This window comes from Tripterygium wilfordii, chromosome 7, assembly GCF_013401445.1.
Source record: "Tripterygium wilfordii isolate XIE 37 chromosome 7, ASM1340144v1, whole genome shotgun sequence".
In the NCBI taxonomy this organism is placed as follows: Eukaryota; Viridiplantae; Streptophyta; class Magnoliopsida; order Celastrales; family Celastraceae; genus Tripterygium; species Tripterygium wilfordii.
This window is the reverse complement of record NC_052238.1, coordinates 15,818,245-16,086,959: the sequence shown is the minus strand read 5'-3', so window position 1 is coordinate 16,086,959 and position 268,715 is coordinate 15,818,245. Positions and strand designations below refer to the sequence as shown.

Genomic DNA, 268,715 nt, shown 5'->3' with positions numbered 1-268,715 from the left:
ACAAGCATCGATTATCAATCAATAATTGGTACCAATCATGGCATTACATTCAAATAAATAATCCAGTATCAGACAAAATATATGCTTTTAATACTAGTAAAAGTAGAGATCAGAACAGATTCCTAAATCATATATTTCTAAACCGCAAAAGTCCACAGGACACACAAACCTGGTATCAAAAACAAGCGCCCATATCATAAAACAACACAGAAACAAGAAACTAAATTCTAAAACCATAATTAACGAAATTAATCAGTATTCACAAAAAAGTAAAAAAAAAAAAACAAAAAACAAGCTTACCAAAGCTTTCAAGGGTTTGATCATCTTTCAAGATGCGACCCTTGTAAATCAGCCTCTGCTGCTCCGTTGGTATGTCACAATTCTGCGCCAACAGGGCCTTGAAAGCCCCAACAGTTGATTCAAGGCTCGTCCTGACCGTAAATTTCGAACCGTTCGAGCACCGTATGTTAATGACCACTCCGTCTCCTTCACAAGTGCCATCAGCACCGGGTTTTGAGTCGCTCGAATCGCCCTCTGTTCCCATCTTCCTCTTCAATAGAAAACCCTAAGCTCCAAAACTAATCGAACCCCGTCTTCGATGGAGTGAAATTAAATAAAAGTATCGAGGTTAGAAAAATCAAGAGAAATTCGCGAAATTGAAAGATAAAAAACGAAAGGGAGAAAGTAAAGATTAATTTAAAGACCACCAAACCCGACAAACAAACACAATATCTTCTCCCCAGTCTCCTTCCTCTTCGTTAAAAGATTTTTTTTAGTACTATAATATAACTCCTTGTCTAACAATTCATCAGGCATACCAATCGTGTAGCGACAGCTGGCAAAATAAACTAATATGCATCACTCGGAAACGCTTGGGCCGGAACGAGGGATATCTGGGCTTGGATCGAGAGCCTGATATAGTGGATTTCATTTTGGGCCCATTGGGCTTTTTCTTGTTATTTGCCCTTTTTGTTTGTTTTTACTTTTTAGGCAAGAAGGTTAAAAACAAGAAGGACCTCATTTTTTTGTGTTTGTTAATTGTGTATGATGATGTTTAAGCTTTTATATACGTTATCTATGTTTACGCTTATATATATATATATATAGATCATAGCAAGACCAGCTACTCATTGTGACATTCACAGTGTAGAACTTCCCACATATTTGTGATTGTAGAGAGTGACTGAGGAGCGAACATGCTATTTATTCTTAATGATGTGTCAGTAACTGGTTTCTTTCCAATGCCAAGCATAGAAAACCAAATTTGCCATGGGCATTAAATGTGCAGCATCTGTGTACAAGAGCCACAATCAGTGAGAGCATACACAAGAACAACACCACATCTCCATTCTCCTCAAGAACTAATCCACTACTTCATCAGATTAAACGGAATGTGTTCGCACTTACTCATATGTTGCAGAAGAGAATTAGCCTTTCTTTGGGCTCTGCTCGTTCCACATCTACCCAACTCTACCAAATCTTCATACACACCATACTGAAGTGCAGCCAAAGTGAAGGATGAACTATTCACACCCAACTCAAGAAGTACTGCTGTGCCACATTCCTTGTTCTTTGGACTCCCATTCTTAATGATTTCAACAAGGGTTTTGATTAGCGACATACTTCCCATCTCATTTCGTCCTGCAGGGTGTGATGCAAGGAGTAACAGGATCGATAGTGCCTCATCAATCATGTCTAAGTTCTTGTCCTCAAGTAAACGAAGCAGTGCAGGTACAATGCCTGCCTTAATAGCCCTGGTCTTGTTGGCTTGGTTTAAAGACAAGTTGAAGAGTGCAGTGGCAGCATCCTTTTTACCTCTGATTGTCCCATTTTGCAGAAGATCCACCAAAGGTGGGATTCCATTCAAGCTTCCAACAAGTACTTTGTTCTCATCAAGAACCGATAAACTGAATAAGGACGCTGCAGAGTTCTCTCTGGCAGCATCCATTCCATTCTGCAGGACCTCAATTATAGCAGGAATAGCTCCTTCTCTAGCTATGAGTCTTTTGTTTGCCTCATCAATTGACAAGTTCAGAAGCGATGTTACTGCGTGCTCTTGAATCTGGGAATCAGGATAGAACAAGAGTTTAACCAAGATGGGGATTGCTCCATTGTTGGCAATCACAATCCTGTTGTCCGGATTCTCTTTGGACAACATACGGATCTTCACAATAGCCTCTCTACTCACGTCCGGTTGACAAGAGGTTAGATTGTGTATCAAGGAAGAGATTTCCTTGACGAGCGAGCCACCGGAGCCTCCATGACTATGCTTTTTTGGCAGTTCGTAGTCATTCTTCTCACACCACTGCAGAATAAGGTTGCGGAGGGCATAGTTTGGTGCCAGTGACAAGTGATCCAAAGTTTGTCCGGTCTTTGGGCACGTCCGATGATTAGAATTTAACCACTTCTCTATGCTCTCTCTTTCATAAGTCTTTGAAAAATGCAAGAAAAGCCGAGTTAGCCAATATAAAGTGAAGCCAATAGTTTGAACTGCAAACACAGAAACTTGATGAAATAAAGTCAAGAACTATTTGATCTATCTGATTTTTGTCCGCGAATAGAATTCGAGCATACCTGCCCAGTTGCTACAATAACAGGATCTGTCATGATCTCTAGTGTGATTGGACAAAGGAATTCATGAGGAATTAGCAAGGACTGGCATCTCTGCAGACTCTTGAGAGAAATTGGGGTATCTAGCACATTGTTCTCGTTAACTCCTGCAATTTTTCTGAACTTATCCAAGAGTTGCAGGGTATGCTGAATGCCTTCTGCATTATGTGAGCCTCTCTTTTTCACTAATTTTCTAACAGCTACTGTTTCAGCCTTCAAGTCTACTATAGAATGCAGTTCCAACTTAATAGCTAACCTTTCTAGAATAGCACTGTCTGCATTACGGTCATCCCTTTGAGAGAATACAACCATCATATCCATAGCTAGTTCCATATCTTGGGTATCAGTCCGTTTTTTCGCTCTTTTTAATTGCATACGCATTAACTCAACCTAATTCAACCCAACAAAAATAAGAACATAAGTACCAAGAATACGAGTCGCTGAAAAACATGTTAGGTAGATGCTCAAGGCAGATACAGAGTATGTAAGTAGCTCTAATGCAACATAGAGCATTAGAACAAGTTCTGAACAGGCATGTAAAGAAGCATCCCAGACAATTTCTTTTCGTGGTTTTCATTACCATTTCAGCCTAACATACTCCAAACAGCTTCTACTATAATTCCATAATTAGCAAGGGAAGAGGGGGGAATAGGCGTACCTGCTCTTTCACTTCAACTGAGATCCCAAGCTCTTGATAAGGTATACCATCCAAAGCCTGGTTTAATTTATCATATACTCCATGAAATCTACTCATCACTGCCTCACTCTCCAGTGCCTAAATTCACAAAAAAAAAAAAAATCAATTAAAATAAATTAACGAAGACCCACTTATAAATACTGGTGGAGAGAGTAAAGAAAATCTGAGATAATTATACTAACCAAATAAATCTTGCTTCCATAGCAGCAATCCTTGAGTAACCTCTTAGCTCCAAGAAGTGCCTTGTTCAAACCATCCAAGCAATCAAAGGCCTCGTTCAAGACCGACACTTTATCAGTCTCTATTATCTCCTCCAAAAGAGGCATTAGCAGCTTCAATCTTCTTACCAAATTCAAGCATTCCTTCCTCTGTGTCCTTCTGAACCCAGAGTAAGATCCAACGGTCTCAATCACTTGCATCAGCTCCCCAACCAACTCTGTCTCGTACGCACCCGTCGATGAAATCGAATCATTACCCTTATACCCCTCCATCTTCTCACAAGAGCTCCCACCGAAAGGACAGAACCGGTCCCTCAGACCTTCGATTTTCCCGGAAAATCAGAGAAAATAAATATCCGCGGGATTTGAAATACAGTTACCTCGAACGCGTCTTCACGTGCACCGTCCACTACCGGCGGGTCCCACTCTTTCCTAGTCCTTTGCTTTAAATGGGTCCCACAATTCGTAATCTTTCTCCATCTTTTTGTCTGATTTGATGTGATCAAACTAAATCGAAGGGCGGAGCTTTACTTGGCTTTTTCTCTAGTGGGGGAAAATCCATGATGATGTGACGTAAATAACATTAGTGGAATAAATTAATATATTGCGCACAGTTGGATGAAATAATTATCATTAATTATTCACTAGCTATGATAGGACAGGACATCTTAGCTAATATTGCCAAATAGTTACAATCTTAAGATTCCTAGTCACTTTGTCAATATTTCATGAGAGGTAACCCTTTCCACATTTGGTGCAGTGAGAAAATTAAGAAATTCATAGACACATGTATGTGTACTAATTAAATGTGTCATCGAATATCCTTAGCTTGTTAGTGTGCATAATTTTACCTTGTTTGGGACGATTTCAGATGATTGGGATTGTAGAGTGGTAGATCATTTGAATACTTGAAATAAGATGAAAGTCAATAGGTTTAACGATCGCTGATTGTCATTATGGATGCATGAATTAGAGATAAACCTAAACTTATACAATAATACCATGGTCATGGGGTTTCATAAACCTAAACTTATACATGAATTACAGGTTAATTAAGTGATTTACTATAAGATTAGAATAGCTAAGAAATACATATCATTAAGTGAGGAGGGCCCATGAGCTAATCAAATGAAGAAATCTATGATAACAATTAAGTATTAATTAAACGCGTCATCATTTATTATTAACTAGAAATAATCCTTCAAGTTGAGGGATCCAAATTCTAAAATATTCATATATATATTTTGAAATGGGATTGTGCAAAATGATGAAAATAATTAGAACTTGGAAGGAACGAAATGAAAGCCCATTTCCAGGCCCAAGGAAGGCCGATGCACAAGGCTCATTTTAAAGTCCAATTTAGCCCAAAAGGCCGAAACTGGCAAACTCAAAACGGTTTCCTAAAATTGTTCCAATCGGCAGTTTCGTTCTCCCAACGCTTCCTGACCGGGCATGGCGATAAACCTTGGAACGAAGTTCACTGCCCTTTATCTGCTGATGCTAAAACCCTAAACATTAACATAAACGGAAAGCAAAGGTATTTTTGGTTGAATCTTAGTTTTCATTTTGGGTTTAGGTTTCCTTTCTCGTTTACTCATTTTACAGCGAACCAAACAACAAAGCGTTTCTTTCTTTCTTTGAATTCTATATTGCATGGATTTTGCGGTAAAGTATTCCCTTTTTATTTCGTAATTGTAAGTTCCTTTTACTGATTATTGAAAAAAAAGTTCCCTTTACTACAAAATTGTGGATTTTTCAGTGATTTTTGTTTGGCGGTTTATGCTCTGTTTTCAAATGAGGTTTTTCGGTTATCTACTCGAACGGAAATCAGTAAGGTTTCACGATTTCCAATTGTATGAATCTTTTTTATGTGTGGAATATTTGGTTTTAGTATATATTTTTTTTATCATCTCTGCAATATGACAATATCTATTTGATTTCGTATAATCCTTTTGCTCGTTTGCTCTAGGTTGGTGAAATAGTTTATTTATTTATTTTCTTTTTTGTTTCCTGTTAAACTCTGACAATTCAATATTTTGATTGAATATTTTTCACAAAGTTTTGAATTGTGAAGGAGTTTGCTTGGATAGTTGAATTGTGAAGGAGTTTGCTTGGATGCGTTTCTATTTTTATGAATTGGATGGTTAATTGAATTGTGAAGGAGTTTGCTTGGATATGTTTCTATTTTTATGGATTGGATGGACAATTTTGTCTTATGATCCAAAAAAATTCAGAAGTTTTGTTGACTGATAATTTGAATGCTGACACGCTGCCTTTACATTTTGCAGCGTTACCCTAAAAAAATTTCATCAAAATTTGAAATAATATAGAATTTCTGAAAATGCCGGTAACAAAACTATGTGGCAGCAAAATTTCTAGTGGGATTACAAGTAGAAGTGATAAATGGAAGAGGTTGAAAAAGATTTCAGAGGTACATCCAAGCGAAGTTGGTAAGGCATTGGGCTCTTCAGGTGTGAAGTCAAAGTGTCACCTGTCAACAGAGTGCATGTATTCATTGTCACCACTGGTGGGTCATCGTAGAAAGCCCCGTTTTCCAGTGGTCCATGATCAGTTGAGTTCTGATTCTGGTGTTGGTGTTGGTGTTGCTGGTGTAGAGGAGTGGTTAAATTTTGAAGAAGAGCAGTCTTTGTGCAATTCAGAGGAGGAAGACAAGTAAGACCTCCCAAAAAAAATCCTCCATCGTTTATCTGTATTTTACTCTTCATTGGTTTATGTTTCTTTGCTGGTTTCCTATTTGGTTGAATTATGTCTTTTTGCTAAATTCTAATATTTGTTTGTAATCAATTATTTTTGTTAAATACTTGAAATTTGAAAGATAAGGACTAAGACTATATATTTCTGTTTGTGACCTTCCCATATGGTCATAGCTATTGAATTGCTAATTAAGTTTTGCCCTTTTGCCAATGCCAGATATCAGACTATATATTAGGTGAAAGAGTATAGCTAGCAAATTTACTGTGGATCAACTAATGGTGTAAATAGGTTTAGTCATGTGTCTGGTGTTCACAAATGACTTGCTAGTATTTCCGTCCTTTTTTTATTTAAGCACTAAAAGGATGAGAGTTTCTGTCTCCCAGAATGTAAGATTTGCTGTCATGTTTGCTTTGTGAAGTGCCAGTGAGCAACTTGCTAATATTATGTTTTCTTTGTGAAGTACCAGTGCACCTAAATGATGATTATTATGTAAGCTTTTTTGATCTTAATTTGCAGCGAATTGGGACGAATACCTAAGAATGAAGCACGTGCTTCTAATGTCAAACGCGAGCTTATGACGCTTTCTTTGCCTGCAATGGTTGGGCAGGCTATTGATCCTTTAGCGCAACTTATGGAGACTGCCTATATTGGTAGATTGGGTATGATCAGCAATCTTTAATGCTATTATTGCAAGAACAATTTGAATGCAATATGCCAAAATTGTATTGCAATGATTGGTTGGTGTCTAGAAGCCTAAAAGGCTGTCATGTGATAGGGTCTTTAAATGCGTCTGTTATTACATTCAAAATGGTTTTATTTCTTTTCATTCAGCCACTAATATGTGCTGCTACTGTTCCTTGCCCTTTGGATACCCTTAAGTGTTGAAACTTCTACTTTCTCTAAAGTAAACATCCTTTTTATTTATTGGTAGTTTAAACTGATTTAGCAGTTATTTTACTTGTTTATTGCTCTAAGAGTACTTTGGTTCCAAATTAGGTATATTTTTCAGTTGTTCTGGCTTGGATTCATATGGGAACTCATACTTTTGATTCACCTGGAATTTTGAATCAAATATTGTATTGGAGATTGATTGATACTGTTGCAGTATTTCTGTTCCAAAACCTGTTTATGGTTTTCTTTGTTGTGTTTTTTAAACCATTTCATTTCAGTTTTGGTATGTTTTGAAACCCTCTACTTTACAGGGACTATAGATAGTTGCATGAAGGCGATCTCATATATGGATGGATTCAACTTAATTAAAACTGTATTTAGTTTGGTTCGAACATCACTTTTGAGCTTGAGCACATCTTGAATGAGAATAAATCTAAAGCTTGGTTTTGCCCAATTGAGTTTGTGTGTTCAAAGTCAAGCCCTGCTTAACAGATTTTATTTTTCTTTAGCAAAATACTACGTGTATGTAAATTTTTTCATAGATATTAGATATAAATGATTAGAGCTGATTTTAAAGTCCTTTTTTTTGTATTATTAGTTTTTTAAAGTACTTGTACCTTGTCCTAGTTCAAGTCCTAAGGAGTTGGTACAATTAGGCTAAAAGCTTGTTTTCAGTGCTGATGTATACTGTATGCATATGTTGTTGAACGTGAGCTCAAGACTCAACCATCACATGTTTAAAGTCAAGCTTGAATTCCTAATAAAATTCATACTTATATTCGAGCTTTTATAATTCAGGATTGATTAAAATTGCACTTTAATTGACCTAGTGAAGCTTGAACTTGAACTGCTCAATAAGGTCCATTTGCAGTATTAATCCTTATCTTTTATATTTTTAAAGTTGTTTGACCACTTATATCTTAAAGATATTGAAATTTTAATGATGCAACAAGGGAAGGGTATTGAAAATTTGAAATTGATATATACATATAAATCTATTTTTGGGCTGAAACATAGTTGTTAGAGATGCAAACTAGAATAATTTTCTATAGTTGCTATCAGGATCGGTTACCAGAGTTGCTTACTGAATTCAGTCCTGTGTTGCTTGGTGGCATAGATAGAGAGTGAAGGTTGAAAATGGTTATATTTTACTTGAGAATTACCAATTGAAAAATGGTAACAATAAAACTAGAAACTATGTTCTGGAGTTCATAGAAAAAACTGGGCCCTCAAGGAAAAAAGGATTTCACCAATGTATTTCCTTATTCTTTAATACCATTTTTCTTTTTCTTTTTTTTTTTTTAAAATAGAAAGGCAAAAGAGCAGCGGTACCAAACAGGCTTTTTTTTTATATTGTTTTCCGTTTTCTTCCCCTTTACAATCATGAAAAGTTGAGAGGGATTTTCTCTGTTGTGTTAGAGTATATATGAAATGATTAATCTTTGTACTTTATGTAGGCGCTGTGGAGTTGGGCTCAGCTGGTGTGTCCATGGCAATTTTTAATAATATATCAAAGCTTTTCAATATACCTCTTCTTAGTGTTGCAACATCATTTGTTGCGGAAGACATTTCTAAAAATTCGACAAAAAGTTCTGCTTCTGGTTAGTGCAAATCGTTTGATGATCTTTATTTTAATAAGCTTCTATGGCTCAATGATGTAGGCTCTGGAAACTATTGATTAAACATCTCTATCTATCTTTGTTTTTGCAATAGGTGGTTGTCTAATTGACAGTACTAATGGTAAACCTAAAGATGGGTTAGCTGAGAGAAAGCAATTCTCCTCTGTATCTACTGCTTTGCTTCTAGCAGTCGGCATTGGCATCTTTGAGGCTACAGCTCTGTTTTTGGGTTCTGCTTCATTTCTTAACTTGATGGGCATATCGTTAGTAAGTCTAATATTTATGTAGTTTATGCAAAATAACTGATCTTACGCCCCTGTGTGTGTGCATGCTATGGCATACAAGGACATTAATTATTTGCATGTACATATGGTGATGTGCATGTTTATTTATTTTTTCCTCTCATTGGTTTATTACTTGTGCACTTTTGACCACAGGGAAGATTGTGTTTTATGCAGTATTTTCATTGGAGAACTCTAATTATCAGTTGTGTTAATTCATTATTTGAACAACAGGATAAATTCTTCAATGAGATGATGCTTTCCGGTAATGTTTTCTCTTTCTCAACAGGATTCACCAATGCGTGTTCCGGCTGAAAGATTTCTTCGGATAAGAGCCCTTGGTGCTCCTGCAACTGTAGTTTCCTTAGCTCTTCAAGGCATTTTTCGTGGCTTCAAGGATACAAAGACTCCTGTCGTATGTCTAGGCAAGTGTTTGTTTTAATGTTCAAAGGTATCCAATCTCTATTCTGGTAGTTCCTTTTGAAATAGTTGAAAGGAATATATACCTGGGAAAAAAAAGGTTGAGGGGGCTAGGTAGCTGTGGTTTCTAAATTTCTTTTGGATTTTAGTTCTTAACAACGCAATCTATAAGCTCTTTTTTTTTTGAAGGGCTTGGTTAGGCATTCCCTGAATTTTGGTGAACAGTTTCTTTTAGTAGAAGTAATTGTATAATTCTGAATTAGAACTTAGCCATGTGAGTGGAAAGTTCACTTGCTAAATATGACACTCATTGTTGGTTGATGTTTGGGATCTGCCGTTCCACAAATCTACTTTCTGCGTAAGAAAGTTGACATTGAGATTGCAGCTTGATTTTGTTGGTGGTGAAATACAGTTCAAAATTTTGGTTGAAGCACCATGAAAATTCAATTTTGGTACTGCTTGAAGAATATTATATTGTTATTTGTTTATTTATTTATGTTTATAAAATTTTCTTGTCAAAAATTACTTTTCTGGAGTAATTGACATAGTATTTTATATGCAGGTATGGGCAATCTGTCAGCCGTGTTTTTGTTTCCCTTACTGATGTATCATTTGGGATTGGGTGTTATTGGAGCGGCAATGTCCACCGTAATGTCCCAGTATGTTTTTTATGCAGTAGTGTTCTTTTACTCTTTTTGGTCTTCTTTCTTCGACTGTACCCATGCTAAAATTTCATTTGCAGATACATTGTTGCCTGTATTATGCTTTGGCACTTGAATGAAAGAGTTATATTACTGCCCCCAAAAGTTGGAGCACTCCAATTTGGAGTCTATATGAAATCTGGTGAAGTTCTCTCTCTCTCTCTGCCTCCCAACTTTTGTAAGCTAGCTTTATTATACATTTATTTTCTCTTCGTAGAGATGCTCGCATACTCTTTTTTTCTTTTTTCTTTTTTAATTTGCAGCTAATAGAGTATGAAATATGCTCTAATTGACTTGCATGTGCTGAGTCAGTGGACTGACTCAATGGTGTCTTCACTTTTGTTTTTGTTTGCCATGCAGATAATATAAATGATGTTTAATATCTTCATCTGGTCCAAAGTGTATGATTTATCTGCTCTGTTTTATTAAGGTTTGGCCAATTGCGTACTTATCAATAATGGCTCTCTTCAGGTGGCTTTCTTATTGGAAGAACACTTGCTGTTCTAACAACCATGACATTGGCAACGTCCATGGCTGCTCGTCAAGGTGCAGTGGCTATGGCTGCACATCAGATATGTTTGCAAGTATGGTTGGCCGTATCACTTCTTTCAGATGCTCTGGCTGCATCAAGTCAGGTATTAGACTTCCTTCGAGCAAGCCAGTTATTAGATTAGTAGTATGGTTCGTGATATTATATCATTTTTCAAGCGACCATGTGGCCCAGTGGTAGAGTTGCAAGGGTGTAACTTACAGGTTTTATTCCAGGAAACATCCCCACATATTATGTGAGGTCTACGTACATCTAGTTTGTCTCCGACCTCGCCCACTGCGGGAGCCTCTTGCATGGGTGTTGTTTACCTTTATCTTTTAACTTATAGTTGATTGTTTCTTCCCTATAATCCCGTTTAATTTCTGTTAGATCTGATTAGGCGGAGAAATAGTGAAGCACAGAAGACTTGTTATAATTGTAATTGACTAATTAAGAAGTTAAACATAAGATGAATGTTAACTGGTAAAGTACACATGCAATTGAAAAGTTACAGCAAAAGTGTGAATCTTTTGGAAAAAAAGATTTCCTTTATTTTTCCAGGGTTTTTTTTATGCGTGTGATGTATGGATTCTAATTTTCGAAAGCCTTGCTATTTATAATGCAAAATTACATGATACGGGCTCCAGCACTTACTATGGGCATATTAATTCGTAACCTGCTACATCTTGTTGATGTTCAACTTGTTTTCTCTTTTGTAGGCCCTAATTGCAAGTTCTTTTTCTGAAGGAGACTATAAAACCGTAAAAGAAGTTGCTAACTATGTGTTAAAGGTGAGATGTCTGGTCTACGTTGGCCGTGTGTTGTCAGACCTTCTGTTAAACTGACATTTAAGATTTCTGTTAGATTCTAGGTTCACTGTATCAGATATCCACTGGCATTTTTCTTCCCACAGCTTGATGTGCATGTTTGTGCAGATTGGATTGCTCATAGGCATTTTCTTAGCTGCATTTCTGGGTCTATCTTTTGGTTCTATAGCCACCTTGTTTTCCAAGGATCCTGATGTCTTAGAAGTTGTCAGAACTGGGATACTGGTAGACGCTTATACACTTGTTGATTGCGTCTTTTTGAATTTCTTTTTAAGTTTCTACTGGATTTTGACATATACAATGATCTGACTTAAACTCTTTTTAAGTTTGTCTGTGCTAGTCAGCCGATTAACGCGCTAGCTTTTATTTTTGATGGTCTCCATTATGGTGTTTCGGACTTCCCATATGCAGCACGCTCTATGGTAAGTTGTACTTTTCGTCCCATGAATTTCCTGAGATGCCCTATTTCTTGGTCTGATGGTTGCACATGATGATCTCTTTGACTAGATGTTGGTGGGTGCAATATCATCTCTATTTTTGCTCTATGCACCTTCAATTGTTGGCCTTCCTGGGGTATGGGCAGGCTTGGTCATCTTTATGGGTTTGCGTGTGGCTGCAGGTTGTTTCAGGTAATTCATGTGAAGTTTATCTTCTTTGTGAACATAGTTATGAAGACCTTATATCCTAAAATTATAACGAACATACTCTTATAGCAGGCTTGTAAGTTCAAGGGAAGTGCTATCTTTGAGTGCACATTTGTGTTGCTCTTGCTCTTAATTAATGGGTGTACTAACGTGTGCCGGGGGTCGCTTTAACAATGTTTATTTTTCTGAATGTTGAATGTTTCTTTCACCGCAAATTTATGACACTACACTATACTTTTGTGAACTTTATTGCATTTTACAAAAGCGAGTTCAAAATTTCACCTTCAAGTTTTTTGTATTTCCTCTAGTTACTTGAAAGTGACAGCCTGCAAAGGTCTCTCCTTGTGTGGATTTGGTTGATACAATGTTTTTTGCTCTTGTTTGCTGATAACTTAATATTATTTTCAGATTGCTATCCAAGTCGGGTCCGTGGTGGTTCATGCACAGGGACTGGCAGACTATTAAGGTTAGTGGATGTTCCTCATTCTGATCTATTGTTTTCTGTTTCCTCTTTTTGTCTTTTTCTTTGTTCCTTTTCAGTTTGATGATCTTTGTCTTTGGTTCAAGAAATAACTCGAGTTCATCTAGAATGCAGTATTATTAGATACCAGTGTGTGTCAGTCACCTGGGTGAAAAAAGATAGTAGTTGGAGTAAGTTCCCATTTTGTTACTCTTGTCAAAAGGTGGGTTAGTCTTTTCGTAACTTAGGTGGTATGTTGTCCCTAGGTTATTATCCATTTAAAAGATTTTTGTGCTAATCCGATTTCTGTCTGCCCAGCAGATAATTTGAAGCTTAATCCTAATCTTTTTCAGCTTGCCCGTTGAGATGATGGAGTCTGGAATAATTGCTCGATGGTCACAAGAGTATGACATTAGATTTGATAAATTCTTTTATACACTTGTCTTTCAGATTTGAGAACATTCTCGACATTCAATTAGTAATCTATCACAGGTATTTTTTACTGCTGTTCAGCAATAAATATATGTTACTTTTGAATGTTCTTCATTGGCAAATAATGATAACAACCAATACATTTGGAAGGGTTACATAGGCAAGAGCTAATGAGGGAGATGTGGATCTGATTAACAAACTGTTGGAAGTGTAATGGTAATTCGTTACAAACAAGGTGGGTGTCGACATGTATAATGAGGGAGATATTCAGAAGTGGAATATGAGTGAATTCAATGGCTGTATACGTACTGGGAAAAACTCTTGTATTCTATGGATTCAATTTGATTTTCCTGTTGTGCTGCCGTTTTGTTTCATTCTATACTAATTTAGGCTCAAGACCTATGCAAGACCCTTTCTCCACCTTTCTGGTCTTTCAGTTGAGCACAATTGCATGGATGAACATGTACTCATTCATAAGTAGCAATTTCAATATAATTATCCAATCTCAAATTTGTGGGGAACCCATTTCCACATCTTGGTCCAAAAATCGGGTCTGGAAATACATTAAACTCTGGACTGAACTTCAACTAACTATTTGCCCAGGTTTGATCAGGAATTGTTGAAGCTGTTGATCATCTAACTGCTCGAAGTTCGCCAGTAAGCAAGGCGAACTTCCGGTGCACTGACAAAACAGAAGGAACTCGGACTGCTTGAATTATAGATGCCAAGTTGTCGGAACCGTTCCATGCTTGTTGCTTAGCCTCATTTAGTATGGTTTGCAAGATTTGAAGTGGATCACCATGTCCAACAACCAAGATTGTGCATCTGCAGAACAGAAAAGATCTTTAGCAAAATAGAAGGAAGTATATGAGGGTTACAGTTCTTCCATTGGCACTCGAACAGAAAGGAGTTTAGTCATGCATGATAATTGTTTTAGTTTTCTAATCAGAAGGCCTGATTCGCCAACTAATACTAATTTCAAGATCATTCATTTGAATTAATTACCTCTTTTCTGCTAATGATTAAACAATGACAACTTATACACAAATAATCAGCACAAACTCAATGGACTAATGCAAGTATGCAACATACACCATGTTTCCAAGTGTTCGAAATGGATTTCATGATGATAAATTGATAATCTATCAAGGAGAGGGTGAGAGTAGTTTAAAATGCTTCCACTATTGCTCCCTGTATCGAAGAAAGATTAGCATTTTACCCCTCATATTCTGACTCCATAGTTGTCATGGCATCAGCTAGTCTCGAAGCAACATCGTCAACACTTTCTCCACCGTCTGGTCTTGTGAAAGGATCTTTCTCATCAACAGCCCAAATTTCTGAATACTGTTGATAGATGCAAGTGAGACAATCTACTGCAAATGGCACAACAAGAAAGAAACAAACAAGCATACAACACTGGGGAACTCTCTCTCTCTCTATGACAGAACCATCGCTTAAATTTTCTACATATATCATCAAACTTAGCCCCACATAATTGATACATTAATCATATAGCAGAATCCAAGTCCCCCAATTCCTTAGCATAAATATGCCAAAAAATATAATAGATTGTCATCCTTTTTATTTTTCTTATGTTCTTTGAATAAATAGTCCTGTAATACCACACTTACTTTATCATGTGACATGAGTTCAAATGAAGGGCCAAAATAACGCTCCCGAAGATCTTCTATCACCTGCCCAGCACATATTCATGCATGTTTAGCAGAGATATAACCCATATAGAGAAGGCAAGAGAGTTATAATTTCCTGATAAAAAAAAAAAAAAAAAAAAGAGTTATAATTTTGTTTTTTCAATTCTGTATTTTTGTCAGGTATGTACCGAATCATTGACCAAAACCTTGCTTACTCCAATTTCATTGCATCAAATAAATCCTTAAGAAGGTGGATTACCTCACCTTACACTGAGGGCCTTCAAATGGAATATCCAAAACAGACACAACAACTTTAGCAGTGTGCCTCGTTCTTGCAAAAGGGGAGTAGCAAATTCGGACATTTTCAAGTGGAATATTGCTTTCCGTCAGCTCCTACACAAGTAACATATTTACAAATGTTTACGAAGAAATTCTTTCTTCTCCCTTCAAAATGCGAAGATCACCATGAATGAAATATGCACAATGACCATGTTTGAAAATTATCAACAGCATGAATCTTCCAATGCCTTTGAAAATCTTAAACAGTAAAACTCCCAATTTATTCTCCCCATTCACATTACGACTGAAAATCAATAAAGATGACAGCAATTAATGGGTTTCTTGGGTTAGAGAATCTTACAACTTACAAGGGTTTCATAAATTTTCAACTCAATATATTCAAAAAAACTAAGCAGACCTCATGTTTTTTCTCATGCTGACAATGAACAGCGTTACTCTTTTTTTTCCCCCTCATGTTGCATTGTACCTGGTCTAACTCCATATGGAATATCTTATGATATGTTGTTGGTATGCTTTGGGCTCCTCAGAGCAGAGCAGTATTAAGACTAAGCTTATGGCATAGAATACTCTGTCCAACTTTAACACAAAAAAAGAAGAATTTGAAGCTGGTTCCTATGTCTATTCTTTTGTTATAATTTAAAGCCTTGGTGCTCTAGTAACAATCTTCTTGAGACTATTTGTATTCCCTCCTTGTAACCTTGATGCACCTGCTTGGTGCCTTGTGAATAAAATTCTTTTCCAATAAAAATAAAAAAATAAAAAAAACTACATCAAAATCTAGGTTGCAGCATGATTGCTTTAATGACAGCCTCCTTATAAATCATTCAAGGCTAAATATACCACAACACATGTAGAATATGAAGTTTAACCTCTATTGTCTTTGTTTTCATAAGAAGAAAGGAACAGTTTTCGAACAAGTAATCTTATACTAAGAAAAGATACCTTCAGGAATAATTCCCCAGCTGACTGCGCTTGACTGACTCCCTCAGATGCTAATTGAAACTCAGGACGCATGCCATTTTCCTGTCAAAATGCTAGCCATTAGTTATTCTGCACCGAACTTAATTTTGAAGAAGATGCGCTTTGGTTTATGTAACTATGGTAATTATAAGCACAGAACCAATGTTCATTATCATTTCATTGTCAAGTAGACATCCTTATACCACAGTCCAAACCTGCAAAAAAAAAAACCTACAGTTTTACTAGGACCAAATGGGTATTGCAGTCTCTCTTACAATGTAAAACCCAATGAGGCCACAAAGACAACCACTTGTGAATTATAAGCTTGAAGAGTCCACAGAAACACATGGTGAGATAAAACAGAATTCATGACAACCACCACCATGATCCAAACTTAATCGATCAAATTGAGAAGTCAATCGCAAAAAACCACACAAAATAATAAAAGAACGAGCAAAAGCCTAAGAATTCATATAGGAGATAAATTTTAAAAATCATCCGGAAATATATCTGTGAAATATAAATTTTACATCTACGAAAAGAGGAAGGGAGACAAACCAGAGAGGAAACGATGAGGCCTCTCTCATTCGGTACGCTTTTGCCGTGCCGAAGAACCCAGTATCGGTTCCTCAAAAACGACACCGTTTCCTCCATTTCCGTCTATCAACCTCCCGTCGAAGACTGTTTCTGTTTTGCATTTCTTCCTTCCACAAAATCTCAGGTCAGTAAAACGGTGACATCCTCTTTCCACGTGGCTGGTTTTCATTGATTCATGGACCAGAAGGAGAGAACTGTTAGATCAGCATGACGTGGAGAGATTTTAGTGGAAAAATAAACCTATTATTATTAAATGAAATGAAAATTGCACAATTTTACAAAATCCTTTATCAAAGGAATTTTTTTTATGATAATCTGTATCTAATGCTGAAAAGAACTGGAAACTTTTGCTGTCAAACGGAAACAATAATTTTTTATTTTATTTTATTTATGTTGATCAATATCTAGAGCTTTTCAAATGAATTCGTAAACTCTACGTATCCCTTCCAATAAATTTGTAAACTCCACATATCATACAACTCGGAATTCACTTGAACTCCACACATCCCACAACTGGGTTGCGATAACTAGGGTACCACGATCCTATCATTACTGAATTTGTTTCCATTGGCTAACAAATTTTTTGAGAGAAGAACCTTGTTGTGTAGTTGAACAGTCTTTTTTTTGGTGAACGTGCAGTTGAATAGTCTTGTTATGTGTAAATGAATGATCCAACATAGTACATATGGTCCTGGACATATTTCATATGCATATAAAAACATGTTAATAAGAATGTATTGGTACATTTACAAATTCAATATAGTATGTTTGTATATAAACTACAAAACTCAGAATTGCAATAAATCAGATTCTTTCAAAAGTAGATGTCAGTTTGCTTCGATTGTGCTTTGATGTCTTTCAGTTTCTTCAGTATGTTTGTGAAGTAATCTTGCAAATATTTCTCCAGGGTAGCTATATCTTTCTGATCCACCCCAAGAAGGCTGTATGTGTCACCCATTGGACTCGAGAAAACCGTATCGCTTGACAGAACCTGAGGAATTTCAACCACACAAGCACAACGTTCTTTGATCATGTTTTTGAAAGTCGAAAACAAAGTCAATATGGCCTAGATTAATGAATTTTCACCAAGCCATACTTGTTATGTTAGGAGAATGGAAAAGCAATGCCGAATAAAGTAAATGTTTCATGATTTTGATGCTGTCAACAAGCTCCACAGTTGGTATAAAGGGGATTTTTTTTTTTTTAATGATGGATAGAACTAAGTAGAACATTGTGATCGAAAGAAGAAACGTAAACACGCCCTACCTCTGAAAAGGCCAATCTGCCAGCCACCTCATTAGTCCATTCAAAAAACCGAGTCAATTGGCGTGTAAATCTCAAGACGGAGACTGGGACTGTCGTAACATTTGCATCTTGCCCTGCGAGCCTTTCGCACAAAGTTATCACCTGAAGACCAAGAAGGCACATTTAACATGGAGAATCCATGCACTATATTTGTTATCAACGGAAAAATGGAATCTTGAAGCAGCCATCAATAGTTATTAATATTGTTTGCCATAGTGATAAGCAGGTTATAAATTCTAACAAGTGAGGGAAAAAGTAAATCAAACATATACATTTTAAAAAGTGAGAGAAAAGTAAATCAAATATTGGAGTAAAGTAGCATTTGATCTCTTGTTTAAAAAAAAGAAAATTTCTTGTTTTACCTCTTGGGTTGTCCACGCACGAGGACCCGCAAAAGTGAGAAGTTTCCCATTAATTTTCTCATTTCGTAACGCTATAAATGTAAGTCGAGCTATATCCTATCAGCAAATACATATGTACTTAGATAGAATGGAGAATCAACAATAGAATTTAGCTCCTCAAGAATGAATAATAGGAATTATTTATGCATGCACAACCTGAGTGTCCATGTAAGCAATTCGTGTGGGAGCATCTGTCCCCCAAACAGATTTCTCTTCTAGAATCGGCACTGCATACTGCCCGATAAGGCCCTGAATAAATTTGTACAGAGCATTAATACTAAGCAAAGAACAAAGGTTGCTGAAAAATAAATCAAAGCGAAAAATAAAATAAAAAAATAGTGCACCAGTATTTGATTAAAAAAATGCACAACTATATGATAGCCACCATTTATACGTCAATGTCCTAAAACCATTTTAGCAAATATGAACAAGTTAATTGTGTATTAGCATTTAGCTTCTTTAATCTTGGTCTTCTATGTAGGACATGTTTCTCTTCTGATTAAGTTATTTCCTTGGCAGACATAATTTAATATTAAACACTAACTGCTCATCAAGCCAACATATTAGCTGAAATTCAAATGCTATCAGTAATATAATCACAGATCAAAAAACCTTCACAATATTAGTTCAGGAGACATTTACTTGCATGAAACCACATAGCCGGATTACGATGTGATTTAGGCCAGATTCCTGAAGAAACTTCTCTGTGCAATATTTAATCTCCATTAGTGGCACTTCTGGATGCTTGTCGCAATTGTGGATAGAGTAGAATACATATTTCTGAATGCCCATGGCTCTTGCACTTTGTATAAGAGCAACTTTCCCCTCCCAATCTACCTAAACGGAACAAAAACCGTAACTTCAAAAAATCTCCAACAACTTCAAGATGTAGAAATATGCGTCAGACATTTGCATCCAAAAGGTCACACACATTGTTCATTTTCAATTCAAATTAACTTTTATTGAATTAGATATGTTCATTACGCACCCTATATGTTTCCCTTCATTGGCCAAATAGAACTAAATCTAAGCTGGAATTTAAATCTTACAGGTTTGATGGGCTCTTCCGGTCTCCCAGTGGCACAGTCAATCACTGTATGTATGCCAACCAGAGTCGCAGGTATGGTCTCTGGCTTGCTAAGATCTGCCTGCGCAAAACAACACTCTACAAATTCAGTAGTGAAACCTCAGCAGCAAAAAGAAAATCGAAAAACTTAGCAGAGAATTTCTCTTCTACAAGTGAATTATGGGTTACATTGACAACGGTGGCGCCCCAATCGCGAAGGAAGTCAGCGGGAGCGGGTCTGGGCCTCACAAGGCAACGCACATCGTAACCCTCATCGAGGGCTCGCCTCACAATTTGCCTCCCAAGAGTCCCAGTCGCACCCACCACCAGTATACTCGTTGGCCTTACCGGAGTCCCCGGAGCCAGATTCACAGCACCTACAGGCGCCGCTGTCGCACACCTTACAGATAATCGGACATGGGGTTTCCCTGTAGATGAATTAGATACATTAATTGAGGGGAAAAAAGAGCGAGAGATAAGAGTGTGAAATTGCAGGGTTGGTGATTAACTGGCGAGAGAGACGGACGCGGAAGTGGAAGTGGATGGAGAGACGAGAAGGGACGGTGCTATGTTGCTGCGCCAGGAAAGTTCACCGGTGGCGGTGGTGGTTGGAGAGAATGCGACGTGATGGTGGAGCTTGTGAGTTGTTGGGAGCCTCCACGCCATTGTCGTTTTTGGGGATTGTGGAACTGGAGGGACAGTAGAAGGAGGAGAAAGAAGAATGGATCAGAATTGTGCCACGTCATTCGATTGTATGGATTACGGCCACATCCACGTGTACAACTGAAAACTACCACTTCTCCAGCAACTCTAAACGACGGCATTCTGTACCCACAATTTATGAAATATCATCAATTTAAAATTTGTTTTTGTTAATAAATGGAATTGCATTAGGTTATTGCCTTATTAGTTGCGGATCGCGATGTTTTTTTTTTCACTCAACTATCTCAAATATTGAGATGGAGGATGCACAAGATTTCATATGAATTATGTGAGGCATTTGAGATCTATGATTTTCACATGCATTATGTGCGTTCATCTCAACATTTAGATACTGAGATTCTTAGCATTTTTATATGGCTACCACTCATCTATACAACTATTGCCTGTGTGAAAAGTAAAGAAAAAGAACCCACAACTTGGAACCTGAAACTTGAAGAGGAAATCAAAATCTATATTTGCATTGCTTCTAATGTTGCATCTGACAACTACTATCCTGCTTCCATAAAACATATTCTGGATATGAAAATATATAATCGATCGAAGAGATAATAAATATATAAAAAAATGAAAGAGAACTACCAAAAAAACCCTAACTGAAAAGTAAAACGTCAATTGCTTTTACCAATACCCCCTTTATACGCCCCTCTAGTCATAATAAGTTTTTTCCCCTGCCTTGGGCAAGAATCATCAAAGCAAAGGAAAAGGCAGAATCATACTTGAATGCCAGTGGCTCTTATCATCCAAGAAGCTTCTACTCGAATGCAGCAGCAGATCCTCAAATCTGTACAACCCTTTTCAAATACTGCAAACTCTCCAAGCCCCCCTCAAACATGAGGGGAAAGGAAGAAGGAAAAAAAAAAACCTCAGGCGTCATAGGAACTTTAAAAATTCGATGCAGCATTCGACGGTGAAGTCTCCATCATTTAGTCAGAAAATAATTCTTCTAATTCTTGTGTTCCATTATGCAACACATTCCCTAATGCGCTACTTCCATTCTCACTGTCGTCCATATCTAACCAATCTTGCTCGTGGTCATCCTCAGCTAACTGCTCGTCATGAGGTTGACTTTGAGGAGTTGGACCTCCCTTGGATTTTGCTTCAGAATCCTCACAGATGCAGGCTGCTGGGTTTTCATGGAACTCTCCTCTTCCTGGCCTCACTTCATTTGGCTCCCCCATGAAGCCAATCTGATTAGTTCGTACCCTGGAGGCAAATTCTCCCCACGTCATGTTGTTCTGGTTCAGAAACAACTTGTACAACTTTTTAGCATTAGGACGAATAGTTGGTTTGTGCCCAAAATATCTCCTGCGTCCAGCCAAGATTCTGGCCATATTCCCGTTGTTATTAGTCACAAATACGTCACTTTCGTCGCAAACAATGTAATCCAGTGCGGCCATGCGAGATGAAAACGATGAAAATGGTGCCAACTCCTCCTTGCTGGCTATGGTTTCCTTCGAATGAAAATTTGGGAACAGCGCTTTCAGTGGTGCCAGAGTCTCTTCACCTCCATATACTTCCCCTGATGCCACATACATGTGAACATCACTCCCAAAACCCAATGCTCTCAACATTATACCAATTTCTTCTGGCGTCAGTGGACACCTTCCATGCCTACGTTCCTTATCAGGGTTGCTTGCATGTAAAGTTTTCCATCTCTTCCGTATTGCAGCAAGCTCGACCCTTTCTTTTTCTCCTCCACCAAAGTAGCATCCAGAGAATGCAAGCATATCGGGTTCGAACCTGTGATAGAATCCATTAAGTTGTATCAGAAAAAGTTCTTCTAAAAATGATATCTCAGATCTTTAACTTAAGGTTTAGTAACAAAGCTCAAATTAATACTACTGAAAAACAATAAACCCAAGTTCCATCAAGGCACAAGCCATATTGTGCAAAGCGTCATAGGTGTTTACAGAAACTAGTTTCACTGACATAATTTATTTTTCAATAACTCATATGATAAAATTTCATGACAGCCACAAAGTTTAGAGATTATGGGATTAGAATTTCGTGGTAGTCAGACAAAATAAAGGCAAGAAGGTATGATAAACAAATTATCACACAGCTTATTAGGGAGATTAACTCTAAGACTTGTAGCCAATGACAACACTTCACCTCAAGTGCAAGGCAATAAAGTGCTTGCTTTTCATCCTCATCCTCTTGGCCAACTTTTTACCCATTCCAAGAATAGGATCAGTGAATCTCAAACCATGGTAGTTAACCCTACACCTCAGCTTCTGCAAATCTGTGTCTAACATATTGGAAAGCCTGTAATCAAACTTGGTAAGTTGAACAGCCTGCATCAAATACAAAGGCCTCCAGTGTTTCAGTTTCTGAATAAATGGAAAATGGAAGACTAGGTCTATCTAGCATCCAAGAATCAAGTAAAGCAGATACATTTACCTGGCTACATCAGGGCAGAACAGCAGCACAGTAAAATTTTCATTCATGAAGTCTTTCAGATACTGAGGTAAAATTTTTGTTTGAGAGTTGAGACTCGAGCCATCAATAGAAGTTGTGGCTAGGTTTACGTACTAATACTGACTTCTCAAATTTTCATATATTACAGTAAATGAAGCCCACCTCCATGCCTCCACCCAAAAAAAAAACCACCCCAAAATCTTTATGTTGAGTCTGTAAGCTTGCCCCTGGAGTTGAGTGCTCATATGGCAGCCAGCCAATTAAACAAACCCAAAAATTTTTGCCCGATTTCACAGGGATATGGATACATTAGCCTCTCAAGCCTATTGTAGTGGCATCAACGATAGATGCGATATTATGATGTTGTAACAAGGCCTATTGCCTGGAATCCTGGATTGGCGTTTCCCCATGCTACACTACCAGATTATTTATCAGGAGGATAAAGCGCCACTGTAAGGTTATTTTGGTGTGTTCAGATTAGCCATTTCCCTTTTTCTTTTGCTACCAAATCATTCATATTATGAAAAGTGAAAATCAAAATATAGAATCTGGCGAAACACAAAGAACAGTTGAATATTTTATACAAGAAGAAAACTTACATGCTTTTTATTGAGGGCTGGTAAAACATGATTCTGGTAGCACTTTGGAGTGCACTTCCTGGGGACGCGCATGTTATATGGAGTAATGACTTTCTCTCCCTTAGTGGGAAGTTGCTTGATGATTTTCACATCGTTAGAAAGAAATGATATGAACCAGTCCACATCAAATATTTCGGTAAAATTGCTGCACCAGAAGTCTAATTTGTCACATGTCAATGCACAAGAATATGCATTTTCCTAAAATCTCACTCATACATTATAATGGGAACACAAATCATCATACAAATGATATAAGAGCAGACCTGGAATCCTTCCAGTATGATTTCTGATCCAGTCTAGGAACAACAAGAGTTGCATTTAAAATATAAGCTGCAACAACAGCATCTGTGATCTGCAGTACATTGTAAATTGATTCAGAAACATGAGATGATTAACATATCACATTCCATCAAAAGTATAAATTACGTAATTTACTTGAATTAGCACGATATTCAAAAGCCTAATGGTATTGATCAGAAGGTGTCCGTTACCTATACTATCAAAGGGACCTAGATCATCTTCATATTGATAAGTCCAAAATGATCAACTTTATTTTCTCTATATTTCAATGAAATCCCATCAATGATGAGTAATAGAAGAAAGAATCTGAAAAAGTTGCAGCACCAAAAGATACGCTATGCTATTTTCTACCCCAAATTTTAATGCAGCAAGTTGGTAGGTGAGAAGTCAACAATCAAAGAGTCCTAAATTAGTCTTTTTTGGATTGTTTTCCTCAACACGTACCTAAATGGGATCTTTGCTGCAGACAAAAAATTAATACAAGTTCCAACAATAAGATAACAAACTGAAACAAATGTTCCTGGCTCCCAAAAGAACACAACTTACCCCAGTTCTCTGTTGATTCAAGCCCCCACTGGTAGCAATCAACAAGTATCTATTGGGATGCGTTTTGACATCAGACTCTGTTACAAATCAACACAGCTTAACTCAACAGCCAAAATTTCATCATGACCTTCAATTAACATTTCTTTGACTATAGTCTATAGATAGACCCCCAAAATGCAAACAGAGCAATACTCACAGATAATGTATATAATCTATCACATAATCTAATAAAGTCTATGACTTTCTTTTCATGAAATGGCAAAAAGAGGAAAATCATATTTATTGATGCAGGCAAAGAGGGTTTAGAGAGACTACTTTGAAATCTGTCGCTGGAATTACTGCATCCATGGTAGAAAGCTGACATCCTCGAACTCCACAAATCTCGACCCGAACTCCCTCCACCGGCCTTCAAAATCCAAAATGAAGATAAAATCATCAGGAAAACTCAGAATAAATAATTGACCAAACGATCCAAATACGTCTACATAACTTTTAAAAACAAATCAAAAAACGAACCGGAACGCGAAACACGGTCTCTGTTTCCATTTTGGATTCCAACGCGACTCTCCCATTTTCAAGCTGAATTCCGAGAAAAGCAAGAAGATCAGAACAACCAAATAAGACAGAAATAAGATTGATCAAAAATGAGAATCGGTGTACCAGTGGAGAGTGGCGAGGGTGGAAGAAGTTGCGTTGTTGGTGAGACAGAGGAGGAAAGAGAAGGGAGATTCCGGAGAGGACAAGGAGTATGCAGGCGGAGAATGCTGATATGAGAGGGAAAAGGCGGCGGCGGCGGCGAAGGAAGAGCACAAGGACAAAGCTCCAGACGATGTTAACGTTCTCTCTCTTTCTTTTCTTCATGATTTATCCCCACGGTGGACTGGCTTTGATGAATCAATCAATCATACGAAAAGAAAAGGCATTTAAAAGGAAGGGTGATGGTTGGCTTCCGATTCACGAAAAGCAGTGTCGTCTTCGTCTGTTGCTGCTGAATATGCAGATAGCATTCCGTCTCGCATACTCAGTCTGAGAGCAGAGAGAGCTCCGTCGACAACCTCGACTTAGTCGCGCGTAAATATTTGCGCTTTCTTAACTTGTTGGTTGCTCTCACGGCTTGATTTTGAACGCGTGGCTTTATACCATATCTGATTGATCCTCGTCCGTCGATTTGTCCTTTTTTTGCCGCAAGATCTTTGTCACGAGCTGCTCACGTGCTTTGGATTTGCCTTCCAAAGACTTGGGTCTTGGAGGGCAAGCGCGGCTGTTAAGTTGATCAAATCAAAGGAACGTCATTGCACGCGCATTGAGGAGCGTGGGAGAAGACAAATGCTTTATTCTCCTAATCCGCTTGTCGTTTTGTTTAGGGGTAACGCTTAAGGTGTGATTAAGTGCGTGCGGTGTGGTCTCTCTGTCTTCACGTATATTTCATGTTGAAGAGGGGCTGTTCACAGTTTATCTATTTCATTATGGTCAAATGATCGGACGGTTGGATCTGAGGTGCACCCAACAATCATATCATCTTGCAATTTTAATTTGGAACTGATTAAGTACTAATTAATTGGTTAATTAAGTAGGTGATAATGATGTTGATGTGGATTGGTTGATGATTAAGATGGTTGTTAGTTGAAAAATATTTGGGTTGCAATAGATTAGTGAGAAGGGAGGAGTTGTTGAACAAATAATAATTAATTGAAATTGAAATTGAAATTAGGTGTTGAAAACCCATCTAATTAAATTGAAGTTTGAACAGTCAATTACTATTCTTATTAGGTGTTAACCCAGATAGCTTTTATCTGGTAAGGACTAAGGAGACCAACTGAGCAAGACATGACTAGGTAGACCAACTTTGGAATCTTCGATTTGTTTAATTTTTTTGGTCTGCTTAAGAAATATATATATATATATATATATATATATTACTACTTCACTGGTTTTTTAATAGGGATGTGTCATTTTGTGACAAAACAATAACAGAATTACAGAAATTAATGTTTTCATTTAGAAGGGGTTTCAAAAACGTAGTATATGAATAACAAGAGTAACCCCACAAGTACAAGTAGTCTCTTTTGTAAAGGGGACTTCTGTCTCCCCAATTAGAGGGTGTTTTTAAGTGTTTGTCAAGGCACCTCAAGACCATTGAATAGAATAGGCATTGGACCATTTGTACTTTCACCAGTAAATTTTGTTTGTAGATAAGTGGGAGTGGAACTTGAAATTTGGGTATCACCCAATTCAAGTTAGAGGTGTTAAAAAAAATCGTAAAATTCAAGATCTTCACTATCTAAAAAAATTATATTTTATTTATAAATTATTCCGAAATGAGGTGTTTTTTTTTAAAAAAAAGTGGTTGCGTGAGCAATATTATTTAAACAACATCTTCCATGAATGTGTTTATTTTATGAGTTGTTGCTTGGACCTGGGCATTTATCATATATCATCATGTCTACTAATAATATCATTATCATATGATTTCAACTAAATTTAAATTGACCAACGAAGGATGGCTCGGTTGACAATTGACTGGGTTAGACATATATGTACCTAATATCCGATTTCAATGAGAAACAAATTTCTCGATGGTATTTGAAAAAAATAAAATAAATTGGGACACATTCAAACTGATTTCACTTGGATATCACGACAATACAATACATTCCATTCTATTTCCACACAAAAAAATAAAATTGTTCCCAGTCTCCCTAAAGAATTGCACGGGCCCGTTAAGCTAAACTAGGCCCACTTGGCATATCAAATATTCAAACCAAATATATGATCACGTATTCTTTTCTGCGTAGCCTACTGCTTACTTTTATCGTTATAGCACTGGTGGGCCTTCAAAAGTAGCCCAATTTGAATTGATACTAATTCTAGTTCTTTCCTTCACCAAAATAAAAATAAAAATACTAATTCTAGTTAAGAATAGAAAAGCTGCGTTGGTTGGTTGTTAAGAAGAAATCCATTAATCCTCTGTACATCATTCCTCGGATTAGGTTTAATATAGTATGAGGTTGAATGTTGTAAATCCACACCCACATACACACCAATAATGTTGTGAATCCATACCTCCATACATAACAACGATATTGTCCGCTTTGTGTTGTCTGATTCCAGTGAATACATCGGGCCTTTTGTTTTTCCTTAGGCCCAAGCAAATGAACTAAACCCAACTCATATGAATATAGGAAAATGTATTGTTAGTGGTTAAAGGTGAGATTGGTCCTTATAAATAGGATAATATTAGACTTGTTGTGTTCCTCATAATCAGTGTTGTTTGCATAATGTGAAATGAAAATCCCTTTCCAAATAAATTTGTGCAAAGTAAGATATCCTCTAAGTTTGTATGGCGAGATTCGTATTCACTATCTTTTGAGTGCACATAAACTAAAATCATCGGACCTGCATATTAGCTACAGATTATGCATAGCAGGCAAAGTCTATGAAAATTCATGGAAAATCAATATAAGGATTGTTTTGACAAATGGCTAATAAACACCGAAAATACCATCTCCAATTCCAAACAACAGTTTTATCAATAATTAATTATAAATTGATTTTAATACATCAGAATCAATTTTTAAATATTATAATAAAAATAATTATTTTTGGGAAGAAGAGGCTGCGTTGGTGTGCGGGGACGTGACATCTTCTTCCCTTTTGTAGAGGGAGCGACAAATCAGCAATACCAGTGGTAGAAATTGAAAGGGGAGATGGGTAACGCAGGCAAACTCAACGCCTCACCTTCCGAATTGGACCTGGATCGACCCAACATCGAAGACTACCTCCCTTCCGGATCCTCCATACAAGACCCCCTCGCCAAGATTCGCCTGTATCTTCTCTATTTCTATCTCCGTACTCTGCTGTTTTTCCTTCAATTTCTTTAGCTGGATGTTGTACTAGTCAAGTAATCGTTTTTGGTTCAACTGTTTGTTTTCCGTTTTAGGCGTGATTTGCTCGACATTTCTCCTACCTTAACTGAGGCTGCAGGAGCCATTGTTGATGTATGTCATGTCTCCTCTCCATTCAATTTTCCTCCCATTATCTCTAATTTATTGGCTTCGTTTGGCTCTTGAGAAAGTATTTCGTGGAAAGATCTTTGTTAAGAATGGGAATCAGTGAGGATTCTAAGTAAAAACTTCTGTAATTATCAATTATCTAAGGTTGATTGCTAGAACATGATCAATCATCTTAAAACTTTAACTTCTATGTGGGCTATGGTGATTTCGTTTCTCAGTACTTATTTGAATTTCATTATATAATGAACAGGACTCGTTCACAAGATGTTTCAAATCAAATCCTCCAGAACCTTGGAACTGGAATATATATCTTTTTCCACTATGGTGCTTCGGAGTGGCGATTCGATATTTTGTTTTATTCCCTTTGAGGTCAGCTTTCATGCATACAATGAAGCCAATTTTGTGTAGTTTGCTCTAATATAAATCTCATATTACCCAATTCTTCGTTTTATATGTTACTTATTTGTATCTTTCTGTTGCAAACTTGCAATATCTACAGCCTACAGGGTTATAGTGTTGACCATAGGGTGGATAATATTCCTCTCAGCCTTCATCCCTGTGCATTTTCTTTTGAAAGGAAACGACAAGCTGAGGAAAAATCTTGAGGTTTTGATTCCTGATTATTTTGATTCTTCAAATTTTTTTTTCCATTTGACTGATTTTTCTATCGATTGGATATTTTATTCGACAAGAACTCTCTATATCAATGGTCTATCTTCCTGTTTTTTGTGTTTCTTCTTTTGAATTGGATTGTAACTTGTTGTTAGACATATTGAACCTTCTCCTTGTTGCTTACTTTCTTTATAGAGATGTTTGGTGGAGTTAATTTGCAGCTTCTTTGTTGCATCTTGGACCGGAGTTGTCAAATACCATGGGCCGCGTCCCAGCATGCGACCTAAGCAGGTTCATCTCACAATCCTTTACTTCTTGAAATGGCTTTTGAAGTTTTTTAATCTATATCTAAAGTAGTGATAACTGTCTACATGTGTATCTGAGACTTGCTTTCATGGGTTGACAGGTATTTGTGGCTAATCATACTTCCATGATTGATTTCATCATCTTAGAACAGATGACTGCATTTTCTGTTATTATGCAGAAGCATCCTGGATGGGTCGGTAAGTTCTTAGTGTCAACTGTCAACTGCTTTTTTTAAACAAATAATGTGGAGTTAATACTCTTATAAATAATTCTTTATTTCTGCTGTATATTTTCTTCTACTGAAGATATTTCCAAGTAAGTCTAAACATTATATATTGAAACATGGTTGGAAAAATGTCTTCTCAAGAATATGCATAAAAGGTTGTATGGGCCAAAAACCATTGATTGGTGTAATGGTAGTGGCTCTCTCCCAGTCCTACGAGGTCAAGGGTTCGATTCTCATCACCCACCTACATAGGGTGGAGTGCAGAGCCACGGAGGCTTCCTCCATTGTTGGTGTCGGTTAGCGCCCAAGGGCCACCAAAAACCGCATCAACAAATGTCTTTTTAGTAACATGGGATGGATGAAGTGGCCACTGTTAACTGGCTCATTCTTAGTCCTTTGTTGATTGCGAATTTTTAATCCTTCATTTTAAGTTGTGGTTTGTTTAATATGATCTAAAAACATAAGCTGGATAGAATTGGTCTTGGATTTTCAGATTTCAATTAATTTCTCATTTGTTTGTTTTTCATTTTGAGATTGGCATTCTCTGAAAAATATGGATTGCCTGAACTTTTGCTTTGTAATAAATGGAATGTATAGGTTTACCTTTTCTTTTCTGAATTAATTTTAGGATTACTGCAAAGCACTATATTAGAGAGCGTTGGATGCATCTGGTTCAATCGTTCAGAGGCAAAGGATCGTGAAATTGTAGCAAGGAAGTAAGTCAAAATGCTACAATTATGGACATATATTCTCAAAATCATGCACATAATCATGATGTGAACTTGGGCATTTCAGGTTAAGGGACCATGTTCAGGGAGCTGACAATAACCCTCTTCTCATATTTCCTGAAGGAACTTGTGTAAATAACCATTACACCGTTATGTTTAAAAAGGTATCGAAACTAAATTTTTTGGTGGATTACTAAATATGGTCCCTTATAACCCCACTATCTTCTTGATCTTGCTTAGGGCGCGTTTGAACTTGGCTGCACTGTCTGTCCAATTGCAATCAAGTACAACAAGATATTTGTTGATGCTTTCTGGAACAGTCGGAAGTAAGTTGGATTTCATTTTGAAAATCTTATAATTAATCTAATAATCAATTACTAATGAAGATGAGTTGTTGTAACATTTTTGTGCAAAATCCTAGTTTCATTTTGCCTAACATAACATCTATCACTCATTTTTTGGTAATCAGAGAAATGCTAGAGAAGTTAGCTTTCCTTATGAAGGCTAAAATTTTGGGATGGCTTACTGGGCTCCACTTCTTTCAATGGCATCATCATATGATATTTTAATATGCTCTCTGCTCTCATTGGTGCCACAGATTCAATACGGATTAAATGTCTTAATGCAGGCAATCCTTCACTATGCATCTGCTACAACTTATGACCTCCTGGGCTGTTGTTTGTGATGTGTGGTACCTGGAACCGCAAAACCTGAAGCCTGGAGAGACACCCATCGAATTCGCTGAGAGGTATGAATTTTCTCTTCTCGATTTGCCTTTGGAATTTTCGGTACACTCAAGGTGTTGGGAGTTACACATTATGGAAATACTGATGTCAGTAAATATTTTGTTTTCTTTCTTAAGGGAGTTTTTTTTTTTTGTTACTTATTGTCCTGACTGCATATGAATTTGTGTGTTACAGGGTCAGGGACGTAATATCTGTTCGAGCAGGTCTTAAAATGGTTCCTTGGGATGGATATCTGAAGTACTCGCGCCCTAGCCCAAAACACAGAGAGCGGAAGTAAGCCAAGCTTCACAATTTCTCTTTAATTTTGTGCTTCAAGAAAAACTCTCTGTTTATTGAACATGATTTGTTTTAATTTATTTGTCGATGTGGATTCCACGTACTTCGTAGCTTCCTCCCTCACTTGCCTATGCTCATCCACATGTAGCTTGAGAGCTTGTTCGTACAATACCGCAACCAAATAAGTTAAAATCCATACCACAGTGCAATCATATGACACTTCCTGTCAGGGTATACTGATAACACCATTGTTCAGGTTATTAAATTCCTATCACTTTCTTTGAGTGTTCAAGCGAGTGTATCTTTTTGTTGCCCTCTTGGTCAAATCTGAGAGACAGGGGTTATAGCTATTTTGATCAACCAACTTATTAATCCTCTAATTAAACCTACAGCCATTTGTTTGCTTATCACCATCTGGCCCATCTGTTTGGACCCATCTGTTTCGACGGAGGCTAAAATCAACCCTCTTGATTACTAAAGGAAGAAAACAATCCTAGTTTGCAATGACTTTTTTTTTTAATTTCTTCACAAATTTGATTGCTATTTTATTTTACAGTAAATCACTGTTTTTGCAATTACGTAAGCGAGTGGTAGAACGTCTTTGGTAAGAAAGTTGAGAGTTACTACTATCAAGATTGATGTTGCTCGACTATTTTTGTAGAAGTGTTAGCGTTACAGATATAATAATCAGTTACGTAACTCATCCCTCTTTCTTCATTTCATTTCATTTCAGGCAACAAAGCTTTGCTGAGTCTGTGCTCCGGCGATTGGAGGAGAAGTGAAGTGATGTCCTTTTTTCTTCTTCTTTTTTTTTTTTTATACATTACAATTTAGATGCATGGATGTGTAATTGATCTCATTTATTTAAGAAAACCTTTGTGGAGTTTCTGGATTGTGGCCCCATGACGATTGATTTCTGTTTCCCATCCCATATGTGGAAAAAGGAGGTAATTATGTGTGAAAAGGAAACACAACTTTAATGCTCGACTCTTCAGTCAACTTTTCAAAGTCAAAGTCCACTCCACATTAATTTCCAACACAAACAACGCTAATCTTATAGTACTGTAAGTTTCTATTTTCAATGCGAGATTTAAGGACAACTTTCTTTTAATTGTCAAAGTCAAACATCCATTTATATCCTCCTTAAATTTATTTTTCACAAAACACCAAAACCCCTAAACACAATACCCAAAGACATGGGTTTTGGTTCCTCCATGCTTCTAACATTCCTCTTTATTGCGATACTCGCCACCACCGGGAAAACAAATGATCAGAATTTCAAGTGCACTGCGGGCACCACGTGTCAGGCAATTGTTGGCTACATGTCCCCAAACACTACCACCCTCGCCTCCATTCAGTCCCTCTTCAACGTCCGACACCTCCGCTCAATCTTGGGCGCAAATAATCTCCCTCCCACCACCTCACGGAACTATAAAGTGAACGAACAACAGACCATCAAAATCCCTCTGCCCTGCATTTGCTTCAACGGTTCAAGCGTCTCCAACAAAATCCCCATGTACACGGTCCGACCGGATGACGGCCTCTACTACATCGCCGCATACATGTACTCCAACCTGGTGCAGTACCCGGAGATAAAGGCGGTAAACAACCTGAGGAACGAGGATCTAATTTTGGTGGGGCAGGAGCTGTGGATTCCGGTGCCATGTGGGTGTGGTGAGGTGGAGGGGGAGAGGGTGGTCCACTATGGACACGTGGTGGAAGAAGGAACCACCGTGGAGGCTATTGCGGATAAGTTTGGGACTAGTGAAGACACACTCTTGAGGCTCAACGGGATTTCTGATGACAGCCAGCTTATCGCCGGTCATGTTATCGATGTTCCTGTGAAAGGTAGGGAGGGGTATTTCTCTACTTTCCCTATTTAACTTTTATCTAATGCACTAACAATTCCACTCTAATTTCTCTTGATTTAGATTTTGACTTTTCATTTTGTGGGATGTGCCGTGTGCCTCACTTTTTTATGCCTAATTCATTCAACTTGTGCCCAATTTCACACGTAACATCACTGCAATTGGACCATAATGTAGTTTTTATTTATATATTTTCTTATGAAAAATAAGGACACTTTTAATTTGGTAGAGGAGAGCAATCTTGGTTAGGCTGAGGCATAAATACAATTTGGTTTGTATATTGTTGATACTCAAATTATTCTAGCTGGAAAGAAGTAAACAATTCCTAGGTTTACCGGTTTTTTGTCCTTTTACTGTTTCTGTTTCTGTTTGTAACTTTATATTAGTTTATAAAACATAAAAAAGAGAAAAATTTAATTATATTAGCACTCGTCACCAATATTCATTATTTAATAATAATCTTATGGACCCTCCGACAAGGGACTATGAAACCCACCCCATGTGGACGCGAGTTGTCCATTCCCACCCATCTCAGACTCGGTCAAAATCAAGTCTACCTTCTCTACTCATCCTCCTCTTCACACCTTCACATGCTGCTTACCAGCGCATTCTAGCTCCCCAACCAAGAACACGATGGGCTTATGCTTCACGGCATTGCTTCTGGGTCTCCTCCTCTTGCTTTCATCCTTCCCAACCCAATCCACGGCCCAGCCCTTCCAGTGCAGCACCCTCAATTCCACGTGTCGCTCTCTCGTCGACTACGCCTCCCCTAACTCCACCACGCTCTCCTCCATCAAAACCCTCTTCAATGTCAAGAACCTCCGGACCATCCTTGGCGCCAACAGTCTTCCTCTCTCGACTCCACAGAACACCACCGTCACCGCACATCAGACGATCAAGATCCCCTTCCAATGCGCCTGCCTTGGGAACCGCACGGGCGCCTCCAACCGACGCCCTATTTACACGGTCCAGTCAGGGGATACGCTGTACCACATCGCCGCCGAGATATTCTCCAGCCTCGTGACGTACGAGCAGATCGCGGCCTTCAATAATGTGCCCGATGTGAACTTAATTGAGGTCGGCCAGAAGCTGTGGGTCCCGCTGCCATGTGGATGCGACGATGTGGACGGAGAGAAGGTTGTGCATTATGGGCACGTGGTGGAGGCCGGGAGCACGTTGGAGCTCATAGCGGAAGAGTACGGCACGTCGTCTGAGACGTTGTTGAGGCTTAACGGTTTGGCTAATGCCAGTAGTCTCCTTGCCGGGCAAGTTCTAGACGTGCCTCTCAAAGGTTTTGTTATTTTTATTTTTTTGAATTGTTACTTTTTTCTTTCTTAATATCTTTATGAAAAAAATGATGTTTTTTCCTCTATGTTTATTTTATTTGACATATAACCAGATTATGCGTCCACTAATATTATGATAATAGCAAGTGAACTGTTGGTTGAACGACAATCACGTTATATGTAAAGGAACACCCACTCATTAGGGCGTGAGTTCGAATCCATCTCCTCCCCAACCCTTGTTTAAAATATATATATATATATATATATATGTTATGATAATAACTGTACTGTATTTACTATCCAATTTCATGTGGCCTAATTATTTAGACTTTAGAGGTGGCAAGTTCAATTTTTGGAAACATTCTCCAATTGCCGCCACGGCGGGAGATTTGTGCAAATGAGAGTTGTTTATTATTATTATTTTTTATGTAACTATTTATATCTTTTTTTCTTGTAATACATACAAAATTTAAGTAATTGTTTAAGATGGGTAGTGATTATTTGAGATTGGCATCCTAATAACCTCCCCTTCTGTGTGTTCTTTCTGTGTATATGTATGGTATTTTTCTATAGATATGTGGATATCTGTAGTTAGATTCTTGATGTTGCAATTTGTGTTTTTGCAGCTTGTAATTCATCAATAAGGACCGACTCCCTTGACTACCCTTTACTTGTTTCTAATGGAACTTATGTCCACACTGCTAACAACTGTATAATGTGCAAGTGTGATGCTGCCAACAACTGGACGTAAGTTTGCTGTCAAGTAATTGCTTTCTCCATCTAAGTTTCAGCATATTCCAATATAATATTTGCGCACATTATCCGATGTCAGACAACAATTTTGGATCATTAGAATTACTACAATTTTCTGCTGTGTCCATTGCCTCTTTGAGAAAGTAAAGTCATTGTGATTGTGATTCTCATCTCACCTGACTGTTTGAGATTGGTGTATGTGATGCATTTTTCTGTCTTCAAATGTCAATTTTCTTTATCAGCTGCAACATTATTGTAAGTTGAGTTGCCATATTCAGGGCCGATTTACGACTCTGATTTTTGTGGGTTTCCATATTTAGATTGCAATGTGAGCCGTCCCAAGTTAGACCCTCCAACTGGGATAGTTGTCCGACCATGCAATGTGAGGGCAATTTGTACATTGGCAACACAACTTCCAATGGTTGCAGTCGCTCATCATGTGCCTATGCTGGTTATTCTACTGCTAATCAAACCATCTTCACCACTCTTTTGACAGAGTCCACTTGTGCAAGTCCTCCTGGTAAACTTTTGCATTATCTTGAATTCATAGGATTGGTTAAGGTTCCTTTTTATGAGCGCACACATTTTGTGCAAGTATTCATTCAGTTTCTACGGAGTGTCAACTCAAAATAATATTTTGGTTTTATTAATTGGGCAGCTCAAATAGAATCAGTCCTAAAACATATTCCGAAGGGGCCATTTACGAAAAAACACTGTAACTCGCTTGCTTTTATGTCGCATGGTCTTTTGACTACATATATAGGAAAAGAATCAGGGAGACATCATAAATCATACATAAATATAGATGATCGGTTTTTTTTAATCATAGATTTTCAGATTCTGTCTTCAATTGTAGATAAAACTAGCTTTGCATGTGGTTTCTAATTCACATTAGCTGTTGAAAGAGTTATACTTTGTCAGCTGAGAGTATGATTTATTGGTTATTTCTATTGTCTTAGTAGATATTTATTAAATGGTTGTTGAAGAGTCTTTTTGATGTTTGAAGCTTTTAATATCGACTCAAATCCTAAATGTTTTTCTTTTCTTGTTAACTGTTCATAAACAGCTCCAGGTAATTATGCTTCAAAGATGCAGCTAAGCTGGAACTTAATCTTCATCCCGTTTCACCTGATTATGTTATTTCAATATCTTTCTCTATGAGTTTTGTTAATTAGTATTTTCTCTATGGATCCTCTGTTGTTGCTATAAGAGGATTATGGACTGGCAAATGTAATTGTATATCTATCCATTTGATGTCATGTTTTTGTAACCGTAACAAGGAGATGATGCAGTTTTATTAGGTTTTGTATTGGTTTAGTTTTGAATTTTGAGGGGTAAATTAAATTATTATTTTGAATTTAATAATTTTATAAGAAAGTTAGGAAAATATTCTTTCTTACTTTTTATGATTTTGGGTTTTATGGGCTAACATCCTTACCTACATAATTTGTGGAGAGACCATTTTTAAGAATTAAACATGTGACCTCTAGTTATGTCTTTCTGGAACTGTACCATTATGTCACATGTTGGTTTGCTAAGAATGTCAATCAAATTATTTGGTTTGGCATGATTGATTGATGGAATTAGGCCAACGGAGAAGGTGATCTTAGTTAATGTAACATAGGAGATAGCTTTGTTAGTGCCATTCGTGCACAACAAAATTTATGCAATTATTGGGTGATTCTGCAAAGCCAAAAGAAGGGATCTTCATATGGTTGTGGTGTGGTGAAGTGGTGATCAGTTGGGTTGGTAGGAGACAAGATATCAGATGCACTCGTGCACCTAATATACAATTTTCGTTTCTCAACTGCTCTCAAATGGTTTAGTTTGTTCTGGCAGTAGAAAGTGATGAGCTGTGTAGTAGTGGTGGTTAGAAACATTGAGCAAACATTGGCACATAAAATCTTACAAATCCGAATTGTAATCTCCTTGGGCGGAGCCTCATTGCCAAACCCTCCAGTATCCCTCTATGTGCACATATCTATAAATGTGTATGTATACATATGTATCTGACAAAGCAAAAAAAAACAAAAAAAAAAAAAAAACATGGCTTCTTCTCCATTAAAGCACAAGCCTACTTTTCATGCTCGCTTCAACAGCTTGCCTTCAAACCCTCACCCTCTTGTGCAACAAATTGATGAGCAACCGAGGGCTACAACTGAAGCCTGCAACTGCTCAAGCAAACTGTCTGGACTTAAAGATTTGTATGATTCTGTTGCGGCTTTACTTCAATTGCCACAAACCCAACAAGCTTTAGCCCAAGAATATTTCAGAAAACTAGTTAATGAAGTCATTGATTGGTCTCTCAAGCTCTTGGAAACCTCTGGCACTGCCAAGGATGCCTTGTCAGTGGCCAAGGAATCTGTACATGAACTTCAATCAGCTTTGAGAAGAAGAAGAAGAGGTGATGAGTTTGGTCTTTCAAATGAGGTTAACAAATATTTAACCTCTCGAAGAGAAGTGAAGAAAGTGATTAGGAACATTTTGAGAGAGTCGAAGATGAAAAACTCTTCTTCCATAGTAAAAGAGATGAGTGTTCATGATTCAATTAGGATTCTGAGAGAGGTCCAAGAAGCTACCCAGAGTGTGCTTGAAGCTGTGCTGGTTAATGTCTCTGGGCCATCAAAGGGAAGCAAGTGGTCTTTGGTTTCCAACTTGGTGCTCTCCAAAGGGGAGGCAAAAGCGGAGGAACTTAATGAGTTTGAAAAGGTGGATGCTTCAGTTTGTGCCATTCTTGGTGTGTATCAGAAGAGTATGAATTTCTTTCATGTGAAGAATGAGTTGGAGAAATTGTTGTCAAGTATTCAAGAGTTTGAAGATGGATTAGAGTGGTTGATTTGGTGTTTGATCAGAAGCAGAGTTTCACTTCTTAATATACTTAGCCAATAGTAAGATGAGACTAGTGGTGCCTTGAGCATCCACCAATTGTCACAATTTTGGTTGTAAATCTCTCTACATACATGATGTATATATATTGTGTTATAGACTTATGATCAACATTCTTCTCATCCATATCAAACCCAAAAGAGTTAAAAGCCCGAAAGCCATTGCAAGTAATGAGACGTACAATTGATATGAGCTGAGACCATGAATATTGTAAACCAGTGAAGTATAAGGACGTGTCAAGATACCATCAATCGATATGAGCTGGAGAAGTTGGTTAGGAGGAGACATTGGAGATTGAGGACGTGGTCTTCCATCAAAGAAGATGATTAATTTGTGTCATCACCACTCGTGCACTGCACATTATACAAATGCATACATACTTGTTAATACATCAATGTGATCATACAAGTCTGGATAGGTGAGTTGGAGGAACTGGTGGAGAGGAGACACTGCGTAAACATCAATGATTTAGTGTTTTGGATCTAAATCTGAGTTAATCAGCTTAAATGCCATTATTTAACTTTTATATTATTCCTTGTGTCTCCCTTGCACTTGCAGTATATATATGGACCAGCGCATAAGGAAAGGCAAGGCAAAGTGAATCATCAGATTGAAAATTTTCGACTTCCAAAGCCTTTCTCATTTTCAACAAGTGAAGAAATGGCTTCCCTGGCTTCTCACACGCGTTCAAACAGCTTGCCCTCAAGACCACACCCTTTCACTTCAGAATTTGAAGACCATCTCAGAAGATTAAGGTCCTCTGAGGCCTCGTCTTCTGCAATTTCCCATCAACTTAGTGGACTTGAGGATTTACATGACTGTGTCGACAAGTTTCTTCTCCTACCCCTCACTCAACAATCATTAGCCCAACATCAGAGAGAGGGTTGTGTTGATGAATTGTTGGATGGATCTCTGAAACTCTTGGATATGTGTGGTACTGCTAAAGATGCCTTGTTGCAGACAAAAGAGTCCACACTTGCCCTCCAATCCGTTCTGCGCAGAAGGCACGGGGGTGAATTCAGGATTGAAGGTGAGGTTAAAGAGTACTTAGCCTCTAGAAAGGCTGTGAAGAAGGCCATCTGCAAGGCACTTGGAAACTTGAAGGGCAAGGAAAAGGAAAATTCATTTCTGATCAACGAAGACGAGGAGAGTTCTATTGCAATGCTAAAAGAGGTGGAACCAGTCAGTCTTAAGGTGTTTGAATCCTTGTTGTCATTCATCTCAGGAACAAAGACATCGAAGCTTGGGGGGTGGTCATTAGTCTCCAAGATAGTGAAGTCCAAGAGAATTGAACGTGAGGAAGGGCAAAGAAAAACAAATGAATTTGAAGATGTGGATGCTGCACTATGCATCTTCGCCGGCCGTAAAGCAAGTAAATTTGAAGACATTGCTAAGGTGCAGCACCAGCTGGAAAGCTTGGAGTTGTATATTCAAGATCTTGAAGAGGGACTTGATGGCTTGTGTAGGAAATTGATCAAGACAAGAGTCTCCCTTCTCAACATCCTCAATCATTAATTAGACCCTTAACAAATGTACATATATATATGAATATATGATCATGTAGTATTATCTCAAAAGAGTAATTATATGTATACTTGCCACAAATTTTGCAGCAATATTTCACTTTTCACTTTTTCTAGCTTGTCCCATTTTTTTATTTTTTTTTATTTTTTTCTGAGGTTAGGGTGATTATTAGTTGATCTTGCAATTCACTTCAGATGTAGAAAACATTTGCGGGGCTTTTAAAACCAAAATGGATCTAACTTGGTATTAAAATGTTTTGATGAATAGCATCGATGTCAAGATTCCTGCTGTTTCAATTAAAATAACAGAAAACCAAATCATGATCAAATAATGTTCACATGATTGACAATAATGTTGCATTGAAAATAGTGATTATTATTATGGTCTAATAATTATTGCAATGCAAATGATGCACAGATCCTTGTCTGCGGGAGATATCAGCTGGATTCCCTCTACTTGTTGAGATTCCACACATGGTAAGTCTTACAATGCCCTGCATGTGCAAATACCATGCTTGGTTTTTATTTTATTTTTTATCTCATCAATGATAATGGTGTCAATACCACTCGTGCAATTCAGATTATATATATCTGTATGAAAATGGTTGGGAGATGTGTATTGGCATCATATCATTATTCATTGCCAAGCCTGCTCTGCAGATTATGCACAAACGTGCAAGTTTTGGAAGATGAGGTGTTTTAGCTATATATGGGAGAGGAGACATTGCATAATGCATAGACATCGCTGATAATGATAATAGTTGTTTAGATAGAAATCTGCATCATGTTAAAAGCCACCATTTAATCAATTTGTGAAGCATGCAGTAAGGATTCCTGATCATAAACAACTTCATCATGGTCTATAGAATTTTACAAATATATCATATCAGCAATGTGTTGATCCCTAGCTTGTGTGTAGAAGAGGAAGGTTCAGCTGGATTCCAGGCCTTGTCTAATATGTTGTTTTCGGCAGGCAGGCCGGCTAGTGTCGGGATCCCCGACACAACCCGTGTACCATGGAGGGGGTCGGGCCTAACATGGCCCGTTGACCCAAGTCAAGGGTCATTTCAGGCTAGCGGGCTTCCCTTCCAATTTACATCCCTACGAAGTTAGGCACGCGTCCACTTTCTCTCTTAACACGTAGGTCGGTAGGAGGGACTCGATTGGGATATTCTTCTTTACTTCCACGAGCATATTCTGCTTTTTTTTTAAAAAACTTTGGGACGATATAAAATTTGAAAACCATTAGTGGGTGTCGTATTCTCAGCATTGATTACTTTACCAAAACATTTATTACTTCATTTAAAGATTGGATTATCCAACTTTTTTATGGTGTCACACTCATATAATTTTAAATGATGATTATAATTATCCTTCAAATTGTTATAAGTTATTTGTCTCACATCGTTCGGTTAAGCCAAATGATGTGGGTTTATAAGAGAAAGTCATCCTCTTATATGTATAAGGCATTTTCTCTTGGCTCAAGTACTATAATACTATTAAGTGATGATCCAGAGAGCAACAAGTCATACGAGTCTAATGTATTCAAAAAAATCAATAAACTCAAAACGGACAATATCATGAATGTGAGTAAGGTTGGGAATTTCAATTGCGGAATTAGAGTAATGTCTCGATACTATTGGACGGGCCTCCACCTTTCCACTTGTTACGAGTTATTTGTCCTACATCACTTTGATTAAGCCAAATAATGTGGGTTTATAAAAGAAACGCCCCATCTGATCACATGTATATGACATTTTCTTTGAGCTCAAGTATAATTAAGTGAGACGGTCTTGAGACAAACGAAGCTGTTGCGAGTCCGATGTATCCATGAGAATCGGTAAACTTAAAGCGAACAATATCTTTGATAAATAGAGGAATAAATATTTACAGAGTATTAATGATTCATTGATTTCTTAACTCGTAGACAAAAATATGTAGTAATGCAAACTTCATATAACTATTGTCTTCACAAGAGTCATCTCCCTTCACCTATATCCTAAATTCTTTTTGGAATTCGTATTGACTTTTACATATAAAAGATTGGAATGATCCCTTGATCCCTAAGCATATGCAACAGCAATGGTACCAAGTCATTGTTTAAAAAAAAAAAAAAGAGTTTATGAGAGTGTATTGTCTAGGGTTTGGTGAACCGAAATCTTATTTTCAGTAATCAACAACAAACAAAAACAATTATATAGAGAAGTCAATTACAACAAGCAAATCACACCACTCAAAGGTTGTAGTAGATAAGGGGTTTAAATCAAATCTTTCAAAATAGTATTTATTACCAACTATACAATTCTCTCGATCGATCGGTAGAAGTCAGTTTTAACTAGTATATATTTTACACTCTAAATTAAAACATTTGATATGCATTAGGTAAAGCAATTAATATTTGGATTTGGATGGGAAAAAGGAGAGAGAAGCCTTGCTGGTTCATCATCAACCGTTGGTTTCAAGGATTTGCCAATAAGTCATGATCATATCAAGATCTAGAATACAACCTACAGAAACGCTTAATTAAAAAAAACCCCAAACAAAGCCGCCCCCACGACAGCAACATGTCGCTTTAGCTCGAGAATGAGAAAGCCGCCCCTGGTCATGCGTTTTCTTTTATGCCGACTTTCGTAAATAAATGACGACAATCTAAAGCTATCAATTATGTCACACTTATTAATTAACAATCCATCAGCCACATAGCACACTCCACCTCACGTCCTATAAATACCCTATTCAAACAAATCAACAAATCATACAAACAAACCTTAGACTTGCACCAATGAAGTTGTGGGTTTTAGTACTTCTCTCTCTATTGCTGTCATGTCTCCTTGCTTGCTCAGCTGAGCAATGTGGGACTCAAGCTGGTGGTGCCGTGTGCCCCAACAATCTATGTTGCAGCCAATGGGGATGGTGTGGCACCACCATTGACTACTGCGGCCCTGGCTGCCAAAGCCAGTGCGGCGGCGGCGGTGCTAGTGTTGATGAAGTTGTTGTTAATGATATTGGGGGTGTAATCTCTAAAGACAGGTTCGAGAATATGCTTAAGCATAGGAATGATAACGCTTGTCAAGGCAAGGGATTCTACACATATGACGCTTTCGTCACCGCTGCTAAGTCCTTCCCTGCCTTTGGCTCCACCGGCGATGACGCCACCCGTAAAAAGGAGATCGCTGCTTTTCTTGCACAAACTTCCCATGAAACTACTGGTAAGTAATTGATCGATCGGTTTGGCTTCTAATATAACAAATTCAAAGGAACTTACTTGATTGTGTATATATATGTGCAGGAGGATGGCCTACTGCGCCTGATGGTCCTTATGCTTGGGGCTACTGCTTTGTTAGCGAGCGAAATCCGCCATCTAAATATTGTGATCCTAAATCTCCATGTCCTAAGTCATACTATGGCCGTGGTCCTATTCAACTCTCATGGTAATTTATACAAACAGTTTATGGTGATTTAATTTATACAAACAACTTATGTAATTTACTGACTGGATTTGGTAATTAATTAACTGCAGGAACTACAACTATGCACAAGCTGGACGAGCGATAGGAGCGGACCTGATAAACAATCCAGACCTGGTAGCAACTAATGCTGTCATATCCTTCAAGACAGCAATTTGGTTCTGGATGACTGCACAGTCAGCAAAACCATCTTGTCACGATGTGATTACAGGAAGATGGAGACCATCTGGTGCTGATAACGCGGCTGGCCGGGTTCCAGGCTATGGTGTTATCACAAACATCATCAATGGAGGGATTGAATGTGGTAAGGGGCCTAACCCAAAAGTGGAGGACAGAATTGGGTTCTTTAGAAGGTATAGCCAGATACTTGGAGTTAACCCTGGAACCAACTTGGACTGCTACAACCAGAGGCCTTTTGGGTCTGGACTCTTGGTGGAAGCTATGTAAAACAACTACTAGTCTACTACTGCTCCTTAAAACAATATATATGTATGTTATGATCAGACTAATGCTCTCCATCTTGAGAGAGCATTTGTGTTTATGTAATGTGAAAATGGTGAATAAATATTATAGGAGCAGTACTGTTATGGATATAATTATATCACCATCATAAACAACGTAACTTCATCATGGTCTAAATAACTTTTTACGATATCAGCAATGGAGAGAGAGAGGAAGTTTCAGCTGGATAATTGCTGGCTTGTCTAATGTGGTGCATCAAATCATGTTACCTCCAGTACATGTATCAGCAGTTGAGACTCCTCCCTCTCTTCATGGTATAAAAGGAGCAGATCGAGATACCTCTGCATAAGGAAAAGCCAATTGCAAATTGTTCAACTCAATTGCAGAGAACAAGAAATTGGCTGCTTTCTAACCATACTCGCTCAAACGGATTTCCCTGATTTATAAAATAAAAAAAAAAAAGTTTGTATCGTTTTTTTTTTTTTTTCCGTTCGAATTAAATGCATCTTGGTGATTTGTTGGCAAAGGGTTTTTGTTTTTTGGATCTCTATTAAAACTACTAAATTATCGCATTTAGCTCAAAAAATGCTAATGAGACCATGGCTCCGTTTGGATAAGCATTTTTAGTAGCATTTATACTACTACCTTATCAAACGGATTTTTTTGGCATTTAATATATGCTACGCAGTAAAAATGTTACCAGTAAAAGTTCAACCAAACACCACACAGCATTCGAGCAGCATTTCTGCTATTAAAATTCTCCAACATTTCTGCTACCACCATTTCTGCTAACATATCTGTTATTTTCAAAATGTCTTATCCAACTAGGTCCATATCTTAGTTTTCAATACAAATTAGTAGGAGTAAAAAGTGGGCCAGCCCGACCTATCCCAGAAAAGTCTGGAGGCGGTCTGGGAATTTCTTGGGCTGAGTCTTCCGGACAGCTAGAGCGTCGAGCCTGGTGGACCAAGCAGGCTTTGGTAAAACGGGATTAGGGTTATATACTATAGTCAAAATCATTCTCTTTTTAAGAATTAAGAGCTCCACGCCTTCACCTCCAAGATCTCCGCTGCAAGTTCTCTGTCATCTCCCCTTCGTTCATCATCATTTCTCTTCATAGAAGCTGGCGATTGAATACCCAGATTGGTGGAGTAGAGGATTTTTGAACTGATAAATAAGTGAATGTCATTTAACGATTCGTTACGACATGTAAATAATTAAAGATTTAGGCTAAATTTGATTTTCGCAAATGGATGAGTTACACCGGGCCAGGCTTGGCACGACCTGCTTCATTACAAGGATCGTGTCGAGATCCCCGACCCAGCCCGTTTACCATGGAGGGGGAGGTCGAGGGTTCGTTTACATCTCTACAAGTTAGGGTCCATTGTCCAATTTGTCTCTAATACGTAGGAGGGACTTGATTGGGATATTCTTCATACTTCCACGAGCAGATCCTGCTTTTCTTTTCTTTTTTTTAACTTTGGGACGATAAGTTCAACGTGAAATTTGAAAACCATTAGTGCAGTGTGATGTGATGATTAAAGGGAACAAGTGTCATGTTCTCTACATCTTGTTACTTTACCAAAGCATTTATTACTTCATTTAAAGATTAGATTCGGCAACTTTTGTTTTTTTTTTTTTTAATGGTGTCACGCGCATATAATTAATGTAAATGATAATTATAATTATCCTTCAAAATATGTAGTAATGCAAGCAAGTCGTCTCTCATAACCTGTATCTTAAACTCTCTTTTAAAATTCCTGTTGAATTTTACGTAAAAAATAATTTGTTCCATTATGACATATCTTCATACTACCATCTTTTTCTTTCTTAAAACAAATAAGGGCACCCAAGCACATGCTAAGATCCATAAAAGTCAAATTGAACAGTTTCGTGGAAAAATAAAGGAGGGTGTCGTTTATCGTTTATCGTATACGAAATTTCACAGTCGAAGAAGAAGAGGTTGCTTACAAACCTGTACGAGAAAAAAAACAAATCATTTTCCTACCAACAAGTTCATTCAAAGAAATACCGGACTATGCTGGTGCACCAATTGAAAATCACAAGTTCTACTTCAAGAAGAACAAGGAAATCAAAGAGCGCTTGAACAACAACGCTTATGTAACAGGTAAACAAATAATTTATCTAATATATGAATTCCGTCCTTCTATGTACAATTTCACTGTGCACAATTGTGATATAATATCTAACTTTCAAATTCAACAGATATCATTGGCTTCATGTATGGAATGGGAAGTATTGAAAAGGTTAACGTGAATGGAACTTCAGTGGACAAGTTGGAATTAAAAATCGACATAGAAAGGTTTGTGCCAATGTTTCTAACATTCATATGCCAAAAACACATATTATTCTCATCTGTTAATGTACGCAAAAGTATCAATTCTGACAGTTCTTTTCCAATTTTTTAGAGACTGTAGAATGAATACAACTCTGTGGGCAGATAAGGCGAACACCTTTGTCGACTTAATATCGAGTTTAAAAAAAGGCCCTTACGTTGTTGTCGTTACTCCAACGATTGTCAAGAAATTTATGGGTTAGTGCATCGTGGCCCCAGAAAATAATAAACAGATCTCATACATTTTTTAATAATAAATATCTTTGAATATTGGCCAGGTGAAATCTGCCTCTCCTCTACTTCTGCAAGTAAGACATACGTAAACATAGACACACAAGAGACTCGAGAAATACTTGCAATGTAAGATTATTTTGCAACTCTGCTACATAAATCATTTAAATATCAGTTTCAATTTACCTATAAATATCCTTATGTGTGAAAATAAACCTTTCAGATTTGGTATGGATCAATCATCGTTTATGCTGCTAGATGCAAAAATTCCATCATCTTTGCCGCTGGAACAACAGATGACAGAAAATAGGAAGACAATTAACGAATTGACTACCATGGAACCTACAAAAGAAAACAACAATTCAGTCATTGTTACTCTCGAAGCAATGATATCAGAGGTTCAAAATAAGCTTGGTTGGTATTACTACTCTTGTGAAAATTGAAAAAAAAAAACTGAAACCTAAAGAAAAAATATTTACTTGCAATAGCTGCCAACAGGATTCTGTCTTCCCAAATACCAGGTAATAAGTTTTACTTATCTGTTATTGTTTTCTATTTGTGTAACATTATGCAAAATACAGAATGATCAATGCAAAAATAATAACTTTCACAGCTACAAGGTTGAATTATTAGTTGTTGACAACACTGGTGAAACAACGCTAACAATGTTCGACAGAGAAGTTCATCAAATCATTGGCGTTTCAGCGACCCAGCTAATTGGTCATTACGGTGCAACTATGCTATGCGCGATGTACCTCAGCAATTGCACTATCTTGCTGGCCGAAAATTTATATTTCAATTGAAATTAACGGATTATAACTTGATTTATGGAAATCAAGAATACACAATTACCAAAGTATTTGACATGGACAAGAGTGGAAAGCACAAAAGGTCTGGACCTGATGGAATTAAACTAGAAGAATCTGATGTAGAAGTTTCACCAAAAAATTATGAATAGGTATTGCATAAACGAATATGGTTCAATAATTTTTTTACTTTAGAACCCTGCAATAAAAAATAATATCTAAAAAATAATCTATGAGATGCACATGCAGGGGTTATAAGTCGTAACAAACGACCAATAGTACATTCAGAAATAAGTGTTGAGGTTAGCAATACATTTCTAAGATAAATTGCTTTCATTACTGTACAAATATGAGTTAACAAAAAAAAAAAAAAAACTCGATTTTGCAGGTTGTTGGTGCATCAAGAGATTCTCCTGCTCAACATATATTTCATAGCGAGGATAGTAGGTCGATTGAAGAAATTTCAGAGGACAAACCAGCAGACAATGATGGAGGGATGTCCGCTAATAGTACTTTGCCAGACAAAATCAACAAGAAGAGATACAAGAGAAAGAAGCCAAACATTGATTCATATTAGACTTCCCATGGATGCTAAGGTCTACTTATGTCTAACTGCTTCATTTGTTAAACACTGTAGGATGACATCCTGTCGGTTAACTGTTTAGGTTTAATAATTTCAATAACTATGAAAGAGAATTTTATACCAATAGGAAAGTCTAACGATTTCCTCATCTATTCTTTCCAAATACGGAATTACTATGTTAAATAATGTCATTGTGAGTTGACAATGTTTACATATTGGATATCATTGCAATGGTGATCGACAACGTAACTGCAAAGACCACGTGAAAGATAATGTTAATGTTAGAAACAATTTATGACCAAAAATGACAAAATCACAGTCAACTCACCAAATCATTAATTAATTTTTTAAAAAAACTAACAAAGTACCTTTAATTTAACAAGGTTCCATAAAAATTGCATTGCATGCCGCATGCCGCGAGAAGCGCGGGCACACAAAACTAGTTTAATCAATTTGTGAAGCCGTAAGGATTCCTGATCATAAACAACTTCATCATGGTCTATATAATTTTACAACATCATATCAGCAATGTGGAGATCCCTTGTGTGTAGGAGAAGAAGGTTCAGCTGGATTCCAGGCCTTGTCTAATGTGTTGTTTTCGTCAGGCAGGCCTAGCATGGAGGGGGTCGGGCCTAGCATGGCCCGTTGACCCAAGTCAAGGGGTCATGTCAGGCTAGCGGGCTTCCCCTCCATTCCAATTTACATCTCTACGAAGTCAGGTCCGCGTCCAGTTTCTCTCTAACACGTAGGACGGTAGGAGGGACTTGATTGGGATATTCTTCTTTACTTCCACGAGCATATCCTGTTGTTTTTTTTTTTTTTTCAACTTTGGGACGATATGAAATTTGAAAACCATTAGTGGGTGTCGTATTCTCTGCATTGATTACTTTACCAAAACATTTATTACTTCATTTAAAGATTGGATTATCCAACTTTTTTATGGTGTCACACTCATATAATTTTAAATGATAATTATAATTATCCTTCAAATTTTTACGAGTTATTTGTCTCACATCACATGGTTTGGTTAAGTAAAATGATGTGGGTTTAAAAGAGAAAGCCATCATTTATATGTATGAGACATTTTCTCTAGGTTAAAGTTTATACTACTATTAGGTGATGGTCGAGAGAGCAACAAGTCATATGAGTCTAATGCATCCAAAAAAATCAATAAACTCAAAACGAACAATATCATGAATGTGAGTAAGGTTGGGAATTTCAATTGTGGTATTAGAGTAATGTCTCGATACTGTTGGACGGGCCTCCACCTTTCCACTTGTTACGAGTTATTTGTCCCACATCGCTTTGATTAAGCCAAATAATGTGGGTTTATAAAAGAAACGCCCCATATGATCAAATGTATAAGACATTTTCTTTGGGCTCAAGTACAATTAAGTGAGACGGCCCAGAGACAAACGAAGCTGTTGCGAGTCCGATATATACATGAAAATCGAAAAACTCAAAGCGGACGATATCTTTAATAAATAGAGGAATAAATATTTACAGAGTATTAATGATTCATTGATTTCTTAACTCGTAGCCAAAAATATGTAGTAATGCAAACTTCATATAACTATTGTCTTCACAAGAGGCATCTCCCTTCACCTATATCCTAAATTCTTTTTGGAATTCCTAATGACTTTAACATAAAAGATTGGAATGATCCCCACTCAAATCACACTACTCAAAGGTTGTAGTGGCTAAGGGGTTTAAATCATATCTTTCAAAATAGTATTACCTACCCACTACAATTCTCTCAATCGGTAGAAGTCAATTTTAACTACTATATTTTACACTTTAAATTTAAATACTTTTTTTTATCAGTTAAATTTAAACACTTGGTATGCATTAGGTAAAGCAATATTTGGATTTGGATTTGGATTTGGATTTGGATGGAAAAAAGGAGAGAGAAGCCTTGCTGGTTCATCATCAACCGTTAGTCTCAAGGATTTGCCTACAAGTCATGATCATTTATCAACATCTAGAATACAACTTGCAGAAACGCTTAATTAAAAAAAAAAAAAAAAAAAACCCCAAACAAAGCTGCCCCCACGACAACGACATGTCGTTTTAGCTCGAGAATGAGAAAGCCGCCCCTGGTCATGCGTTTTCTTTTATTCCGACTTTTGTAAATAAATGACGACAATCTAAAGCTGTCAATTATATATATGACGTCACACTTATTAATTAACAATTCATTAGCCACATCGCACACTCTACCTCACTTTCTATAAATACCTATGCAGACAAATCATACTCACAAACCTTAGACTTACAATTAATAATGAAGTTGTGGGTTTTAATACTTCTCTCTCTATTTCTGTCCTGTCTCCTTGCTTGCTCAGCGGAGCAATGTGGGACTCAAGCTGGTGGTGCCGTGTGCCCCGACAATCTATGTTGCAGCCAATGGGGATGGTGTGGCACCACCAGTGACTACTGCGGCAATGGCTGCCAAAGCCAGTGCGGCGGTGGTGGTGCTAGTGTTGATGAAGTTGTTGTTAATGATATTGGGGGTGTGATCTCTAAAGACAGGTTCGAGAATATGCTTAAGCATAGGAATGATAACGCTTGTCAAGGCAAGGGATTCTACACATATGACGCTTTCGTCACCGCTGCTAAGTCCTTCCCTGCCTTTGGCTCCACCGGCGATGACGCCACCCGTAAAAAGGAGATCGCTGCTTTTCTTGCACAAACTTCCCATGAAACTACTGGTAAGTAATTGATCGATTTTACTTCTAATATAACAAATTCAAAGGAACTTACTTGATTGTGTGTACATATGTACAGGAGGTTGGCCTACTGCGCCTGATGGTCCTTATGCTTGGGGCTACTGCTTTGTTAGCGAGCGAAATCCGCCATCTAAATATTGTGATCCTAAATATCCGTGTCCTAAGTCATACTATGGCCGTGGTCCTATTCAACTCTCATGGTAATTTATACAAACAGTTTATGTGCATCGATGAGGAGGGTGATTTAATTTATACAAACAGCTTATGTAATTTACTGACTGGATTTGGTAATTAATTAACTTCAGGAACTACAACTATGCACAAGCTGGACGAGCGATAGGAGCGGACCTGATAAACAATCCAGACCTTGTATCAACTAATGCTGTCATATCCTTCAAGACAGCAATTTGGTTCTGGATGACTGCACAGTCACCAAAACCATCTTGTCACGATGTGATTACAGGAAGATGGAGACCATCTGGTGCTGATAACGCGGCTGGCCGGGTTCCAGGCTATGGTGTTATCACAAACATCATCAATGGAGGGATTGAATGTGGCAAGGGACGTAACCCACAAGTGGAGGACAGGATTGGCTTCTTTAGAAGGTATAGCCAGATACTTGGAGTTAACCCTGGAACCAACTTGGACTGCTACAACCAGAGGCCTTTTGGGTCTGGACTCGTCTTGTTGGAAAGTATGTAAAACAACTACTAGTCTACTACTGCTCCTTAAAACAATATATATGTATGTTATGATCAGACTAATGCTCTCCATCTTGAGAGAGCATTTTGTGTTTATGTAATGTGAAAATGGTGAATAAATATTATAGGAGCAGTACTGTTATGGATATAATTATATCACCATCATAAACAACGTAACTTCATCATGGTCTAAATAACTTTTTACGTATCAGCAATGGAGAGAGAGAGGAAGTTTCAGCTCGATAATTGCTGGCTTGCCTAATGTGGTGCATCAAATCATGTTACCTCCAGTACATGTATCAGCAGTTGAGACTCCTCCCTCTCTTCATGGTATAAAAGGAGCAGATCGAGATACCTCTGCATAAGGAAAAGCCAATTGTAAATTGTTCAACTCAATTGCAGAGAAAAAGAAATTGGCTGCTTTCTAACCATACTCGCTCAAACGGATTTCCCCGATTTATAAAATAATAAAAAAAAAAGTTGGTATCGTTTTTTTTTTTTTTTGTTCGAATTAAATGCTTCTTGGTGATATGTTTGTTAAGGGTTTTTGTTTTTTGGATCTCTATTAAAACTACTAAATTAACGCATTTAGCTCAAAAAATGCTAATGAGACCATATCATATATAGTTTTTAATACAGACAATTGTCACTAAGAGTACTTTGGACAACTTAATTGTAAAAAGGTTATGGACATTTTTAAAATTGTAAAAAAGTGTAATTTAAGGGTAATTTGGTCATCTGACTTAAGAGATTTTTTGTTTTATCCCTATAATACCCTTCTTCTTCTTCTTCTCCCTCCAATTATCCAACTCCATGTGTCCCCTCTTTCTCTCCTTCTTCTCTACAAAAAACTATCTCCTCCTTTCTCTCCTTCTTCTTCTGGTTCTAGTTCTGGTTCTCGATCTGAATTGTTCTTCATTGTCTTCTTCTCCGTTTTTGGCCGAGCTTCTCCTCTCTTCATCATCTTCTTCTTCGCTACTCAATTTGGACTGCATCGAGTTGCTCTTGTCTCCGTTTTTGACAGATCTGGACTATGCTTAGTTGCTCAATCTGGTTTGTGCTTCGTTATCTCGTCTCTCCTTCCTCGAACTGTCTGGTTTGTACCCCTCTTGCTCGTTCTGAAAAAATATTTACAGTTGCAGAGATGTATCACTATAATATCACCAACACCAAAAATCTACTAAAATGATACAATTGAACCAGTATGCATGCTTTCTCTTCCTAATTACTTTTCCTTTCTTGGTTTGCACCTCTCTTGTTCGTTTTGGAAAAACATATACAGCTGCAGAGATGTATCACCATAATATCACTAACACAAAAAATCCACTAAAATCATACAATTGAACCAAAAAGACATGTAAATATGTAATGCAATCAAATTTACATTCCAACATTTGTATCATCATTTTATGAGCAAAAGATATAAATTGAACACTAAATTGGATCTTATGTTTAAAAGTATTACTATTGTATCACAGTTCGTGGAGAGAGAATAAAATTTGAGGTCATTTTGGTAAAAACTAATCCTCATTGTACTTTTTTAAAAGGATGGTTACACATTTTTACAATTAAGTACAATCTAGTGTATCGACCTCCAAAAATCCTTTTTCAGTACAAATTAGTAGGAGTAAAAAGTGGGCCAGCCCGACATATCCCAGAAAAGTCCGGAGGCTGTCTGGGAATTTCTTGGGCTGAGTCTTCCGACCGCTACTGTGTCGAGCCTGGTGGACCAAGCAGGCTCGGGTAAAACGGGATTAGGGTTATATACTATAGTCGAAATCATTCTCTTTTTAAGAATAAGGAGCTCCATGCCTTCACCTCCAAGATCTCCACTGCAAGTTCTCTGTCATCTCCCCTTCGTTCATCATCATTTCTCTTCATAGAAGCTGGCGATTGAATACCCAGATTGGTGGAGTAGAGGATTTTTGAACTGATAAATAAGTGAATGTCATTTAACGATTCGTTAAGATATGTAAATAATTTAGGATTTAGGCTAAATTTGATTTTCGCAAATGGATGAGTTACGCCGGGCCAGGCTTGGCACGACCTGCTTCATTACAAGGATCATGTGGAGATCCCCGACCCAGCCCGTTTACCATGGAGGGGGAGGTCGAGGGTCCGTTTAGATCTCTACAAGTTAGGGTACCTTGTCCAATTTGTCTCTAATACGTAGGAGGGACTTGATTGGGATATTCTTCATACTTCCAGGAGTAAATCCTGCTTTTCTTTTTCTTTTTCTTTTTTGTAACTTTGGGACGATATGTTCAACGTGAAATTGGAAAACCATTAGATTAAAGGGAACAAGTGTCATGTTCTCTGCATCTCGTTACTATACCAAAGCATTTATTACTTCATTTAAAGATTAGATTCGGCAACTTTTGTTTTTTTTGTTTTTTTTAATGGTGTCACGCTCATATAATTAATGTAAATGATAATTATAATTATCCTTCAAAATATGTAGTGTAATGCAAGCAAGTCGTCTCTCATAACCTGTACCGTAAACTCTCTTTTGGAATTCCTGTTGAATTTTACGTAAAGATTGGAATGATTCATTGATCCCCAAGCAAATGCCACAACCCACATATTTATATATATATATATATATATATATATATATATATATATATAGAGGTTTTCTCTTATAAGACTCATAATAAGGACACAAAATAAGTACACCCTTCCCAACCATTAGATCAAGTCAATGACTCAGATCTGATTTCCAATTAAAGACACAAACAATTGCATCAAGACGCGCGTGACTTACTTCTCCCTCTCTCTCTCTTATTCTTCCTCTCTCTCCCGAAACCACCATAGTCGGACCTTCTCCACTCATTCTCTTCGTGAAATCACTCAGTCCATCTCTTGCTTCTCTCATCCGAAGACGAGATCGTGTCTGTTGTTCACCATAACCGGATGGGCTCTCACCGTCTGAAGCTCGGGATTTGAATTTCATTTCTTTGCCTTCAATTTTGGGGTAGTCGTATCTGTTGCCTTCAATTCTGTTGTTCTTTTGTTTGATGGGGCAGATATATTTTTACTGCTCTAGGGTTGAGTCTTGATAGTCTGGATCTGGTGGTCTTGGCTTGTATTTTGTTTTCTTCAAATATCAATAAAATTGATTGAGATCTATAAAAAAAATTTGATTCTCTTTCATTGGCACAAACAACACCAATGGTTGAACAAACCTATTTGAAATCAGATTCCAAAATTTCTCAAATTTTTAAGAAGGTCATCGCGATGAACCGTGGGTGATTTCTCGAAGAGGAGTGAGAGAAGGTCCGGCTACGGTGGTTGGTCGTGAAAGAGAGATGGAGAATGGAGAAGAAGGTTTTGCGAAATCAGGGAGAGGGAGATTGCAAACATTTCTAGAAGATTTATGGGTGATTTCCGGTAGAGGTGGACTGTAAAGGCCCGCCGGCTATGGTAGCCGTAGGTCTCTCGACAGATATATGGGGAAGGAGGTTTTCGTTCACGACTGAGAGAAGGCGAAAAGTAGACGCGCGTGGGAGAGGAAAAAAAGGGTTTGTTTTTGAGATCTAATCTGGTCGCTTGGTTTGATCCAATGGCTATTAAACCAGTCCTTATTTTCAGTCAAGAAAAGCTGTGTATATATATATATATATAATTCTTCTATGAACATCTAATTTGTGCATTTTAAATACACGCTTATATTCATTGATTAAGTGCGCATAGGATAATTCTTTTATAGTACGGGGAATAATAAAGATACAAGCCTTAAATCATTAAATATGCAACAACTATGTACCAAGTAATTTTCTTTTTTAAGTTTATGAGAGTGTAGTGTCTAGGGTTAGGTAAACTGAAATCTTATTTTCAGTAATCAACAACAAACAAAAACAATTACTTATACAAGTCAATTACAACAATCAAATCCCACCACTTCGAAGGTTGTAGTAGATAAGGGGTTAAATCAAATCTTTCAAAGTAGTATACACCCACTACACAACTGTCTTGGTAGAAGTCAATTTTAACTACTATATTTTACACTTTAAATTTAAGACATTCGATTGCATTAGGTAAAGCAAGATTTTGATTTGGATGGAAAAAAGGAGAGTGGAATCTTGCTGGCTCATCCGTCAACCGTTGATCTCAAGGATTTGTCTATTAGTCATGATACCAAGATATCAACTTTGTCAAACTTACATTGAAGAGCGATAAGGCAATATGGCCTACGCCTATGTTGTCATTGGGATGTGTTTGAGAGACTTGTTTTTATGGTCTTTATGAAGACTTAAATAACACCATTAATGTTAATAGGTCTTGACAAAGATTTGAACACATTCATTAGCCTTGCACTTATGTGCAAAATGTTCACAGATCATGAGTTGGAGTGTTTCCTAAAATACATCAATTTGAACTCCAAAGATTGAATTGGTGATAGGTTGTGCAACGGTCCGCCCATTTCCATTAGTAATATTTTTTATTTGTTTTGAACGATCTCATATTGATCCGTATGATTTTATCTTTTCAAGCCCAACATCAATTTATACTACTTTGAACCTAGAAAAAAAATGTTGATCATTAGTTAGAAGTTTGACGTATTATATTATGTATTGTACATCTTTCCTTAAGTGATATGAGACAAGATACTTAGTCTCATCACCACTCGATGCTTGTCCAACACCACCAAGTTTTACACTATAGAGGCTTGTGACCCCGTCCACTTGAGTAAAGTGTTACAAACTTCCTCCTTAAGGGCCCACTTCCTCATGCAGCAACAAACGCTCTTGGGTGTCCACTTATAAAATCATGGGGCCTCAACTCGGAACCATCACTAACCACCTGTCCTATGCACTAATAACACTTTGTCAACTTTGAGCCAGTCCATACTATCCCACACCAACCTATATTAATTTGAGTTAAGAAAAATGTTTGTTATTAACTAGTTTGGAAGTTTGACACATTATATTTTATACTTCATATATTTCCTTAAACTATGTGCACCAAAAAACTTAATCCCATTGCAACTCAATAACTCGCCTAGCATTACCAGTAAGCCGCCCCTCATGATGTGGTTTTAGCTACAGTAAGCCGCCCCTCATCATGCGTCGTCATCTTTTATTCCAACTTTAGTAAATAAACGACAACAACCTAGAGGCTAGAGCTATGAAATATCTCACACTTGTTAGCTAACAAAACCATTAGCCACATCACACACACCCACATCACTTTCTATAAATACCTATTTTCAAACACACTAACAAATCATACTCACAAACCTTAAACTCACAATAATGAAGTTGCCAGCCTTCATACTTGTCTCTCTATTGTTCTCCTCTTTCCTTGCTTGCTCAGCCAAGCATTGTGAGACTGAAGCTAGTGATGGTGAAAATGTCGTTGCTGACATTGGGGGCCTAATCTCTAAAGACAGGTTTAATGATCTACTTAAGCATAGAAATGATAACGCTTGTCCAGGCAGGGGATTCTACACATATGACGCTTTCATCACCGCTGCTAAGTCCTTCCCTGCCTTTGGCTCCACCGGAGATGACGCCACTCGTAAAAGAGAGATCGCTGCTTTTCTTGCACAAACTTCCCACGAAACTACTGGTAAGTAATTATTTTACTGTACTGGTAAGTAATTGATTGGTTTTACTTTTAATACCACAAAGGAATTTATTTCTTTTTTTTAATCAATATACAAGTTTCTCTTTAGATATTCGATATGTATTTAAACTCGAATCGTCAAATTCGCGTACAAAAAAGCTTCTCGGATGATAATAGGGTAAGTTTGATCAAAACTCAACACGTGATCATAAAGGTACGGTTTGCTCCTAGGGGTGAAAATCGTCAATCTTTTTTATTTTCAACTGATTTTTTAAAGAAATATGTAAATTCTTTTTGAAAATAATCGATCGATCTCAATTCGGTTATATCGATAATTTTTTTACAACCCTAATTATTCCTAGTGAAAATTGAACTTAACATCTCTCGAGTTCACATACAATTAATTGATCCCAAAGAGATTCATCATTTAAGCTATTGATCACCAAATGATTACAAAGGAACTTACTTGATTGTGTTATATATGTACAGGAGGATGGCCTACTGCGCCTGATGGTTCTTTTGCTTGGGGCTACTGCTTTGTTAGCGAGCGAAATCCGCCATCTAAATATTGTGATCCTAAGTATCCATGTCCCAAGTCCTACCATGGCCGTGGTCCTATTCAACTCACATGGTAATTTATACAAACAGTTTATGTGCATCGATGAGGAGGGTGATTTAATTCATACAAACAGCCTATGTAATTTACCGACTGAATTTGGTAATTAATAAACTTCAGGAACTACAACTATCAAAAAGCTGGACGAGCGATAGGAGCGGACCTGATAAACAATCCAGACCTTGTATCAACTAATGCTGTCATATCCTTCAAGACAGCAATTTGGTTCTGGATGACTGCACAGTCACCAAAACCTTCTTGCCACGATGTGATTACAGGAAAATGGAAACCATCAGCTGCTGATAAAGCGGCTGGCCGGGTTCCAGGGTATGGTGTTGTCACAAACATCATCAATGGAGGGATTGAATGTGGCAAGGGACGTAACCCAAAAGTGGAGGACAGGATTGGGTTCTTTAAAAGGTATTGCCAGATACTTGGAGTTAGCCCTGGGAACAACTTGGACTGCTACACCCAGAAGCCTTTTGGGTCTGGACTCTTGCTGTTACTGGAAAATATGTAAAACAACTACTGCTGCTTAAAACAATATATGTATATGTTGTGATCAGACTAATGATCTCTATCTTGGGTACAAGATCTTGAGAGGTCATTTATGTCAAATGGTGAATAAATAATGTATGAGCAGTGTTGTGGTTATATATAAACACTCATGTCGAGGACTCCTCAGCTTAACTAAGTTAGATTTCAATAAGCGAAATGGGTACTTTTCGTCTTGGAAGATGTATTCTGGGCCTTTGATCAACTATATGCTTGGTGAGATGGGTATGCACTTTAACCAGAGTATACATATTAAACGCAAGCTCAGGCCTGGACCAAGAAAATTACAAGCCTGTAATCGAGGCCCATGAAAGGAAGGTTTTCCCATGTAATTAATAAACGGCTAATATCACATTTAGTCACCGAAAGATAACCTGTGTTCTAATTTGCACACAGACAATGAAAACATTTCAATTTGGGCGTGAACCAAAAAAGGCTAGTGGAGAGATTATTTCCCCCAAAATCGAAAATATTCACCGTGAATAATGTCTTTGCCTTGTAAATGTAAAAGGGTGTGGAGTTCACTGTTCATGTTAGTTACTAAATGTGTTTGCAAATTTATGTGTTCCATTGAAAATTTATGTATGTTATATATAATAGCTGCTTCAAGGGAATGGAATTTGTTGTACCAGAGTTTCTTCTAAGAGTCCTCTATGGTCTCTTCACAAAATTACAAGTCCGTCCGTCCTGTGTATGAATTCATTCTAATTTTTTTCTAGTAGATCTCTCAAATCAAACTTTTATTCCAATAGATTCATTCTATTTTTTTTTCCCAACCCATAAGATCCATAAGTTATTGACCATAAAACCCTCAATTTTATTGTTTTACTTCTAAATTTCAACAATTAAATATTTTTTCTAACATTTGTATGATTAGACGGCCATAACTCACTCGAGTTCTGATTGAGACGATTTTTATGGAGTATGAAAGAAGACTCAAAGACCTATAGAATTGCGTGTAATCAATTTTTTGAGATTCAAACATTTTAAAGGTCAAGTCGAGACTCAAAGTTTACGCATCGGAATTGTGTTTTTGATATAAGTTGTTCAATGTCAGTGTGTTTGGATAACCATAAGTCACTCGTTTGAGTTTCGATTGTTACAATTTTTACGTTGTTCGAAATAAGACTCTAAGACCCACAGAATTGTGTCTAATAAATATTTGGATACTCAAACATTTTAAGGTCAAATTTAAGCTCAAGATTTGCGAATCGGAGTTGTATTTTATGACGTAAATGTGTTCGACGAGAGGACACGCATAAGCTTTATCAATCATTTTCCATAGAAAACTCCAAAGTCCAAAAATTACAAGCAGGAGGAAAACAAAGTAGTAAACACTATAGTAGATTTACATGGATTTTAATGCACAACTAGACATGCTTACTCTGCTTCTAAACTTGGGATTACAGTTATTGTCACCCTCTTCTCTTATCAGACTCAGTTCAACGATTATTGTAACCGTTGGAACATGAAAATGTCCGACATCGCTGGAAGAGTATCAAGTTATGTGGTTTATAAGATGAACGAGAAGAGATGACATAGAAAGTCTTGATAATTACCTAATTTGCTTCTCGGGTTATCTGCAAACACCACTAAAAATTGAGAACATTAGCATAAGTCGGAGTGGTAAAATTGTGGAGCCAAGGACTAATCATGGGTGTGAACAAAAAAGGGTCTTGGTTCCATTCCTGACCCATGCCCAATTTGGGTACTTGGAGCTCCGGCAACTTTCCCCTGCCCAATTTAGTCACTGGGGCTTGTCCTTCATTTTTCTCTTCTACTACTTCTGCTTCTGCTTCTTGCTTGAAAACCCAATTTGGTGCACAAACAGGTGCCATTGACTCTTCTTGGTTGATACAAAATGACATGATGGTGTCCAATGAAGAAACTTGGGGTGGTGATGGAGATTGATGGATTGAAGTAGAAGAAGTAAAAGTAGTATTTGCCCTCGTCTCTTCTTCCATTGCTGCTCTCTTGTCAAGATCTTTCAAGGAAGTTGCCTTCCTGTATATCTTACACAACACAATGTCCTGCATTTTTGTGGATACCAATCACATCAACATATAAAATTCCTAATTGACATAATTAGAGACAGAATTAGCATGAATTAGTACCTTTCTAGGAGAGTTGCAAGAATCAGGCAGACGATACTCATTCATGACCCAATCAGTCCTGTTTCCTCTTGGTGCTCTCCCACTGTAGAAAACAAGTGTCTTTCTGAGTCCAAGAATCCTCTTTGGATCAGAGAGGCTGAAAATTTTCCTATCAGAACCAGTTGCCTTCCAAAACCCTTTCTCTGTTGTCCTGTTAGGCCTCCCTCCACTGCCATGCCTCCTGTCTCTTGGCACAAAGAAGTACCACTCCCTCTCTCCATTAATAGCCAATCCTACAAACACGTACAGCAAAAATATATCAAGTTCTTGACCTTAATTAGCCTGAAAAATGAAAGTAAGCAAGCAAGCAATATATGAATATGTACCCTACCTGGTAAGTCCCAAGGATCGTGACGATAAATGTTACGAATCCCGATTATGTCGAGACCTAAACTCTTGCCATACACCAAGTTTTTAAGGTAGAAATCAAGGAGTTCTTCTTCTGTTGGATGGAATCTAAAGCCGGGAAGGTTAATAGTACTAGTATCCATTGTAATAGACTAGTTAATGGTAGTAGTGGCTTAGCTAGAGTTGGTATGTTTTGGTATATGTTTTGTGGAGTCTTGGGATATATTTATATTGGTATGATCAATAAAAGAGACCAAGTCTGGTAATCCCAGAAATGTTATGGAACCCACACGGTTTTATCATGGTCATAAAAAAAGACCACAAAATTCTTGGGTGAAATTGACAGTCAAGTCTCTGCTGACCTGTTTTATTATTCTCTTCTTTACTTTAAAAGTTTTGAAGTTTTACTTGGAAATTCCAGGCAAAAGTTTTCTTTTTTTCCATGTGAGGTGAGGTGAGGTTCCTACCACACACATGAATCGGTTTCCTTTTGTTTTGGTCTTTTGTTCACAACAACAACATAAGAAACCTACCATACTATGAACTGTTTTCAAAATTCAAACTAATAAGTGGTCGGCAAGTCCTGTTCATTTAGGTGAATTGGTCATACTAAACAGGATTTCTGACAGTTATTACCTTCAAATTTTACATTAAAATGGTCATCATAGGATTACTCTTTGTATAAATTCAAACTCATTTGTTTTTTTTTATAAGAACACCCAATTATTATCTTTGACTCTGCATTTGATGAACTAATCGAGTTCACATAATAATCCACAAACCAATATGTCATGCAGATTTATTAAATATGAGTGTCTGTCTGCTCCCAGAGACGATCAAAATCTACTAGGAGAGCATAACTACATCTCCTTAATAACGAATTTTTAGCCTAATGGTACATTCCTTAAGATTTCCAACAACACGTTGAATGTTCGAATCTCTATTATTATTATTATTTTTTATAATCGAGTAACCACCCAATCTAACATGTCCTTTGAAAAGGTGAGTGGTCGTAAAAACTATAGAGAAATACTTTCTACGGATTTGAACTCCCAACCACATGCTAAAACAACTAATATTAAAATCAATATTTTTAATAAAAAATGACTAACATGCCCTTAACCACCGAGCTAGCCGCGGTTACATAAAATGAGTAGTCGGGTTCTTAAAACCACTCCAGCTATATGCCAATAATTTACCAAAAACATGCTTTACTTGTCAATTTTAACAATTCTCCAAATTTGAGTTCTCTGAAAGCAGCATATAAGATTAGGGATCCGATTGGTAAATCAAGGAATTAATAAACATTTTAACTGTTTTAATCATATTAAATGAAATTACACATCAAAACATCAATAAGTGTAAGAGTATGATTATTAATATATAAGTGGCGTTGCAAAAGAACTTCTTTGTAAACAATCACAAATAATAAAACAATATAATGAAGCAATCGAAAAATAGAGAGAAGAGAAGAACACAAGATTTACATGGTTTGACAATTTGTCTATGTCCACGGGGTCTACGGCTATTTTCAATATAGGAATTTCAGTAACACATTCGGCTAGGGTTTTAACTCTGAAATACCAACTATCTAGGTATCCGAAAAATATAATTATACTCTCATACAAAAATAACCAACCCACATCAGTAATACTGTACCACTTCCCCTTTCCTAGAACGTTTTAGCTCGATTGGTAGGTTATGCTCCTCTCTCACACAAGTTCCCCATTCCTAGAGCTTTTAGGCAGGCATTAAGTAATACTTTTAATATGAGTCATTATTTAACAAGTGGTGGTGGTTCATTTTCTTTAGATTCCAAAAGTCTTGTAAAAGGAAGGAAAGACTTCAAAATTTTCATTGTGTTGGGGGCACAATTTGACTTGGAAGTCGTCTCTAAAGACCTGAATGAAAAGTCTTTCCTTCTTAGGTAATAATCATAATTTTGATCAATTCAAATTTCTTATAGTAATATATTCCCTCTGGGGCAGTCCACCATTATTTCCACAAAATGTTTAATTAAGAGAAGTACTGAATATATGATAAAAGTTTTGGTTTGCTTAAAGATTAATAAAGAGATAGTTACAAGCTAGTTTTCCAAGAGTTTTCTTGGTTATGGGAAAACCATTATTGAAAGCTTGAATGTCTCTGTTTCTATGAAGAAGAAAAAAATGATCAATGTTGCTGAAAACACACAAAAAAAAACAGAAAGAAGCTATAGATGCAACTCCTAGCAGGCACATGAGCATGCATTAATTCCTATTTCCTAAGAAGATAACATGCAATATACAAGAGTGTGTGTCGGGGTTAATTTTTGTCTTGTTAGCTTTTCACGATGCATGTGCCTGCCTGCCTGGTTTGGAGTCTTGTGACTTTTTTTTCCAACTGTTCTTATTTTACAGCTATAAATGCAACTTTAAAGTCCCCCCTCAATGGTCATGGAGAGCTACGTTGTTTCTCTTTGATTTGAACTCATGACACTGACGGACATTTAATTGGTTCATAATTGTTTGAGGTGAGCATGAGATGAGTCTGAGGTGAGATACATTAATTTCACCCTCATTCACATTCTAAATATCAACCAAATGCCCCTCAAGTCTCCTTTGAAGGAGAGATAATTGTCTTTTGTGATTCGACCTTATCATGGCCAAATCGTAATTATAAAAGCATATTTGTTTCTCATCACATAACAAGCGGAATTCATTCTTGCATGGAGAAACTGACGACAAGAAACTGGACTTTATTAATGGAATCAACTCATCAAAGGCATCTAAGAAATAGAGGAATTAATACACCAATTTTTATTTTTTTATTTTGTTTTTGTTTTTGATAGCATTATTTCACAAAATTTAATATTGAGTCAACCATGCATTATAACGAAGGTTCATCAGATTACGATTTGGGCCCCCAAAACAGCTAACATGCATGTCAGGAATGAAATGGAGCCCATCAATAATCTGGACCAGGGCCTAGCAATCAAATCAAACCATGTAATACACTAATACGAGATCAATGTATTATGTATGTATGTAACAAAGCAAAATATAAAAAACAGGCCCAACTAGAAAAATAACGAATTCTAATTTATCTCAAGATGAAGCCCACTTGTAAATTGTAATCATAACCTTTTTTTTAAATACAAATACTTCAAAGTTGAAACGCTTGGTTTATTTTCTATGTTTCTTGTGTTTCTTAATTTTGAGAAAATACAATTATAAAATAGTAGAATTTATTGAGAATTCGAATTATGGTCTATTCTCATTTTCACTCTCCCAAGCACCACAAGCATTATCAATTATAGCTTGCCGATCTCTCTCTTTTATTTATTTGTCTTTGAATACAGGGGAAGGGGTTGGAAAGGCTCGAACCCGAGACATCTATGAGATATCACATATATAAGTGTCATCTGAGCTAGCTACTCGTGGTTCTTAGACATCTTTTATTTATTTAGGCGCATTAGGATGTGTATATATTAATTATAAGTGGATGGAGAATAAAGAAATTAATCATACATTTATTCTGAGTACCATTACAACCGTCCATTATTATCAAAATATCTTGAGCAATAATTGATTCTTGTAGGTTGTAGCACTTGACATCATTTGGGATGCTGCTTCATGGCTGAAGCTGTGTGCATGCAGCTGGATCCAGATAGTGGTGTACACTCTGCAAGCATTGAACCCAACTGATGATTGCTCATAATCAATTAGTCTAGTCATAGAAAAAGCCATTCTGTAAGGCTCCCACTATTGACTTGAGTGCAAAAAACGAAAACAATAGAGTCGTAGTGGTTGGAAGGTCTTCATATCATACCAATTTCATTTAAAAGCTTTAATTAAATTAAAGCCTTGGAAGAATGCTGATTGATATATCATTCTGCTTTGATTTTTATTCGAACGAACACGCCAATCAAGTTAACAAGATAACCATGCTTTTTTGGTTCTGCATAAATTTGGGAGTATTTGGAGCTTAATATATATATATATATAGCAAAATAGTATACTAACACACTTGATCAAATCATTTGCAAACCTTAAACTCCACAAACACGCGTATGAAAGGAAAATGTGGGTAAAAGAACAGTTGCATGTGTGTCAGTGTGTGTATATATAGATATTAATGTTTAAAACAATATATAAGATTAAAAAATTGTTCTATTATTTAATGGATTAGACCCATAAAAATGAGGTTTCATCGATATGAGAGAAGTTGAATTATGCTTATAAATCACTCGGGTGGGACCGATGACCTATTTTTATTCTTTGACAAACGAAATAGCATACAATGAGAGAGTAAGGTCCGATTACCATATATTCCTCCAGCTGTTAATTTGATTTTTGGAGCAATGAATATTGTTGTTTCTTGTTTGGCTTCCAATTGAGCATTTTGTTGTTTGTTCTTTATCTTCCACCCATTAACAAGCAATCATTATCTCTTCATCTAGTATCAAACCTCATTGCATTGTAATCCTAAAGGGCCTACCTTTGCCTTTTGTCGTTATTCTTGTTTTCTTTTTTTCTTTGATAGATGTTATTCTCGTTTGGGACAATACGCGTAAGCATCATTAAATGATGATAACTCCCAATTCTTCAAAAATTCCCAATAATATATATCAATTGACAATTGTGTCTATTAAATGTTTATGAATGCATAATTGGATATATATGTATATAGCCGCAATCCAATATTGCACATAATATGTTTGTGATAATTACAAAGAGAGAAGGGTGTTTGTGAATGGGGACTAGCGAAGAAACTTCTGCTCAAACGGTTCACATAACAAAAGTGGTCAAATGTTGTGTTCTCTTCTGGCACAGCACTAGCTGTTTGTGCAGAAAGAGGCAACACAAGAGTCGGTGGACAGTGGACAGACCGACCCCCAATCCATATCCCCCCATATTTCTCTCTTTTCTAGCCGCGTACAATGCCACTTCCTCTATCCTTCCCTTCTTATTAAACCACGTGTCAAAGCAACCCTGAAATCAAATATTAGTGGATTATTATATTATTATTATTATACCTTTGTAGGAAATGCTGATCTGTAGTCCACAATATTCTTCGCTTTGCGCACTACTGCTCGGTTTCTTATATATAAAAAGCCCACTTCTTTCCCTTCACTCCCCATTCACAATCCTCTGATCCTCAACTAGAACTAGGGCTGTTACTGGTATGGTAAATTATCCATTGGTATACCATTACCGACGAATTGGTTACCGAAAATAGCAGAAGATTGGTATACCGTTACCAATTGTTCGGTACGGTAAATTTACCGATGATTTCGGTAACGGTAACGGTAAACAAAGTTCAAAACCGGTAAATTTCCCGATTACCGACATATATATTAAATATATATTAATATTATTTTTAGTTTTAGTTTTAGTTTTATTTAATTATGACCATTAGATTGATCTAATTTAATCTAGACCATTGATTATTTTTAGGGTTATCATTTATATATCACTTGTAGCAATTTCATTAACTTTAAAGCAGTGTTTGTTACATAACAAAATGCTTTGTTGGTATTGATTACATGTTTTTCTCCCTTTCCATTATGGTCTTTTATCTTTATTTATCTTGTTTCTTCTAGCTTTCCTGCCATGGAGTTTAAAACACTTCTGATACTAAAAATAGATTTTCTGTTATAGATTGTTGGAATAATGTTATGTGAATTATCCTTTCTTTTTTTCACTGATTGATAGGTATTTTCTCTTATTCACATATGGCACAATGATCCTTCTCATTAATCTATCATTTTTATTTCATACAATGACTATTAAGCACAATGCTACTTGATGCATTTTTTTTCTTTTCTTTTTTAAATAGGTTTTAAGAATTGGTAAATTTACCAATTACCGACTTACCATTACCGATCGATCGGTATACCGACCATCGGTATACCGACTCTTCCGGTAACGGTAACGGTAACATTTTTTGAATTACCGAAAGAATTGGTATGGTAACGGTATTCCGTGATTGGTAACGGTAACCGTACCAATAACAGCCCTGACTAGAACAACCAAAATGGGTATCTTGTTTTGCTTTCTCTTCGTTCTTATCTCTTCTGCAACCGCCTGTGATCGCTGTGTGCATCAATCCAAAGCTGCTTATTTCTCTCAAGCATCTGCACTTTCAGGTAAGTTCCAATTTCTTTGTTCCCTTTATTTGGAGTCTTGTTTAGGTGATACCGAGATTGTGTCTTTGATATCAAAATTGAAATTTGACGGAGACCCAGATGATATTTTAGTGAGAATTTTTGTGGGTGATTTTTGGTTTTGTGGATCTGTTGCAGCTGGGGCATGTGGTTATGGTCCCCTGGCTATAGGCTTGAATGGTGGACACCTTGCAGCTGGTGTTTCTTCACTCTACAAAGATGGAGCTGGTTGTGGTGCTTGCTTTCAGGTTTGTGTCTCCAATACCTCCATATTTCCCTTTATAATATGGTTTGATAATCATTGTTGATTTAATTTCCGTTTCATTGTGGACTTATCAATGGCAGATAAGATGCAAAAACTCAAAACTCTGTACCAGCAAAGGAGCTAAAGTGATCCTGACTGACATCAATAAAAATAACCAGACAGACCTTGTTCTGAGCAGCAGAGCCTTCAGGGCCATGGCTAACGAGGGCATGGACAGAGACATCTCGAGACTTGGTATAGTGGACGTAGAATACAAGAGGTGAGCATACCTTCTTTTAAATAATATTTTTTTGTATTACTTCCATAATACATAAATCAATTTTTCAATGGATTTGTTTCACCCACCACATAATTCATAAAGAAGTTTTTTTGAATGTGGACCAATATGAAATGTCATGGTTGAGACACCATATGTTGGGACAAACAGGCAGGCACATTGATTGCCATAACGGTCGAAAATGTACACTCTTATATTCATACATAAACATTGAATTGAATTGAATTGTTACTTGTAAAATTAAAAATTTCAATCTCTTTAATATTTTCATGTTGCAGGGTACCATGTGACTACAAAAACCAGAACTTAGCAATACGTGTAGAAGAATCAAGCAAGAAACCAAATTACTTGGCAATAAAATTGCTAAATCAAGGTGGACAGACAGAAGTAGTAGCAATAGATGTAGCTCAGGTAACTATTGACCCAAAAGAACACAAAAACCCATATGACTTTCATCATAAAGATGGTTGCTTGGATTACAAATACTGATGTCAATTGGGTGTCTTTTACTTCAGGTGGGTTCAATAAATTGGGGCTTCATGAGCAGGAACTATGGGGCAGTTTGGGACACAAGTAGGGTACCAGCTGGGGCACTACAATTCAGATTTGTAGTGACAGCAGGGTATGATGGGAAGTGGATTTGGGCAAAGAAAGCAGTGCTTCCAGAGGACTGGAAAAATGGAGTGGCTTATGACACTGGAGTTCAAATTACTGATATTGCACAGGAGGGTTGTTCACCGTGTGATGCTGGGGACTGGAAATGATAAACTGGGTCATTGCCACTGCTATACATAACTATGTTGATAGAGATGTGATCTATATGTATTAGCTAGTTTGGATTGTTACATACCAAAAATCATCAAAATCGATTCAGTTTGAAATGTTGAATAATTCAGAGCATCAGGAAATATATAGAAAGCATTTTTGTATTATGTCATCTTTATCTTTTGATCTCTCTACTCTAATGGTCGTTAATGATATTTTGTTTGTTTTAATGTGTGTGGAAATGGAATCACAGAGTTCAAAGAAGGGACAAACAACCTAACGTCCTAACCAAACACACGCTATCATTTGTAGCAGTGACAGCTCCATGGCCCACTATCCATACTTTTAAATAGAAACCCATTTGTTTTTGTTGTTTGGGTTAAAGCCCTGGCTTTGTCCAGTGCTACAAAGGCCCAATAAGATAATTTCTGGGCCCATAAAATTCAGACATAGATTTGCCAAGCCCATCAAAATAAGCCCATAACTTGTACTTGCTTTTATTGCGCATTGCTTAGAGGTAGGAATTTAGTGCATAATATAATTGAACTCAAATTTCCTACCTAACAACAACTGGTTTTCCTGGACCTTGTGCTAATATGGGTTAAACTGGATTTGGGAGGATAAAGCCGTGCAAGATTCAGACCAAAAAAAACAAATGGTTGATAGTGTGGAGGCGCAGACTCTGTTCTACTTGGTATCAGAGTAGCTCATCTATGCAATCACACATCACTTAGATGTTGGAGATTGCTTTCTTTTAATATAGGTATTTGTCGTATCCTATTAGACAATCACCCTTGAAACTGTTAAGCAATTTTGAGAGTATGGTGCAAATTTGTATTTAGGACATTGCAATTGCAAGCCTCAAATTATCCAATTATATACTATTTTTCGTATTCTTATTCTCATACTTGTTCTACATTTTTTCCCTATAACTTTTGGGAGTCAAAGTTACCCATCAAACCAAACCAAGCACATACCTTTAACATTTGCAATGAAAGCGACCGAGAATCCTTGCATATAGCATAATAATATTCCATGTCTAGAAGTAGAAGCTTTCGGATAATTGAATGGTATCCATAGAGGGTTAAAATTTGGTATTAATCAATTTTGTGTATAACCGCTATGCGCATATATCTCCAGTTAGGCAGCAAAGAGCCTCATGTAAACGCATACATATTTAATCTGACCTAAGTCAACTCAAGACTTCAACCCAAGTCAAAAGCCTAGCTACCTACATGCATGAAGTATTCCATTCTCTTTCTCTCTCTAGACACGCATTCACATCGAGAACATATTCTTTTAAATAAAAATATTTTCTTTATCAAACATATTTTGTTCACTTAAAGATACATAGCCAGGGAACCAAAAAACAAAATAAATGTTCAAGATAAACAGAAAAAAGTTGAAGGATCTTGGAATTGAATTATTCATTCAAAAGTTTTCATTTCGGAAGAATAGTTTTATGAAATAGTTAGTTAAAGGTTCAAAGCATGGGATCAGGAAGGTATAAAATTAAAGTACATGCACGAGATGAAACCACATTTAGAATCATATTCAAATTCTTAAATGCCAAGTAAGAATGTTCAGATACTCCAACAACAATACATTATATATATAATATTTATATTAGTTCAGTTTGAATTGTCAAATATCGACTTTGAAAAGGGTAGTCATTGTGCTTTTGTTTGACGACAATAACTGTGTGTTATACTCTCTTTTATGACTTATATAACCCAAATGAATTCCCTTACCATCAAATATCAACGACATGTCCCTTCAAATTATTAACTTGGGGAGGTTACGTTACGTGTGAGTTTTATAATTTTGACTTAAATAATGGATCAGATGGTTGCATGCATGCGAATTGCCATGGCTGCTTTTTCATATTTGCAGCCTCAAATGGGACTATTTGTAATAATTACTTCTTTTTTTTTTTTGATAATTAATAAACTTGGACCACCCTTTTACTTGTCACTAGTGACTCTGAGTTGTGACTGATCACATTGCTTTAGTGTGTGACCAAAAAACCTATAGATTTATAGACTAGTTTTTTTATTGGTTCCCTAAATTATGTGATTAGCAAGATAAAAGCAATTAGGAGTGTTAAAAAAATTATAAAAATCAAATCGACCATCAAATCGATTGATTGTTGATTTTTAATTTTCTTTTTCCAAAGAACCGATGGAAATAATCGTCCATAATTGACTAATTATCAAAAAATTGAAAAAAATTTGGGAAAAAAGGACAAAAATGGACTCTGCCTGTATCAGCAACTCATCGGGGCCCAATTATCATCAAAGAGAGACTTCGATGGATGGACATGCCTCTGCCTCTTCATTCCTCTCATGGGACTATAGAAACTAATTATATTGATTTGATGCAGATGGGCTAGCCCTGCTGCACTGCACTTGTTTTCCGCCACCAGGTTATGATTTCGTGAGCGCGCGATTGGATTAGGGCATCTGTTGCAAGAACACGAAAGTTCTATGATTCTGGCATTTATATAAGGACACCTGTCAACCAGTGAGGCACGTTCCAGGCAGGGGGGGAGATAGAGGGTTTCAGTGGCGTCACTTGACCCCACTCAATTTTTTTTTAAAAAAAAATTAATATATGTTATACTGTAATTTTTTGTTATTTGTTAAATTGTAATATGTTTGTTTTTATGATTATTTGGGTTACTTTAACTAATATTATTTTATCCGCTTAGTATGTTATTTTGGTATGTAATTGTTTATCATTATAGAAAATGTAACCCTAGTGACAATACATCCCAATTCCGCCACTGGTTCGAGGCCCTCACTTTCTGTCTCTCTTTTGGTTGTCTTCCTGTTCCTTTTCTATTTCTTTTTACACAACCAATTTTCATTTTATATATATATATATGTTGTGTCATATATATCATATGTGTGTATATATATGGTGGGATTTAGTACTGCTGTGGTATCCACAGTGCACAACACAGGCGCACCTAACTAAGGCTCTCTTGCAGGTATAATTCATTTGATACTAGTTACAAACAGGTGGTGAACATAACTTACAGGTGGTGGGAATGGAAGGCAAACTTGTGAAAGACTCTAGATTCAAGAGTGTTTGTGTTTTCTGTGGTAGCAGTTCTGGGAAGAGGGACTGCTACAGAAACGCTGCCATTGATTTGGCTCGAGAGCTGGTATGTGATACATAAAATCTCTTGTTTGATGTCGCGTTTTCAGAACTATTAGCTATGAAGTCTGAAAACCCATGAATGGGTTCTTCATTATTGTTCATGAAGGTGTCTCTGAGGCTTGATCTTGTGTACGGAGGAGGGAGTATTGGATTGATGGGTTTGGTTTCTCAAGCGGTTCACATAGCTGGAGGACGTGTTCTTGGGTGGGTATTACAAAACTCATGAATCTATTATTGATTTTATTTTCGTTTGTTCAATATGTTTTGCCTTATTTTTCTTGTTGGGTTTTTGCTTCAGGATCATACCCAGAACTTTGATGTCTAAAGAGGTAAGGCATAGTCCATGTAGTCTTGAAGTTTGGTCTTTTTGAAAGCTCCTTTATGTCTAAAGATTGCATTTTTATCATTTTTGTTGTGGAGCCATAGATAACTGGTGAAACCGTTGGAGAGGTAAGGCCAGTAGCAGACATGCACCAAAGGAAGGCTGAGATGGTCCGCCATTCTGATTGCTTCATTGCCCTACCAGGTCCCCCTGTCCTTTTTCATTTTTTATTTTCGTGTTGTAGAGCATCTAATGATGTTCAGTCTTTGATTATACTCACTTGGATTTCAGGTGGCTATGGAACTTTGGAGGAGCTGTTGGAAGTGATCACCTGGGCTCAACTGGGAATCCATGATAAGCCTGTAAGTGTATGCAAATACTGATATTTAACCAGATATTTTTCATCAAAAACCTTAACTTGATGAGTGTCATCCAGGTGGGCTTGCTTAATGTCGATGGTTATTACGACTCTCTGCTCACTTTCATTGACAAGGCTGTTGATGATGGCTTCATCAAGCCCTCCCAGCGAAACATCTTTGTCTCAGCAACAAATGCCAAAGAACTTGTTCAGAAACTGGAGGTGGGTTTTGCATTATTTTGCATCATTTTTTTTTTAGTTCTGAAGATGTTTGTTGTTTTTCATATGTGGGAAAGACAACATGGTTTTACAGAAAGAATCTTATTCAGTTTGCCATCTTGGTGTCTTACCTTTTCTGTGTAATCCATATTTGCTTGTAAATGTTAATGATGACACTTGTTTTTTTGCATTTTGTTTTATTCAGGAGTATGTGCCTGTACATGATGGAGTTATAGCAAAGACAATGTGGGAAGTTGAGCAGCAGCAACCACCAACATCACCATTGGAACAGGTGGGGTTCAATACCTCTACTTTGCAGACTGAAATAGCTCTATAAAGGCCGGACAATTAAAAGTTGAAGAAAAGAAAGTTGTTCTAGGCATTATTGCTTTTGACTAGTCTGATTTTTTTTGTCATACATATACCAACCATTTCATAATGGTTTTGTGGGGTTTAATTGACTTATTAGTGAATAAGGCAGGAACATTGACATCCTTTTTTGTACTACCTTGTGAAGATTGATTAGAGAAAAGTTAGGTTGTTGAGTGGGGTTTATGTATTAACTCTTAAGCATGTATTTTGTGCCTTGAATTATATACAAGAGATTATATAAAGGAACAAGAAGACAAATCCAAAATTAGCCAGCTTTATTCTCAAATGCCACAGTTCTCTTGCTACTGCATGCCTTTCTGTGGCAACCATGGAATCTCCCATCTTTTTTCTTATTCATCTGCACATCTTACAAAAATTTTCTGAAATATGGGTTATAACATGCAATTTGCATAATTTGGTTTGGTGTCCTAAATTGCTGCTGTAGAAGGACCAGTTGGACTCCTTTCTTCAGACCTTACATTTGGTAGGGTAACCAGGGTTCCTCTATGGATGGATTTTTGTCGATGTTTTCTACTTCAAATGCTTTACATATTAGTTGGATGAGGGCTTCATTTTAGAGTTGAAGGGTCTAGGTTTTTGGGGCTATGTGAGGGGGGACTAAACTATTGAAGGAGAATCAGAAATGCATTTGGGGACTGGTCTAGTTTTGTGGCTGTCCTGTCAGTTAGCCTCTGTCTGTGTTTGTGGCTGCTCTATCATTTTTTTGAGTCCTTTGGGTTTGGCTTTGGCAAGGCCAATAAATGGTGTACAGAGAGTAAATCTTGTCCTATTTTTTTCCACTTGATGTTTAAATGTCAACGGGTTATTCTCTTGTTAACATCAAAGGAGGGGACAATATACTATTGAGGAACAGCATAAGTAACACATAGTTTAGGCTTGGAACAGGAGATGCATTTTATGCTTCTTAAATTTTAGGAATCATCCAGGCTGCCAACTCATATTTAGCTGTGTACTTCAAAGATTATTTATGCATATGTAGATTAGAAGCACAAAAGTAATGCACTTTACTATGTTTCTTGTTTGCCATTCTTAAATTTATGCTGTCCCAACGGTTAAGAGTAGCTTCTAGTCAAAAGGTTTCAACTGAATTTTCACATTCTTTTTGCAGGCATTTTTAGGGGTAGTTCAACTTTTGGTTATTGAAAAGGTTGGTTAGGTTTAACTCAATCACCCAATTTGTAAAAATTTCAATTTATGTATCGACAAAATTAAAATTATTCTCATATGATCGAAAGAGTTGATCAAGTCTAACTCAATCACCCAATTTACAAAAGTTCTAACTTGGGTATCGAAAAATTTAAATTGTTTCAATATCCAGACATAGACATATTTTCGACATTTCGAACAATCAAATGTGTGTCGTGTCTTATTGATGAACGAGAAAGTAATGTCAAAGAAAACAGAGGATAGTCAACATCTGCGCCATTTTTTTTATTTTTATTTTTTTTGTGGGTGTGTGGAGAAATCTTGGGGTTATGTTATCCACTGCTGCACATATGCAGACTCATGCACATGCCATAAGATAAGACTTAAGAGGGAGAATCAAAGGTGGTCAACTTTATTGATAGACTAGGAAAAAAACATATTAGAGAAACTAATAATCAATAATGTCAAATTGCACAATTCTGTAAATCATTCTCCTATCAGTATGCAGTGACAAAATTCTTACTATCTTCCCATCAAAATGGTTAGAATCAATACATGAGTGTGCACGGAGGGCAAGATTTGAATCCAACTTTGGCAAGGTTGAGTCCTGTGTCGTAGACTCCCCCATTTTCCCAGTGAACAGGGAGCACATTTTCTGCCTTGAAAGTCACATTACTGCCATATACTGTCACTGTAAATTTGAAACTTAAAGGCCCATCATGTTGCCTAATATTGACACCCCACAGAGCTCCAAGTTTCTTCTTCATGGAGGTCCACTTTGAGGAATTCACCTAACAAATATTGTCACAAGAAACACACTATCAACATACATACTTATTTTCTTTTCATGTTAGTAAATATATTCAATACCTTTTGTATCTGGATTTCTGTGATTTCTGCTAGACCACCTTGATAAACTGGTGTGATTGCCAAGTAACTTGGTCTTTTGCTAAAACCACGCACTAGTACTGATAAGTTATGGTTTTTGTATTCACAAGGAATCCTGGTCCAACCATGTTTGAATAATATTAATCAATAATTATAGTAATCAGTGTATAAGAAGTCAAGGAAATCTTTGTTTTAGTGTGTTTTGGACTCCAATATCTCACCTACTATATTCCACATCAACAATGCCAACTTTCAAAAGCTGTTGGCTCTTGCCATTCTTGGCCATGGCCTTGAAGGCTCCACTGCTGAGAACTAAGTCTGCTGTTTTGTTGTGATGGAGATCAGTCAACACCACTTGTACCGCATTGCCACTGCAGAGAACTGGGTCCTTGCATCTAATCTGCAATTGATAACAAAATTACACTATATATATACACACAAGTAGTATATATATTATATATACACACCTGAAAGCATGCACCACACCCAAATGCATGATTGAAAAGTGAAGGAGATCCTGCTGCAAGAAGTTCACCATAGAAGTTCGTAGCAATTGGACCATAATCACAAGCACCATGTGCATATGAAAAATCTTCAATTAAAACCTAAACTACCCACTAGAAATCTCACTAAATTGACTTTTGGGTCAGTCTCAAAATTTGTTTTTTCATGATAAAAATACCATCTTGGAACATATCAAAAATAGAGGATATTTATAAAAAAAATAAAAATAAAAAATGAAGCTTACATGATAACGAAAGTGGAGATCGTTTGGAGAAATAAGAAGCCTTGGTTAGTTTAATACAAGGATTGCAAGCAGATGCATGTGAGATAATAATGAAGAGGAAGCAAAGAAAGAGACCCATTTTTGTTTTCTTGCTGAGGATGTGAAGAAGTAAGAGGAATGGGCTTTATATATACAGCAGAGAACAGAGTAGTTTAGAAAGTCAAGGAGTTGACTGGCAATATGAATGTTATTTTATATTCATGCTTGGCTTAAGTATGTTCTGAAACATGTTTCCAATGTCATATGGTGTTCACATTTCACTGAAAGTCACAAAAAAAAAAAAAAAGATTGCATGCCTTTGGATCTTCCATTGACCTTCCAAATCTGGCGGTTCTTTTGTTTGAATGAATTTGAAGTACAAAAGAAGAGGTGGTAGTCCTTTTTTTTTTTTTTTGGTAAGAGAGAATGATACTATACAAGCTTAAGCTTGTATTTTGAACATCATATATAGGCTTAAACAGTTAAAATCCAGCGTGTTGCCATAGGGATGACTTGTTCTTTGGACGTATGATATGAGTCTAATTGACCAAATCTAACACGTGGCCAAAAGACACTATACAAACTTGAACTTTGGACATCATATATAGGCCTAAATGGTTAAAATTCAATATGTTGCCACGAAGATAGCTTGTTATTTGGACATATGATATGAGCTTAAACGATCAAATCTAACACGTCAAAATGGTATTGCTCCTATTGAGAATGAAACTCAAAACCTTCTAACTAAATACGATTTGACAATAAATAGATTCAACACTAGATTATCACTCAAGTGATTATGATAGTCTCTTACTATATAATATGAATAAATAAAAAAGTCAATCCAGCAGTATGTGACCCAAGTGCATCTCTTGGGAAACCATGTGAAGGCATAATTCTGTATTAGAGTGGACATAGTCATGAATTAAGCTTAATTGATTAATTAATGATGGACGGTTGTTAGATTAATATTGAGATTCCTGAACAAGTAGTCGATCACCTCCTCATCTGCATTGCATTACACCCCAGATCACCTTCACGTGTCCGACCCACCAAAAATTGTTAGCTAAATACTGTATAGCGTGCATCAAATAATAGCCTTAGTAATGTTGGCATAGACATTATTATTTAGAACATAAAATCAATTCACTTCCCCAGAATATATATATATATATATATATATATATTATGCAACACTTGACAATTGTTATGTGAAAATTTGAATCAGAATCACATTTCTAGTCCCAGACAGGCAGACACTGTGTTTGCTTTATATTCATATTTACTAGCCCATTGCTAATTTCCCACAGTTTTTCTAAGCCCACAAAACAGATCATCGACACCGAAGGCCCAATGAAATTGTCCGTCTCTATATCCTTATTCCTTATCAGATCCCATTGACTAAGCAAACTCCAAAGGATCTGGTTTCGTGGGCCAACGAGCCTTTGGCTCGTTTTACACCTTTATTTGAACCCATAATCTCTCTCGAGGTATTGAAGTTCCATCAAGTTCAAGAACAGAGGAGGAATCTTGTAACATTACTTGTGAAGATCATCGAATATTTTCTCTGTCAAATTGAACTCTAGTGTCTTTTTGAGCTGATTAAGTAAATGTATTACACTTGTTTAAGCTTCAATCTCTTAAATTCAACACCGAACATTAGAGGGAAAAAAAAAAAAGCAGAAGGGAAAAACATATATGGGTATATCTCAAATTTGTTTATTAAAGCTGAAATGCAAACCACAAACCAGACAAGACTCAAGACTCAAGAGGGTTCAAGTTACAGGGGGAAAAAAACAAAAGAGAGAAACTTATCTATGGATCCAAAAAAGAGGAAAATACATCAAACCAACTATGTTACCAAAATTGTTTATTTCTGTTTAATCCATCCGTAGATTCCTGCATACATCTTATCCTTCCCTTAGAAAAATCACTCTTTCCTATGCAAGTGACAGAACCACATTATTGTTATTTCCATCCCGTAGCATTAACTGCATGGAAAGCACTGATCGTACATAATGTCATCAATCTGAAATCCCGTGTCATAGATATTCCCAACTTTCCAGTTAGCAGGAATCACATTTTCTGCATGGTAAAATCTCCTGCTTGCAAATTGTATCACGAAAAATCGAAGACCAATCGGCACACCAGCTGGTGCATCACTCGTCTCCCATACTGCCCCATATTTCCTCTCGAATGAAACCCAAGATGGATGCCCGTCCTAAGAAACAAAATCCCATGTCAAATATATATATATATATATATATATATCTAGGAGTTGTATTTGTGTCTGACCACCTTGATAAAGCACCTTGATTGCCAACCGATTTGGTTGGGAGCTGGATTCCTCCACACGAAGTGATACATTATGATGCTTGTATACACATGGTATCCTGCTCCAAACAAATGAGAATTTAAATTGCACAAGTTAAGGTTTGAACACAAGATCTTATGCTCTGATACCATGTTAGATTAGTTCATTTGTCATTCAAACTCAATAAGTTAACTTATTAGGTTGAAGCTTTTCACTTTCACATCTTTTATATATACATATTCTGATAAAATTCAAGTTCAGTTTGATGAGATCTACTATGTATGTGGACCATGTGGTCAAAGATATATTATTTATTGTAAATGGTCAGAGATCTACTATACCTCTTATATTCCACATCCACAGTACCACGTTTCAAAAGGTTTTTGTCCATGCCCTTCTTAGCCATGGCCCTGAAGGCTCTGCTGCTGAGAACCAAGTCTGTATTCGTTTTGTTTTGAAGGCCAGTCAAGACTACTTCAACTCCCTTGCCACAAGCAACTGGGTCCTTGCATTTGACCTGCCATTGATAACAATAAGATTATCCCACCGTGTGTGTGTGTGTGTAAAGATAGATTATGCCAAGGATGACACTCACCTGCAAGCATCCTCCACAACCAACTCCATCTTTGAAAAGTGAAGGACTAGCGGCTGCAATGTGTCCACTGTAGAAGCCTAAGGCCATGGGACCATACCCACAATCCCCATCTGCATAAAATCGCCAAATTATTATTATTATTATTAGGCAGTAAATAACTCAACAATATAAAATTTGGGTTAGATGACAAATGTGTTTCATGATAAAGTAGCATTTAGGCGCAAATCAAATTAACGAGAAGCCATTGAGAAAAAAGATCTTACGCTTGAATGGAATATCAGCTGTTTTGGGGAAGTAAGCAGCTTTGGATTGGAATACACAGCGTCCACAATATTTTACACTACTTGCAGTTGAGAAAATAAGGAAGAGAGAATAAAGAAAGAGAGTAGCCATTCTTGTTTTGCCCAGACTGTGCATGATGGGATCGGATGGAAGGAGAAGCAATGGTTGTGCTGTATTATATAGACATTAGATTAGTCGTCAAAGTTCAGACTTTGCTAGCTGGGAAAGTTATTTTATTTTATTATTGTTCTGAAACATGTTTGGCAATTTCTTGCTATAAGATATTAATTTCTCAAATTACTTCTAATTTTTTATAGCAACTTGTTAATTGAAAATTTGGCTTGCTTTGGGATTCTAGCTTGGCTGAGTCCATTTCTCCAGGTTTCAGAGCTTCTCTTATTCGCATTTAATTGAGTCAACTTGAGTAAGCTTTCAAACACTCTTCCAAGTTTCAGCAACATACGGCTGCACTTTTTTAAAATTTACTCCTAGACAAGTTTAACATTAGTTTATTAAGCAACGGCGAGGGAACAAGAGCAAACAAATTTCGTAAAGTTGTTTAATATGCTCATGTGGAGTTCAGGTTACAGTGTTACACAATACTGATATTATATCACATAAGCATACATATACACAGACTACACCACTTGAGCCATAACTGGCTGCCTAACAATGCCATGCTACACCTATATTATATACAAACATGTGTTGGTGGCACATACGATTTCCATCACTTGTTAAGTCTATTGAATGAGATATTTGCAAAATAAAATCTGCAAATGAAAGTAGGTAAAAGAAAACTCTAGAGAGGTCAAGAGAAAAGTAAGTGTTCATAATTTAACAGAGAACAGTTTATGGTACCTTTACTTCACTAGCTTTCTGCTTTCTTACAAGAGATGAATGTGAAACCTCTTCTTATATGGCATATGCCTCTTCTTGTACTACTGGACGATTAACAGGCATAAACTCAATTTGCCTTTCCTAAGTGGCATCAAAATCCTGTTTCAGCTGATTCTCAAACGGAGTATTCTTCCACACTTTCAAGCAACCCATTTTGATTCAACTGCAGCAGCTATAAAATCTCCTAATCCTAGAAGCAGCGAAGTCATTAAGACGTTTTGGTAGAGCTGGCCTCATGCATGACCCAGGTGAAAAATTAAACAAGAGTCACCTAATTAAGTAGATCAATAACTGATTTCTTTAATCACCTAATTATAAGTGACCTAAGCATTATTGGTACAAAGACAACTTGGTGCCTAAAAATCACATCTCGGAGACTGAATATTTAAGTGTCAGATTAGTCCCATGAATTTGTATAAACAACAAACCAATTGCAAGGTTTAAACTTAGTAAGATTGAATATGAACACATTATGGAAACATTTAAGAAAGGTCTCACTGACACTGGCTTCAAGAATGGAATTTAATAAACAACAAATTAATAGCAAGGTTTAAACTTTGAACCTTGTGGAGTTTATGCAGATTATTCAGATTTCAAATGCACTTCCCGCCAGCGGCAGCCATTCGAGGTCATCACACGGGGACACCCGTTGACAAAATCATCCAAGCAACTTTGCTCTTCTACTTCTATGCTTCAGGAGGAAGAGATCATCGTAACGCTTACGGGCAGCCTCATCCTTGAGATTCTGGAATTTGATATTGACATTCGGGCCGTTTGTCCGGATGGATATGAGGAGCCTTCAGTTTGTAGGCCTTGGAAATTCCTTCTGTGTCAATTTCGCACTTTCCTTGCCGGAACAGGTAACCCTAGCATGGCGTAGTGATCCATGAGAAGGTCCATATTATAGGGGTAAAAAAAAAATTCGATTTTGGATCAACAAGATCACGTGTTTATTAAAAATATTTATATGTTCAAACCCTAATTAATCGATCAAACCCAAATCAGTTTAAATTTAGACAAGTAAATCGGATAATAATCTAATCTGTATTAGGGTTCGGATAAATAAATCGGACAAGATTTCAACGTTTCAACCCGAACCCAATTTTAAATCGAATAAAAATTTTGTGTTTGGATCCAAATTTTGAACATATAACCAATTTTCAATAATAATCTCATCAATTATTCACTTTGCTTTGTTCAATCATGTAACATTTTGGTTGGGTTTGTTGGTTTTAATGCTATTTTCCCTATTTATCTCTTTAGTTTATTTGGAGTTTCTATCATAATAATAGACTTACATTTTTTAGGAAGAATGTAGGGTATTAAAGAAAGGAGAACGAATCTTTAGTAAAGATCGACAACTATGTATGAGGAGGGAACAAGTTTTGAGGTTGTCTTATAAGAAATGTGATTTGTAGAAAGCGTGTGATTAGTGACAAATATGATATAATTAATTGGTAAAGTAGAATCATGTAATTGCGATCTGCCCTCTTAGATGGGATGGGTGCAAGTCCCGAGGTGGATTGTAGGCATGGGCGGATCAATGACAAGTTGGCCGCCCCCCTAAAAAATTTAATGGTATATATGCATAGACCAAAAAAATAATTAATTTTAAATAATTTGCCCCCCTAAATATAGAGAAAAAATAAAAATTAGCCTTAATTGATTTAAATAAAAATTAGCTTAATTCTATCCAATTGATTTATTTAAATAAAAATTAGCTTAATTCTATCCAATTGATTTCTTTATAATAGAGCTTGTGACAACAATTGGGTGGTGTTGATTACAACAATTGGGGGATATAGAGAACGTAATAGAAGGGAATTATGCAATATTATCAAAATATGAGAATTTGGAAAAAGTAATTGTAAATGTTTTATCAAATTTATGGATATGATTTTACTTTTATTTCAATGTTAATAAGTGGTATATATAGAATCCAAAAAAAAAAAAAATCCCCCCTTAAAGTTCAATGTTGGCTCCGTCCCTGGCTGTAGGTGTTAGAGTGAGTCAGAGGCTTTTAAAAAGGAGAGTTAGTGATTAGAACGGCAAAATAAATGTCCAAAAGTACGATTTATTACCAAGGGGAAAAAGTGGACACAAATCACAAGATCGGCGGTGAGAATGAACCAAGTTGGTCAAGAGAATAAGCGTGATTGGCTCGTTTGTGAGGTCGAGTGGAAATGAAAGTTGGCTTTTAGGGTTCGTTTGGTAGAGTGGAAAGATTGATTTTTAATGCTAGTGGAAAAATTGTGAAAAAAAACTGAGCTAAAGCTGTGGAATATGTTGTGAGGTGTTTGATGAACTAAAAACTTATGGTAGCGGAAAAACAGTTGAATTAAAGTGTTATAATATTAGATTTTACTATTTATATATTACGTTTAATCTAATAAATATAATTTTAAACATAATTAATTTTATTAATAAAATAATTAATTTTATGATTTTATTATATTTTTTGTTATTAGTTTAATTTAATTTAAGTATAAATTTTAAAATAATGTGTTAAGTTAAAAAATATTTAAGTCAATGAAGTTCAAACATGGGCCCCCACGTTTGTTAAAAAAATAAAGAAAAAATACTTTATCAATTATTTTTATGGGCCCCACATTAATTTTTTTTTTTAAAAAAATCTGGCGTTAGCCCCTACAGAAGCTCCAATATGGAGACCACGGTTCGCTACACTAAACAAGCGCTAGATCGAGGAGAGGAGATCAGAACAAGTAGTGTGCTACAAGCGTGAGATGTCTTTGGACAGTGAGCACATGCACGTGCACGTGCATATGATGATGAGTACGCACAAAAGTTTTTCAATTGAATCTTCATATTCTACTCCCCTACAAGGTAAGAAAAATGGGGATACTCTTATGACAGCTAAATCCAATATGTGGTGTTGTAAAATTCAGCTCTCTAGCATGGCATTATCGTTGGTCTTGTCTTGTAAGTACCTCTTGTTCTAGTTAAGCTTACCTTAATGCCTCCTAACTTCTGGTTGGGCCAACTGCGGCTAGCGTTTTGTAAGTCTCCAATAGGCAATAGCCCAACCAAGCAGGTCCTAATCCATATGAATCTCAATGTGCTGTTTTTATATGAATTAAAAATAGTTTGATGTTGAATATGGCACATGCTTGTCAAGAAGCTTGAGCACCCATTTCTTGACCCAGATACCCCCCCATGCCACACTATCAGCCAAAACCATGCATCCATTTTTCACGTTCTATGCTCTTAATTAAAACTTCATTTGTTTATTGTTTGATTAACAAATCATTAGTGAATGAAAGGAACTGCCTTGCATTGATTCTCTAATTATCAAATTTTAGGAAATCTCTGCAATTCTGTCTCTATATTAATAATGACACATGGTATAGCAAACCAAGGTACTATATATGTGAGAGTCTTAAATGGTCAGCTGAGATTAGTTGAAGCAATTCAAATTTAGACTGCTGCTTCGCTGTCCATGGTTGGCCCATGATTAATAAATATTTTTGTTTGGATGGGAGTTACAATACAGATTATTTCTGTGGACTATAAAAATGGAGTAGTGCTGCATAGAGGAGCAAAAAGAAGAAGCAGAGAACAAATATATCAAATTAAAGGCAATGGAGAAAAAGAAAGAGATAGCCATCATTGGAGCTGGTATTAGTGGCCTTTTAGCCTGCAAATACACGCTAGCTAAAGGGTTCAATCCTATAGTCTTTGAATCCACAAACAATGTTGGAGGAGTGTGGAACAAGACATGCGAGACTACAAGGCTTCAGGGTCCCAAACTAGGATTTATGTTCTCCGATTTTCCATGGCCGGAATCAGTCACCGATGAATTTCCTAGGCATGATCAAGTTCTCAATTACCTCGAAGCATATGCAGACCATTTTGACTTGCTCAAGCACATCAAATTCGACAATAAAGTCGTGGGGATTGAATACCAAGGTCCTTCTGATGGAGAGATCCAATCTTGGAGTCAATGGAGTGGCAATGGTGAGCCGTTTAACTCCAAAGGGAAATGGAGAGTTGAAGTAGCAGATACCAAAAACAACTCAACTCAGGTATTTCATTCTATTCAGAATCAAATTATTGAGCCTGAATTTAAGTATACATGGGTCATTAGAAGGTGGGTTTCGATTTACATTTTGTGATAAAACAATCTATACGCAATACCCTCACCCTCACCTGCTGATATTCAACAGGTTTATCAAGTGGATTTTGTGATACTTTGTGTGGGGAGGTTTAGTGAGCTTCCAAATATTCCACAATTTCCCCCAGGTGAAGGACCTGAAGCATTCGATGGAAAGGTTATTCACTCCATGGACTATTCTGCCATGGACGATGCTAGTGCTGCTGAACTTGTCAAAGATAAGCGAGTTGCTGTCGTGGGATTCCAGAAATCTGCTACTGACATTGCATTAGAGTGCTCAGCAGCAAATGGTGATGCACTGTAATTTCAACTTATTTTACATTCAATGTGAAGATTCATGGACTGTTTCGGTCGAATTCAAATTCAATTTGTTAATATATATTGCATTCTTATTCTTTAAGTGGCATGAATATGCAGGAGTCAAGCATCCATGTACAGTTCTATACAAGACTGAGCACTGGAACTTGCCTGATTTGTATCCATGGGGAGTGCCTTTGTTTCTTCTGTACTTCAATCGCTTCGCAGAGCTCATGGTTCATAAGCCTGGTGAAGGTTTCCTGCTTAGCCTTTTGGCAACATTCCTTGCACCTCTGGTACTCATTTAAAACAATATACTTCTTTTGCCTTTTGCTTCGTAGAATTGATTCTTGATTAGCTAATTTAGTCGTCAATTTGCTTTCGCAGAGATGGGCGCTCTCAAAATTTGTTGAAAGCCATATTAAGAGGAAGTTTAGGTTGGCCAAGTTTGGGATGGTGCCTAAACATAGCTTTCTTCAAGACATTAATTCTTGTTTGATTGCAACACTACCTACAAATTTCTATGACAGAGTTGAAGAGGGAAGTATTGTATTGAAGAAATCTCCAGGCTTTAGCTTCTGCAGAGAAGGCATTATGGTTGATAATGACAATACACCTCTCAGGACAGATTTGGTCATATTGGCTACAGGATATAGAGGTGAAGAAAAACTCAGAAACATTTTTGTGAACCAAGCCTTCAAAGACTCTATACTTGGCTCCCCAAAAGAAGCAGTGCCTTTATACAGGTGAGCATTCTTTTATCAGGAAGTGTAGGAAAAACTTCAACTTCTGGTTCATATTTATTATGTATACAGATCATTAAAACAGGAAGCATAAGATATATGTTTTTTGTTTATCAGGCAATGCATTCATCCGCGGATTCCACAACTTGCTGTGATTGGTTTCTCAGAAGCTGGTTCGAATTTGTTCACTTCGGAGTTGAGGTCTCGATGGGTAGCAGAACTTCTTGATGGGAAAATTAAACTGCCTAGAATTATAGAGATGGAGAAAGAGGTGTCACAATGGACCGGATACTGGAAACAATACTCTGGACCATACTATAGGAGGTCATGCCTAACTGCCCTTCACATTTGGTACAGTGACCAATTGTGCAAGGACATGGGATGGAACCACAAAAGAAAGAAGGGATTTCTTGCTAACCTTCTTATTCCTTATGGACCAACGGATTATGCTTCACCTTAAGGTAACCAAGGTCGAACCGATGATTGATTTCAAGGTTTCTACAATCCAACCTCATGTTTCAGATCCACAGCAACTGCATCGCAAGAATACAAGCCAGATAAACCAATAAACACTAGTATTGTTTTTTTAATTTTCTGTCTTCTTATGAATGTACTCAATCATTAGAATTGAAAAGGACTGGCTTTCATCCCATTGTTGCCAAAGCATCAGTTTCTGTCTTGCATACCAAGCTTTGTAATCTGTGATGAGAAGCAATTAAAGACAGTTGCTGTCTTTTTTGCTTTTCTTTCTACTTATACCTTGATTACTAAAGATTAGAAGATCATTTTGAATTAACTATACAACAGAAAGGAAAAAGGTTTACCTTGATAACCATGTTTATTTGGAATATTTTGCTGGCTTAGCCTCGAATGGAAAATCACGACGTGTAATGCATAAGAATCCAAACCAACCTCCATGAATTATTTCTACAGTTGTCATGGACTGACTTGAGACAAAAATCCAAAACTGCATTATAGAGTTGATACTGTTATTTGTAGGTTGCAATTCGAGATTTCTACGGAAGAGTTTTTGATCTTACAGAAAGTACTTTGTCCTGATCTACTATCTTTTTCTTGGTAAATACGGAATGCAATATGAGATCACATTGATAAACTTCATACTTGAACTCAATACTACACAGATGAAGTTGTTATAATCTTCCATAGTCAATAACTACCAAAGTTAGTTACAGCATTGGAATTAGATCCATTCTTAGTTTGTCCATATCACCAACCAAATGCTTTGTCATTGGAAATCACCATCTAGGAAATTTATGGAACCAAGGACCATCCCGATCCAGCTGTCCTTTGGTATATATAGGTAAGAGAACTCTCCAACGTCCACTGCCAACGGAAAACCATTACAAGTATTCTAAGGTGAAGAGAAAGACAGCATGAAGAGTGCCAAGACCATCATCAGAATGGCCAAGATGTGGCAGAAGTTAGCTTTGATTGGCAAGAAAAGGATTCCCTCATCAAGAAGCAATACAGTTTCTGCCGCTAATAGAGGCCATTTTGTCATCTACACAAATGACCGTAGGCGTTTTGCGATGCCATTGGGATATCTCAGAAATAACATCCTCCAAGAGCTATTAAAGATGTCTGAAGATGAGTATGGAATATCCGGTGATGGGCCTATAGTGTTGCCATGTGATGCAATCCTCATGGAGTACATAGTATCGATCATTCAAAGAGGTGCGGCTCAGGATTTTGAGAAAACTTTTATCTGGGTCACTAGGAATTGCAAACCAGATGCCATAACTTGTTCATGGCTACTAGAGGAATCAAATTGAAACGAAAATGTGTCGGTATTGTTGATTAGTAATTAGTATATGGCAGAGCATCTTAGCAAATTTTCTGATATTAATCTCTGTATCTTCTTTATCATTTAGATATTTTTGCATTTAAGACAACTTAAGTAAAGCAACATAAATCTCTGAAGCAAGCCACCTTGATATCTTAAAATCAACGTAGGCTTATCAGATCATCTTTCATTATGTGGTGGTGATCTGATAAGCCATGTAATGGTGGTTCTTGGTAATAGCTGTACCGCCAGTTCCTATGCTGTAACTAACCTGTACCCTTGTTGTTCTTTTGGTTTAATCCATGAGGTTTGACGACCATGAAATTGTTAGAGAGCTATTAAAACTTGCAGAAGAAGAGTTTGGATTACCGAGTGATGGCCCCCTTTAATTGCCTTGTGATGCCAACTTCATGGAATATGTTATTTCTTTGATCCAAAATCACATAACTAAGGATGTACAGAAAGCATTGCTCAAGTCCATTTCTAGCAATCGGTGCTCATTGTCTGTGTATTTTCATCAAGAAGAAAAAAGCCTACAACCAATGATCTGCAATTTCTGAAGCAAATTTATTGACTAAACGAGTGAAAGATGTACTGATAACTAATAAGAAGTTCTGATTTTCTTCAAATTTTATGTTTCACTAAATTTTAGCAAATCCCATTTATGGAATCAACTTTTCCAGGTGATTGCAGGGAATACTACTTTCTGTCATAAATCAAATCATAAAAGGGTAACAAGTGCACATGACCTACAAGCTTCTCAATCTATTGTCTAAGCCTTGGCATCTGTGTATTTATTGAGTCCTCCACAGCCCCTCATTCTAAGTGATATGGAACACAATGGCAGCTGGAACTCTTGCACTGCAGTATGCACCAGCATTGATTTTACCACATATTAGTGTTGACTTTCAGGTTAGGTATGTAACTACACTCTTGGTTCCTTTCGTGTCACATAGGTAGTGTTGTCCAAGAGATTCTATAATTCTTGTTTTTGTTTGGCCATTAGTGTTGGTTATCAGGTAGGTATATAATTATATTCTTAGTTTCTATCTTCAAAGTACTTTCTTGTAACATGTAGTATCCTCCAAGAGTCACAACTGTCAGGTAGGTATATAATTCTAGCATTGTGATTGTTGCTCTTTTTTTTGACCATTAGTGTTGGTTTTCGGGTTAGGTATGGAACTGCATTCATAGTTCTTATCTTCAAAGTACTTGTCATATGTGTGGAATATTATTGTAAAGTCCTCCAAGACTCACAACTGGTGAAAAATTCATAGTCGCTTATGAGATTCTATAACTTGCTAACATTGTTCTTGTTTGCCATACTTCACAGTGCAGACACCACCAGACTTAAATATTCACAATTTCCTAAGCAATAATGAGACAGAAACACTCAGATGCAATAAGTGCTTTCTTGTGAAATTATCGATATTCCGCCGTCTCTGGTTAGTATATATGTACATGAACTTCTCTACACTTCAATCAACAGGTCAAATTCTGCTTTGGCAATAACATCCTTCCAAGTCTTTCAACGGGTTTTTATCCATCATGATCAGTTCCAAGAGAATCTTTGTGGTGGCAAAGAAGTGGCATAGCATGCACCAAGAGCAATACAGTTGTAGAGTGTTATAGCAAAGGTCATTTTGTTGGCAAAGAAGTGGAAATTTTTGTTTCTGTCACAAATCATTACTTGCTAGGAAGTTCATGGACATTTTTGGTCCAAAAGTATAGTTATGATACTTCTCTTGTTCAACCCAGATGTTCTGGTTGCAAAATTTCATAAAACATGCCCACCTCCCAAACAAAACTTTACATACACCATCACATGGTTTTGCTTCCCATGAATACCTGCAAATGGGGTAGCTTCACTAAAGGTACTGTCTCTGGCATAAGGCAATAAGCAGCCCATCTTAATTGGTTTCTACACATGACAACTGTAGCCTTCAATAATCTCAAACAATCAGGCACGTCTATGAATAGTGTTTCATGGTAAGTTATGAACCATTAGGTGCATGAAAATAAATCTAAGAACAATCCATTTTTGGCTTATTATCTTATCATTCTTTTCTTGTGGCTTCCAGAAAGTAGACCTTATTTTGCTATCAAACCAACTGACAAAAAGATAGTTTTGATGTTATGTTCCACCTTTATGTACTGATTTTGGAACTTAACAAAACATTCCACCTCCTAAACAGTCATTTACATCCACCATCACATGTAATCTCACCGCCACAAGTAAGAATGATCAGTGCTAAAAAGCTCATCAGATTGGCAAGAAAATGGCAGAAGTTTGTAACAATCAGGAGAAAAAGAGTTACTTTTCCGACAAACAAAGGAGTTTTAGATGTGGAGAGTTGCTGCACATCATCAACAAGTAAGGGACACTTTGTTGTGTACACTAATGATCAAAGGAGGTTTGCGCTCCCACTCAAGTTTCTTAACCATGACGTTGTTCGAGAGTTATTTGAACTAGCGGAAGAAGAGTTCGTTTTACCAAGCGATCAGCCTCTAACATTACCTTGCGACGCAAGCTTCATGGAATATGTTATTGCCTTGATCCAACATCACATATCTAAAGATGTACAAAAGGTATTGGTCATGTCCATTTCTAGCAGATGCTCATCATCCTTGTATCTCCAGCAAGAAATAATAAACCAACAAGAGATATGCAGCTTTTGAAGCTAATATATTTCAATTTTGTAACCTTACATGATTGTAGTGAGATTCAAATGAGAAATTCCAATGATCTGCAACCATGAAATTGTTAGAGCTATTCAAACAAATTATTCCAAAATCACATAACTAAGGATATACAGAAAGCATTGCTCATGTCCATTTCTAGTTATTGATGCTCATTGTCTTCATATTTTCATCAACAAGAAAAAATCCAACAACCAATGATCTGCAGCTTCTGAAGCAAATTTATAGGTTGATTTTGTAGACTAAACAAGTGTATAAACATACTGATAACTAAATGAGAAGCTCTGAGTTTCTTCCAAATTTTTTGTTTTACAAAATTTTATCAAATCCCATTATTGAACAGGCCGTTCTAGGTGATTGCAAGGAATGCTATCTCCGGGTATAAACCAAATCATACAAGGATAATCTAAAAACAAGTCCACGTGAATTTGAGGTCTTTTTGATTAGTGAGAACCTTAAAACAAGTGCACATGACCTACAAGCTTCTCAATCTATTGCCTTGAGTCCTTTACAACCCCACATTCTAACTGATATGGAACCAGCATTTACTTTAGCACATATTAGTGTTGGCTTTCATATAGGTATGTAACTACAGTCTTAGTTCCTTTCCTGTCACACAGGTAGTGTTGTGCAAGAGCCAGAGCTCACAAAATTTGTAGTCAATTCCAAGATTCTATAATTCTTGTTTTTGTTTGGTGATTAGTGTTGGTTGTCAGGTCTGTATATAACTACATTCTTAGTTTCTTTCTTCAAAGTACTTTCTTGTAACATGTAGTATCCTCTAAGAGTCACAAATCTCAAAAAAAATTGGCAGTCACTTTCTAGCATTGTGATTGTGGTTTTTTTTTTGACCATTAGTGTTGGTTTTCAGGTTAGATGTGGAAGTAGTATTCAAAGTTCTTATCTTCAAATTACTTGTCATACATGTGGAATGTAGATTCCTCCAAGACTCACAACTGGCGAGAAATTCGTAGTCACTTATGAGATTCTACAACTTGCTAACATTGTTCTTGTTTGGCATATTACATTGTTGCAGCCACCATACTGACATATTCACAATTTCCTAAGCGACAGAATAAATCAGATAGAATGAGTACTTTCTTGTGAAATTATCAATATTCCGCCGTCTCTGGTTAGTATATATAGTACATGCACTTCTCAAGACTTCAGTCAACCTATCAAATTCTACTCTGGCAATAACATCCATCCAAGTCTTTCAACAAGTTTTTATCCATCATGATCAGTTCCAAGATACTCTTAGTGGTGGCAAAGAAGTGGCATAGCAGCAAGAGTAATAGAGTTGCAGACAGTTATAGCAAAGGTCATTTTGTTGTCTGTACAGCTGATGAAAGGCGGTTTACAATTCCTTTGGAGTATTTAAACAATGAGATTTTTGTCAAGCTGTTAGAGATTTCCAAAGAGGAATTTGGTCTTCCAAGTGATGGACCAATTACATTGCCTTGCGATGCGATTTTCATGGAGTACTTAATCATGTTAGTCCGCAAGGTTCCATCTACAAGAACACAAAAAGCTTTGCTTATGTCAAATAGTATACACTGCAAGTTGTTGCTCTTTATCCTCTCTTTCCTTTGAAGAACAGAGAACACAACACCAGAAAAATTGTACTTTATGGTTGTTGATTCTATTTTAACTATAGTTTTCTACCAGTTTTGAACTTTTTAAGATGCAGAAATAGCAATACATCTTTTACTTGTACAACATTGCTCTACTACTTCAGATAGTCAACAAAGGGTCAAAGTATCTATAAGGAAATAATCATGAGCAATAAACACTTGGTTATAAGTATAAAAAACTTCAAGGCCTAGACGAATATGTTTCTGCTGAATTTGACAGCATAGCAAATTTTTGTTTTTGTTCAAAGGGTCACAAATCATTACTTACTAGGAAGTTCATGGACATTTTGGCTCCAAACGTCCAGCGACAGTGAGCCTTGTGGGAGCCTTATCCACGAGAGTTGTTTACCTTGCAGCAGTGAGCCTCCTCGTCTACCAAATATATGTAACCATACAACCATGACACTACAACACTTATCCACATCACTTTATATGTGTGTGTCTATATATATATATATATTCATTTAAGCTTATTACCAAGTTTCGGGCTAATGTGTTGTCAAACCACCTGACAAAAAGTACAGTTCTGATACTTCTCTTGTTCAACCTAGATGTTCTGGTTGCAAAACTTTATAAAACATGCCCACCTCCCAAACAAAACCTTACATACACCATCACCTGGTTTTGCTTCCCATGAATACCTGAAAAGGGGGTAGCTTCATTAATCTTGTTAATCCAAAAGGTAGCTTCAACAGAGAACCCAACACCAGCAATTTTTCCTTTATGGTTGTTGATCTTATTTAATTTTGTTTGTATACAATTGGGCATGTCCATGAATAGTGTTTCATGGTAAGTTATGAACCATTAGTTGCGTGAAACTTATCAAGAAATCTGAGAGCAATACATTTTTGGCTTATTATCTTATCATTCTTTTCTTGTGGCTCACAGAATGTAGACCCTATTTTGCTGTCAAACCACCTGACAAAAAGATAAGACAGTCCTGATGTATCTATTATGTCATGTTCCACCTTTATGTGCTGATTTTGGAACTTAACAAAACATGTCCACCTCCTAAACGGTCATTTACATCCACCATCACATGGTTTTGCTTCCCATGGCATCCCATTATTGGTTCAGCTACATTGCATTGAATAGGATGTCTCCTGATTTTTGCAAATATAAAGCAATCCACTTCCTCTGCCTAATACACAACACCACATATCAACATTCACAACTCCAAAACATTTAAGGTCATTTCTTCTTTTGTAATCTCACCACCACAAGTAAGAATGATCAGTACTAAGAAGCTCTTCAGATTGGCAAGAAAATGGCAGAAGTTTGTGGCGATAAGGAGAAAAAGAGTTTCTTTTCCGACAAGCAAAGATGTTTTAGATGTGGAGAGTTGCTGCACATCATCAACAAGTAAGGGATATTTTGTTGTGTACACTAATGATCAAAGGAGGTTTGTGCTCCCACTCAAGTTTCTCAACCATGACGTTGTTCAAGAGTTATTCAAACTAGCAGAAGAAGAGTTTGGATTACCAAGCGACGGGCCTCTTACATTACCTTGTGATGCAAGCTTCATGGAATATGTTATTGCCTTGATCCAACATCACATCTCTAAAGATGTCCAGAAGGCACTGCTCATGTCCATTTCTAGCAGATGCTCATCATCCTTGTATCTCCAGCAAGAAATAATAAACCAACAAGAGATATACAACTTCTGAAGCTAATATATTTCAGTTTTGTAACCTTACCAGATTATAGTGATATAGAAATGAGAAATTCCAATGATTTTCTTCATCTTTGGTTATTTTCCTGGTGCCAAAAACCTCCCACCACCATCATCATCATAGCATTTATCCCAAAAGTTTTGGGTCAACTACTAGTCCATGAGAAAATCAACGGGAATTCAGTACACGAATTTGTTTCTGCCATTGATTTCAATCTAGGATCATACTTCATCAACTCCTATTGCAAAAACCTCCGAGCCACAAAATTCATGTAGGATAATTCAAGTTTAACAAAATAATCACTAAATTTAGAGCATCCCCATTTTTTCATTTTAACATTTCTAAGTATATACAAGAAATGCAAAATTGGTATATAATGTATAAATTATATTATGCAGCTATAACCACACTTCATGCACAAGTTCATCTGAAAAGATTTTAATACAACATAATCTGCCATGAATGGCCGGTTAATTCTTATTAGTCCTCAAAAGTTGCAATAAGTAATTAGGTAAACCCCAATTCAACCAAATCTCCTCAAGTGGCCAACACAACCTCATTCCGTTTTTTTTGTTATTATTTAATTTTTGTAAGGTTGGGAGGATTTCATAGGTATAAAAATTCATTCAATAACCTGATATTGGTATCTACAGTCCGGTTAGGGGAGTGGCCAGGCTAGAAGTGGTTGCAGGAGGCATTGATCGGATGTTGATGTCAAGGGGAAACAAGCGATACTGAATATCAAGCTCCCTGAATACTTTCACCATCTCTTCTACCAATAGAGCTCTTCTTTCCCATCTCTCCCCCATGTTCTGGTGGTTCATTCGATGCGATGGCCATACTGCAAACCTCAGCTTTGTCAAGTCCTCAACATCCTTTAGTACGACCATGGGAGAAGGATACCAATGCTCCTTGTTCTCAATGTAACTGCATTAGAATTCGTTCAAAGCGATTTATCAGTTAAATTGGATTCTTAAAATGGGGATTTAGTGAATGCCTACTCTCATATACCTCACTATCCTTTGCTTCATTACAGCAATCTTTTCTGCTGGAGTTGATATGTGTACACAAAACTCTACTGAATCACCCATGTCAGGACTACGATAAAAGTTGCTGATAAGCTTCGTCGAAAGAGTACTATTCGGGTATATGATCTTCAGATTGTCATATCTCAGGAAAACAGTGGTCAGAATGTTCATCTCTTCCACAACCATCTGAAAACCAATAGCATATAAGCAGATTAGCTTCAAATATGCCACAATAGAACCACAAGTTCATATGAAGTTCCTATTTTTGCTTTACCTGTACTCCATCAACTTCACACCTATCACCCACATCAAAAGGATGCATAACAAATAGGAAGATAATTGCTTCAAATATTGTCTTGCAGGTATTTCCGAAGATGAAGGCCACGAGGACTAGCTGCGAGCTTACAAAGAGGAGAAACTCTCTTGTTGCAATTCCAAGTACGACCAACCAGATGACAATGATAATGATCCCCACTATTATGTTAACCATGTGATGAAGCTTATTCACAGCTGTTTTTGTATCATCCAGCGTCAGTGCGAGCGCTCTCCTTTCTCTAAATGCATTCACCTACAAGAATTCGGATTCAATTATCTCATTAGAAACCGACTAGGACATCAAAGATCATAGAGCTTTTATGTTTATGGGCGCGTTGCTGATGTACATTGCAATAACAAAGACAAACAAAAAGGAACAGCAATCTGCTTGAAACAAAAAAGCATTTATCTCAGGACCCAAATCTTACCACCCAGTTCTTTAGTGAAGATTTACTAATTCTTTTGCTTTCAAGTGCACCTTCAAACAGACTCAAGGACTTCCGAGCCTCATCTTCTCCCAAGAATCGCATCAAATCCACCAAGTAGATGTACCTGACATACCATTAACACACTTGATAAACAGAACATTGATTAGAAAGAAAACAACATTAAGGCCAGTGAGCAAAAATACACGATCCTGAAGTATATACATATGTAGGTATACATGTAATGTAGGCCTAACAATTGACAGAACCAAATCCTTCCATTCTCCGAAAGCATGGGCATTGATTAAGAAGATCATATTTTTTGTAGGATAAAAAAGTGATTGAATGGGCTAAGTAAAGAAGAGACATCACTCACTTCGAACCATGTTGTGCCACATTATTAAAAATCTTCCTCGCAGCAATTTTAGCCTCATATTCACTCCTGATTTGAACTGCTGATTCATCACCTTGGCTCGCATCTAATATCTGCTCACCCAATGTTGTTAACGCGCCATGTCTTACCATTCTAATCAACCTCTTCATATTCCAAGCCGATACATTCTTTGTATTAAGCCTATCTAAATGATCAATGCTGATACCTTCATCCTCTTTCTTGGAAAGTTGCCGAGAAAATCTACCACTCTTTAATTTAAAACTTTTCCCAAGGACCTTTCCGCTCTTTGTAGATGCAAAGGCAAATGACCTGAGTTCAGGAGGTACTGTTGCTCCAGCATTCTGCAGCTTACGAATCTCGGCTGCAGTCCTCTCTGCTTCATCTTCTTTCCACCGAATTTCAATCAAAGGAGGACCCAAAAGTGTTTCGATCACAAATTGATTAAACAAGGATTCCTGAATCCTATCAAAGTATGCACTAACATGGAAAGAAGAAGCAAGTACTTTTACCATTAAAGTTTTAAGTAGCCATAGTAGAGTAGCAATCAAGAAACAAACCAGAACTCGTGTGACATATTTAAGGTTTTTAATCTTGGTCTCCCTCTCTACTTTCTTATCAAACAAGAAATGCCACGCGATCAACACAAGCACTAACCACAAAGAATTTTGCACTGCCTTTCGCAATCCATAAACAAAATACAGAACCCTCTTTCGTAAAAGGAAGTTTCTTTCAATGCAAAAGACTATGATCCGAATCCCCCACCCTGAAACCAATCTCCCACATATCAAAACCAACACCATGACCTCCCATTTCCACAATTTCAAACCCCATACACTCTTCTTCTTTAAAGATGGAATCAATAGATTGCAAATTAAAGCTCCAATAATCAAAACCAGACTCACCCATTGCATTATAGTCAATGCATTTAGATTCTGTTTTCTGTATTCTTCAGGTAAGTCTTCGCCGGCTAATGGATCATCCTCCTCCTCCTCCGTTGCTTTACTTGTCATTCCGGACCTTAAGGGCCCCGATTTTCCAACCAATCTCCCTGACCTCCTCTCCACCTCCTCCGGCGGTGGGTCTTGAAGCCGGGACTTGGTTTTCAATCTTGACAACAATCCACTCCCGCTCTGTATCATCGAAGGGTGCTTCTCAAAGGATGTGCACCTCAAAACCTCATCCTTATTTTGCTTGCCTCTGTAAACAGAGGAATTGGAAACAGAGGAAGGGTCGAAAGAGACCCTAAGCTCCTTTGAAGGGGCATTGTTAGCCAGAAACTCCGCCGCCGGCGGTGGTACGCATCGGTCGTATCTCATCTCTTCCATCTCCAAGTCCATGTCAAGCGTAACCTCACCTCCGGCATTCCTTTGTTTGTTCAAGAACTCACCAATCAGCTTCGTCGGTGGATCCTGGCCGTTCATTTGTTGTTTCTCTTCGCCTTCTCCCCAATAATTAAGGCTGGAATCCCGCCACATTTTCCCGGTGGGATCTAAAGAGTCATTGCTTCCACGGCTTCCGCTGCTGCTGCCGCCCCCATCTACTTTGACAATTACCTCTCTCCGGGTACTCATCGGCTCTAACTGTAGTTGTTGGTGGGTGTTGTGGTGCAATAGAATTGGGAGTTCTTCGGGGCTGCTGGACTCGCTGGTGCCTCCTCCGGTGGAGATTCTTCTAGAATGATTGTAGGAGCCAAGGGCCTTGAATGATTTCTTTAGAGAGAAATCCATTTCGAACACTTGATGATTTCATTCTTTTTTCAATGGAAAAAAAAAACCATTTCTTGTTGAAATTGTTCGTGAGTTTTGGTTCCGAGTTAAATGGAGAGTTTGTCGTTGAAGCCATGGATTGCAGAGAATCACAGGTGGCAGAGAAGACGAAAGATGGGAGGGAGATTTGCATTGCTTCTGTTTTGTTTGTAGGCGAATTACAAAATTGCCATTGCATGATAAAGCAATTTTTAAGTATTCAAATAAAAAAAAATATTCATTCTTTCTTAAAATCTTTTTTAAAAAATAAACTAATAAAAAACTTAATTAGTAAAAAAAATTGAAACTAATTGGTAGGTTGTCGTTATGAAAATCAGATTCAGGAACTCTACAATTTCTTTGAATTTTAAAATCTAAAATTCTCATATGATGGCTCATATGATAAACTTTTTTTTAATAAAATAAAAAAATATATGTGAGAAGAGAGAATAACATGTCTCTTGAATTTTAGAATCTAAAATTCTCATCCGGCTCATATGATGTTAAGTTATTTTTTTAGTAAAATTAAAAAATATATGTGAGGAGAGAATAACATGAAATTTTCCCTTGTGTTTTAAGAGACTTTTGTAAAAAAATTATATTAATTAATAGATATTTAATGTTACATTTTACTAGATCACAAAGAAGAACATACATATACGCATGCACTTTTGTACTTTTTTTTTTTTTTGAATGAGTTTGTCCTTTGAATATTCGATATATGCTTAAACTCGAGCCATCAGACGTGATAAGTTAAGTCAAAAACCTATCGTGTAACTGTAGACTCAAAAGTCTACGATCAATTTGTAAAGTCGGACAAGGCCTTCAACAACCTGCAAGATCACACTAAAGGTCGACCGTCAAGCTTGGACGCCGGTGTGGTGTCGACCGGGGAAGCTCCGACGGTCAAGTCTGTCACTGGTGGGGTAAATGTTTTATTGAGTGAAGTGAAAGGCTTTAGAGAGAAAGATGTAACAAGTAGTTGAGAGAGTAAATAATGAGGGTTCTCCTTTATTTATAGTGTTTTGAGTCACGTGACCAGCACGTGTTGACCGTACGAATGAGCCTTGGTTTTGATTGGGCTCAAGCACACAAATAGAAGCTTCCTTAGCGGCATGGGCTTTGGGCCCTTGTTTGATAGAAGGGCCTCCATAAGCTTGCTGGTGTTTGCTCTTCTATGGGCCTTTATGTAGACCGAAGCTCTCTTGGGCCTCACAGGTAGACCACCCAGACTCTCATGGGCCTTTTAAGTTGGGCTCAAGACTCTTGTGGGTCTTTGCGAGTTTGACTAAGACTCTAGTGGATCTAGTTGTCAATTTGTTTGAGCCTTGAGCCTATCGGGCCTGACTAAAACTCTCCTTGATCTAGTATATAGCAGTCGAATCTTGGGCCATGCACTTGGTTGACTAAGACTCTCGTGCGTCTAGCTTTGTCGATTAAACCTCTCACGGGCTTTGTAGTGTGGATTTATGCTCTGACGACTTTTGGTCCATACAGTAACCATAAGAGTAATGCTCTAAGTGGGAACGGAAATGAGGGTCTTTCGAATCCAATATGATTTAACTCCATAGAGATTCACCGCCAATGTATCACCCAAATAGTTACTTTTATACTAAACAAAAGTGCAACAAACTCATTTTATTATTTCAAGCAACGCAGGGAAATTAATTTCGCTTCACTCCTCATCTAACAAAGATCAACCACAGAAGGCACCAAACCCACTCAGATTAACAGAAGGTCGTCTGCGTTTACCACTATCTATCCATCAAGTCATATGCAGATAAGGACCCGATTTAACGGCGTAACATGTTAAGACTGTACAGCTCTACTACATATGAACAACAAAAAACATACGTAAGAAAACGCATAATGTTAATAATAACCTGCTTGAAATGATCCCAGTTACAAACCTCACCCATATCAGCATCCCTTAAATACCGATTAGGGATACTAAATAACATGAGAAAGAGATTATTAAACGGGGCGGGGCAAAGACATAACAAATCAACCTTTCAAAAAGGGAAATAAGAAAAGGGAGAAAAATATACGAAAAAGAAAAAGACGTTTGGTTTGGGAAATACTGTACAGTGTTGATCCAAAATCAGTTAAAAAACTACTCATGTAATCAAATCATAAGATCGTTGGCGTGGCGTCATTTTGGGTTATCAAACTTTTTAATAACTACCACAACATCAGTGGTGGCCCGCCCGCCTGAGGACAGACAGGAATCCCCCTGATGACTTTTCCTTTCGATCAACCTCCTCCCCAACCTGTTTATGAATGTGTTGGAAATTATATATATAACAAAACATAGAGTATTTCTGTGTAATGGAAATAAGACAAGAAGGTAAACAATTTGTTATTGACGACAGAAAAAAGATCTCGTACTGAATTTATAAAATCAAATACATGCATGAAAGGGGAGCATGACGAGGATGCAGCATACCTCCTTGGCGATTTGCTGCAGAATCCCCAAAATTTCAGAGAAGTCTGGTCTGAGCGTTGGATCTTGCTGCCAACCTTTCTCAAGCAACTCGGTGAGTTTTGGATGGGTTTGTTTTGGGATTGTAGGTCGTAAACCCTGAAATTATGTCAGCTAAAGTTAGCAGGTAACTTTTGCTCGCATAGCCTTTTTTTCCCTTCTAGGTTCAATTTGGGGCTATAATGGCTGCCTTAAAACCCGTCACAACCTTCTACCTCCTTAGGAACAATCAAGACAAGCAAATATTGACATATAGATTCAGCAAATGTTCAAGAATAATTCATGTACCTTTTGGACTACACCAACAGCTGCTTGTAGTGGCGTCAAGTATTCATATGGAAGCTGCAACCCAGACAAGAACATAAGTAATGGAAACAAAAACTTCAAGTTTTCAGTTGAGTAATGACAACTATAGCTAATACCTTTCCAGTTAGCAACTCCCATAAGACAATTGCGAAACTGAAAACATCAGCCTTGTGATCATAGGGCTTGTGTTCTATAACCTTCAATGAAAAAGAATAAATGTAAGATATTAGTGAGATGCATAACCAATCAGAAAATCTGAAACAAATACAACAAAAAAATATTATAGCCAGCTTGAAGATACATAGCAATTACAACGAAGAAAACTAATGAACAATATGGATGTACTATTAGATTAAGGAAAACAAGCATGTGCATCATGGGAAACAGAGATGCCGAGGAGAATTAAACTCAAAATTTGCAACCAGAATGCTCTCTACAGAGGATTCTACTCAAAATTTGGTAGATGGTTTCAAATTCTGACTGACAAAAACAGTAAAGCTATTCGTAATTTCGTATGCATGGAACACTTGCAAACAACTTAATAGAGCTAAAGGCTCAAGAAAAAAAAAGGTTCACCTCTGGAGCCATCCATCTGTACGTCCCTGTTTCTGCTGTCATGACTCCAGATTGCACTTTCACTCTAGCAACACCAAAATCAGCAACCTTAACCACCTGAAATGAAAATGGATGAATGAAAAGGTTAACCATTTGCAGTAACATAGGAAACAGAGACGCCGTGGAAAATCCTGAGTACTGAGAAAATATAATTCAAATTGGTAACAAACTTTTGACAATTCAATAATCAAGAATCTCCAAAGCTCAAGATCTTCCCAAAAAGAAAAAGTGCAGCAGCTTCTAGTTTAAAACTGCAGTTATTTACAACATGATATGTTACACAATAAGAGACGAAGCCCTAAAAACAATCTTTTTTTACTTTAAGAAACCACATATTTTTACAAGTGACGTGAGCATGCAAATAATTTTTCACTATTGAAAAAGTAATACGAATACTAGTTGAGATCAGCCATACTTTGGACTTGAAACCAAGAGACCAGCATTTTCCCCAGGCAAGTGCATCATCATATCATGATACACAGTTTTTCTCCACTTCAGAAAAGACAGAATAAAATTTAAGACTTTAGAATAGCAATGCAATAATTTCCCTTTCACATCAAAAGACAAGTGAAATCAATAATTGAAGCATCGAAAGGTAGGAAGAACAGCAATATTAAACTTCATCAGGCAAAAGTATGAAATTGTAGCATAATCTCGTGGTAGTAAAAAGGAAACTTCTTCATAGTATATCTACCGCGTTCATGAAATCAAACGTAATAATTGAAGAAAATAATTATGAGTATGGAGGAATAAGATTGACATAACTGAAAATGCTAAATGGGGAAAGCAACTTACTTCATTTTCATCCATAAGAAGATTGGCTGCCTTCAAATCTCTATGAATAATATTATTTTGGTGCAAGTAGGTCATCCCTTTAGCAACATCTATTGCTACCTTCAGTAAGGTTGGCAGCTTAAAAACACCTTTATGTTTGTGCAAGTAGTCATACACACTTCCACCAGACATAAATTCTATATAAATGGGAAAAAAAATAGAACATGAAATGGATGAAACAGTAACAAGCAGTAAAATTAAATGGAAGAGAAATTTTAAATCCTATTTTTGTATATCTTTAAAACTTCTTTGTATTTACCTGTTACAATGCATAAACTTGGAGGCTTGGTACATGCACCTATAAACTGTACAACATTTTTGTGCCGAACTTTTCTGCAATTTCAATAAACAATTTACAATTTCAAACTGGCAAACAGTTGAAGAAATGTTTTTATTATTTTAGGATACATATATATATACACACTCATACATTGCAGATCATTTATGAAACTTATTCAAGAGTATGAAAAACCAACTAACTGGAAAATTCAAAGCTGGAATGATGGAATGTTGATAAAGACATTAAAATATACTGTCGGTTCGAATGAAATAATTGCAGCAAAATTTCTTTATAGATTTATCTTCAGAGAATTAATAGTAAGACAATCTCTTGTTTAGTTCACGGTATATAGTATATACTCATAAGTATTAACTACAAATTACTTTGTCTATTTATTTGCAGTTTTCACTTTTATATCATTATCCATTGTTACATTATTTATGTGAAAAATATCCTTAATTGCTCTGAATCCTACAACCTGGTCAACAGATAACTAGTACGCTTATATAAAATTTCACAAACCTCATTATAAAAACCTCCTGAGCGAATTCTCTTTGCATATCTGTATTTACACGTTCAGGCTTGAGGATCTTTATAGCTACGTCCTGGGTACAATATGTGCCTTTGTACCTACATATGTCAAATAGATAGTTAATTGGATATATATCCACAATAAGTACTTCTGTCTATTGTGCAGTGAGCTTACAGATCGCCATAAGATCCAGATGCAACTTTGTTCCCAAACTTCAAGTGTTTAGGGTCAATTTCCCATACATCAGTTCCATCATTAGGTATTGGTACGTGATTAGTATCAGATTGTAATCCAGCTTGTTCATTTTCCCTGGATGGAGAGTATGAACGAGGACCTGGCCAAGCCTGGTTCTGCAAAGCAAACCGTTCAAAGTGAAATGGAGAATAAATGTTAGAATAAACCATGAAAGCAAGGGAAAACAAATCAATAAAACATAAAAAGCATAACTGGTTCTTTACATAAGAAACTCCTAAAGATCAGAATGAAAAGATATCATTCTCGTAGAAGAAAAAACTTGAAAAGGATTGGTAAAAAAATCTAAAAAAACCAGATATACGTATACCAAAAGAGAACTTTCAAAGCCTTGGCTAGAATCTTGTCATGTATACATAATATAAGGAGTAATTAACTATTCCAAGAAAACAAGTTACTTTTTGCAGCAATCAAATATTTTAGTAGCATGCTGCAATTTAGTTCTAAGACAAACCAATCAATGAGAACAGATTGCTGTTGCAGGATGACAAGACAGGAAAGTCATCGAAAACCCACTAGCAGATTAGATTATAGAACATGTCGATAACATATAGTAGATAGGGAAGATTCTGAGCCAACAAAACCAATCCCCTTGACAAGACAGCAAAGCCTTAATCAATTTGATCAGGTTCAGCTGCATGATTTTCATCTCTTCCTTTGGACTTCGGAGTAGCCAAGTTAACTCTCACCCATATTTCATTATATGCCCCAAAACCCAGCATGGCATGGTATGGCCATCTGTAGTAGTCTGGCCAATTACCTAGTACAAATACGCTCCCAAAATAACCATGTCATGTAGTGATTTCAAAAATTCAAATACATGTAAACATATATTGTCCTCCTGCATCATATTGCATTGCAATAAGCGTCGCAATGCATATCAGGCCATCTAATCATCCTTTTAGGGACTTTTAACTGTATTTGAAACTGAAGGACTTCAAAGAAACTAATAATTCTTTCTAGAATAAGAATTACGCTATCAAATTGCCACATTTGAAATTGAGCACAAATTTTCAAAGAAATAGCTGACTTCTTTCTCAAGAAGGGATGGATAACATTTGATTGAATAGTTTACCCAACTCCTTGTTGTTTGAAGAAACCCTCCACTTTTCAATTGGTATTTTTTCACACGAGTAGAATCAATTTACAAGATACTTCAAGATTATCGCTGTAAATTCTATATCACTGAAAGAAATAGGACAAAGCCAAAAACAAACAAATGCTATGCAGCTTGCAGCTCATGAATTCCCTGTGTAATTAAAGTACAACAGATGAGTAATGGTAATTACCTCAATCTTTAAGGCTTCCTTCTCCAATGCAGCTCTAAGACGTTCCGTTTCCTGAATTTTCCAATACCAGGTGTGTCATGTGGGTGCAAAGATGAGCCAAAATATATGTATATCCTACTGAAGTGCTAAAAATGGAAACTGTGTATTCTAAGATAGCAAAAAAAATATAGATTTCTTAGCTTCCAATTAAACAAGAGTATTCCAGACTCAAATACTTGATTAAACTCAAAGCTCGAAAGGAAAATTATATATTCAAAAAATTTATGATCAAAAAGAAAATAAAACTCTCCCAGTCTGCAGTGTTATTGAATAACCCTTGTTTCCTATAAATAATGAGAAGTATAATGCATCAGCAACACTTTTAGTTAAGAAAATAGAGACGAGAGAGTACCTCATATGGCCAACCATCAACGACAAAAACATCTAAAGAATAACCATCAGCTGTGGAAAAAGCATGTGCTTCTTGGATATTCAGGCCAATCTCAGCAAGTAAGGATGTCAACTGCAATTTTGCAGAAGAAGAGTGACCAAATCATGCGGGAGAGACTTTATAAGAGTACTTGCAATGAAAATTCTTTGCATACTCCAAGTGCTATCAAGAGCTTGTAATTGAAAATTTAACGCATAAGTATAGCTTGGAAATCATATATGATACTAAACAAGATGATCCAGTAGTAAAGTGCCATCAGCTCAAAACATGTGAAGTTGTGAACATGCATCTAAAGCTTAAGCACAGGCACTTAAGAACGCATGAGCGCACACACAGACACATAAACATAGAGATAGTTGGCAAGGAAAATTATTTTAAATATCATTTTAAAAACAAACTGATGCAGGAAAACTGAAGCATAACAAGCACAATTCCAAAAAAGTACCCTCCTTGACACGAATTTATAGCATCAGTCAACCTACTAATATTAAGAATTAACTATAGTTACATTACAAGCATTCATTGAATATAACAAACCAGAGAGTTAAGGAACCTTATATGACTTTTCTATTACACAAACTATCTAGCAAAACAACATTTCAAATGAAACAAGAAATCTGTAAAGACTATGACTTTCCAAGTTCATGATGAACATTTTCAAGCCCATTCTATCTTTACTTTGAAGGGAAATCCTATCACATACCTGGCTGAGAAGCTTCGGCTTGTCATCTGTTGAAAATGTAATTTCATGCAGGGGCCTACAATTAAATCGAGTTGCAAAAATTGTATAAAGTTCACCATATAAAATTACCAAAAAAAAAATTATCTCGCTGGCCATGAAGAAACCAAGTTGTTCAAACTTCAAAGTTTTTCCAGATAGCTAAATTCAAACAAAGTAATCTATAAAGAACATGTAATAACTATCTAACACAACCGGTAGAAACAAGAATTGCAATTTTACACCTTTAGCTTATTTTATGCCAATCAAACCATATGCTTTGAAGTTTTGACAATAAATCTAGATTCAATTTTTAAAAACAAAGATGATTTAGTTGCATAGAACATTTGGAACAAACATGACAGAAGAAGCGAGACAACGTAAGTAACAGGACAATTGACGTCCAGGTGATGATAGCATGCCAATGACTAAGAACTAGTGTAAGATTTAGGGAAACAAATAGCCTTCTATTTTCCTCTTTCTTAAGAGCTAGCGCAAATCTACAATAAGGCATCAAAAATCTTTTCTTACAAAGAAACAAGAAATGCATGGAAAAGACACTTGACAACTGTCTTTCAAAAACTTCTCTACCATACTTCCACTTTTTTTAAAATCCTCTAAGTTTCGTCTTCAAAATATGTGGGCATGAGAGCAAGTATCGGTGTCTGCATGTGTGGCCCCACATAACTTCTCTAGAAAAGTCCACCACTGCCTAATGTTTGTCAAGGGGGAGAAAGAAAAAAAGCACTACTTGAGGCATGAGTGTTCTAAGTAATCTTCATTGTTTCTTTTTTCTTTGAACAAATAAAAAGGAGAGTCAAACTTAAAAAGTGCTTTATGACTTTACACAAGATAAACCATGACCTATTTAACTAGACAGTTTTAACAATTTTTGCCAGCAATAGCCTAAGGACAATTCTGGATGAAACTAGTTACCGAGAATATTGTGAATTAGCATGTAAGGATCTATCCCCATCTTGATCTTCAGATTCGTTTGCTTCAAGTACAAGGGCTTCAAGATTAGGCGATGAACCAAAAGCTGGTGGTGGATGTACACTGACAATTAAAAATCCAGCCTAAGAAGTCAGCCATATATAGTTCAAGAACAAAACTTAAGACAGAATAGCAAGTAATTAATGTAGACTATACAGCAAATTGAAAAATATGCTCAGATACTATCATAAGATTTATTAGGGTTTCAACTTTCAACAAATCATTAGATTCTGATTGTAAGAACCACACCTCAGTCTGCTCTTGGGTTGTGGAGATTCTTCAGCAGGAAGATCCGAAAGCATAGAATCAGCTGAGTTGCAATCAGATATATGATGAACCTGCCATAAGAGAGCAATTTCATATTGCAATTGAAATGCAACAAATCAGATAATGATACACGATAGAACAAATTAAACCTATGGAAACCCAATAATAGTTTCACAAAAAGCTTGTACAGCAACAGAGATTCCTAATCCAGCATGAGAAAATTGCCACTTAAAAGCATGGAACAAACAGGAACCATACACTTCATCATTTTTTGAGAATTCAGAATTCTTCTGCCACATATTGAACTAATAAAGCTTGTTTTCAAAAGAACTAAGTGAAATAAGAAAACAAGCTTGGTAAAAACAAGATAGCAGCTAATTTATCCAAGTCAGACACTGTTTCAACCACAACAAAAGAAGTTAAAAAAAAGTCAAGAGCCATCAATCTAATCAAAAAATTTCAATGTCCTCCAAGAAAATAAAGCTACCCTCATAACCATTTTTTCTTCATGTTTGTAAGTTCTAGCAAGAAAGTGAAATTGTGACTACTCATTGAATTCAGTATTACAACAGTTATTCAATAATATAGAAAAGATTTATGTCGCAAATGAATAAACATTACTGAACCATGTATCTTCAAATGGGGAAATCGATATCCAAAATCCAGGGTTGCCCTATTAATAATTTTCTAGTACTTTATCCCTAAGAACTTCTCAAGATAGATGTTAATAGGCATCAGCTCCCAGTAAGCTCAATACTCAGCCATAAATCTACTGAATCAACTCACCTGGACAAGGTGCACGTCGATTGCAGGTCTATTGTTGGGATCATGAGCCAAATGCAATAAGCGCTTGTGCATAAGAACATCTTCTGCCCTCTCTACATTCACATCCAATGCATACCTGCAATTAAAAAAAAAAAAACAACAACAACAACAAATGGATGAAAAAGACAAACAGACTAATCCAGGAAATAGAAAGAATCAAAACCATCTGTTAAAATCGTTCCAAATCTAGCAAAAATGAATTTAAGTAAAAGAGACTTTGAAATAAAAGTAAAACAATGTGGTGACCATGACCACTAAACAGTAACCATGACCATCACATATGCGTGTGTGTATGTAAGTAGGTCAGTGCAAGGAATATATGCAACACGAACGATTAAGAAAAATCCATATCCAAAGATTAGTCATTAATCTTCGCGAAAAATATCGAATACATCCAGCGCCTGAAATCTAAAATCCATAATAGAACTGAATATACGTATAATATGAAATAATAATCAATAGGAACTATGAAGGTAAAGTTACCGAGCGGGGAGTCGATTGAAGTGAGCCCAAAGATCGTCGTCGAACCCAGGGCGATTGGACTCTTCATTGTCGGACTCTTTGAGTCGACGGAGCACCTCATTGTAGACCTCCAGCTTCTGCCTCTGCTGCCGCCAATGAACAGGCGACGACGACGACGACGACAACGTATCGTGCACTCTACTCCCGCAACTATCATTCTCCTCCATCAACACCATTGAAAACAACAAGAGAAAATTATCAGGCACACAACACAACGCAGCAAGGAAACGCTATGGATTTTTCTTCAGTATAATTGATTGGTATATACGTGAGAAGAGAAGCAAACATAAAGGCACCAGTTAGGCTTTATATGAAGAACTTGAACACAAATCAGGGAAAAAGATAATTTAAATTTATAAATTAAATAAACTTAAATTAGGAGAGGTGGTTTTCTGGTGCTGTGACTGTCTATGAGCAACTGTGAATCTCTCTCTCCTCTCTCTCTCTCTCTCTCTCTCCCTCTCCTATCTCTCTCGGAATAGAAATCAGAATGTTTACGGGAGGGTGGGGTAGTTGCGCAGCAGTGAATCACGCCGACGTGGATTTTATCAAATCTTGCGTGTTTGTAAGGTGTACATTCAGTTTTCGGTTCCGTTTTTAACCGAAACCAAAATGTTCGAATTGATTCGGTTATGATATTTTAAAATCCATAATCGGACCATATATGTTCAGATAACCAAATCGAAATAACTATATTTTTCGGATCGGTTTGGTTTTCGATTTTTAAAGAAATGGGAGAAGTAAGAATAAGTCTTAAATAGAGAGAGAGAGAAAATAGCCCATGATCGACTCCTACTCGGTCTAACAAAGTTTGATAAAAACTCATGATAATGATAATAAATCTTAATATATTATCTCACCACAGTTAAAATAATAGTCATCATGAGTTTCAATTAATCAATCTTAATTTATAATTTGTGTAATAATTAGGTTAATTGGTATCTTAATTTATAATTTTTTATAGAGACATAATCAGAGTTTCACAAATACTACTTGGCCTCCCATGGCGTCTCGACAATTCCAATATGTAACATATATATATATATAATATTTTAACATATATTATATAAGATATATTATATTATATTATATAGTATATACTAATATGTAACATATATATAATATATATTAATATTTTTCGATTTTTAGGTTATAACCGTAACCATAACCGAAATAACCTTAACCGAAAAAATATTCAAAATTTTACTAAAATCATAACCATTTCCGAAATCGTAACCAAAAAACCGAATAACCACGGTTACGGATCGGTTCTCAGTTTGCGAATCAATTGTGGACACCCCTACGTGCTTGTCAATATAATATCAATTATTATTTTATTTATATACTATTAATGGTATGGGTATGTAATAATGTAAACCAAGATAATAGATAGAATTTGTATACGACAAAGTATATCTATGATATCTAAGAAAAAAATGAGTCATAAAAATATGATGCTAGATAGAAATTAATACAAGTAGTAAATATTCGTTGAACTTTTACACTCATATAACCGACCGTAAACATAAAGGCTCATATATTCATTGAAGATATAAAACCTCGGATGATAATAATGATAATTCATTAATGATAATTTTGAGAGGTGTCGAAGCGGAACTGTGGAAGCATCCTCTTCCATGGGATCTCACTTATATAATTGTTAAATTCATCTCCGATATTAATGTGTGTCTCACCTTGTCCACCTTAGCAATATAAACCTATTAAAGTTCCCCGGCCTAGCGGATGGCTTGGCATTATTAAGCTTTGATGTTGCAAGCACAATCATTTTACTGGGGACAGTCCCACCATCGCCAATGCTCTTTTATGTTTCGGAATGTACTCTATTTGATATTTGAAAAAAGAAAGATAAACCTATTAAAGGAATAAATCTACTATTGATTCTTTTGAAATTAATGTATCTCTTTTACTCATCCACCTTTTTTTTAATAAATAAAATATGTACATTTTGTATTATTGTAATCAAAACAATAAGAATAGACGTGGGTGAAAAACATGAAACATTATGAATATTTGTGCCTATTTGTATTCCATTACTTGCCCTCTTATATATACTTTTTTTTTTGGAAACCTTGGTTATCGAAAAATCATGGAACAATAAAATAATTGACCCAAGCTTTGATATATTTTGAAAATTATTCAAATAATAATAGAAACAAATACATACGGTTTGAAAATAGTATTGTTTTAAATTTATAAACAAGAAGTGCTTTTTTCACCATTAATTTGTGATTATCAAATCTATAGTTTAATCATTATTGAAATATTTGTTGCTATATAATTTGTGATTGTATATATTAGAATGCAGGAGTCAAAAATTGTTGGGGAAAATATGGATTGTTGGGGATTTGACTATTCACTTTCTCACCTCTAAGAAACGATGGGGAGGCCGGAGACAAAATTTATCATTAACAACAGAGTAAGTTAGTTACAAAGTCGTTTGGATATCCATTTTGGATCTAAACTCGAAAAGTTATGTATGCGTGCATAAAAATGTATCACCTAATAACAAAGTAAGCTAGGTACAAAATCGTTTGAATATGTAATTTGGGCCTAACCTCGAAAAGTCAGGCCGTGTACACAAAAATTTATCACCTGACGACAGAGTAAGTTGGGTCAAAACATAACTTGTGACGACAATAGTATTTATAACAATTCATCCTTTCGCACTAGTAGCACACTTTGTCCGCTTTGAACTATCCCATGTTGACCCACATGGCTTTGTCTTCTTAAACTCAACACCAACTCATACTAGTTTGAGCCCCAAAAAAAACGTTTGTCACTATTTACTTCACATCTTTCTGCGGGTCACCACTCGATAGCCAGCTCAACATCACCAAACTTGACATGCAGAGGCTTCTGATTCTACCCACTGAATCCGGGTGCTACTGCTACATTATTGCTCCGAATTGTCAAAGTCAATCTTCAATAGAAGTGTCATGCATCCATGGATGGAAGAGATGAAGGAGTCATGCATCAAATGTGATGAGAGGACGAATCTTTGCTAATTATGGTATTGATTGTATTAAATGATAAAAGATTGCCTGAGGATTATTGTGTTAGTCGATCTTCAATATCCATCGATGGGAGAGATCAAGGAGTCATCAAATATCGACTATCACTACGCTCTTTTTGACAGTTTCACTATACTCTGAGAACTGAAGTTACTGAAGAAGAAGAAGAAGAAAGAACCGGGGACGGCATATTCAGAGGCGCCCACTGATATTGGATAAGAATAAAGCAAGAGGACAGTTTTCTCCCCCCTGTTGCTTAGGTGGCATACTCACCCCCAAAACTGCTTTTCTTTGGGGGCCAGGACAACATGTGACATGTCAACATCAATCCAAAGTCTAAACTCCAACAATCTACCGCCACTCCTCGATGTTGGGAGAAGGGGTATAAAGGTCATTTGAATTACGGAGCATATATTTTTAAAATTGGATTTCTTATGTTCTTCAAACCATAAAACAAGCATATTTTTCATATGTATTTGTGCAGTGTATGTGATCCCTCTCTCTCTCTGTCTCTCTGTCTCTCTCTCTCTCTATATATATATATATATGCGAGCGCGCGCGCGCACACACACAGATATATAATCTCTCTAGCTGAAGAAACCAAGTCGAGCTTTGAACATTAATATTTTGTAATTTCCTATGATTATTGAAGAAAATGAGACTATCAAACTATTTGGAATTAACATGTCCAAAGGCTCATGATTCGTCATAGTCAATATATATATTTAGTTGGATTGTTATGTCGCCTATGCAATTGTCAGAAATATGAATATTGCTGGAAATTAATTTTTTATTCAAGAAAATAAGTTTTTGATAAGCTAAATATTTAGTTGATGAAATAATTTAATGAGAGAGAATTATTAATAATATATGTTAATGTCTGCTTCTTGATGGTGGCTTGTGAGGTGGAGAATGAATATCGTCGATAAAAAGGGAAGATGCAGATTGCAGACAGTTCAATACGTGAAACCTTTTTCTTTTTTTGTCTTGTTGTTATTCATCGTTTTCATTGTATGTGAGAGTGAGAATAATGTGACTTTTTTTTTCCAACCTTTTTTTATTTAGTTTCCTAGTTTATGTTAGATTTTATGTTCTGATGATGTTTTAACTAAGTTTTCTTGGTCTATACTCTATAGGTTTCACTTTAGAGATTGTATATGTTGTACTGAATCAATATTATCATTTTATTGGCTAGAGTATAGGGGAACACCACTGCTCAGTGCTCACCCAAGCATCGCACCCTCGCTCACCTCAGGATCGGCAGACTTCTTTGAGCAGCGCTAAGCTATAAAGTTGTCAGAGTACGATTGATCTCTCAATTTGAAATCACTACTTATTATATCCTTGGCATTGGCCATAATTTAAAAGAACATTTTGTTATCTTAGTGAGAAAGTCTTTCAATCGCGAACTATCATTCAGCTGTTTGTTCAACTCTATCGATCTTTCCTATCGCAATTAGTATAGATGCTTGGCGGATTTAATTTCATGTCCAATCCAAACCACCATAAAGGAGGAAATGGGTTCACTTCCCCTTTATTATATGCTTCGTATTCTTACTCATTGCTTGATTGCCGTAGGAACAAATTAAAAGCAACCTAGGTCGCAAGAGGTTTTGAGTTCAAACCTTAGGTTTCGCAATTTAACTATGATTTGTTCTTATCCCAAGTGTTGAGCTTCATTCATTTTGCACGTGTTGGGCCGATAGATTTCTCAATCCATATGTGAGGAGAAATGTTAGAATATATATATATATATATATATATATATATATATTGATTGAAATTGGGTTCGTACTCTTTTACCTTGTGCTCTTCTATTGCGTGATCATCTTATTAACAGTTGGCGAAGATTTGACTTGATTTGGATTTGACATTGTTTTGACTTGAGTTGAATTCGATGTCGCTTTGATTTGAAGGACATTTGATCCCTCGTTGAAGACGTCGAACTTGAATTGATGTCGTGGAGGCATCGATTTGATTTAGTTTCTCGGAGGCGTTGATTTGATTTGATGCCTCTGAGAGTACTTGATTTGATTCTCATGTTTTTTATTTGATTTGCAACAACAACTTCAAGTACAATAAATATACAATTTTGGTAGCATTTTGGAATTGTAGTTGAGATGACTATTTTACCACAATTTGAGTTTTCTTGACCAATATGTCCTCACATTAAATATGAGTTGCCCAGATTACCCCTGCTTGAATCACTCGCATAGCCAAATTACTTACTGTAATAGTCAAATGTTTTTTTATTTGTTTTTGAACTTTATTTGTAAAATATATACACATTTTGTAAAATACAAAATTCATTAATAATTATATTAATTCATTGACTTTATTTGTATACAAAAAAAAAATTTTATTAAAACTGTAGGAAAAACAAACTGTTAATTTTAATTATTCATCTTCATTTTAAAATTGTTTATTATTTATTTATATATGTTACAACTTAAATGTATAATACTCCTGTAAAAAATTTGTCACTACATTTTCAACAGATTTATACTACCAATAAAAATGTAACCAAACACCACCAACATTTCAGATAGCTTATTTGTTACCATTATTATCGAGCATATCTACTACCGGCCACAATATATACTATAATATATGCCACTGTCAAAATTGTCTGCCAAACAGAGTCTTAGACTCTATGTTTGATTTTGGCTTTATTTTTCTATTATATAAAAGCTATTTTGTGCTATGCAATATATCAAATCAATATTATCAATCTTTTATTATAAACATAGTTTAGTTATTTAGGGTTTTTGCTTCTCGATGAGTTTATCATAGGACATTAGGACTTATAACAATGTTGATTTGGTAAGACAATTATTAAATAATATCACCAACTTAGAGATAGGATTGGATTTGATTGGATTAAAAGTAATTTTAAAAATGCCTATAATTAAGTCTCACGCGGTGAAGAGGAAACTCGGAATCGTAAGAACACGTGGGTGGCGGAGGAGGAGGTTTGGTTTGAGCTGCATGCACGATTCGCATCCGCAAGAGAATAAACCATGAAAAGATTTATTTATTATATTAATTACATGATTAATTAGGTGATTCAGTGACCTAGAACTGATTTAGAAGCGCTGACGTGGACAAAGCTTGTGCCCAATATATATTTTATCTATGTAAAATCTTACCCAAGTAATGTGCTTTATAAAAAAAAGTCAACTTCTTATCTATCAACGAAGTCTTGTTTTGGGGTCTAAGTACTATTAAATGAGACGGTGCATGAAAAACAAAGTAGTGAGAGTCTCACAGAAACCAATAAACCTAAATCAGATAACATTGTTGATGTGAGTGGGTTGAGATTTCTAGCATCGGTCTCTAATCATCAAGAACCGTGATATGAAGAACAATGTAATGAGAGAGGGAGAGAGAAATGTGAAGAAAGTGTTTGAATCTAGTTTTATCATAAATGAAGAAAGTAAACAAGCCTCCACACCTACACATGCATGGAAATGGGAAGAAGACTAAATTGATGCAATTTATAATTAATAATTAATAATAATAATAATAATAATAATGTATATAAGATAAGAGTTAGAGTTGTATGTATATACTATAGTTAAATTAATGAGGTGGCAAATGTGGCCTTTGGAGGTAACCAAAGGACAGTAATTCCTGCCAGCGAAGCGGCGGGCGGTGGCCGTTGATACAAGATGACAGCGCACAGAGAGAGAGAGAAGACGTATTCGTAGTCACTACTTGGCTTGGGTTGGGGGTTGGAGTCTCCAGATACCTAAAAATTCCCACGTTTATTAAAAGTATATATAAAAATCTTATCCATACATAGAGGAGAAGTGGATATGCTCATATGCTGCCTGTTTGTCTGCTGCTTTTATATGATTTATTATTAATTAAATAATAAATTAATATATCTCCAAGATTGGAAATCGAAGTCAAAAGACAATGTGATATACACAGACAGACTACTCCCACTGCCTGTTTAGTCCGCCTGCCTTCCCTAGTTCCCTTCCCCCATAATCCCATTCCCATCCCTGCCCCTGGTGTGCTTTGCAGATCTGATAGAAAGATGGGTCCCACAGAGGGAGAGGGTTGGTGAGGTGTTCGATGACGTGGACTGTCCATCCCCATCGAATCCCATGTAGGTGGACTGAAAATTTGCATTATTCATCTTACAAGTAACAATTCCATTCGTGTTCTTCTTCTCTCTTTACAATTTTCTAGTGTTTATTTTAGTATTTATCTTTTGTCAGAGATTAAACCGTCGGTGACATGATAGTTTTTTTTTTTTTTTTTAAATTTCTTGTGTCTCACAGGACGAGAAATCATGGGAGCATGCAAAAAACATGCATGGTATGAGAACATTTGACTACAAGTTTCAAGTTTGTTTTATGGCATGTGATTCATGTCCAATTTGAGGGCCCATGGGCTTCAACAATGCCATCTTGTAGTTCCAATGATCTCCATTAACATTGTGTTTAGATTGAGGAAATGTTATTTGGTAATTTCAACTTGGTCACTTGCAATCCAAAGATTGCAAATTCGTCACTGACTTTACTTGATCGTCAGATTTTGTTATGTCTCGATCAATGAAGTCAATTGATCACTTACATTTGTAAGTTTTGGATTGTGAGTGACTAGATTGAAACATGACCTATATGTATATGTCAATGACCAAAAATTACATTTCGTTTTGAGATTTATTTAATTCAGACTAAATAAAGGATGATCAAATGCAACAACTCAACGACTATTTCCATAGCATAAACATATCTATATTCAGTGGAGCAGGAGGAAAAGGTAGTTGGAAGAGACGGGCTGAGAAAAACGATGACTAAATGCCAATTCTGTTTGATTTCACGGCTACCCATTGTTATGATTTTCAGTAATAATCACCGGAACCTTTCTGCACACAACAGACCAATGGAGGAGACGAAGCAGAACCACGCCATAATACTGAACAAAAAATTGAAAAAGTACCAAGACTAACCAGGAAGCAGAATGGGACAATGTATTCTGCTAGAAGTTCGTACCAAGAATCACAAGCAGCAGCATATTTATAAAACAAGAGCAGCTTCACAAGAAAATAAGAAAATTGTATTGCAAGTTATTCGTCCATAAATTCTCCGTAGTTCTCAGCATCCACAATCCCCTCATCATCACTATAATTCCATCCATCAAGGATCAACTGCTCAAGTTCATCAGTTTCAAAATGATCATGCCTGCCCATACCATCTGACTCATCCAATGTGTCAGCTCTCAACTCCTCACCACGGCACGCTACATGCAAGAATGGTCTATTCCTAGCTAAAGCATCCACAATATCCCTATTTATGCTTCCTGTCACTCCCAACCATCTTAGTCTACGAAAGTAAGGTTTCTTTAGCCACCGGAATGCTAGTTGTGTAATACCACCGCATTCACAGATATCCAACAATCTCAAGCTGCTACCTTGCCAACTGCCTTCATCAATCTGCATCGAGGCCAATGCCATCACTGAAACGTCACCTATGCGTCGACAATTTCGCAGTCGGAGAGTGGTAATTGGAACTCGATATCTTGCTAACGACAGAATTCCATCATCTGAGAGATTAGGTAGATTGGATAAGTCTAATTCTCGCAAACCCAATTCAGAAGATCCATCAAATAATGCAGGGATGCATCTATCCGTAAGTCTTTTGCAGCCTCTGAGTGACAACGAAACCAATGAACTTATAACTTCCCCTCTTAGGGAGGACAATCCCACATCACTTATATCAGTGCCATCCAGTATCAAAATCTTTAATGTTGGAAGAACACCAATGGCTCGGAGGGCTTCATCCCCAAGGTTTTTGCATGCTCTCAAGTCCAGAACTTTCAAATCCATGTTGGATACCAAATTGACGATTGCATGGTTGCTCATAAGATGGCAACATCTCAAGCTGACATGAGTTAAAGAAAGCGAAGTTGCAGAGATATCATGAAACACCAGATCAGTTAATTGGACTCCCCAGAACACCCTAAACTTGTATAATTTAGAGCAAGAATGCAATAACGTTTTGAACCCTGTATCTGTAACACGGCGAAAGCCACCAAGACATATACTCTCCAAGTTGGCACACTTGTCAGCCATTAGGAGGAAACCAAGATCATTAACATGGTTGAAATAGGTAGTAGTATCAAGGAACTCCTGGCTCCGAACTAATGAAAAGTGTTTCAGGTTTCCATGCCGATTAATCTGCCCGATGCCAGCATTAGTGAGGTCAAATGGTGGTTCCATGGAAGGAGCATCTCTAAGATCCAAGTGTGTCAAGGAGATGAGAACCTCTGATATTCTACCAACCATAGCATCAGTAATATAGTCAACTGAAATACATAACCTCCGAAGGCAAGGCAGGATGGATGCAGATCGAACAGGTCCTACATCTGGGCTTAGCATTTTAGTCATTTCTATTGAAGAAACATGGCCAATCTCGAGGGAAGTGAGTTTATCAGAAGCTGGAGCCCAAACTTGCGCAGAAAGATGAGCATCAAATAAAGAGAAATCAAACATCAATACCAGTACCTACAACAATTAAAATTTACAACAAATATTAGGTGAAGTGGTATAGACAAATCCAAACTATACAATAAAAAGACGACAATTCTACGAATTGTAAAGAGCAAAAATAGCACAAGAAAACACACAGAAAAGACAACTCAAAGATATCTGCCATCTAGATATAAGGAAAATTTCGTCAACAAAAATGCTGCCATGCGTTAAAACATCAATTAGCACCTGGCGAAGGAGAAAACTAACTGCATAAAAGTACCCATATTCACATTTTTTGAAAATTGATGAATGATTAGCAAATATTTGTGTTTGACAAAATTCAAAAGGGCAATAATATTGTATTTAAAGCTTTAATCTATTCCATTTTAGTCATGAAAAATGTAAAATCAAGTGGATACACATATTTGGACTGAAAAGAGTAGTTGCATAAGACAATATGGACAAAAAGTTTACCCTCAGAAATATCACTTTATTCCTTCAAAGCCTGAAGGTTAGTCAAAGGCAAAATTGATATCAATATTCTTCATGCAGACATCTTTTTGGATTCTCTATCTATTCATTAGTTATCACTTATCAGACAAAAACCAATGCATGCATGTTCATGCAAAAATATTATTCAATGCTAAAATGGAGTCATCATCATCATCAAAGCCTTTATCCCAAAAGTTTAGGATCGGCTACATAAGTCTATGAGAAAATCAACGAAATTCACTACGTGTATTCATTTCTGCCATTCATTTCTATATAGGATCATATTTTCATCAATTCTTATTGAACACATATGTATGAAGGAGCGTACCTAAGACTTAATGAAGAATATTGAGATGGTATAATTAAGTTATGCTGCGGATTGATGAGCATATTCAACATGTTAAAGGAATGACAGAGTTAAACTAACTGACGAAAAGTTTATAAAGGCCAAGTGACCAGCACAGCACTTCATCATCAAATAAACCAATGCATGATGCTAGATTACTATATGCCAGCTGGGTGGCTAAGCAAATTTGGTATAAAATAAAACATAATATCGACACTTCATAATTATTCATCAAATGTGCCGGAAAGATGAGAGCATTTATAAAATTACAACAAACGATAGTGTCCATGAGCCAAGAGTATGATGTAAAGCGCTTGTGAGTGACTGAACAGTGAAACAAGCAAGAAAGTGCAAATACTGTGAAATAACATATGACGAAAGTAATATTCAAAATCAAGAGGCTCATAGAATGATCTAAACACTTTTTAATAATTTGAATATTTACTGTGTAGACAGACAGAAAGCTAACATAAAGAAATAAACTGTTTGTACCAAATCCGAGATGATGACAATGATTATGAACAATTTCCTTTTTTAAGTATACAATAAACTCGAGTGGTATAGTAAAATTATTTCTTTTGGGAAACATTCAGTATGCATATGGGGGGGACTGATCTAGTCAATGAGGAATCTCTCAAAAGAGATTCAGCATAAGAAGCTTTATGATCCCTTCTTATACCGCATTAGCTGCTTTAATTATATATTTAACAAAATGGCCTTGCAAGAGAACCTTACTTCTAACTGAGTGCAACGACTGATTAACTCCTTCAGATGATATATATCAATAATCCGCCCTCTTTTCCCAGCTACTGATCCCAGGCAGAGAGACCTGATGCGAATTTTGAATACAAAGTCGATCACAACAATGTTTTAAGCAGAAAAGAAATTACACAGTTAAAAAAGATTGATGCTACACTATGAAGTTGGTGCCTACGAATTCAACGTCAAGAAAATATGAGTTTAAGGATAAAACAAGGTTCCTAAGCATATAGCAAAAAGATCACCTCAGATCACTGCATCGTCGTCCGATTTCAGACAGAAGTTTCCCACTGAAATCCATACAATTCCGAAGGCTAAGCTCACGCAAAGAAGGTCGTAATAGAAGATCAATGGAAGAATCGTCCAGCCGATTGCAATCAAGCTTCAAGCTCCTTAGATGAGGATTTGGCGGCAACAAAGGCCTCAACAAATCTGTAGTTATCGCAATGTCCTGTAGAAAGAAATGCATTAACTTCCAAAGCCTGCCCATTATTTTGTTAATTAGTTGCTAAGAAACTGGATATGAGAACTAAAATTTCCGTATTTTGTCAAACTACATTTTAAAACATTGGTATTCAGCTTGGGGTTTTCTTTCAGATAATAATGACGCCAATACGCCAATCAATATTCAAATTCAGCCAGTACTCAGGAGTATATCTTCATCATCACATAAATGAACGATTTCCTAAGAAAATCTATTAACTGACAAAATTGCACATTCTAGGAACCCAGAAATAAATACAGACTACAGAGTGAAAAACCAAAAGAAAAGGCCAAGTCTTAGTTATTCTCTCCAAGAGATCACGAAATGATTCAAACTTCAGATTCAAGCTCTTCCCATAAAATAAACCGAAACTAAGAGAGGAAATTCTCCAAGAACAATAGAAATGAAGTTATAATTTTCACTCTCAACAGCTTCATTCACATGACTATACATCAACAGGGGACCAAACAAAGTACATAAACTTTTCACATTTCTAGGGATCAAACAGGGGCAAAAGACCATAAAGGTCTTCAATTACATAAATATCATAATAGTGGTAAAAATGAAATAACTTTTGATATTTTATACAAATCTAAAACACCATCAAATAAGTCTAGGTTAAGTCAAATTTTTTCATTTTCTTTCGCTGCGTTCTGGAGAAAGGAATGGAATAGTCATTTATTCCTAAAGCTGAGTAAGCAATTTTAATCGGAAATATCGATGTATTTCCGCAGACATGAGAATGAAAAGATAGCAGAGTCCAAAGAAATATGAGAATGAAAAAGATAGACCCACTATTCCGATTTCATCTATATTAAGATTGTAATTGCAAAGAAAGGGAGGACTTACGAGGAGATTGATATTGGGCAGAAAAGAGAGGATGTGGGAAGCGCAGGCCTTGCAGCTCTTGCACGTACACGCCATCGAGCAGATGGAACGCAAATCGAGGTTCATCATTATGGTGGCGAGTACCGCAGATGGCAGCTGCTCCACCCCAGCCTCACTACTTTTGTCTTCGCGGCTGGACATCGCTCTCTCTCTGGATCTCTCTTTCTCCTCAAACTGTACCGTAAAACTATCCACTGTAACAGATCATGGTGACGACGTAAAAGTTAAAACACCAAACAGAATCATCCCAATTTTATTTTAGAAAAAATACGAACACGCCCCTAAACTCTCTGTTATTTGCAAAAAATTCCTAAGCTTCAGCCTTCAGTTTTATGAAAGTCCAGACCCGCTGTAAATTCATTTTCACCACTTAATACTAATTCTTCGTATAAATTTCAAATTCATGTTAGCATCCCAAACCCATTTAAACCACATTTGGAAGAAAAAAAATAGCGAAATCATTCCTGATTCATTTTAGCTTAAAAATCAATAAAAGTTAAATAGTTTGGTTACGTTGTCTATTAAAAGTAATCCGACTGAAAATTTTGATTCACACTAATGTATTTCACAATTTAACATCTCGAAATACTCGAAAAATCATATTTTAGAGGATCCTTTTTGGAATTCGCATCAAGCACAACTCTAAGGCCAGAGTAATTTCTTGCTTTTGATCAGTAGAGTGGTTCACTTTTCTTCAAACTATTGAGATTAAAGGAAAAAAAAAAAAAACCTATACCTCTCTTTTCCAAGGAACACAAAAATTGTTAAAAGAGTCCAATGAGCTCCTGAATTCAAGTTATGGAACTTGAACAACTAATTGAGTATCATAACAATGGAGCTCCGGAACAGCAAACTCAAATCAAACCTGCCTGGACCTGCAACAACCTTCCCCTGTGCAGTACTATTATCACCATTAACATATCATTGCGTCTTAAAAGAATTGCAGAATACCATTCTTCGATAAATGTTTTGACAAATGAAAAAACAGATGCATCATCCTTTCTGCTCGTCTAGCAACCATCCATCCGAGCTGAAACGTTGAGCGAACGCGGAAACATTCGCCTAGGCTAACTTAGAGCATCTATACGAAAATGCTGCTGCGTTCAGAACCTAACGAAAAAGAAGAAGGGAAAAGCTGTACTTAATACTATCTTCAGAGTTCAGATGATCTCAGAAGCTGTGAGCACAAAGATCACTAGATGCACAATCTAGTCAACTTCCCTGTAGCTTCTAGCCACTGGCATAGACTAGTTAATATTCAAAAGGACGGGATCGGTGATAGACACCCCACAACTCAGCCACATATTCGCTTGTAAAGTCATAACAAATGATAATTAAAAATTCTAAACAAGAAAGTCTTGCGGTCTCTCCCCGCATTTACTAAACAAGGAAACCATATGAAATATCTGAGTTCTTAGCAAATCCATAATCCAGATTTGCATCTTCTTTATTTTTTTTCTTAATCAGCAAGAAATGTAAATACTATAAATTATTAAAAAATAACTGTGCTAGAAATTACTGCACCAGCTCGGCGGTTGGGGAGTGGCTGCAGCAGAGTTCCCACCGTCATATATTCATCGCTTCGAAGCCCTTCCACCTAGAATAGCAAATATTCCTCATCTTTAGTACCAAAATCACTAAAATCAATGCTGTCCAAATTGCCCGAAAGATTCAATGCGCTAGATCTCTGCTCACAGCCACACCATCCCACATATAATTTTTGTCTATTTATAGCCAAATCTGCCCCAATGCTTCCTGAAAAACACAACGATTTTAGCTTTGGAAAGTAAGGTTTTTCGAACCACTGAGAGGCTAGCTCTGTAATACCACCACAATGATAGAGATCCAACAATTGCAAATCACTATGGGCTAGCGCTTCAATTGAAATATCAGTTATGAGTGAACTCCCTCCGATTCGGAGCACAGTAATTGGAGAATGACATTTTGCAAATGATAGAACTCCATCATCAGTGAGTTCAGGAATGTCTGACATATCCAATCTTTGCAACTCCAATTTCGACAAGCCTTCAAATAGGTTAGAGATGCCTTTACCCGTAAGCTGTTTACATCCTCTAACGGATAATGAAACCAATGAACTTATCACTCTCCCTCTTAAGAATGACAATCCCTTATCAGTTATATTAGTGTCATCCAGTAGTAAAACCTTTAACTTTGAAAGGGAACCAATAGCTCGAAGTGCTGTATTCCCAATTCTTTCACACCTTCTCAAGTCGAGGATTTGCAGATCCGACTTCTCTACCAAATTTACAATTGCTATGTTCGTCAAAGAGCTACACTTTCTCAAGCTGACATGAGTTAAAGAAAGGGAACTTGTAGAGAGATCACGGAATGCCTGACCAGTAAATTTAGAGTTCCCTGCAAACACTCTAAACTTGTATAGCTTAGGGCACGAACAGAATAATCTTTCAAAACCCACATCTGTAATATGAGTAAAGCCACCAAGACAAATGCTTTCCAATTTTTTGCACTTTTCAGCCAAAAATATTAACCCAGCATCATTAACTCCCATGAAAGAGGAATTCCTGTACTTTGGAATACGAACTATGGAGAGGCGTCGAAGTTCCCCGTTACAATTAAGCGTTCGAAGCCCAGCATTTGTCAGGTCATAATCGATTTGGTCAATTTGTTGAAGACCAGAGTTTGCGAGGTCATAATCAATTATAGGTTGCGAATATGGAGCATCTCGAAGATCAAGATCTGTCAAGGAAATCAAAGCATTTGATATAGCAGCAATCAATGCATCACTGATGAGGTCTACGGAGAGACGCAGTTTTTTAATGCATGATACGTTGGATGAGGATCCTTCTTGTCCCACATTTGAGTTTAGTGTCTCAACCACCGCCCATGAATCAATAGAACCAATCTCCAGCGAAGTGAGTTTATCTGAAGCTGGAGCCCAAATTTTAGTAGAAAGCTGAGGGCCAAATTCCGATAAACTAATCATCAGCACAAGTTCCTAACAAAATTTGAAAGGAAACAGATAATAGGTGATATGCAGTAAAAGATTCAAGATATCACAGAAACTGGAAATTTTAACATGCAAAAAAGGTATAAAAAAAACGCACAACAAAGATAACTCAGAGATATTTGGTATTTAGAATTCAGTGAAATTTGATTAACCAAATGATGCAATGCATTAAGACACCATCTATCATCCAATTCTTCATTTGGATGGTCAAGAAGGGAATTAACCACAAAAATTCTTCAACATTTTACGAAAAATATTTGGTTGCTGAAATCTTAAAAGGCAATGATGTTGACTAAAGCACAGCTAAGTTATTGCAAGAGTAAAATCAATTGAAAGATGTGAGTCCAGAATAAAATAGTGGGTGCCATTGCATAAGATAACATCATAACCCGTAAAAAGACAAAAACCTATCCCCGATGAAGTACCACTTTCGTGAAGGTTAATACGAGCATGAAACTTGCATTAATTTACTTCGAGTGTAAATATTTTTGGCATCCTTTGAGCATTCATTGGTCATCAAACAGAAAAAAAATGCACCCATGAATGCTTATGCATATATTATCGAACACAAATTCAAAACTAATCAACTAAACCAATTTATATAATTTCCATAATATAAGAAATATCTGATACGAACACAATTAAAAATCTTTCGTCATCTCTTAATTTCTGTGTAGTACCAATTATTCAAATGGGATCAAGCGCTTGCCTTGTAGAAGATGTTAATAATATGTGGAGAATGAAACATTCCGAAAATCAAGAAGAGCTAAGAATGATCTTAAAAGTTTCAGTAGTTTCAATTCTAATTACTCTGACAAAATATATAACGCAATATCATAGAGAAACAAACTGTTAAAACAAGGCCAGGTGATGACAACATGATGAAAGATGTATCACAAGCATCAGGAAAAACCAATATTATCAAGGCATAAGTAGAAAATACCCAATCCTCAAAAGCGACAGAGTGTCACTACCTGTCCTTAAATACCCCCACCAAGGTCACAAAGTGCTGTTTTAATGCCTCAATGAATGCAAACCACAAAAAACTGCGGAATAAAGTACCATGAACTAGAAAATTTTCCAAAATTGTAGCAACTCCAAGTTTCTTTAGATACGTCAAACATAGTTATAATGCACATGGAGGGCTGATCTAATCAATGCCTAAACTTGAAAATATGAATTCCTCAAAAGAAATGTAAGGAGTTAAAACAGTTTCTATCAAAATTATACTAATTAAGTAGTTGCAATAGAGCCTTACTTCTAACTGAGTGCAATTATTGAGGATTTCCTCCAGATCAGTCACAAGAATCTTCATTCCTCTTCGGTCAGCCACCGATGCCACGTAGAGTGACCTGATGTGAAAAAATTAAATACATCTCTGATTACAACAATGCTTTAAATGGAAACGAAAAATAGTCAGCGCATAAAATGACATTGGTTTAATGCAAATGAATTAACGATATACACAATCCAAGATGTAATAACCTTTACAAGCACAACCAAAGCGATACGTACCACAACCATACAACTCACCTAAGATCCTTGCATTGATTTCCAATCTTATACAACAGCATCCCATCAAACCGAAAACAGTTTCGTAGGCAAATCTCTTGCAAAGATGGCTTAATTATAAGATCAACATTGGAGCAATCCAACTCTTCACAATCCACCTTCAAGCTCCTTAAATTAGGATTTAGCGGCAACAAGCGCTCCAACAACTCTATCGTAGGCGCAATGTGATCCTAAACAAAACAAAAGTTGTTAACTTTCAAAACCTCCCAGCAATTTAGTTGCTGAATGAAATAATTACACTCTCCCTATGTATCATAATTAAATTTTTTATTGTTGGAGGTGAAAAGGTTCCTTCTTTCGCATAAATAATGACACCAAGATCATATCAATACCCTGTAATATTACTTTGGTCATGAAAACGAAGAGCTGAACTCAAGAAAGCCAAACAGAGACAAAACGCTTATTAGGGGGTTCTAACTCAAAAGGAAGTCAATTTCATTTCTTCAACGTCCAAACAGAGACAAGCCACATAAAAAAATCTAGTCTTTCGCAACAAAAGAACAGAACGTACTCGAAAGGATACAAGAGGACTTACAGGGAAATGGAATTTATCGAGGAACGTTAAGACATTGGAGGCGCAGGATTCCAAGGTCTTGCATGTACAAGCCAGGGAGCAGATCGAAGCCACATCGAGCCAAGTCATGATGGATTCTAGGATTTCCAACGGCAGCTGCTCCAGCCGCCTCTTGGTCTTCTTTCCACCGCCGCCCGTCATCCCTCCCTCTCTTACTCTAGTGTCTATGTGGTGTGCGTCGCTCTCTATGTTGTCTCTGTCTCGGTGATTTATATATGTCCGTACATTCTGTACGTGTTTATCTGAGAAGAGAATTTCGGTGGGGTCCAACAGATTTCAAGTGTTTTCCTTTTTATTTATTTATTTATTCCACAATATTTTCATATTTTACATGTTGTGTTAGTTAATGGATAAAAAAGGAGTATTTAATTAAAGGGTAAATATTAGAAACAAACCCTTGTAGTTTAGGCCATTTCTAGGTGTAACCCTCTAGTTCAAAAACTTTTATTGCACTCCTTTTACGTACATTTATCTCTTGTGAGGTCACTTTTATCCATATATTTTTAGACTAATTGAAGTGTAGTATATATATATACAATGATGTTTTTGCATCGTCCTGATAAGGAGGTTAGAGATAGAGGTATTATTATTAGTAAATTTGAGAGGTATCATTCTAACGATTTGAATCAGAATGGGTGTACTTAGAAATAATCTCAACCATAAGGGAATGATAATTTTTAGTCAAAGAAAAACATAAACAAGAAAAAGATGCAAGAGATTTTGTTATTTGACTATTCCTTCATGCTATGGAATAGACGTTCATGGGATTATTATAAGAAATGGTCATTCTAACTCTCTTTGTAATGATTATTACGATTACAATGACCAACTATCGTATCGTATATTTGTATCAAACATTGCATTGTAATAAACTATTATACTAGACATTGTTATAAAAACCCTGTCGGACATTGATACGGGCTTGATAACCGATTCACCGATTTTACGGTCCAATTTTAATAACACTGGTGATACTGAGATAGTCATTCCTATTCCTTGGCCAAATGCTACACCAAATAATGCTAAGGGCAAATGCAATGAGAAACAACTTACTGGGCCAACATTTTTATTGCCCCGATCCCACCTCTATTACACAAAAAGTAAGTCAAACACGTATTCTAATACAGTCACATCAGCAAAACACAAATTTCTATACACTTTTTCTTCCCACACACTTTCTCTTTCCACCCAACCCAACAACATTCCATTCCTCCATATTATCCACAACAAAACTACACCAAAACATCAAATATCAATACATCCACATCAGCAAAACACTTATCCCATACAGCCACATAAACAAAACACATTTTACAATACAACCACATCAGCAAAAGACAACATCTTTGTTGGCCCAATACCAATTCACCATTGCATTTGCCCTAAGCGGAGGGGAATGATCATTGATGATTGGAACAGGATTGGACTCTATTTTCTTTCTCTAAACCTAATTGTAACTGATTAGGTTGGGCCTGGGCTAAGCTCAAGTCCAGCCCACGTTGGAAAAGTAATTGAGATTGGACTCTACTTTCTTTCTCTAAACGTAATTGTAACTGATTAGGTTGGGCCTGGGCTAAGCTCAAATCCAGCCCACGTTGGAAAACTAATTGGGAAACCAGTTTGTCGTCTTTGTGTGTGAATGATTCTCTTCTGTGTCTCAATTTCCACCGAAACCTGGAACGGGAATGGCGGAGTGGTCCCAACTCCCACCGGAACTACTTGACCAAATTGCGAAATCCCTCCAGGCCCCCTTTGATCATCTACGTTTTCGATCGGTGTGCTCTGCGTGGCGATCCAGCGTGACCCCCAAGCCCCGTCGCTTTTTGCCAGGTTATCTCATCCTCCCCAACGACGGTATCTCCGATACCACTTTTGGTTTCCACCTCTCCAAGCGCTCTATACTCATCCTTCAATCCACGCGACTCGGCAATCAAGCGGAACGGAGCCCTCATCCCGCTTGGGTAATCAAAATTGAAGAAGACTTGCCCGATAGAAAGAGCTTGTTGAACCCATTATCGAGACATCGTTTTAGTCCTCTACCAAGCGATTTCCCAAGGGTCTTAGATTTGTCGGGTATTCGTGTATGTGAATTGGGCCAAGAGTACGTGCTTCATTCCATCAATTATAAACATATGATTGGTGATGATAATCTGTACATGGAGAAGGTCGCATTGAAATGGGTTAGCATTGATGGCGATTTCGTGTTGCTTACGATTCATGTATCGGGGAAGCTGGCGCTGTTCAGATCTGGAAACAAGAGGTGGACGACAATCAATGATATGCCGTCTCCCTATGATGATGTCATTTTGTTCAAAGGGGAGTTCTTAGCCGTCGACAATACTGGAAGAACTGTGAATGTGGATGTTACTGGCTCGCCACCGGTACTGAGTTTGGTGGCTAACCCTGTGTTTGGAGGGGACAAGAAATACTTGGTGGAATGTGAGGGGCAATTATTGATGGTAGATATGTATCTAAGTATCGATGCTACGGAGGGTGGTCCTCTGGGCTTCGGTGAGGACTTCTTGGAGCATTTAGCTGTTTATATGAGCGAGAGGACTGTGAGGTTCAAGGTCTACAAATTAGATGAAGAAATGCTGACGTGGGTGGTGGTGAGGAACTTAGGGGATAAAGTGCTGTTCTTGGGTGACCATTCTACTTTTGCGGCATCGGCTTCTGATCTTTCTCTGCCGAAGGGAAATTACATTTTCTTTGTAGATAACTTCTTCTATGTAAGCAGCGAGTATAGTGGTGGGGACGAAGATGGAGAAATGGGCGGTGGTCGAGATATTGGTGTTTTTGACTTGGAGAGTTGTTGCATTGGACCCTTAGGAAACTATCCTCACTATTCCAAGATTTTTTGGCCTCCCCCACATTGGATTTTCTCTTGTGGATTGGGGGTAAGGATGTTTATTTGTGTTGTTTTCAAACTGTGAATGTGTGTGTTTTGAAGCTCTTCTTTGCTATCAGTATTTTAATTTCCTATTATCCGTGGGTTTGGTTAATTGTTGTGTTGTGAAGTTCTGGTTTGATATTGGCATTTTAAATTTTTATGTGGTTTTAGTTAATGTTTGTTTCTAGTTTTCTCAATTTGGGAAAATTGATTATTTTGTTTGTGTTTTGGATGTAAAGATTTGGCCTTTCGTAGTTAATCAGTAGGGGTTGGGTATGGATTAGAAAGGGTAGCAGACATGATGGTAATTAAGTTTTAAATCTATTACGGGGGGAAATGTTCTTCTGTGTCATTTGACTTGGTTTGGTTCTCTCATCAAAAAGTTTCCTGTTGGAAGGGTAGTTCAAGAACATAATAGCAATAATAATAATCAATAATGTTGCTTTAATTACAGCTCTACATCTCTTCTGGTTGAGGCTTGATAGTTACTTAGTTAGGTGCGTATGCTATCGTCATTTCTTCTTCATGCAGTTACTGAATTGCTGCCTCCCTGTTCCTATTGAGACCACGAACAATTCCTCTTGGTTAGTTAGAGCCACACTTAATAAGCATTTGCATGTTGCTGGTTGTGTGCATATACCTCGAGAGTCTAATTCTTGGGGAATCAATTTCTTTTGGGTTGTCTCTTGTCATGATCCCCTAATTGCTAAAACTTTTTATGTATTTTTTTTTGATAAATCGAGTAACTTTTGGGCTACTTGTTAAGTCTGCTTTGAAATTCTCCATCTCAATTTTGTAAGGGCGAGTTTCCATCTCTTATAAAATGGCCTCATGAGCACCTTGCCTTGGCTAGTCCAATCATCTGTATCTCAGTATCTCTTTTGTAAGGGCGAGTTTCCATCTCTTATAAAATGGCCTCATGAGCACCTTGCCTTGGCTAGTCCAATCATCTGTATCTCAGTATCTCTACCATGACTCAGTATCTATGCTCATTTTCCTTCTCAATAGCTAGAATATTTTTTTCAAAATCAAGAAACATGGACACATCCATAATGAAGAGTGAAGATGACGTTATGGCTTGTAGCTGCTTCTATTCTTCGACTTTGATGTTAAATTTCAGTTTCTAGTTGTGGTTGATTCCAGGGTCCATGGATAATTCATTTCCTTTTGGACTATAAGTCTATAATGCTATGCATCACATAAGTCCGCCTTCATTCTCTAGATGCTACCTCAAAGCAAATATTGTTTGATTACTATGCTTTTGTACCAGCTTATTTGCTTTGTCACTAATATTCTCCTAATAAACAGCTTCTTGTCTATATCATGTATCCTTCCCTTTTCTCATTTTAATAATGACTGATATCCTGATTCTCAACTGGTTTTTCCTTGAATGCAACAGGCGCAAAATCAAAATCACTCAGCAGAACAGTCTCAGTGAAGTGCAGATAGATTTCCTTTGTACGAGAAATGCCGTTTCATTGACCAAATCATTGGAGTATCAGTGAAACCCTCACCTATCTCAGAAGAGAAGGTCCACGACTGGGTAAAGATGGATTTCCTTGTCTTATCCACCCTGGAAAGATGATGCTAAGCCCAGTACATATTGGATACAGAGAGTTGGGTGCTTTTTATCCCATGATTTGTTTTTGGGTGCTTTTTTAACACATGATTTGTTGCTGAAATTCAGAAATTGTTTGATCATTTATTTATCTTAGCTGCAAACTTCAGATGTTACAGATTTCTCTTCTCAATAGAACTTTTGCTTACATCTTGATAGCTTCACTGCAGAGTGAAAGTTGTTCAATCATTTCTGAGTGCCCGTAATATAAGATGACTGTTTGTGTTGTTTGATCTCATCATGCTTAAATCTTGCCTGAGATATGAACTTAAGCTCGTGGAGCTCCTCTCCTGTTTTGATTTACGATCGAATCTTGTCAACCTCCCATCATCATTGTATCATGTTCAACCCCATATCGATCTTGTCAACCTCTTGAATTGTGTTGATCCCGATTTTGACAATCTTGGACATTAAACTTATGACAAGGTAACATATTAAAGCATAATAGCAAGCAACTCCTATCAAATCAGCACAAAGATAATAACGATGATATGAAAAAAATTGAAGAAGGGTTACACATGATCCTGCCAAAAGCAGCATTGTTTCTAGTCATCTTAATTCTCAACCCTACTACTCATATAGCCTTAATTTACAAATATCGAGTTACAGCTTACCCTCCCTATGAAGTTGCCTAAGGATATGCATCTCTCCTAAGCAATTACCACATAATAAAAATCATGATCAAAACTTTAGAATATCATATTTCTACTTTCAACGAATATGCAAAATGCCATATTTCTTCGTTTCCCAATTGCCAAAGGATTCTCACGTCAACTTTATGTACTCTGTTTCTATGCTTAGTAGATGCTATAAGCTCGTTTTGCTCAAGATGTTGACTCCTCCGTGTTAATCTCGCTCAGGAGCATCCCCTGAGACCCTTCTTGCACTAAGGTTTCCGGCACAAGACCAAACCTTTTCGAAGTCTGATGGGAATGGTTTTTCCAGTTTCCAGTCTGGTGCCTCCTTTAAATAATTCTTCCTCAGAGAGGATGGCACTCTTCCTGGGCTCCGAGTGATTGGACTAGAAGAGCAAAAGGTTGGGGTTGCAAATGGCGAGGCATAAGGGGTGTGCTGAATTGAGAAAGGGCTGGGTGACATTCGCTTCTGGATGGGAATGCCACCTACACCTCCCCGGCTGAACATTGATTCTGCCGCAGCACATCTCTTAGTCGCATCATCAGCATATAGAACATCATCTATCCTTGCCATAATGTTGAAGGCTAAGCTCTCCATTACTCTCGAGTAGCTTTCAAGAATAGACTGCCCAACGTCCTGCAAGAATACTAACCTTATCACCATCTAGATGTTACACAAGTTCCATGCTCTATTTTTTCCTTCTAAGATTGTTTCTAGTTCAACAACATATGAAACCACATCGCCATACATAAGCAAGACAATTTTCAAAGGAAATATACAAACTAGGAAGGCCTAAAACAGTTAACACCAGTACAAGGGGAAAAAGAAAAATAATCTTTTGCCCATGCCTTTTTCAGTTTTTCATGAAAATGCAGGTTCAAATTTCAAAGCTAGTGAGGGCACCACAAAAATTCACCAAAACAGGTAAACAACGACAGACTAATTTTAACATTTACTGCTTAAAAGCCCCAACATTAAGTTCGAAACAATGAATGCATCTCCCAGAGAACAACTCCGGAATGAATTGTCATCACAAATTGTCCAGTCTGATAGAGTTCCTTGTGTTACTATTAGTAAATTGTAGTGGCTTGAGGAACCAACAGCTTCATAATGATGCGCATATGGTAAGCTTTCATTACAACTAGCCCTCAACACCATTCATTAACTCAAAAATCCGTTGGATTTTTTCTCACCTTACATTAGGTGACCCATCTGATGCTTAGGTTCACCAACATTGAATTTTGACTTCTTTAATTGTAAGTGCTCCAGTAAGTAATTTATTATAATTTAAATTACATCATTATTTAGTCATGTTTACCCTAACATGTTATTGTAATTGATAATAAGTAGTTCTGCATGTACGACAATATTGAAGGTTCAAAGCACATACCTTGTTGTATTGAATCTTGTTCATATCCAGTGCAGTCTGAGGGAGGCCAGGGAATCTAAGCCTCAGGCTTTGTAAGAGGCACTCAGCTCGTTGGGCAAGAAAATGATTCTTTTCGGAGACAGAAACAAGGGCCTTGACCTTACCACCCCAAGATGAACGCCGGCATTTCATGTGCTTCATGTGCTTTCTTAGGTATTTTTGCTTCCAAACATGCACTGCAGCCTCAATCCTGTTAGCAACTTCCAGGGTGTGATGCTCTGATGAAAAGTCTAGACAATCCAGAAGACTCTCTGGAGAGAACTTTTCAGCAGTTATGTAGCGGTAGATGACATCGTAAAGACAAGCTTTTCCACTCTGAATACATTTGCAAATCAATTACCATGATAGTTTTGAAGGAAAAGGAAAAAAAGTTCAGAAATCTCAATATTAATATTGTATCCATAAGATCACAATTTGGGTTTAATGTTTTCCACTGACAACAATTACAAGCAAGAAGATCATTGTTTGGTAATTCTTAAATGTTGTTGAAACAATTTTCTGACATTTTCTATCAAATACTGAAAATGTCCTGAAAAACAGAAAAATATGAAATAGACATAAAGTTATCAGAGCCGATCCGTTGAAAATCAACCAAAACTTTACTGTCATAACTCCTGTAATTCTTCCCTCTAAATACGTTAAATCACAGGAAGTATACTGCCAATATGAGCTTAATTTATTATCTCAAAATGACATATATAAACAACCAAATATCTATTCAATTGATGAGACAAAAGATATAATGCTTATGGTACACATAATTTAAAAGAAAATTGTTTTACAAGGAAAAAGACTTGAAAGCAATTCTTTGTGCGTCATTGGCTATCTCTAAGGGCATTGCAGTTGAACTAAGAAAAAAATCACAAGGGAAAGAGTAGTATTCATAATTCCAGAGCTTTCTTAAATATGCATATGACAAAATTGTCAAATTCTCCATAGGTAGAGCACAATACTTAAATATAATAGTAGCGAAACAACAGCATTCATGCTAGCAAGTTTTGTCAAATCTAAGTCATACAGTACAACAAATACTAAAAGTCTAAAAGTCAGAAACTAAATATCCACCTTTGGTAAAGTCTCCAAATACGCAATGGGTATCTCCATTTCAGCAAGCACGCTACTATTAATAGCCATGGCAGCTTTCAATATCTGGTTTGTGCAATCCCTACACTGTTGTAATGTCTTTCTGGCATGCTCCGACAACCCATCTGGCGGTACTTTAGGACAAGGAAGCCACCACTTCTCTTCCTGCCTAATAGAAGGCTTCTGACCAGAAACCCCTAGTGGATAGACATCACAATCACCACCATCACCTAGAACTATCCCCCGGTCAACATACCAGAACTCTGTATCAGAAAAGCCATCAAGCAGACCAATCATCATGGCATCCAGCTTCTTCAAGGCAGGCAAATTTACATATAAATCAGACCGAGGCCTTGTTTCCATCACTTCAAATGTACCCCCACCAGGAAATTGTTGCATCGAAGGGACAAGTTCAACAATGGAATCACTCACACACAAAAGCCAATCCATTTCTCGACACCACATTGCCTTCTTCTGTGAGGCCAGTGGCTCTAATCTCCATAGTTCACCAAACACAGTGGCTGCCATTGCGAAAAAAAAAAAAGAATTGCATTTAACAGAATACACATGAATAAGTGATTTAATATGCGGCTAGAGAGTGAAATAGAGAATAACCCGAGAGATTTGTGATGGCATTAGAAATTGCCAGGGCTGTACACACTCCTTTTCCCCCTCCAGACATGTCCTCGCCTAATAGAAGCTTAGCAAATCTCTCTTTCATCATCTCAACCTCTATAAAAGCAAATTACACAAAAGCATAAGATAAATATTAAAATGAAGAAATAACAGATGGTTCTTCACTTCTTCCTTCAGCAAGGAACGAGATTACTAGTAACTCTAGTTGTAACTGCTCGAGTGGAAGTATAAATGATAGATGCGTCGCAGCATTATTCACTAGATAATGGGATTCCCATTCGGTGCTCAATTATTAGCTTATTACTTCGTCGCATTTCATATAACTTTTCTGTAAGCTTCTAAATTCGTTCTCTCTTGGTTTCCTTCCTTCTTTTTTCTTCGCAACCAAACATGGCGTGAACTAATTGTTCCAGCCAGAACAAGAAAAGAAAAGAAAAGCAAAGCACTAAAAATAGAGCAAGATGAATTACCGGACAAATCCGTCTCCCGTTTCTCAGGCTTCTCGTCCCAGACAACCACATCCTTGCCTCCAATCACAGGCATCATCACCACAGGCGCCGGGAAACAGAAGTTCCCAACAACAGGCCGGGGAGACGAAGCCATTGAGCTGGAAGCCCCTCCTTCTCCATCAAACCTCCTACCCGAGAAGCTACTGCAGCTCTCCGACTCGCTAACATCCGCGCTCAGACTGTAGCTCCCGCACCTCTCGCTCTGCTGATCAGAGCCTTCCTCCGACGACTCGCTCCCCATCTTCAACACAGGAAATCGCAAGATCTCAGTAGCACATCCGTTACTCCGAGGAAAAATGTAACTGAACACTGCGAGTAGTGGTGACTGGTGGCTCTGGTGAGTGATGATCTGATTCTGATAAAGTAGCCGAAAGCACGCTCGCGGTGTTTACTCACATTGTACTGTATCACTCCCTCACTCTCTATTTTTCGCTTTCTCTCTCTGAGATGGTACTGTTGATGATGCTTACCGGTCCTGGGTTATGGAGCAAACGAGAGAGAGACGGCCGTTCGCAGGGCCTCCACCTTTCCGTGACCGAAGCGTTTAGCAGTTAACACCCGACACGGTTCTTTATCTGTGGAGCCCACCTCCCTACCTTCGCACACTTTTTTCCAATGCGTCCAATTTTGCCACGCTGGATGTCTTGATGACACGTGGCAGTAATAATATTACACATGGCGATGGCATTATGGATGATGGCGCTTCGGGCGAAGATGAGAATCTTGATTGCGTGGCCTTGTGCCAGGTGTAAGAGTGCCTAGTGGGGCCCATGTAATTAGTGGTGGCGAATTCCAAACGGCGTTTTCATGGCGGAAACTGGAAAGAAGGATAACAAACGAGCGTCCTCAGGATAAGCACCTGAGGGCTCGTTTGTGATGTCATATTTTTCAGTGTACACCCCTATTAAATACTGTACAGTGCTAATCCAATCTTGACCCTTGGTAGAAAGAAGGAACCAGCAAGTATTCGACGGAGGGGATCTGATGCAAAGAGTGAGCGGCGAGAAGAGAATCTTTTTCTGCCAAAAGGGCCCTGACATTGTGTGGGAGAGAAGTTGTCGACTGTTGGATTACATTCGGTGGATACTACTGCGTCATACGCAATCGGTTTTGTGAATCGTGCAACGGGTTTAGTCAACGTTATAATTTCTGATCTCATTCAATCGAACCTTATTAATCCCATAATTTGACCAATGATTACACTAATCATGTGGTGAATCAATCACGCTTGTGGACTTGAAGAGAAGTTCATAAAACCTTTCAGTCTAAGTGGAGAGTACCATAGCATATACCCCTTGCACGTGACAAAAACTTAGGCCTGCAAGCATTAGGTCGGCTGGTCGGGTACCCTAGGAAAGCTGCTGCCGTTAGATAACGTTTGTCTGTTACCAACTGCACGGCAGCTATTCCCTGCTGCTTCGACATCACACAACTAATTTCCTAAAACCGATTAATCAACCGAATCAAACCGTCGAAAATGATTGATTAGTTATTGACTTTGGGATCTTGGACTTTGGGATATTCCTGATTACAAGAGATTTATTTATTGAAATAGTTGATTCACATGCTTATTTAATTACCATAATCAGTCTTCACAAAAAATGAAGTACTAATATTTATTATAGTAACTTAGCCTTCAAATTTCCAGGTCAACGAAGGCTTAAATTAAAAATATATTGAAAATAGGTTTGGGCCAAGCCTTAGATATTTGTTGTGATTGTTAAGCCTGGTCTACCCAGTGAGTTGGGGCCTTATATTTTTTGAGATGGGCCGGATCCTGACTTTGCTTAGTAGGTTACAAATCAAAAGCCCATTCGAACCATGAATGTTCAGTCTCTCATGTAAGGAGTTTAGTGCATATAGGTAACTGAAAGATACCTTCATTTGTAAATAGGTCACCCAAAGAAAAAATTTCAAATTTGGTCACTCAATGTTCTAATTATAAGCAATTTGGTCATGAGGGTCAATTTCCACTTAGTGATCTATATATGCACTTAACTTCTCATGTAAGGGAATTTTAGTGGTTTTACTTTCTTTTTACTTGTTAGGCGTTCTTTTACTTCTTTTTGTGGTTTGGGAGAGTGTCTATGTCCACAGAGTCTAAAACTGTTTTTATACGATAATTTCAATAATACATTCTGTTAGAGTTTATATCTTTTTATACCTAGCTACCTGGATATCCAAAAATATAATTATATCCCCGTAATAAAACTACCAATATTCACATAAATAATACCCTCTTGATACAGTATGCTACCCTGTCATACAACTTTCTCTTTCCTTAGATAATTAATTCTTCTAATATGAGTCATTATTTAACAATATAATTGTTTCCTTGCTAACTCATTTTGGTTTGGGTACATTGTAGTTGAATTCTCTTCTGAAGGATGACTCTTTATCAATGGAATGGTTTGTTTTTTTTTTTTTTTGGTCAAGATCACTGATTGACATATAAGAGGGATTACTGTTCCATTTGAATTTCGGTGGTGGGTCACATATGGGTCCGATGGAAGAGGGGTGATATAATGAGCACCTTTAATGTCTCTTTTTTATTTAGTGCAACTTGTGGCTTATTAATTCGATGTGAAAGTTGGTTAGAATTTGTTTTCACGCACTTAAAAGTTGGTAGATATAGGATAGGTATCTTACCCTTATCTATGAAGAAAATAGTGAACCTCATTCTTCAAAACCAGATAGACTGACAGATCCCAAATTTAATAGCCTAACAATATCTCATCGTCTCTAGGCTTTGATTGCTCATGTTAGGAGTTTGAACTAGTTGAGATATTTCCTTGAAATTTTCCTAGTCTCGTGAGCTTTAGGCCCTCTTCCAAGAAGGAGTTAGGAACCTCATTTTCGTTCGTATGAGCTTTGGCCCAATCTTACATGTTATCAAACGTGGTGCGGGCTGTTTTAATAGTTCGAGATTTACACTCACCTAACCTTTCGAAAGGCGCTCTCTCAATTGTTTGAAATGCATGCCGAACTGGGTGATTCCTCGATTAAAAAAAACAGATAGACACATGAAAGTATCTCATTATTGTCCATCAAACACAGGTTGCATAAAACGGTCGATATGGACACTTGACAGCAATGGCAGCCTTGAAATGGGAGGTTTCTGCACGGCCACAAGTACCTACTGGCAATTAGTACGCTTTCAAAGCCTCGACTTCTGTTTATCGAGGAAGGACCACTAAACAGTTCAAGATAATCACCCGAAACCGACACAGAAGAAGAACGACAACTAGCTGTGATGCTGGGGAACCGTCGATTTCATGGTGGACCATTTTCGCTTCTGGGTTCGAAGGAGCAGAAGAAGAGAACAATTGTTGTAGGACTGAAGTCTGATAACAGTAGCAGAGATATGCTGCTGCGAGTACTTGTTGAGGTTGGCAAGGCAGGGGACAATGTGTTGGCAGTACATGTTGAAGAACCAAATGATACTTTTGATCCAAATACATTTCACATCCATGAAGATCTCTGCAAGTCAAATCAGGCAAGCAAAATCCTCAGATGACGACCAAAATGGGCATTTTCTAGTTTCTTTCTCAATAATTTCACATCTTTTGCAGATTGACTTTCTGGTCAAAGTATGCACAGGAGAGACTTACATTGCTGAATTAACTCATCAAGTGAGAGTGAACGGTGCTACAGTTCTTACACTTGGATGCAGCCTTTCAGGGTAATGAAGCTGATATGATATATATCCCCATGTATCGTTCTCTCTCACAAAGTTCTTTTGTCTTTTCTTTTCTTTTTGATGGGGTTTGCAGGCCGAAAGAATTACTTGTTGGGAAATGCATAAAACTGCTGCCTCCTACTTGACTTAATTTTGCAATCAATTACTTTTATTGAAGTGGGAAACACCTATATATAGCTATTACATTGGTTTACAATCAATGATCTACGTAATTACAATCTCTATCAAAGTCACTATCAAAGTCAACAATTGAGGCATCAATTAGTCAACAATTGAGGCATCAATTATGAACTTAGACAAATCAATATTGATTGCCGAATCTTCAATTAAGGAAAGTCTTCAATCAATATTGAGTTTGTCAATAAAGTCTTCAATCAATAAAGTAAATCTTGGGTAAATCTTTGACTCTATTCAACACTCCCCCTCAAGGTGGTGCATAGACATCGTACATGCCCAGCTTGACAAGTGAATCAGCAAACACTGAATTTGACACTCCCTTGGTTAACACATCAGCCAACTGATCTTCGGTCTTCATATACGGAACTTCAATTATTTTTTCTTCTAGCTTTTCATACACGAAATTCCTATCAATTTCCACATGTTTAGTCCGATCATGTTGCACTGGGTTCTCAGCAATTTTAATTGCTGACTGATTATCACAATACAATTTCATTGGTCTTTTAATGGACAAACTCAGCTCCTCCATAAGCCGTTTGAGCCATAACAACTCACAAATACCTTTCACCATTGCTCTGTATTCGGCTTCTGCACTAGATAATGAGACAACTTTTTGCTTTTTACTTCTCCAAGTAACCAGATTTCCTCCAACAAAAGTTAAATACCCAGTGGTTGATCTTCTTCGATCTCCTTTACCTGCCCAATCTGAGTCGGTATAGCCCCATACGTCTGCATGCCCATTCTTAGAAAAAAGTAAGCCTTTTCCCGGTGCAGATTTTAAATATCTCAGAATTCTAATAACTGCATCCATATGTTGTTTACCAGGATTGTGCATAAATATACTCACAACACTGACCGCATATGCAATATCTGGCCTCGTATGAGACAAATAGATTAAACGCCCAACTAACCTTTGATATCGTAATTTGTCTATTGAAGTTTGATTCGAAGACTCTTCCAATCCATGATTTTGTTCCATAGGAGATCCAATTGGCTGACATCCAAGCATACCAGTTTCTGTTAATAAGTCAAGCACATACTTTCGTTGGGATAAAAATATTCCTTGCTCAGAACGAACAACTTCAATGCCCAAAAAATATTTTAATCCTCCCAAATCCTTCATATCAAATTCAGTTGACAAATAGTCTCTCAGTTTACGCATTTCTTCAGAATCATTGCCTGTCACTACCATGTCGTCAACATAAATAATGAGAGCCGTTAATTTATGACCAACTCTTTTCAAAAATAAAGTGTGATCTGCATTACTTTGCTTATAGCCGAATCTTCTCATAGCAAGTCGGAATCGACCAAACCAAGCTCGAGGAGATTGTTTCAACCCGTATAAGGCTTTCTTCAGTTTACACACGACACTTTGATCACCTGGAGCTTCATATCCTGGGGGCAGAGACATATAAACTTCTTCTTGTAGCTCACCATGTAAAAAAGCATTTTTTACATCATATTGTTGTAGAGGCCAATCAAAATTTGCAGCTAGGGATATTAGGACTCGAACCGTATTAATTTTTGCAACAGGAGCAAACGTTTCCTGATAATCAACCCCATACGTCTGGGTGAATCCTTTAGCCACAAGTCTAGCTTTATACCTATCAACCGAACCATCAGGCTTGCACTTGACGGTGTACACCCACCTACAACCAACAGCTTTTTTTCCTTTCGGCAACTCCACCAATTCCCAAGTTTGATTTTTCTCAAGTGCTGTCATCTCCTCAGTCATTGCAGTTGCCCATTTTGGATCCAACAACGCCTCTTGCACTGTAGTAGGAATATCTATGACAGTCATATTACAGACAAAGCTTCGGCATTCCTTTGACAGTCGGTGAGTGGATGCATACTGAGCAATAGGATATTTCACTTTTCGCACAACCTCTGGTGAAAATCTATCTGGTGGAACACCACGAGTACTTCTTGGTGGGAGTACGTATCTGTCAGTTTCAATCGAGACACAAGTATTATCACAAATATTGTTAGTATTAACATCAGACTCAATGCTTACCTCAGGAGGATCTGTACGAGGAGTATCGGGAGTGGGTACTAGCGAAGATGAGAGAGAGGGAGCTTCAGCAACAGTATCGACAACACACAGTGGATCAGGAAACAACTCCATCCAATTTGGAGCTTCAACAACAGTATCACCACTCGGGCCCGGAAGCGTGGAATTGGGTGACGAAAAAAACATTTCATGTTCAGAAAAGGTGACATCCATAGTAACATAGAACTTACTTGTAGGAGGATGAAAACAACGATAACCCTTTTGTGAAGGATGATAACCGACAAATACACACTTGAGGGCACAAGGATCAAGTTTCGTGCGGAGATGTTTCTGTAAATGTACAAACACAACACAACCAAACACCCGGGGAGGAAGTGTGAGGTGCGATGGCAGTGTTACATAGGATGCCAATTTATCAAGTGGTGTCTGAAATTGTAGAACACGAGTGGGTACCCTATTCAAAAGATATACAGCTGTGGTAACAGCTTCTTCCCAAAAACGTGGTGCCATGTGGGCTCCAATAAGGGCAGCACGTGTAATCTCCAAAATTTGTCTGTTTCGGCGCTCAGCAACACCATTCTGTTGTGGTGTATAAGGACAAGTGGTTTCATGCAAAATTCCATGAGTCTGAAAATAAGCTTGTAACTCCTGATTTACAAATTCACCACCATTATCAGATCGAAGAACTTGTAAATTAGTAGAGAATTGTGTTTTGATCATGGTATGAAACGTGCGGAAGCAAGCAGCCACATCACTCTTATGACGCATAAGGTAAAGCCAAGTCATACGAGTGCAATCATCAATAAATAATACAAACCATCTAAAGCCAGTAGAAGTAGTAACAGGGAGGGCAGGTCCCCAAACATCCGAATGAACCAACGCAAAAGGCACAACTCTTTTATTAGTACTATCAGAATAAGTAGCACGATGACTCTTGGCCAAAACACATGTATCACACTGAAAATTGGAAGGTTCACATGTAGAAAATAAAGTAGGAAATAAATATTTCAAGTACCCAAAGGAGACATGACCCAAACGATGATACCATAACCGAATCTGATCTTCTGATGCCCTAGATGACCCTTTTGCTGATAGAGATCGTCCCATACTAACATCTTCCACATAATATAATCCCTCTCTCTTAGTACCACGCCCAATTATCTCCCCGCTGCAGAGATCCTGAAGGAAACAAAAAGTAGGATATATTAATACTAAACAATTTAGTTGTGTAGTAACTTGTGGCACAGATAAAAGATTATTGGAAAGAGCAGGAATCAATAAAGTGTGCTCCAAGGATAATGAAGGAGTTAAGTTAACCCTTCCAGCGCCCGTAACCGGATATGAAACACCATTGGCATTGGTGACAGTAGAGCAATTTGGTAAACAAGCATCATGTAATAAGGACGCATCAAAGGTCATATGATTAGTCGCACCAGAGTCAAGAATCCAACCGGGATCTTTTTCAGAATTTGTTGCAAGAAGGGCTAGACCAACACTACCTGACTGTTGGAGAAGAGTAGGATCTACCACAGAGTGAGTGATATCAACTGGAGTAGTGGAAGCCATGGTATCCATTGAAGAAGGAGTCGATGCCATTGGGACTGTAGGTGAGGTGCATAGCGCAACTTTACCACCTTTTCGAGCTTGTAATCGCTCTTTGTGAGCCTGCCACCACTCGGGATATCCATGCTTTTTGAAGCAAGTATCTACAATATGTTTGGTGCTGCCGCAATGAGTACATTTACCACCAGTAGGTACTGACAGTGACAAAGAACTTGTTGGAGTTCCATATTTTCGAACTGCCATAGCCATCTGAGGAACTTCTGAAGACATCATTGTATTCCGGCGAAGTTCTTCACGTCTCACAGTTGAGAAAGCATTATCAGGTCCAGGTAGAGGATTAGTACGAAGAATATCTCCCCGAACAGAATCATATATATCATCAAGCCCAGCCAAAAAAGAATAGACTCGATCTTCATCAATTTCAGCCATTCGAGTCTTAATCACATCTGGCTGAGTAAAGGTAATTGGACGACGATGATCAAGCTCCTGCCAAATAACCTTAAGATCGGAATAGTATGCAGCCACAGGTCGCCCTGCCTGCTTAGTTGCCATAGCTTTTCGAGACAGATCATACAAAATAGATTTATCAGCACCCTCAAAATATGTTTGAGACACAGCATCCCAAACATCATTCGCAGTGGGTAAACGAATAAAAAGATTCATTATATCGGCCTCCATAGAGCCAATAAGCCAGCCTTTTACAGTAGCATCCTCCATCATCCACTTGTTATATATAGAGTCACTAACAGTAGGTTTCGAGGTCGTACCTTTGAGATATTCCATCTTTCCTCGTCCAGCAACGAACATAGTAACCACCTGAGACCAAAGAGTGAAATTTGAGCCATTCAGTTTGATCCCATAAGGAATAGAGGTTGGTTCTTGAGTTGGCGTCACCACAGGTGGAACTATAAGAGCACCGGATTCAGCCATGAGTTGTTTGTAATTTCTGGATGAGATTCTGGTTCAATGGTGCAATCGGCACCTGTTATGGACGAAGCAATCGGCTTCTGTCGGATGGTTGGAGCAGTCGGCCCCTAGTAGCTACGGTGATGGAGAGGTAGTATGTTAAGAGAACCTTGCTTCGATACCAACTTAATTTTGCAATCAATTACTTTTATTGAAGTGGGAAACACCTATATATAGCTATTACATTGGTTTACAATCAATGATCTACGTAATTACAATCTCTATCAAAGTCACTATCAAAGTCAACAATTGAGGCATCAATTAGTCAACAATTGAGGCATCAATTATGAACTTAGACAAATCAATATTGATTGCCGAATCTTCAATTAAGGAAAGTCTTCAATCAATATTGAGTTTGTCAATAAAGTCTTCAATCAATAAAGTAAATCTTGGGTAAATCTTTGACTCTATTCAACAACTTGTACTCTTCTGGTTGTCAATATTGCAGGAAGAATTCTACTCCGAAGGCAAGGAATTTACATGCATAGATCTTTGATCATTGAATCCTCTATATCTCCATCCAAAAAAGCCAGCTTTGCACAACCAATAATCACAAATCAATTGAAGAAATGCATAACCACAGCACCTTCTTCCCCTACCTCTTCGCCAAAACGAAATAGTGGTAATACAAGAAAGTTCAGTGTTAATGAAGATGTGCAATGTCCGGACTGGCTGTCACAAAAACTCTTCCAGAGACTGGCAATCCTAGAAGCAAATGGGTCGAGCAAGCGTTTTACATCAACAGAGCTTAATGCAGCTACTAATAATTTTAGTCCTGCCATGTTCATTGCAGAGGGGACTAATAGTATGGTGTACAAAGCCAACCTTGTCAATGGTCTGGCTGTAGCTGTGAAAGTGCTTAAGAACACACATTGGTCAGCGGAGGATCTGTTCCAAGAAGTGGAAACTTTGTCCAGCATAAAGCATGAAAACATAGTCCGGATAGTTGGGTATTGCATATGTAGGAAGATGAATGCAGTTGTGTATGATCTCCTAATGGGGAGCTTGAAGCAAACTTTGAGAACGCTCAAATGGAGCGAGAGAATGCGAATTGCAGTTGATGTAGCAAGGGCCCTGGATCACCTTCACCATTGTTGCAACCCTCCAATCATCCACAGAGATGTGAAGTCCTCTAATATACTTCTTTCTAACAATTATCAATCACTAGTAAGTTGTCTTTTCATTCGAATTCAGTTTCCTCAGATTCTTTGACAAGCGCAAAGTAATTTATAGCATATCCGTTCATTTGTTAATATTGTATTCGATTAATAGCTTTCAGATTTTGGAGCAGCAATGGTACATAATCAATCAGAGGAAAATTCAGAAAATATGAAGCCATTGAATGTTGTTGGGACCTTTGGATACTTAGCTCCAGAGTACATGATGTGTGGAAAAATCGATGAGAAGGTAGACGTGTACTCCTATGGCGTTGTGCTCCTGGAACTCATTACTGGAAAAGAAGCTATTCAAAAAAACCAGGCGAATAACGAAAGCTTAGTACTTTGGGTAACAAAAGAAACTATTAAGCTTTAGACTTTTCTGCAAATGAAAATGAACTGTGTCTCTGAAGCTTTAAAGCACTTAAGCAAGCACTGAACTTTGCAGGCAAGTTCTTTACTTAGCCGCGGCCTGTGGGAGTGTCTGATAGATCCTGAATTGAACCGTGAATATGATAAGAAAGAGATGGAAATGATGATGTTCATGGCACGCCTTTGCCTCACACATTCATCGTGGCGAAGGCCAACTATGAAAGTGGTGCGCTTTCTTTTTTCTCCTTGCAATGAAACTTCATTTCAATAATCTTGTCAGATACTTGTCATTGAATCAACATGCTTATGCTTAATAGATACTGAGGGTATTTGAGGAGCCTGAGTACTGGCAAAAGATGCAAAGCGGGAAACATGAGTTCCTCGACGATATGGCTGCTCAGATGCTCTAAATATGGATGAATTCTACTGCAAGTAAGATTATTTGAAGTGCTGGATTGCTGTATAGTTAATAAACTTGTTTCAGTGAACTGATTTACAGGTTGGTTTCCTGAAAAGGTCTTACATATCATGTGCAGTTCTTGAATTGATTTGATCTTGGTTATCTGCTGTCACCCATTTTATATAGTCAAATGCAATTCCTTTTAGAGTGTGAAAGATGCTGAAAGGGGATAATCACACACAATAGAATGAATTACATGTTTTAGTAAAGATTATTTGAAGTTCTGGATTCCTGTATAGTCCATGAACTGGTTTTGATGAATTGATTTTCTTCAGTGTCACCTCACCTGCTATAAACTCATAAATTTGAGTCTTGAGAGTCCATTAGGGGCTGAAAGAGAATTATCAGAAGCACAACAGCATTACTTATTATTTCAATAACACACTTTTAAGCATGTAAACCAGATTATTCCATTGCATTTCACGAATTACATTGAAACAAAAGAAATAAAATTGATCATAAGATTCAAATCATTGGAGCGGTGGGGGTCTTCCGGACTGCTTAAGCCTTGGCTAACTCAGCAAAGTTAATGGGGGCTACAAATCTTTTTTCACCACCAAAAAGGGTGAAAGCAGCTAACTGAGAGGCCTTCTGAGTAGGGTGATACAAATCCCAGAACAAATATTCGCTCCTATTCGAACACAGATTAGCTGTTGGACTACAGATTTCTTCTCCGTTCAGTTTTCCGCCCCCACAACATGCACTTACCACATTGTTCAAACCTGAGAAGCAATCAAGACAAAAACACAGATCAGATTTCTGCATATAAAGGTCTATTTAACATTACTTGCAGAAGCAACATCTAGCTTACCAAATGCAAATTGGTTCTCGATAACATTTACTGTCATTTCATAAGCATTTCCAATGGAATACTTCATGTCCTGATATTCCAAACTGAGTTTGCTCATTAGGGAGTGAGTCGATGAATGGAAAGCTCGAGCGTGCTCATTCAACTCTTCCAAGCAACCTCCAGTGCCATTGAAAATCCTCTGTGAAGGACAGCATCCGATGGGTGGAACGCTTATAATGCCGAACTTCCTTGCTCCAAGTTTCAGTAATTCCTGCATATAAAATGAGTTCAAGAACTTCACATTAAGCCTTAGTTTCTTCAAGGTTTAACAACTGCCATCATCAACAGAGGGAAGCTCACCCTTATTTGAAATTCGAATGTAACCAATAACCCATATCTGAATTTTTGCTTAGGTACACTAGTCTTTGAATGGTAATATTCAAAGATATCATTGCTACCAATGCTGATGAAGAATAAGGACTTTGAGAGATATTTTTTAGCTTCTTGCAGACCCATTGCAGCTTCAACAATGAAATGGACAGTCTTGAATTGCTGTACCTGCTCTTCCAGTGAAACAACATCCCTTTGGGTTCTCAATGGGACACCTTTAGGAATGTTTTCTTTGCCGAGTTTCATCACCGTCTGCGAAGAAAAATTGACAAACATCGATTCCATTTCATAGGGAGTATAAGCTAAAACCATATGTAAAAAAAGGGTCCTTTAGTACCATTGATTTTCCTGTTATGTCAAGAATGCCAGATCCTCCAGAAGCAAAGTTTATACCAATGAAGCTATGAAATCTGAGAAGTTTTTCGTTGCTCAGCAGAGAAAGAAAAGGTGGTGGACTTATCTTTAGACCCATCAAGATAGCTGATTGTAAAACCATTCCAAAGATATGAAACATGGGTTAATACAATATAATGAATAATGTCCCTAAGAATAGACAGTAATAGAGTAGGAGAGTTTAGTGTTACTAACCAAGGAAATCAGCACTGTTAAGGCCATTACTGAACCTTCCAGTTGGTATTGAGAATGGAAAATCAACTCCATTAGGAGGAAAGTTAACCGCGAACTTGCTTTCCAGTAAGAAGTTGTTGGTTCCAACATCAGCTGTTGAGTCTCCTAATATGTAAATGGCAGGCACTTGTGCCTTCACATTGTGAAGAACAAGCATAGTAATGGAAAGGACTAGAACAAACAATACCTTTGCCATGAGAAAGGAATCAATCTAGTCTCTATTTCACTTTTCTCCGTGTTCATAACAGCTCAAGATCTTCAAGTATTTATATGCAACTATCTCACTTGTTTGCATAGTAAACATCTATCTAAGCATGTCCAAAGCCTAGTATCTCTTAACAGTCATATGTTTTGCCGTCTGACTCAGTCCATACCTATAAATTTATTTAATGGGCATTGTCTGATAAACAATCAATGATGAGAACAAGGAGGCCTGTTCATTTGTCCTCATGGAGTTATCTCTTATGTTTGTTTAAACAAGAAAATTACACCATTAACAAGAGTTACTTCTTAACAGGTAGCAAACTACAAATTAAAATCAATGCCGAATAAACAGTATGAAATCTCCAAATGAAATGGGCATGGTAGGCACACTGGTCGACCCAATTGTCAAGACTAAAAATCTCACATTGGATTGAGATAACCTAACCGAATAGTTTATAAGTAAAGATCCACTCCCTCTCACACAACCAAGGCCTTTTCTGGACTTAAGTACCTTAGACGATGGCCGATTTGTAGTGTTCGGGGTGGATTTTTAACATGGTATTAGAGCAAAGTGTCGGTTCAGTTGGACATGGCCTGTTTGGGATGGATTTTCTAACAGCTGTTAAGATACATCCAGCCCATTTAGGTGGAGTTTCCACCACTTCAGTAAATGCATTCCAAAAGCATCTATTGCTTCTGATAGAATAACTCCCACAACCAACGGAAGTCATGTCATGTATATCCTTTTGTGTCACTATTACATGAACAATGAACCCTTTCAGAACTGAACTTATAGATCTTTTATTCAGTAGAAAAACTTTGAATGCATTTATTTTCTGCAGAATGATCGATGTATGTATGGTATAAAATAAATGTTACAATTCACTTTCTCAGCAAAGAATGTTTACATAAGTCGCAATGCGTTAATCACTAACTCATGCTTAATGGGATCAAGCACTTCAGCCTCTGGCCCTGCCACAGAGAAGGGCATTTGTTGGAATTGGATACTCATCTCTCGTCGAATTTGAGGGCGTATATACACGAAGGTAAAATTGTTGTCCGAGATATTGTCGCGCCCAAAATTCAGCCCTCATGTTCCACATTCCCACATTATCTAATGCTACATAAATAGCAGTCCATGACTTGGGATACACCTGCATATACAACCATAGTATTCATTTGTTAGTGCTATTTCAAAGCCTATTTAGCAGTATTGGTTATTTGACAAACAATATTTCACCTGAGTTGTGGAACGCGAAATAGCATCTTGAAGATTGTACTCATTTCGATTCACGGGTGTCCATGTTCCTGCATCCATTCTGCATTTGCAAAATAGTTAAAGAATGAAAATATGATTTACAAATATGTAATGTTAAAAGTGATGCAAGTTCTCACCCAACCACCCAGAAGTTGTATCCATTTAGATGCCAGGTCTGGAGAATATTTTCTTTGTTCTGAATCACAATCTCAATAAAGTCTCGGAAATTGGCACCCATGACTGATGTGTCAAGATGCATTTTCTTGCCAGCAGGGTAAGAATCTGGGATGCTTCCAACCCGAAACACTCCATTGATCTTGAAGTAGTCTGCAAGCTTAAGAGGTGTGTCAGCTGGGACAAAAGACACTCCATTAACTGCGTATCTTTGCTTGTCATTAACCTGATCTGCTGAGCTTACTAACTGGATGGTTCTAGTAATGTTGACAAGACCATAGTGGTATGATCCTTGAGGGTTCGGTCTCGGCCCGCTTGCTGTCAGGTTAGTCCTGATAGACCGAGCCTGGTTGAAAGACCAGCTAATGTCATAGGTGGCTGGTCCATTTGGGATTGGACCAGAAACAGGACTGGCAGAGTTGCTGTAATGAAGAATCGCAGTGGTGTTGAGGACCTCGTTAGTGAAACGAGTTGAGACAGCAATATAGTAGTCTTTAGGGGGTTGGTCTGCTGTGATTAGAACAGAGTAGGATTGGCCTGCGTGAATATCTAGCGACGAATATGTGTTTTGTACAGTGTGGGTTCCCTCAACTTCAACAAGTTTCATCTGGTGGCCTTGAATTCTAAAGTTGAGTGAATTCTTAAGCCCCACATTTGATATTCTCAGCCTGTAAGTTTTCCCTATAAATAAGAGATGAAATCATTAGTTCAGCACATAGCGACTTGCGAAGCAAATATCATCACAATTGTGTATAGTTGTGAATTGTGATCTATTGACAAACCACAGAACAAGTCTAAACCACTTTGTTTGCTTTCTTTTGGTCTTCAATGATGAAGATAGTTCAAAGTTGAAAACTTGGTATTACCTTGTTCAAAAGTGATGGATGCACCGCTGCCACGACCGTTAATCAGGACACCATCAGGGGAAGGAAGCTTGTGACCACCATCTAATATAGCCTTCAATATCTGCAACCATAAAACATCATTACTTACCAATTTGTAATTTTCCTCGTAAGCATTACAACAAACACATGACAGACTACACAGATTATCAAATGCAGACAGCATTTTGAGCCTACCGAGTGATTGGTCTTGTACCAATCTCCAATAAGAAGAGTGAAATCCCCAGCAGGTTCAGGGAAAGGAACAGGAATCAAAGGCCTGCTTAGGATTCTAATGCCTCCAAAGCCACCAGCTGCCTTGTGGAAGGCTAGTGATGGGTAGTAATAGAAGCTCCCAATTTGGTCTTTCATTTGCAGAGTGTAAGTGAAGTTCTTCCCTGGAGGGATTGGACATGTTGTGCCATACACTCCATCTTGATAAGAATTCTTCCTTTGCTGTACCCCATTCCTGGTTTTGCCAATTTTCAGAACAACCATGTAAGGAAATTAAAAACTATACAAAAGAATAATTTAAAGGAAATAAAATTCACTTTTCGTCACAGACTCCTTCCATATTCTTTACAAATAAAATAAGGAAATCTTATTTTGATTTATTTTAATTTACTTACCATAGCTACGCTTATCAAGCTACCAAACAGAATCCAAAAAAGAAAAAGAAAGAATCCTCACCATGATATGAGAAAAGGCTCAGGCAAGCTATTATGAACATTGATAATGAGATTGTCATTGGTGACTGAGTATATATCAGGCCCTGGAAACTGTCCATTTATCAAAATCCCCTGCAACAACAACACCCATCAAAATCAAACAACAAATTCATTAAGATCATCAACATATATATATATATTCATACCTGTTGTGGGACTCCTAGAGGATAGATATTTCCATAGGTGATGTTCCAGTCAAAGAATCTGTAAGGATTTTCAGCGTTGATGACATTACTCGCCAGTACCATCCATGTAATTGTAACTACACAGAGGTGACAAATCATATCACCTCTTGCCACCATCTTTGAAGGATTAATGGTCAGACACCGTGATTAAAGATGGTGTAGTTTGGTCTTGTCAATGAGGAGGCAGGTGGAGATTGAGAAGAATTTAAGAGAATTAAGAGAAAGTAACTGACAGACAGAGTATGTCTATTGAAGATGCAATGTGTCATGTGTGTGTGTGTATATATATACAAGGCAAGGAAGAACCCAAAGAATGTATTAATTAGAAAGGAAAATATAATTAAATTAGGAAATTAAGTGAAGGTGGTGCCGCGTCTTTTGGGCAGAGAGTTGCCAATACATATAGTGGGGTTGAGAAATTTTTTTTGACTCACAATGGTCAAATGAACACCTTCCACGTGTACGCGCTCTTATTTACGGCCAAGTCTTGTTTGGTTGTCTTCTTTCATGAATTTGAGATTTTGTTCCTTTATTTTGAGAAATTTACTTGATTGAACCCCCTTTTTCACATAAATCTTATATATAACTTATTTGCTAAATATAGATATCAAATATTGATGCGGATAGAAATATATTTCTTCTAATATTTTATTTTATTATTTTAGGAAGTCTATTGTTTATTATGGCAAAGAGTATAATGCAACCCGAATTTTATTTATTTGTTTATTTATTGTTTAAACAGGGTTGACACTCATCTTCCATTGCAAGTGCCTAATCACTAATAAGTAATAAGTGCCCTTTGCAAATGGTGGTATTAGCATTGTTATGATATCAATCAACCAAACACAGTCCTATATTTTACAGAAAATGATAACAACACCCCTCATAACGTTCCGGTTACGTGAAACCTTTGACAGCATTGTTATGATTAATCAACCAAACACGGTCCTATATTTTACAGAAAATGACAACAACACCCCTCTTAACGTTGCGGTTACGTGAAAACTTTGACGCAGCCGCGTTACGGCTGGTCCGGGCTGGACGCTGCAATGTCCGTGATTACGGGCACAACACAAGGAATCCGTGTGGATATGATGGTAATTAAATCAAGTGGTTGAGATTGTCTGTCTTGTTGGACCCACTAGAATCGAAGGGTGTGGGAGTAATAATGAATTTAGGAAAAATGAAAAAAGGAAAGTGTTGACAGAGCATAAAAGGTTGGGTCATTTAAGGTTGCTTTCCAAAGACCAAAAGTACTGAGATTGAGATTGAGAGCTGTAATATGATTGGCATGATTGGATTCAGTGTTGGCTTCATGATTTGCCAATTTGGGTTCAGATTGCTGGCAAACTAATATATACTATATATATATATATACACACCGTTTTTAAACAAGTCAACTCAAATTTTGTCTTTCCATGGAAAGTTCTAGTCAGTGTAAAACATATATTAATAGTTGGATCTGACGTCAAATTATAAAAGCCCAAACCCAACTTCATCCATTACAAGGCCCGGCCCAAAAATCATGAAAAAGAGAGCCCTTCTAGAGGTGTAATTCGGGCCGGGCTCAAGGCCCCCATTCCTGGATTCACTGGTCGCTCTAGGCCTGGCCCCTTAATACACAAGCTGGGTAGGAGATACCGGCTCGTGTAATGACGCAGGGCGTGCACGTTATGGCTATGGATTTGGTGTCCCGAGACCCTCTCCCTTGGCTAGGCTAGCGGTATCGTTGTAGTTAGGGATGACAATTTGTGTCTGATCCACGTCGATTTTTCCTGATCCGAGGTTTGTGCGAGGCTGGGGCGGGATAAAGAATCCCAAGCAGCATGCGGTGCAGGGTAGGGACTGGTTTGCCTCCCAACCCGCCCCGCTATACATGTATATATATATAGAAAATAATTATATATGTATATATATACACATTCCACATGCGTAAAATAGTTTATTTTTAGATCTCATTTTAATAATAATGGTTTTTTTAATACAATATATTGAATTATTGTGTTTCTTTAATCAAAAAAACATTAAATAGCTTAGTTGGTATGAGTACTAGTCATATATGTTAGAGGTCAAACATTATAAAAAAATTCATAGATAGAGATTTCCGTGTGAGGTAGGGATCCGCGGGGACCAACGCCTCAGATTTGTTATGTTTTTCTTTCATGAAATTGTTTTTTTAGACAAAAATACATAAATTGGATTCAAAATCTTGTATATTGAAGATTGAACAAAAGCCCCAGAGTTACACATACTTGCACAAAATCACAACTATTTGCTCACAAGTCACAAAGTTATACTCAACATGTGAAACAAATAACAAGAGCACAAGTAGTAATCACGGAAACCTTCCAAGAAGGAAAAATAAATCACAATCTTCATGGGCCATCTGGGCCTCATTTTTTTTTTTTATTGGGTCTGTACTGCAGTTTATGCCTTCATGTGCGATGATTCCAGTATTGGAGCCCATGCCATGGTAATGGCGTAATGCAATAGACCCACCACCGTTGGCTTCAAAAATTCTTAGCCACACAGACTTCCACGCATTTCATTCCTAAGAGCCAAGAAAAACAAAACACAATCGCCAAATGGATGCGATTACTTATCCACAACCACTCTCCTTCACCCTCCACTCTACTAACCCAGTAAGCAATCAGTGAAGGATTCTCTCCCGTGAGACTTCAGTGAACATGGACTCTCTCCTGATGCACCAGTCTCTCTCGCGCCTCAAACTCTCCCCGAAACAGGTTCAAGCCCCGCAATTCACCTCTGCACCCTCTCACTACCGCATCAGACCCACCCACTGCAAGCCACAGTTTACTCTCTTCGCCATCCAAGACCAGGAGCAACAGCAGTCCCAATTGACACAACAAACAAAGACTCAAGAGGGCGTCGACGAGTCGTATGGAGAAGTCAGCAAAATCATCGGTAGCAGAGCAGTTCAAGATGGGTCGGGTATGGCGTACTTGATCGAGTGGAAAGACGGTCATACCCCCTCGTGGGTTCCACAGAGTTACATCGCGAAAGACGTGGTGGCGGAATACGAGACTCCCTGGTGGATGGCCGCCAAGAAAGCCGACGATCAGGCTCTCGCCAATATTCTCTCCGCCGATGACGACCGCGACGTGGATGCCGTAGATCCCGAAGGCCGAACTGCTCTTTTATTCGTCTCCGGCCTCGGGTCCGAGAAGTGCGTTCGAGTATTAGCCGAGGCCGGTGCGGATTTGAACCATCGAGACAATAGCGGCGGATTGACGGCGCTCCACATGGCTGCTGGGTATGTGAAGCCGGGTGTGGTAAAGTTGTTGTTGGAGCTCGGGGCGGATCCGGAGATTGAAGAAGATAGAGGATTGACGCCGTTGGATTTGGCGAAGGAGGTTTTGAAAGTGATCCCAAAAGGGAACCCAATGCAATTTGCGAGAAGATTGGGGTTGGAGAGTGTAATTAGGAGTTTTGAGGAGGAATTGTTCGAGTACGCGGAGGTGCAGGAGATAGTGGATAAGAGAGGGAAGGGTGATCAATTGGAGTATTTGGTCAAATGGAAGGACGGTGGGGATCATGAGTGGGTCAAACCGTGGTTTATCGGGGAAGATCTGGTGCGGGACTTTGAGGCCGGGCTCGAGTACGCCGTGGCTGAAGGGGTGGTGGGGAAGAGAGTTGTGGGTGATGATGGGAAGAGAGAGTTTCTTGTGAAATGGACGGATTTGGATGAGCCCACGTGGGAGCCGGAGGAGAATGTTGATCCCGATTTGATCAAGGCCTTTGAGGAGGCCCAGGCCCAGAGTAATGGGCTGGCTAATGTTGTTTCCGATTTGCTTGAACATGACAAATAGCTAAGCATGATTTTGATATGGCTAAATATAATTTTTAGTCCCTCAACCATATCTTAGTTTTATTTTTGTCGTTAAATTATTTTATTTTTGGGTCTAATTTCGTAGCTCAACTATTACAATGAATTATTTTGATCTCTAACATGGTCAAGAGGCCGGAAAATTAAAATATGACATCTATATGGCATATTTTAAGTGCCAAAGAAGATCTTGTATCCTTTTGGAGAAATCTTTGGTTTGCAAATGTGATCGTGAGTGAGGAAGCAACCTGGTCATGTGGTTCCTTTGAAGATCTTGTATTCTTCTGACTGCAACAAGATAAATCTTTTGGACCTAACCAAAATGGGGTACTGCAAGGTACTTAGAGCCAACACTATGACAAAGTTATTGAAACACTCACGAAAGGTGTGATATTCAATGAAAGAGGCTTGAATCAATAAACTAATTGAGAATGAGAGATGGTTTGATTGGTCTGGTTATCTGTCCAGGACCTTGAGGTACAGGGCTCTATTTTCACCAGGGGAGTTTGGGATTTTGGTAGTTTTCCATCTGTTGTGGTGGCATTCATGCCCCTCGGGTATGACTTAGTTTGTGTGTGGCCTGTGGGCCTTTCAAAAAAAAAAAAAAGAATCAATAAACTAATTTTCAGAAGTTGGGTGATACATATATATACACTCATTGGAGCTTAGACTATGGTACTTTAATTAGGCTTATATTCATGTTTTCTTTTGTTCTTGAAGTACTTGAACTTATTCTGTTGATGGTGTTAGTTCAGAACAAACAATCAAAGCATGCATGTTGTTAAGAGGAAATAGAACCATTTGACTTTGTGTTCAACATGAAAACTATCTTGGGCATTACTAATGAGTTACCACCTGCATTGCACAAAAGATGAGATTGATACTGATATCTGTAAACCAATGTGAATCTCTATTATACATAATCAAAACAAGAGATTTGTCAAAAAGTGACTCTACATTAATTTCTGAAGAGAGTCTGTATAATACAAAAAATGCTCTCACATGTGCTAGATTTGTAGCATGACTACATGATCTGTATACTAAAAAACTAATATTTTATTCACTCCCATCTCCTCGTCTATGGTATCTCTCATCTCTTCATCAGGTAACTCTTCATCTCTTCATCTATAGTCATTCTCAAACTCTCCGTATAGCTCGCCTCGTCTCTCTACCCAAGCCACCACATCTCAGGCCAAAAAAAACACCAAAAGGGCAGGGAGTTGATAGCAGTCCTTTAAGAGATACATATTTGATTGAAAACGTTGAAAAGCTCAAGATGCACAAGCACAAAATGAAGAATGAAGAATAAAAGTTGATGATTGCGATGTAGGAACTAGAAGCTCTTAATGAAATTGAAGAAAAGAGGATTCAACTCAAAGAAAGACAAGAATAAGCTCGACAGGAAATCGAAGAAAATAGGATTAAGTTCGAATAGAGGCAATAAGAGATGAGGATTATGATGATGGGCGGGAGCACTTTAATTAAGATCCAAATGAATTATATTCAAATGCTTCGAACTGATATTATTGTTAAAAGGAGAGATATGTAGTGATATTTTTTATCAAATTAAAACATATGTTTGTACCTTATCATCTTTTCTTTTTTAAAAAAATGGGGGTAAGTGAATAATTCTCCTATGTGAATCAAAAGTGTGATCCAACTTTGTGAACTTCAAATCCAATGGTTGTAATAAAACAAAACAAAAGTGGGGAGGACCATAAATTGTCTATGAGACTCATCATATCTATGGTTGAAAAAGTAGGTTCACACTTTTGGTTCACATAGGAGAACTATTCAAGGGTAAACACCCTAGATTTTATTAAATGGGAACAATCCAGATAAGTTGCCTAGTGAACATATTTGTTCACTAATAGCACAGATCACACTCGAGAGAGAGCAAAATAAATACACCTGAATAGCACATAAACTAACAGGTCTAACACGAAACAGGATTAAGCATTATGCCATGACTCTAAAGGACGCCTTGCATGAAAGACCCCATAAAATATGAAGGTGGAGTACTAAACCAAACTTGCTGGCCAAAGGGCATCACAGCTTGATCAACAACCATAGCCTCAGTTACTAGTTTCATGGTGTCATAGTCGGAAGTGATAGATTCCAGTAAAAAGCATCTCAGTCATCCTAATAGTGGATGTGTCACTCTTTGGTTCAATCATAAAGTTCTGTGGGACCCCTACATTTACATCAATCAAGGGACAAGATCTATTACTGGGATCCCTAACATTTTTAGATGGTGATATCACGGGCACTTTGCTTTCACCCTTTGGACGTCAAACTCTGAAGAGCCAAAGTAGTTGTAACTACCCCAGAAAATGGCTGGCAGTTATCGGTGACAAATGACTCCTCTCTAGGGTCGGTTTACAATAGCAGTTATAACACATGTTGAACAGGAACAGTTGCAGACGGTTACAAAAAGTCATCGCTGGTGGTCATCGTCGATGAAAGACCGGATCGGAGAATTAATCTGTTCCCGTGACTGATGAGCAGAAATTAAGCAGACGAAGTGATGTCTCCGCCCTCATCCACGAATCATAGTGATCCAATTTTTCTGATCGATGACGACGGCGCCGGACGTCCCTTCATTCCATGCGCAAGCGCAATCACGTTGGAAGCACATTCTGGCATGAAACCAGAGGAAAGACTTGTCCCTTTATCACTAAAGATATTCTACAGAGAGAATAACATATAACTAACAAATACAAATGATAGTAATAATATAACAGAAAATCAATATTTTGATATCATAGAGATTTTGATGGAGTTGTTGTGGAATGTAAAATTTATAAATTGTCAAAAAATAATATTTATTAGGCAAAATATTGAATATATTAAAAAAAAATAGTGAATCTAGGAAATTAAAATGTACCAATGTGAATGCTGTTTATTGTTATGACTTATGAGAATTGAGGAAAGATTCTTTTTTTTTTCTCTGCTCAGTTTTTGTGCGGTGCTAATACACTGCCTGTTTGGCACAGCAGAAACCGGAGCGAAGCCGCTTCCGACTTCCGTTGTGCCAAACGGCACAGCGGGTCCAACGGATCAGCTGACCAATGAACAGCGGAGCTTATAAAGCGGATCCGTTGTGTATTATTTTTTTTTTCAAAATTTTTTATGTGAGTCCCGTATAATGTTATACTTTTATTACTTTTTTAATAAAGGTTGGGCCCACATGCATTACAATATTAATTTCTTTTACTTTTTTATTAATATTTACAACATTATTTTTTATTTTAAAATTTTTTAACTTACCACATTATCTTAATTAATTTTACATAAATAATTATTATAATATTTAAATATTTAAATTTTATACGTAATATTAATTTTATTAGTAAATTAGATTAATAAAAATAAGTATTTTATTAGTTTTATTAATAAAATTATATTTATTATATTAAATTTAATAACAAATTTTGATATAAAAATTATAAAATCTAATATTATAATACTTTAATTCAACAGCATTTCAGCTAACGTCAATCCTCATAACATATTTCACAGCTTTAAACTCAGTATATTTTTCACAACATTTCCGTTATCATTGAAAATCCAATTTTCCGCTGCCAAACAGAGCCCGTGTTTTGACACTTTGTTATCTCACCAAATCCGCAGCATTAAAGTTACGACTTTCGAGTTTCGACCAAAGCATTCACACTCCCTCAAACGCCCAACGAACCCGTGCAATCACGCAAGATTTACCACCCGTCCGATTGGCCTTTCAAAGAAAGCTAGAGCACGGTAACGAAGGCGTCAACAATACGCACACGGACAACCGGACAAGGGACAATTCCGTCATTTAAACCTTACATTACCTCTGCTACGACTGACTCCTTACACAGACTGCAGTCTCCCTGTGTTACCCCTTCAAGACAAACTTCCTTTCACATACAAGTCTCGTCTGCCTTAAACAATTGAAACACAAATTCTTATCCTTATCGGTGAGTTAACCCGGTCGAAATGCACGCCAAGACCGATTCGGAGGGGACGAGTCTCGACACCTCATGGCCGCTACGTTCTCCTCCGCGCAGGCCCATGTACTACGTGCAGAGCCCATCCAACCACGATGTCGAAAAAATGTCTTACGGGTCTAGCCCGACGGGTTCTCCGGCCCACCACTACTACCACTGCTCCCCGATACACCATTCTCGCGAGTCCTCCACGTCGCGTTTCTCCGCCTCGCTGAAGAACCCCAGGAGCCTCTCAGCGTACAAGCACGTTCAGATTGATCGCGAAGATGACGACGACGATAATGAAATGGACGGTGACGATCGGGGTCCAAGCCGCAATGTGAGGTTGGTTGTTTGTGGGGTTTTGGGGTTCGTTGTGCTGTTCACGACGTTCTCGTTGATCTTGTGGGGCGCTAGCAAGTCTTACAACCCTAAAATCATCGTCAAGGTAATGTCTTTCGCTCTGTTTTTGACTCGGCCTCTGTTTCACTGAGTTGACTCGGTGTATTGAATGGGGCGTAACAGTTACAGAAACCTAGGGGAATGGGAATGTGGGTTGGACCGTTGGAACCCGTTTTAGGGTTTTTCTTTAATTCGTTTTTTATTTAATATAATAATAAATGTGATTTTGCAGAACATGGTGTTCGAGAATTTTAACGTACAAGCGGGGAGCGATGGGTCGGGAGTGCCAACGGATATGCTTTCGTTAAATTCGACGGTCAAGATTCACTACCGAAATCCGGCGACATTCTTCGCCGTACACGTCACCTCTTCTCCTTTTCAGCTTCACTATTTCCAGCTTCTGGTCGCCTCCGGACAGGTAAAAGTAAAAACAACGGTCTTCTCTCGTTTCTCTAGAAAATGTCCTTTATCCACGATGATTACATTGGCGACATGCTTATTATAAGGGCAATACTGTCATTTCAGCTTATCTGTAGTTGGTCTAAAATTAGGTTGTTAGAGCATCCACATCAGATTACCTAAACATGAGTCTGTCTGTAAAATTTAGGGATTTTGTCAAAATAGAGCTCTGCATCAGATTACCTAGAGGTTCCCTATTTTACAGAATATGAACAGTAGTTCCCTACATCTAGAGAACCACTATTCACTTCTCTAAACATAAAATAATATTTTTTATTACTTTATTTTCTCCTCTCTCCTCTCTCCTCATTTTTTCCCTCCTCTCTCTCCTCACTCCTTTCTTTCTCTCTCTTCTTTCTCTCTCCTCTCCTCACATTTTGACTCCTTTCTCTCTCCTCACTTTTTCTCTCTCTCTCTTCTTTCTCTCTCCTCACTCTCTCCTCTCTCTCTCCTCACTCCTTTCTTTCTCTCTCCTCTTTCTCTCCTCACTTTTTCTCTCTCTTCTTTCTCTCTCCTCAATTTTTTTTTCTAATTTTTAATAACATTAATTTATTATTTTAATTAATATATTGTTTTAAATGTAATTAATTTATTATTTTAAATAGAAGTAGTTTATATGAATAGAATAAATAAAGGAAAGATAAATAAATATTATTTTAATGCAATAGAGAATATGATAGGTAATCTGATGCAGTGTTGATTGGATAGGGAATCTGTAAAATAGGGGAAAGTGACATTTTGTCTGTATTTTAGGGAATCTGTTAAGAGAAACTGATGCAGATGCTCTTAAGCAGAATCTTTTAACTACATAGACCAAGACTTGGGAGAGAATAGAGATGAGGTGGGCCAGATATTGAATGTTGGTTTTTGGGTGTGGGTTGCCTTTATTAGAGTGGCCTGCTACAAAGCCTGCAAACTCTGCAGAGCCTGCATCAGACACAATCTAGTATTTCCAAAACGGAGTGGGGCCCATTAACTGGGATACATTTGCTTTTATGTTTTCTCTTAACTTGTAACTGATTTTGTAGAAAATTAGGACAGTTATGTTTTTTTTTTTTTTTAGGTCATATGATGTGATTTTTAGTTTTGCTCCATGGCAATGTATGTTTGGTTACAGTTTTCAAAACTGTTTTCTGTTTTTGAAAATTCAAATGGGATTGAAAATTCGTTTGGTTGGGTGTTTTTAGAAACTGTTTTGTAAAATTGAAAACTGTTTTTGGTTTTTAAAAACTAAAAAACCAAAATTGTTATTTGAAGTTTTGTAAAATTCTTTTCTGTTTTCTCTTTCATCTTTCCTCTTTCTCCGTGCAAAATCCTCTACCAAATGAATTTTGTTTTCATCATTATTTCTTAAAATTGTTTTCAAAATCTAATCTTAAAATCAGTTTTTGAAAGCAAAAAACCAAAACCATTTCCAAACACACTTAATTGTTCAAGAAAACAATCTTTTTACTTCTTGATATTGGCATCCGCGGCCAACCAATTTTTCATACATTGCCCTCTGCCCTTTCAATGGGGATACATTCTCATCATGGCAAGGGTCATTCGAGCTTACGGTGGGGGCTAATGTTTGCGTTAGCCCCCCTCCTAGTGTTTGTTGAAGGAATCTTGTGCACCAAGTTCAACTTAAACCCCCTGGTTTACCCATTCGTGTTCTGAATTTTATGAATTGGCAATGTACTAGGAGTCCTAGGATTGGACTTAGGTTAGTACTTCCAAGGACTGCTTTTTGCACACACCGCAGATCGATTTGTAGTAGAGGATACATGGGGAGATCCCATCATAATTAGGGCCTTGCCTTTTTTTTGTGTGTGTGAATATGATATCGATAATGAATGCATTAAGCCAGGCATGCTGGGTGCTTGTAACTGCGTTTTAAGAGTTTCGATTGTCAATTTCTTCTCATAAAATAAGAAAAGAAAAAAGAAGTTTGTCCTTAGAACAATGTATGTTATCTTTAGAACAGATTACTAAAACGTCAGTCTTCCTTCAATGGCGTTGTTAATTGCGTGGTATTGGTGTTTTGTTATGCACATTTTGGTCGCAATTGCATGCATTCCCTCGGAGTGCTTTATATTCAATGCATGTTATTCTCTAATCTAATTCATATATACAAACGAATTTAACAGATGAAGAAGTTTACACAATCAAGGAAGAGCCAGAGGACGGTGGTGACGGTAGTGCAAGGCCATCAGGTGCCACTCTATGGAGGGGTGTCGATTCTGAAAACTGATAGACAACACCTTGATACAGCCACATTGCCTCTGAATCTGACATTTGTGTTGAAATCGAGGGCTTACATACTTGGAAGACTGGTGAAGTCCAAGTTCTATAGGCGAGTCAGATGCCCAGTTACTCTAAAGGGTAACAAACTTGGCCAGCCCCTTACTTTGGGAGATTCTTGTGACTACCGTTGAATGATCCCTGCTGCTTACGTGCCCTGAGAAAAAGAGTATGTCTTCTTCTCTATTCCTGATTCATTGTTACATTTTGCTTCTTGAATGTTAATCGTTGTAAAAATGAGATCTTGGATGATGTAGGACTGATAACGATTTGGAGCAGATTACAAGTGCTTCCTAGATTACCTTAATCATTCTTAACAAAATTAGTGCTTTTTTTCCTCTCCTTCATTCTTGTGACTTCCTGGCAACTTCTCCTTGATCTTCTCCAAGAATCCATGTTTGTCTTTTGCTTCCTCATCTGAGGAATGCACGTCTGCAGCTGCCGCACCGTCCTCTGCCTTGTTGTGCCGCCCTGGCAGCTTTTCTTTGATTTTCTCCATGAGACCTTTCTTCTCCCCTGCATTTTTCTCCTGGAATGCATGCATCTTTATCATGTTCCTTTTAAGGATTATAGAAGTTAGACTTTACACCTTGGTCATGTATATTCCAAGAGGCTGCAATTACCAACAAAACACCCAAAACCATGCCTAAGCAACCAAGTAGAAGATTAATACACCACATTACGCTATATGGTCTTGGTTTCTTGATTGAAATCCACATGAAACATGGATAAGCATATGCTAAAGGCAATGTAAACCCTCCAATCAAAGCTGCAAATCTTCCCAAGAATGGAAATGTCACTGCTATCATGTATGATATCCCTCCAGCGAATATTCTTAATCCTCTCCTCACCCACCATGGACACGACCTCTTCTTGATGTTCACGTACCTGAACTCCAAGTTGTCGAAAACCAGCATCCCGTAGATTTGATATGAACACAGACTGTTTATGATGATCATCATGTATATAAGTCCTTTTACAGACTTTGAAGTCGTGTGGCCATGGTACCGCACAAATGCTGTCAAAAGCCCTCCTTTTCGCATGTAATCTGTGGGTACCTGCTAATAATTCAAGCTAGTTTAGTTTACACTACTTTTTTTGATAACCGAGAGATAACCTAGTCTAACTGAGACGCTAGAATAGTCTACACCAAGTTGGTGAAAAGTAAGATTAGACCGAAACCCGTGCATGTAGAGGTCGAAAAGTGTGATAAGCCTATAGAATCAAGATTCCACAAAAAAAATATCATAGTTGATTGGTTCGAACTACCAACCTAGAGCCCCATACACCATAAACTGAAGAGATGACCAACTATGCTATCGGGAAATGGTTTTTAGTTTTTACACTACTTTTTGTGTTTTGAACTTGTGAGATTTAGGTTGCAATAAAACACAAACATGCCATTGTCTTGAGATATCATACCTTGTTTCCATAAACCCAATATCCTGCTATAGCCAAGGGACATAGGGACGAGGCTCAGTGCATATGACACAGTGACACCTTTGCACATTGTTTTCTTTGAGGCTTTTTCCGGGCTTGAAGGGAGTGTTGCCTGGCAGAAAATTCAGGGGAAAAAAATCATGGGCCATAGGAAATTGGGTCCAGGCTGGCCAATCACAAGAATATCCTATACTACCTACCTGGATCTCAAGCGCAAGATTATGGCCTCTGAATGCAAGAACTATGATCCCAATTGCAATCAAGACATTGCTATGTCCCTCTATATCTGAATCGGGCTTTTTCCTTGGGCCGTGAGACACATCACTGGGCCGACCTTCAGCAATTGACAAGGCCGTGATTGCCCCGACGAAGGAAAACCCAGCAATGGAATTCAAGTTGGGCCCCTGGGCCAGAAGAATAGCCATACATATGAACACCAAGAACGACTCAGCGCCAGCCAATGGCTTGTGTTGCAGGTGGACCCACGCGAACACGTCAACTGGTAAAACAGTACAAGGTCTCTCACCTCCAATGATGACGAACATCGAACATGAACCCCCCCGCTAGGTATATCACCGGAAATAATGATGTCAACTTCCCAAGCGTAGGACCTACTCATGATATATATATACACACACATATATACATATATATATACATACAATATAAGTATTTATATAATTAATTAAAAAAAAACAGTTTTACGGATCCTAATATTTTTGTCCATGCAATTCAAAATGTAGAGATGGACACGCATAATTTCATATATAAATTATTTACGTCCGTCTTAGTATTTGGCATAACTGAGATAAAAAAAAATTGCTAGAATCTGTAAGACTGGTCATTAAATATTGAATGATTTTGTGAGGCCATTGTGTTAAATGTACTAACCAAAAGCGGCTTTGGACAGCTGCATAAATCTGCTGTAAAGGATTCCAGGGACGGATTCGTGGAGTTGGACCAAAAGCCAAATCGTGTAGAGTTGCCATGTAAATGCGACCAATAAAGATATGGTTCCCCATGCCCTGCAATCGTTGGATTTTTAGTTAGCTTTGTACTATTGACTTGGAACTAGATTGAATCAGCTACAAACTAACACCTACAAATCACATTATTTCTGTGTTTTGATTTCATTAGCAGACAATAAGGACAAGCATGCGGTAGGTAAATGGGTGGTTTAGAAAATTTAACATATGTGGTTGATCAATAAAAATAAATTAAAATATAAGTGAATGATGAAGGTGTAAAATTGCAATAGGTTTAAATCATAAGAACTCGGAAGGTCCTGAATTCAATTCTCATTGAGGAGAGAAAAAAAAACATTGTGGTCATGCGTCAGATTTTTGACCTCAACTTATTTTGTCATCAAACGAGAAACTTCTGTGTGTGCGAGTTTAGATCCATATCGAGTGTTCAAAAGATAAACTTGCATGGTTTAAAAAAAGTAAGTTGTAATATAACCATATATATATTATTATTATTTTGATAAAAAGACAATACTTTCATTAAGAAAGAAACATGATCAACAGGGATTACATAACTTATATATAAAAATTATAATTCCTGAAATATAATTCGTGAAAGACTTGGATTGAACCCCCTAAAAAAAGAATGATTCTCCGACAATGTGGTGGGAGTCGAAGAACACACCAACGAACCAATGGTGATGCTTCGCAGAGAGATGACCAAAGAAAATAAAGAAGATCAAGAAAGAATGAAAACTCACCATCCAAGAGTGGAAAAGGCAAAACCTTGTTCTTCATCAATCACCACTTCTTCCATGACCAACCAACAAATAAAGCAATCTTCTTCTTCTTTTTAATTTCTTTCTTGGCAGGTGGAGCCGGAGAACAAGGAGGGAAGGAGCGGTGTTGTGATTGTAATTCTCCTTTTAAAGAGGAAGAAGTAAAATATGAGTTTGATAGATGTCCAAATTTGGCGACCACAAAATCGTAATCATTGACCATTTTTACATATATATATATACATACATATGTATGTATGTGTCTGCATGTGTACTGATGTACACACGTAATCAACCATATAAAGATACATATATATACACGTCATCGCACAACTCACAAATGGAGGTGACATCACTATGCTGATCTAAGCTTAATGATACTCTAAGAAAAGGAAAAATCATGCTTACTCCTCCGCATGATAGATGACACCGAGAAGGAAGACCTTGTATATCATCTAAGGCTTAAAGAAGTTACCATTTACGCCTTGGTCATGTAAATTCCAAGAGGCTGCAAGTATCAACAAAACAGCCAAAATCATGCCTAAGCAACCAAGTAGAAGATTAATACACCACATTGCACTATTTGGTCTTGGCTTCTTGATCAAAATCCACATGAAACATGGATAAGCATATGTTAAAGGCAATGTAATCCCTCCAATCAAAGCTGCTAATCTTCCCAAGAAGGGAAATGCCACTGCCACCAAGTATGATATCCCTCCAAAGCATATTCTAAATCCAGTCCTCACCCACCATGGACACTGCCTATTCTTGCTGCTGATGTATCTCATCTCCAAGTTGTCGAAAACCGGCATCGCATAGATTTGATATGAACACAGACTGTTTATGATGATCAACATGTATATAAGTCCTTTTACAAACTTTGAAGTGGTGTGGCCATGGTGCTGCACAAATCCTGTCAAAAGCCCTCCTTTTGGCATGTAATCAGCGGGTACCTGCCAAAAATAGATCTAAGTTGGTTGGTTCGAACTCTCGACTTCGGGCGCCACACGCCTTAAATTTGAAGAGATAACAATTAGGCTATTTTCCAGTGATTTTTACACTACTTTTGTGGTTTCAACTTGTGACATTTAGGTTGCAATAAAACACAAACATGTCATTGTTTAGAGATATATACCTTGTTTCCATAAACCCAATATCCTGCTATAGCCAAGGGAAATAGGGACAAGGCTATCAGTGCATATGACACAGTGACTCCTCTCCACATGGGCTTCTTTGAGGCTTTTGTTGGGCTTGAAGGCAGTGTTCCCTGTCAGAAATTCAGGAAAAAAATAGAGAAATCATGGGCCATAGGAAAATTGGGCCCAGGTTGGCCAATCACAAGAATATCCTATAGTACCGACCTGTATCTCAAGCACAAGATTATGGCCTCTGAATGCAAGTACTATCATCCCAATTGCAATCAAAACATTGCTAAACCCCTCTATATCTGAATCGGGCTCCTCCCGTGGGCCGTATGACACATCACTGGGCCGACCTTTAACAATTGACAAGGCCCAAATTAGGGTGCAATAACATAGGGCCGTGATTGCCCCAACGAAGGATAACCCAGCAACGGAATTCAAGTTGGGCCGCTGGGCCAGAACAATGGCCATACATGTGAATACCAAGAACCACTCAGCGCCAGTCAATGACTTGTCCTCACAGGTGGTCCCACCTGAACACATCAACCGGTAGAAGAGCCTCATGGTCCCACCTCCACTGATGATCAACATCACACATGAACCCCCTGATAAGTACATCACCGGAAATAACGATAGCAACTTCCCAAGCTTTGGACCTATACATATACATATGTACATTCAATTCAATTTAAGTATTTATGTAAAAAAATCAAAAAATGCTAGAGATTTCAATTTTTTTTTTGTCTCGGCTATCCCGAATGCTAGGATAAATACGCACATGATCAATGTGAAATCATGAACCCCACATGTCTTATATGATACATATAAAACCGTGTGCATCTATCTCAAATTTGAAATAACTAAGACAAAAAATACCTAATACTGTCATCTCACATTTGAAATAACTGTGATTAAAAAAAACACTGAAATCCCTAATACTGCTCATAAAAAATTCCATGATCTTTGGGGCCATGGTGCATGTACTAACCAAAGGCGGCTATGGACAAGTGGAGATATCTGCTGTAACGAATGCCAGGGACGGATTCGTGAAGTTGGACCAGCAGCCAAATCGTGTAGAGTTGCCATACAAATGCGACCGATAAAGTTATGGTTCCCCATGCCCTGCAACCGTTGATTTTAGTTAGTTTTGTACTATTGAGTTGGACAAGATTGGCTGCAACAACAAAATAACACCTACTACAAGTCACATGATTTCTGCGTTTTGACTTCATTAGCACACAAATAAGGACAAAGCATGTGGTGGGTAAATGGGTTTTGAAAATTAAACATGTTTGGTTGATCAATAAATTATATATTTTTTTAAAAAAAATATAAGTGAATGATAATTGTTTAAAGTTCAACTCAACCATTTAAATGATAGTCTAATGATGAATCTATTTGGGCCAAATTGTAAGGGCTCAAAATATCTTGAGTTCGATTCTCACACTGGGAGAATAGTTTTGTGAGCAAACACTGAGTTTTGACCCAATTTATCTTGTCATCGGATAGAAAATGTTTATGCGTGTGGATTTGATAGTCTGAGTTTAGACTCATATAAGATGTTCAAATGACAAACTTGTATGATATTATTATTTGTTAAAAAAGCGTATAGTTAGGACTTAGGACTCATCCTCTATTAAAAATTCAATATATAAAATAATAAATAAAACCATGTAACTTATATAGGAAAATTATAATTTGTGAAAGACTTTGGTTGACCTCCCTAAAAAAAGAATATTAACAATGTTGCGGGAGTTGAAGAACACATCGACGAATGAATGATGATGCATCGCAAAGGCTAACGAAGAAATTAAGAAGGCTAGGAATGAAAACTCACCATCCAAGAGTGGCAAAAGCAATAGGAAGGAAAAGTGCTTGCATCCCAATTCCTGAAGAAAGCAAATGGAAGACGCAAGTGTAGAAATTCCCATTTCTTGATTCCGTGATTGGAAGCCAATCCTCATGTGGGTTTTTCTGCTGATCAATCTGGAATCCATTAACATTAATTCTTGATGAATTGGGTGGATCAATATTGCTCTCCAAATCCTCTGGGCTTTTCGTTGGACGACATTGGTTGTTATGATCATCGTCATGAAGAGGGATTTCTGCAAAACCATGTTCTTCATCAATCACCACTTCTCCCATGACCAACAAACAAATAAAGAAGTTCTATTTTTTGCTTTAATTTCTGTCTTGGCAGGTGGAGCCGGAGATTGAGGGAGGGAGGGAGGAGGGTTTATATGTCTATATGTCGAAGCGCTGTTGTGATTGTAATTCTCTTTTAAAGGAGAGAGAGAGGAAAAATATGAGTTGGATGTCCAACTTTGGCGACTACATGACGGTAATCACTGACGACATCATGAATGAATGATACCCATCAGTTTGATAGTTCATCCCATATGGTCATGAATGAGTGAATGACGTGTAATCCATTAGTTTGGTAGTTTATCCCAAAATTCGTTGTCCAAAATTCATTGTTTTAATATAACTTCCATTATTTTTTAAAACACAGTTTAAAATTCATTATTTTAATTCTGAATCCATTGTTTTTGAAATTTTATTGAAAAAAAATAATGGAATTAAGATCTATCAGATAAAACTCATCGACAATAGATTTTGTTAGAAATAGTTTTAAGTGTTGATTCTAAATATGTAATTATTTTTTAAAATCTAATATGTATTATGAGACTTAAAAAGTTTTCAACTTTCATTTAAAAGATTTGAGCTCCCATAGAATATCATTAGATGTACTGTCAACCATTACTGTTGACCATATTTAATATATATATATATATATATATATATATATATTATATGACGTACACACACACGTAGTTAACCGTCTAAAGATACATACGTACATATATGTGTGTGTATATGTATATATTGTTGGAAAATGATGGTCACCTATATTTTGACCATTATTAAATGAAAGCTCAATAATAATTATTGAATGAAATTTATGGGCAATTGATCCTTGTTATAAGGACAATAAACTGAAGTAATTAGTGTGACCAAATCATTTATTGGTTGAATGTAAAAAGACTCGAAAGTGACCATGATGAGCATGGTGGACATAGTGCAATAAGTGTGTGTATGAGAATCCCACATTGGAAAAATACCATGTGGATGTGTTGTTTATAAGTCCAAGTGTTGTAGTAAAACTTTGGGCCAAGGGCACCCAAGCTTTTGTAGGAGTGAGAGGCTCCACATTATGAACTTGGACTAAAACACACGCGCGCGCCCACCCGCCGAGCCGAGCCGGTCGGTCGGGCGTGGCGAGGTGTGCGTGCGTGCGTGTCAGGCCCTTCGCAGACTTAGCCCAATAATTTCTTACATTTTGTTATATTGAATATGGACTGTTCAAGCCCAGCCCATGACTGACATCTTACCTGGTCAACCAGAGCAGTTGCAACAGCCCAAGATATGGGCTGGTGGTTGCAACCTTGCTTGGTCAAGTTACCAGCCCGAAAATCAGTGATTTCTCACTGATTTTTCTGGGTTCTTGTTGATAAGCCTCCTATATAAGGAGAGCCTTGGCAGCAGCTTCATTAGAGAGAAAAACCTTCTTCTTCTGTCATTCTGCTGCTCTTCTAAGTCTCGATTTCTTTTTCTTCAATCTGTTTGAGAGTGCAATTCTAAATTGATTCGTCTAAGTCCATTAGTATTGAAGTGCTGCTTACTAGTGGTTTGCGGAGCGTTGTATCTTGGGAAGAGTCTGTCCGGAGAGCTTGGCACCAGTGGCTGGACATTTCTCTTTAAGGAGATTCGTGAAAGGCGTACCTCGCTCCCACTATTCCTATCAACTGTTTACGAGTTTTGGTATTTTAATTTTAACATCAATTATTGAGTTCATATATGCTGATGTTACTGTTTCTGATTAATGTTACTGTTTTAGTTCTTTTTCATGCAATATAAATATTAATTGGTTTATTGCATGTTATATTCCAACAATATATATACACACACGTCGTCGCACAAGTCACAACTAGAGATGACGTTGCTTATTGAGACTGGTAGAATATAAAGAAAAAACATTATGCCGAACGAGCATGACCGGTGGCAATGAAAGGAAATTCCTCGTAGAGAAAATAAATGATGATGAATCTTATTTGCACCACGTCATTTACTAACTACACCTTAAAAATTTGTTAAGACTTAATCTATCAACATCTTCATTGACCCTATCATTCTCAGCCCTCAAATCATTCTCTCCCTCTCACCTACCTTCCCCACAATCCCTGATAATGTTTGCTATGACCTGTCTTGCTATATGTTGAGCAATTTTCTTTGGATATGGTGACTTTTCACTAAAGGGGTCTCAATCCCGCTTCCTCTAACCACGTAACTTTTTTCAAGAATTTTTCCTTGATAATGAGGGTGAGGATACCGTCTCCCATTGTCCTATCATGATGCGCTTTGCCACTACCATTGCCACTAAGGCTGCTCCACAGGGGTGCCAGGGGTCTGCTGTAGTAAAACTACAGCAGACCCCGCTATAGGTGATTTGAATCACAAAAAAATTTTATTTTATTTTGAAAAAATTATAGATGTATAGTTTGTAATCTAACGAATTCAACGATATTTTTTTTTTGGAAACAAAAATCAAATTCATTGCTATCCAGACACCGAATGTTTTGAGTTTATATCCGACGGTCTAAAATTGTTAAGCATTTTTCATGTAGCATATGATTTTTGTTTTGAACAAAAAAATATAGCGTTGGATTCGTTAGACCATAAACTATATATCTATAATTTTTTCAAAATAAAATTAAAAAAATTTCACCCTTAAATAGGTATTACAGTGGGGCCTACTGTAATTTTATTACAGCGGAGCGCCGGCACTCTGCTCCACAGAGTGTAAGATGTCATTTAATTTGACCAAAAGTAGAATTAACTAATTTGGCAGGCAATGCATTTAATTTGAGACTCCTCAGTCAGTGGGTGTATATTTTGGGTATTGACAGCTTGATGCTTATATATATATATATGACATGAACAAGGGAAGACTTGCCATTCAAGTGTGTCAACTAAGGGTAGATGGTTCTGGTTTCAAAGAAACTTCACAGGCATTTCCTCCACAAGCTAGCTGTATAGACATTTGAGTTGGAACTTGGAAGTCCAATTTCCAAACTCAGAGGCCCCAAAATTTGACTTTTTTCGCAGACGGGATGAATTAAAATAAAAAAAAATTATATATCAAAACACGTGCTATAATAAATAAAGTTTTACTTCATTGTAAAAGCCCTCTATATACTCCTATACTCGAGTTTAGGATTCCATTGATAATTGCAAGGAAAGTTGGATTTCTCTTAAATGATAAATTCCCATTTACTGTCAAAAAGGGGCGAATATTCTTTAAGGAATTTCTTATTTACTGTCAATTATTGCCAAAAAGAGACGAATATTCTTTAAGGATTGAGGATCCTCATTTATTTCTATTAAATACTTATAATATTCTTTGACAAACACAGAATTTGGATTCCTCTCAAATAAGAAATTCAAATAAGAAATTCACATTTACTGTAAAAAAAATAGGACAATGCTAGAGACCCCCAAAATATGACCTTCGAAAGTCCCTCAAATCTATGTGGTATTAAAATAGCCATTGATTAAAAACACATATGTAGGACCCACTTCACATTCAACACTCCACATTAAATGGAGGCCTTTTGGGGGTCACTTTTTGACGGTCTCAAGCAGTATTCAAAAAAATATAAGAATACTCCTTAAAGATTGAGGATCCTCATTTATTTTTTATTAAATACTTATAATGTCTTTTTAGAAAATATACAATTTCGACAATATCCCACAATTATGTATTTTAAATATATTATTTTTATATTATTTTATTTCCTACTAATTAAATCTGATCAAATAAAAAATTATAATGTTATTTTTAATTTAAATTTGTTATACAATGTTAATAATTGTAATTTTTTACTCTAACCAAATATGACCAAAGAAATCCTATGTCAACAAAGTAGGATGCCAGGAAAATAGCCTTTTAAGTCAATGTATACATACACAAAATAAATAGAGAAAGGCATAGAGAATGAAGTTGATCATCCATTTGTTTTGGGATTGAGTTAGGTCACAATAATTTGGACTTGGGTTGGATTAGAATTTAAGTTTTGGAGATTATGATGATATTAGACTTTAAAATTTGACATTTTCAATATGGGTGAGAATAAAAAACCAATATATATATATATATATATATATATATTATCTAGTGTATTTGATAATGGATAATCATTGTATAATTTAAAATGACATATAGCCCATCAATTTGTTAACATATGAGAGCCCAACAAGTTTATTCAACGCTTTTATCCCAAAATTCATTGTCCAAAATTTATTTTTTTTATATAGATTCCATTGTTTTTTAAAACACAATTTAAAATTCATTGTTTTAGTTTTGAATCTATTGTGTTTTTGAAATTCCATTTGAAAAAAACAATGGAATTAAGATCTACCTCATAAAACTCATCGACAATGAATCTTGTTAGAAAGTGTTTTATGCGCTGATTCAAAATGTGTAATTTTTTTTAATAAAATATAACATGTATTTTGAGAAATAAAACGTTTTAAAATTTTGTTTAAGAGAATTTGACTCCTATGAGTTATCATTATATGGGCTAGGCAGCACTACTCTGGTATAATAAGTCATTTTTTCCAACTTAATTAGAAGCTAGGGTATTCGATAATGGATAGTCACTATATGTGTCATTTTTCTGCCCTTAATGGGGAACTAACCATGATAAAAAAAGTGAGGATAATGAACAACAAATGTTAATGGTGGCACATTGCTTGTCATCTCATTCATTCTTTTTAAAAGGACCACTCACCACAATAATTTCGTCCAATAGATAATGAACAAGTGAGTGGCCACTGAAGTTATTTTCAAGAGATTGCAACTTCGTATATTGTATAGCTAGGTACGTAAAAGCTAGAGATTCTAATGTCAGCCACTGAATTAATTTTCAACTTGTGGGCAATGTGTTTGTGCCTTTGATAGTACAAGTGAGTGGCCACTGAAGGTATTAGGGTTGTCTCAGGTTCCATTGTCTCAAAGCAAATATCAAATTTAATGCAAAAATGTCAAGAATCTCACTATTTTCTTTTGTTTTAGATATCTCAAATGTTGAGATGAACACATATTCATGTGAAAATCGTGGGTCCCATAAGATCAATATGATATCGTGTGGATCCATCTTAGTATTTGGGATAGCTGAGACAAAAAACATTAGGATTACTGCTGCTACTTATATATTGGTCACTTTTGTTATTTATTTATTTTCCACTTATTAGGGTTGAAGAGGTTTCCTTGCATCCCATTGTCAATGATAACATGGCCTCCAACAGCAATCAAAAGCCCACTTAGACCCAACCCCGCCAAGAACCCAATTGAGCTACCAAATAGAGCTATGGGCCTTGGGCTTCTTAATCTTGAGCCACATAAAAACATGGATAGCATCTCGTGTTGCTGCATGCATCTAAGAACCTCAATGAAATATCCGCATATTCACTGACACAACTCTCATTTTGGTATAGATTTTGTTGGTGTTGTAAAACATGACCTTCGCAGAACACATATAATAGAGCAATAATCGAAAAACAGAAAAGAGAAAGAAGAAGAGCAACACAAAGTTTACATGGTTCAACAATAGTGTTTACGTCCACAGAATTTATAGCTATTTTCACTATGAGAATTGCAGTAATACAATTGCGACTACTGTTTCCCTCTTTTATAGGAAGCTACTTGGGCATCCAAAAATACAATTATACCCCATACTAAAAATAACCAACTCACATCATTAATATCGTACTTGATTGGTATGCTACGCTCTCCTAGCTCTCACACAAGTTCCCCTTTGCTAGAGCTCTTAGGTGTAAAGTAATACTTCCAATATGAGCCACTTTATATAACAGTTGGGTTAAGGGAAGACTAAGGATAACTTCTATGTGTATGCAAAGCTTTCCAAGGATAGACAGAGCAAAACAAATTGCTTCTGCCAAATAAGAAGGTGGTGAAGCATCCAAAGAGTGAAGCTTTTTCAGCTCTCTTCTATTATTCGAAGCACAGTTGAATATGATTTGGCGTGCTCAGTGGGGCAGTGGCAGTGTAGGACAGGGAGAGTGTGCTCGCAAGTTTCCCTTCCTACTCGTAAGTCTCTCGTTGAAAATTAGTGATGAGGTGTGATGGCCACATAACTAGAAAAACAGAAGGTTAAAGCTAAGTTGACCAAAACTGGAGTGTAGTTGAAACTACCAAGGCGCAAATAAAGCTCCCTCCAACTAGGAAAAATCAAAGCCACAAAGAAGGAAGAACACGAGACGGGTGCTCCTCGTCCCAAGCTAATAGCTGTTGTAGCCTGCAATGGAGCAAGTGATTTGCTCCGTATCAAAGTTTTAAACGAACGTGCAACTCTCAATGATTTTCCTTCACCATCTTATCAATAAAATCTTTTAATCTATCTGAGTATATCATGTTGACAGTCAAACCACAAGGGGAAGAGTCAAAGTCTATAATGATTCAAACGCTTGCATATCTATGAATGAAATTGGAATTCTGCATATATATGATCTATACTTACATACCCCATAAGTCATCTTTCAAATCTGGTTGCCTTCTAAAATTCTTTTACTTAAAAAACTGCTAAAATAAAGACTAAACATATGATTTGAATATTTGCTCACATAACATGTTGGCCAATCTTAATTTGCTGCCTTGTGAGCTGAACTGCGACTACCAGTTGGGGTAATAAAACCTTGGTGTTGTAGGGTTCTTGCTTGTTCTGATGCCATCGCCGGTTGTGGAGAGGAGCGGGCAGTGGTGTTGGGATGGAGGAGCAGAGATTTGTGGTCTTGGTCTTATAGGGGTAGAGAAGAGAGATTTTTAGGACTAGCTAGGAACATTGGATGGTATACAATCAAAGTTCCAGCTCTTCTCATACAAATAACGCGTTTTCTAGGCCTAAGTACTTCGGAGATGGTCCAAGAGAACAAATATATATGAAATACGTGCGGACATTTGACCAGGACAGACAATATCACTTTGATACCAAGTTTTCTGATTTACATTCAAACATAGTCAGCAGGCATGAGAGATGTCAAGCTCGAAATGCAATCATCATTCGTGGATCTTAATGGGCTTGTTTTGGGCCTTGTTTGGGTTTCAAAGGAAGAAGTGGGCCTTGTTTGAGGCTTTTTTACTGGAGTAGAGTAGTGGGCTTTAGCTATTTAATCACTCTTAGACAGCAAGGGTGAATGGAAGGCTGAGATTTCATTTTTGGTTGTCAAGTCAAAATGAAGGGCAGTGATGAAGGGTGCTCCAAAGAAAGTGTGTCATGGAAGAATGTATGGAGACTGTAAAGCAACCGATGAGGGTTTGGAGGACAAAAATGTAAACCAATTCGAATTTGCGAGGGAAGAGGGAGAGGGGAAATGGCAAGCAATCTGTCGAGTTTGATGAGCGAGCTCCGAGAACGGATTGCGGCATCGTCGTCGACGCCTCCGAACAACGGAGAGGACGATGCTTTAGAGATACGATTTCGTGCTATTCTTCCCAATCTCCTTCACACCTATGTTGTCCCTTCCTCCTCGGGTACTTTCATTACTCTCTGTATTAAGCCCTAGCTTTGTGGCCTTGATCGCGTTTACTTCTCGAGAAAATAAATATAGACCTAGAATAATGTCCTATAGGCTTTTTCTTTCATCTTCACTTTCATGAATGAGAGATAAGAAGAAGAAGAAATTTACTGAAGGAGAAAAGAGGAGGCTTGAGAGTTCAGGAAACAGGGAATCTATCGGTTACATTTGTCCAGTAGGCTTGAGCGATAGCAGTAGTTCTTTTTTTTTTTCCCCCAGTTATCGGATGCTAAAATGGTTGGGCAAATTAAGCAAATGAACAAAATTTAGTAACAGCTCCAGTTAGGGTCTGTCAATGAAGGCTCAGTTTGTTTGGGGTTTATGGAACCCTTGTTGCTTTATTAAATTTTTTACTTTAAGCAAAAAAGTTCCTTTTTCGTGGGAGAGAATTCCAATCCATCTCTCCTAATGAAGGTTTTGGGGTTTAGATCTTTCCCTTTGAGCCAAAGCTTGAGTAACTTTATCTGATAGTCTATTCCATTTGACTAAGTTCAATGAAGTGGAGTTTTGTTAGAAGTTGTTGGAGACCAGGTAATGATCAATTGAGTGTTAAGGTTGAGGGATTTGCTGGTGCTTCGTTTACTATGCTATTTTTTGAAGGGATTATGTCACATTCTTGTTCATGTTTCACCTCTTGCAGCCAAGGAGAGAGAGGTTATCGCTGTGCTGAAGCTAATATCTCATACTGCAAAAAATTTTCCTGGTGTTTTTTACCATGGAAAGCCCAGTGCAATTTTACCTTTGATTGGTCGGATATTGCCCTTCTTTGCAGAACCTGAATTCTGGTAGGTGATTTGAGAAGTTTTATTTTCCTATTTAATTATTTTTATTATTTGAAATACATTTTCAGTTTATTCAAATATGTTATTTAGTTCTTAAATCTTTGTATCATATTATCTGGTATCTACACTGGCTTGTTGTGTGAATTTGACTTAAAACATTATTTTCGGAGAATTTGAATTTCTCCCCTATCAAAAAATGAAGCATCGAATTCAGAGTAGAACGGCAAAGTAATTACTTGAGCGACTCAGTGCTCGTTTGGCAAACCATTTGGAGTAGCATATATACTCCAAATGGTTCAGTAGCCAAACGCTCATCAAAGAACCTGTTTATTCTGGAATGCCTGAAATTTTTGAATGGAAATTTCAGTTGCTGATGTTTGATGAGAGAAGCCTGTCGAGAGGAATCATTTCAGTAACCTTTTTGACCATTCACATCTAAGGACATTCCATATGCTTCCATAAGGCCTATTAGAGCAGCCCAACCAGGCTAGGCAAAGATTCCCTCCTCCTATACTATTCTAGGGAGAATTATGGATGGTTTGCTGTGGTATACTATCCATTTATTGTCTGGGGATTCAAGTGTTAGAAATGGGTGGGAGGGCCGTGAGTTGCTCAGTAATAGCTTCTAGTTTTGCAATGGTTTGATTTTTATCGGTGGCAAGAAGTCTAACACGATTTGGCTTTGATTAGTTTTCCACCTTTGAATCTTTCACTACCACTCATATAAACTATTGATGCCAAAAACATAGCACACACTGCTAACAATTTAAAAGCCGCCCTTACCATTCGCATAGCAAGAAGCTCTAATGGAATAAGAAAAAGAAGGGTATATATGTTCAGTGCTTTCTGAATTCCTGGAAGAAGTGAGATATTAGGCTGGAACTCCTATTTCTGATTGTAAAAATTGGTCAAGTGCGAAGTGAATTTCTAAAGTCATACTAGATAGCTTATGAATTTTGCGAAACGTTGATGTACTAGGTTTGCTTCCAATATGAGGACGAATCTGTCTTGGGCTGCTTGGCCTCGGAGAGCCAAAAATTTCTTTTCCTTTCGATTGCTTGTGGGTGACTAGGGAGGTATGCAGAAGAGACTTCTTAAATTATGACACATGCTTGTCATTTTATGCCGGAAAGACTTTGGTGGTGGAGGATAGAGAATTGAGTTTGCTGTGGCTCATCCTTCGAAGTGATTATCTTGCAGACTTGCAGTTTTGATGCTACCTATGGGAGCTTTTGGGGGATGAATTTAATCTCGATCAGAGGGTAGGCTTGATAGTTATTTGACAATACCAGTATCAATTGTAGCTCTGGGTGTTACATCCCAATATCCCATCTTAACTTCTTAAGCCAGTTTCCAGCAGAGATGCTTGTTTGAGGAGACACAATCAAAGCCAAGATTTTTGTCGATGTGCTAATTAAATTAGTAACTGTGGGTTTCACAAATGAATTGTGATGAGCCAATGAGTGCTTGCTTTTTTCGATATACAGGTGGCCATGCGAATTTCCTCCAAATGACTTAATGGAAGCACATAGAAAAATGATGTTTTCCCAGTTTTTGCTGTATTTTCTCTTGAGCATCTGACTAGTTCAGGAAATGGTTCTCTTGGCAGGTTTCTTTCTACATTAAGAATTTTTAAGCCTTTGCAGTTACATTTTGTTTTTTATGAATCTTATGGAAAAAATACCTTTCTTTTGTTGAAGCAGTATTTCGTGAAGTAAAGTCCTTACTACACAGTTCCAGTTGAAATAATTCTGCTTTTCTTACTAATCCTTTTTTTGGGCTATTATCATCTCTTTGACCAAAGTGGGATATATTTCAGTTCTCGACATGGAGTGATCTTTGAGACTGTTGGATCATTATTATCCTTGCTTCGCACTGGAGCACGAGATGCATACCGACAGTTTTTCATTGATGCCATGTTAGCTATTGAAGGTAACAAGACAAAAGAACTCTATTAAGGTTTCTCTTATGAATTGATGGTGATCACTTCTTGAGATAATTGACCAATCTTATATAGTTTTCAATATCCATGGTGCTTGGGTTATATGATTGTCTGTGGTGACCGTTTGATGCATCTCTCCAGGATGACATAATCAGTTCATATCCTTTTCCTTCAATCTCTTTCTCTGTCTGTCTCTCTCTCTGGGCTGGGGAGGGGGTTGGGGTCTGCTAAGACACTTGTTAAGAAGCCTCATACAGTTTCATATATTTGCTGTTCTTTTCATTATTACTTGATTTCATGTACGCAGTTTAAACTTAATGGAAATTTAACTTACATTTCTCTTTGCATAGATCTTTTATATGTGGCATCAATTTGTGCCAACAACAGGAGTGTTGCAGAATCTGCAAGATCGAGTGTCAAGTGTTTCCGTGAGTCTTTTACTGGAGTTCTGGATGATTCAACCTGTCTTTGTGATCTCCCAGCAAGTAATAAAATCAGTGATGGCCCTGGTATTTTGATTAATACTACGGGCAGGAGGAGGTGGCAGCCTTTTGCAGCATGTATCGTTAAGCTTCTGAGCAAATGCATTGCTGAAGGAACTCTGTATGTGGAAGGACTCATAGGTGTGTCAAATGTTTCGGCTGCATGCTCCCTATTATGTTATGGAAATGCTGATCTGCATATGGTGGGTGGCAGCATGGCTATTACTTGACAATGATAGTTTATTTGGTTTTTCTAATGGGCTTTTTAGATGCTATGATTGGAAATATTGTGGCTACTGGCTAATCTGACAGCTAAAAAACTTTATGATAGGCATGCTTTGATTTTGCACGCATCGTTCAATCAGTGATAAATTATGACATTGTTCCTTGTGAGAATTTGATCCAGTCCGTATGCACCATATTGAGTGAGAACAAAGACGGATTCCCTGTTTTAAGGTATGTATACCTTTTCCTCTTCGTTACTGGAAGTCTAATTTTTTACCTTAAAAGAAGGCTGCTATGCGAAGTCTCCCTGGTTCAAGACATCTAGAAATGCATTATTCTTTTTGGAGTTTTTGTTATACCTAACAGAAAATCAAGTTCTAAGGGTTGTAATCTTGGTTGTTTTGTCATAGTTGACAACCTTGGTTCTTGTGGAGGGTTCATTCTGTTCCATTGTTTAAATGACTTTCCGTGACTTTTTGGAAATGTTATTTTCTGTTTCCTTTTCATTGAATTATTGAATCATAGATGATTTTGTTATATTGTTTTAGATTTGTTCTCTAATATCAGGGTTACAATGCAGAGACATGGCCTATGATTCCTCTTTGGGCACTTGTCTTGATGTAATACACTCTCGTTGTCCTGATGATGTGGTCAAGCTCACAGCTGCCGATGTAGTCAATGTTTTCCCTCAATCAGTGTGCAGAACCAAAAGCCAAGAGCTCAAGGTTAAATAGCTAACTTGGTCTCACTTTGTCAAGTTTGGCCGTTCTCGTGAGGAATACTTTTTTCTCTTCTTTATATCTTAGATATCTGGGAGACTAGATTGTTTAGGAGGCTAATAACATTTTCCATTTTAATATGAATTGACATTTTTTCAGGTTGCATTGTGCAATGCATACACACGGATTGCTAAAACTTGCCCTCCTCATATCTGGAGGCCGCAGTCTCTTATTAATATGCTCTGTCTTCCTGAACCTTGTTTTCCATTGATTAATTGCTTTCGAGTAGCTCTGTCCCTACTTGGTCCCGATCATAATGAAGGCAGTATAAGAAATAATGATAGTTTGGGTTTACCATTGCCAATAAATACCTCAGTTGAGTACTCGAGGGTTGGAGAGAAAAGGCATATCCTGGATGTTGATGGTTTCAATGTCAAACGTCATAAGGTAGATGAAGAAGTTATGGCTTCTAATATTGATGTTCCGAAAGGCAAGCTTTATCATTCAGCTTATTCTGAAATAGAGGTAGATTATGCCAATTATGTGTATAAATCACTTCTTTCATTTGTGGAACTGTTGAGCCCTCCTCCAGCCCAATCCAATTCGTTTGGGCCAGATGTTTTGTTATCAGCTCTTAGCATCCTTTGCACTGCCTTCTCTACAAATACAAAAACAAATATGTCACTTCGCATCTTTCAGCTGATGCATGAATGGATCCCTTGGATATGTGAGCAGGTATGCTTAAATTTACAATTGTTAGAGAATGATTCAGTTTTGCATGGTCATTGATTGTACTTACTTTGTGTAGGCAAAGCAGGGAAGTTCAATTCCATTTTATATTTCCATCTATCTGGAAGGAATTCATGGCATCATGCTTATGCAGAGTAAGAGAGTTTGTATGTACAATCCGTCATTATTTTTTCCAAGCCTTCTTTTTGTTGTTAACTTTATGCCAAAGGTTCTGGTAAGAACACTGATAATTTCTTGCTGACATTACCATTTCTCTCTTCAAACTTCTTTTTGTTGTTGCTTTTATATGTCAATAATCCATTTGTAACTCTTTTAGCTTTTCATGTGTTAACCAGGCATTCTTTCCATTGAGAATAAGCTCCTCAAAACTAAGCGTGATGCTGCAGATCTTATACATGTAGTGCTAAAGCTTCCATGGACCCATTTCCTTGCGGTAAATGAGCCTCATCCTCTATGGAAAATAAAATGTATCTCTGTCCAAGTGGCATCAAAGCTTGGACCTAGCTTGAAAACTGAAAGTGATTTGGAAATCTTGGATTTGGGTCTTTCCGATGAAGTGGAAGAAGTTCGATTGGAAGCAATGATTTCTATGCCAGTAATGGTCTTGTGGTCCGGTCTGGAAGTACTCACACATATGTTTAGAAGGCTACAGTAAGTTGAAAATGAAACTTGCTATTCCTTTTATTACTTATGGATGTTTGATTGAATTATTCATTTTCTGTGCGTAATTGTCGAGGAATGGAATCACCTGATGAGAGTATTCTGTCTGATGCATGAGCAAACAAAATAAAAATTTATGATATATTGCTTTTGCTAGAAAAAGTGTCTCCGTAAATGTTTTGCATGTCAGGACACAAGATGTTTAGTTTATCTATTGCTACTTGTGATTGAACATGGAAGCAAGAATTGGCTTCATATTTACGGCGATAGACGAGTCACAATATGGAATATCTATCTTATTGTGCAATTCCATCTGCTTGGTGACAATTGGTTTTTAATGAGGAGTCAGAAATATGTACCCCGTATCTGTGTCTGGACACCATATATTTGATTATGCAGGCCAATCCTTTATTTTTAAACAATATGACATTCTTAAATGATTTGAATAGAATCGAGTATTGGCTACTTATACAGTGAATATCTTCAAGTTAAAGTATGCTAAAAGCCATCAAATCCTTTTCTCGTGACAAGGGAATTGTGTTGTACAGTTGTACTCCATTGTGGTAATATATTGAGATAAATAAACTAGTTTGGTTCAGTTTCTATTTCAATTCATGCTGTGGCCCCTCTGTGCATGGATTTGTCGTGTAAAGAGTTCTGAATTAATTCTATTACTTGCTTTTGTTTCTCAATTTGAAGGTTTTTGGAGAAAGAAGGGCATGCTAAAGTTAAGAAGATTATCCCTTCAACTCTTGGTTTTCTGTCATGCCTTTATGGATCTTGCAAGGGTCTTAGTGCTGTAGATAAAGGTGAATGCAAGTTGTTTCTAAATGTTGATACTGAAAAGCGCATTGAGACTGTAGATTATTTACTGCAAGGATTCTGGTGCTCGAAGTGTGACAAACATGTTCAGCACAATCATGAGCTATGCACAATGGAACTGTCTCATATACAAAGTGTGGAAGTAGGTTTGAATTGTGATTTTTCCCATCTGCAATCTTTCTTTTTCAAGCTTATCTATAACGAGTCTTCTGAAGAGATTGCACTTGCCTGCGTGAATACTATAAAGCGTATCCTTGTACATGGGCCTGCAGATATTTTGCTTAAAACAAGACTGGAATGGATTAAGTGCATTGAATTTCATCTGCTTCATAGAAATAAGGCTATAAGAGAAGCTTTTTGTTTACAGGTTGGTTCCTTCCTTGAGGATTCTGTATTGAGTTGTCTATTTGTGGATGGGGATGGATCAAATAAGAATAAAGAACAGAAATTCCTGGACATTATTAAACATGCTTTGGTAGCAACTGAAGATCCACAAATCTTTGAAACTCTTTTGGAGTCTGTAGCAGAAATTATGATCGTTGTTGATATTTACAGTCAGCTTTTTTTCTTTTCGCTTATATTGTTGGTTGATCAGCTGGATAACTCACATGTGTCGGTGAGGATAAATGCTTCTAGGTTAATACATAAATGTTGCTCCTTCCATCTTAAAGGAGGACTTGAGCTACTGCTTTCGAAAGTTGTTCATATTCGGAATGACTTGTTTGATTATCTATCTTGGAGACTTGTAAGCCGCCCCAAAATTGTCAGAGAGTTTGCAGAGGCCATTTTTGGCGTCGAGACAGAAGAACTTGTAAAAAAAATGACCCCGATAGTTCTTCCAAAGCTTGTAGTTTCTCAACAGGACAATGATCAAGCGATTCACACCTTGTATGAGTTAGCCAAGTGTTTGAATACTGACATGGTGCCTCTTATAGTTAATTGGCTACCCAAAGTGCTTGCATATGCTCTCCATCAAGCTGATAGACAAAAGTTGCTTAATACTCTGCAATTTTACCACGAGCAGACTGGTTCTGACAACCAAGAACTATTTGCAGCTGCATTACCTGCACTTCTTGATGAACTAATTTGCTTTCTTGATGGTGGTGATCCACCTGAGATAACTAACCGGTATAGAGCACCTAAACTTACTGATCAGTGTTGTTTCCTTTCCTGTTCTGCGGCTTATTTTCTTCTTTCAGATGTATGGTTTAGGGATGGATGGATTAACATTTTTTTTATCCAAAGTTAGGATTTTTTGACCTTAGTGATCTAGTTTTCGTGTATGCATTATTAGCCTTTTCAGCTTTGAACATGTAATTGTTTTTATTTTGTTTATTGTATCATTAGATGTGTGGTTTTCACTCCAGGGATTCGATTATTTTAGACATTTTCAAAATTTACTCCGCCTTAGAGTTTGAGCATAGTAAGATAGTTTCATAGGGTATGTTTGTAGGATAATTGAAATTATTTTATATGTTCAAAATGATGAATAGAAATTACATATTATTACAATTTTATCCTAAAAGTTAGGTCAACTTCGAAATACTTTCAAGCAGTTTTTTTTTTTCCTTCACTTCCAACCTGTGAGACATTTTTTGGTTTTCTTGGTATATATTTACAGGGGCTTTTGGTTTACAACCTCTTATTTTTTTTGTTGCAGTTCAGTAGGACATGTTGTGAAGAATTGCGTTATGAATATATTCATTTTAATTATTTGTCGAGCTATTATATGATTCTTCGAAATGGAATTAAGTATTGTTGATTACTCTGCCAGTTATGATTATTTCTTTCTCTATAGGTTAGCAAGGGTACCTGATATGATAAAAGAAGTTGCTAAAGTTCTGACTGGCGTGGAGGATCTTCCTGGATTCTTGAGGAATCATTTTGTTGGCCTCCTTAACAGTATTGATAGGAAAATGCTTCATGCAGAGGATGTTTCGCTGCAGAAACAAGCTTTGCAGCGCATTGAGATGCTAATTGAAATGATGGGCTCTCATCTTAATACTTATGTGCCAAAGTTAATGGTTCTTCTCATGCATGCTATTGATAAGGAAACACTACAGAGTGAAGGCCTATCTGTCTTGCACTTTTTCATCGAGCAATTAGCAAAAAAATCATCATCTAGCATCAAACACATAATTTGTCAGGTTTTTGCCGCTCTTATTCCTTTCTTGGAGAAGGAAAAAGAAAGTCCTTCCATGCATTTGAATAAGGCTGTGAAAATTTTGGAAGGGCTGGTTTTGAAAAACAAAGTTATCCTTAAGCAGCATATACATGAATTTGCTCCACTTCCCAGCATTCCCGCGCTAACAGAAGTTAATAATGCTATCCAAGAAGCTCGTGGATCCATAAATTTGAAGGATCAGTTAAGAGACATTGTTGACGGTCTAAATCACGAGAACCTGAATGTGAGGTATATGGTAGCACGTGAGTTGAGCAAGCTACTGGATCTGAGAAGGGATGATGTTACTGCTCTAATCACTGGTGAAGTTACATCGGAAATGGATGTTTTGAGCTCTTTGATCACATCGTTACTGAGAGGATGTGCCGAAGAATCAAGAACTGTTGTTGGACAGCGGCTTAAGTTAGTATGTGCTGATTGCCTCGGTGCATTAGGTGCAGTTGACCCTGCCAAAGTGAAGGGTCTTTCATGCCAGCGCTTCAAAATCGAATGTTCAGATGACGACCTTATCTTTGAGTTGATCCACAGGCATCTGGCCAGGGCGTTTAGAGCTGCACCAGACACCATTATTCAAGACTCAGCTGCATTGGCCATACAGGAGCTGTTAAAGATTGCAGGTTGTGAAGCATCGCTAGATGAGAATGTTGCTGCTCGTGTATCACAGACAATGAAGGATAAGGAGATTGTGAAAGTCACACCACATGGGAATAAGAGTAGTGGCAGCAGTGAGATGAATAGGAGAGGTCAGAGATTATGGGACCGGTTCTCCAATTATGTAAAAGAGATAATAACTCCTTGCTTAACATCTAGATTTCAGCTTCCAAATGTGTCTGAATCAGTATCTTCTGGCCCTATCTACAGGCCTTCTATGTCTTTCAGAAGATGGATATTCTTTTGGATAAAAAAGCTGACTGCACATGCAACTGGCTCGCGTGCAAGTATATTTAATTCTTGTCGAGGCATAGTGCGTCACGACATGCAAACAGCAGTATATTTGCTGCCGTATTTAGTACTCAATGTTGTTTGTCATGGTACTGAGGAGGCACGCCAAAGCATAGCTGAAGAAATCCTTTCTGTTCTTGATGCTGCAGCATCCGAAAACAACAGAGCTGCAGTTCACGGTTTTAGTGGTGGGAAAAGTGAAGTTTGCATTCAAGCTGTGTTCACACTCCTTGATAATCTTGGGCAATGGGTGGATGACGTTGAACGAGAAGTAGCTCTCTCCCAATCCTTGCTATCACTTTCTAAGCAACAGACTTCCAAGTCAAAGAATCAGAGCCCAATTTCTTTGACAGATCAGGATCAACTCCTGATACAGTGTAAATATGTTTCGGAACTTCTAACTGCAATCCCAAAGCTAAGCCTTGCCAGGGCTTCTTTTCGATGTCAGGCTTATGCAAGGTCTTTGATGTACTTTGAGTCTCATGTGCGTTCAAAGTCAGGTTCGTTTAACCCTGCCGCAGAGAGGAGTGGTATTTTTGAGGATGAAGATGTTTCTTATTTGATGGAAATATATAGCTGCATGGATGAACCGGATGGCCTTTCTGGCTTAGCATGTTTACGTAAATCATTAAGCTTACAAGACCAGCTCTTAGTAAACAAAAAGGCAGGAAACTGGGCTGAGGTTTTAACTTCTTGTGAACAAGCTTTGCAAATGGAACCCAAATCAGTTCAGAGGCATTCAGATGTCCTTAATTGTTTACTGAACACATGTCATCTTCAGGCCATGGTCACTCATGTGGATGGTTTAATATCTAGGATCCCTCAATACAAGAAAACATGGTGCATGCAAGGTGTGCAGGCAGCATGGAGGCTTAGCAGGTGGGACTTGATGGATGAGTACCTTAGCGGAGCTGATGAAGAAGGCTTACTTTGTAGCAGCTCTGAGAGTAATGCGTCTTTTGAATTGGATGTTGCCAAGATTCTACAGGCAATGATGAAGAAAGATCAATTTTCAGTTGCTGAGAAAATTGCATTGTCCAAACAAGCTCTGATTGCTCCTCTTGCTGCTGCAGGTATGGATTCGTATATGAGAGCTTATCCGTTTGTCGTTAAACTTCACGTGCTGCGGGAGTTAGACGACTTCCACTCTCTTCTTGCTGAGAACTCTTTCTTGGAGACATCATTTCGCTTGGGTGATCCGAGGTTCACAAAAGTAATGGAGAACTGGGAAAATAGACTGAGATTTACACAACCATCCCTCTGGGCAAGGGAGCCACTTTTGGCTTTTCGAAGGCTGGTGTATAGTGCAAGTGGTCTTAGTGCTCAAGTTGGGAACTGCTGGATTCAATATGCAAAGCTGTGTCGCTTGGCTGGTCACTATGAGACTGCAAACCAGGCAATTTTAGAAGCCCAGGCTTCAGGGGCACCTAATGTTCACATGGAGAAGGCCAAGCTTATGTGGAGTACTAGGCGAGCAGATGGTGCTATTGCAGAGTTGCAGCAATCTCTCCTGAACATGCCGGTAGAGGTGATAGGCTCTGCTGCAATATCATCAATCACTAGCCTGTCACTTGTTCCCCTGAACCCACCACCTTTACCTTGTGACTCACAAGCTATAAATGAAAATCGAGAGATTGCAAAGACCCTCCTCTTGTACTCCAGATGGATTCATTACACTGGGCAGAAGCAGAAGGAAGATGTTATAAGTCTTTACTCCAGGGTGAAGGAACTGCAGCCCAAGTGGGATAAAGGATACTTCTACATGGCTAAGTATTGTGATGAAGTGCTTATTGATGCTAGGAAACGCCAGGAAGATAATTTTGAACTGGGCCCAAGGACAGTAGCATCAACTTTTTCTATTGCCTCCTCGAATTTAAATTCAGAGAAGCGCTGGTGGTCTTACTTACCTGATGTACTGTTATTCTATGCTAAGGGGCTTCATCGGGGGCACAAGAATCTTTTTCAGGCACTTCCAAGATTATTGACTCTTTGGTTTGATTTTGGGAGCTTTTATCAGAGAAGTGGCTCATCATCCAATAATGATTTGAAAAATGTTCATCTGAAGGTAATCTTGTACTTTCGCCTTGAAATACTTGTCTTGTGTATAAATCTTAATGGCATTCGAAGCCCTGCTATTTCATTTCTTTCTCGATTCATGTTTGCCAGGTATTGAGTATAATGCGAGGCTGTTTGAAGGATCTGCCAACCTACCAGTGGTTGACAGTGCTGCCTCAGTTGGTTTCTAGAATCTGCCACCAGAACGAAGAAATTGTTAGTTTAGTTAAGCACATCATCACATCTGTTCTCAGACAATACCCTCAGCAAGCTTTATGGATTATGGCTGCCGTTTCAAAATCCACCATTCCTTCAAGGCGGGCAACGGCTGCAGAGATCATACAAGATGCACGAAAAAGGTTCAACCAAGGAAATGGCAATAGCAACATATTTGTTCAGTTTGCTAGCCTGATTGATCATCTAATTAAACTTTGCTTCCATGGGGGCCAGCCTAAAGCAAAGACAATAAATATATCAACCGAATTCAGTGCCTTGAAGAGGATGATGCCCATGGGAATCATCATGCCACTTCAGCAATCCCTTACAGTTAATATTCCAACCTATGATGTGAATCTTTCTGATTCACGTACATCTGATATCTTCTCTAACTCGGATCTTCCAACAATATTGGGAATAGCAGATGAGGCTGAAATTCTTACATCTCTGCAGCGACCTAAGAAGGTATATTGTTCCCTAGTTCTAGATGAGAGAGATTACTCAGTAGTTGTGGAAAGTTTTGTTTGAAGTAGGCAATAAAATTTCCCACCACACCATTTTTTATTAAAAATGTTACTATGTTTTTCTACACGAACCTAAATTTTTTCCTCCCTTTATTTCTGGAAAAGAAACATGTTTAGTTCTCTTCAACGGGCTGGAATTTCCAAGCTTTTCCTGGAGACAGAGTTGTTTTGATCTGATATGTTTTTATACTGCTCTGATATTATGTTGCTTGTACCTGAGTATGAGTGTCACGCACATGACCAAGTCTGACACAGTATGTACAGTTTCTTCCTTGCGTTTTCTTAATACTAAATGGGAAAGAAATATAACTGTGTCCGCTTGAGGTCTCAGCTCCTTGTCTGACATGATATACTGTGATAAACTGAGCCAAGCTCCAAAATTACACCTATGAAGATCTCTGTCTGTCTCTGTCTCTCTGTCTCTGTCTCTCTCTAATTCTGTTTGTGTGTGTTTCTGTATTTTCTTAATTTACATCTGTTTGCTGAATGTCAAAGAATTGAAGTGTCATGTTTCCTTATTGTTAACATGTTGGCTAATAGTTGGCAAAGAACATACACTACATATCTGTATTCATTTTTAAATTAGTTGGTCCCCTCGTATTTCAGATAGTCTTGCTGGGTAGTGATGGCATTGAGCGTCCATTCCTCTGCAAACCCAAGGATGACCTCAGGAAAGATGCCCGTATGATGGAGTTTACTGCTATGATAAACCGTTTATTATCCAAATACTCTGAAAGCCGTCGGAGAAAGCTCTACATTCGCACCTTTGCAGTAATTCCATTGACAGAAGATTGTGGCATGGTGGAATGGGTGCCTCACACTCGTGGACTTCGTCATATACTTCAAGACATATATATAACATGTGGAAAATTTGATAGGCAGAGGACCAATCCTCAAATTAAACGGATTTATGATCAGTGCCAAGGGAAGATGCCTGAGGTTGAGATGCTGGAGAATAAGATCCTTCCAATGTTTCCTCCAGTTTTTCATAAATGGTTCTTGAATACATTCTCTGAGCCTGCGGCCTGGTTTAGAGCTCGAATTGCTTATGCTCATACAACTGCAGTATGGTCCATGGTTGGGCATATTGTAGGATTGGGTGATCGACATGGAGAAAATATTCTCTTTGATTCTACGACTGGCGACTGTGTACACGTTGATTTCAGTTGCTTATTCGACAAAGGTTTGCAGTTGGAGAAGCCTGAGCTGGTGCCTTTTAGGCTCACACAGGTACAGTAGGCTTTATGCTATGATAGTATTTTCCGATTGTTAAGAAGTTCTCAATTATGGCTATAATTTTTGAAAATTTTCTGGAATTAATTGGTTTTGTTGTAGCCTTCTGCGAAAGAACACGATTAACGTTTTTTTTTTTTTTTTTGTGGAAATAGAAATGTTTTCATAGTCGCAATATCTTTTTTTAGTTGTTTTTTCATATGATTTCCTTCCTATAGATATTTATGGCCGCATATGCCGCATATGGTTCCCTGAACCTTGAATATTATTCTTTTGAATACCGTTTACTAAACCTACAGAACATGATTGATGGCTTGGGCATAACTGGATATGAGGGTATCTTCTTGAGGGTCTGCGAGATAACCCTTTCAGTATTGAGGACACACAGGGAGACTTTAATGAGTATTCTTGAAACTTTCATTCATGATCCTCTTGTGGAGTGGACAAAATCTCACAAATCTAGTGGCGTGGAAGTTCAGAACCCACATGCACAGGTTTGGATCTCTGGTGTTTCCTATGGCATTATTTTATCAATTTAACTCTCTTACTATTTAATAATTGTAACATTTACGAACTTATGTACAATAGTTTGCGATCAGTACAAGTACAAAATTTTCAAGGCCCACCTAATCTGTCTTTATGAGAAGGGGAAAAAAAACAAACACTTAACTAGATTTGAGAACTTAAGGGGGCTGCCCTTTTCGAGTATCCAAAACTATCAGAAACGTTGTATGAGTTGAAGCTTCATGAACTAGTATTATTGACCTTCCTGTTGAGAATTGATCTCGACTATAAAACCGTTTTAGAGGTGTGAAGATGTAATAACATCATTAGCTTTTCGAGGAGTCGCTTGAGAATGCAAAAGTTACATCATGGAAAAGTATATATTACTTAAATTAATGTCATATTTTTTCTGTTTTCCCCATCAATGAATAACTGCTGTTTTGAAGAGACCTTATCTGCCTTATCTAGTTTATGAAAATAAAAACTTTAGAATGTTGTAGATAGCCCCTTAAGAAATAGGTAACTGGTTCCTGGATTGGATTTACCTCAGAAGCACCTTCAAACCTCATAGTTTCCCGCAGATCAGTTTGAGAGCATAGTATAACGTGAACTGAAGCATGTCTTGTTGATATTTCAGCGTGCCATCAGTTACATTGAGGCAAGGTTGCAAGGAGTTGTTGTGGGTGTTGGGGCAGCTCCATCTTTGCCTCTTGCTGTTGAAGGTCAGGCACGCCGCTTAATTGCAGAAGCAGTCTCCCATAAAAATCTTGGGAAGATGTATATATGGTGGATGCCATGGTTTTGAGGGGAACTGTAGTGTGGGAGGTCCTGCATGAATTGGACATGGACCAGGTAAGGGTCAAAATGTTTCTTTTCCTGTATATCAATGGGATTTGCATTCATTCGGTTCAAGTGTTTCGTTTTTTATGTGTGTAGCTGCATGTGTAGGCAAGAGATTCGATTAGTTTTTTTTTTTTTTTGTGGAAATGTAAGAGGCTTGATACATTTAATCCATTGTTTTATAAAATCACCTCTTGGATTGGATCAAGTGAATTTAGGGTTTAAGTGAAAATGCATGGGGTCAACTTTCTTGTTGTCTTGTTTACCTTCCAGCCAAAAATGCATGGAAAGAATAGATGCACTAAATGATCTACAAAAAGAGTCATCGTGGACGGTAGAATTTTGTACATATGAAAATAACTTTAGCTGCTGCTATAAATGGACATCTATGTTTTTGGTATAGCCAAGTCTGTATAATTAACAGTCTTTGAGTTGAATTAGTTTATAAAGAGTTAATTCCACTTTTGCACACGGAAAGATAGTGAATGTTTCAATTTACACTCTGTTGTTTAAAATTGTTTCAACTTGGTCTTTCGGACAGATTTTCTCACTTTGGGGCAGTCAAACCGCACATGTGGCACGTTGACTGCCCAAATATTGATTGCCACATATGCAGTTTGACTGTCCCAAAGTGAGAAAATCTGCCCTTAAAACAATTTTAACAATTTTATCATTGAGTGACCAAATTGAAACATTTTAAACAATAGTGTGCAAATTGAACCATTGACTATCTTTCGGTGTGCAAAAATGGTATTAACCCAATTTATAAATACATTCTGCAAACTCAGGCGGTTGTTTGCATCAGCATTTCTGCTATTATCCTCGTCCAATTAGTGTAAACTTTTGTGGTCAGATGTGTGGGTCTGAAATCTGTCTCTGTTCAATCATTTCTTTCAGAGGGCATCATGCTAATTGTTTTTTTTTTTTCAGAACTTTCTTTTGGGAGACTATGGGTTGGTTGCAACGATCATTTAATTAACGTTTCAGGCGTTCAAGTTTCATGCAAAAAGATGAGCACCATATATCATTCTCGGCTCCAAAAAAAGAGGGAAAAAGCACATATCCTGGTGAGGACCTCATTCATCTGTCTGGTCACGTGCAATGATGTTTTGTGTGACAGTCGAACTCAGGGCATAAGTAAGAGTTGAGCTGGGGAATCCTCGTGATCAAACCGAGCTAAAGGTTACACTCTGAATGCTATCCCCTTGACATCCATAGATGTACCTTGCTCTTGCTCAGTGGCATTTTCAGGTTGTGCACAACCAAATCTTAGGGCTGCTTAAAAGAATGTGTTGCAAGTGGCAAGGTTAGCTCAATTTTCCTGATTCCTTCTTTGTATAGACAGTTGGACACTTCTTAACATGGTATATAGTTAACTAATTTTGTCACAGACTTGTCTAATTTCTTCATCCTTTGACAAAGATTCTTATTGCTTCAAAGGTTCATCTCGAAAACACTTCTGAAAGATTGAATTCTTGTACTGCGATTGTTGTCAAAGAACTTAGATTTGGGAAGTGTATTATTAAACCAATATCCTCACTGAAATAGCCAATCTTTCACGGCTTTCCCTTTGGCAACAAAGCAACCAATATTCTTCCTATCAATTCTCATTGGACTTTTAGTTTGAATCATCATCTTTTTAACCATAATTTTGATGGGTGATTCCCCTCTAGCACTGCTATGCTTTCCAGACCCACAAACTACTGTAATCCCTGCTGGAACCACAAACTCTCCACCACCGAGTCTGCGTCTCATCTCCTCCATCCACTGCAACATGATAAGGTATGCTGAACCCAAATGCATTCCGTGAAGATCCAACTTTGCTTCCATGGAATCCCACTCCATTGCCTCCTCCAAAACCGATGAGCAAGCCAACTCTTTAACTAACAGTACCTCGCTTTCACTCAAAATCTCTACCAGCTCTGTAATTGAGACTGGAAAATCATTCGAACCTTGCAGCATCCTGGTCAGTGTGGGACAAGAATTCAAGGTCGTATTGTAGGTCCTTGTTGACATTTGGATGCCTGAAGTTCTCATCTTTTGTAGCCAAGAAACCATTCTGGGAAGCTCATCATGAGCTCCATACGACGAAAGAACCATATTCGAACAAACTGTATCGATCTTGAAACCTTCATTCTCGATTTCATCGATACTTCTCTGCATATCTGCAAACAATCCTAATCTTCCATATGCATATAGAACTGACCTAAATTCAAACAATGATGGCTTAATCCCCTTCATTCTCATCTCCTCAATCAAATTCTGTGCTCCTTTAGGTTCACCCCTTTCACACAAACCACCTATCATTGATTTATAACCTTGGCGTTTCACATAAACAGAACAAGAATCACAAACAATCCGATACAATCTATCATAACAATCATCAAAACCTCTCTCGGATTTCTGCTTGGATAGAGAATCCATCAAATTGCAGTAAAACATAGCAAGTTCTCGCTCTCGAGATGATAATTTAGAAGTAGCTTCAATCATTAGGGTTTCACATTCCTTGTGTCTTCCTCGTTTATCAAGCAACGCAATGAGATCTGCCATTAGTTTGGGATTCCAATTGAACCAAGATGCCTCTGTGATTCTGTAATACAACTGCAAATTCAGATACATAAATCCATGAGAACTCAATTTGACCAAACAAGTAACATTTCTGGTTGTTACCGTAAAACAAAAAACCTAAAATTCAAATAACCAACCATCAAGCCAGAGAGGTGTGAGCACCACTCACCGGGAGAGCTAGAGAGGAGAAGCGGGAGTTGCCGTCTTGAGAGGATAGTAGATAGGATAGGGCATTCAGAGCCACAGATTTCGACGATGCAGCCACGAATTTGCCAATCAACCGGTCGGCGAGTGAGGAGTCGGTGTCTTTCGCGGCGATTGTGTTCAGAAACCGTTCGCCTTGTTTTGTTAGCGCCACACATCGAATAGTGGACTTCACCAAACGCGATGGCGGTGGAAGTGACGATCGACTCCACGAGAGAGAAATCGTCGCCGTTTGTGAGTAGATGCACACATGTTGATACATGCTTTCAGTTTCGGCGTCGACGATGGATTTGTTCCAAACAAGACATCCAAAATGGTGTGCTGCGTTAGCAATTCTAGTAGAACGGCCTGGACATGTAAACTGGGCCGGCTCGGCCCATCCAGGCACGCCCGAACGCAGCCCACGAGTTTAATGGGTCGGGCCGGTCCGCTCGTTGAGTTTGGGGAATCAAGACCCAGTCTTCTTCATGTGGGTGTCCATTAGTTCTTCATCCCATTGTCTGTTCTGCCTGAAAGTTGTGAAGCAATGCAGTCCCCTGAAATAGGGCTGTGAAAAAAAAATCATATCAAACTGAACCGATCGTCAAATTCACTGTTTGATCAGTTATTATCAAATGCAAATTAGTTGGGATTAACCGAAAAATTGACCAAACCACCAATCAGTCGATTAGATTTATATTAAAAAATCGACCATGGACCCCTAATTCATTTGAAAGCAAGAATATGCTATTATTTACACCAGATGGTAAATGAAACTATATATACACACACACACACACCTCGTTCACTCAAATAAATGATGACAGGTGTAGAAGAAGAAACACTACTTGTTACCAAGAAGCCATGGGAGTCGAATGATAAAAGCTTCTCTTCCTCTAGAATGAAGGGACCACGCTTGATGTCTGGCCTCATCTAGTTGTCCGTCATGGGAGAAAAGTAACAACTCTTATTGAAAATTCACACCTCGTACATATCCATAATATTATTATTTAACAATATTATTATTCCTTTTAAGTTATTCGTTGCCGGCCGGCTCAGCCTAAGATTCTCTCCAAAATGAGGAATCGGCATAAGATCCTTTCCCAATTTGGTTTTGTTTAAATGATTAAATCCAGTCTCTTTTCTGCTTAAAAATCTCGGTACTCGCATGGAATTTTCCTACCGTCTTCGGCAGTTAGAGAAGGGAGAGAGCTTGTCATCCATAAAGCAGGGTCGCCAAACAGAGAAATCAACGGAGAAAGAGAGAATCAGAAAACTGCTTTTTCTTTGCATTCACTCTCTATACATAAAATTGAATTGCATCGATGAACAACAGCAGGAGCAACAAGAGTCCTAGAAGGAGTCTCGAGGTGGCAGTGGTGGATGTTTGGCAACGGGAACTTGGCTCGCTCTCCACTCGAAATTTCGCACACCGTCTCGCCGCTTCGGAGGTTCTCTTTATCCTGGATTATCTTATTCGGCTTTCTCTGCTACCTTTTTCCATTTTTTCTCTCTTGTTTTTTACATCATTTGTTTTTGTTTGAGATCTTTCTTGGGTTGCTGCTTACAATTTACTTGATTATTATGAGGGGTCAATGCGATTCTTTTGGTGATATCAGTTAGATTAATCTTCAATGGCAATCATATTATTAAACTTGGAATTTGAATTGGTTGATCTCATGAATGGCTGCTTATGCTTTTTGATGAATCAAGTTTTGACAGAATTAGTGAATTTAACAGTTTGTTTTATAAATTCAACATCTGTAAAAAATCCAGGTATCTAGAGATACAATGGAGCATCCAAAGAAGGAATGGTTTTCTGGACTATTCAGCTTGGCTTGAGAAACAAGACTCTTCATTTGTTGAAATCCTGGAAAAAGAATGAGGCTACTTACCAAGTTGACTACACCAGTAGCAGCACTTGTCATTACTCATTAGTCCCAAGAATAATGAATGTTTTTCTTCAAATAGTTCAACTCTACCTGTTTGAGTTACAATGATAAATATCACCTATAAGAAACAATGAAATCTTAAAATAATATTTACACTATTGCATTTGAGCTCTCACTATTGCATTAAAGTCGATGTTTTCATTGTCTGAACAAGTTGAGTGAATATAAGTTAGAAATCTTCAAGATGTTCATATCTTCAAATTTCCTTTCTGCTGGCCTCCCTTTATTTGGTAGCTAGACTGCTAGAGGCAGTGAAGCTCAAGCCTGAATGGAGAAGCTTGCATTAGTTAGTACAAACTTTTGATTTTATAATTGTTATGTGTTTTAGGATCTTGTACTCAGACTTGATACCTGCATGAAGCTAGAAAAGCACCGAGGTTGTGTGAACACAGTGAGCTTCAATGGAGATGGTGACATTTTGGTATCGGGGTCTGATGACAGGCGAGTTATAATTTGGGACTGGCAAAGTGGGCAGATAAAGCTTTCATTTCATTCAGGTCATCTTAACAATGTTCTCCAAGCAAAGATTATGCCATACTCAGATGATCGAAGCATTGTCACCTGTGCTACAGATGGACAGGTAACTCCATTTTTATCAACAAAATGAGATGCGTAATTTTAATTTCTTGAAATGTGGTCTGCCAATTCCAATGTATAACGAGAAGTGAATTGGTCTGACAGACATAATTTTCATTTAATGCAACCTCTGTTCTCTCTCTTTTTTTAGTAGTATGGCAACCTCTGCTTGATTGTAGGTACGGCATGCTCAGATTCTGGAGCATGGGGTGGAAACTTCTTTGCTAGGAAAACATAAGGGAAGAGCTCATAAGGTGGCTATTGAACCTGGGAGCCCTCATATATTCTATACTTGTGGTGAAGATGGATTGGTCCAGCATGTGAGTATTGATTGTCCTTGCCAATTTCATCCATTTGTTCTGCCCTTTTTTACATCTAATTACCGGATGCCTCTTCAGGTCTTGCACAAAATACTAGTTTTAAGTCGTACATGAGGGTGCAAATGAAAGTAAAATTGTACATGTTTTACCCTTTTCTTTTGGGAGGAGGGGCAGATCAATGGATTGAAAATACTTAAAGAATCAAATTAAATACAGTTCTTGCTTCCTTCTATTTCTATTTTTTCCAGTTAAATTTTAGTACTTCCAAAGTTTCCAATTGAAATTGCTGATTCAAAGCCCTGATACCTATTGAGAAAATGTAAGCCGTGTGTCCCTTGTCATTCTGGTTCTGCTGTGTTATTCAGGTTCTGTTATTCTGTTCATTTATCTTCCTGTTATATTGTTCCTTGATTTCAGTATGTCACTATCAGTATCCTTGATTTCCTGTTGATTTTCTCATAGACTTGTGTAGCCAACCCTAAACTTTTGAAATAAAAACTCGGATGATGATGATGATGTTTGTCAGTATCATTGCAGTTTGATCTGCGAACTGGGACCGCTGCAGAACTCTTCACATGTCATTATACTAACGATAGGAGTTTCATGCCAGTCCTACCTCTAAACGCAATCGCAATAGACCCAAGGAACCCAACTCTCTTTGCAGTTGCAGGGTCTGATGAGTATACTAGACTGTACGATACCCGCAAGTATAGGAGGGATGCATCGCCTGATTTAGGTTTACCTACAGATCACTTCTGCCCTCCTCATTTGATTAATGATGGTCGAGTTGTAATTACAGGCTTGGCCTTCTCGGATCAGAGCGAGCTTCTTGTCTCATACAATGATGAGTTCATCTATCTTTTTACTCAGCATATGGGATTAGGACCTAATCCAGCTCTATCTTCTACCCAATCTGTGTGTAGTGATGCAAGTGATATGGGATCAGGCTCACGAGTGCCTTCCTCACCCATAGATGCTGAGGAAAAACTTATTCCCCAGGTGTACAAGGGCCATCGTAATTTTGATACAATGAAGGGTGTGAACTTCTTTGGGCCTGGATGTGAGTATGTAGTAAGCGGGTCTGATTGTGGCCAGATTTTTATTTGGAAGAAAAAAGGTGGAGAGCTCATTCGTGTCATGGAGGCAGATGAGCATGTTGTGAACTGCATTGAATCTCATCCCCATAGCACAGTGCTGGCTAGTAGTGGAATTGACAAGGACATCAAGATATGGACTCCAAAGGCCATTGAGAGAGCTACTCTTCCTTCGAGCATTGAACAGGTACCTCAATATTAAATTTTGAACTTGGCTAGAACTGTTGGATGGGTAAGGGCTGGTTATGATGGTCCATGCATGACATTATCACAATTAATTGAATAGCATAACACTATCATACCTCGAGAGAAATATCAGCGTTAACTTTTATTTTTTATGGGTACCCAAATTGTCAACTTTTCTTAACCAGTACACTTGGAATGTTAAGTTGCAGTATCATGGATGTTTGGATCATTCATATTCTAATAATTTTGTGTTTATGACTTGAGTCTAAAGGATACAACCACCTCTTAGATTTTACTTAGCTGATCCAGTGCACCTTACTCTTATCATTATTTTACCTTGGAGATCACTTAGTTAATGATTGTCCATTTTATGCATGTCACATTGAAAACTGCTAAATGAAAACTGCAAACCATGAAGGATATTTCGAAAACTGCTAAATAAGACTAAGGCATTGCTTAATGAAAACTGCTAAATAAGATTTTATGGAAGTTTTTTATATAGCTTATTGCAAACCATGAAGGATATTTCGAAAATAAGCCCTACAAGCTACAATAAAAAAAGGTTGGCTTTTAGACGCAAAAAAAAACTACTTTTGAAAGCAGTAGTTTGATTCGCTTTTCTTTGATAGAATAAAACGATACATTGACTTGTTGCTTCTGTGGATTTTCCCCAGAATAAATTGCTGCTTATCAAGACGAAAAGAAAACACTACTTTCGAAGTCACCCGACAATAAAAAGAAGCAGTTTTACACAATCTACTTCTACAATTAAGCCTAACATAATCTGTCAATTTTCATCCCAAGCACCTAATAATAAGGAACATAAAATTCTCTCGTAGAATTTTATGTGAGATGATTCTTTAATAAGTAGCAAAGGCAAATTTGGGCAAACTGACAGTCTGGCACGCTATGGGGTCTGTTCATTAAGGGAAGTCCCCGGAATGCCATTCTCAGTGTTGGCATTGTGCTGATGATGATTATTATCATTTCTACAATGATCATTTTTTCGACAAATGACACGGCCAGGACTATGATGACGTGACCATGATTTTAATGATGACAATAATGATTTTGATAAGTTTTCTGGTGCTTGCTTATCATAATGGGAAATGATGAGGTTTGATTTTTTATGCTTTCTATTTTCAGTTAAGACCAAAGAAAAGGGCCTGGATGTATCAAGTGGCTTCATCTCAGGAACTGATGTTGCATTTATTTTCAATGGAAAGTCAGAGGACTAGCCCAGATCTCGGGGAGGAAAACTCTTCCTACAGGTCAGGAACTTCTGGAACTTATGTTGACATATAATGCCAACCGCGATGTTTCTTCTGATGATGGAGGATATAACTCTGGTCCTGAGGACTTCTTTTGGTTGAGTGATACTGCACCGAGCTTCTTTTTTTTCCTAATGAAAATTGATAGTAACTGTACATTTTTACAAGGTTTAGAATGTGTCTTTTTTCTCTGGGCATTACATATTGTAATACCTGATGCCAATACTGCCTCTCACTTTTAAGTTGTTTTCCCTTCATCTTCCCCGTCTTCCTCTAATATATGTCTGTGTTTTCCCTTCAATCTGACGAGCCGATGTTCATAACCATTCATGATGTGAGTACATAACCGAACTATAGAAATGAATATTTATCTTTCAGCCAATTGTTTAGTTTCAAGGTTCCTGCCGCGTATCTTCTGCTCGGTATCAGATTCTGCATATTTATCTTCTGATCCGTGAAAGGTCTCTCCTCTTTTATTTATCCATTGATCCTTAATCATGCTTTTAACAATATTGTGATGATAGTGATGATTCTTCTTGGTGATGTTATTGGGTTTTGCTAGGACAAGATAGCTGCTTGGATCAAATCACTGACAAGAAAGGAGGAAAAAAAAAAGGATTGTGAAAAACAGTACCCTACAAACCCAAAACTAGTTCCTAATTTTTGTAATTAGCATATGAAACCAAATTTATAGAGCCTCATATAAGAATTTTATTTTTGACTATCTTCGCCCATGCCTTAATTAACTTCAAATCAGTGGGATGAGGGAATTCAGGGGCCAGGGTAGACAATTATCAGAATATGTCCGATGGAATATGTCCAATGTAGAAAATACAAAAGTGTGTTGTGATGTGATATATACTCTAAATGATTATATGAGAACTGTACACTCTAAAACTGATGGCTTATCATATGATGAACAAGTCAACTTTAGGTAACATGTTTGGCCCAAAATTTTATATCAAAATGATAAGTATTTCAGTAAAAAGTATCCCACCAGCATCCCAATTGCAAGCTTATATAAGCATGCATGAATTTTTAAAAAAATTTCTCAATCTTCTTTATGTCCCACATGCCCTTTCAACCCTAATCCTATCCCCCTCCTCCCGTAGCTATACTCGCCGACACTCCCCCCTCTTCGTCTCGCTCTCTCTCTCTCTCCCCTCCCGCCCCTCCCCCAAAATAAGCTGAGCTGATAAAGGTAGAGATGGGTCGTGCCATGGTTGACTGGTTGAGTCATCAAAAGTGTAGACTCGGAACTTGAGGTAAGGAAGGAGGTGGAAATGGTGGCACGTAGGTGCGAGGCGTTTGTGGAGGTGGAGGAGACGAAATAGAAAGCAATGTTTAGATGGCAAGAGGAATTCTGCAAAATGGATATTTATCATTTTGGTTTTTTGGCTGAGTATCGAAGGTGTAGACTTGGAACTTGAGGCAAGGAAAGGAGGTGGAGATGGTGGCGCGTAGGTGCGAGGCGTTTGCGGAGGTGGAGGAGACGAAATGGAAAACAATGTTTTGAGGGCAAGAGGAGTTCTACAAAATGGAAAGAATGGCAGTCATAGAGCCTCAAACGTAGGCGTTACACAAAAATCATGATGTAATAATAATCTGTGATAATGGCAACAATGTAATAACAGTGTGTAATTCAAAAACAATGTAATTAAGAACGGTCTGATAAAACAATGTAAACCCTTAAGTGAAATCCAATAATAAAACAATATATAAGGTAGTGAGCCACATTTAATTAAATAAATTAACAACCTACCCAAAAAGCTCATTAAGAGCTCGTGAGCAAGCCTGCCCTCTATAATTTCTTAAATAAATGAATCTGAACAATATTTTCATTAACATTGTAAATTATGTTTGTTCTCTCTTGGTAAAAGGCAATATGTTTGCATGACTGTTTCCAGGCAGGTTTCTCTGGTAAGATATTATCGCACTTGGGTTGTAATCAAGAAACAATAATGAACACCACCAACAATGCATTTAGCTGGTGACCATCAAACTACTACTCATCTATGGAAATTCCAATACAATAAGAAGCCAAAGGTTTTGGTATCATATCTATGCTATGTGTTCAAATTTTAAGGATTTATTAAATATTTAAGTACAAACACATCAACAAATATTGTTCGTTTTCAATCATGGACCCATACGGATTTATTTTCCTGGGCCGTCTTCGTAGTACTTGAGTCCAGAAAATGTGTTTGTTATGTGAAGAGTGCTTGTACTTTGTTTATATATCACTCGGTTGGGTTATTGCCGATCCGATGTGGGATTATAAGTTTTTACACTCCTTCACATTTGTGACCTCCGTTACGCAAGACTCGACAAGTGGACACAGGTAGAGGTCATGTCCAAATAAATTGAGTCTTTGCTCTTACACCATATTAGAAATTCAAGCTCAAACATATTAACAAATATTGTCTGCTTTGGGTCACGAGTCTGCACGAATTTATTCTCATGGACCGTCTTTGTACGTAATACTTAATACTTAGAACCAGAAAACACAAAATGTTTTTGTCGTGTGAAGGCTGCTTCGACTTTGCTTGACAAGATTTCATGCCATAAATTAAGCAAAATTACGATTAGCCCCGTGCAATGCATCAAATTAAATAAATCTATAATTTCAATTTATAAGTAATAAATATTTGGAATTATTATTGTTATCTTATCACTATAATTGTTTGCGCATTATAAATATTATTTGTTTATAATTAATCACAATATTATTGAGTATTTTAAGTTTTAACATTGTGAAATTTATAAATAAAAAAAGTATACGATTTTGAAAATTAAAAAATAGAAGATTAACCTAAATTAATTTTATTTTACGGTAACAACTTATCATACATGACATGAAGTGTTCATAATAAGCCATAACCTATTCGGCGTTAGAGAATAGAGAGACACTTGTCATCCATAAAGCGGAGTAGCCAAACAGAGAGATCAAATTCCAGAGAAAGAGAGAATCGGAGAAGTGATTTTTCTTAACCGAGCATTATCCTCTCGCATTCGCTTCGTTGCGTTCACCACCGATTCATACTCTCTATAGACAGAATTGAATTGCATCAATGAACAATAGCAGGAGCAACAAGAGGCCTAGAAGGAGTCTCGAGAGGGCAGTGGTAGATGTTTGGCAACGGGAACTTGGCTCGCTCTCCACTCGAAATTTCGCACACCGTCTCGCCGCTTCGGAGGTTCCGTTATTCGATTTTCATTTTCTCTTGTTTTTTTACGTCATTTGTTTCTGTTTGAGATCTTTCTGGGGTTGCTGCTTCCAATTTACTTGATTATTTTTGAGGGGTCAATGCGATTCTGTTGGTGATATCAGTTAGATTAGTCTTCAATGGCTATCAGTTTATTGAACTTGGAATTTGAATTGGTTGGGGTTAATCTGATGAATGGCTGCTTATGCTTTTTGATGAATCAAATTTTTACAGAATTAGTCAATTTAACAGTTGAGCATACAGAGTGCTTACTTACATTAGTTCGTACAAACTTTTGATTTATAATTGTTATGTGATTTAGGATCTTGTACTAAGACTTGATACCTACAAGAAGCTAGAAAAGCACCGAGGTTGTGTGAACACAGTGAGCTTCAATGGAGATGGTGACATTTTGGTATCGGGATCTGATGACAGGCGAGTTATACTTTGGGACTGGCAAACTGGGCAGATAAAGCTTTCATTTCATACTGGTCATCTTAACAACGTTTTCCAAGCAAAGATTATGCCATACTCAGATGATCGAAGCATTGTCACCTGTGCTGCAGATGGACAGGTAATTCTATTTTTATCATCAAGACGAGATGCGCAATTTGAATTTCTTGAAATGTGGTCTGCCAATTTCAATGTATAACGAGAAGTGAATTGGCCTGAGATATAGTTTTCATTTTGTAGCTGCATGCTTCCCTTGTTTAATCATGCTTCTGTTACAAGAACTTTCTGCTCTTATATTGCAGTATTATTTTTTTGTTTGTTTGAAAGCAAATGACAATCTACTGTGAGTATAAGTGTTTGTTCTTTAAGACAACCTCTGTTCTCTCCGTTTTTTTAATAGTATGGCAACCTCTGCTTGATTGTAGGTTCTGCATACTCAGATTCTGGAGCGTAGGGTGGAAACTTCTTTCCTAGGAAAACATAAGGGCAGAGCTCATAAGTTGGCTATTGAACCTGGGAGCCCTCATATATTCTATACTTGCGGTGAAGATGGATTGGTCCAGCATGTGAGTATTGATTGTCCTTGCTAATTTCATCCATTTGTTCTGCTGTTTTTTACATCTAATTACCCGATACCTCTTCAGGTCTTGCACAAAATACTAGTTTTAAGTCAGACATGAGGGTGCAGTTGAAAATAAAATAGTACATGTTTTTCCCTTTTCATTTGGGAGGAGGGGCAGAGGGATAGATTGAAAATACTTAAAAGAATCAAATTAAGTACGGTTCTCGCTTCCTTCTATTTCAGTGTCATTCCTTGATTTCAATACATGTAGTGGATTCCTGTTGATTTTCTCTTAGACTCATGTAGCCGACCTCAAACTTTTGGGATAAAGGCTCGGATGATGATGATGATTGTCAATGTTATTGCAGTTCGATCTGCGAACTGGGGCCGCTGCAGAACTCTTCACATGTCATCATACCAACGATAGGAGTTCCATGCCAGTCATACGTCTAAATGCAATCGCAATAGACCCAAGGAACCCAAATCTCTTTGCAGTTGCAGGGTCTGATGAGTATACTAGACTATACGATATCCGCAAGTATAAGTGGGATGCGTCGTCTGATTTCGGTTTACCTACAGATCACTTCTGCCCTCCTCATTTGATTAATGATGATGCAGTTGGAATTACAGGCTTGGCCTTCTCGGATCAAAGCGAGCTTCTTGTCTCGTACAATGATGAGTTCATCTATCTTTTTACTCACCATATGGGATTAGGATCTAATCCAACTCTATCTTCTACCACATCTGTGTGTAGTGATGCAAGTGATATGGGATCGGGCTCACGAGTGCCTTCCTCACCCATGGATGCTGAGGAAAAACTTATTCCCCAGGTCTACAAGGGCCATTGTAATCGTGATACAGTGAAGGGAGTGAACTTCTTTGGGCCTGGATGTGAATATGTGGTAAGCGGGTCTGATTGTGGCCAGATTTTTATTTGGAAGAAAAAAGGTGGAGAGCTCATTCGTGTCATGGAGGCAGATAAGCATGTGGTGAACTGCGTTGAATCTCATCCGCATAGCACAGTGCTTGCTAGTAGTGGAATTGAGAATAACATCAAGATATGGACTCCAAAGGCCATTGAAAGAGCTACTCTTCCTCCAAACACTGAACAGGTACCTCAATATATCTTCATTAAATTTTGAACTTGACTAGAACTGTTGGTTGGGTAAAGGCTGGTTATGATAGTTCATGCATGTCATTATCATGATTAATTGAATAGGATAACAATATCATACCTTGAGAAATATTAGCTTTAATTTTTATTTTTTTTGGGTAGCCAAATTATCAACTTTTCTTAACCAGTACACTTGGAATTTTAAGTAAGCAGAAAGCAGTATCATGGATGTTTGGATCATTCATGTTCTAATAATCTAAAGGATACAACCACCTATTAGATTTTATTTAGCTGCTCCAGTCCAGTGCACCTTACTCTTTATCATTATTTTACCTTGGAGATCACTTAGTTAATGGTTGTTCATTTTATGCATATCACATTGAAAAGTTAAGTCGTTTCAGGGCTTTTCTTGGTGGACAGACCAAGGAGTTGCTTAATGAAAACTGCTAAATTCGATTTTATGGAAGTTTTCTATATAGCTTATTGCAAACCATGGAGGATCTTTTGAAATAAGCCCCACAATAAGAAAATATTGGCTTTTAGAAGCAACCCTAACTACTTTTGAAAGCAGTTTGATGCCCTTTTCTTTGATAGAGTAAAACGATACAATTGACTTATTTATTCTGTGGATTTTCCCATCTTCTTTGATGCCCTCTTGAACCTTTGTTCTGGGTCATATAAATTGCTGCTTATCAACAAGAAAAAAACTCTACTTACTTTTGAAATCACCTGACAATAAAAAGAAGCAGTTTTACACAATCTACTTCTACAATTAAGCCAAACATCACATCTCCCATTTTTTTTTTAACCTAAGCACCTAATAATAAGGAACATCAAATTCTCTCATAGAATAAGTTTATATGAGAGGATTCTTTAAGCAGTTTTCAATAAGTAGCAAAGCCAAATTTGGGCGAACTAACAGTCTGGCACGCTATAGGCTCTGTTCATTAAGGGAAGTTCCCGGAATGCCTTAGTTCGTTATGGTGTTGGCCTTGTGATGTACTTGGACTAGGCTGATGATGATCATATTTTCTCTGACGATGATGATGGATGACGATGACGACGACGATGGGGAGGACTATGATGACGGCGACAATGACATCGTGACCATGATTTTAATAATGACAATAATGATTTTGATAATTTTTCTGGTGGTTGTCATAATGGGAAATGATGATTGATTTTTTACGCTTTCTATGTTCAGTTAAGACCAAAGCCGAGGAGCTGGATGTATCGAATGGCTTCACCTCAGGACCTGATGGTGCAATTATTTTCAATGGAAAGTCGGAGGATTAGCCCAGATCTCAGGGAGGAAAACTCTTCTACAGGTCACGAACTTCTGGAACTTATGTTGACATTTAATGCCAACAACGATGTTTCTTCTGATGAAGGAGGAGATAACTCTGGTCCCGAGGACTTCTTTGGTTGAGAGATCCTGGACCAAGCCTTTTGTTCTAATGAAAATTGATAGTAATTGTACATATTTACAAGGTTCAGAATGAGACTTTTTTTCTCAGGGCATTACATATATTGTAATACCCGATCCCAGTAATGCCTCTCACTTTTAATTTGTTTTCCCTTCATCTCCCTCTTCTTCCTCTAATTTATGTCTCGTGTGTTTTTTGTATATATATTTGTGAGAATGTTCAAGAATGATCATCATTCAAATTTCAAGCCCAGTTTTTGGGCTAATCATCAATCGGACGAGCCGGCGTTCATAAACATTCATGAAGTGAGTACATAACTGAACCATAGAAATGTATATTTATTTTTCAGCCAATTGTGTTAGTGTAGTTCAAAGGTTCCTGCTGCACATCTTCTGCTCAGGAGACATGATCAGATCCTGCATATGCTGGTAAGGTTTGGGTGTTACCGCTTGAGCAGTTTGAAGGAAAGGGTTGCAGAATGTTCAACTCAGTATCTTCACTATCTTCAATTCATTTACATAGATATTTACGCACCTAATTTAGTTTGTGAAGAAATACTACAAATATGTATATGATATGAATACACGAGTCCAGAGCCAAGGCAGTTTAAGAATCAAATGCCCCGGCTTCCGGTATAAAACCATACTGCTTCTTAATATGCGTTCCGGTTTTCTATAAGCTCCCAAGTTTTATTTTTGATTGGAGACCCAGCTTGTGCATTGTGCAGAGTATCACACTAATATACCTGGTTGTATTCTATCTGCTGCTAAATTACATTCTAAGATTGCTTCGATGTCTCGAGAGGGTCTACAAGAAAGCAAGTACCATATCGAATTTGGTTCAGACTAGGGAGAAGCTCCTTCTACATCATCCTCAGTTGCTGCTGACTTTGTGCTTGAAGTTGGAGCAGCCCTTATGATACAACTTTGAATGAAAGCGATTATCTGCAAGAGTTAATGCATGATATTGGAAGAAAAAGCGGTCACTATCTTAAGAACCAATGAATTAATGTTTGAGTTTCAATGGTAGAACTGATTAGTCAATCTTTTGTTATGCAATGTGACCAATTACAAAGTCATAGTCAATCAGAAACGAGCTTTTTACCGTCGCAAGTCCAATGCACATGATACTGAATCCAGGGAAATAGAACGGCGCTGCTTCAGACAAGAACAAAGCTGAGAAGGAAACAAAGTTAGTTCTAGCTATACAAGTTCATTCAATTAATTCAGGAAAAAAGTTCTGAAAATACCTGTGAGAGGACTAAAAATTAATGGGGCAATAATGTTGGCAGAGGAACTTATGCCTGAAATGCATCCCTGAGCTTTCCCCTGATGTAAGGTTCAGTCAAATAAACAGGTATAAAAATAACTACTGGTCATGTGGACATAGAAATTATGATAGGAAAAGATGGTGCAACTCTGGATGGTCCTATATATACATACACTCTCCTTCATCCAGTATGATTATCAGAAAATTCAATCAGAGGAAGCTTGAAGTTCGTACATTTCTAAGATTAAGGTTGGCCTGAGTAGATTGTTTTACGTTCTTGAAGAGTTAAACGCTTTCACAGAAATACAACAGGTTATTCTGTAATCTTTAAGTTATCATACAAAGATGTAAACTGTTATGATCAACAATTAGAAGTGCTCTTTGGTGGACTTACTTGTTCGTTGGGCCCAACTTGTTTCGATGCAATGCTTCGTAACTGTGTGATAAAAAATTCAATCAGCAAGTACATGTACATCCATGATGAAGCAAAGCCTTTTGAAATATATGGAGCAACTTACACTTGGAGTCACAATAACTTGAAAACCAGAAAACAAAGTAACCGCCAACGGAACCTGCCCACAAGAAAATGGTTCTTTTAAGAATTATAATCATATGAACTACAAACTAAAGAAAACTCAGGATCATTTGGAGTTACGAGACCCCCATCAAAGTAATAAATGAAATATATCAGATTCAGCCATTCAGGATAAATGCAAGACAGAATTTCTCGACCATAAGAAATAATTATAACATATAAGAGGGGGGTTTGAAAGTTGCCAGAGTTGAAGAACAATTACCCATGCCGACCAAGAAATGCTGTAAATTATAGTCTGCACAAAAATATATAGATATCTTCACCACTTTCTTTCAATGAAATGATTACAGACATTAACACGAAAAGAGTCTCTGGAAATATGATTCAAATTTATATGTAGCAGACTGAATTTATGGCTCATACATTTACGCTGCCCAATAAGAGACCTATTGAGAGTAATCTTCCCTCTCCCATAGCAGGTACCAAAATGGGCATTAGAACCAACTGAAGGATTCATGCGACCAAGAATGACATCAGTTGCTACAGTTGAAAATTTTCATCGAATACAGCTGACTAATAATAGGGAGAGGGCAAGCGTTAACCTGTGACAGAGTCCCTGCAACTGCCATAATTAGCATTAAGTCAGCATACTGATTTTTGTCATATTGAAAACGGGCCTTCAAGAAGTACTGCATTGGACAGTCCATCCAAGGTGATAGAAAGATAATTTCATCGGAAATAGTTTGAACGAAAAAAGGGATAAAGAAACCACTGAAAATTACCATTAAAGAAGACATCATCCCATTTTCTGCAAGACTTTGGAAGAATGCAACAACTGCTACTTGTGATAACGTGACACTGCAAAACAAGATATTTTTCGTCCCGGTTTAATTATCTCAGACCTTGGTGAATGGAAAGAATATCAATATAAGTGTAACATCATCTTCATCCGAGCCTTTATCCCCAAAAGTTTGAGGTCAGCTAAATGAGTTTTTGAGAAAATCAAAGAAAATCCACTGTGTATTCGTTTCCATCATTCGTTTCTATCTAGGATCATGCTTTCATAATTCTCTCGATACATACAAGTGTAACAAGTCAGTATAATTGTGGTGAAGTTTCAGCAACTCTTATTAAGACAGTCATATAAATGATGCAGTGATTGACCACGTCAACCCAAGAAGAATAATAAAAGCATCGTTCTCAAGTGATAAGAGGACCTAATCAGATATCTGCCCTTTAGTGCTTAAAAACGTGATTAATGCTACTGGGTTACCAATTGAAATTGCTTATCTGACAAACCCAATTGAGGGGATATAGGCACTCATACCTACTCTTCAGCAAGCAGACAAGATCTCCAACTGATGGAATTTTCTTGAACACAGGTACATGCCTAGGTAAATCACAATCAATTTGTGCCGAATTATCCGGTCCTTCCTTCAAGATTGGCTGTGTGAGACCATTACCGTTTGCTATGCTTTCCTTAAGAAAAACTCTCATGTACACAGCAGCAGCCATTGAGACAAACGCGGCAACCTAAGTTTCCAAGGAACTAAGAATGTCACAAAAGAAAGTGGAGATTAATCCCAACTGAGAAAGTGACTCAAGTGTATAACCTGGAATGCCGAAGCTGGAGAAAGGAAACGAGCAGCTAAGGTTCCACAGACAAGTGCAGCTGAGATCACACCAGATAGAATTGCAAATGCCGATGCCCTTTTCCCCTCTGAAATCCTATCTGCCTGAGAAACAGCAGTAATGACAAAATTAACTTTAGCACATCAAGTTTTATATAGACCAGAACAACAATGACAAACCTTACTTCAAAAATCATCTTTGAAGTTATGTACATGAACAACTTGTATTATTGTTCACTATTAGGACCTAAAGCTACAATTTTGTCGATATTTTTCTTCTTTCCCATGCATATCACGTATCTTTTCTTCCATCCATAGTATACCTACTTTTAGGAAGCTATTTCAACTTTCTTATGCTAAATTTTCAGGACCAAATATGGATTAGAACTAAAAATTAGTCAAACAGATTAATCTGGTGATTTATAAAAATAACTTGGATTTGGGGTTTTGAAAATAGAATGAACTCTTAACACCCATTGACTCCATTTTCATTCATATTCCTCATTCTTCAAACTGCTCAAGTGGGTCAACCGAAAAACCAAAAGAAGTACAAAAATGGCAGTAGTAGAAGCGAATGGTGAAGAGTTTGAGGAGAAAATCATTACCACATAAGCAAGAGCGAGGCAGTTTGTGCTGCCTTCGGAGACCATAGCAGTGAGTATCCTGAGCACATAGTAGGCATAGAAGAAATTGGTTTCCCTGCTATACGCCAAAATCACTGCACAACAAACAAAAATAAGTAAATAAATACAATATGGGCTGGAGCACGGATGTTTGGCCCAGTTGTCTCGAAAACGACAATTCAGGCCCAATAAAATTACATGGGCCAACGTTTAATGGTTGCTAGATACAAGTAAGGTTTGAAGCTTGGGCTTTACCTATGTTCGGGCCCACTGGGCCAGCTATACCTAGAAATTATTGATTAAGACAGACCATTGTTTTGGGAGGGCACGATTTCCACCTTGTCCCACTTCAGACCAACATGCACACCATTAGGGCAAATGCAATGGTGAAGTGGTATTGGGCCAACAAAGATGTTGTCTTTTGCTGATGTGATTGTATTGTAAAATGTGTTTTGCTTATGTGGCTGTATTGGGATAAGTGTTTTGCTGATGTGGATGTATTGATATTTAATGTTTTGGTGTAATTTTGTTGTGGATAATATGGAGTAATGGAATGTTGTTGGGTTGGGTGGAAAGAGAAAGTGTGTGGGAAGAAAAAGTGTATAGAAATTTGTGTTTTGCTGATGTGGCTGTATTAGAATACGTGTTTGACTTGACTTTTTGTGTAATAGAGGTGGGACCGGGCCAACAAAAATGTTGGCCCAGTAAATTGTTTCTTATTGCATTTGCCCTTACCAATGAGTGGTGGGCCGCATATATATAGGTAGATAATTTTTGTGGGCCCACAATGCACTTTCTTTTCTTCTTTTTCTCAAATGTGATAATTATATTTTGGATGATTAAGAAAATGTTCGAAAATCTAACACAAACACTACAAACATATTTTGTCCGTCTTGGACTAAGAGTGTGTTTGGATTGAGGGATTTGTAGGGAAGAGAAAGGAAGGGAAATAGAGTTTCCTTTCAATTCTCTTTTTTGGATAGTTTATTAAAAATTAACGGGAGGGATTTGGGAGGAAGATTTCATTAAATTTTTGTTAAAATTCTTTCTCTCCAAAATGGAGTCATTTGGAGGGAAGTGATTACTAATTAAGTCGTTTGTAAGTTAAATATCTATTTTACCCTTGTACATAATATTTTAACATAAAAATAAGGATAAATTAGTAAATTAAACAAATTTTCTTTCCTCCTTTTTTTTATCTATCCAAACATGGGAGATGGAAAAATAGTCCCCCTTCCCCTCCCTTCCCTTCTCTCCCCCTCTCCTCCCTTCCCTTCCCCCCAAATCCCTCAATCCAAACACACTCTAAAGGTCCTTAGGGTTTTGTTTTTCTTGAACCGACTTCATTAGTTCTTAAGGCCATAAAATGCATTGATTGTGTGAGAGAGACTGAAACTTGATTTATATGTCACACGGTTAGATTATGTCAAACCGACATGGGATAAAATTTTAACAGAAAAGGGAAAGGAAAATGAAAAGAAAAATATAGAGTAGATGCAAACCTAGAGGAATAATGGAGAGGGTCAAGGGGAGTGTGAGCAAAGCTTTCCTTCCATACACGTCTGATAGATTTCCAATTACTGGCATCATCACCACCGTCCCCAATCCTATCACCTGCAATTAATTAACAATTTTTTAAATTAAAAATCTTTAAAAAAATTTCAATAAAATTTATATATGCATGATTGTAACAAGAAAACCACAAACAACTTAGATGACACTCATGTGTGTGGTATCTTATAGAGCTTTCGAGTTCGAGTCTCCCCTCCTCTTCTCCTATATTAAAAAAAAAAAAAGAGGACCATGCATACTTATTTTTTTTAAATTGCATGAGATATTATTTGGGACCTATTTGTCTTTCTGGCCAAGCATGTTTAGAAAGCATTACTCCACCCCATCTGAAGTCATCTACTCCACCTACCAGAAAGCTTATCCAACATTTAGATCCGATTTTAACTAAATTATTTGGTTTACTCAAACCATTCCTACTTGTTCGATTGTTGCAGAGAGTTTTTAGATATCAAACGGACCTCCCAAAAGATAATTAACATCACAAAAAATGACATGCATGTACATCGGAAAACACATAATAAGTTCTTTTAACTGTTATAATTTGAAGAAATTAATTGTGCGAGATGAGAAGAAGAAGGTAAAAAGGGGAATGATAAATAGCTAAGAAAATTTAGCTCAATCCACTTGAAATATTACTCATGCTCTGTTCCTAAAAAAGTCCACGTGACTTTTATCATTCAAAAGACGTTCAATAAATTTGAGGGTTATTGTCATCTATTTTGCTCTTTTGGCTATTGGGATTTTGACTTATAATCGACACGAATTTGGAAACTCCACAATTCTTTAAAGTTTGCTGAAGAAAAAAGTCGGGAAAATTTCAAAACATAAAAATATGGTGTGATGTAAAACATCTCCTAAATCAATGCATTCAAATTGTAGAAACTACAATTTCAAATGAATTGTGGAATCCCTAAACCCCATCAGTACCTCAAGATAATTGGAGGATAAGGGTCCACTCTCCATAACTTTTATGTAATGTCCTTGGAAGTGACATTGGAAAGTGTACATATGTTGGAATATTAATTAATTAATAATATCAAATTAAAAACGATGAAAGGTAGTTCTCCAGAACACTCTTCTTGACTTTTTAGCAACTATTAGTGCGTTTGTATATACTTATTCGATGTTCTTTTCAGATTTAAGACAAGGAAAAGAAAAGCTAGCAAGAGTGAATTAAACGCTAATAATCTTCTAAAAAAAACAAAAGAAATATTTTTCATAATGTAGAAGTCACTCAATTGCCCATCAAATAATTGATTGATAAATTTCAGATCATATGAAAGACCCCACAATTTCATGGGTCAATTAAATCTGGGTTGAGATCCAATGCAAGAAGATAACATATATAGGATGCCATTAATATACGTTGAGCTGAGTTGGGCAAAGTCCCATTTCGTATATGGTAATAAAACTTGAACAGATGACTTTTTATTGGTATTAAGAGTTGTTGTACGTGGTCAAATACACCATCTCAGCCTAGCTGAACCGTTGTCGAAGAAAATAAACAAAGTATAAAGAAAGAGAAAATAAACAAAGTAGAAAGAAGAAAAACAAAGTATAAAGAAAAGAAACAAGTATTACTGGATTAAAGTCACCACATGTCAAATATTCAGTTGAACATGCACACCACATCAGTGTCATTACGTGGTGTGCAGTGACGACTGAATATTTTCTCCAAGTTGGAGGATGAGAGTCCACTTCCACAACTCGTGTGCGTGTGTATGTGAGACAAACCTCCCAACTTGCAAGTTGCAAGTGACACTGAAACTTGGAGAGAGGTCATAGCATGGAATTTGGGTACGTAGAGGCAGCACAACAGTGAGTCATGCAAAAAATAGTTACCAAAGTGTACATAAATCAACCACGTGTGCCGACCTAGGCTATACTACGATACTCAGAGAATTGGACAGTGGGATATTGTGTTGGAATATTAATTAATTAATAATACCAAATTAATAACGATGAAAGGTACTTAGACAGACCAGTCTTCTTGACTTTTAGCGAGTACTAGTGTGTTTCTTGAAACTTCTTCCACTAATTGATAAATTTCAGATCATATAGAAGACCAGATCAACTGAGATTTGGATAGAGATCCGACCTAATACAAAAAGATAACGTAGGATAGGACATCTCAACCTGGTTGACCCGTTGTCGAAAGAAAAGAAACAAGTATAAAGAAAAGAAAGAAAAGACACAAGTAGGAGGAGACTCTAGTTGTCTTCAAAGTTCACTCTTGTTTACACAAATCCCCATGGAAAATTATTATGATTTTTGTCCAATTATATGCTCAGTATCAGAAAATAAAAGTAATTCAGACCAAATTGTGCAGTAACAGTAGTCACTTTAGGAAGAGAGAAAAAAAAGAAAAAATATTTTAAGAAACTAAACCCAGGAAACCCATTTTGCAAATTAGGGGAATTAACAAGCTTCAACAAAAAGATGGAGAGAGATAGAGGGATATGTATGAGTGACTTACTGCTTGTTGGATTCCGGTGAGGTAAATGGCAAGGGAGCATTGATCTTGAGCAGGACAAACAGCGGCGATGGTGACATCAGTAATTGCCGGAATCACAATGAAAGTGCCAAAGCTAGACAGGAACGCCGTCACAAAAAGGTGGCTCAGCCCTCCTAATGCCTTCTTTTCCATATTATCTATCTTCCTCTTCCCAATATATTTTGAATTGGATTTCTACAATCTCTCTCTCGATCGATATGACTACTAGTTACGTGTGTACTTGAAGTCTTGAACCAAAACAAAAGAGTAGTACTACTGCTACTTTTTTTTATGAAGGTGGTGCATTGTCGGTAAAGAAGAAAAGTGAGAGAGAGAGAGAGAGAGCAAATGCGAGATTCATGATGGTGCTTCCCAATTATTATATGTTTTCAATGTCGATTCAAAAGGCTTGATGATGACAAAATAAGTGGCCCAAGACCCAAATCCTCGTAAGAAATCCTACGGCCCAAAATATATTGGGTTTGAAGTGGGACAATGTCAGGTCACTACCCATTAATACTTTTAGACATTCATACATGTTCATGTTATTATTTCAAATAATCATGTAATAAACAAAACCCTTGTTTTATTTTTTGCTGGAACAAATGACCTACAAAAACACAATACTAGAGTAAATGACTTTAAAAAACACAATACCAAAACATTAACATTATAATGTGGGTAAATATTAATTTAATATTAATTTTTACAAAACAGTAACATGATGATGTTACTGTTCGAAACAATAACATATAACTGCATGATTTCATATCTGTACTAAAATTACATCTCAGATCTCATACTACATCATAAATCTAATAAGATGAAGATGAAGAATGATAAATAATAATAATAATAATAAGAAAACAAAATAGATCTCTCCAAATCAATGATGTCAGGAAAATCGAATTGATAGATGATACGAAGAGACGATTCTATTACAAAAGAATGGAATCAATCACAAAATAAAATTACGTACAAAATCTTCCTCAAAATGGAAATGTTGCATAAATCAGGGAGTATTTGAGAAGAAGGGCAAAATAGAGATATGAAATTATTAAATAAATAAAACTGGCACTTATAAGGAAAATATGTACTTATGTGTAAAGTGTTTTTTTTCTTTGATCTAAGTATTCAATTTTCATGAGATGGGCACTAATATGTCATTTATTGTTTGAAGATGTGATGTGACTTCAAGTGGCCCAAATCATATTGGGCCTTGAATGCTGCAAACCAAACATAAACAGGCCCAAAATTTTGAATGAGAATTCAATATTTCAATCAATGGATGCCAATTGGACATATAATATCAATTGGCGTATCATATATAATAGGATTAGTCTCTTCACCGTGTCTTGAAAATGATACATATTCCACACGCTTTTGGAATTAATTTATTGTTTTTTCATAAACAACTATCAAGACGTGTAGTCTCACATCGAATTGAGTGGCATATAAACAAATGTACAACTTTTCTCTCATAAATGACATGTTTTCCGGGCCTAAATACTTTGGATATGATCCAAGAGAGCAAATCCGTGTTACCTTTGGATACGATCCTAGAGAACAAATCCGTGGTATCTTTGGCTCAGAACAAACAATATCACATTAATATCATTTTGATATGTGTTAGCTGGATTTTCTAACTTCATCTCCTTTCGTGTACTATCTCATATAAATACATAATTAATTAGTGACATGCAGGTTCTGAAGATGTGACTTGTAAGAATTTTTCCATAGTTAGACCGAGTGATCAATGGTTGGATCATAGAAAGTTAAGTTAATTGAGAAATTAAAACAGAAGACCTATATACCTTTCAAAAAAAAAAAGAAAGAAGGGAAGACATATATAGCAAATGATTAGAATGACAGACTAGCTTGACACAGATCACAACAACTAATTAATAATCAAGAACAGGTGATTGATTTCCCATTGAAATTCTCCTCCAAATTAGTATTTGAAGAAGATAATAATACTATTATATACAAGTTAGTTTTCTCTTTGATTCCAACGCAGATATAGGCATTGCATGTGAGCACATAGATCCAGCTCATTTCCACATACATTTGTTAACAAAAGTCAACAATATCGCGTTAAACCCTAATTAAACCTTTTGTTTTTTAATTACCGACTTCATTAAGATTCTTGGGCAGTTATGATATAGATATATATATATAAGACCCATGATTGCATAAGCTCTTGACACACAAAGAAAATGGAGTTGAGAGTTGCAGAAGGAATGCTGTTGAGAAGCGGAAATCATGAGAGGAATCAGAAGAGCAGTAATAGAGTTGAAGCAATTGCTAGTCAAGTGAGAGGAGGTGGTGGTGTTGTTTTGAATCATAGTAATGAAGATGGGAGTGTGAGGATGAAGATAATGGTAAGGAAGCAAGACTTGAAGCAAGTTCTTGATGTAATCGACAAATGTGCAGGCACTACGACTACTACATTATCAATGGAGCAGCGATTGAATCTGCTGCGAAGGAAGCATCGTTTGAGAGCCTGCAGCAAGGAGAGTCGGAGCAGGGAGGGTTGTTCGTGGACTCCGACGCTGCAAAGTATTCCGGAGGATTTTTCAAACTCCGGAAAAAACTTAACCTGAACGTAAGTATAGAGATTAACCGGCTGAACGAATAAATTTGTATTGGAACGATCTTGATCCCCTACTAAGCATGTTCTAAGATGTTCTCTTTTTCTTTAACTTATGTCATTGTTAATTAATAAGAACTCCCAATAGAATGGAAAAGTTGAAATGTCAATTAATCCATCATTGAACGGGTGAACATTCTAATGTGCATTACTCGTCATACATATGTTGAAAATCTAAGCCCAAACTCAATCAACCATATTGTTTGCTCTCGGATTTGTTATTCTTGACCCTCTCCTACATTTGTGCGGTAGGTTATGTCAAACCCAACAAATGGACATGTAGAGGGGCTATGTCCAAATGGATTGAATCTTTGCTTGGATACCATGTTTAAAATCCAAGCCCAAACACATTAAAGATATTATCCGCTCTGTGTCATGGGCCCGCACATAATTCGTTCTTCATACACCATTGTAACTGATTCTTAAGCCCAAAAACGATCGTTATAATTGATTCTTAGGCCGTCCTTATGTGAAAGGTGCAAGACCTTTACTTGTATACCACTCAATTTTACTAATTCGATGTGGGATACTAGTTTAAAATTTTCTTATCATGCTATACATAGGGCTTTTGAAAAGTAAGATCATCTTCTTCTTTTTGAGGGAACTTGGATCATGTATGCGAAGATGCGCACACACACACACATAAAAAAGCAGACTTTGACGCAGAATGAATTATTTCAATTTTTCCTCAATTTCAATATTATTTCGTATATATAATTAACTACACAATAACCTCAACACGAAGCTACTTAATTATTTAAGACAAACAATTAATTCTCAAGTGCGGATGCCTGTAACTTATCAGTTACAGACGGTTGCTTGAATGATCTCTGAAAATAAGAACTGTAGTGAGGTCCACTGTTTTGAAACTCACTGTTACACACAAAAAGTGGATGTCTGTAACTTATAAATTACAAACACCCATATAAGAGCCGTCTCCTAACTTATAGGTCATGGACGCTTGTATAAGAGCTGTCTTGTAATTAAGATAGCTTATGCTTTTCTGTCGCGACAATATGGACTTCCACATTTGCATTTGAAAGCTTTCACCGGATGAGTTTTATCATCAAATCTGATACCATAATCCTGCAATCACAATATTAATTAGATTAATCATCGGCTTAAGCCAAAACATATATACTAACAACATTAATTCCTTTTTAGTTATTGAATTTGAAAACCTATGAGAACTAAAATTTATATATATATATATATATGTTTACCCAAGTCAACTCTTCCATTGCTTCCACATTCCTTGTTGTGAAGAAAGCAAGCTGTAATAAGGAAAATAAATACAATTTACCATAATGTAGATATTTTATAGAAAAAATTATAATTGATAATGCTCAAAAGTCATACGTGATAGTAGTGATGATCTGGAGTCTCTATTTCCACTGGTATCTCTATCAAGTTCGAATCATGGCATCTAAGCAAACAAAGACAAAACAATGTTCACGTAGAAGTTGAAATTGGACGAAAAAGTTCAATCAAAACTATATTCATAAATGTTCCTAACCATAGAATCAACAAACAAATTATAGATAATGATAATTCGGATAGGTTAGTGCATGCTATGTTCACCTGTTATGAGATAACAAGATGCTGAGTGTTCCAACGATCGGTGTAGAGGTACCTCGACAAATATACATGTTCTTGTTGGAGAACGAGTTAATTGAATGTAACCGCCATGTGAACTTTACATGGAGTAACACCACATGTCATGTCAAGTAAAATTCTCAACGATTGTGGTTGCGTAAATACTCATATTAGACCCGAGGCATTAGGGTTGTCTTATGCATGAGATGTTATCATCTTGATTTTACAATGTGTTGCTTACACTAATCATGCACGTACGGTTGGTTTTAGTGTTTAGTGCTGGCTGGCTCCTTACACAAAGTTCATTGTCTTTCTTCTACAAAAACATAAGAATATAACCCTATGTCATATGGATTCATGAAGTTGACCCCAAGTTATTCGAGATAGATTCTTTAATGAAGATGAAGATGGTAGAGATGATACCTGTGATTTATAAATCTAGCAACATTACCAAACTCAGTTGCATCCAAACAAAGAGCCTCTTCATCTTTCAAAATTCTCTCCGAATTCCAATCTGCATCTAGTAATACTGGATAGGTATGCTCTTTTCCTGCTCTTCTTTGGTTTCGCTCGTGCAGTTCTAGATTGGTGACAATCTCTCCCACATACTCACAAACAAAACTACCTTTCTTCAAGGCATGGAGCGATCTAACTCCCCAACCTTTCCTTTCATATGTTTTGAATACCTAAAAAACCAAGTAGCATGTACAATATTAAATTACATACATGTCAAGACTATATCCCACATCGAAATGGCATAATCCAACCAAGTGGTATATAAGTAAAGTCCTAGCATGTTTCACACAAGTGACGCCTTTTCTGGATTTAAGAACCAATGATAACAGCCAATGAAGAACAAATCCGTGCAGACTAGTCACTCAAAATGGACAATATTCTTGATGTGTTTGGGCTTATATTTCCAACAGGATATCGGAACAAAGTTCCGGTCAATATGGTGTGGCATTAACCTGTTCACTTGTTGGGTCTGGCATAACCCCAACAGGGAAGTGCGGGGGAGTGTCAAGACTATATCCTACATCAGATTGACATAACTCAAACGAGTGGTATATAAGTAAAGTCCCAACATCTTTGACACAAGTGACATGTTTTTTGAGTCTAATTGAGAACCAATGACGACGGCCCATGAAGAACAAATCTCAGAACGAACAATATCCTTGATGTGTTTGGACTTGGATTTTCAACAATACATAACATCCAATTACATGGGGATGGGGAGCAGTGAGGCCCTAAGGGACTACCTAGGGTCGACTTATATCATACCAAGTGTTTAGTATAAGAAATTGTCACGTATCAAAAATGAAAAGATCGAAGATTACCTGTAGATTAGCTCTGATCCCTCTTTGAACAATCCGATTTCCACACTTCTTACTACATCCACATTTAGACCAGCACTCCTTTATAAACTTTCTGCATAAATGGCCTTCACATTTCTTCCTTCTCTTGCCTCTTTCTAATGGGCATTCTTCGCAATAGTAGTAGTCCTTCCTCTTAGGTTCCCAAATCATTTCAATGTACTCATCAAGAAACTTCTCATTGAGCAAACCCTCTCGAGTGTAAGCAAACACACCTCTAGTTTCACAAGCACATGCGCATGGCAAATCCGATGCCAAACAATCCCCAAAACATTGTGAACAACAATTGTCATCGGATATCCGAGCAAGTGAGAAGTTTACATGAGCGTCTTTGTAAACTATATTTTCAGCAATGTAGAAGAATTTGGGCAACTCGTTGAAGCCATCAAGATCATTGGCTAGAGAGATTTGAACACTTTCTGCTCCTTTGGTTATGTCGCCAATATGGAGAGGATAGTTGTTTTGAGTAGCCATCGTGGAAGATGAAGGGCCTTTGGGTTGTTCTTCCAAGCACTTTTCACTTAACCCATTGATGATCTATCCTAAACAAAACATGAAAAAATAAAATTAAAATTAAGCAGGAGGAGCTAAAGCATTCAAAACCATTTGGGTGATAGTGTAGCGGTGAATCTCTATAGGGTCAAATCATATGGAGTCAGAAAGTCCTAAGAGGAATATTCTTATGACCATGTGCTGGGTTTTGCCTCAACTTACTCTATTGATAGGTGAAAAACTTCTGCGCGCATAGGCTTGATGGTTCATGTTTAGATTCATTTTGGATGTTCAAAATGCAATCTTGTATGGTGTCGTTATTGGTTACTAAAAAAAATGAAAGCATTCTATATTAAAGCTAAATACTCAATGACATTTGTAAAATACATGTACGTACCTTGGAAATATTCTGATTAGGGTGGACTGATTTGCCACTATTTGGGAAGATTAGTTGTTTCCCAGAATACGGCAGGGGATTATAATTGTTGCAGCCTCCAAAATCTCCATCAAAATTGGATCCGCTTGAGAAATCATCACCCCCGTTAATCTCCATGGTTCCATACACATATATGGTTATATATATACTCCTCCTTTAATTTGCACAATATATATCCAACATTCTTCCCCCTGCATCCATATAAGAGTTTGAGCTATCACATAACAAGCAAACATAAATCATAAATAATCAAGGAATGGATAAGTTATTTGAGAATATATAGGCGTGAAAGAGGAAAATAACATAAATCATGAGTAAATCAACAATGAATAGAAATCAAATACATGACGACAAAAATACTTATAATTTATAAATATGGATGATTAAGAAAGAGAAGACAATTGTAGTTTGAAAATCACGAGTAGGTCAGATGACACTCATGTGTGTAACGTCTTATAGAGATATCGAGTTTGAGCATCTCTTCCCCTTCCTCTACCCCTGTAATAAAAAAAAGAAAGAAAGAGAAGACAGACTTACCAGTGACTGACTGTTGAAATAATCTTTCGAAATTGAGGAAACCAATGAACCCTAGCTGGGTGGTTATAGGGATTTGATTTGTTCTGTGGTGATTATTCAATCAGCGGCTAACTCAACTGCACATACATATATAAACCTGATTGGGATTAGTGACTCCCAATCCGCAATGCCAAACACGAGTGTTGTGAAATTCATGTATCCGTAATTAATATTTATTCTATATAAGGGGCATGCCTATTTCTATCAACAAACAATCTCTCCTCTTCTAGAAAACAAAACACTCTTCTTATGCTCACATACAATAATGTTTGGCGTGATAGGTTTTATTATAGACGTACTAAAGAAGCCAATTGATTTCACCATATCTTAATTTATAGACATATTTAAAAAAATCGATTAATTAATAGGGATCGGCATCGGATAGAGCCGGCCCAACCCGAAAATATAAGACCCAAGCTTGACTTGGACCAAAACTAGGATTTACTATTCGGGCCGGGCTTGGAAGGAAAATAGAAGCCCAGCCTAGGCCCAAGTGAGTCGGACCTTGAGCTGGGTTTCGGCACAATGATTCTTTCCTCTTTCTTTTTCATCTTAAAAAGTTGCACAAACCTGAACTCTTATAGACTACCCAAAATTCAAGAGAATGAAATCCTTAATCCAACTCAAAACCTAATAGAATTTTGATTTTATAACTAAAAAAATGTCAGGCCCGTGGTTAATTTCCTCAAGGAATGGCCTAGGCCTTACTCGATGAAGGACAATCTGGTCTGAACAAAAAATTCAACTTTAAGCCAAACTTCACAAAGGTTGTACCAAAACACATGTGGATAGGGGCCCGAAAATGAAATAAACCGACACACAAACTAGGATTCTACAAGAAAATATTAGAACTCTCGATCTTGGGCACCCTACGCCTTAAATCCAAATAGATAATCAACTAGGTTACCACCAAATGGTTGACCAAGCCTTTCATGCCGGATGCAATTACGATCACAAGCACCTTATCTGTCCATGCTGAATCATCTTCATCGAGTGAAGGTATGCAGATTGATGTTTAATATGTTACAAAATTGGAACATAGTACTAACACATTCATCCCAAATTCAATTGTTTACATGTACGCAAAGTGTGGTGATGTCCAGATCCAGCAAGTAAGTATTTTGATGAGATACCGTGTAAGGATATTATTGTTTCATGGAACACCATCATCATGGCTTATGGCATTCATGGATTTGGTAGAACTTCCATCCAATTATTTATGCGACGGAGGGAAAGGGCATGCACCAAACCGGCAAACCCAATGAGATCGCACTTCTGTTTCCGGCATGGGCGATGGAGGGTGGGAATTCGTGCATGTATAGTTTCAAACTTACAATAAATAATGTAGTATGACTGCATCACCGTAATCTCACGATCCCAAGTAAACACTAAGGTTGGGTTTGTCAGAACTTATTTATTGTCAAAATAATCCAGCTTATGAACTGTGAAAAATAAATTAACTTATAATTGTGAAATAAGCTCTTAGGTATTTGGCGAAATTAACTTACAACATAAGTTAGTTTATGCGCTCTAAAAAAATCTATTTAAATTTAATGTCAAAGATAAAATACATTTTTTATGATATTATATATAATATTATTTTAATAAAAAATTAAAAAAACATAAATTCTAAAATAAATTTTAATTTGAAACTTAATTTTTTAGAGCGTATTAGAACTAATAACTTATTAGCTTTCTTACATGTGTTTGGCTATAACTCGTTTTAGGGGTATGATAACACCAGAGAAAATCTTCAATGATGTGTGGACACGTGTGATGATACTTATAGATCTTATCTATTAAAAAAAAGGGCAAACTATAATATTTTTTCTCTCTTAATTTCGTCCTTCACTTATTAAAATATATCTATTTTGTATTTCAAGTGGGAGAGTGGTCGGAAAAATAAAACTTGACATCTATTTGACATATTGGAGTAATTGTAGTTGGTAAATTTGATAAACGTGAACGATATTATCCCTAAACTATTAATGTCTGACACTTTTAGAGTTTTTGTGCTTAAACCATGCAACAAAATAGTTTAGAGATTTTGAAGACTTAGATATTTTGGAGATTTTATGAAATGACAGGTGTAAAATTTAAGCTAAATGCGATGATAAGTGTAGAAATTACATCAATTGAGATACCACGTATGATTTTTTTAATGTCGAAATCATTTCAGAGATGAACGGAGGTACCTTTGATTCTTTGAATAGTTGAGGGACCATTTTAAGAGTAAAAAATGTTTAAGGATAAAAATGAAACCAACGACATAGTTGAGGGGTAAAATATATATTTTTGTCAAAAAGAAAAAAGAAAAAAGAAAAAAGAAAATGCTTTTACGATTGCAATATCTAGATCGTCGGCGGCAGATCGATCCGCTCCAATCCTCGTCTCTGCGTCGGTCTCTTCCTCAAGGTGAAAGAATGGTATGGTTTACTGCGATGATACTTTGGAAGGCGTGTTTAGTACTGTCAAATCTTGAAAGCTACATGTGTCCCACTTATTTAAAGACCTTATTATCATCCTGACACGCAGCAAAACAGAACCGAAACCTTTAACCAGGGTCGTCTCTCAATCAAGACCCAACTTGTGATTCCCTTCATTTTGTTATCTCCTTATTCTTTATTTCTACAAAAACTACAGCTTTTGAATTGAAGTAGGGTTCTCAATTGACAGAGTAGAGGTAAAATCTCTTTTGATTTCATTCGTGTTTTTTCTGATCTGGGTTTTTGTGTTGTTTAAGGTGGGGTAGAATCGTGTCTGGTTTTGCATTTAGGTTCGTTTATTTTCCAATAACGGGAAACATACACAGTAAAGCACTTAATCCTGGATTCTGGATTTATCGGTGGTGTTGATTTTTCTTTCTGTTGTTGTTTGGTGCTGGTTAATGCTTATTGACCTCCTGCATTGAGTATGATCCTATGTTTATCCAAATTGGGGATATGGGTATTTTAATTTTTGTAATGTTAACTTTCTGTTGACTGGAAATGTCTGATAAGATGCAGAAAACTTGGGAATTTTTCAATTGCTATAAAACATGAAGTTTATATGGATTGGAGTGTACAGTTGATTCAAGCTTTGCTTTATAAGTTGGAGAAGTTTCAATTCAGCATATTGAGCTCAAAAGCTGTTAGTGAGCTGCTTGGTTCAACTGTATTTAGGACTTTGTCGAGCTTGTGTCTGCTCATGTCTTCTTTTAGCAGTTGAGCTCGTGTCTTCTTGAGAATGAGAGCAGTGTTATATGCTTTACTAAGTGTGTTATTTGGTGTGTTATCTAACATGACTTTTGTTCTATAAGAACTGTATCTTTCATTCCCATGATTCTCCTTTATGGATATCAGCCTTCCTTTTGAACTTAGAAATACTATCTCGTTTTTCTGATCATCTTAATCTTTAATTGATCGATATTGTCTCTCAGAAGCAGAGGAATTCATTGGCTAAACTAACATCTGCTCAAATGCCGGAGTCCAGAAATGTCGAGTATGTGGAGTTGGGGGAAGGTTCTTCCCCCAAGTTAGAGAAGCTCCCAAAAGTATCAGTCATCCCACTTGTTTTTCTGATCTTTTACGAGGTTTCTGGAGGGCCATTTGGTGTTGAAGATAGTGTCCAGGCAGCCGGCCCCCTTTTAGCGCTTCTTGGTTTTTTGGTTTTCCCATTCATATGGAGCATTCCCGAAGCCTTGATCACTGCAGAAATGGGTACTATGTTCCCAGAGAATGGTGGTTATGTAGTGTGGGTTTCAGCAGCATTGGGTCCTTACTGGGGCTTTCAACAGGGCTGGATGAAATGGCTTAGTGGTGTTATTGATAATGCACTATATCCTGTTCTATTTCTAGACTATCTCAAATCTGCAATTCCAGCATTGGAGGACGGTTTCATCAGGATAATAGCAGTGCTAATTTTAACGGCTGCTCTCACTTACTTGAACTATAGGGGTCTGACCATTGTGGGATGGGTTGCCATACTATTGGGGGTTTTCTCACTTCTTCCTTTTGTCTTTATGGGAGTTGTGGCTATTCCGAAACTGAATCCTTCCAGATGGTTGTTGGTAGACACAGGCAACATAAACTGGGGTTTGTACTTAAATACCCTGTTCTGGAACCTTAATTACTGGGACTCTATTAGTACTCTTGCGGGAGAGGTGGAAAATCCTGGTAAAACTCTTCCAAAAGCTCTCTTTTATGCTCTTATCTTGGTTGTATTTGGGTACTTCTTCCCTCTTCTGATTGGTACGGGAGCCATTCCAGTTGATCGTGATTTATGGTCTGATGGGTACTTCTCTGACATTGCTAAAATTCTTGGAGGTGTATGGTTAAGATCATGGATTCAGGTGGCATCTGCTTTGTCAAACATGGGTATGTTTTTAGCTGAAATGAGCAGTGATTCTTTTCAGCTTCTGGGGATGGCAGAGCGTGGAATGCTTCCAGAATGTTTTAGCAGGAGGTCTCGACATGGAACTCCTCTTACTGGGATCTTATTCTCTGCCTCTGGAGTAATTTTACTGTCGTGGATGAGCTTTCAAGAGATAGTAGCTGCAGAGAACTTCTTGTATTGTTTTGGAATGATTATGGAATTTATAGCATTTGTGAAGCTACGAATGGAACACCCAGCAGCATCTCGGCCTTACAGGATACCTATCGGAACAGCGGGATCAATACTGATGTGCATTCCTCCAACCATCCTTATCTTAGTGGTTTTAGCTATTGCTTCCTTCAAAGTCATGGTTATCAGCATCATTGCCGTGATTATTGGACTTGTTCTGGAGCCTTGTCTCCGTTTCTCGGAGAAAAAGAGATGGTTCAGCTTCTCCAGGGATTCTGTCATAGTAGACTTTCATTCTGTGAACTACCAGTCATCGTGACTGTCCTGTATTTATCTTTCTGCTTTTGAATGGAACACTAGTCCTTTACCTTTTCTTTGACTATGAACATAGGGATGCATATTTAGCCAATTATTATTCAGAATTACTTTAGTTTTCATGAAGATATCAGGAGCGGACATGTGGACTTGTGAGAACTGCTTGGTATTCAGTTTCTAGAACTACATGAAACTCACATGCATATGAAAGTGGTCCACTTAGCATTGTGGTAGTTTTGATATTGCTTTCAATTAAGAACACTGTAGAAGTGCAGAACTGCTAATTTACAGAGCTTTCGCTATATGGCAGGTCCAATCAGGTTCAATTTTTTTGAGTGTGTTAGCTAATTAGAAGGTTTGCTTCTCAAGTTTTGAGCAGTTGACTATGTCTCATATGAACATATATCAAATGACATTGTGGCTACCATGAAAGAATTCTAATTGGGAACCTGCATTTCAAGTCTTTTTAATATTTCATGAATAAATTAGATTGCAGACCTTGACAGTAGCCTTAATTTGAATTTTGAGGAGTTGCATTTATATATTTATTAGGTTTGAATTGTTGCGTTTCTTGGCTCTGGAATTTCCTGTCCAATGGTTTTTGATGTTTTCACTATCAGTGCTGTACAAAAAGACGATGAATAAATCGAGACTCGGCAGGCCTCATTCCCAGTCTCTTGTTTTTACTGATACTAATCCAACTTAGGATTATTAGCCCCATATAGAAGGAAGAATAATCAAAATCGTCTCACTTGCCTGCAAGTTACAGAAGTTGCAGAGTAACCATTCTGTTCTGATAGTTAAGACTAAACTTTTTTCATCTGAATCTCTCTTCAATTATGTGGCCATCTTGTTTAACTGATGGGTTGGAAGGCACATGTCCTTCAATGATGGATTATATTTAAATAAGTATGTGCTCTGGCTGGGTTCTCCTTGGGAGCTGCAACAAACTGTTCATGGAGATAACCATATGGATCCACTTGGCATTCAACCTGATAGGGAGCAAGAACAAGGTAGGTTCCCTTCCAACACAAGGTAGAATTCTATATTTTCGTTGTCAATCGGATTTTACAACACTTTTTTGTCTATTTAACATCGCTGTCTATTTTGGCTTTTTTTTGCAGAACAAAACAAGCAACAAACGATAGAGATACAACATCTATGCATTCTAAAATCTTTCTTCTGTTTGAAGGTATATGATGGTCTGAACTGAGCCCAAATAGCTGCTTCATGCAAGTGTCTGAAGGGATGAAAATGGGTGTTCACAGAAACTCCCCAAAAAACTCCCCTAAAGGCTTTGAGAAGAAATCGTCTACAACCCTTAGATTCTTGTTTGATCTGGATTCCAAAAGCAACAGTGCAAGCAACAATCTCAGGAGTCCCAAGAATGTCGGGCTGTCTTGTGAGTCTGAACACCAAGAGGTCCTTTCCATAATCTCATACTGCTCCTTCATCTTCTCCTTCGCGGATTCTTCGGTATCGCCTTCGCAGCAAGATCTCAAGCGTCTCAAGCTCAACCAGCTCTTATCAATGGTTAAAACCGCAAAAAGGCATCTCTCTGATCAGGTTCTTCCCTCTCTCATGTCCATGCTGTCCGTCAACATTTTCCGCCCTCTTCCTCCACCGTCAAGTAGTAGTTTTGCCTCAGACCTACCTGACGATGAAGAAGTCGTTTCTGCTCCTTCACCGGCTTGGCCTCACCTTCAACTTGTTTATGAGATCCTTCTTAGGCTAGTACTCAATGAGGATCCCAAGACTCTTTGCAATTACATTGATAATCGCTTCCTTATCAATCTCCTCTCTCTTTTTCAATCAGAAGACCCAAGAGAACGCGAGAGCTTGAAGAATGTGTATCATAGGATATACTCAAGATTTACCTTCTATCGATCGTTCATGAGGAAATCAATGAATGATGTGTTCTTGAATTACGTGTTCATGACAGAGAGACATTGTGGGATTGGAGAGCTGCTAGAGATATGGGGAAGTATCATCAATGGTTTTACTGTCCCATTGAGAGAAGAGCACAGACTATTCTTGATGAGAGTCCTAATTCCTCTACACATGACCAAGGGTATGCAGATTTACCATAGACAACTAGCTTATTGTGTTTCTCAGTTTGTGCAGAAAGAGCCTGTGCTTGGTGGTGTTGTCGTCAGAGGGATCTTAAAGTACTGGCCGGTAACTAATTGTCAGAAGGAAGTTCTGCTTATCGGTGAAATCGAAGAACTGGTGGAGAATATAGATCCTGATCAGTATAGAAAGTTGGCTCTGCCAATTTGTACCAGAATTATAAAATGCTTAAACAGTTGGAATTCACAGGTACGCAATGTTTTCTGCATAAAAGTCGTCTTCTTTTCAATTTGATGCAAGTGAGTTTCTGATACTTGTGAATATAAAATAAAACATGAACATGGCGTCCTTGTAGTATTTATAGGGTTTGAAGGTTTGTTTACAATAAACTGGATTGTGTTCGTTTCAGGTTGCTGAACGCGCTCTGTACGTGTGGAACAACGAGCACTTTGTGAAGATGATATCCTCAGCAGCTGAAGAAGTGTTTCCAGTTCTTGTTGAAGGCATGGAGAAGAACTTGAAGTGGCATTGGAGCAAGAGCGTTAAGCAGTTGACAGAAAATGTGAAATTGATGCTGGAAGGAATGGATCCAAGTTTGTACTGCAAGTGCCTCCAAGAAACAGACCAGAAAGAATTTAGGGCTCGGGAAGAAGAGATCAAGAGGAAGCAGAACTGGGAAATGATTGAACTTGCAGCTGCCCAGAATCAGTTGGTTCAAATATGTGTTTCTCATTAAAGAACATAGTTTATAAAAAATATTCAACTCCGTTAAAAAAAGAGAGATTAGGTTGAAAAATGTGTATTGGAATCGGAAAAAGATGTATTTGCAGTTTAACAATCATGTGAGAGTGTTTATCACACATGACATGTTTTGGTAAGCTGTAGTGATTCCTTAATAATAGTTCTTAAGAGTTGAGGCCCACGTTATCAATCCTAAATAAATAATTGGAAATGGGAAGTGGCCACGTCATTTTGAAAATCATGTAGGTGAGTGTTTCGGGTCGAGCAACGGTATGTGTAGATATTTACATGTCCGGTTCTTAAGTCGGATTGAATTTCAGACATACTTAATTGATTAAACTCGGATTGATTTAAATTTGAACAAATAAATCGGAGAATACTCTATTTCGAGTTAGGATCTGAACAAATAAATCAGACAAGATTTATGCGTTTGGACTTGGTTTTAATTTGAACAAAAATTTTGTGTTTGGACCCCAATTTCAGATATATAATTTATGTTCAAACTTGATTTAATCTGAGTCGGATAAATTGAATCATCCAAATCGGACAAAGTTTTGTCACCCTAACTCACTATGTGTGTGTAGATGTAGACACAAAAGGTGCAGTCTCCCATGAGTGGACATTTTTGTTTTGTTTTCACTGTAATAAATATATCATGTAATGTTCATTATCTTCAGTCCAACATATTTCAGTTTATTCCCCCCTCTAAGCCCATATCTCTCCCTCTGTCTCTCGCGGTGGTGTCTCAGATCAAAATCTTAGTGGTATCTTCACCTTTTCAGATATTTCAATTATCAAAGTTCTTGCTTGCTTTACATTTTCCCGGTAGTACCGACTGTACTAGATCGAAAATCGCAGTTTCTTCCTATCACTTATTGGTGTTTATCCGATTTGATTGAATTGAATTTTGGTTGATTTAGCATTGTGAGCTTTTGTATTTTCGTTTGATTGATCTTGATAAAGCGTTTGTAACCTAATCTAGTTGAATTCAGTAAATTAAGAGTTGGGTTTTGGTTTTGCTGATGAAAGGTTGGAACTTTGTACGTTCTGGATGAGAGGTTTTCAATGCTTTGATTGATGCGTAATATGGTCTTTTATTGATTTTTTAATTTGATTGAGTGGTTTTAGTTTCTTACTATTGGAAATGTGTAGTGATCGTCGATGATCAGGGTTTCAAGATGCTGTAATTGTGGCATTTACTGATTCAGTTTTTCTTTCACTTGGGGATTTGGTGCTTCTGCATCTGAAGGTTAAGAATGGGTGTGGCTCAGAACAATCTAGACATGGAGGAGGGCACCCTGGAGATTGGCATGGGTGAGTTCGATATTTTGTTTCACTGTTTGTTTGTAATCTGTAATATTTTTTGTTAAAATGAAACTGGTAAATTGTGATGAAATCACTAATAAGCCTTGCCAAGTGACATAAAAATTATGCCAGGCGCCAATAGAAAGAGAGCAGAATTGGGTGAATTTGTTCAAGATATTAGTCTATGTAGTGATAATGAAGTTGTTTCAAGTGTGGATCGGTACATTAACTCATGTTCTTGTATGTTTCAGAGTACAGAACTGTTTCTGGAGTTGCCGGACCTCTGGTTATCCTCGAGAAAGTTAAGGTATGTTAATATGTATTGCTTTTCATCATTGATCACCTACTCATTCTTCAATGGCTGATACATTTTTTGGTTGGCTGTTTCAGGGACCAAAATATCAAGAAATTGTTAATATTCGTTTGGGGGATGGAACAACCAGACGCGGTCAAGTTTTGGAAGTTGATGGGGAGAAAGCTGTGGTTCAGGTAATTGCTGTTATTTTGCTATGGATACAATAACTTTCCCAATATTTTCAATCTTTCATTTTCTTGGTGAACTTGTATCTTTTCTGTGTATCAAATGCATCATATAGAGGGAATATGTGCTTCCTAGGGACACCTTTTCCTAAATGCAGTAGAATGACTCAACATTTATCCTTCAAATTTTGAAGGATGCATTCTATCATCTCCTTCAGAGCTGTCTTAAGTTTTCCTATGTTATAATTCCCAACTCTCAGCTGTATGCAAATTATGCTATTGGAAAAGATGTCCAGGCAATGAAAGCTGTTGTAGGAGAAGAAGCTCTGTCCTCTGAAGACTTGGTACGTTGCTTACTGTCTCACATGAAGTGTTTTCAGTTAAGTACTCTCGTACAATGTATGTAACATGCTTTTTATTGGATAAAACAGTTGTATTTGGAGTTCTTGGACAAATTTGAGAGGAAATTTGTTGCTCAAGGAGCGTATGACACCCGCAACATCTTCCAATCTCTTGATTTGGCGTGGACACTGCTTCGCATCTTCCCCCGAGAGCTTTTGCACCGCATACCAGCCAAGACCCTTGACCAGTTCTACAGCCGAGATTCAGCCAATTAATGGAATAAACCAGCCAGTGTACCCTATACACCCCTTTTTTTGTTTGCATTAGTGCTATTACTTGCTGTTTGCCTGCCTCTCTCTCAGGTTTCATCCCTCCTTTATTGAGCATGAAATAAAGGTTGTAGCCCATTCCAGAATTCCATATTTAGCTTTTTGGCTCGTTATCACCAGCATTCCTTCATTGAGACTTTAGCTTCTTTTTTTTTTTTTTTTTTTTTAAATTTCAGTAATATTTTTTTCCCAATAAATTAGTTTGTGTTACCCACCCAGCATACTTGATTTATACTGTAATATGTTTGATCTCCAATTTTCATTTTTGTTGTCAATAAAATCGAATGTTCGATTTCACTGAATGTTTGGAATTTCAACAATTGGGTCACTCCGATCCAATTCCAATCAATTTCAGTGATACAATTTGAAAAGTTTTGCTCCCAGTGACCTAATTGCAAATGCCCCAACCGTTCCGTGACCTATTTAAACTTAACCCAATATGTTTATTGACACAAATTTTTGAAGGCATACATGTGTTGTGAAAGAATGTCGCAACAAAAAAAATATCACTACTAAACTTGGAGATTTCATAAATATGGCATCGATGGCATTCAACCTCATCCTGGTTTTGATGTTCTCACTACTGGTGGCAGGACAACAGAATTAAGGTCCGCAGGATAGGGAGTCCACAAGCCTAATCCACCTCTACTCTCCCTCAATCTGCCACCCTTTCCCTCCAACTCAGTCAGGTTCTTTACCCACTCTATTTTAGAGGAATGCTCACGGGTATGTGGGTGCAATATAAAAAGCGAATTGTACTCACAATTCTCAAACATGAAGAACTTGAACAACTCCCCCAACCTGTACACTATGTAGCCGAAACTCAGCTGATCTCTTGGTGTGAAGAGGTTCACCTCATTGAACCACAAGCAGCTAAACAAATTATTTATTGGCGTATGTTCCCGAATGATGATAGCTCCCTCCGGGACATCTGCATTTAAAAGGTTCTTGTCAAGAAAATACGGTGGTGATTCAATATAATAATGAAGAAGTCGAAAACACTAGAATGTCAAGAATACACTGGTGCTGAGTTATAAAGTGTTTCACAGCGGATAAATGAAATCATCCTACCAAGAGCACATGGCACAAGTAAAATGCAGAACCAGTCTTCTGTGCTTCCTAACTCCAGCTCGTCCCAAAACAAACTGAACTTCTATCAACGATCTAAAAATCTAGTTGTAATAGTCTTCCAGTAACAGACACAAAGATATATGTTCCCTTGGCTTACTGAAGATTGTCCGTTATTCTCTTTATTTTTTTGAGGACGTGGAACCTCTCCAAGGATGGGCCTAATTGGACCTGCCTTGCAGAGTAAAACACAGACGCTAGCAACCAACTACAAGCCCCTAATATCGGTAAAGTCCAAGTTACACCAGGGGCGATTCAAACACAAGACCTCAGGTAAAGAAAACAAGAGTCCCCTTCCTCTACCACTGGGATACTGTCGTCTAGGTTGTCCATTCTTTTCTTTCAAGATAAGTTTGTCAGCGGGGTATGTGTTTGTCAAGTGCGAACTAGTGCTAACTTCATTAGAACTATATCATAACTCAGCAGTCACATGCCCAAGATTTTACTAGAGTAATAGACAGACCAAAAAAAAACCCAAAAGAATGGCGATTATCCTCATTACCACTAGGAGTGCTTTTCTTCAAACTCCATGGCTCCATTCCCTCGTAACGGTATATTTTCATGTGGAGATCAATCAGGGGCCGTGCATAGCGCTTTCTTCTTTTGTTTGCATCAGCTTCCTCATATATACTGCGATGATGCTTATGCTGAGCAATGGCAAAAGTATGCTTCTCACGCCATAAGTATCTGCAGGCAAAAGTTTATTTTATTTTGAAATGTACATCAGTGCGAATAAATGTATACACATTAATAAAACAGCAGGGGTAATTGGAATGATATTGAGCAAACATAATACAAATTAAACAAAATATAGTAACCTGGGGCTTTATACGACAAATAACCTAAAAATGACATAATTCACTTTCAGCAGCACCAGAAAATCACATACAAATATAAATAAGGGGACCCTTTTTTTTTATCCTCAATCTGATTGCTTAATCAGAAAACATTCACCAAAAACCTTCAATGAAAGATATTTCATAATTTAAAAGACATGAAAAAAAATATAAAAGCATAAGATTCAACTTTTAATTTTGTTTCCTTTCTGGTAGACTCTCCCATCCCCAAAGAGAACATTTCAAGTTCCATCAAGAAAAACCACAAACACAACGAATATGCACAATTCTTTGAACATATAGAAAATACCTGTCTAGGATTAGCAAAGGATCAACTATCAACTCCATTTTACCATCAATCCAAATGCTGTACTGTGCTTCAGGGAACAACCTGTGGGTTAAAATCTTGGGAACCTTCCCATTTCTTCGAGGTTCATCATAAGGTGGATGCTTGAGCAGCACAAGCCGCCAGACTCCTATCCATGGGCCACCATCGAGATCCTCTTCAAGAGTAACATTACTCTTTATAAACTCTAGAGATGCCTCATCAACCACCATAAGAAAACAAAAAAGTTTCTTAGATCGGTCACTTATATTTGAAGGTTGATGTGGTACATCATATCCATCAAAAATTCCTGATGCAACGACAAATCTACACTTCTTAACATACTTGATGTCTGAAGGAGCTATTTCAGCACCGCCATTTCTAATAAATCCACAGTGCACCTGGACCAAAACACAACAAGGAGTTTCAAAGGGCGCAGGTGGAAAGATATAAATTTCAACTTCCAATACATATTATTAGCGTAGTCAATAATATGAAAAATGACTGGCCAATCGTTCCCAGCATCATTGACTTGAGATATCATGAATAAAGAACTACATCACAGTTTGAGTGTCAAATAAGTGAAGGATACCAAGGTAACATTAAAATAACATCAAATGGACACTTAATTTTACCTTCATGTTAGTTTGCGCTTTAAAGCTCTCATCTCTCTGGGACCAGCTTTGATGACCTCCAAATAGAGGTGAGGACAGAGATCCATTATTCACTAGCTCATCCTCTGTAATGTAGGAGAGACTTCTAAGAATTACATCAGGAGTTCTTCCTTCAGGAATAACTTTACTGTTGGGATTATTTGCAAGAGGAATCGGACAGCCTAAAAGAGGTAAACATAATCAGTATATTGTTACAGCACAGGGGCTTAAAGTTTAAACTTCAAAGCAAAGATGTTGCCATTGTCTTACGGTGTTGTGGTTTAGGTACAAGTCCCATTGTGTCTAACGCTTTCTTACAGATGGCTGCACGAGAAGTATAAACTTTAAAACAGTTACAAAGAACAATTTTGCTAAACAGAATTAACTAAAATTTTAATGAAACTATTGTTTTTTTAAAAAAAAATTGAAGAGCAACTTTATTGAAGAGGCACAAATTGGGTGGGAGTGGAACCCTTACAAAAGAAAGGAAAAGAGCCAGGTACAACCAGATGGCTTCTAGACAGTTTTTCATGATGCTTCAAGTATTAAGATGCGGCAAACCAATGTCTTGCTCACAAATGTTTCCCATCATCAATAGACATAATTAGAGACAATCCTAGATCAGGGAGATAATAATGCCTATGGCTCTTTCCACCGTGGAATGACCATAATTAAGAGCTCAAAATTCCTAAATAATATTTTCAAAATGCACAATAGTAGCAGCCATAAAATTTTGAATTTGATGAACAGCAAATGATTGTCATGCACGTCCCAGCTAAGAATGAAATCAATCATATTATATCAGCAAACAAAACCAAAACAGTGTGTGTTTGAGCCAACTTCAGCACAGGTTTTAAGGCTCGAGGAAAACAAGACCTTCATCATCAACTTCAACAGCAGTCAATTCAGGTATGAACTCAATGTTTGGAAAACACTCTCCTTTGCTTTCTGATGCAGCTTTTTCTTTGTTCTTTCTTTTTGGGTTTTGTTTATTTTGATGTTTGTTGTTCCCTAGGCAGTGAAGAAGAGCAGGGCAATCTAAGAACTGAAAAAGTAAATGTTGTATTAACAGGAACTTTAGGATGAACGCTAAAAATTCCATGGCAATGTACATCTTAAAAATATACCTGAAAAGAATGCCAATGAAGATTGGCATGACCAAACATGAAATAACAATACGGAAAGGATGATTAACATCCACACGATGCCAGCAACAAGAACCAACCGAACAAACCCCCTCTTCCAAATGATTTTCATTGGATAATCCTGCGGCAGTCTCCCAGGAGAAAAGAAACCACCTTCAACATCTGCATCACCACATTATTTAAGTTTCTTTTACCTTGCTCAAGCTCCCTAATCTAATCCCACCATACACCTCATTGTACACCAAAAAAAGCACGAGGTACATAAAAAAGGGTAAACAACTCTCATGTACAAGACTCTCGTAGTGGGCGGGATCAGGAATATGTAGAATGTATGCAAACCTTATCCCCATATAATATGTGAAAATGTTATTTTCAGAAATTGACAATGTGACCTCTAGGTTGGGGGTACATAAATGAATATAATATAATCAAATATTTCCAACGAGAAAACAACACATACAATGATTTCTACATCAATATATATATATATGTAAGGAATAAACGAAAACCAAAACCACACATTATCATTGGCCAATAACTGCTTCAAAAGTATAACATTTCACTCTTACACGATAACAACATGAAAAGTTCCACTGGCATTCGAGACCAATAAAAAGTTTCTAAAACTAAATATGCCTTATCCTTACCTTTAGACCGCGGAGTTTGATTACTGCGATCTCCACGCCGGTTTAACCGGAAAGACACTGACGGTTGAGCCTCACCCTCCATATAATTATTCCCTTGAACTCTTCATGACCCTAACAAATACTCATACGCTGTACATAACAGAAGAAAATTAGAAATAGAGAAAACATCACTATTCACCGCAAAAGGTTCAAACAAATTCATTCAAGTAAAGCATAACAAGCATATTGACATTGATGATTAAACGATGCAAGAAGCTTAAAAATCAATATATTGCAAAATATTATCTTTATTAAGAAAGTGGAGGACCAGAGGCTAAATTATGATTCAATATAAGTAACAAAATTACAATTGCAGAATCCACTATTGAAACCCAAGAATAGAAAACTGTGAAAAGAAAGGACATTTGGGAGGCAGAAGAGCGTTATGGAGAAAGCGTAGAAGTACAAGTACCATTACTAGTGTCAAACAAAAACAAAACACAGATTCAATTTCTCAGAACTCAGGAAATATTTTCTTTTTAAAAAAAAAAGGAAACTTCGAGGTATGCAAGTGAAAACGGAGAAAATGTTAGAAGTACCCAGATCCAGAAAACTTATAAAGGGGAAGCAGAGGTCTGTTCTAAAGACGAGTAATGCAGGATAGGAAATCTTCAAGGTATCCCACCAATCAGTACTTGTTCATTGTTTTTGTCAGGAATATTCCGACGAGACACGTGGCATAATATTATTAATTATTATTCTCTATATTAAATCATGTTATTATTAACAGGTTTAAGATATCAGGAGTTGTTTCCCAGTTAAATTAAACAACTTACTGATTGAAGGAAACTCCTACAATTACTCTGGCAGAGTTATGCATGAAGTAAATCTCTTTCACTATAAAAGGAGGTAAATTGTTAAGTTTTAAAAAAAAGCTCTAATTGGGATTACACTAGCTGGATTATCTTGGAAGCTAACTTGAGCGTCGGAGTGCCTACGGTCAAACAACGACCGTCGGGCTCACTGACAATCTTTGTTTTCAGGATTCAGGTGACCATATCACGAAGGAGCATCTGTTGAACGTGGTGATCAGATTTTGTTCACTACATTTTGGCGACCACAGTGGGAGGCGATCTGTTTTCCACGAATACTACAAGCAATATGGCAACCGTACGATCTGAGTTAGGTGATGGGGGAAGAGGGTCCCAGTCACGAAACAGCCATGAGGAGCCTAGAGATGACGCTCACCCGAATCCCGGCGTGGACCCGATTCAGGTTGATCAGGTTGCAAGGGGAACGCTGCCAACTGAGGACCAAGTTGAGGCAGAAATCCGTCGCACCACTGAATATTTGGAGTCCTTGAGACAAGGGCTCGCTGAGTTCAGGCGTAAAGGTAAGCGCCCCCATGAGAGTCCACCTCGCGAAGCAGACGAACGAGCCCTCAGGAGAAGAGCTGGCTCTCATTCTAGGCAAGGACACTCACCACCCCGACATTCGTACACCAGGAGGGAATACGAAAGGCAGAGCCCTGAAAGAGTGTCGAGGAGGAGGGAAGAGCATGGGGATGATAGACACTCTCATCATGCTGACAGCAGACCCCGTGAGATCAAGCACCGAGATGAAAAGCCTGTCAAGTACAATGATGAGCCAGATGCGATGAAGGGCGACCTCATCTATGGTGCTCAGCAAAGAGCAATGAAGGCTCTTGATGAAATGACAACTTCCCCTTTTACAAGGGATATCAGAAAAAGAGAGGTCCCTAGAAGGCTCGTCATGCCAACGTTTGAACAGTTCAATGGCCGAACTGATCCAGTCGCCCATTTGGACCAGTTTATGCGGAGAATGATCTTATGGGAAGGTGATGAGCCCATTTTGTGCAAGGTCTTCCCGTCTTCTTTGGGAACGATGGCATCGCGGTGGTTTCACCAATTACCTCCAAACTCAATTTCGTCGTGGCGTGAGATGGCCAAGCTATTCATTAACCGTTTTATTGCTGGAAGTCGGGAACCAAAAACCCTTAGTACCTTACTTACCATGAAGCCGAACAGCGGAGAGGAGATCTCTGACTATTTGTCTAGGTACTTGGAGGTATGCGCGGAGGTTGACGGATGTGATGAGCGGATGACTGCCACGTCCTTTAAGATTGGGCTACCGGATGGCTGTAAGCTCAAGGAATCGTTGACCTTATATGAGCCTAACACCATAGCTACCCTACAAGATAGGGTCAGGAGATATGCAAAAGTTGAAGTTCCAAAGGCTAAGCGGATGTCCTCTCCAAAAAGGGAGGAAAAGGGTTCTCGAAATAGTCGATCTGTACAAGATGACAAAAAATCCTCGAGCCGGGCTGAACACAGTAGGTCGGGGAAGAGTTCGGCCAATGCTGTTGAATTCAACATGCCAATCCATAAGCTATTCTACGAGATCAGGGATCAACCATTTATAGTTCGGCCTCCAAAAATGTCAGGGGATCCGGATCGAAGGGATAAAAAGAGGTATTGTGCATTCCATAGGGATGTTGGGCACATGACAGGAGAGTGTAACAATCTGCGTGAACACCTTGAGGAGTTAGCCAGACAAGGGAAGCTAGCAAAGTATGTGAAGAACAAGGCAAAAGATGGCAATAAGACTCGGGATAATGTCGGGAGATCTGCTGCATGCAGGGGGCAAGATGATAATGATGAACCAAAGGGTACAATCAATGTGATTACATTGGAAAGGCAGGGACACGTGGTCTCTATGAATAACATGATTGCTCAAACAAAGATGGCCGAGGGCCAAGAAGCAAAGAAAAGAAGAACCGGAATAGACATAACCTTCTCAGATAGGGACTTAGCCGGGTTGGACCCAGCACACAATGATGCTCTTAAGATCACTATAAGGGTATGTGGTTATGATGTTAAACGAGTTCTTATTGATCAAGGAAGTGCTGTCAATATCATGTACTACCCAATGTTTGAGAAATTGGGATTGAGTCAGGCCGATCTCGTTCCAGAAACGGCATGCTTGGTTGGATTTAATGGTAGTCAGGTTTATCCTTTGGGAAGGATTCGAACAAGGGTTCGTTTGGGACCAAAGACTCTGGACACGGAGTTCTTGGTTGTACAGGGGAGAACGGCTAATAACGCCATTCTAGGAAGACCTTGGCTTCATGCCATGGAAGCCGTGCCATCAACTTATCACCAGGCTCTCCGGTTTCCTTATAACGGCAATATGTATGATGTGAAGGGAGATCGGCCAGAATGGAATAGTGTGCTAGCTAGTCTCCGAACAACAAAGGAGACTCATCAGATAGGCACCTTTGTTGAAGAGACATTAGTTGAGCCTGAACCGGGACTGGATCCGGAAAAGAAGTCAATTGAGCAACTCGAAAAAATCCAGATTGACGGGTCAAATATTGACAAGTATTTTCTCATTGGCAAGAACTTACCAGCAGCAGAAAGAGAGTCTCTCCTCGGACTGTTAATGAGAAATATTGGAGTCTTTGCTTGGACTCCTCAAGAAATGCCGGGAGTCGATCGGAAGGTCGCGAGCCACAGATTGAACATCCGACCTGACTCGAAGCCGGTCATCCAGAAGGCTAGGAGATCGGCCTTGGCTCATGCCGAAGCTGTGGTAAAGGAAGTAGAGAAATTGACTGAAGCAGGAGCCATACGAGAGGTGGATTACCCAGAGTGGCTATCGAATACAGTGGTGGTTAAGAAAAAGAATGGAACATGGCGAGTGTATGTAGACTTCACAGATCTTAACAAGTCTTGTCCAAAAGATTTGTTTCCATTACCCAAAATTGACCAGCTGGTGGACTCAACCTCAGGAAGTCAAAGGATGAGTTTTCTGGATGCCTATAGAGGTTACCACCAAATTCCTATGAATGAAGAGGATGAAGAGAAGACTGCGTTTATTACTCCGAGAGGCACTTACTGCTATAAAGTAATGCCTTTCGGACTAAAAAATGCAGGGGCAACTTATCAGCGTTTAGTCACGAAGATGTTCAGAGGAATGATCGGACGCACAGTCGAAGTTTACATTGATGATATGGTTGTTAAAACCGCTAGAGAGGATGACCATCTCTCAGATCTCCAATCTGTATTTGATGTCCTGGATGTATACAAACTTAAGCTTAATGCTTCAAAGTGTGCTTTTGGCGTTAGTTCCGGAAAGTTCCTTGGACACCTAGTGACGCGAAGGGGAATCGAAGCCGATCCAGACCAAATTGCAGCCATCAGAAACTTAAGGAGTCCGAGCTCAGTTAAAGAAGTGCAAAAGTTAACCGGAATGGCAGCTGCCCTGAATAGATTCATTAGTAAATCTTCTGACAGATGCCATCATTTTTTTAGAAGTCTGCGTGGTGCAAAGAAGTTTGAATGGGATTCAGAGTGTGAAATGGCACTGGCCGAACTGAAAGATTACTTACAGTCAGTCCCGCTTTTGTCCACTCCTTTCCCGGGAGAGAAGCTAAGGTTGTATTTGGCAGTGTCGGAAGTTGCTGTGAGCGCTGTTCTTCTGAGAGTAGAGAGGAAGATTGAGCAGCCAATTTATTATGTTAGCAAAACTCTCCTTGACGCTGAAATGAGGTATACACCATTGGAGAAGTTGTTGTATTGCTTGGTAATTGCTTCCAGGAAACTCAATCATTACTTCCATGATCACTCCATAGAAGTTGCTACGGCCTACCCTCTCAGAAGCGTCTTGAGTCGGGCCGACCTCTCTGGAAGAATTGCTAAATGGGCAGTAGAGCTCGGCCAACATGATATTCATTTCGTCCCTAGAACAGCTATCAAGGGCCAAGTCGTAGCCGACTTCATAGCAGAATTTTCCAGTCCTCCAGAACAGCCAGTTGAGGAGGTTTGGACGTTGGAAATTAATCCTGGAAGTACTTGGGAACTTATGGTTGACGGCTCATCAACTAGAAAGGGAAGTGGAGCTGGGGTGGTCCTGACCTCCCCGGAAGGCCTCACCATTGAGCAGGCCATTAGGCTGGGGTTCGACGCAACCAATAATGAGTCTGAGTATGAAGCGCTACTATGTGGTTTACGGAGTGCACTCAAATTGGGAGCGAAGAGAGTAAAGATTTCTTCAGACTCGCAGCTGATAGTTGGTCAGCTCACTGGAGAATATGCAGCAAAGACTAAGGCGATGATTGCCTACCTGACCGAAGCAAAGAAATTGATTGAGAAGTTAGAAGATTTTGAAATTCAACAGGTTCCGAGAGGGCAAAACAGTCACGCAGATGCTTTGGCAACCTTAGCCTCAGCCGATCAGGAGAAGGTAAGAAGAACTGTCATAATTGATATTCAAGAGAAACCAAGTGTACCGGCCGAGCAGGTCGAGGTGTCTCAAGCTGAGCTCGGCCCGAGCTGGATGGATCCCCTTGTTGGTTTCTTGAAGGATGGTTCCCTGCCAGAAGACAAAAAAGAAGCTAGAAAAGTCACCATGAAATCATCACATTTTTGGTTGTCTCCCGAAGATAAATTATACAGAAGGTCATTTACTGGCCCGTATTTGCTCTGTGTCCATCCAGAGAAGAAAGATCAGTTATTGTATGAAATCCATGAGGGAAGTTGCGGGTCCCACACTGGGGGCAGGACGATGGCACAACGGGCAATCTCACAAGGGTATTGGTGGCCGCAGATGCATGAAGACTCAAAAGCATATGCCCGAAGCTGTGAGAAATGTCAGAAGTTCTCAAACATACCTCGACAGCCGGCAACAGAGCTTAGTCCCCTGACCAGTCCATGGCCGTTCTCCCAGTGGGGGCTCGACTTAGTAGGACCTCTACCCAGGGCGACCGGAGATAGAAAATGGCTTATAACGGCTACAGATTATTTTACCAAGTGGATAGAAGCCAAGCCACTTGCCAAAATCACAGATTTTGAGACAAAGAAGTTTGTATGGGAGTCAATTATCACGAGGTTTGGTATTCCCTATGTTCTGGTGTCAGATAATGGTACTCAGTTTGATAGCAAAGCCTTTAGAGACTTTTGTAATGGTTACGGTATTCGAAACAAATATTCAACCCCGGCTTACCCGCAAGGAAATGGACAGGCCGAGGCATCCAATAAGATAGTTCTTGATGGATTGAAAAAGCGTCTTGATTCTGCCAAAGGGAGATGGGTGGAAGAACTCCCAAGTGTATTGTGGACGCAACGAACTACCCCTCGGAGGTCGACTGGGCAGACTCCTTTCTCCTTAGCTTATGGGATGGAAGCCGTCATTCCCTTAGAGATTGGCCTACCATCCATCAGGACATTGGCACTTGAGCGAGGCGAGAATGACAACGCCTTGGCTGTCAGCTTAGATCTCTTAGAAGAGAAAAGAGAGCAAGCGGCATTGAAATTAGCTTCATACCAACATGAGTTGGCAAAGGTACATGATAGAAAGGTGAGGGCAAGGAATTTTCATCCAGGAGATCTTGTTCTCAGGAAAGTGTTGGGCAGCACCAAGAACCCCCAGGATGGAAAATTGGGGGCAAATTGGGAAGGCCCGTACAAGATAGTTTCCATTAGTGGACCTGGAGCATACAAGATCGAAGATTTGGCAGGCAAGACAGTCCAGAGGCCTTGGAATGCTGCAAACCTTAGGAAATTTTATGCTTAGAGTTTTTCAATTCTTGCTGTAATAAATAGAGGTGCCCAGTCGGTATATCTATCTTCTTTCAATTAAACCATCATCAATAAAAGCACAAGTTTAGATCCATAATTGTGTGATCACTTTGAAATTTATTTTTTGATAAAAAACCCAAGGGGTTCCTCACCGAGGTTTGGACAGAACGGCCAAGGCCAATAGTCCAAAAAAGTCCATGGGACTTCCCAAGTAACTTGGGTTTGATAAAAAACCCAAGGGGTTCCTCACCGAGGTTTGGACAGAACGGCCAAGGTCAATAGTCCAAAAAAGTCCATGGGACTTCCCAAGTAACTTGGGTTTGATAAAAAACCCAAGGGGTTCCTCACCGAGGTTTGGACAGAACGGCCAAGGCCAATAGTCCAAAAAAGTCCATGGGACTTCCCAAGTAACTTGGGTTTGATAAAAAACCCAAGGGGTTCCTCACCGAGGTTTGGACAGAACGGCCAAGGCCAATAGTCCAAAAAAGTCCATGGGACTTCCCAAGTAACTTGGGTTTGATAAAAAACCCAAGGGGTTCCTCACCGAGGTTTGGACAGAACGGCCAAGGCCAATAGTCCAAAAAGTCCATGGGACTTCCCAAGTAACTTGGGTTTGATAAAAAATCCAAGGGGTTCCTCACCGAGGTTTGGACAGAACGGACAAGGCCAGTAGTCCAAAAAAGTCCATGATACTTCCCAAGTAACTTGGGTTTAAAAAAAAAAAAATTTAGTTAGGCCAAGTCTTTAGAAGGCCAAAGCTTCAGCTAGGCCAAATCTCGAGAAAGGCCAAAGCTTCAGTCAGGCCAAATCTCGAGAAAGGCCAAAGCTTCAGCTAGGCTGAGTCTCAAGAAAGGCCAAAGTCGAGAAAGGCCAAAGCTTCGGCTAGGCCGAGCCATGAGATAGGCTAATCAGCTCGTTCGAGTCCGTAGCTGGGCTAAGTCCTCGGATTGGCCAAAAAGTAATGGACAAAACAAAAAGAAAATCTCCCAACATGCTAAAGGAATAAAAGGAAAGTGGAGTGCACAACTCTTTACTAAGTAAGAGAAGTTAGTACATGAAATTGGTGCATAAAATCCATACTAATATCCTGAATATATGAAAAGACAAATTGAAATAGCAAGGTTACGGGGTCAACATTGTTCTCAGCCCAACCAATCATAAATCAAGAATCAATGTCCTGTGAATCAGGAGCAGAACTTGGCTCCATGCTACCCTCCGTTAAGCTATCCTGTCCGACCCTCTCCGAGACTAAGGAATCATCGTCAACATCAACATGGATGGCTTCGGAAGGAACTCCAGCAGCAACCTGAGAAGCCTCAACTGTAGGAGTGGGATTGGCATCAAGAGGGAAATAATCCAGTATACTTTCCTTAGCTCCATCGGCGGCAGGGAACTTGATACTGTCTTGACGCCAAAAAGGAGAGTCTCTTGGGATACCAATCTCCACTAAGGCCTCACATCGTCCCATGAGGTAAGCGGTGTTCCCTTGATCTTTCAAAAACTGTGTGTACTCAATAAAGGCATCATTGGAGGCTTTGTCAGCAGCAGCCTTCTCACGAGACAGAACGGCAGATAATGTCTCATCCAAGCTGACCTGAAGTTTTCGCTTATCTTCTTCCAGGCCGGCGATAATGGATTGGGATGCCTCCAACTCAGATATCTTATCTGAGGTCTCAGTTTGGGAAATGGTCAGATCAGCCATCAGAGCAGCCATGTCAATTTTCACACTGTCATAGCTTTTGAGAGTTCGTGCATGCCGTTCACACTCAACCTCGTACCTCCTCTGGTATTCATGAAGAAACTGAGCACCCTGTAAGATAGAGGCTCTCATTACTACAACCGCAAAAAAAAAAAAAACTAGAAGGAGTAAACTTCAAGTTACCTGCATATAGTATCGGGACGAGTTCTCCTTGAGGTCAACCCCGGAAAGAAGTTCCAGCCGACTCTGGTCTGTTGGAAGGGTAGTAAGTGACAGAAGGGCATGACCGACCCCGGGGTCCCTCATTGAACAGTTCTTGGAAACTGGATGACCACCAATCCTTGGAGTTAGCACCAGGTCATTAGTCCCTGGCAGGTTGGGAGAAATTGACTTTTTCCGAGTCTCTTTACCACGACGTGTGGAAAGGTCTTTCCCACGCCTGGATAATGAAGTGGTATCGTCATCCCTAAGCCTCTTTCCCGAACGGGCCGGTGGGGGAGGAGGAAGTGCAACCGGTGGAGGTGCAACGGAGGACGATCCACCATCTCGTCGAGCCTCAGGAGTCGGTCTAGTGAAAAGTGAAGTCAAAGGCCTGGGCATGTCTTCTATTGGCACCGGAGGAAAGTCTGTAAAAAAAAAAACACAAGAATTAATCTAAAGGCGAAGATTAGAGAGTACAACACTTTATCAAACAGCTGAAGAACATACTATCGTAATCCAAAGTAAAATCATAATCAGGAAGATCGATATTGCCAGACTCAACATCCAGATTATCTAAGTCCAAGATAGAACTCCCCAGTCCAAATGAACCAAGTGACCGGTCTAGTTCGTTCGAGGAGTTCGAGACAATATGGATTAGCCCATCCTCTGGATTAAACGTTCTAAAAAATTCTATGATTGTCGCCTTAGAAGTCTCTGGAGGACTAGCAGAATCTGGCGACACGGTCGGTCTATACCCAAGCACATATGGTGCGGAACGACCGAATGGGGTAATCCCAATAGGCCCGAGATGCCTGCAAAACTCATCAAAGGCCGGACAGTCTCCCCGAGCCCTAATATCTCGAAAGGTAGGGGTGGGACCTGAAATAAAAACTCTTGGTTAGCTTATAAAAATAATAATAAATAAATAAATTCATTTACAAAAAACATATACACATAGCTTGAAGTGAGAATTAACCTGGCAAACCATTGACTCGAGGAACCACATGCGAACTGTTCTCAACGTTAGTACCGAATTCCCAACTGGGTCCTCTAATCAAGAAGAACTCATCCTCACTATGCCTAGCGGTGGCGGGAAGACAGTGGATGAGGTGTTGATCTTTGTCTCTCGGGAAAAGATGAAATTTGTCTTGCCATCCGCAACAACGTTTGATAATATACGCTCTTTCAAGATCAGCCGGTCTCACTCCAAATCCATAAACTCTATTAAGAATGTCCACACCGTTGACGATTCTATAAAAATTGGAATTGAGTTGATGGGGAGCAAGGCCATAAAGGGATAGAGTTTCTCGAAAGAACTCTGAAAGTGGAAATCGAAGGCCGCCTTCGACTACGGCGACTATGGGAAACTTAACCCATCCAGGAGGAGGCTCACCCTCTGGGGCGATTCCGAGTTCACAATCAACAGGAAAACCGTAACTACTTGCCCATCTACGGAGTTCCACTAAGTTCCTAACAAAACTAGCGTATTTACCCATAGGATACGAAACCTAAAAAAAAAAAAAAAAAAAAAGTGAGGGACGAAAAACTTACTGTGAAAAGTTTGATCCGAGAGAAAAGCCAGCAATCAGAAGCTTAATGCAAATACCAGATGAAATCCATAAAGATGGAGCCTAACCTTGCAATTTAAAGAGATCTCGCGTAACAATCGGAATGAACGAAAGCCCAGATGAAGTCCGGCTTGAGTAATTGGCCACGTACGGTTGAACCCACAGGGAGTTGCACTGGACAGATTGGAGCTGCGTGGGAGTGCAGCAGGTCTGCACGGCTGATCTGGAGAACCTAGCCAACAGTGCTCGGCCCGACTGGCCGGGCTGGAGCTCGACGAATCTGGCAGAGAAGAAGCTCGGCTGATCTGGCTGGTCTGCGAGCTGCGCCAATCCGGCCGAACTGGAAGGCCGAGCTGGGTGTTGGGGAGCTGGCCGAACTGGAGGAAGCCGGGCTGGAGGAGGCCGAGCTGGAGAAGCAAGCTGGCAGGTCTGGTCGAACTAGAGGGAGGCCGAGCAGGAGATGTTAACTGGCCGATCCGGCTGAGCTGGGAATGGCTGTGTTGGCCGATCTGGCAAGTAGATCGAGCGGATGCTGCATGCGGGCCGATCTGATCGGTCTGGCTTGTCTGGCCGGTCTAGATTCTGTCCGATCTGGCTGTTTGCCGGACTGGGCACTCAGTTTGGCCTTGTTGGCCGGTTAGGAGGCCTACTCAAGCCGGAGTATTGGGTCTGGCTGTAGTGGAGCAGATTTGAATGCTCAATCGGCCTGATTTGGCCGGTTCGGGTGTCCAGTCAAACTTAGGTTCTTGGCCAATCTTGATGTCGAGTTTCTCTCTAACTATTCTCTCTTTTAACTTAAGAGAGCTGTAAAAAAGTAGGACATACTAGTGAAAGAGATTTATAGTCAAGAAGGGTATAGTTAATACCCAACAGATAAATCAAACTCACAAGTATGGGTAACATCTACTCCTAGTCAATTGAGAATCTCTCAGCAAAGCCCGGTTCAGATATCTCGGAACAGGTCTTTGGGGGGCAAATGTGAGGAATATTCCGACGAGACACGTGGCATAATATTATTAATTATTATTCTCTATATTAAATCATGTTATTATTAACAGGTTTAAGATATCAGGAGTTGTTTCCCAGTTAAATTAAACAACTTACTGATTGAAGGAAACTCCTACAATTACTCTGGCAGAGTTATGCATGAAGTAAATCTCTTCCACTATAAAAGGAGGTAAATTGTTAAGTTTTAAAAAAAAGCTCTAATTGGGATTACACTAGCTGGATTATCTTGGAAGCTAACTTGAGCGTCGGAGTGCCTACGGTCAAACAACGACCGTCGGGCTCACTGACAATCTTTGTTTTCAGGATTCAGGTGACCATATCACGAAGGAGCATCTGTTGAACGTGGTGATCAGATTTTGTTCACTACAGTTTTGAATAAGATCCTAGGGACGAAGACTCAATCAAAAGCCAGCGCACCTTTTTCTTCAATGGTCGCCGGTGAATGAACGTGAATTCCACACGAATTGTCGAAACACCAGTGTTCAGTGTTCACAACCTTACTGCAAATCTAGAGTCCCTGTTATAAAACGAAAGAGCAGAGACGACTAAACGGCACCGTTTAAGTGTCCACTTTGTATTCTAAATTCCGAAGTTATCCCCCATCATTGAATACAATTCCAAGTTCGCCCAACCCAGCCATCAACCTCCTCCCAGACCAGTCCACGCTGCATATCAATCAACGCCACGCGAGAAACCTTATCGTCGTCGCCGCCTTCATCGTTGGCGTCCCCATCGCCTGATTTCCGGTGTGACCCATATTCTCTTTCTAGTTTAATTTTTAGTGAAAGCTCTGATTTTTGGGTTTGATATACAGTAAAAGAGTGATTAAATGCGTGGTTTTTGGTTGTATTATTGATAGATTTGAGCAGGAGAAGATGGAGCCGGAGGTAGTAGAGGCGGAGCTAGTGTTGCCAACTTGCTTAAGTTTCAAAAAGATCCAAATGCACGAGAAGTACCCAAAGGGTCAATCTAGAGGCAGGCAGTGGAAACACCTCAAGCAGATCCTCCAAGCCGAGAATTTCCAGAACGGCTCCCCTGATGAACCCAATTGTAAGTATTTAGGGAATTTACTGGATTCACAAAAAAAAAAAAGAGTCTTTGACAAGTTTTATTTAGGCAGCTGAATGTGGAGACGAGATTGGGTAGCCAGAGTGTGATGCATATGATATGATTATCCTGTAAAAACCCCTATGAAACTAATGTCCTCACATCAACTTAATCCGATTTGTTAAAACCTAGATGGTGAAGTTTAAGGTTTAAATTGTCGCATTCTTTGATAATTAAAAGGTGTGAGCTCTAATATGCTGTACTGTGTGATTTTTCATTTTTGATTTTTTTCTGAAACATTTGGAATGTAAGTAACTGTATGTGGAATAGATGAGTGGGCTGGTTTCTGATAAATGATACTCATAGCTATCCCATAGAATTCATGCAACACATTCCAACCTGACAGCAACTTCATCCCATCTTCTAATATTCGGACAACGGATTTCTAGGGTTATTAGATGGTTGATGATCCTAAATATGACCTTCTGTGGGGATCTAATGGTTAGCAATGATGCAGCCCTTTATCTGAATTTCAATTTGCTTGAAGAGATGGTTGAAGGACAAATTTAGTTGTCTTGATGATGTCTATATGTGTGTTCACATTTGCATTGCTTGGTTCTGATTGTTGTATTGTAGTTGACATGATTGTCTATCAAAATATGACATGCTAGATCTCTCATTGTTTCCACCAATTTTGACCAGCACATCGACTCCGATTTTCTTTTCTAGGATTTTGAGAACAAACATTGACTCCCTTCATATGATCTTATTTCACAGATATTAATATCGAATCACCACCATCTATGCATCCACCCATGAGAATTTGTGACATGACTGGGTTTGAGGTAAGCCCCTTTGTAGACATGATGTTTGTAACTGTTTCATTGTCAAAATTGTTGTTGATAGAGTACAGAGGATTTAATGGTTATTGATCTTGTAGTCCCTAGAAGCCAAGACCAATTTTCTTGGAATTTTTAGCCTTCTTTCCTTGTACTCTACTGAAGTTTCATATAGTTGCATACGGCCCCTTTCCATATTTATTCTATTCTGCATTGGGTCTGCAAAATCAGGTAGTAAGATGCTGACTAAGCAACACAAACTCGAACTTTAGGGAACGTCTTGGCAATAGGAAAAAGATTCATTCACCAAGACGTGAGGAATACCAATATATTATGGGTAAAAGTGGTTAGTGTACACTGTACAGTCAATTGATGCACTCTTAGCTCTAAGCATGATTAGGAGCACAATTATGATTTTGAATGACGTATTGCTATGATTTTGGTTGGAGTGATCGCATTGGAGTCACAGGTTGTGCACCTAACTGGTATATTCCATAACTTATTCAAAATGTCAACTTTTACTTTCTTCTGCAAATTACAATTACAAATCCTGTTCTGTAGGCGCCGTACTCTGATCCAAGGACAAACCTCCGTTATGCAAATACTGACGTCTTCAAGATGGTAAGATCACTGCCACCCGAGTATGTGCAAAGGTATCTGGCCCTTAGAAACGCAGCAGTTGTTCTCAAATAACTCCAGAAGTGTCAAAGAGACAGATCACTTGGCCAAAAAGGGAATTCTTCTGATACATATTCTTCTACCTGCCCGCCTTCTGTAAACAGAATCCAACGTTGGATTACTGGTGTAGTCATTGAATAGATCTCAAGTTATTTTGCGCTACAATCTGTCTGTGTATCATTCATCATCATTGGAGTTATTTTGGAGAAGACCAATGAAATGGTATGAATGTTATTCATAGATTGCTTCGATATTTAAAAAGATCACTTGGTAGAGGTTTGTTCTTTCCATTAAATTCTTCAATTAGACATATTGTGATGTCGATTGGACATCATGTCCAGCTACAAGGAGGTGTGTAGCGGGACATTGTATTGTTCTTGGAGAGCCTTTAGTTTCCATCTCCAGATCGTCCACCTAGGCATAGTAAATGTGGATGCCAATTAAATTGTTTGGTTGAATCCTTGTGTTAAGGATTTGGTATAACAGACTCTCAATCAGCTCCTCTTTTGTGGTAATCGTGTTGCCTGCATCAAATCACATCCTCTCATCAACTGGGAGATATTGTTAGTACCTAAGTTTCTTTAAATCTCTCACCTTGAAACAGTTTTTTATGTATTGTTTCACTTCATTTGTCAACTGTTAATTGATATTTTAATTCATAATAAGGGCAAACCCCCTGTAGATGCAACTGAAGTTTCATTTATGGAAGTTAATATATGTCAACCCAACTCCTAGCGGGGTTGACATTTATATTATATTATAGGGTAGGCATTTATATATATAAAATATAATTCTGATATTTCAAGAACACTAATTAATTCGTTAAAATTGTGAAGATTACTAGAAAAACAGTATCTACAGCAACGTACTGTTCTTAGAGCATAAAAATATAATAGCATAACAAGAAACACAAGAAATGCTGAATATAAGAGTCTTTGAAATGGGGGGGTTTAGCTTGTTAATTGATACTTTAATTAATTCACAAATGAGGACAAAGGCTTTCAAGTGTCATCCATGGGAATATATGTCACCCCAACTGAATATCCTAGACTGTCTTAAAATGTTCTTACTGTTCTAGAGCATAAAACAGAATAGCATAACACGTTTGATCTATGTTCTAATTTACCAACTTTGCACTCGAGGAATTCTTATAAACAAAGACAATAATGTGAAGTTTTCAAGAAACTAAGCTTAGACTGGGGCGTATTAAAAAAAAAGAAAAAAAAAAACCCAGCTCAACGTATACATTCAACCAATTCACCAACTTTCTCGATCTGTCTACAAAATAATGACTAGAAAAGCAGCACCAGTTGGTTATACAATGGCTTGTTGCATTCTTGCAGCAGCAACAGTCCTCGTCCTCGAGACAGAAGCAGCAAAAGAAGGCCCATACGATTTCTCCAAAATCAGCTGTGTATGGCACAGAACCTTTTGCAACATGCCCGGTAATGAATGTCAAGGGTGGGTTATTGCAAAATCGTTTCCTATTCACGGTCGATGGACAAATTATTTTCCTGATGAACCAGTCCCGGATTTTAATAAATCTGGATGCACTACTGTCCCACCTGCAAATACAAACACAATTACTGTGAGTATCAACCAACCCAATATTCTTTAATTTCTCCGTAAGGTACATGTTAACTCTCTCTTTTGTAACCATTAAATGTAATTATTTCTTTATTTTGCTTTTATTTGCGTTGATGTTGATGCCAATAGAAAGCATATCTACATCCAATATTAGACAGAATGCATGAATATTGGCCCGATCTGCAAAACATCATGTGGATTACAAGCAATGCAATAAAATTTTGGCGATATCAATGGAAGAAGCATGGGAGATGCATGTTTTGACCGTCCCGACGAACCTCTTTATTATTTTAACACTACTTTAGAGTTTGTCGAGAAACATAATATGTTTGAAATCCTTACAAAAGGTGACTAGCTAATATTATTATTACTTTTAAAAAAATTTATTATTTTCAATTTATTGCTTTTATGTACATATATATATATTAATCTTTTCCAATATGAATAGTTATATCTTTATGTCAGTTAAACAATCTTCTTAATTTTATTTTTTTTTGGGGGGTATGAAACAGGAGGCGTAGAACCTGATGATATGGGTGGATATAGTGGTTCTGAGATTGCTCGTGCGATTACTGATACTTTAGAATTACAAGTTGAAATTGTTTTTTATAAAATTGGCGAACGTTTACAACTTTCCGAGGTGAGAGTATGCTTTGCAAGGAATGGTTCAAGAATGGCATGCCCTACTCCATTTAGAGTATGTCAAGAGTCTGACACCATATGGTTCCTTCCTGGTTAGCAGCAAACCCACGCTTAGGTGAAAGGGATCAGTTGACCCTCTCTCAAAAGCTTTAATATTTTCAGGGGTTTTATTCGCATGGGTGAGGTTGGGGCTTGGTTTATTTACTTCTATGGAAGCTTTATGTAAGAAAAACTCTCGTATACAAGAAGTAGTGTACATGATCTTATATAGATTAAACTTCTCTTTATTACTGTCATGTCATGTAACTTTAAAACTGTCATGTAGGAGTGTCCGTATCGTGTCGTGTCCCATGTCCGTGTCCGTTTTTGTGTTTCCTAGATTGATACTATATAGCATATACTGCTACAACTTATTGTTCTAGTTCTAGAGTATATTATACCAGCTTTATATTCGAGGAACCTTATAAACAAAGAGAATACTATGAAGTTTTCAAGATACGGCTTGGTTTGACAATTTATTTGGAAACTAGCATATATTCTAGTATATATGTTGTTTTAAAATGTTAGCATATATATTGTTTAAAATGTTATGATGACTTGGTTCAACTTATGCTGATAACTTATGCGCGCTAAATTCAGTTTGTCAACTAGCATATATCCAACAAAGTAGCATATAATTGTCAGCCAAAACGAAGCCATGGATTAGAATTAGGCATATAAAAATAAGAAAGAAAAAAAGAAAACCCTCTCACTGCAAACATAAAAGCAGTTCACAGCAGGTTTTAGTCCTTTTTTCACAAATGGCTAGAAAAGCATCAGTTGGTGATAGAGTTACTTGCATTCTTGCAGCAACATTCCTATTCCTATTCTTAGCAACCCATACATACAACAAAAGCAAAACGAGGCCCATAAGATTTCTCCAAAATCGTCTGCATATGCATGGCACAAAAGCTACTGCATGCGTCATGCCCGGTCATGAATGTGAGGAGGTTATTACAGATATCTTCCCTATTCATGGTCGATGGCCAAATTATTTTCCTGATAAACCAGTCCCAGAATTCACTAAAAGTGGGTGCACTACTGTCAAACCTGTTAGTCCAAAAGAAATTAAGGTGAGTATAGTTAACCCAATCTTCTTACATATATGTTTCAAATCCTTGGACAAGGTAACTAATATTATTATTAGTTCTTTAAAAAAAATATTATTTTTTTTTAATTTATTGTTTTAGTTATATAAAATTATTGAACAAGCTAGTAGGTAAATGTTTTCCAATTAAAATTAGCGAAAATTAGGGAAATGTTTTCCAATATAAATAGTTTTATCTTCATATTAGTTAAACAATCTTCTTAATCTTTAAATATATTTTTTTGGGTATGAAACAGGAGGCATTGAACCTGATCATTTGGAAGGATACAGTGGCTGGTTATGAGATTTGCTAGGGTATTGAATCCGACCCATTGCCATCCCTAATTGCAATCAAGTCAATTATTAATTAATTTTATACTCTATTTGAACAACCGAATAACATGATGATTTGATTATGATAAAACTAAAACGATATAAATTCAGGTTAGGGAAATAAATTACAATCACAAAACATAATTCAAGCAATAAAAGCACTACGTTACCTAACTTCATCGTCACCTCTCTGATTTAACTCCTTCGATTTGCCAACCCAAACTACTATCCATATCGACAATCGATTTTCCTATCCTATTTGAATTTGATGTTTCATTCCTAGTTACGCCAAAAGTATTTTAATCACTAACCCTTGTTATTACTAGTTGGCTAATATTTGGATTCAAAAAATGAAATTCATTAAGATTCAGCGATAATCGTGTAAGAATTAACTATGACAAGAAGCTAACCCTAGAAATCTCATTCCGGTCTCAATTTAGGCAAGACAACATTTGAATGTTGATGAGGCATCCAAAAACAATTCGCACAACCTTAGACACTCAAACATAGATAGAAATTAAGAGAAAACAAAACCAAATGTATTGAATCATCAAAGTTAAGTTATATTAGGACCCTAGCCCACTCATACTACGAGAATAGAGGCAACTAGCATAAAGAGATTCATAGAAATACATATATAGAGAGAAAAGATGAAGAACATTGAAAATCTAGCATGTCCTCCTTCTTCCTCTTGCTCCTGGTAGCTGCAATTGATGAAGGGAGAGAGATCCTCTAGAATAGAATAATTCACCACTTTTATACCTTCAAAACACTTGAAGTTGTTTCCTTTACAAAATGGTGTCGTTTTGGATTGGATCCACTTAAATTTTGCCAATTTTTAAGAGGAACGCTAGGTTTTCGTGATCTGGATCCTAGTTGCTGGAGCAACTAAGCCTCGGGTGTCATTCCATCTTCTTAGCATCCTAGTCGGTAGAGCGACTGTCTCTCGGGTCAGCATCTCAACCTCTTAAGCACTATAGTCGCTCAATCTCACCAAGAAGTTGCTTGCGCAACTAACTCTCTGTCTTAAGTTAGCATCCCAGTAGCAGCCAAGGCGCTCGATCTCATTAGCTCGCTCGAACAGCAAATCTTTTGCCCATATTCACTATTCTTCATCCATCATCCTGCAAATTTAATCAACCACAAATAATTAGGCACCATCAATGCTCAATTGCACAAAATGAGGCAAAAACTAGTGAAAAATTGAGAAGTAAAAGTTATAAATCCTCGATAGATCAGTACACAATACTCCCGCAATAGGCATAGTTGGTATATGAAGCATGTACACAGAATTTACACTACATAATATGAAAGCCTTATATGTAACGAAAAAATTGAAACTTTTATGATTTAGTGAGATATATAAACTATTTCTTGAGCCCATAAAGTGTTTTTTTTTTTTATCAGTCTAAAGTCTAAACCAGTCTAAAAATGTTTCAAACTTATCTTTTACTCGATTTTCTCATAATTCAAAATTAGAAATAATTTGTATGGAACCCGACCTATACAAGGGTGAATCGGGTGGTGATTCTTAAAATACTCAAATGTCGATTGATCTATAATTGTCGACCAACTAACTATTAAAAGAAATTGGGCCAAAAGCTCAAATATTGTTATACAAACACTGACCCATTAGCTATTAACTAACCCATTAACATTTAATCCATTAATGTATGTGTCTAATACTGTAATACAGAATATAGTTATAGTACACTATTACTATAAGGCTATCGTTAACTAATTAAGCCCAGCCTTTGACAAAAGACCAGCCTTCTCAACATTGCTTAGCACCTTCCGCTTCTCCATAATCTCAAACACGCCCATATGGAGTTCTTCGCTACCTTCAACTTCGTAGAAGATCCCGGTTCGTACTAATCTTTCTTCCACATCACCAAACGCACCGTTTCAGCCCTCTTTCTACAACTTTTTGAACTATTGAGAGAATAATTAAGTAGTTAATTACCTTCTTTTTGGCTGTCATGGCGATAATTGTGAGGCCCTTTTTTTGCCAGAATTGAGCACACGAAGAGAGGCTATGAGGAAAGGAAACCAGTGCGATCGAGGCTTCCAAGATAAGCATTAAGCAGCTGGGGATGCAGTTCAGATTTCTTTAAAGTTGGCTGTTACCAACAACCAACCTAACCTATTGGGCAATCGACTTTGTCAGTTGTCAACCATTATCTTACCCACAAAGTTCAGGCCGATAATGATTTTAGAAATAGTGCGAAGGTTAGTTGGATAGGCCCGATAATTGGTCGATAACCAGCGGACCCGACCAGCCCTAATAGCAAATGGAGCCAGTGATGATGCAAGCCATGACATCAGCGTTAAACTAAGAGAAATTGATGGTGGTAAAGGGCTTTGCAAGTGGGTAATGGAATGGCAAATTGTGGACTTGGCAATTGGGTTTATGACATGGGAGCCTAAATGAGTAAATGTAAATGAGCATATTATGTGGGCTTGTGCAAGATGATGGGCTTGGCATGATGGTCCACGACTGGGCTTGAAAATGAACTTGTTGATTTGGCTTCACAAGACTACAAGAGTCAAGAGCTTAAGAATATGGGCTGGAGATCAAAGCATGGCCTTTTTGGGCCTGACAATATATCAAAGGAAAACTTTAGTCACACCCCAATTTTTACTAAAGAAACCTTAATTTAATTTGATCATCCATTGTAAAAATTAGTTGACGGAGTGTCTTTAGTAAAAATCGGGACGTGACTAAAGTTTTCCTACATCAAATAACAAAGTGACTTTCAAATATCATTTGTCAAGTAATTGAGCAAAAATTTCCCTTTAAACCTCATTTATTATTCACAAGTACCCTCAATTAAACAATATCGTTTGTGTGTATTTTGGCACATGATTTGTTCTTCTTAAATATAATCATAGATTTAGCATTGGATGCTTAAAAACACAAGAAATGCCGAATACAACTTTTATAAAATTAGGTATCAATACCAATTCCAAGGCCCTATAAGCCGCAAAATTGTTTGGTGATAATGATTAAAACATGAAATTTAATTGCCTTTTTTTTTGGGGTTGTTAAACCTTTATCAAGACATCAAATTGGCATAACTCAATAGAATAACATATAAGGAAAAGTTCAGTTCTTCTCACACAATCAACTCATTTTCTGGTTCAAGAACTAATATGACGATGGCCCAAAAAAACAAAATCATGCGGATCTTAAGCCTAAAGTGAATAGGGACGGAGTCATTGAGGGACTAAAGGGGGATGTGCCCCCGGAATTTATATATATATATTACAAATGAGAACAAAGCCTTTGAAGTGTCATCCATGGGAATATATGTCAACTCAACTGAATATCCTAGGGTGTCTTAAAATGTAGTGATTTATATTATACAAGAATTCTCCTATTCTGGGGTGGCTACGTATTGATCTATGTTCTAAATACATGTTTGATGTATGTTCTAATTTACCAACTTTGCACTCGAGGAATCCTTATAAACAAACAAAATAATGTGAAGTTTTCAAGAAACATATCTTACACTTGGGCATATATATATATAAAAGAAGAAAACCCAGCTCAACCAGCTCAACGCATACATTCAACCAATTCACCAACTTTCTCTGTCTACAAAATAATGACTAGAAAAGCATCATCAGTTGGTTATACAATGGCTTGTTGCATTCTTGCAGCAGCAACAGTCCTCGTCCTCGAGACAGAAGCAGCAAAAGAAGGCCCATACGATTTCTCCAAAATCACCTACCGATGGCACAGAACCTTTTGCAACATGCCCGGTAATGTATGTATAGGGCGGATTATTTCAAACCGGTTTCCTACTCACGGACAAATTATTTTCCTGATGAACCAGTCCCAGAGTTTAATCAATCTGGATGCACTACTGTCCAACCTGCAAATCCAGACACAATTACAGTGAGTATAATCTAAATAAACCCAATATTCTATTTTATTTTATTTTATTTTTTTAATTTGCGTGTATGTTGATGCAAATAGGAAACATTACTGAATCCAATATTACCGAAAATGTATATATATTGGCCCAATCTGCTAAGGCCCCACTGGAGAACAGGGAATGTAAGTTTTTGGCGATATCAATGGAAGAAGCACGGGAGATGTTTTGACCATCCCGACAAACCTTTTCATTATTTTAACATTACTTTAAAGTATGTCGAGGAAAATAATATGTTTCAAAAACTTAAAGAAGGTACGTAACTAATGTTATTATTTCTTTAAATTTTTTTTGTTATTTTCAATTTATTGCTTTATGTACATATATGTTAATATGTGTGTGTATATATATATATATTTTTTTTTAATTATGTAAAATTAGTGAACAGACAGGTAAATCTTTTTCCAATATGAAGAATAGTTATACATCTTACATTAGTTACACAATCTTCTTAATCTTTAAATAGTCTTTTTGGGTATGAAACGTAGAGGAGGCATAGAACCCGATGATATGGGTGGATATCTTGGTTCAGAGATTGCTGGTGTGTTTATTGATATTGGAGAATTACAAGTTGAAATTGTTTGTTTTAAAATTGGTGAACGTTTACAACTTTATGAGCTGAGAGTATGCTTTGCAAGTGATGGTACAAGAATGGCATGCCCTACTCCATTTAAAGGATGTCAAGAGTCTGACACCATTTGGTACCTTCCTCCTTAGCAACAAAGCCACGCTTTGGTGAAATTTGATATTAGGGGGTTTTATTCGCATGGATGAGGTTGGGGCTTGGGTTTATTTACCTCTATGGAAGTTTTATGTAATAAAAATTCTCGTACACAAGACTCCTACAATGTGTATGGTCGGAAACATAAATAATTTCTTATATATAAATTGAATTTCTCTTTATAATTAAGTGAGATAAACTACTTCTTCACCCCCTAAAAATATATGTAAAAAATACCAAGGCTCTTGGATCAGCTCAGTTCAAGTTTCTTCTTAACATATTAGATGAAATAGGAAATATCAGACCTGCTGATATGGATGGAATGGATATATTGGCTCTGTGATTGCTGGTGCTATATCAATAATGTTATAGAAGCACAAATTGAAATTACTTGCAATAATATTAACAAAAAGCAACGGTAAATTAACAAACATTAAAATCAATATATGTTTAAAAAAAAAAAAACTGCTTGAGGTGGGGGGTGGGAGTATCCTTTGAAAGGGGTGGTTCAAGAATGATATGCCCAGCCTAAGGGAACCATTATGGGGTTCTCCTCAAAACCAAAGCCAAGAAATAGCAGAGGACGGAGTCCACCGATGATAATGCAACAATGAGTAGTGCTACAAGAACAAGAGTTAGGGTAGCAGTCTTCAGCTGCAAAAACTCGAGCAAAAAAACCCACATTACCACCACAAATTCTAAACCTTAAGATTTAACTTGAAAATCACAATAAACTGGGCATGAATTTGAGAATACAGTAGTGTGCCGTACTTTAAAATTGGTAAAAGATATTTCAAAAACAGTCATCAGCTTCCTTCCATGATTCTATGATATTAAATGAGGTAGGATAGACATACCGTGCTTTGGAAGCTTGGCCACTCTATGTACTTCAATTGACTAGGTTGCTCAACCAGAAATACAAATAAAGACCTCAGAGCCCTAAAAACAAGATGAAACACCAGTTACTTCACAAATGCTGCGTCTTTTTTGTACTTTATAGCAAAAGAAAAAAAACTTCGAATGTCAACTTATAATAGGCCTATAAATAGTTCAACATCAATACAAGAAAAAATTTTAGGTCTTAAAGTAGAATACCAGATCGCTTGCTTGACAAGACTAATCAAAAAGGTTTCCTCAGGTACGCCATCCTCAAAGCTCAATTGTTGAGAATTTCTTCCCACAGATAAAGCATGCTTGTTGCCAGAATAGTTTGCGAAAATATATGGAATTTTTTGTCTAGAAATCTACAGGGACAAACTCCAACAGTTATTCGTTCATACATACACATCCTCAATGGACAGAAAAATCACATGACAGAAAACTTTTAAAAGAAAAAAGAAGAACAAACGATCACCATTCCAGGCCTTAGCTGAACAGTATTGTAATCATTAAATCTGATTCCATTATAGCTCTGAATCCTGAACGGGAGTTTAGTAGGACAAGGGTTTGCCAAGCCTACACAATACAGGGGAGAGATTATAGCAGAAAGATACCAAACAAACATTATAAGAAGTATGAAAAACATAGAGGAGATATCGATAGCAAAAGAAGGACCTGAACAATTTATAGACAACCCAGAGATCAACACCATCATTGAAGCAACACCAACTTGCTGACTGGTAATATCTACAGGTCCACAGCATACCAAAAAATTATGCACCTTATTGGATACCTAATAAATGCAGAAACCTAAAAGAGACATCTCAAACAACATTTCTTAAACCTAATCACAATGAGAAATTCCTGCAAGATCAAAGCAATGCTTCACTTCTAGATTTTTAAAGACATCAGAAACCACACCCCAAAACTTTGCACGAAGCTGCTACTTGTTTCAGAAATTCTAATAATCTCATGCTATTATGCTAAGTACCTAAGCTAAAAAAGCTTTGCCTTTAATATGATGCACGGAACAATAGACTTACATCACGGTATCTTTTTGTCTTTTTCATGAGTAACCTTTTTTTGCAATTTTTTTCTATTATTGGAAGCTAATGTCGAGCGCCCTCAAAAGAAAGGGGGAAAAAAACAGCATAACCTTTAAAACTAACACCAGTAGAGGCAAATAGCATGTAAAAACTGTATTTCTTTCGAATTTCTCAGAAATTCTTGATTATCAATTACTAAGCTTCATAGCAAGCCACACCTTTGAACTAGTACTCAGAAGAGGCATCACAACATATACTTCAAGTGAATTTATAAGAGAAAGAACCAAAACCCAGAAACACAATACAATAAGAAACAAACTTGCATACTGTTAAAACCAGAACAACTATATACAACAACTACATATATTAAACACCGATTGAAACTCCATACACAAAAATTAAATGATAGTTCCAAAAAATTCTTGAGAAATTCCGAAAAGGATTGAGTATTATCAAACCCTTCGAGGCAAAAAAAATGAGAATAATCCCAGATGGCCGGTAATCTACAGAGAGAGTGATGCAGAGAGAGAAACTAATACCCAGTAGAGGCGTCACAGCATTATAACTTTTCAATTTATAAGCAAAAGAACCAAAACCCTGAAACACAATAAAACAAGAAACAAACTTGCATACTATAGAAACTAGAACTACCAGATACAACATTAACATACATCAAAAACCAATTGAAAATCAGTGCGCAAGCATCAAACGACAGTTCCAACAACCTAGGAGAAATTCGAAAACAGGATTAAATATTTAATCAAACCGTTCGCGGAAAACAAATAAGAATAACCTGCATACATCACGTTTTTATATTTTGATGAGTAGCAGAGGAATCAAGGAAGAGAGAATGTTACCTCGTCAAACCCAGATAGCAGCTACTCTACGGAGATAAGGAGAGTGTTAGAGAGAAAAGGTTAGACAGCATCGTAGCATCAGAGTGAGCATCCAGGTGGAGTGAGGTCGCCGATTTGTTCATCTCAGCTCTTAAGCAGGACAAAACGCAAAGTTTCAGGTCTTTAGAAATAATTGGGCCTCGGCCCATATGTCGGAAATGCTTAAAATTTTGTATTTTCAGCCCATCAGGGCATCAACACATTTTTTTGTTCTGTAATACCTCAGATTTTAGCCCACAAAATATTTGTTTTGTACACTGAAGATTTTCAAGAATGAACTTTATTAAAAAAATAATAAATTCAGGAGAAGTTACAAGGGAAGGTGTTTGAATTTTGAAGTTTGAACTTCTAGAATCGAAAGGTCTTGAATTCAATTCTCACTGATAATAATATCTTTGTGGTCACACACTGAATTTTGGCCCAACATATCCTATCGTCAAGTAAAAAACATTTATACGCGAGGGTTTGACCGCCGAGCTTAGGCTCATAATGTTTCATATAAAATTGAAAACACAAACAAAATTAGGATGACAATATTTTGTGGCACTAGAAAGTAGAAACTGTCTTAACAAGATGTTCTTAAATCTGCAACTCATGGGGAGCTTCATAGGCATATGCAAAATCTTGGAAGGATGGTCCAGAATCCAGACAGAGATGTTTACTAATATTGCATGAAGAATTGTCCAGCATCTCTGAACGACTTCACTGAAGGAAATAATCCGAAAATGGAACCTGTTCTCGTAACCCATTGAAGCGTCTGTTCAGGGTGCGAAGAGCTTCAATGTGAGGTTCATCCTCCTCCACAGGTATTATTCTAGCAAAGCTTCCCTCTCCTAGACTGTCAATTATCCGGTTGGCAGCTTCAAGTCCGGTAACATAAGCTTTCTCCTATTAAAAATATTCATTGAGACAGATATTGATTTTGTCTATAAAACAGTTCATCTCAACAACAAAAAGGCACACTTCAAATCTTACCTGTGCCCACGAACCATGTCGGGTTACAATCCAGTCTCCCGCCATGAACAAGTTTGGGATTGATGTTGAACCTCGCATCATAGATTTATATGAACCTTACAGAAGAACAAATAGGAATAATGAAAGAAGAGGGCAAAACAAATTGAAGAAATAAAGAGAAGAAGCATATGTTGTGAATGGAGCGAGACCCTTGCACTATCTTTTCCAATCCAAATTCAAACAAAAGCAACATAGATGACTTCATGCTGTTTTTAGTAATAACCGGCTCATTCCGAAATTTCTTAATTAGAACAACTACCCTATATGTGATTATCTAGTCACTAAGTTATTCCACAGTATGTTGCTTCCAACTCCAACCTGATTACTTACTGTTGTTGCTAACAGTTGTAGTTCAATGAGAATCCATGTAAAACAATCCAAATTGTCAAATAAAACCCACTTTTATTTGATTTTCAATAACTTATGTCTTCCTTTCCAAAACAATGAAAAGGCTACATACACCTACCTGGAAAGAAATGCGTCATAGATTTGGGATATCTTTCGATCTCCACTTCCAGTACAGTTGCAGTCTCAAAGCCCTTAATGTGCTTGGAAAGATAAGATGACACTTTTGCAACTATTAGATCATCCTTCAGCGGCAATAACTCATTAGCATGATACTGCACAAAGAAAATTTAGGGAGAAAACAGAGATAAGCTATCCTCTCTGTGGTAAATGATATGAAGAACTTTAGTTTAAAAGAACGTTGAAAAAAGTAAACAGTCAGGCTAGCGGGAGGCAGGCAGAATGATACGTACAAAATCAGCTTCTATGACTGTGGCAGGATCATCTTTATGCTCATCATACATCATGTTTAAGTCAAAGAACGTCCAACCAAATGAATCACCAAATCCAGAAGAAGCATTGCTTGTTTTTGGAACATTAACCTGGTTGTACATTGAACATATCACAAGGAAGCGGCTTCATAGATAGAAGCAGTTTTAAGCTATAGAAAGGTATAACAAAAGTATCCCAAAAAACCAGCAAAATCCAAGAGATTATCTTAACGATTGCATTCCTTATTAAACAGAATCCACAATCAACACCTGTGCAAGAAAAAAAAAAGGGTTTTACCCAAGAAAGAAAGTAACTTAGACCCTCTTTCACTCTGTCTGATAATACAACCTGTCCCAAGTTCGGATAAAAAGGAGAGTTGTGGTAGGTCGACAGCAAGCGTAAAACTTGCAAGCGACCACAAATAACTGGCAATAAGACTTGGGTACTAATCGTCAGTTCCAAAATCTCAATGAATTTTTTCGTTTGTTGAGCTAGAAGGTCAAAACTAATAACTACTAAGGGCAAATGCAATGAGAAACAACTTACTGGGCCAACATTTTTGTTGGCCCGGTCCCACCTCTATTACACAAAAAGTCAAGTCAAACACGTATTCTAATACAGCCACATCAGCAAAACACAAATTTCTATACACTTTTTCTTCCCACACACTTTCTCTTTCCACCCAACCCAACAACATTCCATTCCTCCATATTATCCACAACAAAACTACACCAAAACATCAAATATCAATACATCCACATCAGCAAAACACTTATCCCAATACAGCCACATAAGCAAAACACATTTTACAATACAGCCACATCAGCAAAAGACAACATGTTTGTTGGCCCAATACCAATTCACCATTGCATTTGCCCTAACTAGGAGCACAAACATATCAGCCACCACAATTTAACTTAACAGTTATGACAAGAAAAAAAAATTCACCCTCAAGTTTTAACCAAATTCATCTCAGAAAGGAAAACTTTAGTATAGTAAGTTAGAATCAGACATCTTCTAGTATTCCAAATTTTACATTCTTACCGCAAGGGTGTAAATGCCAAGAAAATATATAGTTTCAGTTTCTCTTCACGCACCTTCCTATCAAGCCAAAGCTTGGCAGTGAGTACATCAATGCTGGACAAATTTAGAACCTTCAGAAAGTCTTCTCTTGTACACAATGCTGAACTACACAGAACCCATTTACAAGTGAAAATGGGATAGCATGAATGGAACATATGGGAACACCTTGCCAGATATATTTGAGTGACAACATCCAATCTAACTATTCCAAAATCAATTCTCTACATCACCATTCATGAAACATGAACTGAGCTCGAAAATTTAAGCAGATAAAATATAACCTTCCAATCAAATCACAAAAAAAGAAAGAGAAGAAGTTTACAAAGATTTCAAAGCAGCAAACCTGTTCTGAATAAGTTCCCTAAGTGTCGAGATTCCGATAGCTAAGATAACTGCGTCTGCCTCATAAGTCTCACCACTGCAAACTACTTCTGAAATGCTATTTGTTTCCTCATTGAGAACAACATCAATTGCTTTATTGCCTTCCAGAAATTTACAGCCTTTGGTCCTCATGGCGTCCATCCATGGCTCAAAAATCTTTTCTTTGATCTTCCCGCGACACCACACCATATCAAAATCTTTCTATGTCCATCCACAAGAAATACAAAGTTGAGGTATAAAAATAAAACATAATAATTCTTTTAACAAAAAGGCTGAGGATGTAATGCTTACCCTCACAAAAAATAGGACAAGAAAGGATAAAATAGAATGTCTAGTATAACATCAGGCCAATTGAATTGTTAAGCAAAAGAGATTAAATGAACTCATCTTTACATTTTAGTCTCAATACTTTCAGTTGATATGCTCTGTTCATATATCCCAAGTAGTTATAGAGAAATTGAACCTGTATATCTTCAGTAAACACAAATATACAACTCGAGCACTCCATATGATGAATAAAAAGACCCTTGAAAGCTACATATGTATAGCCCACAAGCATCGTTGTAATTTACATTTAATGTAATTCGAACTGCTTCAGAGTAACTTAAGTGTGGAGCAAATTGTGGATCATCCTCGATTTGAACTTAGCCATCTTTTGTTTTAGAAAATTTTTGCCATGAGGATTATGCCTTATACCAAAGGCAAAAATATATAACAACCTTCACCTAATTGAATACTGAAAACAAATACGGTAGGCACTAATGTGGAAAGACACTAACTTCGTTTATCAATATTGTAAAAGAGTAAATAAAAGGAGATATCATGAAAAGTTACACAGCTTCTACTTTTTTTATTCAATTCCACTTTGTTCAATCCTTGTGTTGTCAGAAATATATTTATTACTGAATATCCAAAATCTAACTTTCCATGCAGTGGGACTTGAGCAATCAAACCTGGTGAGCAAGGACCAAATAGTTCAACACCCCCAGGGTAGCAGCGGCACTACATTGCTCTCCTGGAGCAAACAACCCGATATGAACCAACGGACCAATAATATCCCTATAAAGCCTTTCAGAGCGGCCAAATTGTTTGAAAAGCTCCCTCGCAGTTACTAGCAGTAAAACTTCCAGATAAGACACTTCAAACAATTCATCTTTAAGTTTATACAGCAAAAATAGCATCTAGTTCCTTAATCTAAAGAGAGTTGCCATTTTATCTCCTTACTTGAGTCATATTTCCTCCAGGCTGTGTCTGTGTTGTCAAAGTCAATTACTGAAAATGGAAGGTGCATTAGTCAATTGGTGGCAAGATATTACACTGAACTATTGAAAAATTCACTGTTCAACATAGGCAACGAGCCTAAGGCCTCAAAAGCTCAAGAAAAATGATAAAAGAAGTGTGCACATACACTGTGTGAGCCTTGTGCACGGATGTTGTTTACCTTTTCCAGTAACAAGATATGAACAAGTGAATTTTCTGCCCAATAATTATGGTCAATTTTTTTTATATCTTCTGATAATTATTTGTGGTTCGCCCTGGGGATAATGATAAAATATTAGGAGATAAACATGACCACCTTAGTGGCAATCAACAGTGTCCATAAAATACACTATTACTCACTTAATAGTATCTACTTAAATTTGACACTAGGAAATTGTTGCCAATTTTAAACTACTCATGACTAGGGCATTATTTCTGGAAAAGACGATTTTGTATTTGTTCCATATAGCAAATAAAGTTTAACTGGATCTCTCAATGGAAAAGAGCTTTTGACATTCAGAAATGATCTTTTGCAAACAATTAAGAAGTAAAGAGAGACATCGAATACGAAGAAATTCACTTGCTTTTTCTAAGCTCGAATATTGGGTAAAATGGCCAAGTATACCTGCAGCCATTAGAGGAAGTGATGTTAATCTGTCAAGCAATGGGAGCCTAGTAAACTGCATATAATAGTTGAAGACTCGTTCAAATTGAAACAGTATTCTAATAAAGATACCAGAAGCAAAAATGCTATGCGATGCGATGCATACTTGAGGGTAAAATAAGGTCCCCAATGGAGTTGGAAGTCGAGGCAGATCTTGAAATATTGGAAATTCAACCTGCCAAATAATCTTGGAACTGTTGTCACGTTGTCTAAGAATTCAACCACATCCAAGTATACATGGGCTTGTTGAATTCTTGGAAAATGTGCCAGTAAGAACTCATGTCCAGTAGATAACTTTTCCAAGAAAGAACAACATAGAAAAACAAACTTGTCTCGGCCTGTCAGCCGAGAATGTCTGTGAACTTTCCATCATTTCCTGGCACATTTTTATTGTTAAACTGAAAGCTTTCACTAATTACCTCCAATCCCTCTGCAGAATATTGTGCTGATGCTGTCCAGTGAGTGAAGGGCTTGATGCCCAGCTCATCAACAAGGCTGAATATATTCTGGAAGGGATTCCAGAAACCTGCGAATAAGGTAGAAATCCAAGAATATGATTCAAATGACAGAGACAGATCACACTAACCTACAAGTATCTGAATACATTCCAATAGATTGTTGGCCAAGACGACCCAACTTTGTTAGTCTCATTCAAACAAGAAATTCTTCCTTCATAAACTATCTAATATAAGCCAATTTATTTCAAAGTCAAGAAGAAAAGGTTAGTTCCAAGGGAGAACTACCCTGAATACCAACATCATCGGCGCCACTAAACCCATTACCACTCTCAAGAACAGTGACATCAAATCCCTGAAAAACATACAAACCCCAAAAAGCCCACTTCAGAGATTCAATAATAACTCAAGTTTGCAAATGATTATATCCTAAAAGACCAAATATAATTAACGAAGGGAAACCTGATTGCAGAGGTGGTGGGCAGCACCAAGACCAGCCCATCCAGAGCCAACAATGACGACCTTCTTTTTCCTCTCATGGGTTCCGCTGACACTAGTATGTAGATTCTCAGCCCTGCAAGATAGCCTGAGAAATCTAGAGTCTTTTGAGGATGGGAGGCAAAGTGTTGGAGTAAACCTCCAACAAGTTAACATTTTAGAAACGGTTTTCCCAACTAACTGTGGCTTGGCTACAGAGTCTGTCTCTCTTCTCTTCTTTTCTTTTTTTTTTGCAGCTTCACTTTGTTTGATTGTTTCATCTCTATTTCTTTTTTTGTTAAAATCAAATAGAGCTTCTGAGAAGAAGATGTGTACATTTTCCTTGCCACAAGTCCAACTATCCCAAATTATGAAATGGACGGACACGAGTTCGAATAAATCATGTGGAGCCCATGATAAACACTCCAATCTTTAGCATTTTCGTTTTTGTAGTTGTCATCTGTCTATTTGTGTGGGAGAAATGGCCTTTTGATTCGACACTCTCGACAACTCAAACACACCAGGATTTGTTTCTCTACAAGACAGTCACCATGATTTTTTGCTTGGCTGGCTTCAGGGGATGAGCCTTGATGGAGAATTGTTGTATCGAGCTGATCTCACTTCTTGTTTATTTGTTTTTCTTTTTATTTGGTTTGTTTCGTTGCCTTCTAGGGAGGCCCTATGTATGAAGATGGGCCTCCGTGTTGACGAAGCCTCAACTCTAAAACTTTGGTCCTCAAACCCATTTCTATCCGACAAGCTTTTGCGTATAAAACTTAACAAAGAGTGTGTTTAGATTGAGTGATTTGAGAAAATGGAAGATAAAATATTTTTCTCTCTCATGTTTGGATAGATAAATAAGAAAAGGAAAAAAATATTTTTGTTTACTAATTTATGCTTACTTTTTATGTTAAATTATTATGTATAAGGGTAAAATATGTTTTTAATTTATAAATAACTTAATTAGTTCTCCCTTCCCCAAATGAACCCCATTTTGATTTTGGGGAGGAAGTATTTTCACAAAAGGTTAATAAAATATTCCTCTCAATTCTTTTCAAATCACTCCCCTTAAATTTTTCTATACTCTCCAAATAAGAGCTCTGATCGCTTAAGCAAGGTCTTGAGTTCGAGTCCTTGTAGATGCAGAAAACCTTCTTGGGAGAGGTTCCCGCCTTTGGTGCCCAACTATACCTTGGAGGATTAGTCCTGGGCTTGCGTAGGGATACCTTGGGAAACCAAAAAAAAAAAGAGAATTAGAAGGAAATTCTCTCTCTTTTGTTCACTGCTTCCCAAATCCGTCAATCCAAATACATTCTAAAAGTGTACATGGGACCAGGTCCCGGGTTCAAAGTTATCAGTCCAACCCGGTGTTTTCTAGGCAATTCACTAATCACTACCAGACTGATAACCCTGTTAAGGGTTAGGGTAACGGGTTCCGGACAATAGGGTAACCGGATTCACGGCAACCAGCTCCCAGTTTATCCGGAAATCCTTCGCAAAGCCCAGCCCACAACCCACGTCTCACAAGGCCCACAACAATGAGTCCATGAATATACTAATTTCTCATGGCTTATTTATTTTGTATCTTTCAATAATAAATAAATAAAAAGACTATTATGAGTTCATGAGTGAGAGATGCATTGAATATTAATTCCAAGCATTTGAATTCGGAGTCTCTGACCAACCTACAACTACAATTAGGAAGTCTTGACTATGAAGATGAGACGCATTGCCATTGCGTTAGTTTCCAGAAAAAGACTTGGCTACCATTTATTTATTCACATGTACATACATACACCTATACATACATGCATGCATTAATTAATTAATGTTGGGATTATCTAATCAAGATAGGGTTTTTTTCCTAATTAATCTTTGTTTATCAATTCAGGTAGTTTCCCATTTTGCGTCATGTTTCAAATAATGCTTTAATAATCCGGTTGATTAGCATATATAATTATTCCTCAACCTAACTACAAATAGAGACAAGAAGAAAGAGATGTTATTCCAAATCAATAACCACTTTGAATAAATTATAAATATTAATTAAGCATGCTTAAGCCACATGGATCATGCTAATCGCCTCTTTAAGCATATACAATGCCAAAAGGTTAGTCGTTAATGGACAAACATATTATTTAAAATATATATTAGGAAGACTGAGAAATGTATACCTATATATATATACTGTTTTTGATGAAGATATGTATTCAATGCCTTTGTATATACTTAGTTGGTGAATCCCTTTAGATCGTCTCGTATAGAATCGTGTTTTGGCGCAATCTATCTTGTTATCTGGTGAAAAAATTTTGTGCTTGGGTCTAATGACCCGAATTTAAGCCCATTTCAAATGTTTAAAGGATAAATTTATATCAATAAAAAAAATAGTCCTGAATATATTGTAAATAATATACTATTGGATTAATTGCAAATACAATATAGTATCATCACCAGATCTTTATATCTTACATTCCAATATGAAATTAAAAAAAAGGAAATTTGAAATTATAAATATTTTTAATAACATATTAATCAATCTTATCCCTTATATATGGGTCACGCCATAAACTATTATATATTGTAATTAATATATAGTTCAATACACATTAGTATGAATAATATGTGGAATTTTAGTGTATTGGGTTTAAAATGTAGACGAGATTCATTGTGTTAATTCCTTGCAATTATTTTATTTAAAATGTGTAAAGACTAAAATCTCACATTGATATAACATAACTCAATCGAATGGTTTATAAACAAAAATTAGTTCCTCTCATATTGAATATGCGCTTACTAAGCTTAAGAATCAATAGCGATTGTCCATAAAGAATAAATTCGTGATGGTCTGTAGAGTGAATAATATCTTTAATGTGTTTGAGTTCAGAATTTTCAACAAAATGCTTTTAACACTTGACAATTATTTTCAAAATTCAGGGGGTCAACAGTCAACATTGATGTAAGGTTAACCTAATTTTCCAAGACTCCAGCAAAAAAGAAATGATTACAAACTATGCAAATAATAATTGTATTTAAATCATTAATTTCAATTTGTAGCATGAGAGGTAACATCATGTCCTAAAAAATGATGGCCCATAAACAAAGTGACCTTTTGGGTGAGTCTTTCTTTTGACTTGTAAATTATTAAAATTTGTTTGGAAAATGACCTATCAACAAACGTCCTATTGCCAAAATTGACTGAAGCAACCGGCATTAAAAATCAATGAAGTCGCCACCAATTGATTTTTAGGATGCAATTGGACATCCATTTTGGTCTACGAAAAAAAAAGGTGGGTAAGGGGGTCTATTGAGCATGGGGAAGGTGTTAGGCACCCCACAACTCCCGAAAACGGTTACCTTCAAAAATGTTTTCCTATTTGGCTCTACTTTGATTTGAGGAATGATTGTATGTCCCAAATGTTTTAATGAGTTTTCCATATGCCCGGAAAATCATATATTATCAAATGGGTGGAAATGTTCCATTAATGTTAGACCAATATTTGATTTTAAAAATCTTATTTTTATGGGTTTTGATGTTTTGGATGATTTGGAAATAAGGCTATTTGGATAAAAACATGGGAATGGGTTTTGATGGTTTTGGAGAAGAGATTTTTTTGGGAACTTGGTTGATGCACCAAAAAGGCTCATAATCAATGAAAAAGGTTCAATTCAAGCCTTACTCACAATTATATTCTTCATGAGAAAAGAAAGAATTCATTTAAGGCCCATCGGACGGGCCAAATATCTTTAAACCCCCCTTTGGGTCCTTAAATAAATTCTCCTAATCCCTAAAAACATATTTGCTTTCCGGGTCCACGAAATCCAAATGTTTTGGATGAATGCCAATGGAACCCCAATATCTTGAAGGCTCCTTGGTATTTAAACAAAACATAAAGGTTCCATAAGTTAATCTTGGTGTGTTTATTAAGGTGAGACGGCTTGGATTAATTCTAATGACTAACGCGTTGCATTCATTTTCATTGCATTCAAACAATCCTATCATACGTCTAAGCATCATGGCATAGTGTGAGAAATCAAAGTCCTAAGCATGCATTCTAATGCAATCATCATTCATAAAAATCATTTCCTAATGTCTATATGCTTCTAGCACCCTAAAATATTTATGTATGCACTTTTCACTATTTTTACTACATTATTACAAGACTTACATTTTACAAGAATACATGACAAATAATTAAAAAATGAAATTTATACAAATATACAAAAATCCAATATTGTCCACGAGGCCCATTGCTCCAATCCAGCCCAAATTCTCTAAGTATTCCCTTCGGCCCAAGTAGTCCCAAACCCGGTCCAAGCCCAACAAACAAACACAAAATGGGTCAAATGGGTGTGCAAACATAATATCAAGTTAAATCCATACTTAAAAATTCACATACCTGTATAAACATATATACAATACACAATCATATCATGTATACATACGCAAATATACGCATATAAACATATAAAAAATATACACCTCCGAACCAATACTTGTGCACAAACACACATAAATATACATACCACGATATACACATATATATACATATAACATATACACATCGATCCGAACCAAAAACCTGTATACAAACACATATAGATATATACCATAATATACACCTATACATACATATGACATAAACATATCCGAACCAAAACCTGTACACAAACACACAGATATATACAATAGTATACACATATACACATACACCATTCATAAACAAAAACAGAGTAATACCAGACTTGTATTACCAGATTTGAAGTAGAACAGTAAAGATGAAATACCGGACTTGTAATTCAGAGCAATACCCAGTAATACCAAGTAATAACAGACTTGTAATACAGATATAGAGTCTGAATAAAATCAGACTTGAAACAGGGATGTATGACCGAAATGAAATTAGAGAAATACAGAGTTTAGAGCAAATCATCACAGAAAAACACATCACAATATACGTATTCTTCAACCAAACAAACGGGAATATGTGGAAGTAATACCAAGGGAACAACAGAGAAATAGAACCATGCAAGATTACCTTCCTAAAGCGGATAAGCGACTCGGTTTCCTTGCTTTCCTTTCTGTTTCCCGGTTCCTTTTCTTTCCCGATTTCCTCCCTTGATTTCTTTGTGT

The 268,715-nt window shown here is 37.5% G+C and overlaps 48 protein-coding genes, 1 long non-coding RNA gene and 1 pseudogene across 75 annotated transcripts in view; 26 read left to right on the top strand and 24 right to left on the bottom strand.

Annotated features, from left to right (window-relative positions):
* The window catches only part of LOC120001727 (ubiquitin domain-containing protein DSK2a-like), a 5,906-nt gene extending 5,146 nt beyond the window's left edge, over positions 1-760 (bottom strand). Inside the window, exon 1 of the mRNA XM_038850158.1 lies at positions 301-760. Coding sequence (XP_038706086.1) covers positions 301-544 — 244 coding nt within the window. The 5' untranslated portion in view covers positions 545-760. The remainder of the gene's footprint in view (positions 1-300) is intronic.
* Positions 761-1,180: 420 nt separating this feature from the next.
* On the bottom strand, positions 1,181-3,848 carry LOC120001726 (U-box domain-containing protein 15-like). Its single transcript, XM_038850157.1, has 4 exons — positions 3,490-3,848; positions 3,269-3,385; positions 2,575-3,000; positions 1,181-2,431 (listed from the first exon to the last, which is right to left on the bottom strand). Exons 1-4 carry the CDS (start codon positions 3,796-3,798, stop codon positions 1,370-1,372), a joined length of 1,914 nt encoding a protein of 637 aa, XP_038706085.1. The 5' UTR covers positions 3,799-3,848; the 3' UTR covers positions 1,181-1,369.
* Positions 3,849-4,897: 1,049 nt separating this feature from the next.
* Positions 4,898-13,760, top strand: LOC120003057 (protein DETOXIFICATION 45, chloroplastic). Of its 6 annotated transcripts, none has more exons than XR_005469241.1 (17): positions 4,898-5,062; positions 5,814-6,198; positions 6,757-6,899; positions 8,589-8,732; positions 8,845-9,017; positions 9,321-9,456; positions 10,014-10,110; positions 10,194-10,294; positions 10,624-10,787; positions 11,401-11,472; positions 11,617-11,733; positions 11,835-11,930; positions 12,016-12,137; positions 12,561-12,618; positions 12,748-12,835; positions 12,966-13,104; positions 13,205-13,455. XR_005469241.1 is itself a non-coding variant. In XM_038851954.1 (15 exons), exons 2-15 carry the CDS (start codon positions 5,867-5,869, stop codon positions 13,651-13,653), a joined length of 1,761 nt encoding a protein of 586 aa, XP_038707882.1. In that variant the 5' UTR covers positions 4,898-5,062; positions 5,814-5,866; the 3' UTR covers positions 13,654-13,760. The 6 variants fall into 6 exon arrangements, 2 of the variants coding, with proteins under 2 accessions (XP_038707882.1, XP_038707881.1); XR_005469242.1 differs by having other exon boundaries at positions 12,720-12,835; XR_005469240.1 differs by lacking the exon at positions 12,748-12,835.
* LOC120003058 (metal-independent phosphoserine phosphatase) lies at positions 13,514-16,666 on the bottom strand. The gene is made up of 6 exons (XM_038851956.1): positions 16,515-16,666; positions 15,939-16,019; positions 14,961-15,089; positions 14,676-14,738; positions 14,264-14,388; positions 13,514-13,869 (listed from the first exon to the last, which is right to left on the bottom strand). Exons 1-6 carry the CDS (start codon positions 16,608-16,610, stop codon positions 13,677-13,679), a joined length of 687 nt encoding a protein of 228 aa, XP_038707884.1. The 5' UTR covers positions 16,611-16,666; the 3' UTR covers positions 13,514-13,676.
* A 573-nt stretch (positions 16,667-17,239) lies between these two features.
* On the bottom strand, positions 17,240-20,036 carry LOC120002802 (protein HIGH CHLOROPHYLL FLUORESCENCE PHENOTYPE 244, chloroplastic). The gene is made up of 8 exons (XM_038851630.1): positions 19,835-20,036; positions 19,515-19,753; positions 19,309-19,407; positions 18,902-19,096; positions 18,416-18,508; positions 18,221-18,316; positions 17,820-17,960; positions 17,240-17,544 (listed from the first exon to the last, which is right to left on the bottom strand). The coding sequence occupies exons 1-8, from the start codon at positions 19,989-19,991 to the stop codon at positions 17,368-17,370; spliced, it is 1,197 nt and encodes a 398-aa protein (XP_038707558.1). The 5' UTR covers positions 19,992-20,036; the 3' UTR covers positions 17,240-17,367.
* Positions 20,037-20,478: 442 nt separating this feature from the next.
* LOC120002778 (protein ROOT HAIR SPECIFIC 17) lies at positions 20,479-25,064 on the bottom strand. The gene is made up of 8 exons (XM_038851591.1): positions 24,611-25,064; positions 24,467-24,529; positions 24,266-24,356; positions 23,951-24,027; positions 23,368-23,456; positions 23,066-23,249; positions 22,161-22,342; positions 20,479-21,788 (listed from the first exon to the last, which is right to left on the bottom strand). Exons 1-8 carry the CDS (start codon positions 24,809-24,811, stop codon positions 20,972-20,974), a joined length of 1,704 nt encoding a protein of 567 aa, XP_038707519.1. The 5' UTR covers positions 24,812-25,064; the 3' UTR covers positions 20,479-20,971.
* A 2,500-nt stretch (positions 25,065-27,564) lies between these two features.
* Positions 27,565-31,841, top strand: LOC120001965 (glycerol-3-phosphate acyltransferase 9). The gene is made up of 12 exons (XM_038850495.1): positions 27,565-27,776; positions 27,891-27,948; positions 28,214-28,332; positions 28,470-28,569; positions 28,771-28,866; positions 28,982-29,078; positions 29,736-29,823; positions 29,903-29,999; positions 30,076-30,161; positions 30,464-30,583; positions 30,756-30,854; positions 31,591-31,841. The coding sequence occupies exons 1-12, from the start codon at positions 27,658-27,660 to the stop codon at positions 31,637-31,639; spliced, it is 1,128 nt and encodes a 375-aa protein (XP_038706423.1). The 5' UTR covers positions 27,565-27,657; the 3' UTR covers positions 31,640-31,841.
* Positions 31,842-31,927: 86 nt separating this feature from the next.
* Positions 31,928-36,151, top strand: LOC120001966 (lysM domain-containing GPI-anchored protein 2). 2 transcript variants are annotated; one of them, XM_038850497.1, is made up of 4 exons: positions 31,928-32,705; positions 34,638-34,758; positions 35,085-35,284; positions 35,831-36,151. In XM_038850497.1, the coding sequence occupies exons 1-4, from the start codon at positions 32,054-32,056 to the stop codon at positions 35,923-35,925; spliced, it is 1,068 nt and encodes a 355-aa protein (XP_038706425.1). In that variant the 5' UTR covers positions 31,928-32,053; the 3' UTR covers positions 35,926-36,151. The 2 variants fall into 2 exon arrangements, with proteins under 2 accessions (XP_038706425.1, XP_038706424.1); XM_038850496.1 differs by lacking the exon at positions 31,928-32,705 and adding an exon at positions 33,236-34,016.
* A 5,776-nt stretch (positions 36,152-41,927) lies between these two features.
* On the top strand, positions 41,928-43,233 carry LOC120001967 (endochitinase-like). Its single transcript, XM_038850498.1, has 3 exons — positions 41,928-42,382; positions 42,463-42,604; positions 42,694-43,233. The coding sequence occupies exons 1-3, from the start codon at positions 41,956-41,958 to the stop codon at positions 43,085-43,087; spliced, it is 963 nt and encodes a 320-aa protein (XP_038706426.1). The 5' UTR covers positions 41,928-41,955; the 3' UTR covers positions 43,088-43,233.
* Positions 43,234-44,436: 1,203 nt separating this feature from the next.
* Positions 44,437-47,072, top strand: LOC120002658. The gene is made up of 9 exons (XM_038851418.1): positions 44,437-44,455; positions 45,051-45,230; positions 45,329-45,425; positions 45,532-45,656; positions 45,737-45,818; positions 45,913-46,087; positions 46,271-46,418; positions 46,745-46,797; positions 46,884-47,072. The coding sequence occupies exons 1-9, from the start codon at positions 44,437-44,439 to the stop codon at positions 47,070-47,072; spliced, it is 1,068 nt and encodes a 355-aa protein (XP_038707346.1).
* Positions 47,073-49,332: 2,260 nt separating this feature from the next.
* LOC120001989 (endochitinase-like) lies at positions 49,333-50,659 on the top strand. The gene is made up of 3 exons (XM_038850520.1): positions 49,333-49,789; positions 49,866-50,007; positions 50,113-50,659. The coding sequence occupies exons 1-3, from the start codon at positions 49,363-49,365 to the stop codon at positions 50,507-50,509; spliced, it is 966 nt and encodes a 321-aa protein (XP_038706448.1). The 5' UTR covers positions 49,333-49,362; the 3' UTR covers positions 50,510-50,659.
* A 5,068-nt stretch (positions 50,660-55,727) lies between these two features.
* Positions 55,728-57,386, top strand: LOC120001990 (endochitinase-like). Its single transcript, XM_038850521.1, has 3 exons — positions 55,728-56,079; positions 56,566-56,707; positions 56,813-57,386. Exons 1-3 carry the CDS (start codon positions 55,764-55,766, stop codon positions 57,210-57,212), a joined length of 858 nt encoding a protein of 285 aa, XP_038706449.1. The 5' UTR covers positions 55,728-55,763; the 3' UTR covers positions 57,213-57,386.
* A 1,114-nt stretch (positions 57,387-58,500) lies between these two features.
* On the bottom strand, positions 58,501-59,949 carry LOC120002883 (NAC domain-containing protein 6-like). Its single transcript, XM_038851739.1, has 3 exons — positions 59,732-59,949; positions 59,362-59,633; positions 58,501-59,277 (listed from the first exon to the last, which is right to left on the bottom strand). Exons 1-3 carry the CDS (start codon positions 59,889-59,891, stop codon positions 58,840-58,842), a joined length of 870 nt encoding a protein of 289 aa, XP_038707667.1. The 5' UTR covers positions 59,892-59,949; the 3' UTR covers positions 58,501-58,839.
* Positions 59,950-65,751: 5,802 nt separating this feature from the next.
* Positions 65,752-67,391, top strand: LOC120001429 (expansin-like A1). The gene is made up of 5 exons (XM_038849758.1): positions 65,752-65,878; positions 66,035-66,144; positions 66,242-66,420; positions 66,717-66,849; positions 66,954-67,391. Exons 1-5 carry the CDS (start codon positions 65,767-65,769, stop codon positions 67,200-67,202), a joined length of 783 nt encoding a protein of 260 aa, XP_038705686.1. The 5' UTR covers positions 65,752-65,766; the 3' UTR covers positions 67,203-67,391.
* A 2,745-nt stretch (positions 67,392-70,136) lies between these two features.
* On the top strand, positions 70,137-71,899 carry LOC120002905 (cytokinin riboside 5'-monophosphate phosphoribohydrolase LOG5-like). Its single transcript, XM_038851762.1, has 7 exons — positions 70,137-70,372; positions 70,475-70,572; positions 70,667-70,697; positions 70,795-70,894; positions 70,982-71,052; positions 71,127-71,270; positions 71,473-71,899. Exons 1-7 carry the CDS (start codon positions 70,256-70,258, stop codon positions 71,602-71,604), a joined length of 693 nt encoding a protein of 230 aa, XP_038707690.1. The 5' UTR covers positions 70,137-70,255; the 3' UTR covers positions 71,605-71,899.
* Positions 71,900-73,202: 1,303 nt separating this feature from the next.
* Positions 73,203-74,619, bottom strand: LOC120001202 (expansin-like A3). Its single transcript, XM_038849422.1, has 5 exons — positions 74,443-74,619; positions 74,162-74,271; positions 73,916-74,094; positions 73,677-73,809; positions 73,203-73,597 (listed from the first exon to the last, which is right to left on the bottom strand). Exons 1-5 carry the CDS (start codon positions 74,558-74,560, stop codon positions 73,355-73,357), a joined length of 783 nt encoding a protein of 260 aa, XP_038705350.1. The 5' UTR covers positions 74,561-74,619; the 3' UTR covers positions 73,203-73,354.
* Positions 74,620-76,165: 1,546 nt separating this feature from the next.
* On the bottom strand, positions 76,166-79,413 carry LOC120001850 (expansin-like A1). 4 transcript variants are annotated; one of them, XM_038850344.1, is made up of 7 exons: positions 79,115-79,413; positions 78,513-78,741; positions 77,633-77,821; positions 77,370-77,479; positions 77,116-77,291; positions 76,772-76,853; positions 76,166-76,681 (listed from the first exon to the last, which is right to left on the bottom strand). In XM_038850344.1, the coding sequence occupies exons 3-7, from the start codon at positions 77,784-77,786 to the stop codon at positions 76,448-76,450; spliced, it is 756 nt and encodes a 251-aa protein (XP_038706272.1). In that variant the 5' UTR covers positions 77,787-77,821; positions 78,513-78,741; positions 79,115-79,413; the 3' UTR covers positions 76,166-76,447. The 4 variants fall into 4 exon arrangements, with proteins under 4 accessions (XP_038706272.1, XP_038706274.1, XP_038706275.1 ...); XM_038850345.1 differs by having other exon boundaries at positions 76,541-76,681; positions 76,759-76,853; XM_038850346.1 differs by lacking the exon at positions 77,633-77,821.
* A 2,688-nt stretch (positions 79,414-82,101) lies between these two features.
* LOC120001638 (probable flavin-containing monooxygenase 1) lies at positions 82,102-84,383 on the top strand. Its single transcript, XM_038850050.1, has 5 exons — positions 82,102-82,594; positions 82,736-82,973; positions 83,101-83,276; positions 83,368-83,726; positions 83,841-84,383. The coding sequence occupies exons 1-5, from the start codon at positions 82,151-82,153 to the stop codon at positions 84,181-84,183; spliced, it is 1,560 nt and encodes a 519-aa protein (XP_038705978.1). The 5' UTR covers positions 82,102-82,150; the 3' UTR covers positions 84,184-84,383.
* Positions 84,384-87,768: 3,385 nt separating this feature from the next.
* LOC120001691 (auxin-responsive protein SAUR67-like) lies at positions 87,769-88,376 on the top strand. The gene is made up of 2 exons (XM_038850113.1): positions 87,769-88,095; positions 88,326-88,376. The coding sequence occupies exons 1-2, from the start codon at positions 87,769-87,771 to the stop codon at positions 88,374-88,376; spliced, it is 378 nt and encodes a 125-aa protein (XP_038706041.1).
* Positions 88,377-89,463: 1,087 nt separating this feature from the next.
* On the top strand, positions 89,464-89,901 carry LOC120002657 (auxin-responsive protein SAUR67-like). The gene is made up of 2 exons (XM_038851417.1): positions 89,464-89,776; positions 89,885-89,901. Exons 1-2 carry the CDS (start codon positions 89,464-89,466, stop codon positions 89,899-89,901), a joined length of 330 nt encoding a protein of 109 aa, XP_038707345.1.
* Positions 89,902-91,029: 1,128 nt separating this feature from the next.
* On the top strand, positions 91,030-91,577 carry LOC120001237 (auxin-responsive protein SAUR68-like). Its single transcript, XM_038849456.1, has one exon. The coding sequence runs from the start codon at positions 91,091-91,093 to the stop codon at positions 91,526-91,528; it is 438 nt and encodes a 145-aa protein (XP_038705384.1). The 5' UTR covers positions 91,030-91,090; the 3' UTR covers positions 91,529-91,577.
* Positions 91,578-92,164: 587 nt separating this feature from the next.
* LOC120002400 (mechanosensitive ion channel protein 6-like) lies at positions 92,165-95,588 on the bottom strand. The gene is made up of 5 exons (XM_038851157.1): positions 93,679-95,588; positions 93,306-93,429; positions 92,837-93,130; positions 92,546-92,748; positions 92,165-92,461 (listed from the first exon to the last, which is right to left on the bottom strand). The coding sequence occupies exons 1-5, from the start codon at positions 95,421-95,423 to the stop codon at positions 92,182-92,184; spliced, it is 2,646 nt and encodes an 881-aa protein (XP_038707085.1). The 5' UTR covers positions 95,424-95,588; the 3' UTR covers positions 92,165-92,181.
* A 1,704-nt stretch (positions 95,589-97,292) lies between these two features.
* Positions 97,293-106,231, bottom strand: LOC120002401 (serine/threonine-protein kinase STY46-like). Its single transcript, XM_038851158.1, has 16 exons — positions 105,748-106,231; positions 105,226-105,340; positions 104,422-104,510; positions 104,116-104,235; positions 103,165-103,219; positions 102,423-102,533; positions 102,032-102,082; positions 100,665-100,840; positions 100,481-100,588; positions 99,938-100,011; positions 99,640-99,815; positions 98,806-98,901; positions 98,346-98,426; positions 98,212-98,265; positions 97,888-98,022; positions 97,293-97,711 (listed from the first exon to the last, which is right to left on the bottom strand). The coding sequence occupies exons 1-16, from the start codon at positions 105,960-105,962 to the stop codon at positions 97,634-97,636; spliced, it is 1,734 nt and encodes a 577-aa protein (XP_038707086.1). The 5' UTR covers positions 105,963-106,231; the 3' UTR covers positions 97,293-97,633.
* Positions 106,232-113,639: 7,408 nt separating this feature from the next.
* On the bottom strand, positions 113,640-118,494 carry LOC120001239 (F-box/LRR-repeat protein 10-like). The gene is made up of 4 exons (XM_038849461.1): positions 118,236-118,494; positions 117,148-117,353; positions 116,879-116,972; positions 113,640-115,338 (listed from the first exon to the last, which is right to left on the bottom strand). Exons 1-4 carry the CDS (start codon positions 118,413-118,415, stop codon positions 113,902-113,904), a joined length of 1,917 nt encoding a protein of 638 aa, XP_038705389.1. The 5' UTR covers positions 118,416-118,494; the 3' UTR covers positions 113,640-113,901.
* A 1,083-nt stretch (positions 118,495-119,577) lies between these two features.
* LOC120001715 (F-box/LRR-repeat protein 10-like) lies at positions 119,578-123,591 on the bottom strand. Of its 2 annotated transcripts, none has more exons than XM_038850142.1 (4): positions 123,371-123,591; positions 122,797-123,005; positions 122,522-122,615; positions 119,578-121,251 (listed from the first exon to the last, which is right to left on the bottom strand). In XM_038850142.1, exons 1-4 carry the CDS (start codon positions 123,548-123,550, stop codon positions 119,872-119,874), a joined length of 1,863 nt encoding a protein of 620 aa, XP_038706070.1. In that variant the 5' UTR covers positions 123,551-123,591; the 3' UTR covers positions 119,578-119,871. The 2 variants fall into 2 exon arrangements, with proteins under 2 accessions (XP_038706070.1, XP_038706071.1); XM_038850143.1 differs by having other exon boundaries at positions 119,578-121,209.
* A 1,460-nt stretch (positions 123,592-125,051) lies between these two features.
* On the top strand, positions 125,052-128,153 carry LOC120002978 (F-box protein SKIP23-like). The gene is made up of 2 exons (XM_038851865.1): positions 125,052-126,306; positions 127,699-128,153. Exons 1-2 carry the CDS (start codon positions 125,095-125,097, stop codon positions 127,735-127,737), a joined length of 1,251 nt encoding a protein of 416 aa, XP_038707793.1. The 5' UTR covers positions 125,052-125,094; the 3' UTR covers positions 127,738-128,153.
* On the bottom strand, positions 126,538-127,692 carry LOC120002979. Its single transcript, XR_005469221.1, has 2 exons — positions 127,227-127,692; positions 126,538-127,138 (listed from the first exon to the last, which is right to left on the bottom strand). It is a non-coding gene; the product is annotated as an uncharacterized LOC120002979 (long non-coding RNA).
* Positions 128,154-128,380: 227 nt separating the features above from the next.
* Positions 128,381-132,736, bottom strand: LOC120003079 (rop guanine nucleotide exchange factor 1-like). Its single transcript, XM_038851984.1, has 5 exons — positions 132,172-132,736; positions 131,681-131,797; positions 131,048-131,586; positions 129,944-130,297; positions 128,381-129,189 (listed from the first exon to the last, which is right to left on the bottom strand). The coding sequence occupies exons 1-5, from the start codon at positions 132,449-132,451 to the stop codon at positions 128,764-128,766; spliced, it is 1,716 nt and encodes a 571-aa protein (XP_038707912.1). The 5' UTR covers positions 132,452-132,736; the 3' UTR covers positions 128,381-128,763.
* A 2,541-nt stretch (positions 132,737-135,277) lies between these two features.
* On the top strand, positions 135,278-142,809 carry LOC120003080 (PTI1-like tyrosine-protein kinase 2). Its single transcript, XM_038851985.1, has 7 exons — positions 135,278-135,706; positions 135,783-135,892; positions 135,984-136,027; positions 141,043-141,794; positions 141,900-142,133; positions 142,233-142,382; positions 142,474-142,809. Exons 1-7 carry the CDS (start codon positions 135,464-135,466, stop codon positions 142,564-142,566), a joined length of 1,626 nt encoding a protein of 541 aa, XP_038707913.1. The 5' UTR covers positions 135,278-135,463; the 3' UTR covers positions 142,567-142,809.
* Positions 142,810-142,983: 174 nt separating this feature from the next.
* Positions 142,984-144,626, bottom strand: LOC120002732 (GDSL esterase/lipase At5g55050-like). The gene is made up of 5 exons (XM_038851516.1): positions 144,385-144,626; positions 144,134-144,276; positions 143,798-144,048; positions 143,428-143,714; positions 142,984-143,338 (listed from the first exon to the last, which is right to left on the bottom strand). Exons 1-5 carry the CDS (start codon positions 144,617-144,619, stop codon positions 143,118-143,120), a joined length of 1,137 nt encoding a protein of 378 aa, XP_038707444.1. The 5' UTR covers positions 144,620-144,626; the 3' UTR covers positions 142,984-143,117.
* Positions 144,627-145,403: 777 nt separating this feature from the next.
* On the bottom strand, positions 145,404-148,166 carry LOC120002731 (L-ascorbate oxidase homolog). Its single transcript, XM_038851515.1, has 7 exons — positions 147,815-148,166; positions 147,631-147,740; positions 147,139-147,409; positions 146,926-147,025; positions 146,023-146,740; positions 145,868-145,946; positions 145,404-145,781 (listed from the first exon to the last, which is right to left on the bottom strand). The coding sequence occupies exons 1-7, from the start codon at positions 147,968-147,970 to the stop codon at positions 145,587-145,589; spliced, it is 1,629 nt and encodes a 542-aa protein (XP_038707443.1). The 5' UTR covers positions 147,971-148,166; the 3' UTR covers positions 145,404-145,586.
* A 1,882-nt stretch (positions 148,167-150,048) lies between these two features.
* Positions 150,049-151,726, top strand: LOC120001600 (signal recognition particle 43 kDa protein, chloroplastic). The gene has a single exon (XM_038849984.1). The coding sequence runs from the start codon at positions 150,541-150,543 to the stop codon at positions 151,681-151,683; it is 1,143 nt and encodes a 380-aa protein (XP_038705912.1). The 5' UTR covers positions 150,049-150,540; the 3' UTR covers positions 151,684-151,726.
* Positions 151,727-155,555: 3,829 nt separating this feature from the next.
* LOC120001445 lies at positions 155,556-159,304 on the top strand. 2 transcript variants are annotated; one of them, XM_038849780.1, is made up of 4 exons: positions 155,556-156,116; positions 156,303-156,488; positions 158,659-158,981; positions 159,070-159,303. In XM_038849780.1, the coding sequence occupies exons 1-3, from the start codon at positions 155,679-155,681 to the stop codon at positions 158,944-158,946; spliced, it is 912 nt and encodes a 303-aa protein (XP_038705708.1). In that variant the 5' UTR covers positions 155,556-155,678; the 3' UTR covers positions 158,947-158,981; positions 159,070-159,303. The 2 variants fall into 2 exon arrangements, with proteins under 2 accessions (XP_038705708.1, XP_038705706.1); XM_038849778.1 differs by having other exon boundaries at positions 155,557-156,116; positions 158,659-159,304.
* A 69-nt stretch (positions 159,305-159,373) lies between these two features.
* LOC120001444 lies at positions 159,374-162,107 on the bottom strand. Of its 2 annotated transcripts, none has more exons than XM_038849776.1 (5): positions 161,979-162,107; positions 161,144-161,277; positions 160,453-160,815; positions 160,235-160,364; positions 159,374-159,873 (listed from the first exon to the last, which is right to left on the bottom strand). In XM_038849776.1, the coding sequence occupies exons 1-5, from the start codon at positions 162,013-162,015 to the stop codon at positions 159,497-159,499; spliced, it is 1,041 nt and encodes a 346-aa protein (XP_038705704.1). In that variant the 5' UTR covers positions 162,016-162,107; the 3' UTR covers positions 159,374-159,496. The 2 variants fall into 2 exon arrangements, with proteins under 2 accessions (XP_038705704.1, XP_038705705.1); XM_038849777.1 differs by having other exon boundaries at positions 159,374-159,870.
* A 93-nt stretch (positions 162,108-162,200) lies between these two features.
* Positions 162,201-165,392, bottom strand: LOC120001442 (lysine histidine transporter-like 7). 2 transcript variants are annotated; one of them, XM_038849774.1, is made up of 5 exons: positions 164,976-165,392; positions 164,127-164,260; positions 163,358-163,794; positions 163,132-163,263; positions 162,201-162,949 (listed from the first exon to the last, which is right to left on the bottom strand). In XM_038849774.1, the coding sequence occupies exons 1-5, from the start codon at positions 165,281-165,283 to the stop codon at positions 162,452-162,454; spliced, it is 1,509 nt and encodes a 502-aa protein (XP_038705702.1). In that variant the 5' UTR covers positions 165,284-165,392; the 3' UTR covers positions 162,201-162,451. The 2 variants fall into 2 exon arrangements, with proteins under 2 accessions (XP_038705702.1, XP_038705703.1); XM_038849775.1 differs by having other exon boundaries at positions 164,127-164,312; positions 164,976-165,248.
* Positions 165,393-172,511: 7,119 nt separating this feature from the next.
* Positions 172,512-188,707, top strand: LOC120001585 (serine/threonine-protein kinase ATR). Of its 5 annotated transcripts, XM_038849971.1 has the most exons (17): positions 173,449-173,577; positions 174,553-174,650; positions 174,775-174,836; positions 175,394-175,506; positions 175,867-176,201; positions 176,330-176,454; positions 176,804-176,948; positions 177,102-177,677; positions 177,751-177,838; positions 178,028-178,343; positions 179,052-180,302; positions 180,973-184,363; positions 184,465-185,034; positions 185,700-186,323; positions 186,626-186,820; positions 187,468-187,682; positions 188,601-188,707. In XM_038849971.1, exons 3-16 carry the CDS (start codon positions 174,814-174,816, stop codon positions 187,633-187,635), a joined length of 7,920 nt encoding a protein of 2,639 aa, XP_038705899.1. In that variant the 5' UTR covers positions 173,449-173,577; positions 174,553-174,650; positions 174,775-174,813; the 3' UTR covers positions 187,636-187,682; positions 188,601-188,707. The 5 variants fall into 5 exon arrangements, with proteins under 5 accessions (XP_038705896.1, XP_038705895.1, XP_038705897.1 ...); XM_038849968.1 differs by lacking the exons at positions 174,553-174,650; positions 174,775-174,836 and adding an exon at positions 172,512-172,748 and having other exon boundaries at positions 173,433-173,577; positions 177,751-177,826; XM_038849967.1 differs by lacking the exons at positions 174,553-174,650; positions 174,775-174,836 and adding an exon at positions 172,512-172,748 and having other exon boundaries at positions 173,433-173,577.
* Positions 188,708-189,063: 356 nt separating this feature from the next.
* LOC120001586 (pentatricopeptide repeat-containing protein At2g17033) lies at positions 189,064-190,748 on the bottom strand. Its single transcript, XM_038849972.1, has 2 exons — positions 190,408-190,748; positions 189,064-190,271 (listed from the first exon to the last, which is right to left on the bottom strand). The coding sequence occupies exons 1-2, from the start codon at positions 190,702-190,704 to the stop codon at positions 189,207-189,209; spliced, it is 1,362 nt and encodes a 453-aa protein (XP_038705900.1). The 5' UTR covers positions 190,705-190,748; the 3' UTR covers positions 189,064-189,206.
* A 533-nt stretch (positions 190,749-191,281) lies between these two features.
* On the top strand, positions 191,282-196,202 carry LOC120001789 (annotated as a pseudogene).
* Positions 196,203-198,712: 2,510 nt separating this feature from the next.
* On the top strand, positions 198,713-202,877 carry LOC120002265 (DDB1- and CUL4-associated factor 8-like). Of its 2 annotated transcripts, none has more exons than XM_038850953.1 (5): positions 198,713-199,017; positions 199,349-199,600; positions 199,920-200,045; positions 200,410-201,153; positions 202,360-202,877. In XM_038850953.1, the coding sequence occupies exons 1-5, from the start codon at positions 198,892-198,894 to the stop codon at positions 202,582-202,584; spliced, it is 1,473 nt and encodes a 490-aa protein (XP_038706881.1). In that variant the 5' UTR covers positions 198,713-198,891; the 3' UTR covers positions 202,585-202,877. The 2 variants fall into 2 exon arrangements, with proteins under 2 accessions (XP_038706881.1, XP_038706879.1); XM_038850951.1 differs by having other exon boundaries at positions 199,905-200,045.
* Positions 202,878-203,058: 181 nt separating this feature from the next.
* On the bottom strand, positions 203,059-211,032 carry LOC120002266 (hippocampus abundant transcript 1 protein-like). Its single transcript, XM_038850954.1, has 14 exons — positions 210,689-211,032; positions 208,143-208,254; positions 206,623-206,735; positions 206,000-206,122; positions 205,714-205,919; positions 205,169-205,244; positions 204,989-205,075; positions 204,810-204,890; positions 204,649-204,681; positions 204,370-204,423; positions 204,246-204,287; positions 203,832-203,910; positions 203,687-203,757; positions 203,059-203,526 (listed from the first exon to the last, which is right to left on the bottom strand). The coding sequence occupies exons 1-14, from the start codon at positions 210,857-210,859 to the stop codon at positions 203,428-203,430; spliced, it is 1,347 nt and encodes a 448-aa protein (XP_038706882.1). The 5' UTR covers positions 210,860-211,032; the 3' UTR covers positions 203,059-203,427.
* A 3,317-nt stretch (positions 211,033-214,349) lies between these two features.
* LOC120002656 (histone-lysine N-methyltransferase SUVR4-like) lies at positions 214,350-217,370 on the bottom strand. Its single transcript, XM_038851415.1, has 6 exons — positions 217,215-217,370; positions 216,290-216,862; positions 215,376-215,638; positions 214,716-214,782; positions 214,580-214,630; positions 214,350-214,442 (listed from the first exon to the last, which is right to left on the bottom strand). Exons 1-6 carry the CDS (start codon positions 217,368-217,370, stop codon positions 214,350-214,352), a joined length of 1,203 nt encoding a protein of 400 aa, XP_038707343.1.
* Positions 217,371-220,147: 2,777 nt separating this feature from the next.
* On the top strand, positions 220,148-223,158 carry LOC120002127 (probable polyamine transporter At1g31830). Of its 2 annotated transcripts, none has more exons than XM_038850730.1 (2): positions 220,148-220,255; positions 221,248-223,158. In XM_038850730.1, the coding sequence occupies exons 1-2, from the start codon at positions 220,160-220,162 to the stop codon at positions 222,688-222,690; spliced, it is 1,539 nt and encodes a 512-aa protein (XP_038706658.1). In that variant the 5' UTR covers positions 220,148-220,159; the 3' UTR covers positions 222,691-223,158. The 2 variants fall into 2 exon arrangements, with proteins under 2 accessions (XP_038706658.1, XP_038706659.1); XM_038850731.1 differs by having other exon boundaries at positions 220,174-220,512.
* Positions 223,159-223,386: 228 nt separating this feature from the next.
* LOC120002128 (serine/threonine protein phosphatase 2A 57 kDa regulatory subunit B' beta isoform-like) lies at positions 223,387-225,656 on the top strand. The gene is made up of 3 exons (XM_038850732.1): positions 223,387-223,699; positions 223,811-225,005; positions 225,166-225,656. The coding sequence occupies exons 2-3, from the start codon at positions 223,917-223,919 to the stop codon at positions 225,490-225,492; spliced, it is 1,416 nt and encodes a 471-aa protein (XP_038706660.1). The 5' UTR covers positions 223,387-223,699; positions 223,811-223,916; the 3' UTR covers positions 225,493-225,656.
* Positions 225,657-226,165: 509 nt separating this feature from the next.
* On the top strand, positions 226,166-228,039 carry LOC120002719 (V-type proton ATPase subunit B2-like). Of its 3 annotated transcripts, none has more exons than XM_038851499.1 (6): positions 226,166-226,261; positions 226,747-226,811; positions 227,054-227,109; positions 227,193-227,291; positions 227,543-227,626; positions 227,714-228,039. In XM_038851499.1, the coding sequence occupies exons 2-6, from the start codon at positions 226,754-226,756 to the stop codon at positions 227,897-227,899; spliced, it is 483 nt and encodes a 160-aa protein (XP_038707427.1). In that variant the 5' UTR covers positions 226,166-226,261; positions 226,747-226,753; the 3' UTR covers positions 227,900-228,039. The 3 variants fall into 3 exon arrangements, with proteins under 3 accessions (XP_038707427.1, XP_038707425.1, XP_038707428.1); XM_038851497.1 differs by having other exon boundaries at positions 226,174-226,261; positions 226,650-226,811; XM_038851500.1 differs by having other exon boundaries at positions 226,193-226,261; positions 226,706-226,811.
* A 405-nt stretch (positions 228,040-228,444) lies between these two features.
* On the bottom strand, positions 228,445-244,266 carry LOC120002717. 5 transcript variants are annotated; one of them, XM_038851494.1, is made up of 10 exons: positions 244,115-244,215; positions 233,352-233,375; positions 232,688-232,816; positions 232,023-232,202; positions 231,772-231,906; positions 231,166-231,219; positions 230,878-231,077; positions 230,228-230,643; positions 229,584-229,768; positions 228,445-228,884 (listed from the first exon to the last, which is right to left on the bottom strand). In XM_038851494.1, the coding sequence occupies exons 3-10, from the start codon at positions 232,767-232,769 to the stop codon at positions 228,511-228,513; spliced, it is 1,626 nt and encodes a 541-aa protein (XP_038707422.1). In that variant the 5' UTR covers positions 232,770-232,816; positions 233,352-233,375; positions 244,115-244,215; the 3' UTR covers positions 228,445-228,510. The 5 variants fall into 5 exon arrangements, with proteins under 5 accessions (XP_038707422.1, XP_038707420.1, XP_038707421.1 ...); XM_038851492.1 differs by lacking the exon at positions 233,352-233,375 and having other exon boundaries at positions 244,159-244,266; XM_038851493.1 differs by lacking the exon at positions 244,115-244,215 and having other exon boundaries at positions 233,266-233,375.
* A 77-nt stretch (positions 244,267-244,343) lies between these two features.
* LOC120002720 (chromatin-remodeling complex subunit ies6) lies at positions 244,344-246,593 on the top strand. Of its 2 annotated transcripts, none has more exons than XM_038851501.1 (4): positions 244,344-244,487; positions 244,601-244,791; positions 245,566-245,633; positions 246,189-246,593. In XM_038851501.1, the coding sequence occupies exons 2-4, from the start codon at positions 244,617-244,619 to the stop codon at positions 246,318-246,320; spliced, it is 375 nt and encodes a 124-aa protein (XP_038707429.1). In that variant the 5' UTR covers positions 244,344-244,487; positions 244,601-244,616; the 3' UTR covers positions 246,321-246,593. The 2 variants fall into 2 exon arrangements, with proteins under 2 accessions (XP_038707429.1, XP_038707430.1); XM_038851502.1 differs by having other exon boundaries at positions 244,368-244,487; positions 244,611-244,791.
* A 1,489-nt stretch (positions 246,594-248,082) lies between these two features.
* On the top strand, positions 248,083-248,762 carry LOC120001266. The gene is made up of 2 exons (XM_038849506.1): positions 248,083-248,239; positions 248,405-248,762. Exons 1-2 carry the CDS (start codon positions 248,137-248,139, stop codon positions 248,629-248,631), a joined length of 330 nt encoding a protein of 109 aa, XP_038705434.1. The 5' UTR covers positions 248,083-248,136; the 3' UTR covers positions 248,632-248,762.
* A 4,872-nt stretch (positions 248,763-253,634) lies between these two features.
* Positions 253,635-254,648, top strand: LOC120002655 (ribonuclease T2-like). The gene is made up of 4 exons (XM_038851414.1): positions 253,635-253,758; positions 253,833-253,894; positions 253,976-254,186; positions 254,398-254,648. Exons 1-4 carry the CDS (start codon positions 253,635-253,637, stop codon positions 254,646-254,648), a joined length of 648 nt encoding a protein of 215 aa, XP_038707342.1.
* Positions 254,649-255,145: 497 nt separating this feature from the next.
* Positions 255,146-257,550, bottom strand: LOC120002838. The gene is made up of 6 exons (XM_038851680.1): positions 257,435-257,550; positions 256,207-256,278; positions 256,007-256,107; positions 255,748-255,896; positions 255,510-255,591; positions 255,146-255,306 (listed from the first exon to the last, which is right to left on the bottom strand). Exons 2-6 carry the CDS (start codon positions 256,244-256,246, stop codon positions 255,193-255,195), a joined length of 486 nt encoding a protein of 161 aa, XP_038707608.1. The 5' UTR covers positions 256,247-256,278; positions 257,435-257,550; the 3' UTR covers positions 255,146-255,192.
* Positions 257,551-257,900: 350 nt separating this feature from the next.
* LOC120001857 (phytoene dehydrogenase-like) lies at positions 257,901-263,877 on the bottom strand. Its single transcript, XM_038850357.1, has 13 exons — positions 263,570-263,877; positions 263,396-263,462; positions 263,072-263,178; positions 262,759-262,827; positions 262,614-262,668; positions 261,953-262,000; positions 261,682-261,839; positions 260,691-260,929; positions 260,362-260,452; positions 259,246-259,374; positions 258,954-259,107; positions 258,449-258,543; positions 257,901-258,361 (listed from the first exon to the last, which is right to left on the bottom strand). The coding sequence occupies exons 1-13, from the start codon at positions 263,759-263,761 to the stop codon at positions 258,176-258,178; spliced, it is 1,590 nt and encodes a 529-aa protein (XP_038706285.1). The 5' UTR covers positions 263,762-263,877; the 3' UTR covers positions 257,901-258,175.
* Positions 263,878-268,715: the final 4,838 nt, after the last annotated feature.

What these genes read in the sequence shown, in the direction of transcription:
- LOC120001726 (XM_038850157.1), bottom strand. Translation starts at nt 3,798, where the DNA reads ATGGAGGGGTATAAGGGTAATGATTCGATTTCATCGACGGGTGCGTAC. An exon ending in CAGTTGAAGTGAAAGAGCAG is followed by an intron (nt 3,001 to 3,268) that starts GTACGCCTATTC and finishes GGGTTGAATTAG; the next exon opens with GTTGAGTTAATGCGTATGCA. An exon ending in TTATTGTAGCAACTGGGCAG is followed by an intron (nt 2,432 to 2,574) that starts GTATGCTCGAAT and finishes CATTTTTCAAAG; the next exon opens with ACTTATGAAAGAGAGAGCAT.
- LOC120003057 (XM_038851953.1), top strand. Translation starts at nt 5,867, where the DNA reads ATGCCGGTAACAAAACTATGTGGCAGCAAAATTTCTAGTGGGATTACA. An exon ending in GACAAAAAGTTCTGCTTCTG is followed by an intron (nt 8,733 to 8,844) that starts GTTAGTGCAAAT and finishes TTTTTGCAATAG; the next exon opens with GTGGTTGTCTAATTGACAGT. An exon ending in GTGGCTGCAGGTTGTTTCAG is followed by an intron (nt 12,138 to 12,560) that starts GTAATTCATGTG and finishes TATTATTTTCAG; the next exon opens with ATTGCTATCCAAGTCGGGTC.
- LOC120003058 (XM_038851956.1), bottom strand. Translation starts at nt 16,610, where the DNA reads ATGGAGGAAACGGTGTCGTTTTTGAGGAACCGATACTGGGTTCTTCGG. An exon ending in TTGAAGGCCCTCAGTGTAAG is followed by an intron (nt 14,739 to 14,960) that starts GTGAGGTAATCC and finishes TGTGCTGGGCAG; the next exon opens with GTGATAGAAGATCTTCGGGA. An exon ending in ATGGAGTCAGAATATGAGGG is followed by an intron (nt 13,870 to 14,263) that starts GTAAAATGCTAA and finishes TCTGTTCTGCAG; the next exon opens with ATGCACAATCTTGGTTGTTG.
- LOC120002802 (XM_038851630.1), bottom strand. Translation starts at nt 19,991, where the DNA reads ATGGCGTGGAGGCTCCCAACAACTCACAAGCTCCACCATCACGTCGCA. An exon ending in CGGAAGAGCCCATCAAACCT is followed by an intron (nt 19,097 to 19,308) that starts GTAAGATTTAAA and finishes TGTTCCGTTTAG; the next exon opens with GTAGATTGGGAGGGGAAAGT. An exon ending in GTGCGTGGACAACCCAAGAG is followed by an intron (nt 17,961 to 18,220) that starts GTAAAACAAGAA and finishes CTTGGTCTTCAG; the next exon opens with GTGATAACTTTGTGCGAAAG.
- LOC120002778 (XM_038851591.1), bottom strand. Translation starts at nt 24,811, where the DNA reads ATGAAGAAAAGAAAGAGAGAGAACGTTAACATCGTCTGGAGCTTTGTC. An exon ending in TGAATCAACAGAGAACTGGG is followed by an intron (nt 23,457 to 23,950) that starts GTAAGTTGTGTT and finishes AATGTACTGCAG; the next exon opens with ATCACAGATGCTGTTGTTGC. An exon ending in TCATACTGGAAGGATTCCAG is followed by an intron (nt 23,250 to 23,367) that starts GTCTGCTCTTAT and finishes CTTCTGGTGCAG; the next exon opens with CAATTTTACCGAAATATTTG.
- LOC120001965 (XM_038850495.1), top strand. Translation starts at nt 27,658, where the DNA reads ATGGGTAACGCAGGCAAACTCAACGCCTCACCTTCCGAATTGGACCTG. An exon ending in AGCTGAGGAAAAATCTTGAG is followed by an intron (nt 28,570 to 28,770) that starts GTTTTGATTCCT and finishes CTTTCTTTATAG; the next exon opens with AGATGTTTGGTGGAGTTAAT. An exon ending in GCTTTCTGGAACAGTCGGAA is followed by an intron (nt 30,162 to 30,463) that starts GTAAGTTGGATT and finishes GTCTTAATGCAG; the next exon opens with GCAATCCTTCACTATGCATC.
- LOC120001966 (XM_038850496.1), top strand. Translation starts at nt 33,359, where the DNA reads ATGGGCTTATGCTTCACGGCATTGCTTCTGGGTCTCCTCCTCTTGCTT. An exon ending in GATGCTGCCAACAACTGGAC is followed by an intron (nt 34,759 to 35,084) that starts GTAAGTTTGCTG and finishes TTCCATATTTAG; the next exon opens with ATTGCAATGTGAGCCGTCCC. An exon ending in CACTTGTGCAAGTCCTCCTG is followed by an intron (nt 35,285 to 35,830) that starts GTAAACTTTTGC and finishes GTTCATAAACAG; the next exon opens with CTCCAGGTAATTATGCTTCA.
- LOC120001967 (XM_038850498.1), top strand. Translation starts at nt 41,956, where the DNA reads ATGAAGTTGTGGGTTTTAGTACTTCTCTCTCTATTGCTGTCATGTCTC. An exon ending in AACTTCCCATGAAACTACTG is followed by an intron (nt 42,383 to 42,462) that starts GTAAGTAATTGA and finishes ATATATGTGCAG; the next exon opens with GAGGATGGCCTACTGCGCCT. An exon ending in GGTCCTATTCAACTCTCATG is followed by an intron (nt 42,605 to 42,693) that starts GTAATTTATACA and finishes AATTAACTGCAG; the next exon opens with GAACTACAACTATGCACAAG.
- LOC120002658 (XM_038851418.1), top strand. An exon ending in GATTGTCAAGAAATTTATGG is followed by an intron (nt 45,657 to 45,736) that starts GTTAGTGCATCG and finishes AATATTGGCCAG; the next exon opens with GTGAAATCTGCCTCTCCTCT. An exon ending in ACTCGAGAAATACTTGCAAT is followed by an intron (nt 45,819 to 45,912) that starts GTAAGATTATTT and finishes TAAACCTTTCAG; the next exon opens with ATTTGGTATGGATCAATCAT.
- LOC120001989 (XM_038850520.1), top strand. Translation starts at nt 49,363, where the DNA reads ATGAAGTTGTGGGTTTTAATACTTCTCTCTCTATTTCTGTCCTGTCTC. An exon ending in AACTTCCCATGAAACTACTG is followed by an intron (nt 49,790 to 49,865) that starts GTAAGTAATTGA and finishes ACATATGTACAG; the next exon opens with GAGGTTGGCCTACTGCGCCT. An exon ending in GGTCCTATTCAACTCTCATG is followed by an intron (nt 50,008 to 50,112) that starts GTAATTTATACA and finishes AATTAACTTCAG; the next exon opens with GAACTACAACTATGCACAAG.
- LOC120001990 (XM_038850521.1), top strand. Translation starts at nt 55,764, where the DNA reads ATGAAGTTGCCAGCCTTCATACTTGTCTCTCTATTGTTCTCCTCTTTC. An exon ending in AACTTCCCACGAAACTACTG is followed by an intron (nt 56,080 to 56,565) that starts GTAAGTAATTAT and finishes ATATATGTACAG; the next exon opens with GAGGATGGCCTACTGCGCCT. An exon ending in GGTCCTATTCAACTCACATG is followed by an intron (nt 56,708 to 56,812) that starts GTAATTTATACA and finishes AATAAACTTCAG; the next exon opens with GAACTACAACTATCAAAAAG.
- LOC120002883 (XM_038851739.1), bottom strand. Translation starts at nt 59,891, where the DNA reads ATGGATACTAGTACTATTAACCTTCCCGGCTTTAGATTCCATCCAACA. An exon ending in CGATCCTTGGGACTTACCAG is followed by an intron (nt 59,634 to 59,731) that starts GTAGGGTACATA and finishes ACGTGTTTGTAG; the next exon opens with GATTGGCTATTAATGGAGAG. An exon ending in CTTGCAACTCTCCTAGAAAG is followed by an intron (nt 59,278 to 59,361) that starts GTACTAATTCAT and finishes ACAAAAATGCAG; the next exon opens with GACATTGTGTTGTGTAAGAT.
- LOC120001429 (XM_038849758.1), top strand. Translation starts at nt 65,767, where the DNA reads ATGGGTATCTTGTTTTGCTTTCTCTTCGTTCTTATCTCTTCTGCAACC. An exon ending in GTGGACGTAGAATACAAGAG is followed by an intron (nt 66,421 to 66,716) that starts GTGAGCATACCT and finishes TTCATGTTGCAG; the next exon opens with GGTACCATGTGACTACAAAA. An exon ending in TAGCAATAGATGTAGCTCAG is followed by an intron (nt 66,850 to 66,953) that starts GTAACTATTGAC and finishes CTTTTACTTCAG; the next exon opens with GTGGGTTCAATAAATTGGGG.
- LOC120002905 (XM_038851762.1), top strand. Translation starts at nt 70,256, where the DNA reads ATGGAAGGCAAACTTGTGAAAGACTCTAGATTCAAGAGTGTTTGTGTT. An exon ending in TTGATTTGGCTCGAGAGCTG is followed by an intron (nt 70,373 to 70,474) that starts GTATGTGATACA and finishes TTGTTCATGAAG; the next exon opens with GTGTCTCTGAGGCTTGATCT. An exon ending in GCTGGAGGACGTGTTCTTGG is followed by an intron (nt 70,573 to 70,666) that starts GTGGGTATTACA and finishes TTTTTGCTTCAG; the next exon opens with GATCATACCCAGAACTTTGA.
- LOC120001202 (XM_038849422.1), bottom strand. Translation starts at nt 74,560, where the DNA reads ATGGGTCTCTTTCTTTGCTTCCTCTTCATTATTATCTCACATGCATCT. An exon ending in ATCTCCACTTTCGTTATCAT is followed by an intron (nt 74,272 to 74,442) that starts GTAAGCTTCATT and finishes TTTCATATGCAC; the next exon opens with ATGGTGCTTGTGATTATGGT. An exon ending in GGTGTGGTGCATGCTTTCAG is followed by an intron (nt 74,095 to 74,161) that starts GTGTGTATATAT and finishes TATCAATTGCAG; the next exon opens with ATTAGATGCAAGGACCCAGT.
- LOC120001850 (XM_038850344.1), bottom strand. Translation starts at nt 77,786, where the DNA reads ATGCACAGTCTGGGCAAAACAAGAATGGCTACTCTCTTTCTTTATTCT. An exon ending in AGCTGATATTCCATTCAAGC is followed by an intron (nt 77,480 to 77,632) that starts GTAAGATCTTTT and finishes GATTTTATGCAG; the next exon opens with ATGGGGATTGTGGGTATGGT. An exon ending in CAAATCGGTTGGCAATCAAG is followed by an intron (nt 76,682 to 76,771) that starts GTGCTTTATCAA and finishes TTTGTTTCTTAG; the next exon opens with GACGGGCATCCATCTTGGGT.
- LOC120001638 (XM_038850050.1), top strand. Translation starts at nt 82,151, where the DNA reads ATGGAGAAAAAGAAAGAGATAGCCATCATTGGAGCTGGTATTAGTGGC. An exon ending in CCAAAAACAACTCAACTCAG is followed by an intron (nt 82,595 to 82,735) that starts GTATTTCATTCT and finishes GATATTCAACAG; the next exon opens with GTTTATCAAGTGGATTTTGT. An exon ending in CAACATTCCTTGCACCTCTG is followed by an intron (nt 83,277 to 83,367) that starts GTACTCATTTAA and finishes TTGCTTTCGCAG; the next exon opens with AGATGGGCGCTCTCAAAATT.
- LOC120001691 (XM_038850113.1), top strand. Translation starts at nt 87,769, where the DNA reads ATGATCAGTGCTAAAAAGCTCATCAGATTGGCAAGAAAATGGCAGAAG. An exon ending in TTGCCTTGATCCAACATCAC is followed by an intron (nt 88,096 to 88,325) that starts ATATCTAAAGAT and finishes TTCCAAAATCAC; the next exon opens with ATAACTAAGGATATACAGAA.
- LOC120002657 (XM_038851417.1), top strand. Translation starts at nt 89,464, where the DNA reads ATGATCAGTTCCAAGATACTCTTAGTGGTGGCAAAGAAGTGGCATAGC.
- LOC120001237 (XM_038849456.1), top strand. Translation starts at nt 91,091, where the DNA reads ATGATCAGTACTAAGAAGCTCTTCAGATTGGCAAGAAAATGGCAGAAG.
- LOC120002400 (XM_038851157.1), bottom strand. Translation starts at nt 95,423, where the DNA reads ATGGATTTCTCTCTAAAGAAATCATTCAAGGCCCTTGGCTCCTACAAT. An exon ending in GTGAAGTTGATGGAGTACAG is followed by an intron (nt 92,749 to 92,836) that starts GTAAAGCAAAAA and finishes ATTGGTTTTCAG; the next exon opens with ATGGTTGTGGAAGAGATGAA. An exon ending in ATGAAGCAAAGGATAGTGAG is followed by an intron (nt 92,462 to 92,545) that starts GTATATGAGAGT and finishes ATTCTAATGCAG; the next exon opens with TTACATTGAGAACAAGGAGC.
- LOC120002401 (XM_038851158.1), bottom strand. Translation starts at nt 105,962, where the DNA reads ATGGTGTTGATGGAGGAGAATGATAGTTGCGGGAGTAGAGTGCACGAT. An exon ending in CAGGAGGTTTTTATAATGAG is followed by an intron (nt 100,012 to 100,480) that starts GTTTGTGAAATT and finishes TTGAAATTGCAG; the next exon opens with AAAAGTTCGGCACAAAAATG. An exon ending in AAGTTTATGCATTGTAACAG is followed by an intron (nt 99,816 to 99,937) that starts GTAAATACAAAG and finishes CCATTTATATAG; the next exon opens with AATTTATGTCTGGTGGAAGT.
- LOC120001239 (XM_038849461.1), bottom strand. Translation starts at nt 118,415, where the DNA reads ATGTCCAGCCGCGAAGACAAAAGTAGTGAGGCTGGGGTGGAGCAGCTG. An exon ending in CGACGATGCAGTGATCTGAG is followed by an intron (nt 116,973 to 117,147) that starts GTGATCTTTTTG and finishes AATTCGCATCAG; the next exon opens with GTCTCTCTGCCTGGGATCAG. An exon ending in GTCGTTGCACTCAGTTAGAA is followed by an intron (nt 115,339 to 116,878) that starts GTAAGGTTCTCT and finishes TAATTGTTGTAG; the next exon opens with GTACTGGTATTGATGTTTGA.
- LOC120001715 (XM_038850142.1), bottom strand. Translation starts at nt 123,550, where the DNA reads ATGACGGGCGGCGGTGGAAAGAAGACCAAGAGGCGGCTGGAGCAGCTG. An exon ending in AATCAATGCAAGGATCTTAG is followed by an intron (nt 122,616 to 122,796) that starts GTGAGTTGTATG and finishes TTTTCACATCAG; the next exon opens with GTCACTCTACGTGGCATCGG. An exon ending in ATAATTGCACTCAGTTAGAA is followed by an intron (nt 121,252 to 122,521) that starts GTAAGGCTCTAT and finishes AAATTTTGTTAG; the next exon opens with GAACTTGTGCTGATGATTAG.
- LOC120002978 (XM_038851865.1), top strand. Translation starts at nt 125,095, where the DNA reads ATGGCGGAGTGGTCCCAACTCCCACCGGAACTACTTGACCAAATTGCG. An exon ending in TTTTCTCTTGTGGATTGGGG is followed by an intron (nt 126,307 to 127,698) that starts GTAAGGATGTTT and finishes TGAATGCAACAG; the next exon opens with GCGCAAAATCAAAATCACTC.
- LOC120003079 (XM_038851984.1), bottom strand. Translation starts at nt 132,451, where the DNA reads ATGGGGAGCGAGTCGTCGGAGGAAGGCTCTGATCAGCAGAGCGAGAGG. An exon ending in TGCCATCACAAATCTCTCGG is followed by an intron (nt 131,587 to 131,680) that starts GTTATTCTCTAT and finishes TCGCAATGGCAG; the next exon opens with CCACTGTGTTTGGTGAACTA. An exon ending in ATTTGGAGACTTTACCAAAG is followed by an intron (nt 130,298 to 131,047) that starts GTGGATATTTAG and finishes AAATGTATTCAG; the next exon opens with AGTGGAAAAGCTTGTCTTTA.
- LOC120003080 (XM_038851985.1), top strand. Translation starts at nt 135,464, where the DNA reads ATGCTGGGGAACCGTCGATTTCATGGTGGACCATTTTCGCTTCTGGGT. An exon ending in ATCTCTGCAAGTCAAATCAG is followed by an intron (nt 135,707 to 135,782) that starts GCAAGCAAAATC and finishes CATCTTTTGCAG; the next exon opens with ATTGACTTTCTGGTCAAAGT. An exon ending in CTAACAATTATCAATCACTA is followed by an intron (nt 141,795 to 141,899) that starts GTAAGTTGTCTT and finishes TTCGATTAATAG; the next exon opens with CTTTCAGATTTTGGAGCAGC.
- LOC120002732 (XM_038851516.1), bottom strand. Translation starts at nt 144,619, where the DNA reads ATGGCAAAGGTATTGTTTGTTCTAGTCCTTTCCATTACTATGCTTGTT. An exon ending in ACATAACAGGAAAATCAATG is followed by an intron (nt 144,049 to 144,133) that starts GTACTAAAGGAC and finishes TTTTCTTCGCAG; the next exon opens with ACGGTGATGAAACTCGGCAA. An exon ending in AAGCAAAAATTCAGATATGG is followed by an intron (nt 143,715 to 143,797) that starts GTTATTGGTTAC and finishes GAAGAAACTAAG; the next exon opens with GCTTAATGTGAAGTTCTTGA.
- LOC120002731 (XM_038851515.1), bottom strand. Translation starts at nt 147,970, where the DNA reads ATGGTGGCAAGAGGTGATATGATTTGTCACCTCTGTGTAGTTACAATT. An exon ending in GGTACAAGACCAATCACTCG is followed by an intron (nt 147,026 to 147,138) that starts GTAGGCTCAAAA and finishes TTATGGTTGCAG; the next exon opens with ATATTGAAGGCTATATTAGA. An exon ending in ATCCATCACTTTTGAACAAG is followed by an intron (nt 146,741 to 146,925) that starts GTAATACCAAGT and finishes TCTTATTTATAG; the next exon opens with GGAAAACTTACAGGCTGAGA.
- LOC120001600 (XM_038849984.1), top strand. Translation starts at nt 150,541, where the DNA reads ATGGACTCTCTCCTGATGCACCAGTCTCTCTCGCGCCTCAAACTCTCC.
- LOC120001445 (XM_038849778.1), top strand. Translation starts at nt 155,679, where the DNA reads ATGCACGCCAAGACCGATTCGGAGGGGACGAGTCTCGACACCTCATGG. An exon ending in ACCCTAAAATCATCGTCAAG is followed by an intron (nt 156,117 to 156,302) that starts GTAATGTCTTTC and finishes GTGATTTTGCAG; the next exon opens with AACATGGTGTTCGAGAATTT. An exon ending in TTCTGGTCGCCTCCGGACAG is followed by an intron (nt 156,489 to 158,658) that starts GTAAAAGTAAAA and finishes CGAATTTAACAG; the next exon opens with ATGAAGAAGTTTACACAATC.
- LOC120001444 (XM_038849776.1), bottom strand. Translation starts at nt 162,015, where the DNA reads ATGAAGAACAAGGTTTTGCCTTTTCCACTCTTGGATG. An exon ending in GCCTTTTCCACTCTTGGATG is followed by an intron (nt 161,278 to 161,978) that starts GTGAGTTTTCAT and finishes CAACGATTGCAG; the next exon opens with GGCATGGGGAACCATATCTT. An exon ending in ATCTTGCGCTTGAGATCCAG is followed by an intron (nt 160,365 to 160,452) that starts GTAGGTAGTATA and finishes ATTTTCTGCCAG; the next exon opens with GCAACACTCCCTTCAAGCCC.
- LOC120001442 (XM_038849774.1), bottom strand. Translation starts at nt 165,283, where the DNA reads ATGGGAGAAGTGGTGATTGATGAAGAACATGGTTTTGCAGAAATCCCT. An exon ending in GCTTTTGCCACTCTTGGATG is followed by an intron (nt 164,261 to 164,975) that starts GTGAGTTTTCAT and finishes CAACGGTTGCAG; the next exon opens with GGCATGGGGAACCATAACTT. An exon ending in CTTGTCCATAGCCGCCTTTG is followed by an intron (nt 163,795 to 164,126) that starts GTTAGTACATGC and finishes GTATATGTATAG; the next exon opens with GTCCAAAGCTTGGGAAGTTG.
- LOC120001585 (XM_038849967.1), top strand. Translation starts at nt 172,589, where the DNA reads ATGGCAAGCAATCTGTCGAGTTTGATGAGCGAGCTCCGAGAACGGATT. An exon ending in TGCCATGTTAGCTATTGAAG is followed by an intron (nt 175,507 to 175,866) that starts GTAACAAGACAA and finishes CTCTTTGCATAG; the next exon opens with ATCTTTTATATGTGGCATCA. An exon ending in CTCTGCAGCGACCTAAGAAG is followed by an intron (nt 185,035 to 185,699) that starts GTATATTGTTCC and finishes CTCGTATTTCAG; the next exon opens with ATAGTCTTGCTGGGTAGTGA.
- LOC120001586 (XM_038849972.1), bottom strand. Translation starts at nt 190,704, where the DNA reads ATGTATCAACATGTGTGCATCTACTCACAAACGGCGACGATTTCTCTC. An exon ending in TCTCCTCTCTAGCTCTCCCG is followed by an intron (nt 190,272 to 190,407) that starts GTGAGTGGTGCT and finishes CTGAATTTGCAG; the next exon opens with TTGTATTACAGAATCACAGA.
- LOC120002265 (XM_038850951.1), top strand. Translation starts at nt 198,892, where the DNA reads ATGAACAATAGCAGGAGCAACAAGAGGCCTAGAAGGAGTCTCGAGAGG. An exon ending in ACCGTCTCGCCGCTTCGGAG is followed by an intron (nt 199,018 to 199,348) that starts GTTCCGTTATTC and finishes TATGTGATTTAG; the next exon opens with GATCTTGTACTAAGACTTGA. An exon ending in AAGATGGATTGGTCCAGCAT is followed by an intron (nt 200,046 to 200,409) that starts GTGAGTATTGAT and finishes ATGTTATTGCAG; the next exon opens with TTCGATCTGCGAACTGGGGC.
- LOC120002266 (XM_038850954.1), bottom strand. Translation starts at nt 210,859, where the DNA reads ATGGAAAAGAAGGCATTAGGAGGGCTGAGCCACCTTTTTGTGACGGCG. An exon ending in TTGCAGGGACTCTGTCACAG is followed by an intron (nt 204,891 to 204,988) that starts GTTAACGCTTGC and finishes TGAATCCTTCAG; the next exon opens with TTGGTTCTAATGCCCATTTT. An exon ending in AAGTTATTGTGACTCCAAGT is followed by an intron (nt 204,288 to 204,369) that starts GTAAGTTGCTCC and finishes TTTATCACACAG; the next exon opens with TTACGAAGCATTGCATCGAA.
- LOC120002656 (XM_038851415.1), bottom strand. Translation starts at nt 217,370, where the DNA reads ATGGAGATTAACGGGGGTGATGATTTCTCAAGCGGATCCAATTTTGAT. An exon ending in GGATCAGAGCTAATCTACAG is followed by an intron (nt 215,639 to 216,289) that starts GTAATCTTCGAT and finishes TTGGTTTTTTAG; the next exon opens with GTATTCAAAACATATGAAAG. An exon ending in CAATGGAAGAGTTGACTTGG is followed by an intron (nt 214,443 to 214,579) that starts GTAAACATATAT and finishes TTGTGATTGCAG; the next exon opens with GATTATGGTATCAGATTTGA.
- LOC120002127 (XM_038850730.1), top strand. Translation starts at nt 220,160, where the DNA reads ATGCTTTTACGATTGCAATATCTAGATCGTCGGCGGCAGATCGATCCG. An exon ending in TTCCTCAAGGTGAAAGAATG is followed by an intron (nt 220,256 to 221,247) that starts GTATGGTTTACT and finishes ATTGTCTCTCAG; the next exon opens with AAGCAGAGGAATTCATTGGC.
- LOC120002128 (XM_038850732.1), top strand. Translation starts at nt 223,917, where the DNA reads ATGCAAGTGTCTGAAGGGATGAAAATGGGTGTTCACAGAAACTCCCCA. An exon ending in TAAACAGTTGGAATTCACAG is followed by an intron (nt 225,006 to 225,165) that starts GTACGCAATGTT and finishes TGTTCGTTTCAG; the next exon opens with GTTGCTGAACGCGCTCTGTA.
- LOC120002719 (XM_038851499.1), top strand. Translation starts at nt 226,754, where the DNA reads ATGGGTGTGGCTCAGAACAATCTAGACATGGAGGAGGGCACCCTGGAG. An exon ending in TTATCCTCGAGAAAGTTAAG is followed by an intron (nt 227,110 to 227,192) that starts GTATGTTAATAT and finishes TGGCTGTTTCAG; the next exon opens with GGACCAAAATATCAAGAAAT. An exon ending in CTCTGTCCTCTGAAGACTTG is followed by an intron (nt 227,627 to 227,713) that starts GTACGTTGCTTA and finishes TGGATAAAACAG; the next exon opens with TTGTATTTGGAGTTCTTGGA.
- LOC120002717 (XM_038851492.1), bottom strand. Translation starts at nt 232,769, where the DNA reads ATGGAGGGTGAGGCTCAACCGTCAGTGTCTTTCCGGTTAAACCGGCGT. An exon ending in CCTTTGCTAATCCTAGACAG is followed by an intron (nt 229,769 to 230,227) that starts GTATTTTCTATA and finishes TTTTGCCTGCAG; the next exon opens with ATACTTATGGCGTGAGAAGC. An exon ending in GAAGAAAAGCACTCCTAGTG is followed by an intron (nt 228,885 to 229,583) that starts GTAATGAGGATA and finishes TTTTAAATGCAG; the next exon opens with ATGTCCCGGAGGGAGCTATC.
- LOC120002720 (XM_038851501.1), top strand. Translation starts at nt 244,617, where the DNA reads ATGGAGCCGGAGGTAGTAGAGGCGGAGCTAGTGTTGCCAACTTGCTTA. An exon ending in CTCCCCTGATGAACCCAATT is followed by an intron (nt 244,792 to 245,565) that starts GTAAGTATTTAG and finishes CTTATTTCACAG; the next exon opens with ATATTAATATCGAATCACCA. An exon ending in GTGACATGACTGGGTTTGAG is followed by an intron (nt 245,634 to 246,188) that starts GTAAGCCCCTTT and finishes CCTGTTCTGTAG; the next exon opens with GCGCCGTACTCTGATCCAAG.
- LOC120001266 (XM_038849506.1), top strand. Translation starts at nt 248,137, where the DNA reads ATGGGAGATGCATGTTTTGACCGTCCCGACGAACCTCTTTATTATTTT. An exon ending in GTTTGAAATCCTTACAAAAG is followed by an intron (nt 248,240 to 248,404) that starts GTGACTAGCTAA and finishes GGTATGAAACAG; the next exon opens with GAGGCGTAGAACCTGATGAT.
- LOC120002655 (XM_038851414.1), top strand. Translation starts at nt 253,635, where the DNA reads ATGGCTTGTTGCATTCTTGCAGCAGCAACAGTCCTCGTCCTCGAGACA. An exon ending in CAAATCCAGACACAATTACA is followed by an intron (nt 253,895 to 253,975) that starts GTGAGTATAATC and finishes TGATGCAAATAG; the next exon opens with GAAACATTACTGAATCCAAT. An exon ending in GTTTCAAAAACTTAAAGAAG is followed by an intron (nt 254,187 to 254,397) that starts GTACGTAACTAA and finishes ATCTTTAAATAG; the next exon opens with TCTTTTTGGGTATGAAACGT.
- LOC120002838 (XM_038851680.1), bottom strand. Translation starts at nt 256,246, where the DNA reads ATGATGGTGTTGATCTCTGGGTTGTCTATAAATTGTTCAG. An exon ending in CTTGTCAAGCAAGCGATCTG is followed by an intron (nt 255,592 to 255,747) that starts GTATTCTACTTT and finishes TCTTGTTTTTAG; the next exon opens with GGCTCTGAGGTCTTTATTTG. An exon ending in GGCCAAGCTTCCAAAGCACG is followed by an intron (nt 255,307 to 255,509) that starts GTATGTCTATCC and finishes GAGTTTTTGCAG; the next exon opens with CTGAAGACTGCTACCCTAAC.
- LOC120001857 (XM_038850357.1), bottom strand. Translation starts at nt 263,761, where the DNA reads ATGTTAACTTGTTGGAGGTTTACTCCAACACTTTGCCTCCCATCCTCA. An exon ending in ATTCTGCAGAGGGATTGGAG is followed by an intron (nt 262,828 to 263,071) that starts GTAATTAGTGAA and finishes ATTATTTGGCAG; the next exon opens with GTTGAATTTCCAATATTTCA. An exon ending in GACATGGTTCGTGGGCACAG is followed by an intron (nt 258,362 to 258,448) that starts GTAAGATTTGAA and finishes TATTTTTAATAG; the next exon opens with GAGAAAGCTTATGTTACCGG.